Raw genomic sequence first — 287,044 nt, 5'->3', positions numbered from 1 at the left:
TTGGTTCTGTCCAGTGAAGGGATGGCCTGCCCCTCCACACCTGTGGGTGTTTCTCATCAGGTAGGATGAGAGACTGAGAAGAGAAAGAGACACAGAGACAAAGAATAGAGAAAGAAAAGTGGGCCTAGGGGACTGGCGCTCAGCTTACGGAGGCACTCAGCTTACAGTTTACGGAGGACCGGCAGGCACTGGTCTCTGAGTTCCCTCAGTATTTATTGATCATTATCTCTACCATCTCGGAGAGGAGGATGTGGCAGGACAATAGGGCAATAGTGGGGAGAGGGTCAGCAGGAAACATGTGAACAAAGATCTCTGTGTCATAAATAAGTTTAAGGAAAGGTGCTGTGCCTTGATGTGCATGTATAGAAACACCTTGGTGCATTAAAGAGCAATATTGCTGCTAGCACGGCTCACCTCCAGCCCTAAGGCAGTTTTCTCCTATCTCAGTAAATAGAACATACAGTCGGTTTTACGCCGAGACATCATTGCCCAGGGACGAGCAGGAGACAGATGCCTTCCTCTTATTTTAACTGCAAAGAGGCCTTCCTCTTTCACTAATCCTCCTCAGCACAGACCCTTTACGGGTGTCGGGCTGGGTGACGGTCAGGTCTTTCCCTTCCCAGGTCTTTCCCTTCCCACGAGGCCATATCTCAGGCTATCACATGGGGAGAAACCTTGGACAATACCTGGCTTTCCTAGACAGAGATCCCTGCAGCCTTCTGCAGTGTATTGTGTCCCTGGGTACTTGAGATTAGAGAATAGTGATGACTTTTAACAAGCATACTGCCTTCAACACTTTTTTAACAAAGCACATCCTGCATAGCCCTAAATCCATTAAACCTTGAGTCAACACAGCACATGTCTCTGTGAGCACAGGGTTGGGGCCAGGGTTACAGATTAACAGCATCTCAAGGCAGAAGAATTTTTCTTAGTACAGAACAAAATGGAGTCTCTTATGTCTACTTCTTTCTACATAGACACAGTAACAGTCTGATCTCTCTTTCTTTTCCCCACACAGTGTTCATTGTAGGCCTGAGAGAGGGAGAGAGAGAGAGAAAAGGATAATTAAAGACAGTCTCATGAGATCTGCTGGAGGTTCAGGGAGGTCCCAGACCACCCTGGGCTTTCCCTGTAGGCCAATCCTTCATGTTCCAGTTATTGAATGCCCATTCTACTGTAGGAACAGATCATAGTTATTAGAGTTCAGAAAATAAATTTTCCCTGTTATTTATTCTGGAATTTGTCTTATCCTTTTAATATTCTACAAGTCTCCCACCAGTCTACTAAAGAATATCACTTCCCTAAGGAACAGAATGGTCTGCTTCTGATACTAAAAGTAAGATGTTTGTTTTTGAAGCAACATAAATTCAAATAGGGATAACAACTCTTTCTTTGTGGAAAATCAAAGCATCTTTATATTTACTTGAGTAAACAGAAAAAATATCTCAATTGAAATGATTTCCCACCTGCCAAACAAAACAGTTTTCTTTTGTAAGTCCTATTCCATATATGCGAGTGGTCAAAGCACAAGGCTGCACAAAGGGAATAGTAATGAATTCAGCTAGTGCAAGCCACTGTACCCGCCGAGAGCTCACTCGCTCCATCCTGCAACCTGGACTGACAGGCTCAGCTGCTTACTAAGTGTCAGTTCTTTTCTCAAAGAGCCATGTTTTTCCTGGGAGTTAATTTGTGGGTGTTTCATGTTGGTTGAATTGGGCCTAAAGTCAAAGCAAAACTTTGGAGAAGCTGTGATGCATCCCAGGTTAAACCAGAACTATTTATTGCAGCTTCCCTTTTTGGCCACGTAGTTCTTGTCCTACAGAGTGGCAGGGATTTTCCACTTCAAGTGTCTGCTTGTATCTTGGGAGGTGGGTCATGAGGACCTCTAGCCTTCTTTTTTTCCTGTGGCTCTCTTTGGAGGTCTGGCCAAACTGACCCACCAGTGCTCCTCAGGACCAGCCACAGGCAGAACACTGCAGGACATGAAGTTTGCCTTTTACAGCCCCATACCTGTACTATTTTCACCTTTCCCAATTCCTAGGACTTCCCAGACCTACCCAGGGGCTTCTGGCTATGGTGCCTGGCTCCTTCGCTATGACACTAAACCTAGGCCTGCCTTGATTTTAAAAAATATAGCAGCATTCACCACCACAATTACCATTTATTGGCCCTTCATTGTGTGCCTAACATTATGTTGCACATTGTATTCATATTTTTCTCCATCACTGTGTGAGCTCAACAGCTATAAGAAGTGGCTGTACATGCAGTGAATACCTTTGGTGCCCTCTCTGTCTCCTTGCCTACTCCAGGAGGTCTCATGCAGGCCAGATGGCATGACAGCTGTGTCCCTTTGCCTGAGAGGGTGCCCTCGCCTCCTGAGAAGATGGTAAATTGAGGGCTAAGCTAGAGGTGCTCAGTCCAGGAGTAATCCTCAACCTTTGAGGGGTAGGAATTTCTGGGAAAATTTCTTGACTTCCTATTCCCCATGGTGGGACAATTCTGGGGTAGGTTCCCAGGTCTCCCAGAGGGTCTTCAAAAAGATTGACAGCAGTGGCCTAGTGGTAACCTCATGGCAGCCACTTTATTGGTTTGTCTCCTGTCCCTCCTGTCTCACTTACCATTCCCTCTCATTGCTCTCTGGGATTTCTGCCCAAGCGTGTTCTCAATCCTTGTGTCATGATTTGTCCTTGAAGGAATCTCCACCAACATACTGCACGATTGTCCTCCCAGAACAGGAGAGAAAGAGAGCTTTGGGAGGCTGACATGCATGAGGACGTGTAGCTGGTGAGTGGCCAGCAGGACTTGAATCAGCACCATCACTTATGTTTCCATCAGAATCAGTGTGGGCATATTTTTCTAGTTAGTTAATCAAATTAATTAATGTGTAGCTTTTTTGAAAATGATTTAAGCCTTTAGAACATATCCTAATACTTCCTTCTTCTATCAAATCTATTTGTCCTGTGTCACATTCCATTGAGACTCAGGATTTAACCAGCAATATAATTAGATACAAAATATAACAAATTAATCAATATTGCAATGCTATAGCTGAAAGTGATGAAAGGTAGTATGCCTCTAGCGCTATTCATACTTTACACTAGACTTTTCCAATTGCAGTGCCTTAATTTAAAGGAAGAACTCTTTAAATTCTACTAACTCTGTTAGTAGAATTTCAGGCATCTAAGTAGGGCAGACATGCAGTTGGGGATGGAAGTGTTTAATTCTGAAGGAAAAGTGGTAGGCTTGTAGCCACAGGTTGAGCTGCTTCTCTAATGCAGTTTAGTCAACCTTTAGGATTTATTTTTTTTCTTTTCTTTTTTTGAGACGGAGTCTTACTCTTGTTGCCCAGGGTGGAGTGCAATGGCGCTATCTCGGCTCACCACAACCTCTAACTCCCAGGCTCAAGCCATTCTCCTGCCTCAGCCTCCGGAGCAGCTGGGATTACAGGCATGCGCCACCACGCCCAGCTAATTTTGTATTTTTAGTAGAGGCGGGGTTTCTCCATGTTGGCCAGGCTGGTCTCGAACTCTGGACCTCAGGTGATCCACCTGCCTAGGCCTCCCAAAGTGCTAGGATCACAGGCGTGAGCCACCACGCCCGGCCAACCTTTAGGATTATAGATAGATGTTCATCAGCTGGATTCCTGCAGTTGTTTCTCAACTTGCTCCTAATTTAGATGAGGGGAGATAGTGAGTCAAGAGAAAAAAAATGTAACGATTAATAGTTATAGCCCTATACCTCAACTAATGTTACTATTGCTAACATTTATTTAGTATTTATTCTGGGTCAAGCTGCATTTTCTCATATAATTCCCCCAACAACCCTGTGAGGTCATAGTATTATTGTTATCATTTTACAGATGATGGAACTGAGGCATGATGAAAGCCCCTCGCAAGTAAGGGAGCTGGGATTTGCTCCCATGTTCCTAGCCACTTCAGTCTATCGCCCTTCATCTATTCTACATCATAAATAACACACAAACTTTTTTGCACCAATTGTAGCTTGACTTGTAAACTCTACCTGATGTTGTTTTCTATAGTTGAATATGTCTGTTATTTTTTAAATAATATTTTATTGTAGTTATTGAATATCATTATAATGACTTTTGGGATATACAGATTTTTATTTTTATGCAGTTAAATCTATTCTTATTTTCCTTCGTGACTTATTCCATCTTGATTTTGTGTTTAGGAAGTCTTTCCAACCCAATAAATAGATTTTCACCTATATTTTCCTTTAGATTCTATGGTTTTATTTTAAAAGTATAACTTTTGACATCCAGAAATTATTTGATATAAGAGAACCGTTCTAAGTTTTTTGTTTTGTTTTGAAGAAAAAACAAACAAACAGTTGACTCAACACCATCCTTTCTCCACTGGTTTCCAAACCTGTTTCTGGTTTCTGTTTTTCTCCTTTGCACTACCTACTAATTTTTCTGTAATTTCACTCTGTTTTTATTTGTTTGTTGAAGTTTTTACTGTAGCTTTATGGAATATTTTAATATTTAGAAGGATGAGTCCCACCTTAGTACTCTTTATTTTTAGAAACTTGTTATCATCATGTGATATTCTTCCACATACATTTAAAAATTATTTTATCAAATCTCTGTCCTAAAATCTTAGTGGGAATGTAGTTAGAATCTAGTTTCATCTGCAACTCAGTTTGGAAGTATTTAATATCTTTACAGAATTCCTTTTTTCCATCTAGGAACCTGTAATTTATTTCTTCTTAAATATTTTCTCTTGCATGTCTCAGGTACTGAATTTGTCCTCATGAATGTGGCATTCTTTCTTGTTCAGGTTATTTCTATTATTTTATATGTTTGGAGGCTATTGGGAATAGATTCTTATATAAATAGTTATTATGATTTCACATTGTTTAAAACAACTGGTTATTGTTGGCATATGGACAATGTGGACAATTTTTAAAAAGTATTTTTATTTAGTTTGTAGTTTCTTTATTGACCTCATTAATTTTAAAGTTTTTCCTTTAATCCTCCTGAGTTGTCTGTGCATAAATATATCATTTAGAATAATGGCTTTCATTGTTTACAATTTTTACATATGTTTCATTTTTATTTTATTGACTGGAACTCCCAGAATAGTGTTAAATAACAATTATAATGGACATCCTTATTTTGTTTAAATTTTAATGGAAATGCCTACAGGTTTTCACTGTAAAACATGACAGTTCTTGTTGCTTTAGAATAGATATTTAAGTAAATAATATGTCTATTTGTAAAAAATATTTTCTCTTTAACAACCAGCACTAGATGTTGAATTTTATTATATTATTTTTCTTTGTCTTATTATATTTTCAAACATTAAACCATCCTTGCATTTTAAGAATAATATTTAATGATGTGTCGGGAGACAATTCTCCATGGGTCTCTCACATTTCTGTACTCCTTGTGAGCACAGGCACTGACTGCTCTTTGGGAGTATGTTTTCAAGGATAGAGGCTTTTCCTCCATAATGAAGGGTAGGTTTGCTTACAGACTTAAAAATATAGTGTCTCTCCCTGGTGCAACAAACAAACATTCTTACTGATCCAGTGTCATAAAGTCTCCCTCTGGAGCAACGGGCAGCAGGCACATGTTTATTGCCCATTTTAAAAGATCTGAGTTTCCTGAACTCAGGCTTCCTCTCCTGTAATGCAATCCACTGAATGTGCAGGTGTCCACCTGGGCCCATATCACATGGCCCACCTGAGAACGGGTGGGCGAGGGGTCAGGAGCAGTGATGAACATACTGATGCTTATGCTGTTTCCTGTGTATGCCAAGAGCAACAAAATCCTTTGTCTCTGACCGTAAAGTCTCATTTCTTCTGCCACATGAAACTGGCAGGCTAACTTGTTAGCTTGCAAGTAGGGTAAGATGTCAGACCCTTTACAGTTGTTTGTTTTTTGGAGACAGGGTCTCATTCTGCTGCCCAGACTGGAGTGCAGTGGCATGGTCATGGCTCACTGCAGTCTCAAACTTCTGGGCTTAAGTGATCCAGCTACCTCAGCCTCCAGAGCAGCTGGGACTACAGGCATGCACCACCATGCCTGGCTAATTTTAAAAAAATTATTTTTGTAGAGATAGGGTCTTGCTATGTTGACGAGGTTGGTTTTGAACTCCTGGCCTCAAGTGATCCTCCTACTTCTGCCTGCCAAAATGCTGGGATTATGGGCATGAGCCACCATATCCAGCCAGTTCTTATTGTTTAAGTAACACATTCAGTTTTCTAGAAATTTACTTATGAATTTACATCAACCTTCATAAGTAGTATTGGTTTGTAATTTTTTTCTTCCACACTATCTTCATTAGATTATTATGGTTATGCTAATGCTACAAGGAATTTGTAAGTTTTCCATCTCTTCCTGTACTGAAACAGTATATACGATGTGCAAACTATTCCTTTAAAATTTGCAAAGACTTAGACTGAGCGTGGTGGCTCACACTTGTAATCCCAGCACTTTGGGAGGTGGAGGTGGGAGGATCACTTGAGGGCTGATGGCTTGAGTCCAGGAGTTCAAGACCAGCCTGGGCTACACGGTGAAACCCTGTGTCTACTAAAACTACAAAAATTAGCTGAGCATGCTGGTGCGTGCCTGTAATCCCAGCTACCCGGGAGACTGACGAAGGAGATCACTTGAACCCGGGAGGCAGAGTTTGCAGTGAGCTGAGATAATGCCACTGCACTCCAGCCTGCATAACAAAGTGAGACCCTGTTTAAAAAAAAAAAAAAAATTGCAAAGACTAGTAAAATGGTTTTCACTTAGAAACTTTATTGGAATTAATTATTTTTTCAACTTTTTTTCTATTGACAAAAGCCTATCCAGATTTACTACTTATCAAGTTAATCTTAGCTATTTATATTTTCTCAGAACATAAGTGAATTAAAAAAACTTAACTGCATATAAAATTGTCTTATCATTTAAGAGTCTCTCATATCTATAGTTATAACTCATTTCTCATTTATTTGTTTTTGTGAACTCTCTCTCTCTCTTTCTGTGGCTCTCTCTCTCTTTTTTCTGGACTTTCCAGAATTTGCCAGAACACTATAATTTTTAGTGTTTGCTTTCATTAATCTTTGCTTTTATTTTTGCTGGTTTTTTTTTGGCTTCAAAAGCTAACTTCATCTTTTAACTTCTTAAATTTAATTCAGCTTAATTATTTTATGTTACTCATGCTCTAATAAAGCAAGCACATAAATCTGCTTTTCCTACTGATAGTTTTAGTTCTATCTTGTAAGATTTGATATGTAATCTTCTAATCATTATTATTTTTTGAATAATCTATAATCATAATTGTTCTTTTCTTTAGTCCAATAGTTATTTATGTATATGTTTTCTAATTTACAAATAAACACTTTCCTATTTTAAATTCTTGGTACTATTTTCTAGTTTATTTTAGAATAAACATTTAGAATGTGGGCTGTGTACTTTTCCTTTGTGGGATTTTATAAAAATTATAATTTTGTTCTATTACACCATTAACTTCCAAAAATACTCCAGAGATGTTTGAAAAGTATATGTACTCATGTAAGTGTAAAACTTAAATTACAACAATTAGACTAAAAATCATTAACTAAATCTGTTTTATTTTAGTCCTACTTGATTTATCAAGGAATGAAAACACTGTTTGAAGACTCCAATTGTGTATATACCTATTTCTGCCAGTACATTGAAGAGCTATGTAGTTTAATACTAGTTTCTAAGTACATAATGGTTTCTACCTCTTATACTTTTATTGTGAAGTCTAACTTTTTTGGCATTCTAAATTTACATTCCTTGTTTTATCTAGTGAATTTTGCCTACACTTTGCCTTTTTATTTACCTAAGCCTTTTTACCATATTTTTATTTACATAAACCTGGTAGATCTTTGCTAATCTTTTCACTTTTAATTTATACATATATTTTTTAATCCAGTATATAGCTGGAGTTTTTTCTAACCTAGTTTAAGAACCTTGATCTTTTAATAAATAACTTTAATATATTTATATTCATTTTCATAACTAATATTTTTGCTTTTATTTTTTAATCTTAAAAGAGTTTTTTAAATTATTAAAACAAATTTTTGTGGGTACATAGTAGGTATATATATTTATGGGGTACATGAGGTGTTTTGATACAGCATGCAATGTGAAATATGCACATCAAGGGGAATGGGGTATCCATCGCCTCAGGCACTGATCCTTTGGGTTTCAAGCAATCCAATTACATTCTTTAAGTTATTAAAAAATATACAACTAAATTATTATTGACTACAGTTACCCTATTGTACTATCAAATAATAGGTCATATTTATTCTTTCTATATTTTTTTGTACCCATTACACATCTCCACCAGCCTCCCAACCCCCAACTATATTTCCCAACCTCTAGTAAGCATTCTTCTACTTTCTATGTCCATGACCTCAACTGATTTGATTTTTAGATCCCACAAAAAAGTGAGAACATGCACTGTTTGTCTTTCTGTGCCTGGCTTATTTCACTTAGCATAATGACTTCAAGTTCCACCCATGTTGTTGGAAATGACTGGATCTCATTCTTTTTTATGGCTGAATAGTACTCCATTTTGTATAAGTACCACATTTTCTTCACCCGTTCATCTGCTGATGGACACTTAGGTGGCTTCCAAATTCTAGCTATTGTAAACAGTGCTATAACAAACAGGAATGCAGATATCTCTTCAATGTACTGATTTCCTTTCTTTTGGTTATGTAACCAACAGTGGAATTGCTGGATTGTATGATAGCTCAATTTTTAGTTTTTTGAGGAACCTCCAAACTGTTCTACATAGTGGTTGTATTAATTTACGTTCCCACCAACAGTGTATGATGATTCCCTTTACTCCACATCATTGCCAGCGTTTGTTATTGCCTGTCTTTTGGATATAAGCCATTTTAACTGAGGTGGGTTGATATCTCATTGCAGTTTTGATTTGCATCTCTGATCACCAATGACGTTGAGCACCTTTCATATGCCTGTTTGCCATTTATTTGTATGTCTTCTTTTGAGAAATGTCTATTAAAATCTTTTGCCCATTTTTGATTGGATTATCGGATTTTTTCCTATGGAGTTGTTTGAGATCCTTATATATTCTGGTGATTAATCCCTTGTTAGAGGAGGTAGTTTGCAAATATTTACTCCCATTCTATGAGTTGTCTCTTCACTGTGTTGATTGTATCCTTTGCTGTGCAGAAGCTTTTTAACTCATATCATCCTTTTTAATCTTTTTTTATGCTTTCTCTGTCTCTCTGTCTCTGCTTCTTTGTGGCTGCCTTTTTTCTTTCTTTTGATATATGAACTAGGCTTTCTTTGTTCTTTTTCCTCTTATGATGATTGGAGTGTTTGTATTTACATAAAATTTTAATTAACATACATAATCCCACATTTCTCGAATCGTGCCAAGAATGAAACAATCTCTTGACTTCTTACTTTGTTAAATAATAAAATTAGCATATATCAGCTTTTTTAAAAATTATCTGTGCTCATAAAAAATAATTTCATTTTCAGGTATTTGCCATAGGACAACCCTGAGATCTTTGCTTAATTTCAGGAGCTAGCCAATAGTGCTACAATTATAGAAAATGTAGCTAGAAAATTTTAGATCCTCAATAGCAACCCTTCCAAATGCATTATTACAGTAATAAAGCCACTGAAGCCTTGAATAGTTTAAGACTTGTTGTAGGTCCCAAAACTAGCAAGTGGCAGGATTAGACCTAGAACTCAGATCTCCTGCCCAAACAGTACTCTTTCTACTCTATTATATATTTTATGAGCGACAGTTGAGACAGTGAACAAGCTTAAGTTTATCTGGGGTTACGGAAGATGGGGATAGACGAAGAGCCCTCTGAACATTAGAGAAAGGAATGATGGAGGAAGTCAGGAGTATTTGATTTTGAAAAGGAGATGATATGTGGCTTATGACTTCAAAGGAAATAAATATAACACAAAACACAAACTTTTCTTGCCTCCCTCTGTCACCTCAGAAGGGGTTTGGTGTTGGTGAAGAGATACTGTAATGTGATAATGAGTCTAAGAAGAGGACTTAGGTTGAGTCTATTTGGGTTATTTGGCTGGTCCTGTGCTCTGGATTTTCCTTCTGTTCACTTTTATTGAGTTTTACTAAGAAGACATCTGGTAAAATATTTTAGACTTAGGTTGATATTTAACATATAGGGCAGGCTGGTTTAAGTGAATACCCAGCCAACAAATAATAAGATAAGAAAATAACCCAAATAGCATCATATTTTATTGTTTCCTGATTGAAATCAAGATGCTGGTTAGTTATCTTTTAGTCTAAAAATGTAATTTTGGAGGAACATCAGCTCAGAAAAGCTCCAGCATAAGGAAATAGGTCAGCTTTTCTTCCAACATCAAGGATTTCCAAATTCAGCCCAGAAGACTTAATAAAATGTACCTAAGGGAAGCAGAAGACAGTGAAACTGGAGTTCAGCTTCCATGAACATGGATACACCCTTTGATCCCTATGTTTCCTATGACCCTCTGGGCAGAGCAATCAGGCAGCTAGTCATCTATGTAGGATTCAGTTTGTCATTAAGCTTTTTTCTTAACAGTACATAATAAACACCTGATGAAGTTTTGAGATTAGATCTCGAAGAATGCCTGATCCTTGTGATTTCTGAAGCTTATATGGGAGGGTGTCCAGGTGTTTTTAAGGACTATATTGCTCTCATCCATTTCACCCCTTTCCTCACATGTCTTTTTCTGCCAAGGAGTTGAGTGTGGTTGTAGATTATAATTTAATAATTGTCAAACATTCTGTAGACAGAGTTGTTAGCTCCATTTTGAAAATAGCACTTGAAAAATAATTACTGAGGTTCACACACAGAATTTCTCTTTAAATTGGCAAATGATTTTTGTGCATTTACTTGCTGGCTTGCATAATCCTTAAGTTTTAGAAATGTTGACACTGGACTGTGCCTACATAACCTTCAGCCCTTTACACATGGTATCATTGGTCCTTTGATACATACATGTTTACTATGATGGTCTGGGTGATATTCATGCTTTAATGCTTTAAAATATGACCCATTCCTTTCTGACTGGTGGCATCCCTTCTACACTGACTTCAGGTGGGTTTGACAGTGGTAAATAGCTATAACTCATTTCTTCATATAGATATATTACTGTTTTTGTCTTTGGACTCTCTTCAATACATTTTGCCCCTCATGTTCAATTTTATTACCTGTTTAGGTATCATGTCATGATCCCAGCTCACTAAATCTATCTACTAGAATACAAGTTTGGTGTTCATGTACTGATCATGTATTTGGGCCTTATTGATCATGCTTTTTCTCGACTTTGGGTGATTCTCAAGTTGAATGTAATTATCCATACTAGGGATGCCACTAATAAGTAGGTTAATTCTACTGCTTTCTAGAGTTTTACTCCAGTTTTAAAATTGATGCCATCAGGACAGCATTCCCTTTTCTTTTCTTTCCTTCTTTTTTTTTTTTTTTTTGAGACGGAGTCTTGCTCTGTCGCCCAGGCTGGAGTGCAGTGGCGCGATCTCTGCTCACTGCAAGATCCGCCTCCTGGGTTCACGCCATTCTCCTGCCTCAGCCTCCCGAGTAGCTGGGACTACAGGTGCCCGCCACCACGCCCGGCTAATTTTTTGTATTTTTAGTAGAGACGGGGTTTCACCGTGTTAGCCAAGATGGTCTCGATCTCCTGACCTCGTGATCCTCCCGCCTCGGCCTCCCAAAGTGCTGGGATTACAGGCCTGAGCCACCGCCCCTGGCAGCATTCCCTTTTCTACAGGAAAATAATCTGTAAATTTTTTTTTCCACCTACACACCGTGTAATAATATATGGCCAAGAAATGCAAACTTGGTGCGTTACAGCTCTGCCTTATCAATGAACTTACTCCATGGAACAGAGGTCGTGAGGCAGGCTTCGGTCATCCTCGTGGTTTCAGGGCATGGTTATTTTGCCAAACCCGCAAAGTGGTCTGAAGCAGTGATTACCAGGCCTAACTTCTCTCCTGAAGAAGCTGGGAAGTGTTCACAAAATATAGATCCTCCAGCTTCAACCTGATTAACCAAGTCAGATTCTGAAGGTTCCCAAAATCTGAGCTTTGAAACAGCTCTTTAAGCAACAACGATGTTGTTGGATAGTGAGAAAAACTACTGCTCTAGAGGCTCTTGAATTCTGCGTGTGCATATGTGCATATGTGTCGCAGGCACTAAATAGTAACAACTTAGAATCAGAAGATACCCTTCAAGCTCATGTCTCTCTTCATGGAAACGAAGTAGAGGTATTTGTAGGTTAAGGGACATGTCTAAGTGCACATAGCTAGTCAGTGGAGAATTGTGAAAAGCAAAGGAAAACAAAAGCCAAGTGTCCTGATTCTTAGTCCAGACTCATTTTCTCGAAATTAAGCTATCTTTGATATTTTCTTAAAGTGCTACCATTTATAAATTCAATAATTTTCCCAAGAGAGATAAGTTACATATAAGTTAAATGTCTTTTTCTCCTGAGCATTAGAGCATAAAATAGAATTTGAAAAGCAATAGGTTAACTCAACAATACAGCCTCACCACATTAGTAGCTGACACATGTTAACTGATTATTGAAAAAGTCATTTGTGGCACAGGTTGACATAAGCTCGTGTATTGAGAGAGGCCAAATAACGGTGTGTAACTAACACCGGTTTTGGAATCATAGGCCTGGGATCAAATCCTGACTTAACTATGTGATTCTAGGCAATCCTAGGCCTCAGTTTACATATCTGTAAAATAGGTATAATATTTTCCTTTTATGGTTATTGTTAGGTTAAATGAAACATGAATACATGAATGGTGCCTGGCACATAGTAACTACTAATAATTAATCTCTTGTGCTTATTAAATGCCAGCCACTTGACAGATTATTAAAACTCACACCAACCCCACAAGTGAGTGTTGTAATTATTCCCATCTTAAAATGAAAACTTGACACTCAGCTATGTTCAGTAACCTGCCTGGGGTCATGGAGGTATTTGGAAATTGAGACTGGAGCTCTGCCTATCTTAAATTTCTCAGATTCTCCTCTCTTATGCTGTCTTTCAATAAATGACAGCTGTCATTATTGCCCTCATCCTCACCCAGAACCCAGTATAATTCAGTGGCCAGGCACATGGCTCAGGTTTGAAGTCCAAGGAGCTGGATGTTTCTTTCCTTTCAATAAATGACAGACATGTGACCTTGAGTGGGCTCCTCAATTTCCCTATTCCTTGGTTTCCTCATTTGTAGGATGAGGAGGATAATCTAGTTTTAGGGTTGTTTTGAGGATACCTGGTAAGCTCTCAATACTTCTGCTGCTTTTTATGTACTTAGTCAGTCCAACATGCTAAATAAGAATGAATTCTGGGTCTTGTCTTGCCCATGTTTTCGAAGCTTCTACTAAAAGTTTTTGTTTTTTAGCACTTTCCCTGAATCTCAGGTGTGAGTGCAGTAAAGGTGTTGGCTGAAGGGGGATGGAAACAAACGTTAATTACACCTTCAAGATTTCTCCAGTCAGAGTTTGGTCCTTCTTCTGGTAGGTGGTAAACTCTCTTCAGTTATATGGCCCTGAAAATCCTTGAAGCTCCATATATTGAAGGGATAATGGGCCAATATGTGAACAGCATCTCACCACTCATCTTGTGATGTGCTTGGCAAACAAGCTCACAGCGACAGGGGCTCAGGATTTTCGGAATTCTATCTGCTCTGCAGATTGGAGCCCGACTCCAAAGAGGCATTGATAGGGGGAGCTGATGCAGAGATGACTGCGTGACATGATAGCCGAGATACTGGACAATTCACTGTGTACTGTCCATTTAAATGAAAGGTTAGAGTTAAGAGCAGACACTGCCAGTGCTACCAAGGGATAATTTTTTGTATGCACGTGTGCTCATGTGTTTATATGCTTTTAGCTTTCTTTTTGATAGTAAATATAGGAAAAGACCTTTCAAAGACTATACATGCTAAGTTTCTGAGAGGGAAGAACTATCATTAAAAGCATAAAACATCACATTATATTTGAGTTCAGTAACCTGAAGTTCAGCAAGTTTTCCACAGTCTCAGGTTTCCTAACAAGAAACAATGCACGTGTCTACTTCTGTACTTTCATAACACTTTATTCTGTGCTACAGAATAAAGTATTTTAACACCCCTTTATCTCTCTCCTTTATGCACAGTGTGCATAAAGATGAGAACATCATGAACCAAGATGAGGCAGAACGACAGCACAGGGGTGGTTTCCATTTCAAGCTAGCTGTTTTCTGCATCCTCCCACCTCCTTCAAGAGTTGCATGCTTGATTGAATTAACTAATACCAGTTGTGCTTTACATATTTGAGTTAAAATATATGTGTTACATGTCAACATTGTGCTAAAATGTATTACTGATTTTTTTATTAACAAGCACTGCTTTAATTTAGTACTGAAGAAAGTCTATGTTTATTGGACAGCAATTTTATACCTGTGTATGAATACCTGAGTATGTAGAAGAATCAGATATGTGATTAGCTAAACTTCCAAAGTTGATAGAAACTAGGTGATTATTTAAATTGCACAAAACCCTGTATTTTACTTAAATTTCTATAAAAGTAATAATGTCTTACATTTGCTTAGTGAGAAATGCTTTGCAGATGCCTTTGACATATATTATCTCCTTTGTTCCTCTCAAAATTCTTATGAACTAAGGAGAGAGTGACTATTGTCTGCATGTTTTATGGATAAGAAAAAGAGAAAGCATCCTTAGCACATTTGAAATGTATTACCTTTACAAAAAGGTAATTCATCATCACCTCTTTAGAAAGCACAATTCAATGTGGAAAGTAGGCCTACCTCTGTTTACTCTATGCATGTATAGTTAGTGTCCTGGTTATCTCTTGCTATGTAACAGATTATCCTAAAACTTACTGGCTTAAAACATCATTTTATTATGTCTCACTATTTTTTTGGTCAATAGTTTGAATAGGGCTCAGCTGGGTGATTCCTTTGTTCCATGTGGAGTCAGCAGAGATAACTTGATGATACCCAGCTGCCAAATGAGCTGGTCTGGAGATTCCAGATGGCTTCATTTACAAATTTAGTGATGGGGATGGCTGAAAAGCTGGTCTTGGCTGGGACTGGCAACTAGAGTGCCTACATGTAGCCTTTCCAACATGATATTAGGGTAGTCAGGGACTCAGTGTTCCAAGAGAACTTAAGTGGAAGTTGTTGGTTCTTAAGGCCTGGATCCAACAACTGGCCCAGCATCACTGCTGCCGTTTTCTGTTGATCAAAGCAAGTCATGGAGCCCACCCAGATTTGAGGGGAGGGAATATCTGCCCTACCTCTTAATGGAAGGGTATCAGAGAATTTGTAGCAACCTTTAATCTGTCACAGTGCACATTTTGGCCATTGATTATGTTCCTTGCCTATGGGAAAATACATTCACCCTTTCTAAAACCCCTAGACTCTCAACTCCTGATGGCATCAGAACACAGGCAGCATCAAGATCAGGCTCAAGATGCAGGATTTTATCATCCAAATCAGGCCCACATATGGATGAAACCCTTCAGGTATGTTTCTTCAAGTATGGTTCCTCTCGACCTGTGGACTAAAGAAACACATTATTTGCTCCTCCATCCCCAAAACACAATGTCGAGATGAAGGTAAGAAAAATGCAGTTGGCATTCTCATTCAAAAATAGAATGAAAAGCAAAGAGCAGTCCCTAGTCTGTAGTATTTCTGAAATCTTACTGGTCACATGTCCACATTCTTTTATTACATCTCAGTCCTGCTTCCTAGGAATTACATAGTAATATGACAAAATAATATAACTAATTATTTAACTACAATAAACATTTCATTTCTAAGCTCACCTTTTTCTATACAGTATTATACATGCATAAAACAAATCATTTGGCACTTCTGGCATTCCTATCAGAGATCCAAACCCAGCCAAATCCATCAGTTCATTAGGTATATATTCTATTGTCTAGATCACAACAGGCAACAGTATTGTCAAAATTTCTGCCACTTCATAACCAGGGTCACTTTTTCTCCAGCCTCCAATAGTAATTCCTGTAGTATCTTCCTCTAAGTATTCACTAGAAGTCTCCTTCAGGTTTTTCTATTCTCATTAACAGTGTCCTCAAGATCTTTGCAGCGTTTGCTCATTGTCTGGTTCCAAAACCATGGCCACATGTTTTAGATAGTTATGGCAGCACTCCACTTCCAGGTATCAAATTCTGTTCTTATTATCTACTGCAGCATAGCAAATTACTCCAAAACTTAGTGGCTAAAAATAACAATCATTTTATTATATCAGGACCTTGTTGCTTGGGCATTTGGGCATGCCTCTGCTGGGTGATTCTTCCGCTCCATTTCAAATTGACTGAGGACACTCAATGGTTTTCAGCTGGTGGGTCGGCTTGTCAGGAGGGTCAGGATGGCTTTCCTCACATGACTGCCACTGGCTAGAAAGTGGGGTTCAGCTGGGCTTGTTGTCTGGAGTGTCTACACATGGCCTCTCTAGTAGGGTGGCTTTAGGGTAGTAGAACTTCTTACATAGTGACTAAGTGTTTCCAGAGAGAGTGTTCCAAGAGACAGAAAGTGAAAGCTACCAGTTTCATAAGGTGTAGACTTGGAATCTGGGCTGGCTTCACTTTTGCTATGGCTTTACTGGCCAAACAGCCACAGAGACCACCCAGATTCAAGGCCATGGGATGTAGACCCTATTTCTCTGTGGGAACAGTGAAAAATTTTTAGTATGAAAGAAAAATAATGTTTAGTTTTTCATCTTGAATTGCCTACTAGTGCTTACAAGGCTGACTGACTCAATGAACTAATTCAGGTTTAGGAATTACACATTCGAGCTTCTGGTTCCATATCTCCCATTGCTTGGCTGCACTTGAACTGAGGTAAATAACCTTTAGGCTTTAATTTATATCATAGGCAAAACGGAGATGATGATAACTGTTGGCACCTACTGGTTCAGGGAGATGTTGTGCCTCTTTTTATTTTTTTTTAAATCAGTATTTAAAAAGTATTCTCTAAAGTGCTCTAGGAAGTAGAATAATAAATTGCCGTGACAAATTGGACCATTACAAATTCACCACATATGTTTTTATTAAGATAGAAAATTGGGTCTCAATATTGTGTAACATCAACAGGGATATGTAGGAACTCTAGTACTCACAGAAGTCTCACACCCCACACACACCAACCTGTGCCATAGCATACGCTTCCTCCATGTTTCATGTATGGCAGGCAATGTATGTTTTCTCACTGAATCTTTGCCACACTTTTTGGAGAGTTAGGTGCCATTATTAACATGTTAATCATGTTTTCTGAAACATTTTTTTTTTCCTGGAGTTTAAATTCTAACACATCTTTTGCATATTTATACATAATGCATCTTTAAAGAATCTAATGAAACCTTTAGTAGAGTCTGTAGGGGTTTTGTTTAAATTCTGTGGAAATCATCCCTTTTTATTTTTATACAAATATTCTTGCAAAATGAGATAAAAGCAGATTTATGAAGATATCAAGATGATATAACAAAGATGAGATACAAAATAAAAGCAGAGGCATTAGCAGGAGCTAGTTTTACTCATGGAAGCCAGAAGGAGGATGGGGTGGTTGATACTGTGGGAGGAGAGATGGGCTGGGAGCCAGGGCATCTGGCCCTGCTGTGCCATTAGATAGGAGCTAGGTATGCAACCTCAGAAAGCTTATTTCCTCCTCTAGGCCAAAGTTTTCTTCTGTGTCATATGACAGTATTAAACTAGATTAACTCTAAAGCCATTGCAACCTTAATATTCTTTTATTATTCCAAGTAAAGGGGATGAAACACTAAATCAACATTTCCAGGCATTAAGAAGGTGATTTGCAAAAACATTTCATTTATTCTTTCAACAAGTCTTTGTTGAGACTCCTATGTGCCAGGCCTTATTCTAGGTATTTAGGGGTACAGCAGTTAATAAAAACTCCCTTCCCTCATGGAGCTTACATTCCAGGTTGGGGGATACAGACAATAAATAATCTAAGTAAGTCAAACATATGATATGTTAGACAATCATAAGTGCTTAGCGGAAGATAAAGTAAGGAAGGTGGGTAGAGCATGCTGGGTGGGGTTTGCAACATCAAGTAGGCTAGTCTTGGAAGACTTCACTAGTAAAGATCTGAAGGAAGATGTGAGCCATAATGACTTTGCTTCCAGTTCATGGAGAGAATGAAAGCATTTTCAGGGAGAGGAAACAGCAAATGTAAAGGTGCTGACATCGAAGCATGTCTTATATTCTCAAAAAATAACAAGGAAACCAGTATAGCTGGAGTGGATGGAATAAATGAGGAGCAGGGTACCAGGAGGCATGAGAGAAGACTCTGGGGAGATGTTGAGGAGAGAGTGCCATTTGGCATGTTTTAATGAAATAACTTTATTGCTTCATTAAAACAGTGTAGAGAATAGACTAGAAAAGGTCAAAGACGGAAAGAGGAGAACAGTTAGGAGGCTACTGCACTAATCCAGGCAAAAGATGATGGTGGCTCAGACTATAACGGCAGCAGTAGAAGCAATGAGAAGTGATGGGATTCTTGATGTGTTGTGAATGTAAAACCAATAGGATTTTTTGTATGTTTAGAATGGGGGTATGAAAAAAGAGGACTCAAGGAAACTGCAAGGAGTTTTGACTTGAACTAAGAGTTGCTACTTGCTGAGATGGGGAAGACTGTGGGAGATGCAGTTTTTGTGATGCTGCTGTAGGCTATTAGGAGTTTAGTTTAGACATGTCAACTATTAGATGCCTGTTAGGTATCCATTCCATGCATGTATCATGTCTTATAAAGACATGAGTGTGAGTTTCAGGGGAGAGAGCCAGGCTGGAAGTACCAATTTATTACAGCTCTGAGATTGGATGAGCTTCCCAATGGAGTAAACATAGATTAAAAAAAAAAAAAGGTTCAAGGACTGAGCCTGGGGAGTAAAACTGCAGAGATGAGAAGAAGCATCGAGGGAAACAAAAAGAAGTGACTAGACAAGTAGTAATAAAACTGAACAAGCAGAGAGTCTGGAAGCTCAGTGGAGGAAAAAAAGTGTTTCAAAGAGGAGAGAGTGATTGTGTCCAATGCTACTGATTGTTTGCATAAAATGAGGACTGAGAAATGACCACTGGCTTAGCAAAGTAGGAGTTTTGGTACCTTGATCAGAGCAGTGTCTGTAGAGAGGTGCAGGTGAAAGTCTGATTAGAGTGAGGTCTAGAGAGAACAAAAGGAAAGAAATTGGAGACAGGGGATATGGACACTCTTTCAAAGAGTGTTGCTATTAAGGAAGTGTGAGAAAGGGGAATCGCTAGTAGGAATTGGAGTAAAGAGAGTCTTTTAAAAAATATGAGAAAACAAGATGTTTGAATGTTGGTGAGAGTGATCAAATAGAGAAAAAACAGGCAAAGTAGAAGAAATAAAAGAAAATCACTGGAACAGCGTCCTTCAATAGATGAGTAAAATAAGATCTAGCAGCAAGCTAAGGGGTTGATTTTGACTAGAAGCATGGCTAGGAGGAAAAGTTGAGCAGATGGGCACACATGCAGGAGAAAAGGAGGTGGTGCTGGAGGCTGAGTGCAGTTTCTTTTGATTGCTGTTATTTTCTCAGTGAACTAGGAAGCAAAATAATCAGCTTGGAGTGAGGATGACAGGGGCATTTAGAGGTTTGAGAAGGGAGGAGTAGGCATGAAACAGTTTTCAGGGGAGTAGGAAAGTTAATGGACTACGGAAATATTGTATGTTTGCTGGAGAGTATTAAGGACGTAACTGAGGTCAATACAGAACTCTTTGGTCTTCCAAAGTCATCTATGGCCAGTCCTTTTCAAACTGGTGTTCTTAGAGCAGGATATTCCTTGCAGCACTGAGAGGAGATGAAAGCCTGGAAGTGAATAAATGTCCTAAGATGCAACTGTTGTAACATAGCCACTTCTTCTAGAACACCACCAATATTTCCTTGGGAAATATTGAGATTTCTTTCCCTAACTCCTTTCTTCCTTTCTTTTCTGGTCCTCTTCCTTATTTGTGCTAAGATACAGCTAGAGTGGTCGTTTATGGGTTTCAGGGAGCAGATCCACTTCCTGTACCTGATGGGTTTGTTTTACTGTTGTATTGGATAGCTTTTTCTATGTTATACTCTGGTAACAAACAATCACCATTTCTCAGTGGCTTACAACCATCTGGATTTATTTCTCTCTCTTGTTACAGGTTGGCTGTAGGTCAGTTGCAGCTCTACATATCTTCATTCTGAAATTGAGTCCCTATTTAGGTCATGCCATTCTTTGGGCAGAGGGAGAAGAGCAATTGTGGAGCCACAAGATGGCTCTCAGTTTCCACTGGGAAGTGGTAATTGTCACTTTTGCTCACATTTCAATGGCCAAAGCAAGTCACATGACCAAGCTTGATGTCAATGGGATGGGAAATTATAAGCTTCTTTTAGGGAGGAGAACTCATAATTTGGAACAATCATATAATTAGCTGCAACTTTTTCCATGTGTGGCAGTAAAAAATCATCCTCAAGCAAGACAGTGGGGCAAATTACCTCTTCCTAACCATGATCAGCATTGAGCCCTCAGGAGTAACCCCAAAGTGACTTGACATTTGGTATGAATTTCTGGGTGCAATTTTATGTCTGGCCCTGTGGGCTAGATTATTTAGCTTTAGAATTTAGAAGCTGTCTTACCTTCAGGGAGGCAGTTCATGTATTTAATCACATACATTTTAGGTATTATAATAATAAAAGCAGCTATGCTAAATTTTACAAAATACATCTTATAAGCTGGAAGACAGAGGCCCATCCAGATCTGTCTTTGGAGACTTTCTTAAGTTCTACATACTCAAGATCAATTTTATGATAATATAAATACAATAGGAGAAAGAGCTCTGCTTGCAACTCAGTAATAAAAAATTCAGAGATGATAGGAAATTCCATATCTATTCTTGGCCTAGCAGGAGGAATTTTGTAGCTTGAGAAGGAGCTGGGATATTTCTCTAAGACACTGTGTAACCAAGTCTCAGGCCCATGATTCACCACTTCTTCTTCTTTGGTGCTCTGCAAAATGCCATGGGTTGTTCTGAGTGATTGCCTCACCGTGGCATGATAGACATGAGAACTCAAGACGAGCAATGAAAGTATCATGATTGACACAAATTCCAAGTATGTTGGCTTAACTATTTTCATGTTTGTTCTGTTAACACAGAAGAGACCAGGTTCTGCTGCTGTGTGTTCTTTAGTTGCATTTTAGTGAGACTTTTCCTCTCCCTTTATGAATATAGGATTCTGACAGCTGACAAATGACATTCCAAGAACTTAGCCAGAGCCCAGATTGTGCCCTGCTGTGGGAATTTCTCCTCATAGATTTGTCCAACAACTCTGCTCTGGAGAAAATGCTCAGGTGATGCATTCCCAGTGGTAGCTCAGTTCCCATCAACTCACCACTGGTGCCTGCATTAGGATGTTTTTCTTTCTTCAGGTATTTGTTTTCAGTCCATCTTCACCTCCCACCACAGTGAATTTACTGTCCGTGAAAGGGACTGGGTAGCTCTCCCCTGAGACTACCCTGGGTTTATTTTTAGCACAGGCAGTTTGGAAAAATTACTTTCCCTTGCTGACTGCACCAGGACTCTCTTAACTCTGACACAGAATTCTGGACCTTTCACATTGGATTGAGAATGAGTGGGTAATCCATGCCTTCACTTTAGAGATGGAGGAATCACATTACAACGGGGATAAAAAATTTGCCACAAGTTACCCAGACACTCAATTGAAAGAGCTTTTCTTTGATCTGTTGGTCTCAGATTTATAAGATGTTTAACAGTGTAAAAATTGCAAGTTAGTCTGACTAAATTGGACAGATTGCAGGTAAAAGCCCCGCTCCCTAAATCCCAATTGATCCCCTGAGCCATTTGTACTACCTAAAAGTGGTATTATTACTTTCAAGCTACATGCTCAAAAATTATTTCCCTTGGGAACACACACCTAACCCAAACAAAAAGATTACTACTTTTTTTCTACTCATTCAATACCCTTTGTCCCAGCTATCTTGTTTCTTTCTTCCTATGTCTCATTCAACATTATATTCACATGCTATGATCTCCCCAGACCCCTGCAGACTATTAGGTTGAACCACATGAAATTGCCAATATTCAGCTGGTTTTGACCAATAAAGGTGGTGATTTCATATAATTCAAGCAAACCCTATTAGAATGAGGTAGCAAATTGTGGAAGTTCTCATGCAGAACAATGCAAGTTATTGACCAAATCAACTACGGCTCCATACATGGAATCGAGTTGGATGTGTATCCAGGCTCTAATACAATCTGTTGTAAAATGCAGGCTAATTAGCATATTAAATGAGAATTTAATACTTGGAATATTAAAAGGGAATTTCAACTTCTGATAGGGAAAAAATGTATAACTGATGTGCACTCATGTATGTTAATATGCCAAGATTCTCTGTGTGCAACGGCTGTGACCACTACTCAGCATACGCAACTTGCTCAGGCCTTTGAAAACCAACTCTTTACATACTTTCTCTCCCCCACCACCCCCAACTTCCTCACTCTCTTTCTCTGTCTCTAGTCTCTCATAGTCAGACTTCTGAAAAGAGCAGTCTACACTCACTTTTCTACATTCTCTTTCTTATTCATCCTGTAGCTCACTGTAATCTGGTTTCTGTTCCCAACACTCCACTAAAATAGTTTCTGCCAAGGTCACTAATGAACTTTGATTGACAAATTCAACAGAAATGCTTCTGTCTTTATCTTTCTTAACTTCCCTGTTGCATTTGACAGATGTGCCAAGATTTCCTTCTTAGTATTTCATCTCTTTCTCTGACTTGCATGATCTGCCTTTCTTTTGATTTACAGATATTTTCCCAAACCAGATTTTCAGCCTTTTGAGGGCATAGGATTTGTGTCTTATTCAGCTGTGTATCCCAGGGCCTAGTTTAGTATAGCCTCTGCAAGGTGCTTATCTATATTTGTTGAATGAATGAGAAACAATGAATTAGCGAAATGACAGCACTTTGTTAATTATTAGTCATTGCAAATATTTAGTTTCTCTTTGGTTTAATCCCTATGTCTAGCAACTTCTCTACCTGACTCACTGCCATGCATAATTTTAATAATGTATAGCTGGCAGGGTGCCACATTCTTCATGTTTTCGTCTGAGAAATCCTACTTGATAGTTGGAGGCAAGGCAGTTGAGACTGAAATCCCTACTGGTTCCTTTTCACATGGCTTCCTCTAATTCTGAGCAGTTATAATATGCTGGGCTATCACTCATGAATTTTAGTAACTCCTAACTCCTAGGAAAAAAGATCTCTGTGTCCTTTTTTTCTTTTCCTCCCAAAAATGTGTCATTTTGAGATCCAATAAAGTGTGTCCAGCAAAAGGCCACTTGTTGCTTGCTTAACATATGACCTGAAAAACGGGGGATAAAACCTAACACAAGACTCAAGGATAACAAAAGAAACATGCCAATAGAAAATGCAATACACACACACACACACAATTTATGCAAGTTTAATTTCTGTTGTTTTGGTTGGAAAAGAGCTGCAGGTGTCCTCTAATTATAACCCCATTTTCACAAATATCAACTGTCATATTTAATCTGTTATATTCACCATATAGCCTACTGTTGCAGCACATTTCTTTCATTACAAATTTAGTAGCAGAGTTTCAAATGCTCAAACTAACATTCAGGCTAGTCAATTAATGCATTATTTACAAGTTAAATGTTATTAAAAACAGGTTCTTAATTTGCTAATGATTTACTAGACCCAAAGCAATATTCCAATTTTTTGTTGTTGTTGTAGTGTTTGAAAATGGAAGAACATTTAGAACAGTTGGGATGGGAGAGATGTCAGGGATACTTTGGCCTTTCTCATCCATTTCTGAATTTCTTTTCTGCATTCTTCCTTCTTGTGTGCTGTGTTTGATGCCTATATTAACCAGTTGCAGCATGGTTGAGAAGAAAGACTTATGAAAAACAAGACCAGCATAAATACTATTGTGAGGAGTGTTTTAAAAAATCACTGGGCAGTTTGGAATGACTAAATACACATGTTCCCCATACAATTTAGCATATTTTGATTTACAGTCCCATTCCAGCAGCACAACAGGTTAAGAAGTTTAGAAGTCCAGGAAATTAAATGTTATTGGCATTCCACTGTTGTCAGACTGCACACACTGAATATATGTCTCTTCAAATACACTTTGAAAGAGTTTAGAGTTTCTAAGGTTCTAGGGCCTCAGAATCATCCCAACAATCTGGATTTTCTTCTTTCTTTTAGTTTTCTTCCTCTTTTTTCTTTAACCTAGATCATGTTCTAAATCCATACCTTTCATGTTCCATAATTCCATGGCACACTACTTATTTATGAAAGATAATATGGGGGGTTGAGCTCTTTGATGAAAAATAATTCAGGTTCCATGAAGCCAGTTACCTCATCTTCATGCCTTTCTCTCCAGCTGTTTCCTTGGCCTAGAGGAATCCATTTTCTCCTCCCCACTTTTCTCTTAAAAATTTTAAAAAACCTAATTTTCTTAATAAAATCTTGTTAAATTTAAATGTAGCTCACAACAGTCATTCACTTCTCTGAATTCTATTTTTTTATATTATTATATCATATAAATTTAAAGTATACAACATGATGTTTTGATATACGTATGTATAGTGAAATGATTACTACAGTCAAGCAAGTTAACATATTCACCATCTCACATAGTTACCTTTCTTTTTTTACAGTACAAGTACCTAAAATCTACTATCTTAGCAAATTTCCAGTGTGCAATATAATATTATTGACCATGGTCCTCATGTTGCACATTGCGTTCTCTGAATTCTTATAACTCTTCACAAGAAAGTGTCATGTAGTCACTCACTTAAATTTATATTGCCTTTTATTTTCCTTACATGTAATTGTTTCTCTATAGGACAAGCTATAGAGTCAGAAAGATCTGCTATGAATTGATGGTGTTACCTAGGCCAAGCTATTTCTTTTCCCCAAGTCTCAACTTTTCTCATCTCTTAAATGGAAATAAAAACTCATATTGACTAGTTGTAAGAACTGGTGAGAGCATGCATGTGAAGAACCTGGTTAAATTGTAGCTGCCTGATACATGGCAGCTCCTGTTGCCATAATGAAATAAGACAATATATATAATTTGCCAGGTACAGTCCCTGGCTCATGTTTGGTACTCAATAAAATTTAATTCCCTTTGATACAATGAATAAGTCACAAGCATTTCTTGTTTTCATTTTCACTCAGAGTAAAGTTTTCTCAAGGGCAAAGACTAATTTTTTTTTCAAACTTTTCAGTTTGTGTGAATTAATGTTCCATCTTCTGTATTTTGGGAGGTATTCTGCACATCTCTCAGGAAACCCAGATGAAATTGAGTGCCTGCTGCCCACATCAGCAACCCAGGTAAGGCACTTTTTTGTTGGTTCTTCTTTGTTTCTCTTCTTACTCTCCCTGTTCTCTCCAATCCTCGGATCACCTTCTAAATACACTACTGGTATCCAAACCTTTGTCTCAAGCTCTACTATTGGAGGAACCCAAACTAAGTAAGGAAAAGATTCAAATGACAGAGAAAGACAATAGTGTACAAAATAGCAGAAGAACTTTCAGAGCTGTCCAAGGCAGCTAAGACAGGAAAATGTCAATGGAATAAGACAAAAATAGAATTCATTCATTCACTTATAAAAAAAAAAGGTACTTATTGAGCACCTAGTATGTACTGAACATTCTTAGGCCTTAGGGATATGGTAGTGATCAAAACTGGCAAGACATTTACATTGTAGTGAGGGAACATGCAATGAACAAGCAAATCAACATGCAAAATCATATCAGGGAGTGAGAAGAGCTTTGACAGTAAATGGCATAGTAAGAGACTGTGTGCAGGAAAGGTAGCTATTTTAGACAGTGTGATCTATTTAGAGTGAATAAAGGCCTACCTGGGAGGGTGATACTGGAACAGAAACTTGGTCAACGTGAGAATGACCCACCTTTTGTCCAATGACTATCTTCTCCTGAAGTGCAAGCAGAAAAAATCATGTGTGCTAGCCTGGGTATGGATAATAAGACAGGATCAAAATGCTGCTAGTTAGAAAAATGGGATGCACATATTTCTCAGTGTCCAATCTTTCAGACTGAGTGCTGGGCTACTCCAAAATGGACCTTAGGACCGGATATATGCCTACAGCTCATGGGTAAGGCCTTTCTGTAGCAATACCTGGGGGGATTTCATCATTTTATCCTTCATTAAAAAAAAAAAAAATCTTTTCTCCTGTCTTTCTTGTTCAGGGCATCTTTTTCTTCAATTTCTCAGATGAAAAGAATGCCTTTATTTAAATAAGACTTTAGGGCATATGCAGCGCATACTTTATCTCATTTGATTCCCACACAACTTTGTCCATTAAGTATTTTTATTATTTTTTATAGATGAGGAAACTGGGACTTGGGGGCTTTGCTTGAGAGAGCTGGGACACAAACTGAGTCTTTTGGCTTCAAGTCCATGATTCATTTCAATGCTGAGTCCACTGGCCCCTTAACCAATCTTCATCATTTTCCTGCTACCCCCATTGATGGCAACAGGATTTTATAAGCTGATGATCTTCACCTACAGGATCCCATTCCTCTGATGTTTCATCAGCGGGGACAGGATCAGGTTTCAGTAAATCTAGAAGATTAAAACTGGAAAGTCTGAGGATAATTCTATCAAGAGATCCTGTGTATTTAATGTTCTAACTTAGTCCACGTGCTGTACTTGATAGTATTTTCTCAGTGCCACATTAAGATAACAAGGATTTTCTTAAATGTAATATTTACCTTTAAGTATGTACTAAGGTGGCTGATTCTTAATGCTCCTCCTTTTGAGAAAACTTAAAGGTGAAATTGAACATAATTGCTCCTGATCCATTTCACTCCACCTAGTGGGCCTTTTGTTTGTTTTTCTTCCAAGACATCCCACTTGATTCTGCTTCTGGAGCCTAAGATGGGAAAATGGCAGGTGTCGCAGGTTGCAGGGGAAGGTCGGAGACCAGTTGAGGGCCCCGGAGTCTGTCTGGAAAGAGTTTTCCATCCAGCCCGTCTCGGTTTCCGCATCCGTGTGAGTCCTTTATGACGTCGGGAATGCCAAGGTCTGAGTCCTTTATGATGTTCAGGGTGCCCCGGTCTCACCCCGGGAGCCTCCTCGCTCCGGCCTGCTCCTGGCTACCCGGTGGGCGGCTCTGGCCCCAGCGACCCGCTACTGTTTCTCCATGCGCTGCCACTTCGCAAAGGCACATCTCTAGGTCAGTGGTCAGCTGCAGCCAGGGCGCTGCAACTCGCTCCAGGACTCGGGAATCAGGGCCTTGGTGGGCCTCGCAGAGTGCTGGGTGTGTCGCCTGCGGGCTCCTCTTTTGGAGAAAGGAGGGAGGGAAAGGCCTTGTGAGACGACTCCAGGAGCGACCAGCGACCCCCACAAGGCCCAAGTCCTCCCAGCGCACTCAGAAACAGTCACTTAAATGGCAATAAGGTTGAGAAAGACTCTCCCGTGCCCCCGTGCTGGTGTAGTGGCTGTGATTCAGTCCTTTCACCACCGCATCCCGGGTTCGATTACCGGTCAGGGAGTTGTTTTGCACTGACTGCCCACCCGCAGTAATCTTTCTTTACTCCGCTGTCAGCCGGCCTGCTCCAAGAGCCAGAGGCAGAAGAGTCTCCCTGCAAGGTGCAAACCCTGGCGAAGGAGGGCAAGTCCTGGTGGACGGCCTCTCATGACACACCCTCTTATTTATCTCCGTGTCCACCATTCGCAGAAGGGGCTTTAGAGAGCGACTGAGCGTCTCGCTCAGGTGTACACCACCGTGCAGAGATGGCAGCTCTCCTGGAGGTGTACCCAAGAAGCCCACCATCTTTGCCGCCTCCGCCATCCCAGAGGCGCCGATTGGGCTGAGCTGCAAATAACTAAGAGAGAGAGAGGCCAAGCCAAGTCGTGGCGTTTGTGTGCGGCACACGTCGTCAGCTGACACAGGCGGTCAGCTGAGCCTCCTCACCTCAGTTCGCAGCTAACATGCTTCTTAGGCCTTCGGAAGAGGCGACAGGAGGCGATGGCCGCGAGGTTGGGAGGGGGGTGAGCGGCGGGTGAGGTCCTCCAGGACCGCCCATTTATTGACTGGGTGGTACAGGAGGGCGATGTTCGCTTACCCAACAACGACAGCAGGTGGAGTAGGCACTAATGGAAAACTGTGGCCGGTGCCCTAAGCAGAAGGCAGGTGTAAAAATCACTAGGACATCAAAGGGATAGTACCACAGTCAAATCCCGCAATGTCTGTCTACACTCTACCAAGCAATTGTGCACCCTCCCCCTTTTCCATTCAGTACTCCCAAGAAGGGTTGGGACGAACCCTGTGTCCACTGTAAAGCTCAGGGGAGAGCGGGAGCGAGGGAGGTGAAGTGCACAGACTGGGCAGAGGCGGCGGGCAGAACTGCGGGGGTGAGAGGGCGCGGTGGCTGCGGGGCGGGAGCCTCTGCTGAAAGGAGGCCTGGGTTGTCCTGTGGGTGACTGTTGGTGGAATCTTTGGCAGCGAGTGGTTGGAAGAATGGCGACGGGCGAGCAGAGGGGAAGGTGGTGACCCTGAGCGTCTGGCTAGGGGAGAGGAGGCTGTACTGACACTCGTCTCCTCTTACCTGGCGAGGGACAGACCGTGGTCAAGAAGGGAGCTCTCCCTGGTTGAGGCTAGTCCACCACACTCCAGCTGCTCTGACCCCTGCGATTTCCCTACACGCGGGGCGCTTGTCTGCGGTGGTGTTTGCGCTACCCGGGGGCTGGGTTCACGCAGGCTCCTGACAGTCCTTGGCTCACCGCCCCCGACGCGGATATCGCCGCTAGAGACCCTTCCGCCACCCTCCTAGGGATCTTGAGGGCCTTCCTTGTTGTTCCGACTGAAGCTCACGAACAGACAGATGTGAGCTCTCTGTCTTTTACACGTTGAATTTGGCTATTGGCAAAAAAAGCCCTGACCCAGAGCTTGGGACTCCTCCCGGCCTGCACACGACTTCCCGACTCTTGCCTCCTAGCGCGGCTCTTGGCTAGCGGGCGGGCAGCCTCCACCCAGCGTAGAACCGCGGCAGCCGCAGCCCCCGCAGGCTGGCGGTCAGACACTAGCAGGAAAAGGGACACAAGGCCTGCGTGGTGGGAAAGCATGGGAGACGTCGCTTTCCCACCAGGCGAGAAGGTCTCCCTACAGTCTTTGGACAGAAGATGGAGGGAGGCACCCCTTCCAGGAGCAAGGCGGCTGCTCCTGAGGCCTGGCTCCGCACGGAGGCTCCTGGGTCCCGCGCGCCCTCTCCCTACCGGTTATAGCCAGAGCTGCTTCACACATCTCAGCCGGCTTCCTCTTCCGCCTCTGCCACCTCTTCCTCCCCAGCTCGTGGGAAAGACCTAGCCTCCTCTCCAACACTTGGAGAGGGAGTTGGATGAACGTCTCCTAACCCCAGTAGGACAGAGATCCTGAGGTAGGAGGGGACCCCTTGCCTTGCTGCTTCTTTTGGCACCGCTGACCCGGGCCCAGGACTCCTCGCTCCTCCTGGAAGGCCTGGGTCGTGTAGCCCACAGAGGTGGCCACGTGGGCATCTCCCCCACTGCTCCTCATAGAACCGGAGGCATTATCCTGCCGGGCCCACTCTTACCCATGAAAGAAACTTGGGAAATGCTCCCGGGGAAGCCGGGGATCTGGGCGCTCGACCACTTCGGTGTGAATCTTCCGTCCGCTCATCCTTCCTTCGGAGGGTCTTGGGGAGAGGAGAAATGCTCAAGGACGATGCGCTTTGCAGCGTCTCAAGGGAAACTAGATCTCAACGGATACCAGAAGTCTGGAGCGTCTTCCTGGAGGAAGGCGGCCCGAGGCCTGCGGTTGCAGGGAGGCTTGCGGAGCACAGCGCCCTCTCTCAGCCTGAGCTATCCAGTGGCTTCCAGCATCCCAGCTGGCCGACTCCACTTCCTCTCTCTTCCTCCTACTGCGGGTCTTCTTCTTCTCTTTGGGGACCGAATCTCGCTCTGTCGCCCAGGCTGGAGTGCAGTGGCGCGATCTCGGCTTACTGCAACCTCCGCCTCCCGGGTTGAAGCGATTCTCCTGCCTCAGCCTCCCGAATAGCTGGGACTACAGGCGCGTGCCACCACGCCCGGCTAATTTTTTGTATTTTTAGTTGAGACGGGGTTTCACCCTGTTAGCCAGGATGGTCTCGATCTCCTGGCCTCTTGATCCGCCCGCCTCGGCCTCCCAAAGTGCTGGGATTACAGGCGTGAGCCTCCGCGCCCGGCCTACTGCGGCTCTTCTATCCTGGTGTTCTTTGAATGCCTATCTTCCTTTTGTGCCACAGAACCTCTCACGCCCGCCACAGGTTGCTCATTTCCTTGGTTGTTCTGAACTTTAAATAAGTTAATGTATGTAAGAGTGCCATAAATGCTCAGTAATTGACATCTGTTATTTTCATCAGTAACATCATCTGAATCATCTGTATTGTCTATTTTTAACAACTGCATTTTTCATTGTCCAAATAAAGTCACATACATTTGAACATTATATAATGATTGAATAATAAAATTATTCTGCTATTTTACAATAAAAATTAATGTTGCAGAGAGTATTCTTACACATATATCTTGGCAGAGGTAAGCCAGAGCCTGTTCTTGTATCCATCCTGTGGCCAACCTATCAATGTAGACACCTTTAATGAGATTTTGCCAGCAATGGAAGCCTTCAGGAAAAATGTCCCTAGCTCCTTACTACTTCCTATCAAGGACACGGGACAATTGGCACAACATCCTGGAATAGCTGAAACGGAGATTTTATTCTCCGCTCTCCTCTGTTGTCTTTGTCTTTTTACAACTTCTTAATGACAGTGCTGGTGACAAGAGTGTAACTATGTCACTGTTCTCCTGCTGTCCTTGCCTGTGTGGGTCTTCTCACAAACCCGACTTTCCTCCAGCGGCTTCACTGAAAAACAGAAGGGGGCTGCCTGGGGGAGTGGGGCGGGGAGGGGAGGAGGAAATAACTTGAATAGGGCGGAAGCTTCTCACAGGCCAGGAGAGGGTAAGGAAGGGAGTCAAGGACAGAATTTTCTTCAGCAAACAGTAAAAGGGGAAATCCGGGGACGCTAAGAGTTTTTAAACCTTTGCTCCATCACATAAGTAATCCATGATTTTCCGTTACACAAATCAGGACTCCCACTCCTCCCTCCCTCCCCACCCCCAATCCTGATTCCTGTTTACAAAGAATGCTCAAAAACACAGAATTATGTGTAACAGTTCCCAGTTTACTCAAGAAATTCTCAGATTACAAAGAGACTTTACAAATAAACAAGTGAAGAGAAGAACCTTCGTGGGTCCAACATATAGTATGGCCATGGTTTTATACTCAAAATATGGAAAGACAACCTCAGAATAAGGAAACTTTTGGAATTGAATAAATCAAGTTTATCATTAGAACGCAGAGAAAAAAACACTCTCCAAATGTTTCTGATCTTCTGTTTTAAACTGCTCTTAGACTGGGGAGCGGGAGAGCAAGGGAATCCGCCAAAGATTTTTGGATGAAAATTCACCACCCCTTGTCTACCATAGTCACACCTCAATGCCCCTCAGATTGGAATCCTTTGGAAGGAGAATCCAAGAGGTATAAAGCAAAACCAGAAAAAAAGCAAAACTCGCAAATTCTGTAGTTCGTTTTCTCTCATTAAAAATATAACTATCAGGCTAACACCTGTTGACACACAATACCAGGGACACAGAATCTCTCCCGGAAGACCGACGGGCCCACGGAAGGCGCGGATGCCAAGGTGGTTGAGGAGGTTAAGTAACTCGGTGTTTGGGCATACCTCTGCGTGGGACTGTCTCCGCCGCGCCCCTCATCTCTACGCGGATAGATTCCCACACGCTTCCCTTTTCCTTGGGCCGCTGAAACCTCTCCGACCAACCGCCGAAGAGTCTCCCTGGACCCCGCAGCTTCTCTCCTTCCCGGACCTTCTTGATCCTCGCTCCATAGTGAGACGTGGCCTAACGTAGCGGAAAGCCCAGCACGCGAATCCCTCTGATGGGCTTTGGGTTACCCAGGGGTTTGCCGGGAGACTAGATGAAAGTAGCAAAGGTTTTAATTCCCAGTATTTAAAACTGCAGCAACCCACCGGAAACACTCCCCACTTTCAAGGACAGGCTTCGAGCACAGGAACGTAAATTCCGGGATTATTAGTTCGAGCACAGAGAATGCTCCAGAGGTGGCACGCCCCTCAGGTTAGCTTCTAGCTGCCACGACCAAGGTCCATAAATGCAGTACAGCCTGTATAATATAATAACTTCGTTGGGTAGAAACGTAGTAGCCCTTCCTGCCGGAAGGGTAAGAAGTCCTGCATGGCCGGGAGTCGTACCGGAGTCGCCGGCGTGGGAGACAAAAACCTCTACCGCTGAACTACCAATCCCCTACCGGGAGCAGTTTCACCAGATCTAATTTGAAGTCTCTGGACGGCCTTTGAAGCGGTGGTTCTAAAAGAGGTTTGCATAGGAAATTCATCCAGCATTTGTCTCTGGTCCCAGATCTGGCGAAAACTTCTGGAAATTTCATTTCCTCACTGATGAGGTAATCTTTTTGCCAACCCTTGCCTTGGTACTTTCCAAACCCTTTCCTCCCAACCCTGAGGCAAACAGGCTTTCGAAGACCCAGGAGCTAGAGATTTAGGGATGTGTCCAGGTTACTCCGGAAGATCTGTGGGATGACCGAACTTCTCTTCATCTACATCTCTTTTGAGTCATTTGAAAACGCCAAGTATCTTGCTTCTAAACCCATATATTTTAAGAAACCTACAGAAGTGGGAGTGAGTGAAAGTTCACTCCAATATTTCTTTTCTTATCCACACTCTCTTTGGCCACTCCAGGAGGCTATGTCGAGTGGCACAGTCATCCCAGGGACCCAGAGCTTTTCTCCTCAGATGCGTCTTTGGAGTCTCTAGTAAAGTCCAAGAATCAAAACGACTGTCATCCAACTTTTGTGTCTTACAGAGATCTACACAAGAGAGAAAGTGAAAATTTCACTACAGAATTTCTTCTCTTGGCAAACTGTGGAAGGTTTACGGCAAGCCTTTGCTTCAAGTGCCTGTTGCTTTGTTAGCTCTGTTTTCCAAAAATATCTGTGTCAGCCTATTATAGAACTTTCCCACCTCCATCCTCCCTGCCCCCTCATGCCTGCCCATAGCACTAGAGATTATCTTTAAGGAAAAAAAAAAAAAAAACTATGAGAGGTTATACCAAACGGAGCATTGATGGTTCAGTAATAGAATTGTCAACTCCCACGCTGGAGACCAGGGTTCAACTCATAGGGTGAATGCATCTCATGTCTGAATCTCCTCTTGCTCCCTTCTTTCTTTCCTCCCTCCCAAGCTTACATACCTTTGTTACCGGCTGGTGTTGTGAAGTCCCAGGTTCTTGGTGTCTTTAACAAAGAATTGGAAGTGACACACACACATGTAGCAAAGCAGCAAGAGACTTATTAAGCACAGTAACACTCTCAGAGAGGGGAGAACGGGCTGACTTCTGCAAAATGAGATCAGCGTCAGTTTGGTGAACTTTGGGCTTTGGGTCTTTTTACATGTTTTTTTTTTTTTCTTTTTTCTCCTCTTCCTGGGGCTGCCTAATCTCTACCCAGCATGTGCCTTCTGATTGATAGGTGGGTTGCTTAGTTACTTGGCCCCTGTGTGCTTCCGCATCACCTCCATCCCATAATTTTAAGTACACCCATGATATGCAGTCCATATGCATTAGCTTTAATGAGCTGATTATCATACGGGGTCATTTTAAGGCTACTTTTTCTCTGTCATATGCATGCCTTTTACTGGTTTGTTCTGGATCCTGCCAGCCATAAACTTTTACTCACTACTCCATCTCACTTTTGTTTTCGCTGCTCAACTTCTGCTTATCTTGCTTCTTGCTCACCCACCTCTTTATCCTGCTTCCGCTCCTACTCAGTTCACCCTTTATCCAACTTCCACTTCCCTCTGCTGTTCTTCTGCCTCACCTTGACTCCTCGTTGCTTGGCCTGTTGCACACCAAATTTACTGCAAATAAAACTCTCTCTGATGATCTTCTACTCCACCTGTGGAGTTCCACAGTATGAGCAGCAGAGTAGCAGGAGCTGGAGCAGAGGTGGTGTTGGGTGAAACTCACACAGTGAAATTTCACTTATGCAAATGCTCAAGCACTTGTGAGAGGTTAGAATTAGCTCTTTCTTTGGAATGAACTATTTCAGTGAGATGTTAAGCTTACACTTAAAGTGTAAGCTCTTTCACCAAATTAATTGATGTGCTCAGGGTGAGTGAAATAAAGGGGTAAACCAGGATTAGTGCTGCAGGGTCAGAGCTAATGACACAAGCTTCTCTCCTCAGGTCTATTCATTTGAGATACATCTCAGGCACTTAAGCACAGCAATGCTACGTTGGTGCCAATTATATACATACACACATATAAATATATAAAAAGCATATAATATAAACATTACATATGTAAATATAAATTGTACCAATAAAATCAACACCAAGCTTGTTTTTAATCATTCACTCAAAATGTATTGAACAGCTACTGTGCAGTGTTGGGACTCCTTAGAAACTTAAGACAAAAATATTGGGCGTGATAGTGTGTGCCTGTAGTCCCAGCTACTCAAGACGCCTAGGCAGGAGGATGGCTTGAATTCAACAGTCCAAGTGCAGCCTGGGCAACATAGTGAGACTCAGTCTTTTTTTTTTTTTTTTTTTTTTTTTCTGAAATGGAGTCTTACTCTGTGGCCCAGGCTGGAGTTCAGTGGCACAAGCTTGCCTCACTGCAACCTCCACCTCCCGGGTTCAAGTGATTCTCCTGCCTCAGCCTCCCAAGTAACTGGGATTACAGGCATGCGCCACCACACTCAGCTAATTTTGCATTTTTAGTAGAGATGGTGTTTCACCATGTTGGCCAGGCTGGTCTCGAACTCCTAACCTCAAGTGATCCACCCACCTTGGCCTCCCAAAGTGCTGGGATTACAGGCGTGAGCCACCGTGCCCAGCCAAGACCCAGTCTTTAAAATAATAACATAAAATAAACCCATAAACCTCAAACAAAAAGCAAACTATGATTTCAATCATTGTGAAGCTCTTGATCTAGTAGATGAGTTATATATATATATACCAAAAATATTACAATTTCAGAGAAGTGCTATAGGGTCTAATATTTAATAACTTATGGCATTTGACTGACGGTAGTCAAAGCTCTTCCCCCATTTTCCAGGGGGTATAAATTAAGGAAAGTTATTTAGTATTTACTAAATTTGGGCTTCTTCATATGCAAGGGGGTTATGATAATAATACCTACCTCGTGAAGACAGTATGAGGACTAAACAAAATTGTGTATGTATAGCTTTGGCCAATACCCATAGACACTGAGCGCTCAACTAGGTGTTAGCTACTAGATTTTAAATTTTAAATTATTTTTATAGTTTTTAAGATAAAATTTACATTCATTGAAATGTTAACTGAATTTTTTGTAATTCCTACCCCTATCAAGACAGACCATTTTTAGCACCCAGAAATTTCTCTTGTGTGCCTTCCCAGTCAATATCCTGTTAGAAGGAACTGCTGTTATGATTTTTTCACCACAGATTAATTTTGCCTTTTCTGGAATTTCAAATAAATGGGATGGTATGCACTCTTTTGTGTCATTTATTTATCTTCACATACTTTAAAATAAAAAGGTCCAATTGGGGATGTAGTAAAAACCTCTTTCCCACCAGTAGCCACCAGTCAAGAGTCTTTCTTTCTCTCTCTCTCTTTTTTTTTTTTTTTTGACAGGATCTTGCTCTGTCATCCAGGCTGAAGTGCAGTGGCATGATCATGGCTCACTGCAGCCTCTCAACCTTCTGGGCTCAAGCAATCCTCCCACCTCAGCCTCCCACACAGCTGGGACTACAGGTGTTTGGGACTACCAGCTAATTTTGCTTGTATTTTGTGTAGAGACAGGGTCTCACCAAGTTGCCCAGGCTAGTCTCAAACTCCTGAGCTCAAATGATCTGTCAGCCTTGGCCTCCCAAAGTGCTTGGATTACAGGCATGAGCCACTGTGCCTGGCTCGCTCTTCCTCTCTTGAAGCAACCAATGTTATTCGTTTTATGTGGACCATCCCAGGGCTATCATTATTAATTCAGGTGTTTATACAAGGCTCTCTGAGAACTCAGTTTTAAAGATTACCCAAAGAGTCCCTGCAACAATCCAGCCTAAAACGATATAAAATCAGTTTTAATATAACTGAAGTTTTTAGATTCTGCCTCCAAATATCAGATTGTGACATTTTACCTTTCTCTGACTTTATGCCAAATTTACTTCAACTTCTAGCATCTATCGTTCTCATTTAGGAACAAATATGTATTTCACAAATGTGGAAATACAACCATGAGCCAAACAAAACCAAATCCTGGACTTACGGAGCTGATGGTAGATTCCCCAACATAACCACTTGATTACAGTTTTATGCAATGTGATGGGAGTAAGGGACCACCGTAGGGAGGTCAGAAGTTGCCTCTCAGAGGTGGAGACTACAGCTGTCGTCAGAAGGATGAGGGTTGGAAGAATCTTCAGGCACAGAGCAAAGCATGAGCAAAAGCTCTGTGGAGTCCAGGAAGCTGAGTAAATAGGGAATAAAAGAGGCCAGTTTGGCTGAAGCAGAGAGAGCAGGATGGAATTGGTCTGACCTGTAAGAAGACATGGAGAGGTGGGCAAAGCGCCTGGCCATTCAGGGCTTGGTTAGTTAGGAGGTTTTGTCTAAGAGAACGGGAAGGTGTTTAAGTGGTTTGGGCTGGGAAGTGACAGGGTCACATTACATTTTGAAAAAGCCACTCTGCCTGTTGTGTTGAGATTAGAGAGGCGATAAAGGGGATATGGGTAAACCACAAGGAGACTAGGTCAGTAGTCCCTCCACCCCCACTCCCCAGGTGAAGGTAGCCTAGACTAGGGTGGTGATGGAGGAGGTAGAAGAGGACAGATTCAAGGAAAATTTGGAAGGTAAAAACCAGTAGGATTTGCTGATGGACGGAATATAGGAGGGGAAAGGTAGATTATCAGGGATGTATCTTAGTTTTCTTATAGAAGATGTATTTAGTTGCAATGCAATTGTTAATTGAAATTGACTTTAAATAATGGCACGACTTAAAATTATGCAAACATTTGCCTTAGATAAAATTTCAAGTTTTCAAAGTTTTTAGCTGGGTAGATGGCATGGCTTTACTTCATATTTCTTGGTATTTCCTAATCTTGTTAAAAAAAAAGTTTTTCTTTTTCTCAAAGGCTTATTTCAGTGGAAGCCCATCTGCGAAATCTGTTATAAATTTAAATTAGAAAATAAATACAAGTGCCATTGACACGTTGGTTATTGTTTTTGCGAGTGACCTAAGGCCACCTCTCGCGGGAGCTGGGGGCTGCCTTCCGACTCCTGTGCGTCTGCGCCGCGGGCCGAGCCCGGAAGTCAGACTATGGGGCGGTGCGGCAGCGCGAAGCCTGCAGTCCTAAACGCGGGGTAGCTCCGGGCTTCCGAGGGGGTGTGTCTCCCGCCTCTTTAACCTGGCAGGGGCGGTTCAAGTGGCCGGGGAAATCAGCGAATTGCAGGGTCAAGGGCTGGTGCTTTGAAAGAGAGGCGGAGGGGAGAGAGGGATTTTCCCGTCCCCGCTGCGCTCTGTCCTCCATTACTCCTTTTCTCGGCCCGCGGCCCGAACCCGCTGTGCGGTAGAGGCAGCCGGGTCCCTTTAAGGCCCAGCTGCGCCTGTGCCTTGGGCTCTCCTGACACGGCCCATCCGGACCCTGAGGAGCCAGCGGGCCGCAAGCAAGTTGCTGGGCGGCGGTGGAGATAGCGGCGGTGCTGGGAGGGGTAGGTGAGGGTCGCGAGGCTGCCTGAGCTTCTGAGTGAGCCTGGTGATTTTGGGAACGCGGGACGGGCGACCTGCGGCGCCAGGAGCGGGGCCGAGGTACGGCGGCACGGCTGCAGCCTGGATGGGAAGTTCAAGTTTACTGCGAAGTCCACCCAGCGTTCCGGAGGTGAGGGCGCCGCGCCAGGCCGGGCGGGAGGTGAGTCTGGGACCTGCGGGCTCACAGCTGGGCTGAGGCGCGGCGGGCTGGGCCGCCGCAAGTTTTGTTAGGCGAGCGGGGCGGTTGCGCCGGGCACTGCCGGGCTCCGCAGGGCTCCGCCGGGGCCTAAGTTCCCTGCGCTTGATTCCTCGCCTGCCGCTGCAGCCCGCAGCCCTCCTCTCGTGGGCGCTGGGGAAGAAACTCCCTGGCAGGTGTTCTGTGGCATCCCAGGGGGTGGAGGGACGGAGCAGCTTCGGGGGCACGTCTTCGGAAGTCCTGTGGAGCACACTGACTTCGCACCCCACCCTCGAGGCCGTTCTTTCTGGGAACTTGAGGGGCAAGAGCGCTCGCGCCCCTGACTTGCAAAGTTGGGGTCTTTATTGGCCTCCGGGATTCTGCTCCTGGCGGTGTCTCCAGGCTGGTGATGGGCAAGCCAGGTGTGCCAGGTCCAGGATGCATGTGAGGAGCGTTTGTAGCGATCACTGAATCATCTCATGACTAGCGGGGCAAGCCTCCAATTAACCACAGGATTTCTGGTAGGTTGGACTGTGGTGTTGGTGTTTGCAGTCCAAAGAGTTGCTGTGATTTTTCTGTGCCTGTCTGTCTTTCTTTGAGGCTTCTTAGATCATCTCATTTGGCGTCCTTTCACCCAAGAGTTAACCAAGCGAGGAATGGTTTCCTCGCTTTCCTCCTACCTTTTGCTGGTGGAGCTGCTTTCGAAAAGAAGCACTTTAAGAGGCCGACGCGGGCGGATCATGAGGTCAGGAGATTGAGACCATCCTGGCTAACACAGTGAAACCCCGTCTCTACTGAAAATACAAAAAATTAGCCGGGCATGGTGGCAGGTGCCTGTAGTCCCAGCTACTCGGGAGGCTGAGGCAGGAGACTCGCTTGAACCTGGGAGGCGGAGGTTGCAGTGAGCGGAGATATCTTGTCACTGCACTCCAGCCTGGGTGACAGAGCGAGACTCCCTCTAAAAAAAAAAAAAAAAGCCTTTTCTTGCAGTGGTATCTTTTCTTTGAGTTACAGTGTTGTTCATCCTTTCTTTGCCGAAAGAATGAATACCAGTGCTTCACGAAGTTAAGGAAAACTGATGTGCTGGTGGTTTTTAATCTTTGTTCTGAGCTGTTATGCATTAATAGCTTTCTTTTTGTTTTTAAATTTAATTAGTAAAATTTCACCAGTGAACCAAAAGCTCTTTTTTTTTTCTATTCTAAAATGCTAGCTTTAAGATTTCTGAGAACTTTGTGTCAAAGAAATCTTCGAAAAGTTACTGAAGTATACAGAAGAAGTTCACAATTTTAAACGTGCAGGTGATCTGGGCGTGGTAGATCACACCTGTAATTCCAGCATTTCGGGAGGCCAAGGTGGGCGGATCACTTGAGCCCAGGAGTTCCAGACCAGCCTGGGCAACGTGGCAAAATGCCATCTCTACTAAAAATACAAAAATTAGCTGTGTGTGGTCAACAGAGCCTGGGAGGTTGAGATTGCAGTGAGCAGTGATCGTGCCAGTGCACTCTGGCCTGGATGGCAGAGTGCAACCCTGCCTCAAAAAAAAAAAAAAAAGTACAGGTCATGTGTTTTTACTAAATGAACCACCACAGATTAAGAAATAGAACATTACTATATTGGGGTATATATGTAGAAGTGGCATTGTTGGTTTTAGAGCTATATGAATGATAAAACTTTAGTATTACATATGGCTGAACATTTTCCCAAAGTGTTTTATCAGTTAGCAGGGAATATTCCAGTTACCCCACATCCTTGCTGATGCTTGTCAGTTAAAAATTATTTTGTTATTCTCGTAGAGGTGCAGTAATATATCAATGCGGTTTCAACTTCCATTTTCCTGGTATTGAGATTGAGTATCTTTTATTGCCATTTATATGTCCTCTTTTATGAAGTGCCTGTTAAATCTTTTTTTTTTTTTTAATTTTAAATCTTTAATTTCCGTTTTCACGTATTTTCTTCTTGCTTCCAAAAGGAAAGGAGTGCGTAGCTCTGTTGCCTGTACATCGTCCACAGCCCCTGGGTCGGGGCGGGGTCCCCTGGGCCGCCCGGGGGGGTCCACATGCAGCCCCTGGGTGGGGGCCGGCGCGGGGTGAGGTCCGGGGGCCGCCTTATTGCTGAGGTCCGGCTGGTTGGGGCCGCCGCTAGGCGCGCTGGCTGGGCAGCTCCTGGGAGATGAAGCGACGCAGGCGCTCCAGGTACTGGCTGTAGAGCTCGATGTCGTTGTGCCCGGCGCCCTCCACCCACAGCGGCTCCACCGCCTTGGGGCAGCGCTCGTAGAGCGCCAGCCCGTGCGAGAAGTCGATCACCTCGTCCTCCCTGCCGTGGATGATGAGCACGGGAGACGTGATCTTGGACACCTTCTCGATGTTAGGGAAGGCGTCGAAGCAGTAGGTCTTCTTGGTGTCGCGGAAGGCGACGCGCATGCCCGAGGTGAGCGGCGAGTGCAGCACCACCGCGGCACACTCGTAGCGCGAGGCCAGGTCCATGGTGGGCACCGTGCCGATGCTCTGCCCGTACAGGATGATGCTGTCCGGGCTGATGCCGTACCTGGCGGCGCCGGAGCAGGGTCAGCCGCGGCCTCCAACGCGCGCGCACCCTTCCCACCAGCGGGCGTCCCCGGGCCCAGCTCCGGATGCGACCCTCCAGTCTCCCCACTCAGCCAAGTCAGTGGGTCAGGCTCAGGCTCCACACCAGTCCCGAGGGCCACCCCCAGCCCCCAACACCGTGGCGGTGGGCGAAGCCAGCGGCCCCGCCCCGTTCCCTGCGCTGCCGTTCACTGGCGTTTCCTAGCTAGGATCTGCAGGGATCCTGCCTACGGAGTGCCCCTGGGGCGGGGGTAAGGGAGGCCCTGGCGCCTCTCCTCCTCCTGGTCACCCCTAGGTGCACACTGGGAACTGTGTGGCCCCCACATCCTGAATGCTTCATACCTTCCTGCCCGGGTTAGAAAGCCGTTCCTGGTGCACTGGCCAGGACAGCGGACACTCTTCCTCCCTGCAGCCCTTGCCCACCCCCTTGGCCATGAGGAATTCAGGCAGCTGTGTCCCCAAATGTCTCCACCCAATTTTGGACTCTCGGAGTCCCCACGCCCAGTGAGATGCCAGTGCAACCCAGGTCAGCATCGAGGGTGGTGGCTGCGGAGGTGGCACCCCCTCCCACCAGCACCTTCCCTTGGGAGTGGACAAGTCCTCGGCCACCTCAGCACCACCAGCTCCCACCCAGGGGCACCCTCACCCCCAGGTCATTGGTGTGCGGCCCCTGACCCAGCTGATCCAGCACCAGTTACAAGGCCTCCTCGTGCCCAGTCCCAAGCACGCGGGACCCACCTGCCACCCTGCCCATGCCGGGACCCCACAACTCTCCTCCCACACGCTCTAGGCTCTGATCCCAGGCAGACGCCCTCTTGCAAGGCAGGAGCATGGGCAGGTGTGCGTCCCCTCTGCCTGGCATTCGGACTCCACCAGCAGGGCTGTCCCCGTCCCTGGCCTGGAATCCCAGCCTCCTGGCAGCACTCCACAGCTCGCCACTCACCCATGCCCCAAAGGATGCTGCCTGGCTGGTGCCTGTGGCCCCAGCTCTGCCTCGGCCTCCCCGGCCTGCTCCCTGGCAGCCATGGTCAGTAGTGTGCTGAGCCAGCCCAGCCCTGCCACCTGCTACAGGCAGGAGCCCCCAGCTGCCACCTGGATGTCACCACTCAAACGAACGGGACACATCCCCAGTGGAGGCCCTGGGCACGCTCTGGCCTCCCCCTCATGGCTCTGGGCCTAGGTTCCTGCAGGACAAAGGGGCAGCAGGACAGATGGCCGAGCAGACAGAGCTCAGAGCTGGCCATGGCAGGTGTGACTCTGCCAGTGGCCCAGGCAGTAGAGACAGGAGGGGCCGAGGAAGCCGCATGAAGTGGTGATTGGTGTCAGCGTCCCACAACTGCCGGGAGGCCCCTGGAGCCAGGGTGGTGCCAGGGGACCAGCTCCCAGGCCCACAGCAGGGACTGCCTGCATATCACCAAGGCAACGACGACCCCACCTCCCTAGGGCCTCTGACTTCTCAGAGCTGTGCCTGGTCCCTGCGGGAGCAGGTCAGACCAGTGGGCTGGGCAGGGCCAGGACGAGACAGGCCCAGTGGATGGCGAGCAGGAAAAGCCACCAGAGGCCCAGCCGGGTCTCCTCGTCCAAAGCAGCACTGGCCCGGGCGCTGCTCAAACACCGGTGAAGGGCCCAGGCAAGCACAGGGCTGGGGACGTGGATGACTAGGAGGGCTGGATCTGGAATCGAGGCTGGCCCAGACCTCGGATGTGTGCTGCGGGTCTGCACCTTACCCTGTAGGCCCTGCCCCAGGATGGCCAAGCTCCGCAGCCACAGGGCCTCATGGGCCAGTCCTCCGGACCTGGATGCAGCAGCCTCGCCTCACTTGGCCCCAAGTGCTGCCTCAGCCGATGGGCTCCCAGCCACACGTGCACAGACCCCCAGACCACCACCCACTCCCTCCCGCCAGGTGGCATCCACACCCCTGTGACAAGCTCAGCCCCTTCCCATCCTCAGGCCAGGGGTTCCCAGGGAGCCTGGCTCCACAGGCCAGGGTGTGGGAGGACCGCCTGGCCACACCTCAGCCATGTGGAGGCGGCACCTGCACACCCAAGCTCGCCTGTCCGGCTCTCTGGCCCTGTGCATCCACTGTGGCTCCCCTCCTGCAGGGCCGCCCACCTTCCTCCCAGGGAAGCCCGCCCCCCGGCCCCCCGCCTGGTCCCCTCTTGGGTGTGCCCAGGCTGAGCTGCCCCCAGGGTCGCCCTCACCTGGTGCGCAGGGCCTGCCAGGTGGCGTCGATGTCGGCATAGAGGTTCCTCTCGGAAGGCCTGCCCGAGCTGGCACCGTAGCCGGAGGAGTCGTAGGTGAAGATGTTGCAGTGGAGGCGGGAGCCCAGGCCAATGTAGAAGCTGCTCATCTGGCCCAGGTCCACGGCATTGCCGTGCGAGAAGAGGACCGTGTACCTGGCACCAGGCACGCAGCGAACATACATGCAGGAGACACGGTTGCCGCGGGCGCTCTTGGTGGGGAAGACCTCGATGGTGTCCAGCTCGCGCTGGCTGTACTGGAAGTCGGCACGCTCCGTCAGGTGCAGCTTCCAGCGCCCGGGTGCGCCCGAGGAGGCTCTCAGGGTCCCCAAGGGGGCGGCCCCGGCCCCACCAGGCCCCAGCTCGGGCTCAGGCACCAGGGAGTAGGTGGCCTCCGGCGGCAGGAAGGCGAGCTTGGCAGCGATGCGGCCGGGGCAGGGAGGGCAGCAGAAGAGGCAGCAGAGCTCACTCAGCGACAGCCCGTTCATGGCGGGCGCCGCCCGGGCCGGGCCTCCACCGGGGCCCCCGCCAACAACGCCGCCCGGCCTGGCCCGGCAGGGGAGGGGTGGGGTGCTCCGAGTCGCGGGCAGGGGGGAGAGCGCCCCCCCAGCTACCGCCCCAGACAGCAGCCCCGTTAGGAGGCCAGGGCCCAGCCCCATCGCGGTCCAAGCCGAGCCCCAGGGAGCCTCGCAACCACAGGTCTCCATGTCGTGCCGTGGGAAGCCCACCCCGGCCCGCGCCCCCGGGCCCCAGGGCCGCGCTCCATGGCTCCCGGCCGCCCGCCCGTGCGTCCGTCGGTCCCTCCGCACCCCTGCCCCTAAATCTTTTTATCCAGTTTTCATTGATATGCTTTTCTGTTGATTTGTAATACTTTATTCTGGATATGCATCCTTTCTAGGATATATATGGATTGCATTTCTCTTTTTTCAATCTGCAGCTTGTGTTTTCACTCTTTTAATGACGTTTTTTCATGAATGGAGATTCTCTAATTTTTTTTCTTTTTGAGACAAGATCTCACTCTGTTGCCCAGGCTGGAGTGCAGTGGTACAATCACAGCTTAGTGCAACCTCGACCTCCCAAGGCTCAGGTGATGCTCCTGCCTCAGTCCCCAAGTAGCTGGGACCTACAGGAGACCACTACCATGCTCAGCTGTTTTTTGTATTTTTACTAGACATGGGGTTTTGCCATGTTGCATAGCCCGATACGGAATTCCTGGGCTCAAGTGACACCTGCCTCGGCCTCCCAAAGTGTTGGGATTATAGGCATGAGCTACCGCACCCGGCCAGAGTATCTTAATTTTAATGAAATATACTTTATCAATCTTTTCCTTTATGGTTACTGCTTATTGTGTCCTGTTTAAGAAATCAATGCCTGGCCAGGTGCGGTGGCTCATGCCTGTAATCCCAGCACTGTGGGAGGCCTAGGCAGGTGGATCACGAGGTCAGGAGTATGAAACCAGCCTGGCCAACATGGTGAAACCCCGTCTCTACTAAAAATACAAAAATTAGCTGGATGTGGTGGCGGGCACCTGTAATCCCAGCTACTCAGGAGGCTGAGGCAGGAGAATTGCTTGAACCCAGGAGGCGGAGGTTGCAGTGAGCCGAGATTACACTACTGTACTCCAGCCTGGTTGACAGAGCAAGACTCTGTCTTGTACCAAAAAAAAAAAAAAAAAAAAAAAGAAAGAAAAAAGAAATCAATGCCTAGCCTAAGAATATGAACACACTTTTCTATATTAACCTTATAGCAATTTTATTTTAGTTTTTGCATTTTTTTTTTTCAGACAGGGTCTTACTCTGTTGCCCAGGCTGAAGTGTGTTGGCATAATCTCAGCTCACTGCCACCTCCACCTCCTGGCTCAAGCAATCCTCCTGCCTCAGCCTCCTGAGTAGCTGCGACTATAGGCGTGTGCCACCATGCCTGGCTAATTTTTGTATTTTCTGTAGAGATGGGGATTCAACATGTTTCCCAGGTTGGTCTCAAACCCTTGGGCTCAAGTAGTCTGCTTGCTTCAGCCTCCCAAAGTGCTGGGATTACGGCATGCACCACCATGCCCAGCTAATTTTTTATTTTTTGTAGACAGGGTCTTCCTGTGGTGCCCAGACTAGTTTCAAACACTTGGGCTCAGTTGATTGTCACACCTTGGCATCCCAAAGTGTTGGGATTACAGGTGTGAGCCATCACATCTGGCCATTTTAGTTTTAATAATTTTTATATTTTTCTAATTTAAAACAGGTACTAAAATCTCTTACAGCTATTATTTGTAAATATAGTATTCATTATTGTTATTATTTTTTTTTGTATGTGTTCAATCTCATTTTCAATATAAGCTCCTGGAAATTAGAGATTTTGTTTCTTTTATTCACCACTGTATTCTCAGTACTTGACCTCGCCTGGCATGAAACAGATATTGAATAAATATTTGTTAAATGAATGAATGAATGAACATACTAATACCATATTCAGCAATCTCCAAGTGTCACGGTTTTCACCATCTAACAAATAAAATAGCTTGTATAGAGCAGAATCATAGTCAAGCTGCCATAAAAGGAAATGCCAATGAAAAATAAACCTTTGTATGTGTAGCTGCTAAGATTTTGGGGCTTTTGTTACTGCAGCATAACCTAGTGAAAGCTCAGTGAGACAGCCTGTAGAATATACGGGTACAGATAGACCAGATAGACCAGTAGATGAGATTCCAAAGAAGCATTAACTACGCCCACACACTCTTAATTCCCTAACAGAAAGAATCGAATTCTTGTTCACTAAGATCTACCTCAAATATTCCTTACTTTGTGAAAACTTCCCTGGCTACTCAAATATTTAGTCAGAACTCTATTTTTTTCCCCCCAGGCTGGAGTGCAGTGGTGCCATCATAGCTCACTAACCTCTAACTCAAGGCTCAAGGAATCCTCCTGCCTCAGCCTCCCGAGTAGCTGAGAGTGCAAGTGTGCGCCACCATGCTCGGCTAATTTCTCATTTTTTATTTTCAGAGATGGGGTCTTACTATGTTGCACAGGCTGGTGAGGACTGTTGATTACATATGACAGAAACCCAACCAACTCTAGTTCCCCACCACCTTTCAATCTGCTCCTGCCTGGGTCTTCCCAGTCTCGGTAAATGGCAGCTTCACCCTTCAAGTTGCCCAAGCCCCAAATCTCAATGTTAACCTTGATTTCTCTCTTTTATCTCATAGGCATTCTGAAGGCAAATCCTGTTTAGACCCAGGCAAAGGTTCCTGGTGACCCAGGCTCTCATGAGCAGATTGTCCCTTATCATTCTCCTGAGGATGTCTGGAGCTTCAGTGCTGTGTGCTCTTGGCCTCCACACTGGGGGTGCCACCAACTCCCACTGTCCAGGGCTTCTGGTGGACTCTCCGAGGCACCGATGTAGAAACTTACCCATTCAGTGCACCAAGAGCAGCTTCACATGGTGTGGGCCGACATGAAGAGCTGCCAGATCCAACAGGTAAAAATCCTGAGGCATTGCCAGCTCGATGGGGTCAGAGAGTCCTCTTTCTATTATGACTCAGATGTGAAGGGAAGATGCCAAGGGCCCTAAACATCACAGGGCCTTGCCTGGCATCAAACAGATATTAAATAAATATATGTTAAATGAATGAACAAATATTCACAGCGTGTGCCGCCCTGGACTTGCAGTGCCATGGTCGGGTGAAAGTGATTTTACTTCAGGAGAGGACATGTTCTCTTCAGGACTTTTCCTTGGTAGCTAGATCTGCATCCCTCTCCTCTCTCTTCCCCTCTCACCCCCCATTCTCTGCCCCCATTTCTCTCTCTGTTTCCACCCTGCTGTCCTCTTTCACCTGCTTTCTCCTCTTCAGCTTTCATGGCTCACCCCCTCCCTGTCCACCCGCATCCCCCAGGCTAAGGCTCTGCACTGTCCTGGGTGGGGAGATGTGTGTGGTTTTAGGCAGTGCCCTCTAGATGTGTCCAGGATGGGGAAACATGGCTCAGTTGCCAGTATAATGGGTTAAAAGAGAGACCACTTTTGAAGGCCGATCCCATCTCCCATTCCAGAATCCTGTAGGACTTAGAATTTATGGGCCACAGTGGAATTCTTGGTTCCCCAGGACCTTGTGGTGGACGCCTTCTTTCACTGACCATTCATGGGGTGACTATTAGGTACCATGCCCTGCTCTGGGCTAGAGGCCCCATAATGAGTAAATCTCAGGTCACTACCCCACGGAACCCACCACTGCAGGCATTGAGAGGGGGAGAAAGAAAGGGGCATGGCCTGTTTGTATCCTTCTCACGTGGCTGCCCACCAGGTCCTGGGGGAGTGGGAGCCAGTGCAAGGAGGGAAGTCCAGTGAGAATGACAAATGGACGATGTCAGACCCAGGGGCTGAGGCCCCCACCTGCAGCCGGGCAGCTTCTGGAGTGGACAAGGAGCAGCAGGGAAGGTTGCGGCCTGGTGTTCTGGGATCCACTGTCTCATCTCATTCTTTGGGGCACCAGAACTTATCCAAAGACAAGACTCAGTGTCTCTGGCAACAGCGGGCCAGAGGAATAATGTGTTTCAGAGGAGGAAGAAGGGGTTGTACCCCATGGAAACAGTATATAGTTTTACAGTAGTGCGTCTCTCTCTAATAACTAGTTAGCATGTTCCTGTTAATGGAAATACTGGTGGTGTAAGTTCCCCTGGATGTTCTCATCTTCATGTAAATTTGTTCATTTCCTTCCTTCCTTTCTTCCCTACTTCTCTCCCTTCCCTACTTCCCTCCCACTCTCTTTCTCTCTCTCTTTATTCTTTCCCTCCCTCCTTCCCTTCTGCCTTCCCTCCCTTCCTTTCTTCCTCCCTTCCTCCCTCCCTCCCTGCCTTCCTTCCTCCCTCCCTTCCTTCCTTCCTCCCTCCCTCCTTCCCTCCCTCCCTCCATTCTTTCCTTTCTTCTTTTTCTTTCTCTCTCTCTCATGCTCTCTCTTTTTCTTTCCTTTTTGTTCTACTATTTTAAATAGACCACACTGCACTGAAATCTACATTGCTTATCAAAATCTCTGGAGCTGCTTCTGTCTTGTGGGCAGGGAGCTCATCCTGTAGCCCTTAGGTCCTCCCAGCCTCCTCCTCCTCTGATTTGTGGGTGCCACTGGGGCAGCTGCTGAGTCTCAGTGGTTCCTAGTCATCACCAAGTTCTGCCCACCTAGATGGTTTGCACCTGTCCTTACCAGAACCCTGAACTGTCTAGATGACTGAGGCTGCTTCTGCCTAACTGATCTGCTAGCTGTGTTCCGGGGGCACCCCAGGGTTAGAGGTAAATGGCATAGGCATTGAAATCTCCAACTGCTCTGACTCCAGGTTGGTGCACTTCAATGCCAAGTACTAACCAAACAATAACAGGATGCCACCAAAACCTTGGTATGGGGCTGCTGCATCCTAATTAAAAAAAAGTAATAGATGTTATTTTTTAGAACAGTTCTAGGTTTACAGAAAAATGGAGTAGATAGTACAGAGAGTTCTCCTAGGCTCCCCTGTCCTCCAGCACACAATTTCCCCTATTAGTATGTTGTATTAGTGTGGTCCATTCGTTACAATTGATGAACCACTGTTGATACATCATTATCAACTAAAGTCCATAGTTTACATTAGAGTTCATTCTTTGAGTTTCACAGATTATGGGTTTTGGCAATTACGTAATGTCCTAAATCCTCAATACAGCATCATGCAAAATAGTTTCACTGCTGAAAATTCCCTGTGCTTCACCATTTCATGCCTCCTCCTCTCCTCCACCCCTGACAACCACTCATCGTTTTACTACTTCTATCTTTTTGACTTTCCAAGAATGTCCTAGAGTTGGAATTACAGTATGTAGGTTTCCAGACTGGCTTCTTTCTAGCATTATGTAGTTTAAGTTCCTCCACGCCTTTTCATGACTTGATAGCTTGTTTTGTAAAATCCCTGAATCAGATTTCATTGTATGGCTACAACACAGTTTGTTTATTCATTCACTTGGTGAAAGACGTCTTGGGTACTTCCAAGTTTTGACAATTATGATAAAATTGCTGTAAGTACTTACGTGCAGGATTTTGAATGAACTTAAGTTTTCCAAAGTGACTACACTTTTGATTTCCACTAGCTATGGAGAGTTCTGGTTGTTCCTGATCTTTGACAGCATTTGGTGTGTTCACCGTTTTGTGTTTTAGCCATTCTGATAGGTTTATGGTGATATCTCGTTGTTTTAATGTGCAATTCCCTCACAAATGATTTTGAGCATCTTTCTCATATGCTTATTTGCCATCTGTATATCTTATTAATGAGGTGTTCAGATCTTTCACCTTTTTTTTTTTTGCTTTGTGTTGTTTAGTTCTCAGAATTCTTCATATATTTTGGACAGCAGTTTTTCCATCAGATTATTTTGTAAGTATTTTCTCCCAGTCTGTGACTTGCTTTTTCCATTCTCTTAACAGTGTCTTTCACAGAACAGAAGTTTTTAATTTTAATGAGGCTCAACTTAATTTTTTTTCATTAGTAGATTGTGCTTTTGGTTTTGTATTTAAGAAGCCATCATTGAACCCAGGATCCCCGAGATTTTCTCCTATGTTATCTCCTAGGATTCTTATGGTTTTGCGCTTACATTTACGTGTAAGATTTATTTTATAAAGGATATAACATGCATACCTGGATTTATTTAGTTCTTTGCATGTGGTTGTCCAGCTGTTCTAGCACCACTAGTTGGAAAGGCTATCTTTGCTGTTTTAAATTGTCTCTAAACCTCCATGGAAGATCAGTGGACTGTATGTAGGCCTGCTTCTGGGCTCCGTATTCTTTTCCATGCATCTATTTGTGTGTGTTTTCTCTTTTGACCAACTTCACACTATTTGGGTTACTGTAGCTTAATGTAAGTCCTGAAGTTGGTAGTGCCAAACCTCAGGGAGTTTTTCTGAACTTCATCATGAGAACCTGGTTGAGATCATTGTAGTAAAACTTGGAAATGTGTAAGATTCCCCCTTAGTCTGGTCTTCAAGGAGTTTTTAATGTTCTAGCCAGGCTACCCTCAGCTTCTAGTAACCTGTCAATATCATTTAAGTGCTCCTCCCACTTGCTGTCCCCAGTAGCTTCTCTTCCCTGTGACCTGTGACTCCTTATGTGTTAGCCTGTGTTTCTCATTTTTAAGGTGGCAGTTTTCCCTGTGACCTCAATTCTCTGATCCACCCTAGAAGGGTTGACTTTCAGTTTGTTCAGCTTTTTTCTAGCTGTGAGGACAAGTGATGACTGCCTAGCTCTTTCCATGTTGAAATAGAAACCCAAAAGTTTGTTTAAAGAATTACTTGTTATAAAAGTCCCCCATTGTTAATGTACAACTCAATGATGTAAGTTGATTTATCGAATTGTGCAGCCATCAGCAGAGTTCTACTTCAGCATATTTTGTCACTTCCCAAATTCCCTTGAACCTGTTTGTAGTCATTTCCTAATCCCTGGTCCCCATGACTGGGTCTGAATAGAATAAACATTTGGAAAGCAGATTTCATTATATTTACATTTTCCTGTGTTTGGGACTTTATGTAGTGGACTATTGTGTTCGTTTTGTGACAAATAGAGAAGAGATTGCATTCTAGGGATGGTTTTCGGGGGAACATAATAGTAGTCCTGTTTATGGCTCTCCTTGAATTGGTTCTTCTGTGCTGGTGACTGGTATTTGTTACCAAACCTTGTCTGGTGAGCACAAGAAAAGGAATTTTTTAAAATCTCCTATTAAAATTGAGATGATACATTTTCACATAATAATATTTGGAGTTAAGTAGTGAACCGTCTTTATTTTATTTTATCTTTTTTTTTGGAGATGGAGTTATTTCTCTTTTCCTTGGGCTCGAATGCAACGGCGCCATCTCAGCTCACTGCAACCTCCACCTCCTGAGTTCAAGTGATTCTCCTGCCTCAGCCTCCTGAATAGCTGGGATTACAGGCGCCTGCCACCACACCTGGCTAATGTTTGTATTTTTGGTAGAGACAGGGTTTCTTCATGTTGGCCAGGTTGGTCTCTAACTCTTGACCTCAAGTGATCCACCTGCCTTGGCCTCTCAAAGTGCTAGGATTACAGATATGAGCCATGGCCTGACCTGAACTGTGGGGAAAAGAAAGAGAGATCAGATTGTTACTGTGTCTGTGTAGGAAGAAGTAGACATAAGAGACTCCATTTTGTTCTGTACTAAGAAAAATTCTTTTGCCTTGAGACGCTGTTAATCTGTAACCCTACCCCCAACCCTGTGCTCCCTAAGACATGGGCTGTGTCAACTCAGGGTTAAATGGATTAAGGGCTGTTCAGGGTGTGCTTTGTTAAACAAATGCTTGAAGGCAGCATGCTTGTTAAGAGTCATCACCACTCCCTAATCTCAAGTACCCAGAGACACACTACACTGCGGAAGACTGCAGGGACCTCTGCCTAGGAAAGCCAGGTATTGTCCAAGGTTTCTCCCCATGTCATAGTCTGAAATACAGCCTCATGGGAAGGGAAAGACCTGACTGTCCCCCAGCCCGACACCCGTAAAGGGTCTGTGCTGAGGAGGATTAGTAAAAGAGGAAGGAAGGCCTCTTTGCAGTTGAGATAAGAGGAAGGCATCTGTCTCCTGCTCATCCCTGGGCAATGGAATGTCTCGGTGTAAAGCCCGATTGTATATTCCATCTACTGAGATAGGAGAAAACCGCCTTAGGACTGGAGGTGGGACATGCTGGCAGCAATACTGCTCTTTAAGGCATTGAGATGTTTATGTATATGCACATCAAAAGCACAGCACTTTTTTCTTTACCTTGTTTATGATGCAGAGACATTTGTTCACGTGTTTACCTGCTGATCTTCTCTCCACTATTATCCTATTGTCCTGCCACATCCCCCTCTCCGGAAACGCCCAATAATGATCAATAAATACTAAGGGAACTCAGAGGCCAGTGCAGGCATGGGTCCTCCGTATGCTGAACGCCAGTCCCCTGGGCCCATTTTTCTTTCTCTGTACTTTGTCTCTGTGTCTCTTTCTTTTCCAAGTCTCTCCTTCCACCTAACGAGAAACGCCCACAGGTGTGGAGGGGCAACCCATCCCTTCACTGAACCATTTTTATTCTTTCAGAAATGTGATTGATAACAGTAAAGCCACACTCCTCAAGTGCCTGAAATACCCCTCATTGTCTTCTTCAGGTGGCAAGGGCTCTGGAACAGCCACATAAAGGTGAGGGCAATATTTTTACTGTAGTTCTTTCATTGATTGGTCGATTGATTGATTTTTTTCTCTTAGAGGGTTAGCATACATTTATCTGAAATTGAAATTCAAGAGGAGAGACAGGCACCTGTACTAGTTTTCTCTCGCTGCCTATTATCACATTACCACAAACCAGTGGTTTGAAACCACAGAAGTCTGGAATGAAGCGGCCGGGTTCTCTGATCAGAGTCATGTGAGACTAAAATCCGGGAATGGGCTGGCTGTGTTTTTTTCCTAGAGCTCAAGCTATTTTTCCAGGTTCACTACAGATAATGAAAGAGTTCCTATTCTTGTTTGTGGGGGACTGAGGGCCCTTTTTCTGTGCTGGCTGTCAGCGGGGAGACAGTCTACTCTGACTCCAGAGGCCACGTGCTTTCCTCCTTACCTGTCTGTTTCATCTTTCAACCAATAACAACTTATGGAGTCCTTCTCAAGCTCCCACCTTCTCTGACTTCATCTTCTCCAACCAGCCACACAAAGCTCTGTCATGTATGGAGTGATGTGATTAGATCCAGTTCATGCGGTAACCTCACCATCTTAAAGTCATATAACTGGCATATAACAATGTAGTCACAGGAATGGTGTCTCATCACCTTAAGAGGCTTTAGAGACAAGGGTGTGGCATGTTTGGGGACCATTTCAGAAATTCCATCTACCACAGTAGGACACTCACATTCCCCCATCTGCAAAGTGCATTTACCCTCTCCCCTGAGGTTTCCAGATTTCATGTCATTAAAGCATTAGTTCAACATGAAAAATGTCATGTAGACCACATCAGATCAAAAGCTTAAAATCCCATCTAAAACATCCACACCAGGTGTGAATGAGGCTTCCGAGAGTGTCCATTAAGTGCAGATCCTTGACATAATTCCCTTACCTCTGTCGACCTGTGAAACTGAACAAACAGCTTATCTGTCCCTAATGTGAAATGATGGGACAGGCATAGAATAACAACTACAGTGATTCTAGTTCAAAATGAGGGAACATGGAGGGGATAAAGAAGTCACTAACCCAAAATAGTTTGGAAATGGAGCTGGGCAAAATCCCGCAGGAGTTTCTTAGTAAGGATCCACAGCCTGGGACTGACCCTCTGTCCTGTGGGTCTTTGCCTCTGGGCTCTCTGCTCTGCATTTCTTGAAACCATTATTATTTATCATTTTTCTCACACTGTTTTGCGTATGGCTCCTATTGCACTCAAAATGTTTTTGAGATTCATCCATGTTGTTTTGTGTGTCAAAAGTTTGTTCCTTTAGCCATTCCATGGAATGAATGTATCACATTCTTGTATTGATAGATATTTGAATGTATATTGATAGATATTTGAATACAAGAATGTATCCATTCTTGTATTGATAGATATTTGAATGTTTCCAGTTTTTCCTATTACGAATAAAACTGCTATGGACATTCTTGTATATATCATTTTCTGCACATATGTTTTAATTTCTCTTGGATAAATGCTTAGGAATTACTGAGTCATAGAATAGGTAGTTGTTTAGTTCTGTAAGAATATGCCAGACGTTTTTTCCCAAAGTGTTTATACTATTGTACATTCCAACCATTAATGTATGAAGGTGAGAAAGCTTTCGCTACTTCCAAAGAGGCCTCTCTATATACATGTAATTTTTTCTAACTGGAGACAGGCTGATGACTTCAGGGACATGAGCATGGGATACCTGTCATCACCACCACCATGAAGTTGGGATTCAGGAAGGAGTTTAATCATGTAAAGAATCCTGTGACCAGTATGAGCTTCTCTCAGGCCACACAGGGCACTCAAGTGAACAGGGTCATGGTAAGAAAGTGTCTCATTGGTAAAACCTTTTCCTCTGGGGAGGTAAATAAATTATTTGTTTCTTCTTGGTAGCCCTTGAAGATAAGGATGGTCAAACAAAATAATATCATACCTGGAGAAACTCAGATCTTGCTAAGATTTACTGGTTGGGAATCCAAAGTTAATGCCAAGAAGCAGCTGCCAGTTGGGATCAAATGTGAGCCTATGGATCAAGGTGCGTACTCAAACACAGAGAGCTTTCTGAAAGATGCTACCAGTAGTTTTTCCAGGGCAGAGATGTGTCCTTTATTTTTCTCTCTAATCTAGCCCATATGCTTAGCTGAGTTTTCTTCATATCACTTTAAATGATGATGTCCCTTGTTCAACAATTTTCTAAACATTCTTTAGATAATAATTTTATGGGCATTCTTTATTGCATTAGGCTTAAATTTAATGCATCTTAAGGTTTTATTGCAAAATATTGCCTTGTTTCCTTTTTAAGATGATACAATTTATAATATGCAAATTTGCTGTCTGTCCCCTCCCTTTATGTACATAGAAAATGAGCAAACAGGTGGCCATGAAACAGATGGTCATAGAATTGTTTCAGTGCTTGTGAGTGCAGCAACCCAAGAGTGTCTTATCTGAAATACCACCAGGAATGTCTGGACACAGTAGACAAAGGTTTTTCAACAGGATGCCTTAGGATACATGCTTCCAAAAACAAAGTAGCCAAAAAGAAACCAGAGTCACAGAATATCAGAGCCAGAGGAACATTTGGAGGTAATTCAGTACCTCCTCCTTTTCAGCCTACAGGGGAGATAGTGGAAGAGAAGCAGGGATGGGTCTGCCTTCTGTGCCCACAATTCATTGGAGATTGTTGTGGTGAAGAATTTCTTTTATGATGAAGGAGAAATAAACTCCCATCAGCTTTAATTCAGGCAGGTTTATTGAAAAGGTGAAGAAGCATCTTGCAGAAGCAAAGCATGGTTGAGGCTTGTGGGCTCTGTCTGGACAAATGAGCAGCCGACAGTGGCTGGTGCTGCCCCTGACTCTAGGGCCGTGTGGTCTGTGGTTGTCTGTGAGCATCTCTTCTATTCTCTTGCATCGTCCCTCAGCCTGGCAGTCTCTGTGTACTCTTCAACACATAATTGAGTGAGGCTGTACCAGCCCCAATGCCATGTAGCACTTTATGTCAAATTAGAAAGGCATGAAATAAACTGGCCCTTTATAATACAACTGTTGGAACAACAGTTGAAAATAACAATATCTTGACTCCTGGTTGAGTGCTTTATGCTGAGCTTTCTTTTCTGAATATGAGCACAGACTTGGGGATATTAGTGTCACCTAGCGTTATTAGCTAGTATTCTCCTTTTGTTTCCCCATAACATCCCCTCCTCCTTCCCACAGATCCACTTTCCACTCATTTCCATCCTGTCTTACGCCACTTGGGGCTTGTCCCTTCTAGAATGCATCCCTGGCTCCCCTGTGTGCACACTTCTAGTTAGGTTTAGCAATGTGGGCACCCGATGGAGCCTGGAAGTGAGAGGAAGGTGAGGTCCGTATTTCTTCCCTCTCCCTCCCTGCTCTGGCACTGAGTATCTGACAATAGCTGCATCTGTCTATTACTTCAGTGGCCACTCTTCCACAGCCCCAATTCTCAGTGGGTCCCATAGCATTATTTACCTTTGTTCCTTTAGCTCCCACCAAGGAAGACCCAGAGGCATTCTCCTCACCAAGGCATTAAGAAATGCATGGGTGAGGGGAACAGCGGCGTGCATGTAAAGGTCCTGTGGCGCCTCTCCTCTACAGGCTGGAGGTCATGGCGGGAGATGCTGCATGGATTTGCCCTCCCTGCTGTCAGAACAACAGGGTTCTGGAAGAGTAGAGGACAGGCCGTGGGACTTGGCTGTCTAGAGACAAGGCGGGAGGGATTTCCTTGAGAGGCAGGGACATGTGGTGGTTACTAATCATTGTGAGGTGTCTGGGATGTAATGGATGGGAAATCTACTAAGAAGTCAACTTATGTAATAATTAGAAAAGCTCTAGTTCTGAGGACAGAGACCTGTTGGAGTCACCATAGTGGAAATTTATGACCTGGTATCCAGTTCAGATACCTGGAGCTTCTTGACTGGGGGGAGATTGGATCCCTTGGGGAAGAGTGAAGCCTTCAATGCTGCCACAAGTGTGATCCGCCCGCCTCAGCCTCCCAAAGTGCTGGGATTACAGGCGTGAGCCACCATGCCCGGCCTCTTTTTTATATTTAAAAAATATCATTTTATATATTACCAGGGCAAAAGAGAAAACTCGTATGATTACGTGGTCATACACAGTAAAAGCATTTGGCAAAATTGAAAACTTTTTTCATGATTTATAAAAACAAACCCCAGAAAATGCTCAGCATGATGAGAACAGAAGGCAACACTTCCAACCCCATTAAGGGCAGATTTGAAGAACCCACAGGTAACATTATATTAAATGGCATAAGATTGAATGCTTTTCTATTAAATCAGAGAAAAAAGTAGAATACCTGCTGTTACTCTTTTAATTCAGCATTATACTAGAGCTCTAAGTCAATGCAATAAAGTAAGAAAAATTAATAAAGTATTGAAAAGAAAGAATTGAAGCTGTCTTTATTCACAGATAATGACTGTGTTTGTTAACAATGCTAGAAATCTACAAAAATCTACCAGAACTAATCAGTGAGTTTGGTAGTGTTGCAGAATGTAAGCTCTCAATGTAAGTGGTCTTTTGTATTTCTGTATATTAGCAATGAGCATTTGGAAAATGAAATAAGAATACAATTTCATTTAAAGTAACATCTAAATACATGTTGTGCTTATAAATAAATTCAACAGACTGGGCACCATGGCTCACACTTGTAATCTCAGCACTTTGGGAAGCCGAGGTGGGCAGATCATGAGGTCAGGAGATGGAGACCATCATGCCTAACACAGTGAAACCCCATCTCTACTAAAAATACAAAAAATTAGCTAGGCGTGGTGGCATGTGCCTGTAGTCCAGCTACTTGGGAGGCTGAGGCAGGAGGATCACTTGAACCTGGGAGGCAGAGGTTACAGTGAGCCGAGATCGCATCACTGCACTCCAGCCTGGGTAACAGAGCAAGACTCTGTCTCAAAAAAAAAAAAAAAAAAAAAAAAAAAAAAAAAAAAAAAAAAAAAAGGAAAGTCAACAAAATTTATGTAAGGCCAGTACACCAAAAACTACAAAAAATTGCTTTGAGAAATTATGAAAGAACTAAATTAGTGGGGAGATAAACCTTGTCATGGATCAGAAGAGTTGTTATGTTTAAAGAGTCAGTTCTTCGTAAATTGATCTCCAGATCCAATGCAATTCTAATAAAAATTCCAAGTGGCATTTTGGTAGAAATTTTCAAGCTGATTCTACCATTTATATGGTAATGTCAATGATCAAGAATAATAAAATAGCAATATTATAAAAGAATAATGGTGAATGAATTCACTACCTATTTCCAGAATTACTCTACAGCTATGAAAATCAAGATTATGTGTTTTGTTGAAAAAAAAAAATAGAATATATATCAGTGGAAGAGAAGAGAGAATCCAGAAATAGATACTCACATGTATGTCTAATTGATTCTTAGGACATATATATATGTATACACACCCCCACACACACACACACAAACATGTGTGTGTGTGTGTGTGTGTATATATATATATATATTCACCGTTTTGAAGATTATCATCTCCAAATAGGGAATATATATATATATATATACACACACACACATATATATATTGCAGTCTGATAAGATAAACAGCACAATGAAACAATTTCTCAAAAGACTTGAATAGATACTTCAGAAAAGAAGATACATGAATGGTCAATTAGCATAGGAAAAGATGCTCCACTGTTTAGTCATCAGGGAGATCAATCAGTGCAACAATGAGATACCAGTACATATCCATAAGAATGGCTAAAATTAAAAAGGCTGAAAATAGCACATGTTGGTGAGGATATAAAGCACTTGGAAGTCTTATACTTGTAGGAATGAAAAATGGTATTGCTCCTTTGAAAATCTAACAGTTTCTTAAAGGTTAAACATAACACAAATCAGATAGACAGTCATTCCATTCCTAGGAATTTACACACTGTGTCTGCACAATGATCTGTATGTGTGTTTCCAGACCAACCTGAGGGGCGGGCTGCTATTTCTCGTGGCTCAGTAACGAGACACAGATGAACTGGGGAGGAAGAGAGTTTTGACTTCTGCAACTGGTTACAGGGAAACGGCCTGGAAATTATCACCAGACCAACTCAAAATTGGAAAGTTTTCCTGAGCTAATGTACCTTCTAAGCTATATGTGTATGTGGAAGTGTGCATTCATCTAAATACATAAGTGATTAACTTCTTTTAATCTATAACTAAGTCTGAGTCCTAAAGACCTTCCTCTGGAACCTCAGTTAAATTCACTTAATCTAAATGGGTCTAGGTGCTGGGGGCCCTTATCTTGTCTCCTGCTAAATCACAGAGGTTTGGAGAGTCCCTTCAGATCTCCAATAAACTTGTCTGTGGAGGCCTGGGGAGTTTCTTCAGACCCCCAGTAAAACTCGTTTAATACTAAATGGCTCCTGTTAAGAATGCCTTCGTTATTTCGTCATGCTTTAAGGCCCAGGAAAAACCTAGGCAAAACTCTTGGTGGGCTTTTGTTACATTCCAGCCTTTGTATAAGGGCACTGGCTTCTTTTTTTTTTTTTTTTCCTCTTAATATTTAATTGAACCACTCAGTCGCTACTGAAACAGTTTTTAGGGAGGCCTGTGTTAGTGAGACCTGGCCTGCTACGTATGGATGCTCATGATAGTTTCTTCATAATAGCCCAAACGTGGAATGATAGAAATGTCCAATAATAAGTGAAAGTACAAACATACATGGTATAGCCACATGAAGGAATACTACTCAGTATTTACAAGACATTACAGATGGATTTTAAAATTACATTGATGCATGAAAGAAGGCAGACACAAAAGAACACAGGTATCATTTCATTTATAGAAAATGGTTAAAAATGCAAACGGACCTGAAGTGACAGTGGCTCCTTGGGGCTGAGGGTTGAAAGGCTGATGAACTGCAAAGGGGTACAAGAAACTTTTGGGCATAGGGAATTTCCTCTATCTTGGTTGTGGCAGTAGTTCCGTTAGTGCATCCATTTGTAAACGTGCATTGAATTACACATTTTAAAGTGGTGCAGTCTGTTGTACCGAAATTATGCCTTTATAAAGTTGATTTCATCATCTTAATTTCTCCATACTAGCAATTAGCAGCTAGAAAATGAAATTCAATAAAACATAATAGAGATTAATAGCCAGAATCATTACATGCTTAACAATACATGCAATGAAGCAGGTACGAGGCCCCTAAAAGCAATTGGTGAGAAAAATTAAAGAAGGCTAAATAAATATATATCATGTTCATTGATTGGAAGACTCAATTTTGTTAGCATATTACATCAACACAATTCTGATTAATATTTCTAGTAGGAGATTTTAGAGAAATTTGAAAGCTAGTTTCAAAATGTATTTGAAAATCAAAGAACCTAGAATAAGCAAGTCGGTCTTGAAGAAGCAATAAGTTGGAGGACTTGCTCTGCTAGATTTCAAACCTGATTTTAAAGCTACAGTAATTTAAAAACAGTAGTAATGGTGTAAGTATTCATAAATATATCAAAGCAAAAGAATACAGATTCAAACAATATGCCCACATATGTACAGTTATTGATTTTTTTTAGTAGAATCTTTTTTATTCATAAAAAATCCATCAAAACAAAAAAGTTTTCCAGCCACACACAGGAGGGGTATGGGTGGGGGAAGGTGTCTGTCCATCTATCCCTGGCCCCCAGCCCATGTGGTTTTGGCAGCAATAAGGTGTGTGGGGTAATGACTCCTGAAATTAAAATGGTGTGTGTATGTGAAGGAAAGGCGGGCAAAGCTGTGGGGAGCGGTGGAGTGGAAGGAACAAAGGAGGTCAGTACTGGGAACGCTGAAGGTGGGAGGCCATTTCATAACATTACTTGTTGATGAAATTGCCATGGATACCTTCTTTGCCCATCAGCAGGCCTAGCGTCTTGGCAGTCATGGTGACAATGACGTTGAAGGTGGGGGCTCCACCGATGCTCTTCATACAAAGATCCGTGGTCAATTCCCCATCCTGCAGCAGTGAGTCCAGGACCACAGTATATTTCTGGCCCCCCAGTGTCAGCCCATTCATGACAAAGCTTGACCAGTCTTTGCCAACCAGGACACCAACCTCAGCTGGCGTGATGTTGAGGAAGGTTTTCCCTGGGACGGTGGCACAGATGGAAGGTGGGTCCTTGTTGCCCACAATGGCCGTGTCCTAACAGGTCCCGTCCGCCACGAGGCTGTAGATGGAGGTGTCCACCTGGCCTTTGCGTTGCTGCAGGGGCTCCTCTGGTCGCTGCTGCTGGGGCCGCCTGGGCTGGCGGGTGGGGGAGGCGGAGAGCTCGATGCAGGTGCTGTCCTCCTCGCCACGACTCTGCTAGCTGTGCAGTAGCCCTCGCTCCGCCACTTAAAAAAGAAAAAATATATATATAATATATATATACACGTGTTATATATATTGTATATTATGTATATACACGTATTATATATATACACGTATGTATATACACGTATATATAATATATATTCGTGTGTGTATATATATTTTATATATACGTGTATACATGTATATATGTGTATATATATATAATATATATACATGTGTATATATAAATAATACATATACACGTGTATATATATTATATATATATATACACGTGTGCCATGTTGGTTTGCTGCACCCATTAACTCGTCATTTACACCAGGTATATATCCTAATGCTATCCCTCCCCCAGCCCTCACCCCATGACAGGCCCTGGTGTGTGATGTTCCCCGCCCTGTGTCCAAGTGTTCTCATTGTTCAATTCCCACCCATGAGTGAGAACATGCTCGCACCGCCGCTTCTAAATGTTTTAAAAACAAAGACACCAATGCCCTTCATTGGGGAAATGAAAGACTTTTAAGTAAAACGATTTTGAGTGAAATAATATTTGTTGTTTTAAAAAGTTAATATTAACCACTCTCCATCATATATTGAAATTAACTTAAGATGTGAAAGTTAAAATTAGAAACCTTGTAAAGGAAAAATAGGAAATAGTTTCATGAACTTGACACAGGAAAATATTTCTTAGACTAGATACTGTAGCACTCACCACAATAAGAAATCAAGCGAATTGCACTTCATTTTTAAAAAGCTTCTCCTTATTATGTTGTTGTTTAACAACTTAAACGCTATCTCTAGACCAGGAATAATTATTTGCTATATAATACAGCAAAAAATATGTATGTATAAATGGACTCATTCAAAATATATAAAGAACTCCTATTACAAAGAAATTGACAAACAGCCCAGTATATCAATGAATATAAAAATTTGAGAAGATATTTTCCATAAGAAGATATCTAAATGAACATTAGGCATGAGAAAACCAAATTTTAGGATATCACTACACACCTGGCATAGTTTAAAAGACTGAAAATATTAAGTGTGTGGGAATGTAGAGCAACTGGAAATGGCCTACATCTTTCATAGAAATGTAAAACAATACAAATACTTTGCAAAACTCTGTCCAACATTTTCTACCCATTCACCAAGCAACTCCATCCCTAGCTATAGATACCCAGGAAAATAAGTATGTATCTTCACAGAAATAATTGTATGAGAATATTCATAGTTACTTATGCACAGTAGTTATCAAGTAAACCTGTCTCCCATCAGAAAAATGGATATAAAATTGTGTGATAATCATACAATCAATAGGATATTACTTGGCCAAAACAAAATGAAACAAGGGAAAAACACAATCAAACAAATTAGTGGCATATATACCCACCTGAGTAAAGAGAAGTCGGCCGTGTGCGGTGGCTCACGCCTGTAATCCCAGCACTTTGGGAGGCCGAGGCGGCAGATCACGAGGTCAGGAGATCGAGACCATCCTGGCTAACACAGTGAAACCCCGTCTCTACTAAAAATACAAAAAAAAAAAAAAGAAAAATTAGCCGGGCGTGGTGGCGGGCGCCTGTATTCCCAGCTACTTGGGAGTCTGAGGCAGGAGAATAGCGTGAACCTGGGAGGCAGAGCTTGCAGTGAGCCTAGATCGCGTCACTGCACTCCAGCCTGGGCGACAGAGTGAGACTCTGTCTCAAAAAAAAAAAAAAAAAAAAGTCAAAACAAGAGAACATACTAAATGATTCCATTTTTTTATTTATGACTTCATGACTACCATTAAGAAAATATAACCTGTTGGGAAACTGTTTCTGCCTTGATGATGTTGTACAGACAAGAGATAAACAGTGAGGAATATGCTTAGATGTATTGGGAAAGACACGGGTCTGTGGCATTGTCACAAGGGTACACGAATACTGAGAGTGAATGCTGAAGGAATGATCCCCATTGGTGGTGACCCTCAGGTGAGACTAGGGTGCCTGTGTTTCAGCAAAGCCTGGGCAATTGGAATGCAGGGCTCCTAAGATTCCATGACACCCCTACCTTCTAATTCTGTTATTGCAACTGCAGACGGTTACCTGGCACGCTGGCCACAATCTACCTCACTCTTATCAGAGTCTGAGCAGTGCTTTCAGCTCTGAGTTGAGGCACCTCGAACCTTGTTTTTGTGGTGAAGGATCCTAAAGTGCTGTGGGGAGTGATCACATTTTTCACAACAGTAAGTTAAGAATTTCAGTTACTGACATCCCTCAGTCCTGATTAAACCTATTTGATTTCACCAGTTTTTAACCCATCATATGTTTGGGTTTCTTCTCCCCAGTCCCTGACTCCACCTCTTCTGCCACAAACGTCAGCATGGTGGTATCAGCCGGCCCTTGGTCCAGCGAGAAGGCAGAGATGAACATTCTAGAAATCAACGAGAAATTGCGCCCCCAGTTGGCAGAGAACAAACAGCAGTTCAGAAACCTCAAAGAGAGATGTTTTCTAACTCAACTGGCCGGCTTCCTGGCCAACCGACAGAAGAAATACAGTAAGATCTATAGGCTCACCATCATGAAAGTGATGAATGTGAGACACTAAATGCTCTCTCCATCAAAAATAATTTCATCCTTCCTGTACTTCTAGGAAAACAGAAATGGGTATTTTAACATTTTGTTAAAGTTGGAAGACAGAGGTACCAAAGTATTTAGCAACTTTCCATGTTTGCAATCAGATGGGGGTGGGACTAGAGTTAAACTCACAGTTATTGATTTCTAACACAGGCACAGAACGACCTGTTTTCTCCAAGAGGCTCAATCATGTTTTCAAGAATCCTCTCTGTACCATATAAGATCCTGCAGACAAATAACATCTAGTCTGTTGTTCTAAATGTCTAGGACTAGTGAACTTTTATTCAGTTCAAGTTTCTGTTGAGGCCCAACAGGCAAAGCTCTGTTCTAGTGACTCTGAGGGGAACTTGGTGATAGTACCCAGTACCTGCTCTGAGGGGCTTCAAGAGGAGTCTGCTCCTAATAGAACCTGTGCTATCTATAAGTGACAGCATCAAGAGCAGGGAGTAGGGGCCGTGCAACGTGGCTCACTCCTGTAATCTCAGCACTTTGGGAGGCTGAGGCGGGCAGAGGACGAGGTCAGCAGTTTGAGACTAGCCTGGGCAACATGGAGAAACCCCGTCTCCACTAAAAATACAAAAAGTAGATGGGCGTCGTGGCGGGCAACTGTAATCACCACTAATCGGGAGGCTGAGGCAGGAGAATCCTTTGAACCCAGCAGGCAGATGTTGCAGTGAGTCAAGATTGCACTATTGCACTCCAGCATGGGTGACAGGGCAAGACTCGTCAAAAAACAAACAAACAAAAAGATAAATAAATCAAAAATAAAAATAAAAAGCAGAGAGTACCTTGGTGAGAGTGAAGTCTGCTTCCTGGTGCACAGGCTCTTGTTCCTAAAGAGGAAGAAAGATCACACCCGAGAACGTGTGGAAGCAGCAGTGCAGTGTGCAAAGCAGGGACCCTCAGCCTGTCTCCTGGGCTCCATCCATGTTGCTTGTCTTGTCTGTCCCTCAGTTTCCTCATCTGTTCAGAGGGTACTACAATAATGCCTACCTCTGTAAATTGCTGCAATGAATTACATGAGGTATTTCCTGTCGATCTCCTTGAACATTAATTGGCACAGTGTAAACACTATCTATTAGTTCTTCATTCTGATGTTTCTAAATTAACACAAACTAATCTTATGCTGTTTCTAAATTAACACAACTAATCTAAATCTTAATGCTGCCTCTCATACTAATAAAGTATTTGGGCATATTTTCTTCATGGCCTTATTGTCTTATGTCTCACACTTTAGGCTTCAGATATGATTCTTAAAACCATATCTGAATATTGATTTAAAAATGAAATATTTTTAAAGTTCTTGACATATTTGTCCTTGAAATACCCAGTAAAAGGGAAACCATCAGTCCCATAGTCCTAGGGGCCTTCCTGACTGTACAAGAAATCACTACTTCATGCCCCAGTGCAGTGTTTTAGAGGAGAGGCTGCAAGGCTTGGGAAAGTGGCCCCGCATTCAGAGTCAGACCTCAGGGGCTGTGAGTTCTGACTCCACTTCGTTGTGGTTGAATCATCTTGTCAACTTCCTTGATGCGCCCTTGAGTTTCTCTTTCTTCGTCTTTAAATTTTGGAGGATCAGATGCCAGAAAGTCAGAAGACTGAAGAGTAAAGATGTGGAAATCCCTGTCTAGACCCTGGTACTGGGGAGAGTTTTGTCCTTGGGATGGACCTGGCTCCTGCCCTGTAGGCAGTGACCACAGCAGCATGTCCAGCCTTCCACTGAGGCAGGCGTGTCTGTCTTTTCTCAGAGTATGAAGAGTGTAAAGACCTCATAAAATTTATGCTGAGGAATGAGCGACAGTTCAAGGAGGAGAAGCTTGCAGAGCAGCTCAAGCAAGCTGAGGAGCTCAGGTGAGGGGACCCCGTAGGGGGAGACAGGCAGGTAGGTGTGTAGATCTCTGAAGTACAGCAGCTCGGCGGGGAGAAGTAAGAACGAAGCTGGGCCAGGGGAAGGGCAGAAATTGCCATGGCAGGCTCATGACACACAAATATTTATCAGAGAACAAGGATAATAATAAGTTCTGTGTTGCAGTTGTTTCTTAGAGCCTTGTTTTCTCTTTTTCAAACAAGTAATTGTTGAGGTGAAACTTACATAACACAAAATTCACCAAAGGAGTGGGAACCACCCAGCAGCATTCAGTATAATCAAAATGGTGTGCTATTGCCACCCCACTTACCCTTAGTGAGAATCACCTCCTGACTGACTGCGTCTTCTCATTCTTTCACTCAATCAATGTTGCCTTCTCGACCCTGTCATTCTTTTCTTCTTTCGTCTTTTCAATTCGCCCCATCTGCACCTGGCCTCATTTCTGTACATGGCTTTGTATCTAGTGGCCGCAAGATGCACTATGTGTATTTTCACATGGAAATGTCCATGGCCAGAGTGAGGAACTGAAAGGATGTCTTTTTGAAACGGAATTAGGAAGACACCTACTTTTATTTACAGAAGGGAAAGATGAATGGAACATCATCGAGGATCTTGCAGGAGCCCTCTCTGATAGAGGGAAAGCCTGTAGACCATTTTCTGTTCTTTCTCTTGGCCACAGACATTCCTTTCAACATGTGCTGACCTTCTGCTTGAAGGTCTCCTTGAGAACATTGTCTCAGAAATCTCTGTTGCAATATTTGAACGGATCACTCAATGCTTTTCACTGTTAAATTTTCTCTACCGTCTCACCTTAGGCAATATAAAGTCCTGGTTCACTCTCAGGAACGAGAGCTGACCCAGTTAAGGGAGAAGTTACGGGAAGGGAGAGATGCCTCCCGCTCATTGAATGAGCATCTCCAGGCCCTCCTCACTCCGGATGAGCCGGACAAGTCCCAGGGGCAGGACCTCCAAGAACAGCTGGCTGAGGGGTGTAGACTGGCACAGCACCTTGTCCAAAAGCTCAGCCCAGGTAAGGTGGCCATAGGCCCTGATGACCCAAAACCCCAGGCTTATGAGAGGCTCCAGACCTCCATACTTTCACAATGACAGTTGTATCAGTGGGGTTTTTTTCTACTACACATATGTGGCCATGACATGATCAGGACTTCCTGAGTAAGAACAGAAATGGGAAACCCATCGGTTTGGAGGTCACAGTATTGCAAGTGTCCCTCCTTCCTTGATGGAAGGTGGTCTTTGGAGCAAGAGGCAGCATCTATCTAGTTTTAAAGGACAGGAAGGAGGCTGTGATGGGAGGGCGCTTGTTGGAGTGAAAAGAGCTCTGGGCTAAGAATGAAGGTTCCCAGGCTGTCTTTTTGGCAATGTTCTTAGTAAGTGTCGGTGAGTGAGTGATTTATCTTTCCAGAGTTTCTCTCTCTCCATCTGCAAAGGCAGACAAATTGTCTCTTGCAAGGGTCTGAAGCATCCAAATATGGGAACACTTACGAATGCTTTTCAAAATGAGATGAAGCCCCTCTCCGTGTGGTGTTGGAGAAGGCACTTGATGTGGGGGCATTTGGTGGTAGGAAGTGCTTCAGACTGGAGCACTCCCCATGGATAGAATGTCCCTGAATAACACAGCAGAAGCCACATGGAGGGCCTGTGCAGTCTCATGACGCATAGAGGACTGTGGGACAAGTTTGTCCTCTCCTAAGAGAATGAATGAGGTTTGAAATGCGAACTGTGACAGGACACCAAGCCTGTTCCTGGGAATCAGATCTGTGGCAGGATGGGGGAGACAGCTGCCAAAGTCCAGAGAGAGGCTGCACAAGCCTCCAGTGATATGGGAAGCAAAAGGTCTTTTCAGTATTTGGCCACATCTTGATGGTGGCCCTCCACATCAGAAATGCATTGCCTGATGGACCAGGAAACCATGCCAGGGCATTTTGTGAAGGATAAAACATGAGAGTTTTCAGTACAATGCTGAACCATACATAGATATTCATGTCTCTGTGCACGTTGGGCTGACTGTGCTTGCAGAATGTGAAGTGGGAAATATCTGAACGAACATTTTGTATTTATAGAAAATGACGAAGATGAGGATGAAGATGTTCAAGTTGAGGAGGATGAGAAAGTACTGGAATCATCTGCCCCCAGGTAACATTGAATACTCAGGAGCAAGTAATGGGTGGTAACATATGAAAATGTCTAGGAGGCACGCCCTCTCTGGCATCTATGATGGGCCAAAAGCCCGCATTCCCTTGGCCACAGTATGTGAAATTCAACCCAGCTTAGACACAGGGTGCGGCAGCTGTTGTGTTTCTCTATGTGTGCCAAGTGTCATGTCTGTACCATACAGGGATAGCTGAGTCTTCATCCTCTTCAGCTCCTATCTGTCCAGTGCACTGAACACCAGCTGCTCTCTTCCTCTCTGGCTCCCATGGCAGCGAAGCTCTGTTGCAGAGAGAAGAGGATTGCCTGTTCCCTCTTAAAGGGAACCTCCATTTGTTTTCTGGGACCACTCTCTTAATGCCGCTTGTCAAAACCAGCTAGGACTCCTTGGGGTCCAATCCCTCTGTGTTTAATCTTCTGTCATCTCTGTCCCACCTGGCTCATCAGGGAGGTGCAGAAGGCTGAAGAGAGCAAAGTCCCTGAGGACTCACTGGAGGAATGTGCCATCACTTGTTCAAATAGCCACGGCCCTTGTGACTCCATCCAGCCTCACAAGAACATCAAAATCACATTTGAGGAAGACAAAGTCAACTCATCTCTGGTTGTAGACAGAGAATCCTCTCATGATGGATGTCAGGATGCTCTAAACATTCTCCCAGGTAGCCTCTATTTTCCTTGTGTCTCATACCTCTGTCTAGGCTATGGAAGATCAATTCTGAGGACAGGCTGTATATACACATATTGTTATTGTTTTAGTCAGAAACTAGGATGGAGCTAGGTGCTGTGACTCACACATATAATCACAGCACTTTGGAAGGCCCAAGTGGGAGGATGACTTGAGTTCAGGAGTTGAAGACCAGCCTGGAGTATATGGTGAAACCCATCTTTACGAAGAATACAAAAAATTAGGCAGGCATGGTGCTGCCCGCCTATAGTCCCAACTGCTCAGGAGACTTAGGTGGGAGGATGGGCTGAGATGATCCTCCCACCCTCATTCACTTCTGTCAGGCTAGACTCTCTCTCCTTTTCATTGGCTTGTCTTAGCTATTAATAAGTCTTGGCTGGGCGCAGTGGGTCACACCTGTAATCCGAGCACTTTGGGAGGCCGAGGCGGGTGGATCACGAGGTCAGGAGATTGAGACCATCCTGGCTAACACGGTGAAACCCCGTCTTTACTAAAAATACAAAAAAAAAAGAAATTAGCTGGGCGCGGTGGTGGGCGCCTGTAGTCCCAGCTACTCAGGAGGCTGAGGCAGGAGAATGGCATGAACCCAGGAACCGGATCTTGCAGTGAGCCGAGACTGTGGCACTGCACTCCAGCCTGGGAGACAGAGCGAGACTGCATCTCAAAAAAAAAAAAAAAAAGTCTCTGACCAGGGACGCTGGCTCACATCTTAATCCCAGCACTTTGAGAGGCCAAGGTGGGCGGAACACCTGAGCTCAGGAGTTCGAAACCAGCCTGTCCAAGATGGCGAAACCCCATCTCTACTAAAAATACAAAAATTAGCTGTCATGTTACTTGGCGCTTGTAATCCCAGATGCTTGGCAGGCTGAGTGATGAGAATCGCTTGAACCCGGGAGGCAGAGGTGGCAGTGAGCTGAGATTGTGCCTCTGCACTGCAGCCTGCGCGACAGAGTGAGACTCCGTCTCAAACAGAAAACAAAAAACCAAAAAAGGAAAAAATTTAAAAAGCAAAATGAAATCTTTTGTGCTACACAGAAACATTGGCCACTCATGGGATAAAAATCTCAGGGCCAAGCCTTGCTTTATAGAAACGTATAAGCAAGTGTAGAAGTGTTTATGTCTTGGTTTCAAGGTGACTGCATAGCTAAGACAAGTTGACTTAAAGGAGATCAAGACTGGAGATGACAAGAGTGAAACCAGGGAAACAACATCTTCAAATAAGTAAACAAGGCTACCAGTGACATCCCTCAGTCCTGATTAAGCCTATTTGATTTCACCAGTTTTTAACCCATCATATGTTTGCCTTTCTTCTCCCCAGTCCCTGGCCCCACCTCTTCTGCCACAAACGTCAGCATGGTGGTATCAGCCGGCCCTTTGTCCAGCGAGAAGGCAGAGATGAACATTCTAGAAATCAATGAGAAATTGTGCCCCCAGCTGGCAGAGAAGAAACAGCAGTTCAGAAGCCTCAAAGAGAAATGTTTTGTAACTCAAGTGGCCTGCTTCCTGGCCAAGCAGCAGAACAAATACAGTAAGATCTATATGCTCACCATCACGAAAGTGATGAACGAAGTCCTGTCTTCTCTCTGAGAAACTAAGTGCTCTCTCCATCAAAAATAATGTCATCCTCCCCATACTTCTAGGAAAACAGAAATGGGTATTTTAACATTTTGTTAAAGTTGGAAGACAGAGGTACCAAAGTATTTAGCAACTTTCCATGTTTGCAATCAGGTGGGGGTGGGACTAGAGTTAAACTGCCATTTATTGATTTCTGACACAGGCACAGAATGACCTGTTTTCTCCAAGAGGCTCAATCGTGTTTTCAAGAATCCTCTCTGTACCACATAAGATCCTGCAGACAAATAACATCTAGTCTGTTGTTCTAAATATCTGAGACTAGTGAACTTTTATTCAGTTCAAGTTTCTGTTGAGGCCCAATACACAAAGCTCTGTTCTAGTGACTCTGAGGGAAACTTGGTGATAGTAGCCAGTACCCGCTCTGAGGGGCTTCAAGAGGAGTCTGCTCCTAATAGAACCTGTGCTATCTATAAGTGACAGCATCAAGAGCAGGGAGTAGGGGCCGTGCATGGTGGCTCACTCCTGTAATCCCAGCCCTTTGGGAGGCTGAGGCGGGTAGAGCACGAGGTCAGGAGTTTGAGACCAGCCTGGGCAACATGGAGAAACCCCATCTCCACTAAAAATACAAAAAGTAGATGGGCGTGGTGGCAGGTGACTGTAATCACCCCTGCTCAGGAGGCTGAGGCAGTAGAATCCTTTGAACCCAGGAGGCTGAGGTTGCAGTGAGCCAAGATTTTGCCGTTGCACTCCAGCCTGGGTGACAGGGCAAGACTGTTAAAAAAAAATAATAATGATAAATAAAAATAAGAATAAAAAGCAGAGAGTAGCTTGGTGAGAGTGAAGTCCTGCTTCCTGGGGCACAGAGTCTTGTTCCTAAAGAGGAAGAAAGATCGCACCCGAGAATGTGTGGAGGTAGCAGTGCAGTGTACAGAGCAGGGACCGTGGGCCTGTCTCCTGGGCTCCATCCAAGGTGCTTGTCTTCTCTGTCCCTCAGTTTCCTCACCTGTTCAGAGGGTACTACAATAATACCTACCTCTGTAAATTGCTGCAGTGAATTACATGAGCTATTTCTTGTCAATCTCCTAGAACGTTTATTGGCACAGAGTAAACACTATCTATTAGTTCTTCATTCTGCTGTTTCTAAATTAACAGAAACTTCATTAGCATTTGGGCATAGGATTTCCTTCATGGCCTTATGGTGTTATGTGTCACACTTTATGCTTCAGATATGATTCTTAAAATCATAACTGAAGATATGATTAAAAAATCAAAGATTTTTAAAATCTTTCACATACTTGTCCTTGAAATTCCCAGTAAAAGGGAAACCATCAGTCCCATAGTCCTAGGGGCCTTCCCGACTGTACAAGAAATCACTACTTCATGCCCCAGTGCAGTGTTTTAGAGGAGAGGCTGCAAGTCTTGGGAAAGTGGCCCCGAATTCAGAGTCAGACCTCAGGGACTGTGAATTCTGACTCCACTTCGTTGTGGTTGAATCATCTTGTCAACTTCCTTGATGTGCCCTTGAGTTTCTCTTTCTTCATCTCTAAATTTTGGAGGATCAGATGCCAGAAAGTCAGGAGACTGAAGAGTAAAGACGTGGAAATCCCTGTCTAGACCCTGGTACTGTGGAGAGTTTTGTCCTTGGGATGGACCTGGCTCCTGCCCTGTAGGCAATGACCACAGCAGCATGTCCAGCCTTCCACTGATGCAGGCGTGTCTGTCTTTTCTCAGAATATGAAGAGTGCAAAGACCTCATAAAATCTATGCTGAGGAATGAGCGACAGTTCAAGGAGGAGAAGCTTGCAGAGCAGCTGAAGCAAGCTGAGGAGCTCAGGTGAGGGGACCCCATGGGGGCAGGCAGGGGGGCAGGTGTGTAAATCTCTGAAGTACAGTAGCTCAGTGGGGAGACGTAAGAGCTAAGCTGGGCCAGGGGAAGGGCAGGAATTGCCATGGCAGGTTTGCTACACACAAATATTTATCAAACAGAGAAGAAGGATAATAAAAATTTATGGGTTGCAGTTGTTTCTCAGAGCCTTGTTTTCTCTTTTTCAAACAAGTAATTGTTGATGTGAAATTTACATAACACAAAATTAACCAAAGGAGTGTGAACCACACAGCAGCATTCAGTATACTCAAAATGGTGTGCCATCACCACCCCACTTACCCTAGTGAGAATCACCTCCTGACTGACTGCGGCTTCTCATTCTTTCACTCAATCAATGTTGCCTTCTCGACCCTGTCATTCTTTTCTTCTTTCGTCTTTTCAATTCGCCCTATCTGCATCTGGCCTCATTTCTGTACATGGCTTTGTATCTAATGGCCGCAAGATGCACTATGTGTATTTTCACATGGAAATGTCCATGGCCAGAGTGAGGAACTGAAAGGATGTCTTTTTGAAACGGAATTAGGAAGACACCTACTTTTGTTTACAGAAGGAAAGATGAATGGAACATCATCGAGGATCTTGCAGGAGCCCTCTCTGATACAGAGGAAGCCTGTAAACCATTTTCTATTCTTTCTCTTGGCCACAGACATTCCTTTCAACATGTGCTGACCTTCTGCTTGGAGGTCTCCTTGAGGACATTGTCTCAGAAATCTCTGTTGCAATATTTGAACGGATCACTCAACCCTTTCCACTCTTAAATTTTCTCTACCGTCTCACCTTAGGCAATATAAAGTCCTGGTTCACTCTCAGGAACGAGAGCTGACCCAGTTAAGGGAGAAGTTACGGGAAGGGAGAGATGCCTCCCGCTCATTGAATGAGCATCTCCAGGCCCTCCTCACTCCGGATGAGCCGGACAAGTCCCAGGGGCAGGACCTCCAAGAACAGCTGGCTGAGGGGTGTAGACTGGCACAGCACCTTGTCCAAAAGCTCAGCCCAGGTAAGGTGGCCATAGGCCCTGATGACCCAAAACCCCAGGCTTATGAGAGGCTCCAGACCTCCATACTTTCACAATGACAGTTGTATCAATGGTGTTTTTTTCCACTAAGCTTATGTGGCCATGACATGACCAGGACTTCCTGGGTAAGAACGGAGATGGGAAACCCATGGGGTTGGAGGTCACAGTATTGCAAGTGTCCCTCCTTCCTTGATGGAAGGTGGTCTTTGGAGTAAGAGGCAGCATCTGTCTAGTTTTAAAGGACAGGAAGGAGGCTGCGATGGGAGCAGGCTTGTTAGAGTGAAAAGAGCTCTGGACTAAGAATGAAGGTTCCCAGGCTGTCTTTTTGGCAATGTTCTTAGTAACTGTCGGTGAGTGAATGACTTGTCCTTCCTGAGTTTCTCTCTCTCCATGGCAGACAAATTGTCTCTTGCAAGGTCTGAAGCATTCAAATGTGGGAACACTTACAACTGCTTTCCAAAATGAGATGAAGCCCCTCTCCGTGTGGTGTTGGAGAAGGCACTTGATGTGGGGGCATTTTGTGGTAGGAAGTGCTTCAGACTGGAGCACTCCCCATGGATAGAATGTCCCTGAATAACACAGCAGAAGCCACTTGGAGGCTTGAAATCTTCTGATGCATAGAGGACTGTGGGACAAGTTTGCTTCTAAGAGAAAGAATTAGGTTTGAAATGCAAACTGTGACAGGACACCAAGCCTGTGCCTGGGAATCAGATCTGGCAGGATGGGGGAGACAGCTGCCAAAGTCCAGAGAGAGGCTGCACAAGCCTCCAGTGATATGGGAAGCAAAAGGTCTTTTCAATATTTGGCCACATCTTGATGGTGGCCCTCCAGATCAGAAATGCATTGCCTGATGGACCAGGAAACCATGCCAGGGCATTCTGTTAAAGATAAAACATGAGAGTTTTCAGTTGAACGGTGACCCATGCCTAGATGTTCATGTCCCTGTTGCACATTGGGCTGACTGTGCTTGCAGACTGTGAAGTGGGAAATATCTGAATGAACACTTCTGTATTTACAGAAAATGATAACGATGACGATGAAGATGTTCAAGTTGAGGTGGCTGAGAAAGTGCAGAAATCGTCTTCCCCCAGGTAACACTGAATACTCAGGAACAATTAATGGATGGTAACATATGAAGAATATCTAGGAGGCACACCCTCTCTGGCATGTATGATGGGCCAAAAACCCGCATTCGCTTGGCCACAGTATGTGAAATATAACCCAGCTTAGACACAGGGTGCGGCAGCTGTCATGTTTCTCTATGTGTGCCGAGTGTCATGTCTGCACCGTACAGGGATAGCTGAGTCTTCATCCTCCTCAGCTCCTATCTGTCCAGTGCAATGAACAGCAGCTGCTCTCTTCCTCTCTGGTTCCCATGGCAGCCATGCTCTGTTGCAGACAGAACAGGATTGCATGTTCCCTCTTAATGGGAACGTCCATTTTGCTTTCTGGGACCACTCTCTTAATGCCGCCTGTCAAAACCAGCTAGGACTCCCTGGGGTCCAATCCCTCTGTGTTTAATCTTCTGTCATCTCTGTCCCACCTGGCTCATCAGGGAGATGCAGAAGGCTGAAGAAAAGGAAGTCCCTGAGGACTCACTGGAGGAGTGTGCCATCACTTGTTCAAATAGCCATGGCCCTTATGACTCCAACCAGCCACATAGAAAAACCAAAATCACATTTGAGGAAGACAAAGTCGACTCAACTCTCATTGGCTCATCCTCTCATGTTGAATGGGAGGATGCTGTACACATTATCCCAGGTAGCCTCTGTTTTCCTTGTGTCTCATACCTCTCTCTAGGCTGAGGAAGATAAACTCTGAAGACAGGCTCTATAAACACAAATTCATTTGAATAAAAAACTGTGATGGGTTTCTAAACAGATATCAGGGAGTTTTTTTGTCCTTCTCAGCTAATGTCATGCCTTTGTTTGCCAGTCCCCAGTATCAAGTTACTCGACCCCAGGCAAGTGTGACAATCTCATAGTCACCTCAGTGCAGGAGGTGCACAGGCAGTATCTGTCAGGCCTCCTAACTTCGATTCAGTATCTCTTGTCATCTGTGATTTAGTCATCTGTCCCTGAACAATGTCCATGGAGTTTCTATGCCTGTTTAAGGAACCTGGCAGCCTTGCCTTTGTATTTGGAAATATTTTTCCCCAGGTTTCACTGCTCTCAGCTTTCATCTGGATCTCCTTTAAGTCAGCTTGCTTAGCTGCACAGTCACCCTGAAATCAGGATGGAAACTTTTCTTCTTTACTTTGCTGATATATTTCCATAAAGCAAGGCTGGACCCTGGTTCTCCACCCTGTCAATGCAATGGCTGATCCAATGTTTCTTTGTAGCGTCGTAGATTTTTTTTTTTTTTTTTTTTTTTTTTTTTTTTTTTTTTTGTGATGGAGTCCTGCTCTGTCACCTAGGCTGGAGTGCAGTGGCACCATCTTGACTTGGTGCAACCTCTGCCTCCCAGATTCAAGTGATTCTCCTGCCTCAGCCTCCTGAGTTGCTGGGACCACAGGTGCACAACATCACATCTGGCTAATTTTTGTATTTTTAGTAGAGACAGGGTTTCCCCATATTGGCCAGGGTAGTCCTGAACTCATGACCTCAAATGATTCACCTGTCTTGGCCTCCCAAATCACAGATGCTTTTTAAAGCAAGAGTTGTTCAAATTTATCTATCAGTCGTGTTTCATGTATAGATGCCTCTAAACATTTAATGTCCATGTTACCTGGTGATATAAGTCCGTATTGCAGCAACACTCTTAGAAAATTGTTTGACCAATTTTTGGAGATTTTTTTGGGGAAAAAATTTTGTTTAACTTTGACTCAGGCAGGGAATATGGCATTATGGTCTACACGTAGAGGGAGATTTTGGCCTGTGGGTCTGGAAAGCAGGGTCATCTAATTCTCACCAAAGTTAATCTAGGGCACCCTAGAATATTCCTGTCAGAATCCTTATTCTTGCACTGAGAATAGTTATGTCCTTGTGCTATGACTGGACAGTGATTTGTTCATATGTGAAGTATGAATTGCTTAATGTGACCTGCTTCTCTGAATTTATTTACAGAAAATGAAAGTGATGATGAGGAAGAGGAAGAAAAAGGGCCAGTGTCTCCCAGGTAATGTTGTGGAATTGTTGGCTGTTAATTCAGTAGTGACATCTGGAGATTGTAGATTTAGGGAAAATGAGGAAGTGATGAATAGAACTATTTCTTCCATTCACCCAGCTACAAATTGTGCTGATTTACAATGTTGTATGTCATTTGTGGCACTTGTGTTGGTTTTAATTTCATAGTCCTCTCAAGATAGGAACTTGCCATCAGATGAGCCAGGTGAACTAGCCAAACAGGGTTTTCTTGTTGATCTTTTCAAAAAACCAGCCCTGGATTCATTGATTTTTTGAAGGGTTTTTTGTGTCTCTATCTCCTTTAGTTCTGCTCTGATCTTAGTTACTTCTTGTCTTCTGCTAGCTTTTGAATTTGTTTGCTTTGCTTCTCTAGTTATTTTAATTGTGATGTTAGGGTGTCAATTTTAGATCTTTTCTGCTTTCTCTTGTGGGCATTTAGTGCTATAATTTTCCCTCTACACATTGCTTTAAATGTGTCCCAGAGATTCTGGTATGTTGTGTCTTTGTTCTCATTGGTTTCAAAGAACATCTTTATTTCTGCCTTCATTTTGTTATTTTCCCAGTAGTCATTCAGGAGCAGGTTGTTGAGTTTCCATGTAGTTGTGCAGTTTTCAGTGAGTTTCTTAATCCTGAGTTCTAATTTGATTGCACTGTGGTCTGACAGTTTGTTGTGATTTCCATTCTTTTACATTTGCTGACGAGTGCTTTACCTCCAACTATGTGGTCAATTTTGGAATAAGTGTGATGTGATGCTGAGAAGAATGTATATTCTGTTGATTTGGGGTGGAGAGTTCTGTAGATGTCTTTTAGGTCTGCTTGGTGCAGAGCTGAGTTCAAGTCCTGGATATCCTTGTTAAGCTTCTGTCTCATTGATCTGTCTAATATTGACAGTGGGGTGTTAAAGTCTCCCATGATGATTGTGTGGAGTCTAAATCTCTTTGTAGGTCTCTCAGGACTTGCTTTATGAATCTGGGTGCTCCTGTATAGGGTGCATATATATTTAGGATAGTTAACTCTTCTTGTTGAATTGATCCCTTTACCATTATGTAGTGGCCTTCTTTGTCTCTTTTGATCTTTGTTGGTTTAAAGTCTGTTTTATCAGAGACTAGGATTGCAACCCCTGCGTTTTTTTGCTTTCCATTTGCTTGGTAGATCTTCCTCCATCCCTTTATTTTGAGCCTATGTGTGTCTCTGCATGTGAGATGGGTTTTCTGAGTACAGCACACTGATGGGTCTTGACTCTTTATCCAATTTGCCATTCTGTGTTTTTTAACTGGGGCATTTAGCCCCTTTACATTTAAGGTTAATATGGTTATGTGTGAATTTGATCCTGTCGTTATGATGTTTGCTGGTTATTTCACCCGTTAGTTGATGCAGTTTCTTCCTAGCGTCAATGGTCTTTAGAGTTTGGCATGTTTTTGCAGTGGCTGGTACCGGTTGTTCCTTTCCATGTTTAGTGCTTCCTTTAGGAGCTCTTTTTGGGCAGGCCTGGTGGTGACAAAATCTCTCAGCATTTGCTTCTCTGTAAAGGATTTATTTCTCCTTCACTTATGAAGCTTTGTTTGGCTGGATATGAAATTCTTGGTTGAAAATTCTTTTCTTTAAGAATGTTGAAGGTGCTGGAGAGGATGTGGAGAAATAGGAACACTTTTACACTGTTGGTGGGACTGTAAACTAGTTCAACGATTGTGGAAGGCAGTGTGGCAATTCCTCAGGGATCTAGAACTAGAAATACCATTTGACCCAGCCATCCCATTACTGGGTGTATACCCAAAGGATTATAAATCATGCTGCTGTAAAGACACATGCACACATATGTTTATTGCGGCTCTATTCACAATAGCAAAGACTTGGAACCAAGCCAAATATCCAGCAATGATAGACTGGATTAAGAAAATGTGGCACATATACACCATGGAATACTATGCAGCTATAAAAAATGATGAGTTCATGTCCTTTGTAGGGGCATGGATGAAGCTGGAAACCATCATTCTCAGCAAACTATTGCAAGGACAAAAAACCAAATACCGCATGTTCTTACTCACAGGTGGGAATTGAACAATGAGAACACATGGACACAGGAAGGGGAACATCACACACTGGGGCCTGTTGTAGGGTGGGGGGAGGGAGGAGGGGTAGCATTAGGAGATATACCTAATGTTAAATGATGAGTTAATGGGTGAAGCACACCAATGTGGACATGTATACATATGTAACTAAGCTGCACGTTGTGCACGTGTACCCTAAGACTTAAAGTATTAAAATATATATATATACATACACACAAAAAATAATAAAGGAAAACTATACATATGGAAAAAAAAGAATGTTGAATATTGCTCCCACTCTCTTCTGGCTTGTAGGGTTTGTGCCAAGAGATCTGCTGCTAGTCTGATGGGCTTCCCTTTGTGGGTAATCCGACCTTTCTCTCTGGCTGCCCTTAGCATTTTTTCCTTCATTTCAACCTTGGTGAATCTGACAATTATGTGTCCTGGGGTTGCTCTTCTCGAGGAGTATCTTTATGGTGTTCTCTGTGTTTCCTGAATTTGAATGTTGGCCTTCCTTGCTAGGTTGGGGAAGTCCTCCTGGATAATATCCTGAAGAATGTTTCCCAGCTTGGTTCCATTCTCCCCGTCACTTTCAGTACACCAATCAAACGTAGATTTGGTCTTTTCACATAGTCCCATATTTATTGGAGGCTTGTTCATTTCTTTTTACTCTTTTTTCTCTAAATTTCTCTTCTCGCTTCATTTCACTAATTTGATCTTGAATCACTGATACCGTTTCTTGCACTTGATCGAATTGGCTACTGAAGCTTGTGCATGCATCACGTAGTTTTCGTGCCATGGTTTTCAGCTCCATCAGGTCATTTAAGGTCTTCTCTACACTGTTCATTCTGGTTAGCCATTCGTCTAATCTTTTTTTAAGGTTTTTAGCTTCCTTGCGATGAGTTCGCACATCCTCCTTTAGCTCAGAGAAGTTTGTTATTACCGACTTTCTGAAGCCTACTTCTGTCAGCTCGTCAAAGTCATTCTCTATCCTGCTTTGTTCCATTGCTGGCGAGGAGCTGCGATCCTTTGGAGGAGAAGGGATGTCAGGTTTTTGGAATTTTCAGCTTTTGTGCTCTGGTTTCTCCCCACCTTTGTGGTTTTATCTACCCTTGGTCTTTGATGATGGTGACCTACAGATGGGGTTTTGGGGTGGATGTCTTTTTTGTTGATGTTGATGCTATCCCTTTCTGTGTGTTAGTTTTCCTTCTAACAGTCAGGTCCCTCAGCTTCAGGTCTGTTGGAGTTTGCTGGAAGTCCACTCCAGACCCTCAAACAGAGATTTCTTGGTGTCGCCTATTCTCTCCCATGTGTTTAAATCCAGGGAGAGATGTATATATGCTTTCTTCCCATTTGTTGGTAGTATGTTGGCTAGTATTTTTGCAAGAAAAGAAATTGAAAAAGTAAATATATTATATCAAAATATTGGGAAAATGGGGCCCTTAATACACAAGATCTGTGTCTGCACTGCGTCAAGAACTCTCTTCACTTGAATGCTGCGTGTAAAATTCAACCCAATTTATGCAAAGTAGTTGAAGCCCTGTGTCAGTTCTCTGTGCTGCAAGTCATGATGGTAGTTTACAGGGAGAGTCTGGGTGCCCTGAGTTGGCTCATCTGTGGCAAATGTACTGAGCACATGCTGCCCATTTTTGCTCTGTCCCCAGAGCAGTCACCCTCCACCCTGTATTTAGAAGGATAGTTTTATTTCTCTTGAAGGAAAAATGCCTTTGGTTTCTGTGACCACTCCATTCTGTCTCCCATCAGATCATCTGGGAGGTTTTGTTGTCTAATGTCTGTTGGTTAAATCTTCTATCATCCCTGTCCTGCCTGGCTCATCAGGAATCTGCAGGAGTCTGAAGAGGAGGAAGTCCCCCAGGAGTCCTGGGATGAAGGTTATTCGACTCTCTCAATTCCTCCTGAAAGGTTGGCCTCGTACCAGTCTTACAGCAGCACATTTCACTCATTAGAGGAACAGCAAGTCTGCATGGCTGTTGACATAGGCAGTGAGTACTCCATTGTGAAGGTGATAAAGCTCCAGTTCATGGCCCAGGTAGACCCCATAATCTTTGGGCCTTGTGCCCCTGGTTGGGCTGAGAGTTGCCATCACTGTGGGCTGAACCTATATATCAATGTAGATTTCAATCACTCTGGAGTCGAGTCTGAAGCACAGGCATGGGGTGGGTCAGTGAGCTTTGCTCTCTTCCTAGTCTCAGGCCATGCCCATGCCAACCTGGACTGACTGTCACGACATTGAACTCAAGGCAGGTGTGGCAAACTCACACCAAACTGTGCAGCACATGCCCAGGAGTTGTCTGTCAGATCAGCTCATCTGAATTAAATGTCTCTTGCCAGCTACAAAATTCCTTATGAGTTTTGTTCCCAAAGCATGTCTGTGTGGTTCTTTACCTGCCCAAGGCCAGTGTCACCCTTGTCTACCTCTCAGTGAAAGATGTGACCCAGGTTTCACTGAATTTATCCCCATTTTCTGTGTCTTCTAAGTTCGCTTGTTTTAGCTCATCTGTCCGTCATGTTCCTGGTATGTTTTCTAGATAAATGGCTTACTTTTCACCCACAAAAGCCATAATAGCTGATGCTTCTGTGTAGAACCAAGTTTCATTTTGACTCAAGAGCTGGTACATTGCACCCCTTCATCAAATCTCTGTGTCCACAATCTCATAAACTATCAAATTCTGGGTATTTGATGAGAGAAAGCTTAATATTGAAGTATCTCTCCTATGAGGTGTTAGAACTATTTGCCTACAATTTATTGGGGAAAAAATTGCTCATTTGTGTACATAAACCTAGGACAGAGCACATAGGGAAAATAACATTCCAACACAGGGGAATTTTGCCCAAGGCTCATGAAAGAACCCAAGCCAGTTTTCTCAAGACTTGACCTCAGGCCTACTGGAATATTTCTCTCAAAGTCTCCTGTTTTCACACTGACAAGACTGATGTCCCTGTGTTAGGATTGGACAGAGGAATGTTTCTGTGTGCAAGGAAGAACTGCTTAATGTAAGAGGCCCCATCTGAATTTATTTGCAGGACATCGGTGGGATCAAGTGAAAAAGGAGGACCAAGAGGCAACAGGTCCCAGGTGAGTCTGAGAAATTGTGGACAGTTAATTTGATGTTGACACCTGGAGATGCCAAGTCCAGGGAAAACAGTACACGCTGAAAATCATGATTTTGTCTTGTCAGACAAGTCTGAATTATGCCTACTGCATTGTTTTTTGGTTCTCATTAGAGTAAATGTTTAGGTTTCCATTTCTTCCTACCCTTATCATTTACTAACCTAGTGAAGGTTGACCATACCTCAAAAGCTGTATTCTCATGGTGACTGCAGGGAAACTTGAGCACATTTTATGCAAAATTATTGAGGCCATGCTTTTCATGATCACTGTTCACTGTGTGTCCTGAGAGCACAAATACAGAGTGTCCTTTGACTCCCTCATCAGTGTGTCACCTGGCCAATTGACTGAGCTCACACTGTGTGTGTGTGTGTGTGTGTGTGTGTGTGTGTGTGTGTGTGTGTGTGTCTTTCTCTTTCATCCTTTTCTACCTGGCCCTAGTCTATCCCAACATAAAGGCAATAATTTGTTACCTCATTAATGGATCTGTCCTTTTTCTTTTCAAACTCTTCCTCATGTTAGCCATGAAATCTAGCTGGGGCTGTGTGGTTTCTGATTCCCCCTGGCTTATTCTTTACTTTTTCCCACTTTTCCAGGCTCAGCAGGGAGCTGCTGGATGAGAAAGAGCCTGAAGTCTTGCAGGACTCACTGGATAGATGTTATTCAACTCCTTCAGTTTATCTTGGACTGACTGACTCATGCCAGCCCTACAGAAGTGCCTTTTACGTATTGGAGCAACAGCGTATTGGCTTGGCTGTTGACATGGATGGTGAGTACCTTTCTATGAAGGTGATAAGGATCCACTGAGTCTTCTGTTTAGGGTCATATTCCTACTGCAAGTGGCCCTTACTGAGCTGAGAGATGTCATTGCCACAGGGAGGACCTATAGGCACATGTAGGTTGAGTGAAACTCTAGTTCCACTTGGAAGCCCAGACAAGGGATGGGTCAGTGAGCAAGGCTCTCTTCCTAGTCTCAGGCCATGCCTGTGGCACCCTAATCCTACTCTCAAGATGTTGGATCTGGGCAGATGTGACAAATTCACACAACTCTGATTTTGTCTCAATTCTGTAGATCTTGTAGATTTCATCCTTCACTCTACTTTCAGCATCTAAAATCCTCACTACCATGAACAATCTGAGTATTTGATGAGACAGGGCTGAATAGTGCAGTTTTTCTCCTAGCAACCATTTGGGGGCATTTGCTTTAAATCGATTGGAAAAATATGGCATAACCATTTGCACAAACTTGGGACAAATGATATTGGGATAACGATCTACCAGAATAGGGAAGTTTACCCACAGTTTCTGGGACAAAAACCAAGGAATCTCTATCATGATCAGCCTTCAGGCCTCCTGAAGAATATCTCTCACAGTGTCCTATTCTCATGCTGAGGAGCCTGAAGTCCCTGTGTGAGGATTAGACAGTGGATTGTTATGTGTGTAGGAGAACCAGCTTCATATGTCTGTCCATGTCTGAACTTATTGCAGAAATTGAAAAGTACCAAGAAGTGGAAGAAGACCAAGACCCATCATGCCCCAGGTAACTTTGAGCAATTATGGATGCTTAATTCTGTGTTGACACCTGGAGATGCCAGGTCCAGGGAAAACAAGAGTGTGTTCAATTTCATGTTTTCCACGAAGGTTGAATTACTCCCACTGACATTGCTGTTGGTTTTCATTGCAGTAGATGTTTAGGTTTCCATTTCTTCCTCCCCTTGTCATTTACTAACTTACTATAGGTTGACCATACCTCAAAGGCCGTATGGCAACTGCATGGAATCTTGAGCAAGTTTATGGAAAATTATTGAGCCCACTCTTTTCATGATCACTGTTCGCTGTGTGTCCCGAGGGCACTAACTCAGAGTGTCCTTTGACCCCTTCATCAGTGTGTCACCCGGCCAATTCGCTGAGCTCACTTTCTCCTCTCTCTCTCTCTCCCTCTCCCTGTCTTTCTCTTTCATTCTTTTCTACCTGGCCCTGGTCTATCCCAACATAAAGGCAATAATTCATTACCTCATTAATGGATCTGTCCTTTTTCTTTTTAAACAGTTCCTTATGTTAGCCATGAAATCTAGCTGGGGCTGTGTGGTTTCTGATTCCCCCTGGCTTATTCTTTACTTTTTCCTACTTTTCCAGGCTCAGCAGGGAGCTGCTGGCTGAGAAAGAGCCTGAAGTCTTGCAGGACTCACTGGATAGATGTTATTCGACTCCTTCAGGTTATCTTGAACTGCCTGACTTAGGCCAGCCCTACAGAAGTGCTGTTTACTCATTGGAGGAACAGTACCTTGGCTTGGCTCTTGACGTGGACAGTGAGTACCTTACTATGAAGGTGATAAGCCTCCACCTGGCCTTCCAGATAGGGGTGATATTCCTGTTCCAAGTGGCCCTTACTGACCCGAGAGACTTCATTGCCACAGGCAGGACCTATGGGTGCATATAGGTTGTAATGAAACTGTAGTCTCAGCTGGAAGCCTAGACATGAAATGGGTCAGTGAGCAAGGCTCTATTCCTAGTCTCCAGCCATGCCTATGGCAACCTGAGCCCACTCTCAGCACATTGGACCCAGGCAGATGTAAAAAATTCACAGAACTATGATTTGGACTCAAGGGTTTGTAGATTTCCTCCTTCATTGTAATTTCAGTGTCTAAAATTCTTGCATCCGTGAACGAGCTGGGCATTTGATGAGACAGGGCTGAATACTTTAGTTTTCCTCCTAGAAATCCTCTGGGGCATTTTCTTTGAACTGATGGGAACAATAAGGCATAACTGTTTGCACAAACTTGGGATAAATGATTTTGGGATAACGATCTACCAGAATAGGGATATTTCACCCTTGGTTCTGAGATGCAAACCAAAGAATATCATGACCAGCTTTCAGGCCTCCTGAAGTATATCCCTCACATTGTCCTGTTCTCATGCTGAGGAGCCTGAGATCCCTGTGTGGGGATTAGACAGTGGACTGTTATGGGTGTAGGTGAATTGGCTTATTTTGTCTGTCCCTGTCTGAATGTATTGCAGGAATTAAAAAGGACCAAGAAGAGGAAGAAGACCAAGGCCCACCGTGCCCCAGGTAACTGAGCAATTGTGAACAGCTACTTCTGTGTTGACATCTGGAGACTCCTGGTTCAGGGAAAACAGAGCGGGCTGACATTATCGATTACATCTTTTCAACCAAGCCTGAATTATTCCTACTAACATTGCTGTTGGTTTTCATTGCAGTAGATATTTAGGTTTCCATTTCTTCCTCCCCTTATCATTTACTAACCTACTGCAGGTGGACCAGACTTCAAAAACTGTATTCTCATGGTGACTGCATGGAAACTTGAGCACATTTTATGGAAAATTATTGAGCACAGTCTTTTCATGATCACTGTATGCTGTGTGTCCTGAGGGCACTAACTCAGAGTGTCCTGTTACTCCCTCATCAGTGTGTCACCTGGACAATTCACTGAGCTCGTTTTCTCTCTCTCTCTCAGTGTGTGTGTGTGTCTTTGTGTGTGTGTTTGTGTGTGTGTGTGTGTGTGTGTGTCTGTCTTTCTCTTTCATTCTTTTCCATTTGGCCCTGTTCTGTCCCAACATGAAGGCAATAATTTGTTACCTCATTAATAGATCTATCCTTTTACTTTTTTAACCACTTCCTTATGCTACCCATGAAACCTAGTTGGGGCTCTGTTGTGTGTGATTTCCCCTGGCTTATTCTTTACTTTTTCCTCCTTTTCCAGGCTCAGCAGGGAGCTGCTGGAGGTAGTAGAGCCTGAAGTCTTGCAGGACTCACTGGATGTTATTCAACTCCTTCCAGTTGTCTTGAACAGCCTGACTCCTGCCAGCCCTACGGAAGTTCCTTTTATGCATTGGAGGAAAAACATGTTGGCTTTTCTCTTGACGTGGGAGGTGAGTACCTTTCTATGAAGGTGATAAGGATCCACTGAGTCTTCCATATAAAGATCATATTCCTGCTCCAAGTGGCCATTACTGAGCTGAGAGATGTCATTGCCGCAGTGAGGACCTATAGGCACATGTAGGTTGAATGAAACTCTAGTTCTACCTGGAAGCCCAGACATGGGATGGGTCAGTGAGCATGGCTCTCTTCCTAGTCTCAGGCCATGCCTGTGGCACTCTGATTCTACTCTCATGACATTGGACCTGGGCAGATGTGACAAATTCAGAGAACTATGATTTTGACTCGAGGGTTTGTAGATTTCCTTTTTCACTCTAATTTCAGTGTCTGGAGTCCTCACAACCATGAACAATCTGAGTATTTGATGAGACAGGGCTAAATATTGCAGTTTTTCTCCTAGAAATCATTTGAGGGTATTTGCTTTAAATTGATTGGAAAAATAAGGCATAACTGTTTGCACAAACTTGGGACAAATGATATTGGGATAATGATCTACTAGAATAGGGACATTTTACCCAGAGTTTCTGGGAGAAAAACCGAGGAATTTCTATCACGACCAGCCTTCAGGCCTCCTGAAATATATCTCTCACAGTGTCCTATTCTTATGCTGAGGAGCCTGAGGTCCCTGTGTGAGGATTAGACAGTGGATTGTTATGTGTGTAGGGGAATCAGCTTAATGTGTCTGTCCATGTCTGAATTTATTGCAGAAATTGAAAAGAAGGGGAAGGGGAAGAAAAGAAGGGGAAGAAGATCAAAGAAGAAAAGAAGAAGGGGAAGAAAAGAAGGGGAAGAAGATCAAAACCCACCATGCCCCAGGTAACTTTCAGCAATTGTGGATGCTTAATTCTGTGTTAACACCTGGAGGCAACAGATTCAGGGAAACCAGAGTGTGTTTGATGTCATGTTTTCAACGAAGGCTGAATTACTCCTACTGTCATTGTTGTTGGTTTTCATTGCAGTAGATGTTTAGGTTTCCATTTCTTCCTCCCCTTATCATTTACTAACGTACCATAGGTGGACCATACTTCAAAAGCTGTACTCTCATGGCCACTGCATCGAATTTTGAGCATATTTTATGGAAAACTATTGAGCTCACTCTTTTCATGATCACAGTTTGCTGTGTGTCATGAGGGCACTAAGTCAGAGTGTCCTTTGACTCCCTTACCAGTATGTCACCTGGCCAATTCACTAGCTCACTTTCTCTCTGTCTCTGTCTCTGTCTCTGTCTCTGTCTCTGTCTCTCTCTCTCTGTCTTTCTCTTTCATTGTTTTCTACCTGGCCCTGTTCTATCCCAACATAAAGGCAATAATTTGTTACCTCATTAATGGATCTGTCCTTTTTCTTTTCCAACCACTTCCTTATGTTACTTCTGAAATCTAGTGGGGCTCTGTGGTGTCTGATTTTCCCTGGCTGCTTCTTTAGTTTTGTCTCCTTTTCCAGGCTCAGCAGCGTGCTGATGGAAGTGGAAGTGCCTGAAGTCTTACAGGACTCACTGGATAGATATTATTCGACTCCATCAATGTACTTTGAACTACCTGACTCATTCCAGCACTACAGAAGTGTGTTTTACTCATTTGAGGAACAGCACATCAGCTTTGCCCTTGACATGGACAATAGGTTTTTTACTTTGACGGTGAGAAGTCTCCACCTGGTCTTCCAGATGGGAGTCATATTCCCACAATAAGCAGCCCTTACTAAGCCGAGAGGTGTCATTCCTGCAGGCAGGACCTATAGGCACCTGAAGATTTGAATGAAACTATAGTTCCATTTGGAAGCCCAGACATAGGATGGGTCAGTGGGCATGGCTCTATTCCTATTCTCAGAGCATGCCAGTGGCAACCTGTGCTCAGTCTGAAGACAATGGACCCACGTTAGGTGTGACACGTTCACATAACTGTGCAGCACATGCCGGGAGTGATCAGTCGGACATTTTAATTTGAACCACGTATCTCTGGGTAGCTACAAAATTCCTCAGGGATTTCATTTTGCAGGCATGTCTCTGAGCTTCTATACCTGCTCAAGGTCAGTGTCATCTTTGTGTTTAGCTCATCCAAAGGTGTTACCCTGGTTTCAATGAACCTAACCTCATTCTTTGTGTCTTCAGTGTTGGCTTGTTTTAGCTGATCCATCTGTAACACAGGAGGGATCCTTGGCTGAGGATTGTATTTCAGAACCACCAACTGCTCTTGACAATTGTTAACCCGCTAGGCTCCTTTGGTTAGAGAAGCCACAGTCCTTCAGCCTCCAATTGGTGTCAGTACTTAGGAAGACCACAGCTAGATGGACAAACAGCATTGGGAGGCCTTAGCCCTGCTCCTCTCAATTCCATCCTGTAGAGAACAGGAGTCAGGAGCCGCTGGCAGGAGACAGCATGTCACCCAGGACTCTGCCGGTGCAGAATATGAGCAATGCCATGTTCTTGCAGAAAACGCTTAGCCTGAGTTTCATAGGAGGTAATCACCAGACAACTGCAGAATGTAGAACACTGAGCAGGACAACTGACCTGTCTCCTTCACATAGTCCATATCACCACAAATCACACAACAAAAAGGAGAAGAGATATTTTGGGTTGAAAAAAAGTAAAAAGATAATGTAGCTGCATTTCTTTAGTTATTTTGAACCCCAAATATTTCCTCATCTTTTTGTTGTTGTCATGGATGGTGGTGACATGGACTTGTTTATAGAGGACAGGTCAGCTGTCTGGCTCAATGATCTACATTCTGAAGTTGTCTGAAAATGTCTTCATAATTAAATTCAGCCTAAACTTTTTGACGGGAACACTGCAGAGACAATGCTGTGAGTTTCCAACCTCAGCCCATCTGCGGGCAGAGAAGGTCTAGTTTGTCCAACACCATTATGATATCAGGACTGGTTACTTGGTTAAGGAGGGGTCTAGGAGATCTGTCCCTTTTAGAGACACCTTACTTATAATGAAGTACTTGGGAAAGTGGTTTTCAAGAGTATAAATATCCTGTATTCTAATGATCATCCTCTAAACATTTTATCATTTATTAATCCTCCCTGCCTGTGTCTATTATTATATTCATATCTCTACGCTGCAAATTTTGGGTCTCAATTTTTACTGTGCCTTTGTTTTTACTAGTGTCTGCTGTTGCAAAAAGAAGAAAACATTCTTTGCCTGAGTTTTAATTTTTGTCCAAAGTTAATTTTAATCTATACAATTAAAACCTTTTGCCTATCACTCTGGACTTTTGGATTGTTTTTTACATTCAGTGTTATAATATTTGATTATGCTGATTGGTTTTGGTGGGTACTGATGCGAATTAATAAAAACATTTCATTTCCATGTTTATTTTCTAATCTCTTCCACATTGTAGGCTATGTTTACCATACGTAGCAGAATGTATTTACATTTCTTGGTTCTAGTCATTTGTATTCTTCGTGAGTGTGTGTGTGTGTGTGTGTCTGTGTGTGTGTCTGTGTGTGCCTTTGGCATTTAGGAAGGGTTGTATAGCTCATGTTAAATATTGCACTAAAAATGTTTTTGATGGTTTTCCTCCCTTTGAACTAGACACACTTCTAATATTTGGTTTATAGTTTTAAATTATAACTTTCAGCATCAAATATTTCCATACAACAGTCAATTACATGATGTGTTTTCTTTTTCCTACCTCCTTTACCTGCCACTTCTCATAATAGTATTTGAACCTAAACATATACCGGTGACATTCTGTGATTATCATCCTGCCCCTACCTTGGTTTTTATCCATTGTGGTTTAGATCCATAATGAAATATATTAACGCTCATGAGCTATTCAAAAGTGAATGTCACTGTCATCACTTGCTGAGTGGTACTCATCCTTAACAGAGTCCTCATGAGGGAATCAGGTCTCGCTGAGTTTAGCATGTTTAATAATCTTTTCTCACGGTCTCGATACATGGATCACATTACTAGATATAAGGTGCTTGTCCAAAATGATTTTTCTGGAGCTTTTAGGAGATATTGTCATCCTTGGGGGACATACATGGTGTATGTTCTCATTGTGGGATTCTATTTTGTTCTACCAGGACCTCTAATTTCTGCCAGTTACTTCATTCATTTGTTCTCTTCGCCATGAGTCTCCAGAGGATACTTCCATGGTCCGTGCCTCCCCATCTCCCAGCAATTCTGCATTTCCAAGATTGGCACCTCTGGTCCTCTGCACGGTGAAGCCCCTTCCTTTCAATTCCCCAGTAGCCAGTGCTCTAATCCACCAGGTCTCAGGCATGATCTATGTTTCTCCACACTCGCTTTCTGAGGAGAGTTTTGCCTGGGTTCTATCATGAACAGGCCCTCCCTGCTGTCCTGGCCTCTATTTGCATAGTGTTTCCTGCTCCCTCTGCCGTCGTGTGGCTCCCAGTCCTGGCTAAAGAAAATCACCTGAGGGCCACAGTGTTCCCTAGCCCTGGTGTTTAGGGCAGGATTATGGGTGAGATTTTTGAGTCTCTAAGTTGACCCCTATGGCTCTGAAGTGTAAGTTGAGAAATTCAGCTGTTATCATCCTAGGTGGACTTGCTCCCTCCTATCCTCCTACTTCAAATGCAGAACTTCAATCGTTTACAAAAGAAGACTGAATCGTATAATAGAACACACCCTTATTCATTGGCTGGCTTCACCAATCATCTCATGGCTGAACTTGTAAAAATACAATCTTAGCCACATACCTATGAAATGTATATGTGTGTGTATATATATACATGAATTTGCTTCTGAGATTATGGAGGCTGAAATTCCCAAGATGGAAGGAAAGCTGGATATCCAGGAAAGCATTTGTTTCCCATTAGGCCTCTTAATTCTCTCCTGGCCCTTGATTGATTGCATGAGGCCCACCCCTATTAAGGAGGGCAATCTGCTTCACTTAGTCTGCCCATCCCAATGTTAATCGTATCTGAAAGACTCTCTGGAACACAACCAGAATCATGTTTGGCCAAATGTCCTGGCACCCTGGTGCTCGGTCACAGTGACAACTACAAGTAACTATCACACATGCCCTTTGTCATATTGGTGATTTCCACTGTTTTTCTCCCAAACTGCAGCTTATATTTGTTCTCTTAATACTGTTGAGCAAAAACTTTTAATTTTTATAAAGTCGAATTTATCAATGTTTTCTTCAATGGTTTGTGTTTATTGATAATAAAGAACACTTTGCCTAACTCTGTGTCATGAAGATTTTGTCTTATATTTTCTGCTATACTTTTTCTAGTTTTATAGTTTATATTTAGTTGCATAATCCATTTTGAGTTAATTTTTGAGTTAGTATTGAGGTTCAGGTGAATTTTTTTCCTATGGGGATAAAGAAAAACAAATTGTGTAAAAAAAGTTGTTTCTACACAATTTGTTGACAAGAGAATGCCTTCTCCACTGAATCATATTTGCACCTTTGTCAATCCATTGGGTGGTTGAGACTGGTGAGAGGACTGTCCTGGTGTTTGGACAGAGAGACAGGGCATGAAGTAGGGTGGTTCTTATGGGAAAAATTAAGGAAGACACATTTTTGCATGAGGAATAGGAAATCCCCAAGCACAATTGGGGGTACCTTCTACCAGCATGTTGTAGCACACTCATCTGTGCTCTACCTGTCCTGCTGCAAAAGCTTGGGTGTGCATAGACACTGAGGTTGAGTGGTGTCTTTGGGCATTTTGAGCATTGACACCAAAGTTCCAGCATCAAATCTTAGAATATCAAGCAGCCAGATGGATCACCTGAGGTCAGGAGTTCACGACCAGCCTGACTAACATGGTGAAACCCCATCTCTACTAAATACAAAAAAATTAGCCAGGCATGATGGTGCATGCCTGTAATCTGAGCTACTTGGGAGGCTGAGACAGGAGAATCGCTTGTGTACCTGGGAGGTGGAGGTTGCAGTGAGCTGAGATCACACCATTGCACTCCAGCCTGGGCAACGAGAGCAAAACGCTATCCCCCCGCAAAAAAAAATAAATAAAAATAAAAGAATATCAAGCAGCCAAAGAAGCAGGAAAACATGACACATAATGAAGAATCTAATAATCTAGTTGAAATTGACAGACATGTTGGAAATAGAAGAAAAGAACATTAGAGCAGTTAGTATAATTGTATTTTAATTAAATAGGGAGGTTGAAGATTTTTTAAATATCAAATTCTGTAAATAAAAAGTATGATTTACAGTCTGAAATGGAAGAAGGCAGTGGATTAAACATTGCAGAAGAGAAGATTATTGAACTAGAAGGAATACAAGTTGAAACTAACATAAATCAAACACACAGTAACAAATGACATGAAAACATAAAAAGACCATCGGCATCAAAACTTTAAACCCCCTAGTATAGGGCTAAATGGAATCCCTGAAGGGCGTGTAGTGGAGAAGAGAGACAAAGATATTTAAAACATACTGGATGAAAGATTTAGAAGCTCCATGGAAACCATAAACTTCAAATATTACAGAAATATGATTATTCTAAGAACAAGAAACATGAAGAAAACTTCACCAAGGAACGCCTTAATCAAATCCATCAAAACCAGTGATAAAAAGGAAATCCTAAGAAGAATAAAAAGGGAAAGAACATGTTACATACAGAGCACTAAATATAATGATGGCATAAGATTTCTCATACAAACAAGAAGTTTGCAATAAAGTACTTAAAAAAAAGAAAAACTGTCACCTACAATTCTACACCTGGCCAAATTATCTTTTAAAAATAAACATGAGAAAAAGTATTTTTGAACAGAAAACAAAATGATCTCAATTTGCAGATGGTGTGATCCTATGCATAGAAAATCCCAAATAATACCTACAGATGCAAACACACATACATGCACACAGAGGCCAGACACACACACACACACACACACACTCACATACACACACTACTAGAGTTAATAAGCGAATTCAGCAAACTTTCAGCAAACAATCAGTAAAAGAGGACGCAAACAAATGGAAGAACATTCCATGCTCATGGATAGGAAGAATCAATATCATGAAAATGGCCATACTGCCCAAGGTAATTTATAGATTCAATGCCATCCCCATCAAGCTACCACTGACTTTCTTCACAGAACTGGAAAAAAAACTACTTTAAACTTCATATGGAACCAAAAAAGGGCCCTCATAGCCAACATAATCCTAAGCAAAAAGAACAAAGCTGGAGGCATCATGCTACCTGACTTCAAACTATACTACAAGGCTACAGTAAACAAAACAGCATGGTACTGGTACCAAAACAGAGATATAGACCAATGGAACAGAACAGAGGCCTCAGAAATAACACCACACGTCTACAACCATCTGATCTTTGACAAAATGACAAAAACAAGCAATAGGGAAAGGATTCCCTATTTAATAAATAGTGCTGGAAAAACTGGCTAGCCATACGTAGAAAGCTGAAACTGGATCCATTCCTTACACCTTACACAAAAATTAACTCAAGATGGATTAAAGACTTAAATGTAAGTCATAACACCATGAAAACCCTAGAAGAAAACCTAGGTAATACCATTCAGGACATAGGCATGGGCAAAGACTTCATGATCAAAACACCAAAAGCAATGGCAACAAAAGCCAAAATTGACAAATGGGATCTAATTAAACTAAAGAGCTTCTGCACAGCAAAAGAAACTATCATCAGAGAGAACAGGCAACCGACAGAATGGGAGAAAATTTTTGCAATCTATCCATCTGACAAAGGGCTAATATCCAGAATCTACAAAGAACTTCAACAAATTTACAAGAAAAAAAAAAAACCCCATCAAAAAGAGGGCAAAGGATATGAACAGACACTTCTCAAAAGAAGACATTTATGCAGCCAACAGACATATGAAAAAATGCTCATCATCACTGGTCATCAGAGAAATGCAAATCAAAACCACAATGAGATACCACTCATGCCAGTTAGAATGATGATCATTAAAAAGTCAGGAAACAACAGATGCTGTAGAGGATGTGGAGAAATAGGAACGCTTTTACACTCTTGGTGGGAGTATAAATTAGTTCAACCATTGTGGAAGACAGTGTGGCAATTCCTCAAGGATCTAGAACTAGAAATACCATTTGACCCAGCAATCTCATTACTGGGTGAATACCCAAAGGATTATAAATCATGCTACTATAAAGACATGTGCACACCTATGTTTATTGAGGCACTATTCACAATAGCAAAGACTTGGAACTAACCCAAATGTCCGTCAATAATAGACTAGATAAAGAAAATGTGGCACATATACACCAAAGAATACTATGCAGCCATAAAAAAGGATGAGTTCATGTCTTTTGCAGGGACATGCATGAAGCTAGAAATCGTGATTCTCAGCAAAATATCACAAGGACAGAAAACCAAACTCCGCATGTTCTCACTCTTAAGTGGGAGTTGACCAATGAGAACACATGGACACAGGGAGGGGAACATCACACACTGGGGCCTGTTGTGGGGTAGGAGGCTGGGGGAAGGATAGCGTTAGGAGACATACCTAATGTAAATGATGAGTTGATGGGTGCAGCAAACCAACATGGCACACGTACACCTATATAACAAACCTGCACGTTGTGCACATATACCCTAGAACTTAAAGTATTTTTTTAAAAAAAAGATTATTTCTTTGAATAAGCGTTCTACTCTTTGCTCCTTCTCAACTCCCTCTTTAAGGCCAATGAATCTTTGATTTTCTCTTTTCAGGCCCTCTTCTAGATCTCTTAAGCATTCTGTGTTCCTGCTCATTCTTCTTTTCTTTTTTCTCCTCTGACTGTATTTTCAAATAGCTTGTTTGCATGCTCACTAATTCTTTCTTCTGCTTGATCAATTCTACTGAGACCCACTAATGCATTTTCCAGCTCCAGCATTTGATTTTTTTCTCTTACTTCAGTAATCTTGTTAAATTTCTTATATATTTCTGAATTGTTTCTCTGTGTTTTCTTGAAGTTCATTGAGCTTTCTCAAAATAGCTATTCTGAATTCCCTGAGAGGTTACACATCTCCATCTCTCCAGGGTTTGTCACTGAGTGCCTTACTTGGTCCATTTGTTGAGGTCATATTGGCTTCAATGTTATTGATACTGTTGATGTTTGTCAATATCTGGGCATTGAAGGATAAGGTATTTATTCCAGCCTTTGCAGTCAGGTCTTGTTTCTACCTGTCCTTCAGAGGACCTTCCAGGAATTCAAAGTGGGCTGACGAGTTCCCTAAGCCAGTGATCACTGCAGCCATTTTTGTACTACAGGGCACCCTAGGCCCAGGTACACTGCAATTCTTACAGATTGTTAGGTCTCCAGCCCTGTGGACTTGGGAAAGATCAGGGATTATTCTCTGCATTCCCAGGTAAAGCCCCTAGCTTACTTTCCTTTCTTTCCCCCAAGCAAAAGGAATCTCTCTTCAGGCTGCACTGCCTGGAGTGTGGGGAGGTGTGATACAGGCATTTCCATAGCTGCTGCAGCTGCTGCCGTCATACTGGCTCACACCACAAGTCCAGGGTGTTCCAGACCTATGCAGCATCAGGGCTTGCCCAAGGACTGCGGCCACTACAGCCTGCCTGCCACTGAAATTTATTTGTAGCCCAATAAATTTCCAGTGATAAAGCTGGCCAGAATTTTGGTGGGTTCTTCCTCCTGGGGTAGCTGATTCCCCTGTGGCCCAGGGTGGGTCTAAATGCTTCTTTTGTGGGCACCAGCCTGGAATCAAGTGCTGTGGGGTTCTGTCCAGTGTCATGTGTCACTATGGCAAGACTAAGTTTCAATATAAAGTCCCACATTTTCCTCTTTGTCCCCAAGCCATTAGATTCTCTCTCAGAGAATTTCCTGTGGTTGGGGGAGAGGTGTCATAGGCAATGCAAGACTGTCCTTCCTCCCTTCTTCAATGCATCTTTTCTTGTTATCATGTTAAAACCAGGTGCTATGATCTCTCACCTGGTTAGCCCTCGTGAGAGTGTTTTCTTGCATAGATAGTTGTTCAATTTGATGTTCCTTCAGGGAGACCATTGCTGGAGAATTCTATTCTACCATCTTACTCCACCTTTTACCTGTTTATTTTTTAAATGTTTCTAGTAAATAATTGTGAAGTGATACGTTTATTTTAATCTTGGGGATCAAAAGCATGTAGCTAAGAACTTTTCCCAAGGAATATTTTAAAATTTTTATATCAATGTTTATGGAATGACATACTTTTTGATTCAAGGTTCTTAAATGTAGTTTTAGTTTTGATTCAATGTTATAGAACACTGTTTTTTTAAACTGTTATCTGCAGCCCACATGTAATGGAATCACCTGGGGTGCTTATATTAAAAAAATGCAGATTCTAGGGCTCACACCAACTAAATCTCCTGGGATTGGAGACCAGGAGGTAGTTCCTATAATCTCCACAGCTGCTTCTAAGGTACACCAAGTTTAAGAACCATTCTTTCATATTTTCAGACTGGGGATTCTTACAAAATGACAAAGAAGGAAAACCTTAATCTTTTAAAGTTAGAGTTCAAGCATTAGACTGTGCACTTCTTAAACACAGTTTGTCTTTCCCATTTTCTCTTTCCAGTTCTTTATACTGTCAAGGAATTGGGGCAGAAATGGGAAACAAAGCAGTGAAAGAAAAACTATTTATTTCTTTATACACATCTTGCTTTAATAATCACCAAAAAGACTTTCATTTTCTGTCACCCACCCTGTCCACCAGTTATGTTGGCCTTCAATATATGGCGATAGCAACATAAATAAATCTGTATCATACATCTATACACACAAGCACATTCTATCAAAACTGTGAAGACACAGACTAGGCTTTACTATGGCTGGGGGCCTCTCCCATGCCACTTAAAAATGAGCACAGGTTTGCTCTATGCAAGAATTTCAACAGAATTGGTCTGGCCATCAGTCCCCAATTTCCCCGAGGTAAGATAGGACGACAAAATGGGACAAGATATTTGAAGTGAGGTCAGTCCAATTTGGATATCATAGAAGAAAAGAAATAGGATGTGCTAGGTTAAGCCTGAGATGGTATCTGGGAAGTCACCACATTCATGATGTGAACTCAAAGAACGCAGGTGCTACAGTGCAGACCAAAACCCAGCCTGACTTGACCCAACAGGGTCAGGTGTGGATCTGTGAGTAGTGCTCACTGAGCCCCCACGAGCAGTGTCTGGCAGGGCACCGCTGCTCCGTAGTGTGCTTTTAGAACCTGCCAGAGGAGCTCCAGCAATAGGACCACGTGCCCCATTCATCAGAATCAGGGTCCTATATTCACTGAGTTTTCCATCTCAGGACAGCTGATGAGGCAAGAAATGTGCTCTTGCTAGTTCCCAAGCTGCTGGGGCTGTTGAGAGGCAGGATCACAAAACCTTCTGTGCAAACTACGCATCTTTTTCTTAGTGCTGGGCCAAGTGGACCTTGGCTAATCGTATTCCATAGCTGTCAGAAAGGCTTTCTGCCTTTCTGCCAGCTCCACCAGGATACAACTCTGACTCCCTCTTCTGGACCCTCCAGTGGACTTGGAGGAATGAGGCCCAGATGCTCCTCAGCAGATAGGTAGCTGCACAAAAGGGGGACAGGCCAACCTTTCCTGCTGTTTTAAGGACTTCCGGTGGCTGCGCTTCTTGCATGGTTCCTGGAAGGCAAGGGTCACAAGGCTGGAGTACATGGCAGAGCCCTTAGGGATTTCACCTGCAGACAAACATAAAACAAACCAAATCAGTGTATATTGCCAGGCCCTACTGATGGCTACCCGAAGCTGGAGTGAGAACTATGGGGTGACCAAAGCCAGGAGCACAGTGAGAGCCAGTTAAGAGGATGAGCTAAGAGCATGCACTGCAGTCTGGAGAAGCAACAGGTGCCCGAGGTTAGGGGGAGCCTCCCCACCTCCCTGTGTCCTGAGATCCCTGCTCCAATTCACTGCACACTGGGTGGCTGGATCCTACCACTCCCTCTTCAGGGGCCAAGTGACTCTCCAAATCACTTTGTCTCAGCAGAAAGGGGCCTTTGTCATCTCCACCCAAGAAAGAAGTGCTTAGCATGAAACATGCACATATAGAAGCAGCCTGTTGTAGGAAGAAGAGGACACTCTGCAGGGAAGTCCTCTGTTAAGTTTATGTCCAGTCGCCATAATGAGGATGTGGAGGGGCCAAGTCCACAGGGACCTCAGAGCTCAACTAAGTCCAGTTCCATCTTTGACAGGTGAGGGTGCAGCAGTCTCACAGAGACTAAGGGACAAGCCAAAGCCACACACCAGTTAGTGATAAGCCAGGGATTAGGACCGAGGCCTCTGGTCCTTTCCAGTGATCTGTGGGAGGTGGAGGGGAAAGCTTCCACACTGGAGAAAACCAGTGGATACTAGAAACATTTGGGTTACCTTTCAGTGGATACTAGAGACTTTTTGGATTACCTTTTCTGGGACAGGAATAAGGCTTTACAGAGGCAATCCTGTAAGTGCTGCTCTAAAGAGGCTCAGGAAAGAGAAGAATTATCAGAGAAAAACAAAACGGAATTAGTTTAGAAAAAAAAAAGTGCAAGTTAAACTGGCCCAAGTCATTTTCACACTATGGAGATCAACATTCTCTCAGGTTATGGTTTAGAAACATTTCTAGGAATATGCTCAATTGCTTATGGCAAAGCTTTGAAGTCCACGTTAAAAGGTTTAGTTTCTGATTTTTAAACCATTTCATATACCTCAAGTTTTTCTTCAAAGCAATTCCTAGGGAATGATTAAACACTTAGTGTTTTAAGTAAATGTAGATAATGTCTGATATATATATAACATTTTTCCCCTGAAGGTTCAGTTGTTATTTATTAACAAATTCTCTTTTAGACAAATGAGACCCAACAGATCTCTTTTGTCGTGTTACTTAAAGAAATATCAAAATCAAATTGCTGTTCTTAACCCAGGAGTGTGCAGTGAAATCAGTTTATTAGGTTGCAAATTGCTTTTACTTTTTCATGAAGAGTAGAACACATAACTGGCCTCAAGATCCCTCTACCAAAAGCTCATTCAGAGGCAGACTCCCAAATGTCTAATGACTTCCAGAGTGAGCTGAATTGCATTTCTCCAGTCTCCTGACCTGGCATCAACGAAGAAAAATTGGAGTAAAAAGGAGAGATGAGGACAATGTGAGAGTGAACCAAGATACAGGGGCAGGAGCTGATGGGGTGGGAGGGTGATGGGAACAGAAACTAGCAGGAAGCCCACTGAGGACCTGTGATCTTACAAGTGGACTGGAAATCTTCTCCTGGAAGGCGAAAGCAGGCCAAGCGTCACCTACAAGATCTGCTAACAGATGGTGATGGGTTGGGGACAGGCTTGGTGCCTCTGACTGGTGCAGTAGTTTCCTTAACTCTAGGTTAGTCCTTGCCTTCTTTAAAACATCATGTGTTCTGGTTACTGAAACAACAAAAGAGCACCACAGAGTAGAAATCATCAGCAGAAATTAACCCTACTTGCTTAGCATGAGAATGCTAAAGCATTTATTTCTCTCTGGCCATTCAGCTTGGAGTTTCCTGCTATCCACCCCCTGTCCTCCCCTCCCTCTGCATCCACAACTGCTCGGGGCACAGGAGGTTTGGGGACATCAAATCAGCCTCAACTCCCAACATCCCCAAGCCCCCCAGTCACTGCTCATCAGCAGCACAAGTGGGGCATCGGGAAGACTGCCCGTTTCTTCCCCCATTCCCTCTCAGGGAACCTACGCTGGCTGACGATGAACTGCTCCATGCTCTCTTTCTGCTGGTTGGCGATCTTCAGATGCTCAGCTGTGCTCTGAAGGAGCCACTCCTGTTTGGATACTTTGGTTCTCAGTTCTAGAAGTTCCCTTTCTGTCGATTCTCTCTGGATAAGAGGAACAGACTCTTACTGACCAGGCAGAAGACATAAAGCACCCTGTGCTTTGTGGCTCTTTCCAGTTCAAAGGATTCTACAATCTTCTCAACCCTCCTGAACTGGATTTCCTCCTTCACAGCCTTGAATACCTCCAGCTGAGGACAGTTTAGGATGAGGCCATTAGGCAGGAATAATGAGACTCTGGAATTCCCCATGCAGACTAGCACAGGCCTACACACCTGTAGCTTAAGAGAACCTCGCCTCAGGCTGGTATCAAACTCCCAACTCTGAAGAGGACCTTGCTTTAGTCCTGATATCAGTTCTGTCACTCTCCCTTCACAGGTAAGATTGAGAGTTCAGAAGTGTTATGCTGGGGAGAGAGATCTGGACTCAGGAAAGTTTGCAAGTTTGTAAATATTTGTGCCAACATGAAGATGGCACAACACCCTCTCCCTGGAATTAGCATAGTTGGATCCAAAAGGTATTGGTGCCATTGACCTGGAAGTAGAATCCCTGGGGAGGGGATCCTGAAACCTGCCTACATGAGGGTCTGCCAATCAGAGTTAGCCTGAGCTCTGAGCAGATCCTGAGGGGAGGCTGACTTTCCCCAGGCCTGGTCCAGCAATGCCAGCTTAAGTTGTATGTTGGGATTCCAGGCAGTGGCTAAAAAGGCTCAGTCTCATGGGGGCATTCTGTGATCATTTGACCACGGGACCTGTGGGGTGGGAGATGTGCTAAAGCTTTAACTGAATTTCAGCTCATCCAAACTTCAGAGAGGTAAAGAAACTGAACATTTATGGATTGCCAGGGTTATGATGTCTCCGCCTTCTCCACACTCCTTCCTCCTCTTCTTTGATTTCTTATCCAGGGGTCAGGGGGCTGGTGGGGAATGGGATGTATTTAGAGCTGCAATGAAAGCAGCCACCAAGGGTCAGAGATGTCCCTCCAGGGACACTCCTCTAAGTTCCTGTCTATCCCAATTCACTGTGTGGCTCCTGATTTTCTGGAAAAGCTGTGACACTGAGGAGACAGAACAGTATTGGAGGGCAGGAGAACTGGGTTTGAACCAAGAAAGGACACTGGCGTCTTACCACTTTGCCAGGCAGCACAGGGATGTGGGTGCTTGGCAGGGCCACTCTCCAGAACATGGTGAGGAGGGAAGCCGACTCCTCTAGGGCATGGTGCAGGGCACTGGTGCTGCTCCAAAGCTCATGAATGCCTTTGCTGCCTAGCACCTGGGGAAAGGTAACACCACAGGAGCGGAGAGATTACTTTTTTCCCCCTGCGTGGGCTCAAGCTTCCTTTGTGAGTGAGGTGCAGAACATGGGCCTGCTTGAACCTGTGAAGCCCTCGCACAACCATTTGCAGCTCTCAGAACTAAGGTGCTGCTCCTTTTACCAGGAATGCCTTCCTCCACCTGCAGAACCCACAAGGCTTTCAAAACTCACCCCCCTTGCTATGTCCTCTATGAATCTGTTACCTTCCTTGCCTGAGATAAATGACCACATTTGCATTGGTGCTCTCACAGCACAGAGGATGATTTCTCATACTGCGCCTGTAGCCCCGTACTGTGCTTATCTACTTGGGTGTGTGTCTTGCATTCCAGTGTGGGGGCTCCATGGAGGCAGGGCTGTCCCTATGCATCCATGGGTCTCCAGCAGCTCAGACAGCATAGCCACAGGTTCCTGGTCTCTCTCACTGGCAAGGTGCTCTCAGAAGCTTCGCTGACTGCCTTCCCTCCCCTATGCAGTCTGCACAAGGAAATGCCTTGGCTGCCAGGCTTCTCACCCCTTCCACATGTGGGGGCCATACACCTGCAAATCCTTCAGTTTCTGTCCATCCCATTGAGTTGACTCTGCCCACATATGGTCATGTGCCTGCATGACTGTGGTAGATAATAAGCTACCAAAGGCTGCTAGGCAATGCCACCTGTTTCTGTGGGGCTGAGGGGAAATATCCAGTCAGCTACATCTGGAACAGAGCAGAACTCACAGTGAAAATAGGAGATAGAGAAGAAAGGGCCTGGCTGCTATGCATGGAAGAGGAAGCCTCAGCTGTTGAGAGATGCAAAGCATGAAAAAACAAAAATGGTGGGAGAAGGAGTTAACATCAAAGGAAGAAAGGGCACAAGAAAAGAGTGCACCTAAAGCTTCAGGTGTGATTACCCCTGTGCCTTGGGCTTCAAGGCCAGGGAAGCTGCACGCTGATCTCACAAGAGACACTATCTTTTTGACCAGCAGCTTGCCCTCCACAATCTGCTGTCTTAGGGCACTGTAGTCATCAATGTGGCCAATGACATGGCGGCCATGCTTATTGGCAAAGGAGCCATCAGTAGCATCACCCTCCAGCTTGGGAGGGGCCTTCATTACTGGAGAAGTATCCAAACCCAAGCCTGAAAAAGAAAATGACAACACAACAGAATCTTCTGTTATTCATAATGATATCCTCAGTTTGCTCCAACTAAAAAAGAGGCAGGGAACAAGAAAAGGACGAGGCTGGGAACAAGAAAGGAAGCCTTGGAATGTACAAGGGTGGGGCAAAGTCCATAGAGATCTTCTGGCTTCTATATTTTTATAACCTTTCTTACATTATCTTTTAATGATAAATTTGCCAGGAGACAATTTTTTCCTTATTGGCAAATGAAATAGGATGAATCATAAATAATAAGTTTCTGGGTAGAGAAGACACAGACAGGGAAGTCAAGCTGGATACAGAGAGCATTTTCAAGAATAGAGAGATTATGGTGCAATGAAGCAAAAACAGCAGTAGGAAAACTACAGGAGGATGAACAATGGCAAGAAAGGCAGCCACAGAAGGTGCAGGGAGTAGGGCTAAAGGCCTTGGGGCATGCAGAGAAAACTCTCTAAATACAGATAATATGTTTAGAGACAACAAAAGGTTGTTTGCATTAATCACTTTCCAACATCAGTCCCTGGGCCCTTTAGTTGCCATATTTACCATGTGTTCTGTTGATTATGGCCGTTTCTGAGCCAGGAGTAGAGGAAGCAGAGCTGGGGAGGACCAGAGCTGGGGAATTCATACCAACATCCCGGACTGGAGGGGACACAGCTGAATCTAGGGGGTAAAGGCAACCACAGTTTTCAGGAGCCCTGGAACACACTGCACATGAAGCACATGCACACCTAGCCGTCCCCACTGAGACCTAAGGTGGCAGGACTCTCCTCTTACAGAATTATCCATACCCCACAAGCAAAAGCAAAAGCCCATGAGTCACTGAGTTCAGAATGTTTCCATTCTTCAGAACAAAAAGATATTCCTTTAAAGGAGGGGTGTTCCAGGAGAATGTAACTTCTAGTTTGAAAAATTATTAGGTGTATTTTTATAAACCAAGTCTTGAGTATAATTTGTGTGTGGTATCTAATACGATGCCCCGTAACTAAATGTAATATGTATAAATATACATAGTACATATTAAAATCTAGAATCAAGGGATCAAGGAATGAATGGATTCATGGGGGACTAAACTCAACATTCTAGTCATCATTCTGATGAGGTAATACTGAAAGAAATTGACTTGTATGAGAAGAACGGAGAGAGAGGGCTTGGTGGGTTAACATCTTGCTGGAGACTAAAAAGCAACCCTATGGTGGAGGAATTGGAAAATATCACAAAGAAGGTAGAAAAGGTCCTACTCAGGCAAGTGTGGCCCAGTGCCTGCTTTCCAGCTCAGGCCTCAGGGGTGCTAGAGAAAGATGGGCAGGGACTGCACCAGTGGGGCTGAGTCTTGGCTGCTGTGTGGGAAGCCAGAGAGAGAGGAAGGCCTGGTTAGAAAGAAGGAAGAGTTGGAGACATCACTGAACACCACAACCATCAGGGCAGCCCAGAGAAGGGCAAGGCATCCACCTAATGTAAGCTGAAAACAGCATAATCATGTTATTGTCACCTTCATTTGACAAATAAGGTTACTGTCAGATAAATGAGCATCTACAAGAACCAGAGAAAAATAAAGATTAACATGACCCAGAAATAGCTGGCAGGAGAGTTTGAAAGCTCAGCTTTAGAGAAACTGAACAGAAGTGGTTCCTGATTTGAATAAAATTGAAGGTATGGCCATGGAGGTGAGTGGAGATGGTGTACTAAACGGTGTATCAAAAGGAGAAAAGGACAGAGGAAGTAGAAATTGAATGATTTAAGAGACTAGGGGGACACCATTGACATTTCAATGAAAACTGGGAGAAGTGAGATTGATGGGGGATATTGAGAAGAGAAGGGGGACCTGGTCAAACACGCCTATCTGAAAAGGCAGGCAAGGGGTGGGGTAGAGAAAGCGAATGATGACCGCCCGAAATAAATCACCCACCATCCAGGACTTCCCCAGAGCCCTGTTTCCTTAGGGGCAGGAACATTTTGCCACACAGTTGAGTTCCCCACCTGTGAGGGAAAGGGGGACTAGAGAATCTGGGAAGGTCGGCAATACTGAGACAGGGCACAATGAGCTGGAAGGAACACAGACTGAAAATCACAACATCTGGTTCTGATCCTGGCTTTGTCTATAACTTCTCTAAAGCCTCGCTTGTCTGTTAATATCTCAGGACCTAAATTTTCTCATGTGAAATACAGAGATAGCAAAACCTGCTTTACTTCAGGTGAAATTATATATGTGAAAACACTTGGCTAAAACTAAAGCACCAAGCAAATCCAAGAAAAAGATATGAACATATACAGCTGCTAATTATTGAGCAATTCTTAGTGTGCCAAGCACTTGTAAATGATCTCATTTAATGGTCAAAATCATATAAGGTATATATTATTATTATCCTCATCTTAAATGTAAGGAAACTAAGGCTTAAACCTCTGAGACTTTAAACACCTTGCCCAAATCAAACGACCTCTAAGCGGTAAACTCAGAATCTGGAGCCCAGTCTGACCTAAATCCCACGCTTTCACTCAGGCTGCTAGACTAGAGCATCTCTGATTTCAACCTGACCATAAGGAGCATGGACCAGGCAGACATCCTGGTGATCTCCCCACTGGCCAAGGGCTTTCTAAGTCCCTTTTCCTTCCTACCTTGGAGGAGCAGCTGCTTGTTTCCAGGGTCAGCGCTGGCTGGGAAGTTCTGGTTAACAGAGGAGGGGCTGAGGCTGGCTTTGCCAGCAGGCTATCCAGCTGCTGTTGCAGCTGCAGTCACAGACAATTGTTCCCCTGAATGCTCTTCTCCAGCTGCCCTCTCAGACCTCATACCTCTGCCACCAGGTGGCTCAAGTCACTGCTCAAAGGGATTTGGTGACAGACATCCAGGCTGTAAGCTAAGAGAGAAGAGGAGTCTGGTAACATTGACCCAAGTATTTCCAAGCACTTGTCAGAACCCTCCTCTGTGACATTCTTTTCTGCCAAGGACCCCACTATCATCTGAGTCTCATGCAACCCATCTGTGATGGAGATGTCACCATTTCTGTGTGTGGCCGGGGGATGGCACTGAGATGGCACACATCCAGTCTGAAACTTCCTTGCGGTTTAAGTTACACACATGCACCTATAGAGCATTTGATTGGCAGATAAGGATAAGTCCATATTTCATCTCCATAGTAACCTTAGTCCTGTAGGCTAAAGTATAGGGTCCTCCAAGGTAGAACGTCAGTACTGAGCTAGAGAAGGGTAGGGGATGAGGGAGAAAGAGATTTCACAGTCTTCACTCTCAAAAATGAAAGAGGAGAAGGAGGAGGCCTTTTGGTAGCATGTGAGAATGCGAGTTGGGCACATTAGACCAGGGATTATAACTGAGTTTTTCAATTTCTCTCTCTCTCTCTCTCATATATATATATATATATATATATATATATATATATATATATATATATATGTGTGTGTGTGTGTGTGTGTGTGTATGTGTGTGTACATATATATACACCTACATATAGTGTGTATATATATGTTGTGTGTGTATATACATACTATATATAGGTGTATACATGTACATATATACATGTACATATATATACACACATATATACAGATACATATATATACAAATATATATATGTACATATATTTACCTCCATTCACCACATGTAGTCTATTTCTTTGTACTGGGGATGAAGAGATCTAAGAAATATTCTACAAGGCTACAATCCCTTATCTGAAAACCTTAAGGCCAAATGTATTTCGAAAGGTAAAATTTGTTTTAGTTTTTAGCAAGGCAACAGGGTGCATATATCATATATAACATGTACCCAGTTGCAGGTGAACCACAATCCTTAATCAAACATATAACTATTTCTGCAATGAGCTATGTGAATATCCTAAGTAGATAAATAAAGACTTATGAATATCCTCATGTCAGATCATCTAGATTTTGTCACTAAATGAGTATTTGAAAAATTTAGTTTGGAGATCGTATTGAATTTTGAAATTACAGATAAGGGATTATGGAGCTTTAGTGGTTGTAGCTTTGAAATGAGTCCTAAAAGGCAGGGAGAAAAGCATGAAAGGAAAGGGAGCTCAGGATGAAGTCGTTTCAGAGACTTTGGTAAGTAATCTACTCTTGAATTTTGCCCGAAGTTTTATGATGTTCCTCTCTCTCTTTCTCAATCCAAGTTCTCACTAAATTTTGCTTATTTTTTTAAGAGACATTTTAAAATCTATCTATACCCTTTCATCTTCCCAACAGCACCTTATATTAGACTGTCATCTCTTAATGTGTCACAATATCACTAGACCCACCCAATAGGTTTCCCAGATTCTAATGTCTCCCAATTCCAGGACATCCCCTGAGACTTAGCATCCTAAAGTTCTGTTTTCATCATATGCTTATCTTCTTTGAAAAAGAATAGACTTAGTTTCATTATCTACTCTACAGAATGTCAACTTTCACCCTGACCTGTGAGCTTTCACGGTTTGGTGGCTCTACTCCACCATCCTGACTTCTCACTCCCCCAACCCCAAGCTTCTCCTGTGGTCAGGCTGGTCCCACTGACCCAACACTCACCATGACTGTGTACTTAAGCTATTCTCCCAGCCTGGTGAGCCCCCTCTATTTCTTCAAGTTCCAGTTCACCTTCTCTTTAGAAAATCAGGAAACTAAATCAGGATTTATGATAATTCCAATCTAAATTCCACTGCCCTTCACGCATTGTTTAGCCCCCTGGAGGGACATAAAATACATGAGTTCTTTTTCACCTGACACTTCTTCAAATATCCGAAGCCAGTTCTCATGTCCTCAAGATCTTTTGAAAGCCTACATTTCTTTAGTTTCTTTGACCAGTTGGAGATTTCTGGTCCACACCATTGTGCGCCCTGTCTTCATTATGTTCCCTAGTGTGTCAATGCCCTTTTCAAAGATAGTGCCCCTTAATCTAACAATATTTTAGACCATGGTCTCCACAGGTGAACATCACACTTACACTACTGTAGTGTCAGTTTGAGCTGGCATTTCTAGCAACCTCTGGCCTATGACTTACTTGTGTGATCATGTTTCTACCAAACCCCATACTCTCAAGTCCACGAATGGCCGCCTGTCCTATATTTCTACCCTCATCCTATATTTCTACCACTGATATTTTTAATCGAGCTCAGGATTTTGCTTTTTATCTTTGCTAAATTTCATGACATTGATGTCAGTCCTCTGTCCCAGCCTGCTGTGACTTATTCACATTATGTTTTGAATACCCTTCTCCATTTAAAGAATGAAGAAATATATCAAATTCTCAAATATTAGATTATTATTTCAGCAGGCAACAAAGTCTTCAATAAATGTCCTTAATATTTAAATCCAGGATTGAAATTTAGGTCCTATCAGTGGTATTTCTATAAGGGTTTTTTGTTTTCGTGTCTTTTAATTTTCTCCTGTGGGCAGGCTGGTCCCCACTGACTCAACACTCACCATGACTTTGTACTTAAGCTATTCGCTCAGCCTGGTAAGCCCCTGTATTTCTTCAAATTCCAGTTCACCTTCTCTTTAGAAAATCAGGAAACTAAATCAGGATTTATGAAAATTACATGAGAGGGCAATAAGCTGAGCGCCAGATGTCACTAGGGAAAGGGTCAGGGTGGGAGCGGACTGCCTGCTGCATTGGGCTGAATGGGTTGTCAGTATGTATCACCGACAATATTAAAGGCCTTTTCAAATGATGATATCATTAGGACAGTTCTTTTGCTTTCAAAAATGTTATAATTTAGACATTGATAGGAATGTCTAGATTTTCTTAAAATAATTAGGAATGATCAGGCCGGATCTTGTTCGTGTCACCAACCTGTCACCTTGGGCTTTGTGTATGAGAGTTCTTATTGGGAGCCCCAGGCTCGGGTGGGAGTTTCTGAGACAGAACTCTGTAGCTTCCCATGATCTCCACAACTCCCAAAGGAAAGACCTCACTAGCATCCTATGCAAGGGCAAAAAGCTCATGGGGTGAGGGGAGAAGAACACATACCTTTCAGCCCCTTCTTGGAATTGCCATAAAGTGCCTCATAGATTTGTAACTCTGACTGGAGGGACTCAAAGAGCTGCTGTTTCTCTTCACACTGTTGCTGCAGGAGAACCAGCTTGTGCTTCAGTCTGACCAGGGAGAGGCAAGGCCCACTGAGATGGCAGAGCCACTCAGCCACACCAGAGCAACAGGCTGAGAGCCAGATGTCAACTCAGAGGGTCATAAAGGGTTACGGTTAGGGTTACCTCTGAGCCCCAGATGTCAACTCAGGGGGTCAGGAAGATCATCACTTTTATTTCACAGATGTGGAAATGGTGGCTGAGGGAGGTCAAGTAACTTTGCTTGAAAACACACCATTACCTACATTAGTTCAGAGCAGAACAGACACACCAGCACAGTCTCCTTACTGCTCCTACAGTGCTCTTTGCATCCTGACAAGCAGTTACAGGGCTTATGCTGGGACCAAGCATCACAGCCAGTATAGAAGCTTCCTAGGTGATGGTGAGACTAATGTCCTATATCTAATTGGAAGCATGGGGACCCTTCTTTTTCATGTCTCTGATATACTGAAGACTTCTATAACAGAGTTTTACTCTCTCAACTTGGGAGTGACAAGGCATTCCCAGAGAAGTCCTTTCTTCTGCTCAAAGCGCCCCTCCCCCCACCCCACTGACACACAAAAATCAGGAATGGCAGAGGGAACATTGAGGTTTCCAAAAGAGGACACCAATTATCTTGCCAATATCCCTTCTTATAATGTAAGAATGAATGTAAGAATGAAGAATGCTACCTTCTCTGTCAATGGGTCCCCTCTTACCTGGAGTCGTTTTCCTGGAGGGAAAGGCGTTCCTCCCTGAAATGCAAGACCTCTTGCTGCTTCTCCCTCAAGTCTTCCAAAAGCTGCTGCCTTTCCACCTTCTGGTGCTCCAGCTCCTCTTCCAGCTCTTGAAGGTGGGATCGAGAGGACAGCAGAGCCTCCCTCAGGCTTTCCATCTCCTGGGAGTGCTCTGGTGAGAGGAACACAGGAGGATTGATTTATTTTCATGGGGCCAGAGCTCAGCAGGAAGATGACCCCAAGCACATCCGCCCTGACAAACAGAGCTAAGGAGCAGGGAAGGAAGGCCCTATGTTGGTGGGAAGAGCATGCTGGCTCAACATCCCCCGCAGCCTGGAGAAGGGTACATCTCTGTCTTTGCAAAACCCTTCATTCCACTTATTTAATCTGTCCTACCTTGCTCTTAGAGAAATTCTGGTTTCTAATGCTCACCACTTTCCAAGTGCTCACATACCATCTGTTCAATAATCTATCCTGATCGCTGTTATTTAACACGATGGCAGAATAGAAAACCAAATCCAAAACCAGCAAATTTAAGTAAACACAAATTTCTATAATACCTATGTAGATAGAATAATCCATAGCATAGTGGGCGAAATGATGATACATACCTCCAGAGCAACAGCTTTATCATGTATTCGCTGGCGAAGTTTCTCAAGCAACGTTTCATTTGCTTCAAGGGTTTTGTCTGAGTTATCTCGATACTGTAGGAGCTCCCGAAATTCCTGAGACCAAAACATCGTTTCTTTTATTCTTTTATCCAATATTAACTAAATTGCCAAGTAATTTGTTAGTTATTCAGGATAAAAAAACAAGATGTGATCACTCTCCTCAAAAGTAACAAGTTTAGCAGAGATAACAGACATAAATTGTAAAGTATTCTGCAACATACACCAGACACAACACATAGAATTAACTGTTGTGCAACATACGCTAGCCACCAGGGGAACACAGGATGCACTGCCTAACTCTGCCTGCAGGTGTCAGTAAAGACCTCACAGAGGAGGTAATATTTGCAGTGAGTCTTAATTAAAGGACTAGGATTTCCTAAGTGAAGAATGGAGAGGAGGACATGTTAGAGAAAAAAAAATATGCACACTATGCATACAATGAAAAAATTGTACATTCAGTGAAATGTAGTGGATTCAATGTGACTGAAGCTTAGAGTAGGTGGCAGAACAGATCAGTCTCTTCTTAATGCTCCATCTTCCCCTCAAACTTTCATTCTATCATCAAAATTACTCTTTGGAAGTTTCTGTACAGTTTGTCTTCATCTATTACACTGAGATCAGTAGCCAAATCTTTTGTCTTCCCAACACCCAGAAAAGTGTTTGACTCACAGAGGTGCTTAATAACTATTTTCTGAATATTAAGTCTTTATAAAAGACTTCATAAAAGACTGCATAAATCAGGGCTATATGTACTGTTTCTTACACTTGTTAGTAAGCATCTTAATTCACAAATTATATTTTCTATTTATTTTAAATCCTCCTGATTCCCACCTCTCAATGTTTTCCATATAGCAGGGACTCAGCACAGGTGGATTAATATCTTAAAATTATATAAACAAATTTCAGAGTTCTATGAGCCCAGTGTTCATTGAAATCATGTAAACTCACCTGAAGCAACTGCTCCTTGTGACTCAGACTATGGTTTAGGTGCTGGACGTTTTGTTCCTGGGTTCGAATCTCATTGTATTTTTCAGCCTCCCAGGCACGAAGCTGTTGGCTCTTATTCTGCAATTCTTGTAGCTGCTGCAAGGCTTTTCGCAATTCCTGAATTAAACATATTACCTTTTTAAAGAGATCAAAATTGTCACATGATTATCAGAAATGACAACCAGACTTGTAAAGCACTTAAAAGCCATCACTCCCACTCTCACCAGAAAAAAGCTGAACAAACCGAACATCAATAACTACTTATATGCAACAGAAAATGGAGGTCCTAAGACATGCCAACCCTATGAAACCTGGAGCCATGGGCAAATACAGAGAATCACAACTTACCTGGATCAGAAACCACCACTGGAGCCAGCATTGGGTAGACATACTTCAAAGGGAGTTGGCTAATTGCTGGAGCTGACAGCAGCCTAGCCTGAGAGGTAAAAACTCCTGGGGGCCTAACTAGTGGGAGCCTCCCATACCTTCATGAGTTTTGTCTCCAGAAGACTTAGGGTGAGAATCAGAGAAAACTCCTTGAGTGCTTCTGGAGGGGAAGGAGAGGTAACTGTTGAAAAATATGCCCGGTGCATTCTGTTCTACTTAACAAACACATGCCCTCAAAAGAAAATTCTGTTTCCAGAGTCTAACCAATGTAGGGAAAGGGAAATACCCAACTCCAGTGACCTCTAGCCATCCTGTCTCACCTAAGAGGGAACAAAATTTGAGAAGCACTTTTGAAGGTCACAGCCCAGGGGCACAGGCCCACCACAAGACTGAGACCTAATCATAGGATTATGGAACACTTCCCTCCCCTACTCCTTACCACTGTATCAATAGTCATATACATACATATACACACACACACAGTATATATAAATACACACACACTATACACACACACATATATATAGTAAGAGAGAGAGATTTATTACATTTGATCCTCCATATCTGTAGGTTCTGCATCCATGGATTCAACCAGGCCTGACTCCAAAATATTTTTTGAAAACTTATTATTGTGTTTGCACTGTACATATATGGACTTTTTTCTTTGTCATTATTCCCTAAACAATACCACATAACAACTATTTACATAGCATACGGGAGGATGTGAGTAGGTTATCTGTAAACTCTACGTCATTTTGAGAGGTGACAGCGTTCTGGCAGTCCTCACAGCCCTCGCTCGCTCTCGGCGCCTCCTCTGCCTGGGCTCCCACTTTGGCGGCACTTGAGGAGCCCTTCAGCCCACCGCTGCACTGTGGGAGCCCCTTTCTGGGCTGGCCAAGGCCGGAGCCGGCTCCCTCAGCTTGCAAGGAGGTGTGGAGGGAGAGGCGCGAGCGGGAACCCGGGCTGCGCCCGGCGCTTGCAGACCAGCCGGAGTTCAGGGTGGGCGTGGGCTTGGCGGGCCCCGCACTCGGAGCAGTGAGGGCAATGAGGGGCTTAGCACCCGGGCCAGCGGCTGAGGAGGGTGTACTGGGTCCCCCAGCAGTGCCAGCCCACCGGCGCTGTGCTCGATTTCTCGCGGGGCCTTAGCTGCCTTCCCGCGGGGCGGGGCTCGGGACCTGCAGCCCGCCATGCCTGAGCCTCCCGCCCCCTCCGTGGGCTCCTGTGCGGCCGGGGCCTCCCCGATGAGCGCCGCCCCCTGCTCCACGGCGCCGCCCACCGGTTTTTCTGCCACTTTTGCAAGGGCGAGGTCAGCCCCAAACTACCGGTAAGAGCGCTGTGTTCTCTATACTTGGGAACCTCATAGATTCCTGGCCCCGATTTCCCGGAACTGGGTCTGGAGCTTTCTGCACATCATTGACTCCCCGGACATCGGTCTGCCGAATACCTGCTGCCCACTTCTAAGCCGCCGGCCCTAAACCCTGGGCATCACGGCCTCGGCCCCGTACCTCCTGCCCACCTCTTAATTCATCCTGGGCTGCTCCACCTGACCTCACCTCTTCACCTCCCGTGTCCTTAATTTTTTTTTTTTCTTAGCAAGTTTCCCTCTGATAACTCTCCCCTCAATTTTCTTGCATTCTTTTATACCTGGTCTTTTTCCTACGATGACCTCCCCCCACACTTCTTCCACTGTGTCTTCTCACCTTCCTCTGTGTTCTTTTCCACTTTTCACCCCCCACCGCCCCCGCCACCTCCCTTGTCAGTGAAGCGAAATAGCGGATTGCTGAGGATTGTCACTCTTCGGTTTTTTCTAGGGAAGGAAGCACAGAAAGGGGGTTGGAAGGTATCTGTGGGGCGAAAAGGGGGATTTTGCTCTTCAGTGGTTTCCAGGGTCCTTGTGACAGTGAAGACAGCAGCGTACTAATGACTTGCAGACGGTCTGCACTCCTATCGCTGTTGAAGGAAATGGCTTTAGGAAGAAGGCAGGACGTACTGTTTCAACTTCGTTTATTTTGGTTGTCATGCTGCCAGTGTCTTTAATATCATTGTTCCGCCCCCCGCCCTGTCCCTTTCTTCACCTAAGAAAAAGAGCCGGGACAGAATGTTGGGGATGCTTCCTCTGACGTGAAATTGGTTTTCACGAGTTTCTGCCAGAGTGTTAGCCCCTTGAGAGGCAGTGCTGTGGTTGGGAAGAAAACACTTTTGTAGGTCAGGCGCGGTGGCTTAGGTCTGTAATCCCAGTGCTTTGGGAGGACGAGGCAGGAGGATTGCTTGAGGCCAGGAGTTTGAGACCAGCCTGGGCAACAGAGTGAGACCCCTCTCTACAAAAACAAACAACATTTATGCAGCATACTAGCCAGCACCAGCATCACAAACCCAGAAGCTGTTTTGGGTTGGCTTGTAGCTACTACGAGGAGCTCCCCCAGGGTGAATGTCAATCCTGTCCTTGGCCAACTGTCTTTATGGTTGTTCCTTTCCTTACAAGTGTCCAGGTTCAGTCTTGTGATAGAGTGGCAACATAATGTATGTTTCTATTTATGGTGTCTCAGATACAGTGTAGGAGAAAACCTTCTGAAGTGAGTCTGTATATCTTATTTCTTAGAAACACAAATGGAGTCCAGTGAATAAGTGCTTAAAGGGTGTTTTATAGTCTTCTCTCACTCAAAAGTTTTGTTTAAGGCATTATGATACATTCTTTCCTCTCTACTTGCCGCACCCCCTACTTCAGAGTCATAGTTTCATCTAAATGCTACTTAGCTGTTTTTCTTTTTTCTTTTTTTTTTTTTTGAGACAGCCTCTGTCTATCACCCAGGAGCATGATTTCGGCTGACTGCAACCTCCACCTGCTGGGTTCAAGAGAGTCTCCTGCCTCGGCCTCCGGGTAGCTGGGACTATAGGTGCACGACCACCGCACCCTGGCTAATTTTTGTGTTTTTAGTAGAGATGCAGTTTCACCATGTTGGCCAGGCTGGTCTCAAACTCTTGACCTCAAGTGATCCACCCGACTCGGGCTCCCAGAGTGCTGGGATTACAGGCGTGAGCCACTGCTCCCCGCCTAAATGCTACTTAGTTTTGTTTGCTGATTTTGCTGTGTGTTTATGTTTTTTTTTTTTTTGGCCATATTTCAGTGCTGGGAAGAGCAGGTGTCTAGTTTTTTTCCAGCCAACATCAGAGCCTGCAGAACTCTTTTACCATAGAGAGGGAGTCTGGAATTCAGCCAGTATGTGTGTGACCAGTGGTGTGTTGTTGAATGTGATGCCTTGTTGAATATTCCATCCTTAGCTTTTTTGATCTTTAAGTTGCTGTTCACTATTTTGCCTTTAAGAGTGAGAAGTTGGCCAGGCGTGGTGGCTCAGGCCTGTAATCCCAATACTTTGGGAGTCCAAGGCAGGCAGATCGCTTGAGCTCAGGAGTTCGAGACTAGCCTGGGCAACATGGAGAAACCCCGTCTCTACCAAAAAATAAAAAAATTTGCCGTGTGTGTGGTGGCATGCACCTGTAGTCCCAGCTATTCAGGAGGCTGAGGTAGGAGGATTGCCTGACCCCAGGAAGCAGAGGTTGCAGTGAGCTGAGATCGCACCATTGCACTCCAGCCTGGGCAATAGAGCCAGACCCTGTCTCAAAAAAAAAAAAAAAAAAAAAAAAAAAAAAAAAAAGAGTGAGAAGACAGTCTAAACTTCCCCAATTGATTATATCTTTTCTTCTCACCTTTAAGTCCTTACTTCAAAGGGATAATTTGAAAGGCTGAATAGGTGTTTTTCTAAGCCTTAGTTAATGCCTGGAGAAGTTTCTTGATCTTTTTGGTGTGATATATTATTTGTCATGTCTGATTTGTAAATTGAGGCCTAACACAATTGAGTATAACCGGATTCTTCCTAAATATATCCAAGGTTCTCTGCTGAGTGTCCTGGAGGTGATAGGGAGTGATATGTGGCTCCTGCCCTTAAGGATCTTACAGCTTTTGGGGAAAGACAAGGCAAACATAGAAAAAGTAACAGCATAAAGGGAATGAGGATATGTGCTTTAGGATTCAGAGAGGGGAATTTCATAGCATTGGTGTGGCCAGTGGGATTTAAATTGAGTTTTGAGGGATGGGTACATTTCAGATTGAGAATTCCAAAGACTGTGAGGTAGCAAAAGGAAGAGGGAGTTGATGAAGAAGGGAGAAATATTTAATAAATCATGTTTTTTTCACAACTAAAAGTTGTATACTATATTTTTTATAGTGTTCAGCATGATTTGATATATGTATACACTGAATGGTTAAATCAAGCTATTTAACATGCATTACCTCACATACTTATTTTTGCGTGGTGAGAACACTTAAAATCTGTCTTAGCAATTTTCAAATATACAGTATATTCCCTTTTATTTTTTTTTGAGACTGAGTCTCGCTCTGTCACCAGGCTGGAGTGCAGTGGTGCGATCTCGGTTCACTACATCCTCCACCTCCTGGGTTCAAGCAATCCTCGTGCCTCGGCCTCCCAAGTAGTGGGGACTACAGGCACGTGCCACCATGCCCAGCTAAATTTTGTATTTTTAGTAGAGACGGGGTTTCACCATGTTGGCCAGGATGGTCTCCATCTCGACCTTGTGATATGCCCACCTTGGCCTCCCAAAGTGGTGGGATTACAGGTGTGAGCCACCGCACCCGGCCTCTTTTTTTCTTTTTAAATAGAGACAGAATTTATTCTGTCTTGTTGCCCAGGCTGTTCTTGAATTTGTGGGCTCAATGTGTCCTCCCACTATATCCTCCTGAGTAGTAGTAGATAGGTGCGTTCCACCATGCCTGGCTAATTTTTTTTTTCTTTTTTGTAGAGATGGGATTTTGCCATGTTGCCCCGGCTGGTCTCAAATTTCTGGGCTTAAGCAATCTGCCTGCCTCAGCCTCCCAAAGTGCTGGGGTTACAGGCATGAGCTATTGCGGCTGGCCTGATATGTGGTATTTGTTTTTAATTCTGTTTATGTGATGAATCACATTTATTGATTTGCCTATGTTGAACTAACCTTGCATCCCAGGAGTAAAGACTACTTGATTGTGGTAGATTAGCTTTTAATTTTTATTTATTTATTTTTTTGAGACGGAGTCTTGCTCTTTAGCCCAGGCTGGAGTGCAGTGGAACGAGCTCAGCTCACTGCAACCTCTGCCTCCTGGGTTCAAGCGATTCTCGTGCCTCAGCCTCCCAGATACCTGGGATTACAGGTTTGCACCACTAGACCTGTCTAATTTTTGTATTTTTGGTAGAGATGGGGTTTCCCCGTGTTGGCCGGGTTGGCTTTGAAATCCTGACCTCAAGTGATCTGCCTGCCTTGGCCCCACAAAGTGCTGAGATTACAGGTGTGAGCCACCACACTGGCCTGCATTAGCTTTTTAATGTGCTGCTGGTTCAGTTTGTTAGTATTTTATTTAGAATTTTTGTGTCTGTGTTCATTAGGGATATTGGCCCGGGGTTTTCTTTTTTCATTGTGTCTTTGCCAGGTTTTGGTATCAGAATGCTGCTGGCCTCATGGAATGGGTTAGGGAAGAGTCCCTCTTCGATTTTTTGGAATAATTTCAGTAGGATTGGTACTAGCTCTTCTTCGTGTCTGGTGGGGTTTGGCTGTGAGTCCATCTGGTCCAGGGCCTTTTCTGATTGGTAAGTTTTTTATTTTTCATTATTTTTTGAGACAGGGTCTCACTGTGTCACCCATACTGGAGTTCAGTGGCATGATCACGGCTCACTGCAGCCTCGACTTCCCAGACTCAGGTGATCCTCCCACCTTAGCCTCCTGAGTAGCTGGACCTACGGGTATGTGCTACCACACCTGGCTGTTTTTTTTTTTTTTTTTTTTTTTTGAGAGATAAGGTTTCGTCATGTTGCCCAGGCTGGTCTTGAACTCCTAGGCTCAAGCGATCCGCCTGCCTTTGCCTCCCAAAGTGCTGGGATTGTAGGCATGAGCCATGGCCCTGGCCAGGTTTTTTATTACTGATTCAATTTTGGAACTCGTCATTGGTCTGTTCAGAATTTCAGTTTCTTCCTGGTTCAGTCTTGTGAGGTTGTATGTTTCCAGGAATTTATCTGGAATTTTAGGTTTTCTAGTTTGTGTGCATAAAGGTGTTTGTAATAGTCTCTGAGGGTTCTTTGTATTTCTGTGGGATTGGTGGTAATGTCAGTTTTGTCATTTCTGATGGTGTTTATTTAGATCGTCTCTCTTTTTTTCTTTATTAATCTAGCTAGTGGTCTATCAATTTTATTTTTTGAAAGAACCAACTTTTGGTTTCGTTTATCATTTATTTGTATGGATTTTCACATCTCAATTTCATTCAGTTCAGCACTGATTTTGGTTATTTCTTCTGCTGGCTTTGGGGTTGGTTTGTTCTTGTTTTTCTAGTTTCTCTAGGTGTGATGTTAGGTTGTTAATTTGAGATCTTTCTAGCTTTTTGATGGAAGTGTTTAGTGCTATAAACTTTCCTCTTAATACTGCTTTAACTGTATCCTAGTGATTCTGGTATGCTGTATCTTTGTTTTCATTAGTTTCAAAGAACTTTCTGATTTCTCCCTTAATTTCATTTTTTACTGAAAAGTCATTCAGGAACAAGTTGTCTCATTTCCATGTAATTGTATAGTTTTGAGAGACCTTTTTAGTATTGATTTCTATTTTAATTGCACTATAATCCGAGAGTGTGGTTGGTATGATTTTGGTTTTTTTGCCTACGCACTTCTCAAAAGAAGACATATATGCAGCCCAATAAGCATATGAAAAAATGCTCAGGATTACTAATCGTCAGAGAAATGCAAACCAAAACCACAGCGAGATACCATCTCACACCAGTCAGAATAGCTATTATTAGAAAGTCAAAGAATAACAGTTGTTGGCAAGGTTGTGGAGAAAAGGGAATGCCTATACACTGCCGGTGAGAATGTAAATTAGTTCAGCCACTGTGGAAGGCAGTTTGATTTCCCAGAGAACTTAAAACGGAACTACCATTCTGCCCAGCAATCCATTACTGGGTATATACCCAGAGGAATATAAATCGTTTTACCAAAAAGACACATGCACTTGTATGTTTATTGTGGCACTATTCACAAGAGCAAAGACATGGAATCAACCTAGATGCCCATCAGTGGTGGACTTAATAAAGAAAATGTGGTACATATACATCATGGGATACTATACAGCTATTTAAAAAAAACAAAACCGAAATCATGTCCTTTGCAGCAACATGGATGCAGCTGGAGGTCATTATCCTAAGTGAATTAAAGCAGGAACAGAAAGCCAAGTACCACGTGTTCTCACTTAAAAGTGGGAGCTAAACATTGAGTACACATGGGCATAAACATGGACACGAGGGCTTACTTGAGGTGGTGAGGGTAAGAGGAGGATGAGGGTCAAAAAACTGCCTATCTTGTACTATGGTCAGTTGCTGGGTGACGAAATAATCAGTACACCAAATTCCAGTGACACAGTTTATCCGTGTAACAAATGTACATATGTGCCCCCAAACCTAAAATCAAAAAAAATATGTATAGAAAACAAAGAGCAAAATGAAGGACCTAAAACCTAAAAACCATTTATAGTCAATATATAAAAAGGCTTAATACCCCAGTCAAAATCAGATATGGATAAATTTTATAAAAACAAAGTAAACAAAGAGGGTACTGACTCTTGTGATAGTTGGATACCAAGAACCATCCCTCACTGGGGCATGCTGTGGCTCACACCTGTTATACCAACACTTTGGGAACCCAAGGCAGGAGAGGATTGCTTGAGCCCAGGAGTTTGGCACTAGCCTGGGCAACAAAGTGAGACCCTATCTCTACAAAAATTAAAAAAATTAGCCAGGGGTGGTGGTGTGTGTCTGTGGTCCTAGCTACTCAGGAGGCTGAGTCGGGGAAGATTGCTCAAGCCCGGGAGGTCGAGGCTGCAGTGAGCTGTGATTGTGCCATTACACTCCAGTCTGGGTGACAGAGCAAGAGCTTATCTCAAAAAAGAAAAAGACTCCATGATTTAATCTAATCAACTTCAAAAACCCAACTCATTCCTCCACACGCCCTGTGCCTTGGCCATAGCATTTACCTCACCATTCTCCTATGCATTATCTATTTTTAGACCTCTGTCTCCCTTTGTTTAAAATGTTCTCCCAGCCTGGATAACATAGCAAGACCCTGTCTCAACAAAAAAAAATAAAAATTAGCTGGGTATGGTGGCATGTGCTTGTAGTCCTAGCTACTTGGGAGGCTGAGGTGGAAGAATTACTTGAGCCCAGGATATTTGAGGTTACAGTGAGCTATGGTTGTGCCACTGTACTCCAGCCTGGGCAACAGAGACCCAGTCTGGATGAGAGAGAAGAGAGAGGGGAGAGAGGAGAGAAAAAAGAAAAGAAAAGAAAAAGAAAGAAAGAACCCATCATCTATGAGTGCTGTCCTCACTGAACACCAGAGGCTGGGTATTGAGTTTACATCAGCTTTTAATGAGCTCTCACTAGGTTTCTTCACCCATTCAATGGGAAGGTCTGCTTCAGAGCCATAATTGTGTTCAACGGGACTAGGTTGCAAGGTTTAATAACTCTTCTCTTCTTTTTAAAATTTAATTACTTTATTATTTCACCTTTTTTTTTAAAGCCACATGTAGGCTGAATTCATTTAATTTGACAGAATAACACTCCTTACTGCTAATCCTGATCAATTTTAGCTTTGTGTGTCTTTGGGTTGGATCCACTCAGATAAGAGGACAAAAGAGGGCCGGGCATGGTGACTAGTGCCTGTAATCCTAGCACTTTGGGAGGCCAAGGTGGGCGGATCACCTGAGGTCAGGACTTCAAAACCAGCCTGGCCAACATGGTGAAACCCCTGTCTCTACTAAAAATACAAAAATTAGCCTGGCGTGGTGGTGGGCGCCTCTAATCTAAGCAATTTAGTGATTTGAGCTGGGCTCGGGAGGCTGAGGCAGGAGAATCGCTTGAAAACCCAGGAGGCGGAGCTTGCAGTGAGCTGAGATCGTGCCATTGCACTCGCAAAAAGAGCGAGACTCCATCTCAAAAAAAAAAAAAAAACCATTCAAAAAGAGGACAAAAGGTTCATTTGGAAAGAGGACATTAAGAAATAAGGAGAAATCATGAAGGGAATTTTAAAATGAAAACATATTTAGTGGCATTGTTTTCTGTTAGGTTTCAAAAAAGTCTCCATTCCAAGTGAGTATTGGTTTAGGAATTTCTTTCTCCTTATTAAAAGTGTTTTCCTATTTACAGTGAAAATAACTTTAGTAAAATTTTGTGAGTACTAAACTTGGATTTTAAAATCAGAGATTTCGATTATATAGTCTGGAGCCTCAGGATTTTAAGTTTCTGTAGGATTGGGTAAAATGCCATTGTAGATTTTTTGGTCATCAGATTATAGAATAAATACTTAAAGTAACTTCAGATTATTATTTTCAAAACCATAGCAGAAACTCCTACCTTACCTATCTTATTGAGAGACAATGTGAAGCCAAGACTAATGGAGTTAGTATGCTACATTGATGATGAATGACTGGGTAGTACACCACAGAGGGCTGTGTCATGGAGCGTAAAGGTGTTATTCCATTCCTACACCCTACCATCCGTCTTTCCCCATTAAATCAAGGTCAGGGAATGTTACCTTATGTGATTAAATCTGGTAGAGTCATCATTAAACAGGTGAGATAAATCATATGCAGAGTAACCTACTTTTGGTATTGATGAGACTAGGGTGGTTCTTAAGTATTTTATGGAGATCAGGGTATCTTCCTAAATCCAGATGAAGAGATCAGGTTAAGGACTGCTCGCTTTCAGGCTCCACCTGAAGAAACTATGTAGTAGGCTTCTCTCCCTCTATCTTCTTATTTTATCATCTTCTTTGATCTAATAAAATGTTTTCCTTATCAATAAGTAATGTTATCTAGGTGCTAGAGAAGGCATTCATCATTGTATTGTACTTGCAATAACTCTAATACAGGAAAATGTTCAAACCACCCATAATAAAAGTAGCTAAAAAGCAGATTTCTTAAAGACTTTGTGACCGTTTAAGCTCAACTGACCTTTCTAAGTTGCATGATTCTTAGAAAGGTCCCAGAGAGATGTCTATCTGGTGCTATATAGCAGTTGCTAATTAAATATTTTTTAATTGAATGATTGATATGAATTGAACACCCAGTAATTATATTTAAAAAGTGATGACTTCAGTGTTTTGACATCTTTAAAAGGCTACAGTGGTACAAAATGTAGGTGCTACCATGTGAAATTTGAACGTACAGTGAAGTACGTATATTCACTGCAATATCTAGAAATAAATATGTATTCTTATAGGTAGAGGCTAGTTTATCCTTGTAATTCTACTGATAAATATAAATGTATATATTGGGGAAATTTGTGGGACTTTTTCAGTATAAGGAAGAAAAAAATCTGAAAATTGAACTCACTGCAGAAGAAATTTTTTTGTATTTTCGGGGGAAGTACCAACTAGATGTGCTAACACTTTGTATTTCTTTATGTTTAGTTGCCTCTTTTTTTTTTTTTTTTTTTTTTTTAACAGAGTTTCCCTCTTTCACCCAGGCTGGAGTGCAGTAGCACGATCTTGGCTCACTGCATCCTCTGCCTTACAGTTTCAAGTGATTCTCCTGCCTCAGCCTCCCAAGTAGCTGGGATTACAGGCGCCTGCCACCATGCCTGGCTAATTTTTGTATTTTTAGTAGAGACGAGGGTTTCACCATGTTGGCCAGGTTGGATCTCTCACAGCCTGCTGAGCAATAAATGAGATAGCCTAGAGCAGTGGTTTTCAATTTCAGGTAGTTTTGTTTCCCAGGGAACATTTGGCAAAGTCTGTAGACAATTTTTTATCTTTTTTTTGGAGACAGAGTCTGACTTTGTTGCCCAGGTTGGAGTGCAGTGGCGTGATCACGGCTCACTGCGGCTTCCACCTCCTGGGCTCAAGCAATCCTCCCACCTCAGCCTCCCAACTAGCTGTACCACCACACCCGGCTAATTTTTTAATTTTTTGTAGAGACAGAGTCTCACTGTGTTGCCTAGGCTGGTGTCAAACTCCTGGCCTCAAGCAGTCCTGCTTCGGCCTCCCAAAGTACTGGGATGGTAGGTGTGAGCCACCACACCCAGCCTGTAGACATTTTTGATTTTTGTAACTAGGGGCTAGAGGAGGGTTGCTACTGTCATGCAGTGGGTGGAGGCCAGAGATGCTGCTGAACATGCTGCAGTGCACAGGATAGACCCCTCAAAACAAAGAATTATATTGGGCCCAAAAAGGTAAGAGGGCTGAGGTTGAGAAACCCTGGGATAGATAGAGGGATAGTCGGTGTCATCTTGTGCTAATTGTGTTTAAGGTTTTGTTTTGGTGTAGGTTTGATTTTTAATTTTGGGATCCCAGTGAATTTTCAGTAAGAAAATTGAGACCGTATAATTTTAGGCAAACCTCTGATGGGAGAGAGGGTTTAGAACAGGAACTAGGGCTCAGTTAGTGGCTGCAATTCCATTATAGCAGTATCTATTGGAGTTACTTTCTGTCTTTGGAATTACTGAGACCAGAGGAATTGGATTACCCCTCTCAAGTTACATACTGTAAGGGCAACTTATAAAAGAAAACTATCCACATTTTTTTGTCAGTTGGGAATTAATTGAGATAGAAACACTGCATGTAATTTAGTAAGACAGCTGGAAATCCCAGTTTGAAAACAAAATGAAAAGCAGACAACAAGCCTAACTTTTAGTTTTACTTTCTGTGTTTCTCTTATACCTCTCAGAAGTTTCATAAGCTCCAGAAATTTTGTGTTTAACCTTTTAGTTTCTTCAAATTCTTGGTTGAGAGGGTATATTGGAGTTATTAATCTTTGTTCTAAAATTCTTCGGGTGACTTCTCGCTGAGTCATCTGACCGTCTCAGTTTACCTAAGTATATCCCATTGTAAAATGATACTTAGGTGCACGTATTGGAAGCTTGAATGAGGAATGGAGCTGTATAATCCTAATTGAAAGGCAGTGTAAGAATCATGAGCAATCCTTATTTGCAGAGAAATAGGGCCATTACCGTATTAGAAGCATTTTAGGTTGTTGTTATAGTTTCACATACAGAAGTTTAGGTGCTGAAAAATTATTCTTTTTTAGAAATTTCTTTTTTCAATTGTTTGCTGTTCAGAGTTTCTCAGAGGTCCCCAGATGCATGTATATCAGTTAGAAGTAGGACAGGTATGGTGGCTAACACCTGTAATCCCAGCACTTTGGGAGGCTGAGGTGGGTGGGTAACTTGAGCTCAGGAGTTTGAGACCAGCCTGGGTGATATGGCGAAACCCCATCTCTTAAAAAAAAATTAAAAGAAGAAGTGAGTTGGCACCAGTGATTTTTAAACCAGGCATACTTTTCTTGTATGATAAGTAGACTGTTGGTGACTCTTTTCCCAAAACAGACCAGTTAGATTTTGTTTTTTGTTTTTTTCTGAGACCTGAAGCCTCACTCTGTCACCCAGGCTGGAGTGCAGTGGTGCAATCTTGGCTCACTGCAACCTCCGCCTCCCATGTTCAAGCAATTCTTGTGCCTCAGCCTCCCGAGTAACTGAGATTATGGGTGTGCGCCACCACACCTGGCTAATTTTTGTATTTTTAGTAGAGGCGGGGTTTCACCATGTTGGCCAGGCTGGTCTCAAACTCCTGACCTTGCAAGTGATGCGCCTGCCTCGGCCTTCCAAAGTGCTGGGATTACAGGTGTTAGCCACCACGCCTGGCCAGACCAGTTAGTTTTGTCTTCCTTGAAAATCTGTTAGGACAGATTAATCTCTCTCCTTGATAATTTGAACAAGTGTCACAGGAAACTTCTTAGTAGACAAGGTAATGTTTACCTCCTTGCCACTCACTTTGATGTTGTACAGATTTGGATAGACTTTTAACCCATAGTACCATCTTCCAGAAGTTTCATTTTGCTTACCTTTCACCATGCTTAGAATTTACATTCTCAAAAGAAAAAACAGTTATAGTTACATGCTCTTTCTTACCTTTTGCTGGATTAACTGAGACCTGCAGGTATCCTACAATGATGCTGATCTTCTAGCCCGTTAATTCTCAGACCTCTCAGATTCAGTGCCCTCTTCTTATAAGTATTTTGAAATACTCTCTTTAGTGAAATGAAATCCACAGGTAATACAGCTTTTCTACATATATGTGTGTGTGTGTGTGTGTGTATATATATATATATATATATATATATATATATATATATATATATATATATTTTTTTTTTTTTTTTTTTTGTGAGACAGAATCTCTGTCAACCAGGCTGCAGTGCAGTGGCGTGATCTTGGCTCACTGTATCCTCTGCCTCCTGGGTGCTTCAAGCGATGCTCGTGCCTCAGCCTTCCAAGTAGCTGAGATTGCAAGCGTGCATCACCACACCTGGCTAATTTTTTTGTATTATTATTTATTCTTTGTAGAGACAGGGTTTCACCATGTTGGCCAGGCTGGTCTCGAACTCCTGGCCTCAAGTGCGCCCGCCTCGGCCTCCCAAAGTGCTGGGGTTATGGGCGTGAGCCACCACACCCGGCCCTACATATATAATTAAAAAAATTATCTTGCAGTAAGATAAAGGATAAATAGAAAATATTTCTGACAGATTAGCTTGACATGACAGCTACCTGAGTAGACTGCTATGAGGGTATTTGCAACTTAAATACCAGGAGAAGCAAACCAGTACAGTGAACAATTCTTTGCAAATGTACAAATAAAACTCAAGTACAACTTCTTTCTTCTTCTTTTTTTTTTTTTTTTTTTTGGTAGTGATGGGGTCTCACTTAGTTGCCCAGGCTGGTTTTGAATTTGTCTCAAGCTGTCCTCCTCCTTGGCCTCCCAAAGTGCTGAGATTACAAACGTGAGCCACTGCATCTGCCCCAAAGTACAGTTTTCTCTTACTTTATTCAGCAGTTGCTTTTCTGGACATTTAGTACATATTAAAATTATGGACTGGGCACGGTGGCTTACGCCTGTAATCCCAGCACTTTGGGATACCAAGGCGGTTGGATCACTTGAGCCCAGGAGTTGGAGACCAGCCTGGGCAACATGGTAAAACCCTGTCTCTACAAAAAATTTTTTTAAAAATTAGCCGGGCTTGGTGGCACGTGCCTGAAGTCCCAGCTACCTGGGAGGCTGAGGTGGGAGGATTACCTGAGCCCAAGAGGTCAAGGCTGTAGTGAACCGTGATCACACCGCTGCACTCCAGCCTGGGTGACAGAGTGAGACCCTGTCTCAAAAATAAATAAATAAATAAATAAAATTATGCAGAAGGACTTGGTGCTTATACGTAGAATGTAATTAGGTTCTAGGCTTTGGTAATTATACAGATTTTTAAAATCCAGTTAACTATTCATAAGGAAGTTTGAGAATAAAGACATTTTTTCTTTGTGCTGGACTTGCCTATGCTTTCCTGGCCTCTGCCAACTGAATGTCAGTAACACTTTTTTTTTTTTCTGCAACTTTTATTTTAAGTCCCGGAGCACATGTGCAGGATGTGCAGGTTTTGTTATGTAGGCAAACCTGTGCCATGGTGGTTGGCTGCACAGATCAACTCATCACCTAGCTATTAAGCCCAGCATCCATTAGATATTCTTCCTGAGGCTCCCTCAACAGGCCCCAGTGTGTGTTGTTCCCCACCATGTGTCCTCCTCATTTAGCCCCTACTTACAAATGAGAACGTGTGATGTGTGGTTTTCTGTTCCTATGTTAGTTTGCTGAGGATAACGGCTTCCAGCTCCATCCACATCCCTGCAAAGTAATCACTCGTCCTTTTTATGGCTGAATGGTATTCCATGGTGTATATGTACCACATTTTCTTTATCTAGTCTCTCACTGATGGGCATTTGGGTTTATTCCATGTCTTTGCTATTGTGAATAGTGAGAAGCACTTCTTAACTGCTGTGACAACCAAAGCACTTCCATAGATGTCCCAACTATCCCCTAGATGATTGTATTGTCCTCATTAAGAATGACCTCTAGTCATACAGGAAAACATTTTTCTGTTTTATCATTCACTCTTCTTTTTTTTTTCTTGCTTATTATTCACTACTTTAGCACAGCCTTTTAGTCTAAAAGACAAAGATTTACTTGGCCTTTAGACAATTCCTATATGTCTTTAAATTTCTTATTTCCTCACCACTCTTATTATTGATGTTTTCTTTTTCATAAGTGTTAGGACAGTGCCTTGGTACATAGTAGATACTCAATTAGTATTTGTTGAATGAAGGAAACTTAACTGTAGGCTTTTTCTTCTTGCCACTTTCTGCTTTTTGTACCTGTTGAAAATGATGGAGGTACCAGTGTTCATAAAAACCTTGAAAACAGGCTGGGTGCAGTGGCTCATGCCTGTAATCCCAGCACTTTGGGAGGCCGAGGCAGGCAGATCACTCGAGGTCAGGAGTTCAAGACCAACCTGATCAACATGGTGAAACCCCGTCTGTACTAAAAATACAAAATTAGCCAGGTATGGTGGCGCATGCCTGTAATCCCAGCTACTCGGGAGGCTGACGCAGAAGAATTGCTTGAACCTGGAAGGTGGAGATTGCAGTGAGCCAAGATCGCACTACTGCACTCCAGCCTGGGCAACAAGAGTGAAAGTCTTGTCTCCAAAAAAAAAAAAGAAAAAAAAAAAAATTAGCTGGGTCTGGGTGCAGTGGCTCACACCTATAATCTCAGCACTTTGGGAGGCTGAAGCGGGCAGATCACCTGAGGTTGGGAGTTTGAGACCAGCCAGCATAGTCTGGAATTCAGCCAGTATGTGTGTGACCAGTGGTGGGTGTTGGGGCCTTCCAAACCCTTTCCCCCCAACCTTGACAAAAACATCAGTACTTTCCCCAAAAAGGCCTTCAGAACCCAGGGACCCCGGTTCGGAAAGCTGGACTCTTGGCACTATACCTGGAATACTCCCGGAGACCTGGGTGATAATTGAGCTTCTTTCCTCATATACCTATTTCGAATTCCTGGAAAACTCCGAAGATCAGATCTTGCTTTTTAACTTCTTATGCCTTACAGAGACCAAAACAAGAGCAAAGAAATGGACATTGCACTCCAAGATTTTTTCCCTTCACCATGCCCTGGTTGGCCACCCAAGGAGGCCAGTTCAGGGAAAAACAGTTCCATTCGATTCCATTCGACTTTAGTTAGATGCTAGGATATTACTCCTTTAGCTAATATAAAGCATTGTTTTGCTGTTTGCCTTTGTCTGATACCCATGTTTTCACTCTCATTCTTTTGTTTCCAATAAGCCTGGTACAGATTTGCACCACTCTTTTTGTTGTTATTGTTGTTGTTTGTTTTCTTTTCTTTTTAAATGTTTTACTTCCAGTTTTACTTTAAATTTAGGGGTACATGTGCAGGATGTGCAGGTTTGTTCCATAGGTAAATGTGTGTCATGGTGGTTTGCTGCACGGATCATCCCATCACCCAGGTACTAAGCCCACCTTCCATTAGCTCCTCTTTCTGATGCTCTCCCTCTTCCCAGCCCCACCTTCTGGCAGGCTCCAGTGTGTGCTGTCCCCACCCCCATCCTATCTGTCCACATGTTCTCATCATTCAGCTCCCGCTTATAAGTGAGAACATGTGGTATTTGGTTTTCTGATCCTGCATTAGTTTGCTAAGGATAATAAGCACTGCTTTTAATATTTAACCCTTTTCTGTCCATTAAACTGTTAGAGCCAGCATTTCCTTTTCTATCCAATCTGAGAGATTTAGATTCATTACAATTAGCAGTAATTAGTGTTATGTTGGAGATGATGGGCATAGTCTCATTCCCAGCATCTCATTGTATGATTTCTCTGTTTTTGCTTTGTTTTTTAAAGTCTCTTCCTGCCTTTCTTATCTAGACTGGTCTGTCTGGGTGAACTTTCTGTTTTCAAAATTCCATGTCCTTAGCACAGGGCACATTATGGTGGCTGCTCTGAGCAAGGCCCTTAACTGTCTCTCCTTTTCTCTGTTTATCGCATTCCCATTCCCTTGTCCACTTCCAGAAACTCGTTCTGAGATGTTTAGTATACGCTCTTTTATCCCACACTTTCTCTGCGTATTTCAATAAGGGGATGTCTTTGGAAAACATACATTGTTCTTGAACAATGTGTTAACCATAAAATGTGAGTTGGTTCCCCAAACCCATTCCAGCCTCTTTACTCCATTCTGTGTACTAGCTTCTCAATTTTTCTATTCTAACAGTAAAGTTTATGTAAAAATGGGTGAGGGGAAAGAGTCAAGCCAATTTAAAATGAACAAAACACTTGAACAGTGTTTGTTCACAAAAGAGGATTTCTTCATGTCCAAATGTCAAAAGAAAGAATTATCAGCATCGTCACTCATTCAGAAAACACAAATTTAAAATGCCGTGATACACCATTACACGCCCATCAGAACGGGCAACATTTAAGAGACAGGGAAAACCACTAGCTTATAAGAGTGCGGAGCAAATGTATCCCTTGTTGCTGGCAAGAGAATATGATGGTGCAACCATTCTAAAAGAGTGTCTGATAGTTTCTAATAAAGTTAAAAATATGCCTGCTCCATGACCTGGCCATTCCATTACCAGGTTTATACTCAAGAGAAATGAAGGCACAGGTCCATAAAAAGGCCCATAAACACCTTATTCACAATAGCCAAAAGTAGAAATATTCCAATCTTCCATCAATGGTATTGTATTCATCAATAACATCAAAACGTTGAGATACATGCCATAAAATGAATGTATCTCAAAACCATTGTTGCATTCAAAAAAGAAACAGAATCAGTATATTCCTTTACGTGAATTTCAAGAAGAAGCAAAAGTAACCCATGGAGATAGAAATCAGAATGGTGATTGCCTAAGTGGGGATGGGGTGAGGACTGACTGGAAAGGGGCTCTGATGACTTTTTGGGCTGGTGAAAATGTCCCATAACTTGATCTGGGTGATGGTTTCTTACGTCAAAATGCACTGGGCTGTGCACTTCAGATTGGAACACTTTGGTCTGTGTGGATTATACTTCAGTCATTTACTGATAGCAAAAATACATAAACAAATAAATAAATAAAAACAAATAACAATTGGGTGTTGGGGAATGACATTAAGTTTAGATTTTATTGTATTCTTTAGGCTTTACTTAAAATTCCCAGTTGGAGTGCAAACTATCCTCATGTCCTCTCGCTTGTTTCTGATTCGGCCTTAAAAGGCCCCACGGATGATTGAAATATCTGAACCAGAAAAACGGTTATGGCCACATCGTGGTAATAGTGGAGGATTCCAATAAGGCTGACTGAGAGGGAGCACCTCACCTTTTGGGTGCTGCACTTGCTCAGAGAGGGGGCAAAAGCCCAGCCTTTCAAGATGACTGGACCCCAGCATGCAAGGTAGGGGTTCCTTCTATTCTCACCACTGCACAGAGCTCCGAAGGCACTGGTAAGTTGTAACCTCTCTAGTCGCAGGTAAAAGCGCAGCCTAGGCAGAGGTTGGAGTCTAAAGGAAAGGAGGAGTGCCACGCCCCAGGAGGGACACTGCCATGACTGGGATTCCACCCTTGGCCGCGATGCAGAGTACTAACCAATATACCATCACAGGAAGCCGCCTGCTTTCTTCTTTAAACTTAATATAGGGCTGCTTCGGCCTAAGGGTCCCCATGATTTTCCTTCTTTCTTGGTGTCTCTCCATTTTTCCTGGCGTTCTCCCCACTCTGCTACAGTAGAAAAGATGATTTTTGTCTCTCAGGGATCCGGTCCTTACCGCTGAACAAAGCTACTGGGAAGTTTCCTCGCCAGGGTCGCCGCCTCTGCCGACTTCCTTGCTCTCCTCCTTGCAGTTACCCGTTGGACCCACCCAGTGCCCCGCTCCCGCCCTAGTGCCCCAGGCACCCACCCAAAAACAGCGCAGCTGAGCCCCCGCAGCTCCATCGCGCAGAAGGTTTACTGGAGGCCTCAGCCCGTTGTCCGCCCCACGGGATGCCAGGAAATCCATCGGAATAAACGCTTTTTAAAAAGAATTTACCGCCGGGCGCGGTGGCTCACGCCTGTAATCCCAGCACTTTGGGAGGCCGAGGCAGGCGGATCACGAGGTCAGGAGATCGAGACCATCCTGGCCAACACGGTGAAACCCCGTATCTACTAAAAAGAAAGAAAGAAAGAAAGAAAGTAAGAAAGAAAGAAAGAAAGAAAGAAAGAAAGAGAAAAAAAATTAGCCGGGAGTTGTGGCGGGCGCCTGTAGTCCCAGCTACTGGGGAGGCTGAGCCAGGAAATGGCGTGAACCCCGGAGGCGGAGCTTGCAGTGGGCCGAGTTCGCGCCACTGCACTCCAGCCTGGGCGACAGAGCGAGACCCTGTATCAAAAAAAAAAAAAAAAAAAACTTACTTTCCCTTCGCGACCAGCCTGGGCAACACGGTGAAATCCCGTCTCTACAAAAAATACAAAAATTAGCCCATCGTGTGGCGCACGCCTGTAGTCCCAGCTCCTTGGGGCGCTGAGGCAAGAAAATCGCTCGGCCCCAGGAGGTCGAGGCTGCAGTGAGCCGTGTTTGCATCACTGCACTCCAGCCTGGGCTACCAAGTGAGACCCTGTCTCACAAACAGAACAAAACAAAACTTCCCCATGGAAAAACAGTTCATGATTTCTATTTTCAGAGCTCTTCAAAAGACTAAAAACTGAATGCGACGATGGATTAATTCAAGTCCTAGTCGTGCGCTCTGGTGAGTGCCATACCCTGTTTCCCGCGAGGGGACCCACGAGCGACCCTCACCATCATCCCTGCCCTGGTGGAGCCCCCGTGCGGGACACAGGATCCGAAGATGGCAGCGGAAGCTCCGCAGCGGCCCCGAAAGCGACTGGGCAGGGTGGGCACAGGCTCCCTCAGTGGGTGAAGGCGGCGCAAAGAACGCGAAGATGCATCCCAGGAGCCCACCGGGCGTTCAGCTTCCCCTGAGCCTCGAGGCGGCGGCTCGGGTCGCTGACGGGGGCGTTTCCTCGGGCTTCTGAAGCAGGCGAGGGGCAGGGCGGGCGAAGGCCATTCGGCTGTCCTTCGTGCTCTAGAATATCCCAACGCGCAGGTGTCCAACACTACAATTCACCGCTCTAATCTCTCCGGTTTTCCAAGGACCTGGAACTTGCACAGTCGTCCTGCCAGGAGGGCCCCTGAAGATTGAGGGGATGGGGAGTTTGCTGAGTGCACCCTTCCTATAGCACCCAGAAGAAGGCACGGAACGTGTACCTGCAGCGCAATTCGTTAGAGCATTCTGCTGTTAATAGAAAGGTTGGTAGTTCCAGCCGGGGCCCTGGGGCTTTATTTTAACCTGTTTCTGTTGATGGGACAACCAACTCCTGATTGATCACCAGACACACATGTCCCCACTTCCTATCCACCTTAAGTCTGAGGCTTGGCAAGGGCCACCGCGCGTTATACCTATCAAACTCAGGAATCCCATAGACCTTAGAAAGGATCTCACCTGTGGTGTGATAAAAATCTTCCTTGCTCCCATGACTTGGGTCAGTTAGGTGGACATTTTGTGCTTCAAGTTTTTCATGTTTAATAATAGGAGGCCTATTACAGTAGTATCCTATCCCCAGGATGTGCCTGGGTTTACTGATTGCTCTATCAATAATGTGACCAGTGGAATCAGTCATCCTCATGGTGATCATCGCCAGTGTTTGTGAGAACAGCATTTCTTCTTGAGTTTGTGCATGATTTATTTAACCCTTTTCAAAATGTTTTTGAAGTGAGGTGCGTTTCATAGTTTTAGGATTACAAATGATGCTGCAATCACCATCATTCTTGTACACATATCTTAGGTCACTTGTGCAGATATTTCTATAGTGTGGACAACAGGATGTGCTAATTTTACATTATAGAATTTATTTAATGTTTCCAATTTGAGTACATTCTGCAAATTTATCTTTCGTGGGAGCGGTACCAAATCGTATTCCAATTTGTTTCTCAGTTCTGTTAATGTCCCCTTTGTCATTTACTTGCCGGCACAACAAACTTTCTACACATGGATGTATGATATTCCAGCCTTGGTCACCCAGGTTGGCATGCAGTAGTGCAAACATGGCTCACTGCAGCCTCGACCTCCTGGGGCCGAGCGATTTTCTTGCCTCAGCACCCCAAGGAGCTGGGACTACAGGCGTGCGCCACACGATGGGCTAATTTTTGTATTTTTTGTAGAGACGGGATTTCGCCGTGTTGCCCAGGCTGGTCGTGAGGGGAGAGGCACCCTCCTGGCTTAACTGAGGGGTTGTACAACAGAAGGACATGGTGGACATCGCACACAGAAACTCTGTGACATAGGATGAACTGCTAAACTTCTAAGATATTTTAAAGTCCTCCAACATCCGTGATTGTTTTCTGTGATGACCAAGTCACACTGGTCCAGAGAAGATGGGCCACAGCGACCTCTTGGAAAGCTTTCTGTCAAGTCCCTTACACAAGGGGAGCAAAATCACAAAGGTCCCAGGCAATTTTTTTCTTCTCCCCTTTCCTCTTTTCTTCATAAATCTTGGTTTTTCTTTTATTTGCCAAAACCAATCTAATGCCCTTTCTCCCTCCTATACAATGGTAAATTAGCATGCAGATAGCTGTCCCTGTATTATTATTTGATAGGTTTTTTCAGGGGCTATGTCCATAACAATTAGCACATCTGAGAAACATCACTGGAGCCAACAGAACCCTCCACCCAACAGGCATCTTGTGTAGACCTGAACCCTCAGAGCTATTAGCTCCTGTTTCCTTGCTTCTTTTAATGAATATCATGAATAGAAATTGAGCTCTTTGGCTTTTAATCACTAAGTATGGCTGTAGTACATGTCTCTGTCTCCCTCTATGTCTTCTCTCTCTCTCTCTCTCTCTCTCTCACTGTTTCTTTCTCATTTTTGCATTATTATTTTCTGTCATCAGTGGCACCAATGTGGGTTTCTGGTTTTGATGTTATGGAGTGAACTTCTGGGGACAATCTCTGTTAGGTGGTGGTTGACAAGGATCCATTCCCTGATTGGCAGTACATGACAGCTAATCTAGTCTGTGAGTCTTTCTTGATTGTCCATTATCCTAAAGATTCTGGTCTTTCCTGACATTTGAGACTGCAGCAATGAGAAGGTTTTCATATCTTGTCTATCTGATGTTTGGTAAAAGTCTTAGGGACACATTAGCTGTCAATATCTGCAAGAATGGCATCTCTGTAATAAGGATGATCTTAATACACAATATGCCACACCCCATTTCATAAGAACTCTTGGCTCCAGGAAAGTGCTATACCTAAATGGATCTTAGCACAGGAAAGAAACTAAATTCCTAGCATGTGAGGGGAACCTTTCTTTGATTGGCATATTCAAGTTTTTCACAGCTGAAAAGTATCAAATTAATCTCCTCTAAGGATTGTGTAAATTACAGCACAGGAAGGAGAAAAAAGACAATTATAACATCCCAAATAGGCAACTGAGTCAGCAACATGAGCACTTGTGATAATTATACAAATCAAGACCTCATAATTTCCTGGAATTTAAGCAAGTCCAGCCCTTAGTAAAAATGGATGAAAAGCAATGACCTGTAAAAGTTGTCAGAATGAAAAATGGAGTCACGTATGCCAAATCCTAACAAAATTCAATCAGGAGATCATAAAGGAGGGGTGCTCACACACACATGCCTGTGATAAAAACTATTACAAGAACTCTCTGAAAACCACAACTTTGCACAAAGGCCACCACAACCTTACCCAAAGAATCTCTCTGCAACGACATCTGCCCAGCAACTGCCTATTCATCCTTGGACTGATGCCACCCTTGTGATTATTCCTTGTGGCCAAGGATAATTGTTTCAAAACAACTATGTAACCTTCCTCATTTTCGCTGTTAAAGGTTCCCCTTCTCAGCCTGCCTGGTTGTGCCTTTGGGTCCTCATACGATAGTGCGCATATCCTGGATTGAAATCCTCTGTTTATTCCCAAACATTCACTTCTTTGGAGAACCACTCTCTCTTGGTTGTTCTTTTAGGTTGGCAACTTCGTACTCTGGAAAAGAGAATAACCTGCTAGACTCAAAAGTGTATCACAGAATTACTGAGATTTTTGGCAGAGGGGCCCTCCAGGTATCCAAGGGTGCTTAATGATTCCTTTTGTTTCCCTCACTGATAAGCATCCTTGATAGACACCACTGCCTCTGTTTCCACTTTAAATGATATTACTTATGACATTTAGATGCTTTAGAATGCCCAGTATTTTAATGGATTTTTTTCATATATAAATACACAGTATTTTCTCAGGAAACAAAGTAGAATACTTTGTCTTCCTCTGGAGGGTATAGACAAATCGAGTATCTGATCAATATAAAGGAGGTACTGCCCCAATTGTCTTATTATTACTATATGATTATTATTAATTTTCAGAGACGGGGTCTCTATTCCTCACCCAGGCTGGAGTGCAGTGGCATGATCTAGCTCACTGCTGCCTTGAACCCCTGGACTCAAGTGCTCCTCCTGCCCCAGCCTCCTGAGTAGCTGGGACTGCAGGCACATGCCACCATGCCTGCCTAGTGTTTTTATTTTTCATAGTTACGGGGTCTCACTGTGTTGCCCAGGCTAGCCCAATTAGCTTAAGAACAGTAATAACCATGTGTTTAAATTTACAATAAGAAAACTAAGACTTTTTATGAAAAAAACCCCACCTTTTTCTATGTATGCTTTAAATGTGATGTTTCTCTGAGGGAAAAATCCTGCTGCTGAGTTTCCCAAGAGGAAAAACAAGCTGCAGGTCAGCCGAGACAGAGATGGGATTGAGGTGATCTGTGCCTCTGGTGCCTGCCAGGGGCAGAGGGGAATTCATCTTCAGAGACAGAGAACACGACTCAGTCCTTTCATAATTTTTCACAGAGACCCACCATTCAGTCATAGTATTCTAGGCATATAAAGAAGCAGAGGCAAGAGAAAACAAACTCAAAACAGGAAACAGTAGGTTTTTCACAGATGATGGAGACATCGAGGTTATAAGACAGTAACATTCAAATGATATGATTTAGATGTTCAGAAGAATGGAAGAGACGGTAAAAATTTTCACCAGAAAATAATAACCTATTTTGAAATAAAATGGAAATTATACAAATAAAATACGGTAATGGTAGAAATAACATAGAGATGTAATAAATACTTATAATTGGAAAGAAAATCTATTAAAGTTAGAAATAAAATGCAATAGTTATTATTTTAAAAAGTCAATAGATTGGTGTAATGGCAGTTTGGATCCATGTGAAGATGGATTACTAGCCTGAAGATAAGTAAGCGGAGACTTTCCAGACAAGCGGAGAGAGAGCTAGCAGGAAGGAAAACTAAGAAACAAGTGTGTGTATATATATATATATATATATATATGAGTTATGTCATAAATGCTTAAAATAAATTGTCACTAATGTCCTGGAAGCTGGAGGAGACAGAAAATGGGACAGAAGCAATACTGAAAAGAAATAGTTCTTACCTATGGACAATTAAGAGAAACAAACCCAACGAGGCATCAAGGCACATGTGCAAGAAGAGCTATGAACTCCAAGCAGCATAAGGACAAACAAACCACACCGAGGCATGTCATCAGGACACTGCTGAATGCCCAAGGCACATGGGAAAACCAGAGCAGCCCCCAGAGGGGGAAATTCCTATTGTGTCCAAAGGTCAGGTGCTAAATTCACAGCAGTGAAAAAGTAAGACATCATAGAGTTCTAAAATACTACCATTTTCAACTGACTGCTGGCTCCTAACCCAAGACTACAGATCTTTCAAGTGAAGGTGAAGTGCAGACCTTTCTGGAGAAGCAGCACATGCTAACTAAGGGAAATGCGAAAATGTGAAATATCCCCGGGGAATGTGGAAAGGGAACGAAGGAACGCAGGGCGATGTGTAGGTTTAATGTGTGGCTCAGTCAAATAGTACGTTTTACTAATCCAATGATCATAATGATGTCCATGTGACTTAAAATATATGGTGCCTTAAAATTAATGAGAGTAACTTGAGAATCACAAGGAGGGTAAATGGAATTAAGATGTTCCAGACTTCTAGCATTGTGTAGGAAGAGTAAAAAGGTCTAATTTACTCCAAACTTTATTATACAGATTTTACAGTATGTATATAAGTAAAAAATATATCTCAGGGTTAAACCAATACTAAAACAAGTATTCATTTTGGGATTTTGGCAGTTTAAAAATAATTAACATTATTTTTATATTAAAAATGTAAATGTAAAAAGTGTACCATGAAGCTTAATAAATGTATAGACCCTTGTAAGTATCAACTAGACCAAGCCACATAGAACATTTCCATCAACCCAGGAAGTTTTCCATCAAAGTACCTCAAAGAGGGAGCCACTGTTGAGTCCTGATGCTTCATATAAATGGAATTACACAGGAGTATCAGACAGGTACATTAAGATAAATTTGTTTTAGATGTTCAAAAGATACTTTTATAGGCAACTTTTGCTAAGTATAGTGTTTGGAGGGTTTTACCCATGTTACTGTGTTTTTTCATACTTTTCCTACTTTTTTTTTTTTGCTTGTTTTTGTTTGCTGTGCATGAGGTCATTTTATGACTATATAACAGTAGGTATTAAATTCTTCTGTTGATGAAGACTGTGTTGTACCCAGTTTTTCCTTAGTATAAAAATAAGGTTGCTATGAGCATTTTTTGTAGAAGCCTTATTGGATGTATGTGTTCATTTTTCATGGGTAATGAATGAAAGTAAATTTGCTTCCTTATAGGGTAGGCTTAACTCTGCAAGAAACTGCCAAATATTAGAAAAGGTGTTGTGCTAAATTGCAGTCCAACAAACACCGCACAGCAATATCGTACACGCTCTGAATGAGGAAGAAGGAGAGGCGGCAACTTTCAAAATCAGGTTTTCTGTGTTTCCTTACATTTTCTCGCAAGCCTTTAATGACATTTTTGAAGGTGGCTATGGGGACATCAAGTGTCATCACCAGCCTATTCAAGTCTTGCCACAGAGCCATGGAGATATACCCCAGGGAAGCCCAGCCAAGTGTCAGGCTTATAAACACCAGGCAGGAATAGATACCTACGAAATGAAAAGGGTCAGGTGATCCCTCCCTCTCCTCCCATGTCTGTGCCTCTCTTTGCAGCTGCCTTGTCCCTAAAAATCATCGCTCCACTTATTTTGTCGAAGATAAAGCCAGACATTAGTTAAAGCAGAGAAAACAGATTTTATTCAGTAACTACTGATAGTAGAGAACGGGGCTGAGCTGTGTTCCCATTTGTACAGAGGTGATGGCATTATAGGGGGAGAGGGAGGTAGGGGAGAGGGCAGGGGGCAGGGCACAAGTGAAACATTGTGAATGTCTGCCTCATCAGGCCAGCTGTGTCTGCTAGCTGACAATATTAGAAGATAGGATTCTAACCTCCCACAGAGACTGGAAGACAGAGGCTCAGTCCTTCCTGAGAACTACAGCTCAAAGGAATGGCTTTCAGATCCTAGGGAAAGACACACTGGAGTCCCTAGGAGATACAAACACATCTCAAAGGGATGGAGGAAGGATTCCCTTCTTAGTAAGTGCTATACAAAAGGGAGATCCTGAACCTACCATCATCAGCAGGTATTGGCTGGAACTAAAGTAAGTTCCTCTGGCAGCCTTGAGCTTTCTGGGGTAGGCATTGTCATGGGAGCCTACAGTCACCCTCCAGACAAAGCCTTATGTCCCAGAAGCCATGATAGATCTCTTAGCCCAGAGATTTAAACTGAGTCATTGTGTGCTGAGTTTGGTGTTTCTCACTTTCCATCCCCCCATTCCATGGCTTAGATTTTAGTCCACTCTGTCAGATGTACAAGGCCACGGGCCATTTTCAGTGGCTTTCAGTCAGCCCAGGCATATCTATTGAGACCTGAATGAAAATTAAAAAAAATTAAAAAACCCCATGAGATTGAGAGTGGGCCCCACAATAGGTATCCATTACCCATATTCAAGGAGATGGACATGAATATTTCTAGGCTTTATCAAAATGGAAAGTGACTTATGGAGTCAGGATGAAATTCAAACTTACATTAGCACTGCATATAGCTTATTGATATATTTTTATATCAAAGCCATGACAAAATGACAATCCACAAGTGCAAAGGTATGTAGGGGTTGGGGAGAGACTCCATAAGGTCAAAATTAACCTCACTCTATTTATTTATTTTTATTTTTAATTTTTTTGAAATGGAGTTTCACTCTTGTTGCCCAGGCTGGAGTGCAATGGCGGGATCTTGGCTCACTGCAATCTCCACCTCCCGGGTTCACATGATTCTCCTGCCTCAGCCTCCCGAGTAGCTGGGATTACAGGCATGCGCAACCATGCCCGACTAATTTTTTGTATTTTTAGTAGAAATGGGGTTTCACCATGTTAGCCAGGCTGGTCTCAAACTCCTGAGCTCAGGTGATCTGCCCGCCTCGGCCTCCGAAAGTGCTAGGATTACAGGGGTGAGCCACTGTGCCCGGGCAACCTTACTTTCAATGAAACTGTTACATGTTGCTTCTGTAAGAGAAAGGAAGACAATGTTGGGCTGGAATACATTAATTGTCATGGGATAAACAGGCAGGACATGATGCTACATTTGTTAGTCACTTTTATTGAGAGTATTTGTGAAGATGAATTTTTCTGTCAGTTTGAACGGGCCATGGGGTGCCCAGATATTTGGTTAAACATTATTTCTCACTGTGTCTCTGAGAGTGTTTCTGGATGAGATTGACATTTGAATCGGTAAACTGAGTAAAGCAGATTGCCCTCCCCAGTGTGAGTGGGCCTCATCCAACCCACAGAAGGCTTGAATAGAATGAAAGGCTAAGAAAGAAGTCTCTGCTCCACTGTCTTTGAGCTGGGACATCAGTCTTCTGCCTTGGGCCTTGGACTTGGTAGAGAACTATATTCCACTCTCCTGGGTCTAGAGCTTACTCAGTGTAGACCTTGGACTTCTCTGCTTCCATAATCACATTAGCCAATGTAAATCTCTGTGTGTGTGTGTGTGTGTCTGTGTGTATCCTGCTCGTTTTCTTTTTCTGGAGAACTAAGACTAATGTAGTAATATATACCACTTGCCAGTCTTTGTCTCTATGCTTTTAAAAGGTATGTAATAAATAAATAAAACCCTGGAGGTTTCTCAAAGAAGAACAGCAAAGGAAATGAATTCTGACAGGTTTTGCACTGAGGACATTCAGGTGTGAGGAAAACATGAAAACCACTATGCTAGGGAAAGCAAATGCTGTTGAGAATGTCTCACAAACACAACTTACACGTCAGTAGGTAGGTTTGACCCTCAGAGTGGGCACATTTTACTCTAAGTGCACTTTCGGTGAAACTTAAGATGAATCTAGGACTCTCACGATGGACGTATTTCTCTCTGTGTGTATACATATATCTATAGAGAGAGAGTGTGTGTATATATTATATATATATAATATATATACACAGAGAGAATGTGTATATATATATTTTTAATATATATATATACACACACATATATATATATACACAGAGAGAGAGAGAGAGAGAGAGAGTCTTACTATCTAATCCAGGCTGGTCTCCAACTCTGGGCCTCAATCGATCATCCCGCCTCCCCCTCTCAAAGTGCTCAGATTACAGGCGTGAGCCACCTCATCCAGCCCATTTTCATATTTTTAATTTAGTTCAACCATTGTGCAAGACACTGTGGCGATTTCTCAAGGATCTAGAATCAGAAATACCATTTGACCCAGCAATCCCATCACTGGGTATATACCCAAAAGATTATAAATCATTGTACTATAGAGACACATGCACACGTATGTTTATTGCAGCACTATTCACAGTAGCAAAGACGTGGAACCAACCCAAATGCCCATCAATGATAGACTGGATAAAGAAAATGTGGCACATATACAGCATGGAATACTCTGCAGCCATAAAAAAGAAGGAGTTCATGTCCTTCACAGGGACATAGATGAAGCTGGAAACCATCATTCTCAGCAAACTAACACAGGAACAGAAAACCAAACACCGCATGTTCTCACTCATAAGTGGAAGTTGAAAAATGAGAACACATGGACACATGGAGGGGAACATCACACACTGGGGCCTATAGGGGGGTGGGGGGCAAAGGGAGGGATAGCATTAGGAGGAATACCTAATGTAGATGGTGGGTTGATGGGTGCAGCAAACCACCATGGCACATGTATACCTATGTAACAAGCCTGGACGTTCTGCGCATGTATCTCAGAACTTAAAGTATAACAATTTTTTTTAAATTTAAGTACACATTCCAAAAATTATATAACAAGTACAGGAAGCCTCCTTTATGCCAGTTTTACAAAAACAGAAAAGATGATATATCAATGACAAGGCATCAAAGTGGCAACATAAAGTAGTGAGAGAGAGAAAAAAAGTTATTTTGGAATTCTATGCCACAATGAAAAATCTCTAAAAAATGTGACTGAAATAAGGACATTTAAAGACATACACATGCGCAGTGGCTCACACATGTATCCCAGCACTTTGGGAAGCCGAGGCGGGCGGATCACTTGAGGTCGGGGAGTTGGAGACCAGCCTGGCCAACATGGCAAAACTTCGTCTCTACTAAAAATACAAAAATTAGCCAGGTGAGGTGGCACATGCCTGTAATCCCAGCTACTCAGGAGGCTGAGGCATGAGAATCACTTTTACCCAGGAGGTGGAGGTTGCAGTGAGCCCAGATCATGCCACTGTACTCCAGCCTGGGTGACAGAGTGAGACTCCATCTTAAAAAAATACAAATAAAAATAAAAACATACAAATAAATGAAAGCATTCACCGACCCACACTACAAGAAATGTTGAAGGAGTCCTCCAGGCCTAAGGATAAGGATACCAGACAGAAATCTGAACCTACACAAATAAATGGAGACGACTGGAAATCGCTATGTATGTACTTAGATGTTGGGGTTTATAACATGTCTAAAATCAAATGACATGGCAACACTAGCATAAAGGCCAGAAGGGAAGGTATAATGTCACTTGAGGGCAGACTGATAAAGATATATTCTAGAAACCTTAAAGCTATCACTGACATAACAAAAGAAAGAATTATAGCTAATAAGCCAAAAAAGGAAAGAAAATAGAATGATATAAAAAACCATGTAATCACTATGCTGGAGCAGCTGCTCTCCAGGCCTCTATCCTATAGAAATACACCAGTGGCCAATGAGAAGTGTACAAGAATGATGACTGCAGCATTGTTTGTAATCATAAAGTAATAGAACCAACGTAATTTCTTTCTTTCTTTCTTTCTTTCTTTCTTTCTTTCTTTCTTTCTTTCTTTCTTTCTTTTTTTTTTTTTTTTTTGAGACAGAGTCTCCCTTTGTCGCCCAGGCTGGAGTGCAGTGGCGCGATCTCGGCTCACTGCAAGCTCTGCCTCCCAGGTTCACGCCATTCTCCTGCCTCAGCCTCCCGAGTAGCTCGGACTACGGGCGCCCGCCACTACGCCCGGCTAATTTTTTGTATTTTTCAGTAGAGACGGGGTTTCACTGTGTTAGCCAGGATAGTCTCGATCTCCTGACCTCGTGATCCGCCCGCCTCGGCTTCCCAGAGTGCTGGGATTACAGGCGTGAGCCACCGCGCTCGGCCAAACCAACGTAATTTCAAAGATACATGAAAAGGTTTTATTTATTAAACAAACACAACAATTTAACAAACAAACAATGGAAGCAAGTCCTTATGCCAAAAGGAACACAGAGGGTCATGATGATGCTACTCCTCCAAGGATGTCAGGGTTCCCAGACGCCTAGTTTTCGGTCTAATTTTTCTGGAAGATCTTATTCTTGGGGAGCTACAGATTCTCACGTTTGGGGCTCTTTCAGGTTCTATCTCCGTTTTCCCCTCAATTCCTCCCCATTCTGCTACAATAAAAAAACAATTCTCACCTCCGGAAGATCCCGCCTCTGCCTCCGCACGAGCCTTTCAGGTCTAGATGTCTGGTCTACCGCTCTCCGGCTTCTTTCCCCGCTTTTGCTTTTCCCTTCCCCCGCTCCCGCCCTCCAGCCCCACGACCCGACCACTGTCCAGCTGAGCCCCCGCGGCTCCACTGCGCAGAAGGTGCACTGGAAGCCCTGCCCGTTGCCCGCCCCGCGGGGTGCCGAGAAATCAATCTGAATAAACGTTTCGTAAAAAGAACTTCCCCCATGGAAAAATCTCTCATGATTTCCATTCTCAAGACTCTTCAAAGGACTAAAAGATAAAGGCGACGACGGATTCATTCAACAAGTCCTAGTCGTGCGCCCTGGTGAGTGCCAGACCCTGCTCCCCGCGAGGGGATCCACGAGCGACCCTCACCACGATCCCTGCCCTGGTGGAGCCCCGGTGCCGAACGCAGGATCCGAAGAAGGCAGCGGAAGCTCTGCAGCGCCCCGAATGCGACTGAGCAGGGAGGGCACAGGCTCCCTCACTGGGTGAAGGCTGTGCAAAGAACGGGAAGAGCCATCCCGGGAGCCCACCAGGCGTTCAGCTTCCCTTGAGCCCCCTGGCTGCTCGAACCCGGGTCGCAGACCGGGGCGTTTCCGGGGGCTTCTGAAGCAGGCGAGGGGCAGGGCGGGCGAAGGCCATTCGGCTGTCCTTCTGGCTCCAGAATCTCCTAACGCGCAGGTGTCCAACGTGACCAGCGCGATTCACCGCTCTAATCGCTCCGGTTTTCCAAGGCCTTGCTCAGTCATCCTGCCGGACAAGCCCTGAGGCTGGAAGGCACAGGGGAAATTTGTTGAAGGCGCCCTTCCCATAGCGCACAGTAAAAGCAGTAGTTCTTGTCTCTGTGGCGCAATCGGTTAGCGCGTTCGGCTGTTAACTGAAAGGTTAGTGGTTCGAGCCCACCCGGGGACGCTTGCTCTAGCTTTTAAAGCGTTCGTGTATTATCGATCACTAGAGAATCTCCCCCGTTCATGTATTATCGATCACTAGAGAATCTTCCCTTTTTCTTCCCATAGTCCTAAGTCCTATAGGTTCCAGGCCAGCCAGGGATGCTTACTGCAGGGAAGGTTTTATCTTCTCAGGATTCTAGGCACAGTTAACAGAGATCCCTGTCAAGGGCCATTCCCCACACTCCCCACACCCTCGCCTCACAGATCCGATTCAGACAGAGAATCTCCTGAAATGTCATGCTGTCTTGTGCCTGTGTACAAGAAACAGAGACCAAACGAGTCACTTCTGGTGCCGACAAAATCCTCATGCTGCCCCTTATAGGCTTGGATGGGTTATATGCCAACCTTAATTTTTTCATTGTTAATAGGAGGCCTAGAGAGATATCCTATCCCCAGGATGGGCCTGGATTTACTGGTTGCTCTATCAATACTATGGATAGAAAGTGGAATCATTCATCATCATAATAATCCTCTTCATCATTTTTGAAAACAGCATTTTTTTATCAGTCAGTTTGTGCATGATTTATTTAACCGTTTTCAAAATGTGTTTGAAATAAGGTTGGCTTCATGGTTTTAGGATTTCAGAGAATCCTGAAATCATCACTCTTGTACACATATCTTTGGCCACTGATAGTTCTATACTAGCGTAGAGAACTGGATGTGCCACTGCTATATTACAGGCTTTTTAATTTTTATTTTTAGTTTTTGTGACAGGGTCTCATTCTGTCTCTAAGGCTGGAGTGCAGTGGCCTGATTGCGTCTCACTGTAGCCTCAACTTCTCAGGCTCAAGCGATCCTCCCATCTCTCAGCCTTCCAAGTAGCTGAGACTGCAGGAGTGGGCCACCATGCCCTGCTAATTTTTATTTGTTTTGTAGAGAAGGGGTTTCACCATGTTGCACAGGCTGGTCTCCAAACTCCTGGGCTCAAGCAGCTCCGCGGCCTTGCAAAGTGCCAGGATTTACAGGCATGAGCAACTGCAACGGGTCTTATGTAATGCCTCTAACTTCAGCACTTTTAGCAAATTTATCTTCTGCGGGAGAGGTATCAAATCATATTCCAATTTATTTCTCAACTCTAATACTGTCCCTTTCTTCATTTACTTGCTGGCACAACAAACTTTCTCCCCCTTCCCCCGCTTTTTTTAGACTAGGTCTCACTCTGTCACCCAGGATGGAGGGCAGTGGCGTGATCTCAGCTCACTGCAGCCTCCACCCCCTGGGCTCTAGTTATCCTCCCACCTCAGCCTCCAGAGTAGCTGGATCTGCAGACATGCACCACCGCATTCAGCTATTTTTTTTTTTTTTTTTTTTGTAGAGATAGGGCCTTGCTATGTTGCCCAGGTTGGTCTCCAACTCCTGGGCTCAAGAGATCTATGTACCTCAGCCTCCCACAGTGCTGGGATTTCAGGCGTGAGCCACTGTGCTAGCCATGAGCCCATGATATTCTAATAAGGGGACAGGTGCCTTCCTGGCTTAACTAAGGGGATGATACAACAGAAGGACATGGTGGACATGACACATAGATATTCTGCTGCATAGGATGGACAGCTAAACTTCTAAGACATTTTATTTTATTTTATTTTTTGAGACAAGGTCTTTCTCTGTTGCCCAGGCTGCAGTGCAGTGGCACAATCATAGTTCACTGTAGCCTGAACCTCCTGGGCTCCAGTGATCCTCCCACCTTAGCCTTCCAAGTAGCTGGGACTACAGGTATGCACCATCATACTTGGCTATTAAGAAAAATAATAATTCTGTAGAGATGTGGTCTCACTAAATTGCCCAGGCTGGTCTCCAACTGCTGAGCTCAAGTGATCCTCCTGCTTCGGCCTCCCAAAGAGCTGTGCTGAGATTACAGGCATGAGCCACCATGGTTGGCCCTGTTTCTTTTTAAAATTTAATTAATTTATTTTGAGTCAATATTTTATTTTCTCTGGAAAGATAAAGGGAACAAGTTTTTTCCAGAAACACACATATGGTATGGGCCCAGTGATACCCTGATCCACCCCTTAGGCTTCAATTACCCATTTTAAAGTAGTTCATAAGCTGACTCGTTGGAATTCAGACAAAATGATAGCATGGGGAAAGCAGTGTATTGAAAATCATCGCCTACCATTGTGCAAAAGGTTTATTCTTGCTGTACTTTCTGTTCTGTCCCAAACATAATCCTGGAAAACCCCTTCATGTGTCACAGGGACATTGTATCTTTAGGACCTTTTGAGACATGGCAGTTAGACTTTATCCAGCTGTCTCCATCTCAGGGTCACAGATACTTTCTGGTGCTAATTTATACGCGCTGTCGCTGGAGTGAAACATTTCTGTGCCAATGAGCCACAGCCCAAGCAGCTGGTAGACTGTGATTAGAGAAAATCATTCCTCATGGGGAGTGCCATCTGATCTCCATAGCAACTGAGGAACACACCTTATCAGTCAGATAGTTGGATCCATTTGTAACGTTTGACCTATGTCCCAACATTTCCATTGTGCCTATCACCCCTAATCCTCTGGACTAGTGCAACTTAATAATGATAAGATAAAAACTCAATTGGCAAAGCTAACAGAAGTTTTTAACCTTCCCTGGCCAAAGATCCCCCACTGTTTCTGGAAAACTTTCACTCCCTCCCTTTGAAATTAGAACAGGAAGACCCATGCAGTGGTTAGATGAAGGGGCTTATGAACCTGCACTGCACTTCTTAAAGGTAACATTCTCCATTATTTCTAAGGTCTCACAAAACTTCTTATGAAGAGCTCCAAATTAATAAAGGATGCCTTTCATAATGAGCTGATGGGAGATGAAAATATCAAAAACTATGCCTATAAACTGGAGATGTCGCTTACTGGAAACAACATCAAATAAAATACTCCCTCCAAGTCCACTGGAGGGCACCACGTAGGTATTATTAATATTAATTTATTTTTTTGAGATGGGGTCTCACTCTGTTGCCCAGGCCGGAATGCAGTGGCGTAATTATGACTCAATGTAGCCTTTATCTCCTGGGGTCAAGCCATCTTCCTGCCTCAGTCTCCCAAATAGCTGGGACCAGAGGTGTGGGCCACTGCACCTGGCTCACATCAGGTATTATTGCCTAATCTCTGTGGCAGTAAATATAAGGGCATTGACACACAGATTCATGTTTCTCATATCTAAAAGGCAACCCTACCAGAGTGGACATCTGTCAGTGGAGGTTTTCACTTAAAGGTGACCTGCCATCTTCCTGACGAAGATGGCAAGTAGCTGACATCTGTTGTAGCCCACTTCCACCCAAGATACTGGCCTGTATAACCAGCTGTTCACAATTCCAGTGCTCACTGCACCTGGAAGAGTTAGTCTCTTTTTCTCTTGACTGGAATACATACACCATCAGGGCTCCTTTAAGTTGTAGGGGTCGTATCCTATTGGTTTTGGTAAAATCAGCCTATATGTATATTCTCTAAAGATATGACACACTAGTCCTATTGCACGTACATGTATATACATATACATACATACATAGCAAAATGCCTATGATCAGATTTCTGTTTTACTGTCCTTAATTAATTTGATTACATCAGGGAGGGATAATTCTCTGATCAGAATCTCACAAACCATTGCCACTGTGGGAAATGTGACAAGGTGCTGGGTTTGCCACCTTAAACCACCAACCACTTTTGACCATAATGACCCATTGGTACATCCTGTGCCAAATTTCACCTGTATTCCTCCTGATTGAACTCACGATGCAACTCGGGGTTACATCAAGCAAAACCTGTTTATCGAATCTGTCTGACTCATCCTAACCTTCCTGCCGTACGTCTCAGTTTAACCCATCATAATTGTACTGTCAAAATAACTGCCTGTAATCCCAGCACTTTGGGAGATCGAGGCAGGAGGATCACTTGAGCCCTGGAGTTTGAGACTATCTTCCTGGGCAAAATGGTGAAACAATCTCTACAAAATATACAAAAATATACAGTTGGGTGCATGGTGGCACCCAACTGTAGTCCCAGCTACTCAGGAGTATGAGTTGAGAGGATGACTTGAGCCCAGGAGTTCGAGCCTGCAGTGAATCCAGATGACACCACTGCACTCCAGACTGGGCAAAAGAGTGAGACCCTGTCTCAGAAAGTAAATAAATAAGCTGGGCGTGGTGGTGTGTGCCTAACTCCAGCACTTGGGAAGCTGAGGTAGGATGATTCATTGAGCCCTGAAGGTCAAGAGGTCAAGACTGTACTGGGCTGTCATGTTGCCACAGCATTCCAGCCTGGGCAACAGTGAGACCCCGGTTGCAAAAAAAACCAAAGATCAGAAAGAAAACGAACAAAAAATTGTTGCCTCACTCTGAAATGACAGTGGTAAACACCATGATGCTATTGGAAAGTTAAGAGAAAAACACTCCCTCCTGCTATCAGGATCCAACCTGCCCTCTTGCTCTAACATGTCTGACCCATGCATGGTTTAAATGCCGAAAGCTGATGTACCCAAATTATACTACACTTACCTGTTGTGCACCAGCATTTATTTGGTCTGTGGAGGAGATCACCATCCATGGCCCTTAAATGTCTAAAGACATGGAATGATGAAGTGCAATGTCTTTTAGGATATTTGGTCATGCCTATATATATATATAGCTCTGAAGAAACCCAACATTGGATGAGTGGGGAGGCCGAGGCGGGTGGACCACCTGAGGTCAGGGGTGCAAGACCAGCCTGGCCAACACTGTGAAACCCCGTCTCTACTAAAAATACAAAAATTAGCTGGGTATGGTGGTGTTCACATGTATTCCCAGCTACTCAGGAGGCTGAGGTAGGAGAATCACTTGAACCTGCGAGGCAGAGGTTGCAGTGAGCCAAGATCATGCCACTGCACTTCAGCCTAGGAGACAGAGCGAGACTCCATCTCAAAAAAAAAAAAAAGAATTGGATGAGTGTCCTCAAACTTTTCACTAGGCATGCCCACCACTCTATTTTATTAATAGATGGAGATCCTATTGGGAGAAAACTTGCTAATTACCTGCCTGACCATTAAGAAAGTAGCTCCATACATTTTTGGGGGAGCACGCTTTTGCTTTGATGGGATGTTGCTTCCCGTGGTTCGAAATCCTTCTTTAACCTTAGGTAACATTGCTGATAAAAACCGGGCATGGGGGCTCTGGCCTATAATCCCAGTGACTCAGAGGCTGAGGTGGAAGGATCACTTAAACCCAGGAGTTCCAGGCTGCAGTGACCTATGATGGCGACAGTGCACTCCAGCCTGGGCGACAGAGCCACTCCTTCTCTCTGAAAGAAAAATAAAGAGTCCAGGCTTGGGGGCCTATGCTTGTAATTCCAGCACTTTGAGAGGCTCAGCTGGGAGGATTGCTTGAGCTCAGGAATTTGTGACCATTCTGAGCAAGATAGCGAGACCCTGTCTTTCAACAAACAAACAAAACAATCAAACAAACAAAAACAAAATTAGCCAGGCATAGTGGTGCATGTCTGTAGTCCCAGCTACTCGGGAGGCTGAGGTGGGAGGATTGCTTGAGCGAGGGAGGTTGAGGCTGCAGTGAGCTGAGACTGCACCACTGCACTCTAGCCTGGGCAACACAGCAAGACTGTGTCTTAAAAAAAAAAAAAAAGAAGAAAGACAAAAGAAAGAAAGAAAGAAAGAAATATTGCTGATGAAACTGTAGCCTCTTTCACAGCTCAACAAAAAGCTATTTATTCACTGGCTAAGATTGTACTAGATAATTGCATTACTTTAGATGATATATATTTTCAAAGACAATATTATTCTTATTTAAAAATGGTTAGAACCTGGGCACGGTGGCTCATGCCTGTAATCCCAGCACTTTGGGAGGCCGAGGCAGGTGGGTCACCTGAGTTCAGGAGTTCGAGATCAGCCTGGCCAACATGGTGAATCCCCATCTCTACTAAAAATACAAAAATTAGCTGCACACAGTGGCGTGTGCCTGTAGTCCCAGCAACTTGGGAGGCTGTGGCAGGAGAATCACTTGAACCCAGGAGGCAGAGGTTGCAGAGAGCCGAGATTGTGCCACTGCACTCCCGCCTGGGAGACAGAGAGAGAGCCTGTCTCAAAAAACAAAACAAAACAAAAACAATGGGTAGATACAGCAGCACTTACAAGAGTTCATAAAAGGAATTGTACATTGTCAAGTGATAGTGTGGAGAGAGCAGCCCCCTGCCCACCTGGTTGTGATCTCTGCACAACGCTTGCCCACAACCACCTTCTCCACTTAGTACAACGCAGCCCAGAACACCAAGGGGAGAGCCCCAGCAACAGCAGCCTCCGCAGCCCGCTTTAGATGATAGATTTAGCTGAGCAGGGAGGTGGATGTGTGGTGTTTACAACCTCTTGTTGCGTATACAAAAATAAATACTCCCATGACGTAGAACCTCATCTAGAAAAAATTAGAAGTCATTTGGCTACAAGAAATCATGAAAGAAGAACTGGGATGTGATGTTTTCCCTGATGTTTTTTCGTTGGCTCCCTAATGGAATAGGTTCCCTTACTGTTCTGGCATACGGATTCTCTTTGTGATTCTCATTCTTGTGTGAATTATATCTGTGCTATTCAAATTATTAATGTTATATATTTCCTGTTTTACTTCTGAGAAAACTGATTTTATGGTATCTGAAGACGAGAGATGATTAAACAAGTGACAGCTGTAGATTTAACTGAAGTCTCTCTCTCTTCTTTTCTTTTCTTCTTTTTTTTTTCTACTCTGTGACGTACTTTCAATTGGGCTTTGGGGCGCTCTTAAAAATTCCTCAGTGAGGCAGCTCCTTTCCTCCCCTGCCCTCACTGTGGGAAAGACTATCCGGGAATGAGTGTTCCTGGCAAAGAGGGACACCTTGGCTGAGCTTTTGATCATCTATGCTTTAAAGAAGAAAGATTTTTAAAAGAATTTTTATCTGAGGAATGTGAGCCACTTCACATGATCAGAGAGACATTAAATCAAGACAGCAACCACTTTCTGCTTCCTTCCTTTTGAGCTATGTATTCATCTGTTGCAACTGCTTGCTATCACCCCAGGTAGCTGTAAATTAATCTAATAATGCCACACCAAACACTGTATCCCACACCCTATAACAAGGGATAGCCAAGCTCTCATCAATGCTATTTCTGAAAACCAATGAGAATTCCTGACAGGCACCTTTCTGTCAGCCCATTGTGCATCCCCCCTTTTGACCTTTAAAAACCTGCTTGTGACAAAGGCCAAAGGGAGCTCAGATCCAAGGTTCTTTTGGTGTGAGTCTTCCAGGCAGCTGTCTTCATGTTGGCTCAAGTAAACTCTAGATTCTATTTTGTGCTTCAGCCTCTTTCTTTTAGGTCAACATGTTCAGCAACAGTAGAATAAATAAATAAATTGGCCTATATTCATACAAAGGAATACACACAGAAACAAATAACCACATGAATAACATGAAAAATTCATAGATGTAAGACTGAGTGAAAGAAGTCAAACCTATGCCTCTGCTCCTGAGACCGACTTTGCAAAAATTATAACTGGGAGAATTATCACAGCGAAAGAGATCTGACCTAACTGCTTCCGTCTTGCTTCCAGCATCCAAGCTGTCCTTGTTCATTCCTGGGCACAGGCCAAAATAACTTTGAGAGGAACTTAGTTTATGGTTTAGCTGTGAAACAAAGATGATAACAGCCCTTTCCCAAAACAAATCCCCTTCCTGCCTGGGGAGTAGACTGCCTTTGCAGGACTAACAAATTAGCCACAAGATTAGAAATGATGGTTTAGGATCATGCAGCCTCCAACTTATGAGATTCTAAACCTCCCTGAATTGTGCCTGGGGATCACATCACTATTGTAAAACCTAAGATCAGTGCGTGAGGTATTTTGTAGCCCTGCACTTGATGCATCAGCTGGCACCACCCAGATGGATAAACCAGCTCATCTGATCTTGTGGCCCCCACCCACGAACTGACCCAGCTCAAGAGGATGCTTTAGCTCCCTTTGAGTTCATCTCCGACCTGACCAATCAGAACTCCCAACTCACTGGCCCCCAGCCACCAAATTATCCTTAAAAATTCGGGTCCCAGAATACTCAGGAAGACTGATTTGGGTAATAATAAAACTGGTCTCTCACACAGCTGGCTCTGGGTAAATAACTTTCTTTATTGCAATTCCCCTGTCTTGATAAATTGGTTCTGTCTAGGCAGCAGGCAACATGAACCCATTGGGCAGTTATATTCCCCCAAAACCCACTATACACTTTATGATTCAGTTTATATGAAAGCAAAGGACAGGAAAAACTTGCCTGATAGATTTGGAGTCTGTGGAGTATTGTCAGAGTTTGGTGTTGTATTCTACAGATTAAAAGTAATCTGTTAAGCACCTCAAATAAAGTTTCCCCCAAATATATATATATTTTTTCTAAATTTGGACCACTTTGTTTCTGTCTTTGCAGAACATAAAGTGTTAACATGAGGTAAGTGCTAAGGTCTGGAGAAGGCCGTGGAAGAGATGACAAACTCCAGCATCATGCCCGAGTGTCCAGTGTGCTCTGCTGGGGCAGCATATTTGTACATTGCTGTATTTGAAAGAACCCTACAAGATTCCTGAAATTGGACCACCGTCCTTATAACACTACTAGTGGTAAAACAAGTAAGGATGGCTGGTTTGCAGTCATCTGAGCAGCCTCTCTAGTTTCATAGATATGGTTTCTCTGATATCGAACGGCTTCCAATTTCAAGTAGAATGCTACATCACAAGGATAATGATGTGAAGTGAACCAGTTTCTTGTGTAATCCTCCATGTTTTAGTCTGCGCATTACAAGCCATTATTTGAAGAAGGGTGGACAGGCTCCAGATTTCTGCCAAAGAGGTCCTCGGCAACACAGGCTAAGAACCGGCTTCTGGGCAGTCGTGATGGCTCACGCCTGTAATCTCAGCACTTTGGGAGGCCGAGGTCGGCGGATTACCTGAGGTCAGGAGTTCGGGATCAGCCTGGCCAACATGGTGAAACCCCGTCTCTACTAAAAACACAAAAATTAGCCGGGCTTGGTGGCGTGTGCCTGTAATCCCAGCTATGCGGAAGCCTGAGGCAGGAGAATCGCTTCAACCCGAGAGGCGGAGGTTGCAGGGAGCCGAGATCATGCGACTGCACTCCAGCCTGGGCGACAGAGCGAGACGGCGCAAAACAAAAAACAAACAAAAAACTACAACAGAAACACCCGCTTCTTTGGGGAAGACCATGGGCGGGGAAGAGAGGGAAAGGAGGCAGAGGCAGACATCACTGCCCCCGCAGGCTCTGGCACCATGTTGGTCGGCTGAGTGGCGGAGGGTGGGGCAGAAAAGCAGACCGGGACGAGGAAGGCGCTGTCGGTGACATCACGGATAGGGCGACTTCTATGTAGATGAGGCAGCGCAGGGGCTGCTGCTTCGCCACTGGCTGTTTCACCACGAAGGAGCTCCCGTGCCGTGGGAGCGGGTTCAGGACCGCTGGTCGGACCTGAGGGTCCCAGCTGTGTGTCAGGGCTAGGAAGGCTCGGGGGTGCGCGGGGCAAGTGACCATGTGTGTAAAGGGTGAGGTATATGGAGCTGTGACAGGGCAGAAGTGTGTGAAGTCATACTTACCTGGCAGGGGAGATACCATGATCACGAAGGTGGTTTTCCCAGGGCGAGGCTTATCCATTGCACTCCGGATGTGCTGACCCCTGCGATTTCCCCAAATGTGGGAAACTCGACTGCATAATTTGTGGTAGTGGGGGACTGCGTCCGCGCTTTCCCCTGAATTTTTGTAATGAAAAAATAGACTCCCCTATAAGGGTTATTCTTAAAACTGCAGTTTTGTGGCTTGGGTGGCATGTTAAGTGTTCTCCTTACAGTCGCAATGATGGGAAACAGAAAGTAACGTGTTATCCTCTCCGCCGCCGTGAGCTCTTTTAACACTAAGTGGCCGCAGGGCTCTTCTCTTCCCTTTCTACTTGGGGCTGCTTTTTGCAGATCGCTTCATAGTCTCCAGTCTTTTGGGTTCTCATGCTCTGTGAAAACCTTCGTGTTTTTTCATAGCCCCCAGAGTCACCCTTCACACAGCCTCTGCTTCTAACCGCAGCCTCCGCAGGAGTTTGTAGGATGTCTGTGCTAGCGGGGAATGTGTTCTCACCTCCTAGAGCCAGGGAAGAAACTACGCAGTCGGGTGCTGTTCTTTGGGATGAAAGCAGGGTCCCCGTTCGGTTGTTAACATAACACGCTTGCTTTCTGTAGGGGAAGGGAGGTCTCTCCCGGCGCCCAGGTGCCCTTGCTCATGTTCACCGAGGCCTGCAGGTCAGAACCGCAGTCTCACCTGTCGCCAGAATGTGCTGCGATCTACCCCAACTACCCGAACTACCCAGCAATAAAATAGGACACATTACGGAAACATGAAATAGCGTGGATCATCTCAAAAACATTATGCCGAGTGATGAAAAGAGTGCACCCTGTGTGGCGCCATCAAGGTGAATTTCTACAACAGTTAAAACTAACCTGTATAGTGACAGAAACTACATCATTGACTGCTGGCCTCAGGGGGAGGGCGGAACTGACTGCAAAGGGCACAAGAGGACCTTTTAGAGTAATAGACACGTCATCAAACTTGAAATGGATGCATTGTACCAAAGTCAACTCACACCTTAATCAACCTGATTGTAAAAGGGAATAAGAAAACCACTCCAAATCTTAATGTCTTCTACTTAATTTAGTGTACGTTTATCCTTAGAAGATTCCTTTAGAAAAATATCTCTCTAACTGTAATCGGGAGTTGAGGAATTCCTTCGTTTCTGTTTCTGTCTCTTTGTCTGCAGTTAAGTTCATGCACTATTAAATGGAATGTTTGTAAAATAAAAATAGAGTCTCAGCTAAATTTTATAAAAGCATACATATATGCGTCTTTATTATTTTATTATTTTTTCAAGTATATATATCCTTCTTTATTATTTTTTCTTCCTTTTTCTTTTAGGGATAGGGACAGTCTAGCTAAAATATACATTCTTCTCCCTGTAGATGTACCACAAGACTGTAACTCCAGGGTTGCCCAAATGTTATGAGAAGTTATTTTTGAACGTAAGGTTTTCAAAAATTTTACATATGTTTACATCTTCTCTACTGTTAGTATGGTCTATGCTTAGCATGTATAGTTTAACAATGATTTGGAAGAAAAATATGTAGGTATGTTAATAGTAGTTAATTCCAGGAGGTGTGAATATGGATGACTGGTTATCTTCCGCTTTATGAATTTTTTATATTTTTAAATGGAAAATTCTCAATGACCTGGAAGTTAAAGAACAGATTAGATATGGAAGGGGTGTAGGGTAGGTGAGAGGAAAATGTAAAGGGAAGGACAAACCCAGTTCTGGCAGGACCATGTTTAAGTTGAAGGTTTCTGGGGAGAAGTTGTTGGGATAAGAAGGATACGAAGGAGGCAGGAGAATCATGAAAATATTTAGGACAGTGTATTTATTGCCTGTCTTATCATTCCTCCTCCTTTTGTGTTTCTTCCAAAGAAATACACAGACTTATATTTCTTTTCAAGCATGCTTACCATTTGTGTTTCTCTTTTATTAATGTAACTGCCTGGTAGGTTTATCTTGCCCATTGCCCAGGTAAGCCAATGGAGCTGAGAACAGCAGGCTTTCTAAAATAGAGAAAGAATTTAATAAATGCAGAGGCAGCTGAGGGACCAGGACAGGGGTTTATTATTACTCAAATCTGCCTCCCCCAAAATTCAAAGACTAGGGTTTTTTTTTTCTTTTTTCTTTTTCTTTTTTTTTTTGGATAGTTTGGCAGGCAAGGGGCTAGGGAATGTGCAAAGCTGATTGGTTGGGTTGGGGATGAAATCACAGTGTCAGAGCTTGTTTACTGCACTGAGTCAGTCCCTGAGTGGGGGCCACAGGACCAGATGAGCCAGTTTACCGGTCTGGGTGTGCCAGCTAGTCCATCATAAGGCAGGGTCTGAAAAATACCTTGAACACCAATCTTAGGTTTGACACCAATAATCTTATATACAGGCACAGTTGGGGAGCTTAGGAATCATGTGGCTTCTGGCTGCATGGCTCCTGAGCCATAATTTCCAATCTCGCACCTAATTTGTTAGCTTTGCTAAGGAGATCTGATCCCCAAGATAGGAAGGAGTTTGTCTCAGGAAGACATCTTTGTTTCAGACTTAGACTTGGAACTAAACTCCTCTCATAGTTAGCCTGGCCTATGCCCAGGAACGGACAAAGGCAGCTCAGAGGTTAGAAGTAAGATGCAGTCAGTTAGGTCAGATTTCTTTCACAGTCATAGTTTTCCTATGTCAGGTTTTTCTCACTGTCATAATTTTTGCAACGGTGGTTTTGTTAGGAGCAGTATAAATGCAGTGGTTCTGAGAATGTCTTCTGGAGACAGGCTGCCTTCACTTCAAATTCCTGCTTTCAAATCCTCCTTTGCTGGCTGAGTGACCCTGGACAGGTCACTTAACGTCTTTGTGCATCTCACATGGAAGATGAAGGTGATAGTGTGACCTCGGCCTGAGGTAAGGACTAAATGAGTAAACACATGCACATAATCAACTGTGCCTGACATGTGGCACTTTGTGTTGCAGACACAGCTGATGATGTGCATGTGTTACTCATGTGCATGTTAGCTCTTGTATTTTGCCTGCAACACTGCACAAAGAGCAGATGTGACGAAAACCAGTTGTATTGAAGTTACAGCAGTGATACTTTCCAGTGGCCGTGCACCCTCCCAGGGAGACTGCAGCAATCTTCTCACCAGCAGTAACCTCCTGGGCTGGGAGATCCCAGGAAGGCCCCTCAATCTCCAGCAGGTTTGACCCTCAAGGAGCTTCGGGGAATGAACTAGAGAAGTATTTCTATCTGGGAGGAACTGGGAGTTTATTAGCTCATGTGTTCAGCTCATCCAAAGGGGAATAATGATTCAATTTCTTGCTTCAAATCTGCCCCAGTAAAATTCTTATAGTTTTGCCCAGGTGCAGTGGCTCACGCCTGTAATCCCAGCACTTTGGGAGGCCGAGGCGGGCGGATCACCTGAGGTCAGGAGTTCGAGACCAGCCCGGCCAACAAGGTGAAACCCCATCTCTACTAAAAATACAAAAAGTAGCCGGACGTGGTGGCAGGCACCTGTAATCCCAGCTACTTGGGAGGCTGAGGCAGGAAAATGGCTTGAACCCGGGAGGCGGAGGTTGCAGTGAGCTGATATCGTGCCATTGCACTCCAGCCTGGACAACAGAGTGAGACCCTGTCAAAAAAAAAAAAATCATATAGCTTTACAGTGGAAGACATTTGTACATGTCGGGGAGGAAATATGACTTTTCCTCACCCAGCCTAGGTTCGCTGCTGAGACCCTCACAGCAAAACACAGACTAACAAGGGAAGAGCATACAGATTTATTTAATGTAAATTTTACATGACAGGAACGCCTTCCAAAGGAAATGAAGGCCCATGGAAACAGCTAAACCTCAGTTTTTGTTTTCGTTTTTTTAACAGTAGGTTTATTCAAGAATGAATAGTCATGGAGAAGTATGATAAGTCAATAAAAGTATGATCTAACAGTAACAAAGTGGGGGAAAGGTAGCCAGGCCTCTGTGTTCAGGCTCTTCTCTGTGTCCCTGTGTCTTCAGAATCAAGGATGCACCTTTCCTCTGGGTACAGAGAGGGCACCTCTCACATAAGAGTCTTATACTGGACTTCAGGGAGGAAGGGCAGGGGGAGGGTGACAGTGACCTTCCTGCTTCTGTGGTTTACTCATATTCCTTTAGCATAAAATATTCAATACCCCAAGATGTTATACTTTGGAGTAGCATGTCCTGAATCCCATCATGCACATGCAGCAAAACCCAGAATCTTTGAAGAGTGATGACTACAAAATATTTAAATTCAAAATACAAATGATGGCCAAGTGGGGTGGCTCATGCCTGTAATCCCAGCAGGGAGGTGTAGGGAGGCCCAGGCAGGCGGATCACTTGAGTTCTGGAGTTCGAGAGCTGCCTGGCCAATATGGCGAAACCCCATCTCTACTAAAAATACAAAAATGAGCCCAGCACACGGTGCACACCTGTTGTCCCAGCTACTTTCAGGGGGAGGGGAACGGGTGGGCTGGCGATCAACTGAAACAATATCATATTTAAGAATGATTCTTTTTTCCTATAGGGCTAGTCAAGTGAAGCAGTGGAAGTGGAGAAGGAACAAAGAAACCTGTAACTGGTTGTGATCAAATATTTGTAAACAGGAATGAATTTTTATGCACTATACACTGTTATCAAAGTTACATATGCTGCAAAGCTGGTGGTGAACAGCAGTGCCCTGGTCCCTTCCTACACTTATCTGTAGGGATAACAATTTTTAATGCACGCAACCCACCTCTACATAAATATCGTTACTCTTTGACTGTCCAATTTTCCATCCCAGGTCCTGCAGTTCTGCCCGCAAGGGGAAACGGAGTTTGTGTTTCCTTACCTGCCAGTCCACTCCAAGGAGCCAAGGCGTCAACCCCCCTCAACCCCGGCTCGTCCTCCAAACTGAGCCCCTCAAAGACTGCGGTATTTTTCAGTCCTTCGTAACCGCTCTCAGCCCCAAAATATGAAAATGAGAGCGATGGTCCTGAGCGCCTGGAGTGACATCTTAGTTCGCTCCCAAGACCCATCAGGAACCTCATCCCAAGTGCTCTGAAGAGCAGGAGAAAACATTTTTAACTAAGGCGTCTTCTCCTTGGGGCAGGGTCCTGACGGGAGAAGGGGGAGCCCCATCTTCAGAGACTCGCCCCTCAGAGCTGCTCAGGTTCCTCTTCCCCGTGGCCCTGAGGGAGCTCGGCCGGGGCGACCCAGGATCAGAACCCGCGCTCCCAGCCCGCGCGCTTGAAGATGCCGCCGCGCGGATCTCTCTTTCTGGCTGAGATCTTGGGACGAAAGAATGAGATTTCCCGGAGTCAGGTTCCAAAGCTTAGTGAAACAGCGACTTTTAGGGCCCGCAATAGAGACGCAGGAGCTAGAAATTCGGCATAAAAATCTGAATATGAAGAACAGAGCAAATTAACATTCGGAATCGGATGGGCCATCTGAATAAAGCAGTGCTACTGCCAAGTTAGGTCTGGAACCATCGATCCTAAACTGAGACACACTCTCCAATGACTGAGCTAACCCCATCAGAATTTCTCACGCCACCGTTTACTTACCAAAAAGACAATGGGTGCCATTAGGAGATTCCCGAGTGAAAGGAATCTCGGGGTCTAGGATAGAGGGGCAGCAGCCTTTTTAGTGGAGGAGACCTGTCAGCCCGAGGCCCAGGGTCGCTCTGAGAGGGGGTGGGGACTTCCTGGGTCGCTGGGTCCCTGGCGGGGGTGTCCGGGCCTCCGATTGCTGGGTGCCAGGAGGCTCGCCCAGGAAGGGGACCCTGCAGGCTCGCTGATCCCGACTGGATGACTCGGCAATTTCCCTGTGGTCCGGGCCACTGCGAGAACCCGGTTTCTGGGACCCCGAACACCGAAGAGGGAGACGAAGAGGGGACGAGGAGCGCGGGGTACATCGCGAGGCTCAGACAGCGGGAGCAGAAGGGACACGGAGGCCCACAGCGCAGAGTTTCTGAACGTCAGCGGAATCCCCATTCCATTTAGGGAGTAAAACACAACATTGCCGTCCTAATTAAACAGAAAGGTTCCACCGAGACTCGAACTCGGATCGCTGGATTCAGAGTCCAGAGTGCTCACCATTACACCATGGAACCTCATCGTGCAAGTTTGCCGGAAGCGTCTGAATTCCCAATAAGTAGCAATAGTTCCCACTCAACCATGTCAAGGCATTTCTATTATCCCACAAGCAACACTCGAGGAAGGTGGACCTGCAGGAAGGAGCCATCCTTCTTGCTTTCTCTCTGCCCTCTCCTTTGATCGACTTCCATCATTTCATTTGCACCTCGGAAAATGAGGCAAAATCCACTGTGAGTTTAGGGCCAGAGAAGAGCCCTTGAAGCCTCGGTCATAGAGTTTCCTGTGCCACAGTGAAATTTCTTTCTTCCTTTCTTTCTTTCTTTCTCTCTCTCTTTCTTTGTCTCTCTTCTTTCTTTCTTTTTCTTTCTTTCTTTCTTGTCTTTCTTTCCTTTTTTTTTCTCTTTCTTTCTTTTCTTTCTTTCTTTCCCTTTCTCTTTCTTTCTTTCATTTTCTTCCTCCCTCCCTCCCTCCTTCCCTTCTTCCCTCCTTCCTTCTTTCCTTCCTTCCTTCCTCTCTCTCCCTCCCTTCCTCCCTCCCTTCCTCCCTCACTTTCTTTCTTTCTTTCTTTTCTTTCTTTCTTTCTTTCTTTCTTTCTTTCTTTCTTTCTCTCTCTTTCTTTTCATTGAGACAGAGTCTCCTTCTGTTGCTCAGGCTGGAGTGCAGTGCAGTGGCAGTGGGCGATCTCCCCTCACTGCAACCTCTGTCTGCTGGGTTCAAGTGATTGTAATCCGCAGTAGCTGGGATTACAAGCGTGGACCACCATGCCTGGTTAAATTTTGTATATTTAGTGGAGATGAGGTTTTGCCAGGTTGGCCAGGCTGGTCTTGAACTCTTGACTTTCAGTGATTTGCCCACCTTGGGCTCCCAAAGTGCTGGGATTACAGGCGTGAGCCACTGCGCCCAGACCGGAGATGAAATTTCTGCAAAATTTCTGTTATTTTCTTTATGCTTTCCCTGTTTTCTGTTTGCCCAAGGAGGCCAGATGATTATCAAAACAGGACGTGGGACTTCCTGGGCACCTTGCCCCCTTCCTCCCTTAGTATATAACAGAAGACAGCAATCAAGTGAGATTGGGAAGCAGGGAATCCCTTATTTTTTTATTCATATTCTTCTATGTTTGTTTGTTTGGTTGGTTTTAAAAAAATTTTCTCACCAGAAATGGAGATTTGTTGGATTTAAAATAAATGCGATCAGCCATATTTTATATTTCTATAAAACACTGAAACCAGGCCATACTCACCTGCTATGACTCAAAATCAACCATATACTGTCGAGGTCAGGAGGCAGGGCCCTGACATTTAAGCACAGTGTGTTTTCTCAGAATTGGCCAAGTTGATGCCATTCCAATTTCTCAATATCTCATGACCCATTAATTGCAGTGTTTAAAAGTGTACATGCATCGTTACTGAAAGCCCAGGAGTTCCGTCTAGGCCCTGCTGCTCAGCTCACAGAAAGCCAATCATTGAGACATTGAGTATTGCCGAGGAAGAAGGCTTTAATTGGGTGCTGCAGCTGAGGAGATGGGAGATCAGTCTCAAATCAATCTCCCTGATCAACTAAAACGAGGGGTTTATACAGCAGGGAAGAAACGTAACTGTGTGTGGGAAAGAGGAACTAGGGAAGGGTGAGGAAGCACTCATGATGAGTGAAGGGACTGGCAAGTCATTGTCTGGATGCTGTGATCTGCTGAGTTTCAGGTCTATGATGCTTTTTGAGAGGCTGAGGGTCCTTTCCTGAGGAAGGAACTCAGATAAAACAAATGTAAGTTTCAAGCTTTAAGACCAGAAGGGTCCATTTTTAAGTCTATCCAAAAACACTGTATGTGGGACTATTGGGTCGATTTCAGTCCCCACTTTCTATTTGTCAGTTCCTCAATCATGGGGAATCTGGTCATGCATCTTTCTGGCTTTGTCATGAGGAGAAGGGGCATCCTGAGCAGCTCCACACCATGGGTGACCGCATGGCCACCCAGGAATCAAACATTCATCTAATACTGTAGTTTCTCCTGAAACACAATCTTCCTCTGTCCAGTTCCCCATTTCCACTAAAGACAAAACACAGCAGGACCAACCTACCTGCAAAAGAAGCTTCAGTCCCATATACTTGGCCTGATTACCCACACAAAGTGCAGCAAGAATCCTTGTCCATATAGGCTCTCCTAAATGGGCTTTGCTGGAACATTTCACAACACCATTTCAGGCAAAGCCCTGAGAAGATTACCAGTTCCTCCACCTGTGTCCTGTTATAAAAGAAAACAGAATCTTATTGAACTTATGCAAACAAACACATCATCATGAGTTAAGAATATTCAGTTTACAAATTCTGGAGAAATTCGGCAGAGAGAGAAAAATATGCCTCAAATTCTGTTTAGAAGACTATTCTACTCAATTGTTGCAGGCTATAAATAGCTCAAAATGACAAAAGTTCTCCAGGCTTTGAAGAATAAACAATGTTTTAAACAAACAAACAAAGACCATAAAAACTTACTTCAGTCCTCCATTAGTTCAGTCCATACAATCAGCTCCTGCTCTGCTTCATAGTGGGCTAGCAATCTTTATGAACATATCAGCCTTTCTATTAGTGCCCTGGGTGAAATTTTCTTTTTACTTCAATGGCACAATCTCCAAAGTTATCAGAAACCTGCATCCAAGAGTCCTTTTCGTGGACTTCCCCAAAGAAGCAAGGCCTGGACTGTAACTGATTATAAGTCACTTTTTGAGAAGAATCAAAGCAAAACAACAATTGTGGATAACAAAAGCCTTAAGACAGCCATGGTTATAGACACAGTTGACAAGGGAATTCTGTTGCTTCTGTGGCACACACAATTTAACATAATAATCATAATTATTACTGACAGCATAGCAGAACTCTAGGAATCTCATACTATCCTGGAACACACATTAACAACACATCTGTGTCAATAGAACCCAAAGGAAGTGAAACACCACCTCAGATTTGACAATGCTTCTTGCAGAATTCTACATAACAAATAAGCCTAAGAAGCCTAATATATCTCTCTTGGACTTCAAGAACCTAATATCCAAAAAGTTAATTTGAGGCCCAAAAGGCTCAATATGAAAATTTTACTCTTAGAAAGTTAGCCAAAGTTTTGAGAGACTTGATATCACAAAATAGAATCACAGGTCACCTTAAAATAGTCAATCATTTAGGCAAAAGGTAAACAAAAATATTTTATTTTATTAATATTAATAATTTTTATTTTTTAAAATAAAATTTAAAATAAATTTTTAAAAAATTTTTCAAAATAATTAATAATTTTTATTAATATTACACAAACATTTTGATCAAGAGAAAACCAAATTTTGCCTTTGTGTGATGTATTAAAATGTTAAAGCTAATTTTAATGAAACCTTATACACAAATTTAATTATAATCAGTTCAACCATAAGGTAAGAGTTTCAAAAACCTTTCATGACCTTTTATACTTTTCTATGAAAAAGCAGATGAATGCTCAAGAAAACCCTGTTATTCTGATACACGGGCCCAGTTGCTGGCCTTGCATCAGTGTGTTTCTGAGTGTAAAGTCTAATTTATAGAAAAATCTCTGAATTTGAGAGGCCAGGGTGGGTGGATCACTTGAACTTAGGAGTTTGAGTCTAGCCTGGGCAATATGGTGAAACATTGTGTCTACCAAAAAAAAAAAAAAAAAAAAAAAAAAAAAAAAAAAGAGAAAGAAAGAGAGGAAGGAAGGAAGGAAAAGAAAAGAAAAGAGAAGAAAAGAGGGAAAGAAAAGAAAGTCTCTGAACTAAACTTATCTCTCAGACTCCAGCCTTAAAATTCTCATGTGCCCACCTCTTCTGTCCAGAGGAAGAGGGGGCATGAGGTGGAAAAGGGTGCATGTGGGATTGTTGGGCCTAGAGGGATGGAATGGTTTCAATTTCTGGTTCCGTGTCTCATGGAAGAAGTTCATTTTGATTGTCATCTTCCCCAGGGTCTGAAGACAAGGCATTCATTGGCATCAGTATTCAAGATTTAGCAGAAGTATGTGCCTTTTTCAGACCCAGGAGTCTAAGACCTGTAAGCTAATAGCACAAGGATTAGTTCACAGGACATTTGTACTGCAGAAAGTTCTATTTCTCTCTCTCATGTCACTGTGATCTGCTGTCCAGTAGTTACTGCCTGCAGCACTTCAAACCATTGTATTAAAGTGGTTAGGATATTCCTTGCATATAACTAGTTGCCAGCATTCTAATGACAGAACTGTGATCGAAAGCATCAAAAATGTGACAGAACCTATGCCAAACTTTTCAAAGTAAGACAATTAAATTTTCTCTCCATCATTTAACAAAATGTGTGACAGAACCTATGCCAAACTTTTCAAAGTAAGACAATTAAATTTTCTCTCCATCATTTAACAAAATGCTAAATGCAAATATCAGTTTTGGAAATTCAGTATGAGGATAAATAATCTCCTTTTATTTAAATACTATACAACAAAACAAGAACAAAGTGAGAGTAAACACACTGTCATTTCTTTTCAGCTATTTTATTTATTTATTTTGAGACAGAATCTCCCTCTGTCACCCAGGTTGGGGTACAGTGGCAGGATCTCAGCTCACTGCAGCCTCCACCTTCGAGTCCAAGGTTCAATGGATTCTCTTGCTCAGCCTCCCGAGTAGCTGGAATTACAGGTGGGCACCACCATGCCCAGCTGATTTTTGTGTTTTTAGTAAAGACAGGGTCTCACCATGTTGAACTCCTGGCCTTCAGTGATCTGCCCACCTCAGCCTCTCAAAGTGTGGAATTATAGGAATGAGCCACCACACCCAGCCTTCTTTTCAGCGATTTTAAAAGAGCATAATCACATATTTCCAAGATTCGTTTCTAGATACAGTACTGATTACTGATTAGGTCACTTCCACCATTAAAATCTTCAAACCAGTGCAACAATTGTACATGTTTTGTTTTCAAGTACACACATGAAGACCCAACAGTGATACAAGGCTTGGGATCAAAAATCACTATAAATTCTCACAACCTGTTTGTATTACCACTTCTTCCAAGTGAATGTCACTTAATTTTAATAATGGTAAACATAACTTAAGGAGGTTGAGAGAAATCCAATCAATATAATATCTGTAAGGACAAGGCCAATCTTTCTGAACGTGGAAACTTTGTACCCACACCACAGTTTTTCCTCATTAGAGGAAAGGGTCTGCAACCAACTCAAATGATTGGTCGAAACCAACTCACATTACTGATTGCACTGAATGTGTATCAAGCCTCAGGCCATGGATACCTGGGTCCTAGTGTTCCTGTGACATCCCCTTGGGGTAGCGGAACACTACCTTTCAATGATGGGAAGTCTTGGGCAAGAGCAAGTCTCCTCCCCTTGTCCAATACAGACAGTTTTTCTGTCTAACCCTACCTCAGCAGTTGCCCTATCCCTGGGGCCAAGGGTTGGACGAGTTCCTAGCTCCAACATCAGTGGTAGATGCCTTTTGTTTTATGTGAGAAGCAACCAGGTTTTGTGCCTGTACTCTGGTGGTGGTCGATCATGTGATCATGACTTTTATGCCTACGCCACTGTGGCAAGCTTGAGAAATCCTCTTTCCCTGTTACATGTGTCTTGTCAGCACTAAGGACGTGGGAGGAAGGACCCAGCAAATGGGCAAAACCATGCTATGTATCTGGGACTCTCAGAGTTTCTAATCTGTCACAATAGTTCACACTTGGCCTTTAAGAAATGATGAAATCTTCAGTGATTTTCTCCAATGAACATTTATGGCTGCCATCTTTTCCTTCCATTATCTGTCAAAGATGAACTGCTTCATGTGTTTGTCCTTCTATAGGGGGTTTTCTCACGCTTTGGACTTCAGCTGACTCAGGGGCCTTGCAACTTCAGCTCTCTGGTGGGATCAAAGCACGTATGATTTTGCAGACCATACAGCTTTTTCTTGTCATTAGAGTGGGAACAACTGTCTCTTACAGCTTTCTGCATCTTAAACAACTGTTGAATCACATGTCTGTTTTAAAAAATCCTTATCTTTTCCTCTATATCTGGATTAATTTCCCTTCAGGATACTACACAAATTCTGTTAGTTATCACTTCTTTTGAGGCTATGAGGTAGACATAGTGAGCATCTTGACGATCCCTGCAATTGAGTCTATTCATTAGGTGCTCACGGGAAACCTGGGCCCAGACCAGTAGTGAGACACACAACTGTCACCCACAGCTCTAGTTGAATTTTTGTCATGAGGCTCTTTCTCCTCAGTCAGCATACAAGTCTTAGAACAAGTTTGAGATTGGGACTATCTTAAAATAGGCTTCCTGAGTGGCTAGTAAGATTTGCTGGGACTCCAATTTCTGGTCAAATGTGAGCCAGCAGAGTAAAGACAACATTCTTGACCCAGGAGAAGGCAACAGTACATGGATACACCATATTTTTCATCAACCTCAGAATAATTACCTCAATGAATATTTAAATTAGTGATTGAAATACTTGTTTTCCCAAGCGTGTGATGCTGAAAATTGGAAAAGTTGCCTTGGTTGTCTAAATGATTGTGCGCTCAGATTGAATTTGAGTGTACACAAGGTGCAGTCTCCATTGGAAAAGATTCTAAGAACTGGATGTGGGTAGAGGATGCAATTATGGAACTTGGTATCTTTCCCACTTTCTTTTCTTTCTTCCCATTTCGACTAGTCTTGTAATGCTAGGCCCAGGCATCAATATACACACAACTAAAAAAGGCAAAATCAGTGCAAAAGACACAATATCTATACAATGAAATCAAATGGTGCCTATTGCTAAAGTTACTTTAACTTCTCATCATGTAGCCCAATAAGGTGAATGCTGCCCACCTACCAAGGGTGTTAGTCAGCTCAGGCTGCCATAGAAAGATACCAAAGGTTGGGTGGTTTAACAGCAGACTTTTATTTTCTCAATGTTCTAGAGGCCAAAAGTCCAAGATCAATGTGCTGGTAGAGTTGGTTTCTGGGGAGGCCTCTCTTCCTGGCTTGCAGAAGGCCACTTTCTTGCTTTGTGCTCCCATAGCCTTTCCTCTGTGCCTGTGTGGAGAAAGAGAGAGATTCTTTGATGCCCTTCCTCTTCTTATATGGACACCATTCTGACCAGATTAGGGCCCCACTTGTATGGTCTAATTAACCTTAATTACCTCCTTAAAGACTCTATATCTAAATACAGTCAAGTTGGGGGTTAAGCTTTCAACATATAAATTCAGGGGAAAACAATTCATTTTATAACACCAAGCAATAGGGACGAGCCTAAGATTCTTTTTTTTTTTTTTTTTTTTTTTTTTTTGAGACAGAGTTTAGTTCTTGTTGCCCAGGCTGGAGTGCAGTGGCATGATCTAGGCTCACCGCAACCTCTGCCTCCCGGGTTCAAACGATACTCCTGCCTCGGCCTCCCAATGTGCTGGGATTACAGGTGTGAGCCACTGCGCCTGGCAATCCTATGATTCTTTACCTATTAAATCCTATGACATTTGCCTGGTGGTGGGGCCAGGAAGAAGTTGTTAGCAAGGCTGCTATTATTGCTCATTCTACAATTAGGAAAGCACACCTGAGCCGAAGTGCCTGGCTTATGGGAAAGAGTGCGGGTCAAACAGGTATGAAATAAAAATAGGGGAAAATGGTAGTAAACAAAAGCAGTGCTCTTACTTGAGTCATGCATCCAGGAAGGATTAAAATTGTGCAATTTCATGGAAATCCTATTGTCTTTATCAGGAGAATGACTTTACAAGTTTTATTAACTGGGGGCGGGGGTGAAAAGGATGGTGTCGATTAAGGACAACACCTGATTGCCCAGCATAATGTGAATTCTTGACTAAACAGCTATAGGATGTGAAGGAAAGATCAGCAGTCAAAGAAAACTCAAAGATTTTTAGACTGAGCATACGGAAGGATGGTGTTTCCATCCACAGAGGTGAGAAAATAGCATGTGCTGCAGGTTGTAGGAAGAAAAACAGAGATCAGCTCAGGGCCCCAAAACCTTGCTTGAGTTTTCCATTCACCCTGTCCCCATTTCTACATCCCCTTGAGATTTTTGTGAGGCTGAATGCAGAGGTGCTTGGCCACTTCTCCCCCTGGGCACCAGTCCTCTCACCTCCTCCTGACAGCGTCTTCCATGGCCCTGTCTCTGATGACCATCTCCCAACAAGATGTCATCCTGCAAAGGTGATCTGAGCCATAGCTGGGGCAAGGCCATCCACTCCTTGACTTGTGTGGCCTTGGTGGGCCCCAGGAGCACTTCACCGCTTCTCAGGGTAGTAGATCTTTTGTTTGGAACTCTTCTTCTGAGGAAAACAGGGAGGGAAACAGCCTGAGGGGTGGAAAGGGAGGGCTGTACCAGGGAGCCTAGGAAAGTTGAGCCTAGGCTCTCAATGCAAAGAACATTTACCACCTGAGAAGTTCTACTCAGTTACTATTGTTAGTTTAGAATCTCATCAATGAAAATGGTATAGAAATTTGCCTTCTTCCTGGTTATATGTGCACCTACATAATATCCTTAATTTTGCCTCTTGGCTCACAAGCCTAGAATACTTCCTATCTCCCTGGCCCTTTACAGAAAAAGTTTGCTGAACTCTATAGACAACAATGCCCCACACTTTACAGAAAAAGACACCCAGGAATGTCTTTTACTAATTTTCATTTGTTGGACATTTTTCCTGGTCACCAATAAGTTCCCTTTCTTGGCTTGTAATGATTAGTCTGTGGTTGGTTGTCATTTGCAATGACACAATATATACTGGGACCTCAAAGCAGAAAAAGTGTAGAAGAAAACCTAGGAAATATCATTCTCAACATCAGACGTGGCAAAGAATTTATGGCCAAGTCCACAAAAGCAATTGTAGCAAAAACAAAAATTCACAAGTAGGACCTAATTCAATGAGAGAGCTTCTGCACAGTAAAAGAAACCATCAACAGGGTCAACAGACCACCTACAGAATGGGAGAAAATGTTCACAAACTGTGAATCTGACAAAGGTCTAATGTCCAAAACCTATTAGGAACTTTAAAAAATCAACAAGAAAAAAAATAATCCCATTACAAAGTGGGCAAGGTGACATGAACAGGCACTTCTTAAAAGAAGACATACAAGCAGCCAGCAAACACAGGAATAAATGCTCATCATCACTAATAATCAGAGAAATGCAAGTCAAAGCTACAATGAGATACCATCTCACACCACTCAGAATGGCCATTATTAAAAAGTCAAAAACCAACAGATGCTGATAAGGCTGTGGAGAGAAAGCATATAAACACTTGGAGTGAATGTAAATTAGTTCAGTCTCTGTGGAAAGCAATTTGGAGATTTCTCAAAGAACCTACAACAGAGCTGTTTTTCAACCAGTAATCTCATTACTGGGTATATACCCAAAGGAATGTAAATCATTAAAACAAAAAGACACATGCGCTCCTATGATCACCACACCAGGCTATTCACAATAGCAAAGACATGGAGTCAAACTAGGTGCCCATCAATGGTGGATTAAATAAAGAAAATGTGGTACATACACAACATGGAATACTGCACACCCATAAAAAAGAATGAAATCATGTCTTTTGCAATAACATGGATAGAACAGGAGGCCATAATCTGGAAGAAACTAATGCGGAAACAGAAAATGAAATACTGAATGTTCTCACTTAGGAATGGGACCTAAATATTGAGCTCACATGGACATAAACTTGAGAACTATAGACACTGTGGACTACCATGAGGTAGGTAGGGAGGGAGGGAGAGTGGGTTGAAAAACTAGCTATTGGGTACTATGCGAACTACCTGGACCCAATATACCCATGTAACAATGCTACACTTGTACCCTTGGTACACAACAAAAAACTGAGATTTTAACAAGAACAAAAATTATAGTACACTAAAAAAATTACTGCACAGAAAGTAAAATAATCATGGATTTTAAAAATTAAATATTACAAATAAAGATCTAAAATCAATAATCCAAACTTACACTTTAGGAAACTCAAAGAAAACAAGAGCAAATTAAGTCCAAAGTGAGTGGAAGACAAGAAACAATAAACACTAGAGCAGAAATCAAGGAAATTGAAAACCAGAAATCAATAGAAAAAAGTCAAAAAAACCTGAAGAGTGTTCTTTGAAAGGACCGATAAAATTGATAAACCTTTAGCTGGTGAACCAAGAAACAATGAGAAGATACAAATTACTAATATGAGAAAGAAAACAATGACCCTCACTTCTGATCTCGTGGACATTAAAAGCATAGTAGAGGACTATTATGCACAATTCTCTGCTCACAAATTTGATAACTTCGATGAATTGGATCAACTACTTGAAAGATAAAGTTGACCAAAACTCTACAAGGAGAAATAGATACACTAAATAGGTCTCTATCTATTAACGAAATTGAAGCAACAATTAATAACCTTCCAGAACAAAGCGCCAGGTCTAGATGGTTTCACAACCAAACACTTAAGGAAGAAACTATATCAATTCTCTCTAGAAAACAGAAGCCGAGGGAACACGTCTTAACTCTGGTCTAGGAGGCAAGCTTCACCCTAGTAGCAAAACCAGACAAACGATTTTGAACCAGGATGTTGAACTAGCCTGGACTGCTGACCAGCTCCTGAAACTCAATCCTGGAAGAACTGTAGAAGCGAGAAGAAAACATGGCTTACGGGAACTGTAAAAAATGGTAAACCTCCTGTAGAGACCAAGGCAGTATTGACCCGGTGTGTGTGGAAGGTTAATGTTCACCGACAGCAGAGAGAAAACAAGATGGAGAAAAGTATTTTCGGTTCTGCTCTTGCGTCTCTCTCCATGGCTCTGGGCCAGCTGCGCTTCTTACCCCTTCCCGAAAGAGATTTGTCAGCGGCTCTTAACCCTCCAATGCGGTAGCTGCGATGTGACATCGGGAACCCATATAGGCTTCGCTGAGGAAAAGAGTAGATGAAAACAGGGGTGAAACCGGATGATCGCGGGGCTTTCCTCTTCAGAGTGTCCTCCTCAGGCCTCCAGAGCTAATGATTGCCATGGCCTCCCCACCACACTGCTTAAAGAGAAGTATTAAAAAGAATCCTGTGGACGGAAGATTTGCCTGGTGGAGTGTAAAACAAACAGGGGTGATAGAAATGAGTTTTGGGGACGTGCTGCTCTCCACTGGGGGCCCATTCTTCATTTTGCCGAGACCACCAAAGACTGGGCCTTCCTCGACAGGAAGGTCCGAGGCCCCTCTCCGCAGCTCCCCTCATCTGCACTCGGGTTCCTCCTCACATGCCTCCCCTTTCCCTGGGCCCCAGTTCCCCACCACTGCTTGTGTCCGCCCCACCCCACAGCTTCTCTCCTTTCGGGGAGTCTCGCTCTGTCACCCAGGCTGGAGTGCAATGGCGCGATCTCGGCTCACTGCAAGCTCCGCCTCCCGGGTTCACGCCATTCTCCCGCCTCGGCCTCCTGAGTAGCTGGGATTACAGGTGCCAGCCACCACCCCCGGGTAATTTTTTGTATTTTTAGTAGAGACGGGGTTTCACCATGTTAGCCAGGATGGTCTCGATCTCCTGACCTCGTGCTCCGCCCGCCTCAGCCTCCCAAAGTGCTGGGATTACAGGCGTGAGCCACCGCGCCCGGCCGGGAATGTCATTTCTTGAGCCGCACTCCATCGCGAGATGTGGTCTAATGGTCTATCCAAGGTCCAAGTAGAGAATCAGTGACCAGGTACCTCTTTGTATTGCAGGGATCCGACAGCAGAGACGATAAAAGTCGCGCCGGTTTTAGGGCCAAATACGTAGAAACGCAGAGACCAAGCAGACCCACTGGCTGCTTCAAAGACAGTCTCTGCAAAGTCTCGGCTTAGATAAATTCCTCTCCGGGGCCCGGGCTCACGCCTGTAATCCCACCACTTTGGGAGGCCGAAGCTGGTGGATCATGTGAGGTCAGTAGTTCAAGATCAGCCTAGCCAACATGGTGAAACCCCGTCTCTACTGAAAATACAAAAACTAGCAGGAAATGGTGACACGTGCCTGTAATCGCAGCTACCTGGGAGGCTGAGGCATGAGAATCTCTTGAGCCTGGAAGGTGGAGGTTGCAGTGAGCCAGGATCGTGCAACTGCACTCCAATCTGGGGGGCCAGACAGAGACTCTGTCTCAAACGAACAAACAAAAATAAATAAATAAAAGAAAAATAAATTCCGCTACGGAAAGAACCCAAGGACTATACAGTAGTTCCCCCCTTCCCCTCCTTTTTTTTCTTTATTAGCGCGGCACAGTAAGTAAATGTAAAACCCACAGGGCACAAAGACAGGACGCTGCATTTGCCGGAAATGGAATCCAGGTCTCCCGGGTGGGAGGCGAGAATTCTACCACTGAACTGCCAACGCCTCCTGACCCCGAGCTGTGCAGCCTTGGAAAGAGTTAAGACACAGACTTGGGAACAGGAGTCAAGATTTTCACCGTGTTCTCTTTGCAAGATGTGACAAACAAAAAAGACACCTAGAGCAATGGCTCGCAGTGGAGAATTGCCATCAGGCAATACCACAAAGTTATGGCTTCACATTAAAAGAGCTGACTTGAAAAAGCCTTATTCTGAGTAGGCTCTGAAGCAACTGCATAACAAACCTCTGTAGGAAAATATCAGAAACTCACCCAGCTTCTTGTCTCTGGTCCTGTATCCAGTGTGAGCCTGTGGAAAGTTCTTGCCTCGCTTGTTGATGTCTTCTCTTTGCCTCCCTGTTGCTTGGTTCCTCCCAAACCCTTTCTTCCCAACCTTGACACGAACATCAGTACTTTCCCCAAAAAGGCCTTCAGGACCCAGGAACTCGAGTATGAAAAGCTGAACTCTTGGGACTGTGCCTGGGATACTCCAGGAGACCAGGGTGATAATTGAGCTTCTCTCCTCCTACACCTCTTTTGAGTTCCTGGAAAACACCAGGGATCAGATCTTGCTTTTAACTTCTTATGCCTTACAGAGACCAAAACAAGAGGGAATAAATGGACATTTCACTCCCAGAATTCTTCTCTTCACCTGGCCCTGGTCGGCCACCCAAGGAGGCCAGTTCAGGGAAAAACAGTTCCATTTGATTCTAGGTAGATGCTAGGATATTACTCCTCTAGTTAACATAAAGCGTTCTTTTGCTGTTTACTTTTGTCGGATATTCATGTTTTCACTCTCATTCTTTTGTTTCTAATGAGCGTGGTATAGATTTGCACCGTTCTTTTTGTTGTTGTTGTTTATTTTCTTTCCTTTTTACATTTTTTATTTCCAACTTTTATTTTAAGTTCAGGGTACATGTGCAGGATGTGCAGGTTTGTCTCACAGGTAAACCTGTGTCATGGTGGTTTGATGCACAGATCTTCCCATCACTCAGGTACTAAGCCCAGCATCCATTAGCTACTCTTTCTGATGCTCTCCCTCCTCCCAACCCCCACCCTCCAACAGGCTCCAGTGTCTGTTGTCCTTGCCCCCTAACCCCATTTATCCATGTGTTCTCGCATTCAGCTCCCAGTTATAAGTGAGAACACACGGTGTTTGGTTTTCTGTTTCTGTGTTAGCTTGCTAAAGATAATGTGCACTGCTTTTGACCCGGTGTGGTGGTTCACATCTGTAATCTCAGCACTTTGGGAGGTCGAGGTGGGTGGATCACGAGGTCAGGAGTTCGAGACCAGCCTGGCCAATATGGTGAAACCCCATCTCTACTAAAAATACAAAAATTAGCTGGGCATGGTGGCGCGTGCCTATAGTCCCAGCTACTCGGGAGGCTGAGGCAGAAGAATCCCTTGAACCTGGGAGGTAGAGGTTGCAGTGAGCCGAGATCTGGCCACTGCACCCCAGCCTGGTGACAGAGCGAGACTCTGTCTCAAAATAATGATAATAATAATAATAATAATAGGCTGGGTGCAGTGGCTCATGCCTGTAATCCCAGCACTTTGGGAGGCCGAGGCGGGCGGATCACCTGAGGTCAGGAGTTCGAGACCAGCCTGACCAACATGGAGAAACCCCGTTTCTACTAAAAATACAAAATTAGCTGGGTATGGTCGCACATGCCTGTAATCCCAGCTACTAGGGAGGCTGAGGCAGGAGAATTGCTTGAACCTGGGAGGCGGAGGTTGTGGTGAGCTGAGATCACACCATTGCACTCCAGCCTGGGCAGCAAGAGTGAAACTCTGTCTCAAATAATAATAATAATAATAATAATGTGCACTGCTTTGAATATTTAACCCTTTTCTGCCATTGAACCATTAGAGTCCACATTTCCTTTTCTATCCAATATGAGAGACTTAGATCCATTATAATTAGCAGTAATTAGTGTTATGTTGGAGATGATGGGCATAGTTAGTCTCATTCCCACCACCTCATTGTATGATTTCTGTGTTTTTGCTTTGTTTATAAAATCTCTTCCTGCCTTTTTTTTCTTTTCTTTCTTTTTTTTTTTTTTGAGACGGAGTCTCACTTTGTTGCCCAGGCTGGAGTGCAGTGGCATGATCTTGGCTCACTGCAAGCTCTGCCTCCCAGGTTCATGCCATTCTCCTGCCTCAATCTCAGGAGTAGCTGGGACTAAAGGCACCCGCCACCACGCCTGGCTATTTTTTTTGTATTTTTAGTAGAGATGGGGTTTCACCATGTTAGCCAGGATGGTCTCGATCTCCTGACCTCGTGATCCGCCCGCCTCGGCCTCCCAGAGTGCTGGGATTACAGGCATGACCCACCGCGCCCGGCCTCTTCCTGCCTTTCTTAAGTAGACTGTTCTGTTTGGGTAAATTTGTTGTTTTCCCATAGTGTTTTTGAAATTCCATATCCCTGATTTGTTAATATATTCTCTTAGATCTCAGGTGCACAGGAAGAAGGTAATCATGTACCTTAGCTCAGGGCACATTATGGTGGCTGCTCTCAGCAAGGCCCTTACTGTCTTTCCTTCTTTTCTCTGTTCATCCCACTCCCATTCCCCTGTCCACTTCCAGACACACATTCTGAGGAGTTTAGCATATGCTCTTTTATCCTACACTTTCTCTGCATATTTTAATAAAGGGATGTCTGGGGAGAACACACATTGTTCTTTGGGGGTGAGGGGTGTTAACTTTATTTTATTTTATTTTATTTTATTTTATTTATTTATTTTGAGACGGAGTCTCGCTCTGTCACCCAGGCTAGAGTGCAGTGGCCCGATCTTGGCTCACTGCCAGCTCCACTTCCCAGGTTCACGCCATTCTCCTGCCTCAGCCTCCTGAGTAGCTGGGACTACAGGTGCCCGCCACCACGCCTGGCTAATTTTTTGTTTGTATTTTTAGTAGAGACGGGGTTTCACCATGTTAGCCAGGATGGTCTCGATCTCCTGACCTCGTGATCCACCCACCTCGGCCTCCCAAAGTGCTGGGATTACAGGCATGAACCACCGCGCCTGGCCTAAAACAACTTTAAAATGTGAATGGTTTCCAAAAACCCATTTCATCCTCTTTACTCCATTCTGTGAACTACCTTCTCAACTTTTCTATTCTAATACAAAAGTTTGTGTATAGGCCGGGCACAATGGCTCACGCCTGTAATCCCAGCACTTTGGGAGGCTGAGGGGGGCAGATCACGAGGTCAGGAGATTGAGACCATCCTGGCTAATACGGTGAAACCCCTGTCTCTACTAAAAATACAAAAAATTACCTGGGTGTCCTGGCACGCACCTGTAGTCCCAGCTACTCTGGAGGCTGAAGCAGGAGAATCGCTTGAACCCAGGAGGCGGAGGGTGCAGTGAGCCAATATCGCGCCACTGCACTCCAGCCTGGGCGACAGAGTGAGACTCCATCCAAAAAAAGAAAAAGAAAAAGAAAGATAGAAAGCAAGCAAGCAAGCAAGCAAGCAAGCAAGCAAGACAAAACCAAAATATCAGAGATGATAAATTCGCTGGATGGGATTAACAGCAGATTAGACGTTGCAGAAGAAATGATCAGGGAATATGGAACCATGAATAATTGAAAATATGCAAAATGAAACTCACAGACAAAAGATTTTTTTTTAAATGAAAAGATTATCAGTGAACTGTAGGGCAGATTTAAGAGGCCTAATTTATGAGTAATGTGAGTCCCTGAAAAGGAGCGGGGAGGAAAGGAAGCATTTATTTTCTTTCTTTGTTATTTTTATTACGAGTGGGGTTTCAGTATGTTGCTCAGGCTGGTCTCCAATTCCCGGCCTCACTCAACACCTCCTGATTCCTGAAGGTGTGAGCCACTGTTCCCAGCCAATTTTTGAAGAAACAATAGCTGAAAAGTTCCCAACCATAATGAAAATTATAAATCCAGTGACCCAAGGAGCTGAGGAAACCAAAGCACAAGAAACATGAAGAAAACCACTGCTAGATACCTCATAATAACATTGCTGAAATCCAGCCAGAAGAAAAAGACATTGTACCTACACAGGAACAAAGATGAGAATTGCCATCAACTTTCTTTCTGCTCTCGCCGGCCCCCACTGGGAGCAGCAATGCAATGGGAGCAGACAGAGAAGCAACATCTTTAAGGTACTGAGGGCAGAGGAAGTTAACCTAGAATACTCTGCCAGAAAAAATAAATTCCCAAAACTGGAAGTGAAGTAAGGACATTTAGAGACTTACATAAGCTGACCGAATTCACTACCAGCTGACCCACACTACAGAAACGTCAAAGGAGTCTTCCGGGCAGAAGGAATCCAATACCAGATGAAAATCCAGATCTACATGAGGAAATGAAGAACACCAGAAATAGGTAACTATACTAGGTATTTTCTTATTTTGTAAATTTCTTTTGTAAAAGTTTGACCATTTAAACAAAAGCAATAACAATGGGTTGTGGGTTTATAACATGCGTAAAAGCAAAGTACATGTCAGCAATAACTTCAAGGCCAGAAGGCGAGGTTTAATATCACTTGAAGGTTGACTGTGTTCAGTTAAAAAGGTTTGCTATAAGCCCTAAGGGAATTACTAAAGTAACAAAAGAAAGAGTTATAGCTAATAAGCCAACAGAGGAGAGAGAATGGAATGATATAAAAACCGTGTGAACACTATGATGGAGTAATTGCTCTTCCTATAGTAATTGCACCTCTATCCTATAGAAATACACCAGTGGCTGAAAACGCCGAAAATGCCCGTACAAGAATGACTAGAACATTATATGTAATCATAAAATCACAGAACCAATTTAACTTCAAAAGCGTATGGAAAGGGCTAAATGAATGACAGTAAACAAACAAACAAACAAACAAACAAACAAAATAGAGAGAAGGCCGGGCGCGGTGGCTCAAGCCTGTAATCCCAACACTTTAGGAGGCAAAGGCGGGTGCATCACGAGGTCAGGAGATTGATACCATCCTGGCCAACATGATGAAACCCCCGTCTCTACTATAAATACAAAAATTAGCTGGGCGTGGTGGCGCGTGCCTATAATCCCAGCTACTCGGGAGGCTGAGGCAGGAGAATCGCTTGAACCAGGGAGTCGGAGGTTGCAATGAGCCGAGATGGCGCCACTGCACTCCAGCCTGGTGACAGAGAGAGACTCCGTCGAGAGAGAGAGAGAGAGAGAGAGAGAGAGAGAGAGAGAGAGATCCTAGAATCCTAGCGGACCTTGATTTACGTCCTCATGTCGTATGGGAGACACGGAGGAGAGGCGGGTAAAGTTGGTCTTGCTCTGCCATTCCATGAGAGAATGTGCTGGGTAGAAGAAAGTTGCCAGCGGTTTAAGCATTTTTAAAATGCAAGAAACGCTCAGTAGAACGAGCTTGAACCAGCCAACTCCAGACTTGGAAGCAAGCACACCACCCGACTGCGACATACGGACAGTCGACCCTCGCTCCGGCATCACCATGCAGAGCAAGCGCCCATCCAATGCTAGGCGGAGCCACCGTCTTTTGCAGAACAATTGTGCAGGTTCCAAAGCCTCGGAAAACCGGAGAGGCGCATCTTGCCGGCTACGGTTGAAACCCGTTCACTGGGTGATTCTGAAGCTAGAAGGGCAGCCGAATGGCCTTCCCCCCGTCCTGCCCCTCGTCCACTGTAAGCTCAGGGGGGAGCGGGACCCAGGGAGGTGAAGTGCACAGACTCGGCAGAGGCGGCGGGCAGAACCGCGGGGGTGAGAGGGCGCGGTGGCTGTGGGGCGGGAGCCGCTGCTGAAAGGAGGCCTGGGTTGTTGGGAGGGTGACTGTCCGTGGAATCTTTGGCGGAGGGTGGTTTGGAAGAATGGCGAGGGGAGAGCAGAGGAGAAGGTGGTGACCCTGATCGTCGGCCAGGGGAGAGTAGGCTGTGCTGTCCCTCCTCTCCCCTTATGTGGCGGGGGACATACAGTGGTCAGGAAGGGGGTTCTCCCTGGAGGAGGCTAGTCCACCACACTTCGGCTCCGCTGACCCCTGCGATTTCTCCACATGCGGGGCCCTCGTCCGCGGTGGTGTTTGCGCTATCCGGCGGCTGGGTTCGCGCACTCACTCTCCTGACATGCCTTGGCTCACCGCCGATGTGGATATCGCCGCCAGGGACCCTTCCCGCCCTCCTACGAATCTTGAGTGCGCTTCCTTGGTGTTCTCACCGAAGCTTACGAACAGACAGATGTGAGCTCTCTGTCTTTTACACGCTGAATTTGGCTATAGCAAAAAAGCCTTGACCAAGAGCTTGGGTCTCCTTCGGACCTGCACACGACTCCCCAACTCCCGCCTGCAACGGCGGCTCTTGGATCCCGGGCAGGCAGCGTCCACCCAGCGTGGAACCGTGGCAGCCGCAGCCCCCGCAGGTTGGAGGGCAGACACTAGCAGGAGAAAGGCCACAAGGCCTGCGTGGTGGGAAAGCATGGGAGACGTCGCTTTCCTACCGGGCGAGAAGGTCTCCCTACAGTCTTTGGAGACAAGATGGAGGGAGGCACCCCTTCCAGGAACAAGGCGGCTGCTCCTGAGGCCTGGCTCCGCACGGAGGCTCCTGGGTCCCGCGCGCCCTCTCCCTACCCGCTGTAGCCAGAGCTGCTTCACATATCTCAACCGGCCTCCTCCTCCTCCCCAGCCGTCCTTGGGACAGCAAGGCCCCCAGCCCGTGGGAAAGACCTAGCCTCCTCTCCAGCACTTGGAGAGGGAGTTGGATGCACGTCTCTTAACCCCAGGAGGACAGAGACCCTGAGGCAGGAGGGGACCCCTTCCCTTGCTGCTTCTCTTGGCACAGCCGGTCCAGGGGGCTGGCTCAGGGCCCAGGACTCCTCGCTCCTCCTGGAGGGCCTGGGTCGCGTGGCCCAGGAGCTGGCCACATGGGCATCTCCCGCACTGCTCCTCAGGGAACGGGAGGCATTATCCTGCAGGGCCCACTCTTACCCATGAAAGACACTCGGGAAATGCTCCTGCGGAAGCTGGAGCTCTGCGCGTTTGACCACTTAGTCTGTCCGCCCATCCTTCCTTCGGAGGGTCTTGGGGAGAGAAGAAATGCTCCTTCGGAGGGTCTTGGGGAGAGAAGAAATGCTCGAGGACGATGCGCTTTGCAGCGTCTCTACCAACATCAGAAGAAAGCAGGGCGCGTCTTCCTGGAAGAAGGCGGCCGGAGGCCTGCGGTCGCAGGGAGGCTTGCGGGGCAGGAACGCCCTATCTCCGCCGTGCTATCCAGCGGCTTGCAGCATCCCACCTGGCGGACTCCTCTTCCTCTCTCTTCTACTGTGGCTCTTCTATCCTGGTGTCCCTTGAATGCCTATCTTCCTTTTGTGCCTCCAAACCTCTCACGCCCGCCCCAAGTTACTCATTTCCTTAGTTGTTCTGAACTTTAAATAAGGTAATGCATGTAAGATTGCATAAATGCTCAATAATTGTCATCTGTTATTATTTTCATCAGTAACATCATCTGAATCATCAGTATTGTCTATTTTTAACAGCTGCATTTTTCATTGTCCGAATATAGTCACATACATTTGAACATTTTATAATTATTGAATAATAAATTCGTTCTGCTATTTTACAATAAAAAATAATGCTGCAGAGTGTATTCTTACACATATATCTTGGCAGATGTAGGCCAGAGGCTCTTCTTTGGCCATTCTGTGGCCAACCTATCAATGTATACACTTTTAATGAGATTTTGCCAGCAATCAAAGCCTTCAGTGAAAATGTCCCTAGCTCTTTACTACATCGGATCAAGGACTCTGGACAGTAGGCACAACATCCTGGAATATTGTGGAATATCTCCTGAAACGGAGATATTATTCTTTCCTCTCCTCTTTTGTCTTTGTCTTTTCACAACATCTTAATGACAGTGCTGGCGACAAGAGTGTAACTATATGTCAGTGTTCTGCTGTCCTTGCCTGTGTGGGTCTTCTCCCAAACCCGACTTTCCTCCAGCAGCTTCACTGAAAAAGAGGAGGGGGCTGCGGGGGTGGGGGAGTGGGGCGGGGAGGGGAGGAGGAAATAAACTGAATAGGGAGGAAGCAGCTCACAGGCCAGGAGAGGGTAAGGAAGGGAGTCAAAGACAGAATTTTCTTCAGCAAACAGTAAAAGGGGAAATCCGGGGACGCTAAGAGTTTTTAAACCTTTGCTCCATCACATAAGTAATCCATGATTTTCCGTTACACAAATCAGCACTCCTACTCCTCCCTCCCTCCCCACCCCCAATCCTGATTCCTGTTTACAAAGAATGCTCAAAAACAAGGAATTATGTATAACAGTTCCCAGTTTACTCAGGAAATTCTCAGATTACAAAGAGACTTTACGAATAACAAGTGAAGAGAAGAACCTTAGTGGTTCCAACATAGTATGGCCATCGTTTTATACTCAAAATATAGAAAGACAACCTCAGAATAGAATTGAATAAATCAAGTTTATCATTAAAACGCAAAGAAAAAAAAACTCTCCAAACGTTGCTGATCTTCTGTTTTAAACTACTGTTAGACTGGTGAGCTGGAGAGCCGGGGGAATCCACCAAAGATTTTTGGATGAAAATTAATCATCCCTTGTCCACCGTAGTCGCACCCCAATGCCCCTCAGATCCAGTCCTTCGAAGGAGTGTCCAAGAGGTATAAAGCAAAACCGGAAAAACAGTTCCCAAATTCTGGAGTTTGTTTTCTCTCATTAAAAATATAAATATCAGGCTAACACCTATTGACACACAATAACAGGGACACAGAATCCCTCCCGGAAGACCCATGGGCCCACGGACCCCGCGGATGCCACAGTGGTTGACGAGGTTAAGTAACTGGGTTCAGGGTGTCTGGGCATACCTGTGCGTGAGACTCTGTCTCCGCTGCTCCCCTCATCTCCACTGCTCCCCTCGTCTCCCCACGATCCTCCCTTTTCCTTGGGCCGCTGATGGCTCTCCGACTCACGAAGAGTCTCCCTGGCCCCTGCAGCTCTCTCCTTCCCAGACCTTTACTTCTTGATCCTCACTCCATAGTGAGATGTGGCCTAAGGTAGGGGAAAGTCCAGCACGAGAATCCGTCTGATGGCCTTTGGATTACTCAGGGGTGTGCCCGGAGACTAGATGAAAGTAGCAAAGGCTTTATTTAGTTCCCAGTACTCCAAACTGCAGCAAACCACCGGAAACACCCCCACTTTCAAAGACAGGCTTTGAGCAGAGGAAATGTAATTTCAAGATTAGATCCAGCACAGAGAATATTCCAGAGGTGGCAGGTTTAGCTTCCAGCCACCACGACTCAAGGCCCCTAAATGCTGTACAGCCTGTGTAGTACAATAACTTTGTTGGCTAGAAATGTAATAGCCCTTCAAGCATGAACTTGGAGCATGAAGGGTAAGAAGGCCTGCTTTGGCCGGGAGTTGAACCCAGGTCTCCCGCGTAGGTGGGGAGAATGCCACCGCTGAACTACCAATGCTCCACTGAGTGCGGTTTCACTAGATCTAATTTTGAAGAGTCTCTGGAAGGACTTTGAAGCAGTGTTTCTAAAATAGATTTGTATAGGACTCTTGAGTAGACACACCGAGCAAACAGAAAGGACACCCAGAGCAAAGCCTTGCATAGGAGACGTATGTCAGGCAACATTATCAAGTTATTTATAATGGCATTTAAATCAACATACCAGATTTGAAAGAGCCTAATTGTGAAACAGGCTCTATACAACTAGATAACAGACCTCTATGGAAATACACAGGAAATTCATCCAGGCCTTTGTCTCTGGTCCCAGATCTGGCAAAAACCTCTGGAAATTTCATTTCCTCACTGATGATGTAATCTTTTTGCCAACCCATGCCTTGGTGTTTCCCAAACTCTTTCCTCTCAACCTTGAGACAATCACAAATTCTTTCCCTAAACAGGCTTTCAAAGACCCAGGAGCTGGAGATTTAGGGATGTGTCCAGGTTACCCTGGAAGATCTGTGGGATGATGGAGCTTCTCTTCCTCTACACCTCTTTTGAGTCATGTGAAAAAGCCAAGTATCTTGCTTCTAAATTCATATGTTTTTGAGAAACCTACAAAGGTGAGAGTGAGTGAAAGTTCACTCCAATATTTCTTTTCTTAACTACACTCTCTTTGGCCACTCCAGGAGGCATGTTGAGTGGCACGGTCATTCCAGGGACCCAGAGCTTTTCTCCTCAGATGCGTCTTTTGAGTCTCTAGAAAAGTCAAGGATCAAAATGACTGTCTTCCAAACTTTTGTGTCTTACAGAGATCTGCACAAGAGAGAAAGTGAAAATTTCACTCCAAGATTTCTTCCCTTGGCAAACAACAGAAGGTTTAGGACAAGCCTTTTCTCTAAGTGCCTGTTGCTTTGTTAGCTCTGTTTTCCAAAGACATCTGTGTAAGCCTATTATAGAACATTCCCACCCCCATCCCCCCTGCCCCTTCATGCCTGCTTATAACACTAGAGTTTTTTTTTTTTTTTTAAACCCATGAGAGGTTATACTACATGGAACACTGATGGTTCAGTAATGGAATTGTCAACTCCCATGCTGGAGACTGGGGTTTAACTCATAGGGTGAATGCATCTCATGTCCGAATCTCCTCTAGCCCCCTTCCCCTTTCTTTCCTCCCTCCCGAGCTTACATACCTTTCTTAGCGGCCTGTGTTCTTATCCTCTCTAGAAAGGACCAGTCTTGTAAGAACCCTCTGGGCTGGGGTTGAACCACACTCTATATTCCAGCAGTGCCAGAAGCTCAGCTAATCTGCACCTGGATCTTGGGAGGGCAGGGATGGAGGTGGCTGAGGAACTACCTGCTTCTACTTGGGTGTCAAGGGTCAACTAGCAGCATCTCCAGGGCCAGATATTGAGCCAGATGGTCAGCATTTCCCTCTGGCAGTTGGCAGAGGGTTATTAAAGTTACCTTTTTCTTCTTCCCTCCTAGGTTGTGGATCTGGTCAGAAAGAGTGGGAATTCAGTGACTTTACTAGTTCTGGATGGGGATTCCTATGAGAAAGCAGTGAAAACACGGGTGGACTTGAAAGAGTTGGGTCAAAGTCAGAAGGAGCAAGGTTTGAGTGATAATATACTTTCCCCTGTGATGAATGGAGGTGTGCAAACTTGGACCCAGCCCCGGCTCTGCTATCTCGTGAAGGAGGGAGGCAGCCATGGCTTCTCTCTGAAAACTGTCCAAGGTGAGAATTTTTTGGGGAGCAGGGGGAGGCAGGGGCAGGGCACAGACAACAGGCTTCCAGAACAAAGATGCTACTGGTTAATGACTTTTCTTCGACTGACTTTTCAGTTGCTATAGATAGCTTGCAACAGCTTGCCTCCCTCCGTCTCTCACTCCCTCCCTGCCCTTTCCCTTGCCTTGCACAGTTGTGCAATGGGGGAGGGACACTGGACAGCAGTGGGGGTGGGGGGCACTGGGTACTCCTGTCCCTGAGTGTTTGTCAGGCTGACACTTGAGGACTCTTTGAGGTCAGGGGGCCAGAGGGTTGATGCTTCTAGCCCTCTTAGGGTGAAAATGAAGGGCAGAATAAGGAATAAAAGGCAAGAAAAATGAGATTCTTCATAATAGCTATTTTTGAGTAAGATTGGTATCTTTTTTTTTTATCTGAGTGCCCAGATAGTCATTCACTTATTCAACAAATTCTTGAGCACCTGCTGATGTGCCAGGCACTGTTACCTTTGCTGAGAATACCGCAAAAATTTCCACCCTCCTGTAACATTTTGATAGTATCCTCAGCTGCAGCTCAGCCCCACCTGTTCTGAGGTGCATCTTTGAGCTCTGGCTAAGAGGTACATAGTGATTTGAGAAACCCTGACCATCAGGAAGTACCAGAAGTTCTATTTCTAGAATTTCAGAGGTGCAGACTAACCTGTGTTCAGTTGACCGTGGCTCTGGGGTATTGGTTGGAACCAGAGGAGCTGTGTTAGCTGGTCGATTCCTTCTTGAACACTGCCTCTGCCTATGTTCTTTCTGGGGCTGGAGAAGCACTGGTGGTAGGTCATGATTTGGCAAGTGATACAGCAGCAGACCAGTGGTAAATTTAAAATAGTTTCTAAGGCTTATTTAACCTGTACCAAGAGATGTAAACTCACGATAAGGGGTATTTCTCAGGTCTGTCAGTTATTAAACACAGTGGTGTGTATAGTCAAAGGAAGCTTGGCACGTCTTAGAAGCCTATTATCAGTAAAGTGGTAAAAAAAAGAAAATCATAATTCAGATTCTACTCATCTGGCTCGTGTGCTAATGCACATGGTGAATGGTTTAGGTTAGCTTTATGAGGAAAATGGTCTCTTCATGACAAATATATAACAAGGTAGCAGGAGAAATGCTGAGTGTTTAAGGAAGCAGAGTTTAAGTTACTGTCATTCCTTACAAGTGATTTATGTAGTCATTAGCAAGCGATCCCTTGCCTAGGTTGACATACAAGAGTCCCCCCTTATCCTGTTTGGCTTTCCATAGTTTCAGTTACCTTACCTGCAGGCAACTGTGGTCTGAAAATATTAAATGGAAAATTCCATACATAATTTTTGCATTGTGAACCATTATGAGTAGTGTAATGAAATCTTGTGCTGTCCTGCCCCGTCTTGGACGTGAATCCTCTGTTTGTCTAGCATCTCCACGTGGCATGTGCTTACCTGCCTGTTAGTCTTACTACTTACTACTCAGTTACCAGGTCAACTGTCACGGTATTAAAGTACTGTGTTCAAATAATCCTTATTTTGCTTAATAATGGCCCAGCACAGAAAGAAAAATATCACATATTCTCATATGTGGGAGCTAAAAAAGGTGAATCTCATGGAGGTAGAGAGTAGAATGAGAGATACCAGCAGCTGGGAAGGGTATGTGTGTGGGGTAGGGTGGGGATGAAGAGAGCTAGGTTAATGGGTACAAACCCACAGAGAGAAGGAATAAGTTCTAATGTTTGATAGCACAGTGGGGTGACTGTAGTTAACAACAATGTATTGTACATTTCAAAATAGCTGTAAGAAGATTTGAAATATTCTCAACACAAAGAAATGATAAATGTTCAAGGATGGATGTCCTAAATATTACACCCTGATTTGTTCATCATATGCTCTTGGTATCAAAATATGACACACACCCTATAAATATGTACAAATGTTATGTATCAATAAAAAATAATAGCTCAGGCCGGGCGCAGTGGCTCACGCCTGTAATCCCAGCACTTTGGGAGGCCGAGGCAGGCGGATCTTAAGGTCAGGAGATCGAGACCATCCTGGCTAACACGGTGAAACCCTGTCTCTACTAAAAATACAAAAAATTAGCCGGGTGTGGTGGTGGGCGCCTGTAGTTCCAGCTACTCAGGAGGCTGAGGCAGGAGAATGGTGTGAACCCGGGAGGCGGAGGTTGCAGTGAGCTCAGATTGCGCCACTGCACTCCAGGCTGGGCGATAAAGCAAGACTCCGTCTCAAAAAAAAAAAAAAAAGCCAAAAATGCAACGATAGTGATGCTGGCAGTTCAGATATGACAAAGAGAAGCTGTAAAGTGGCTGGGCACAGTGGCTCATATCTGTAATCCTAGCGCTTTGAGAGTGCGAGGCGAGTGGATTACCTGAGGTCAGGAGTTCGAGACAAGCCTGGCCAACATGGCGAAACCCCATCTCTACTAAAAATACAAAAATTAGCCAGGCGCGGTGGCAGGCGCCTGTAGTCCCAGCTACTCGAGAGGCTGAGGCAGAAGAATCGCTTGAACCGGGGAGGCAGAGGTTGCTGTGAGCCAAGATTGCGGCCCTGCGTTCCAGCCTAGGTGACAGAGCAAGACTCCATCTGTTAAAAAAAAAAAAAAGGCTGTAAAGTGCTTCTATTAAGTGAAAAGTTCTCGATTTAATAAGGAAAGAAAAAATACTGTATGCTGAGGTTGCTAAGATTAGCTCAGTTATTGTTAATCTCTTACTGTGCCTAATTTATAAGTTAAACTCTATCGTAGGTATGTAAGCACAGGAAAAAACATATAGGGTTCGGTATACTATCTTAAAGTTTCAGGCCTCCACTGGGGGTCTTGGAATGTATCCCCCATGGTTAAGGGGGAACTGCTCTATTAATATCTTTGAAGAATTGACAGCATTTCTGTAAGTAGCACCTAAATCTCACCACCTAAATGCATTCGGGTTCTTCCCTCCCTCCTGTGCCTGTCCTTGTTAGCCTACATTGGTGAGATGACTCCGCAGCATACGATGGCTAATATAATAGTACAAACTGAAGAGGAGAGAATGGTAAAGATGCTTTCTGATTCTACAAATGCAAAGAAAGGGCGTATGACACAATAATGCAGTGTGGGCATGTTTTAGCGCTTTCTGGTGCAAGGGGCCAAGGCCACCCAAGATTCCATCTTTGCATTTAGCTGACCTCAGAAATTCTATTCAAATCAACAAATACCCACTGAGTAAAGGCTGTGTCAAGTTCAGTGTCAGGAGCTATAACTGTGATTTTAGATCAGAAGCCAAAGGCCGAGTTAGCTCTAAAATCGGAAGTTTGTTTCACATTATTGGGAGAAAAGTCTTTACCATTGGATTTCGAGTTTTTCTTTGCAATGGAGTGTTCTGTGAAAGGGTGGTGTAAGCAAAGCAGTCCCTCAAAGGCCAAAGGAGCTGAGAAACCAAAGGACAAGGCAGGCAAATCCAGTTTGTTGGTACATTGGAATTTATCAGGGGAACTTACGAACAGAAGCATGGTCTTGGACAGCCACAAAACATGTAGATCTCTGTGTTACTCCCCAGACCCAAGGCTGATATACCATAGGGAAAGGGTATATGTGCTCCAGCAAGACAATCGAAGGCAGCCCTCTGCAATAGCCAAGAATGCTATAGTGCATCATAGCCTATAATTTGTGTGATAACATTAAGGTTGACATGTTCTTAGACTAGGGACAGTAAATGAAGTAGGAATCGGGAGGCAATCACAGGACTGGGGCTAATCAGAAGTCAACATCACAGATTACCATCCAAGAGGGAGTCACTTGTGTCTCCACATGGAGTTTACCCCTACTCTCTTCCAGGTAAAAAGGGGGTATACATGACTGATATTACACCTCAAGGTGTGGCTATGAGAGCTGGAGTTCTGGCTGATGATCACTTGATTGAAGTGAATGGAGAGAATGTAGAGGATGCCAGCCATGAGGAAGTGGTTGAAAAGGTATGCCCCAAAGGGTACTTTTCTTACCCTATCTTCCACTCTATTCTCATTGGAGGTGACAGGAAGACAGGGGTGGTAGGGGACAGCATGAGTTTATGATGGAAAAAATATCCAGTTGAGTTGCCCCTTCATATTAAGGGTGAACAGACTCACACTAGTGGTATAAGCAGTGTTAATATAGGGTTTTGGAATAAAGCCTTCCCTAGTTTCACATGAGGTCTACAAAATTATTAACTTTACCTTTTGGATCTTGTTTGTATCTGATTGGGAGCCCCCTCTGAACTGTTTGATTGAGACAGGGTCTCACTCTGTTACCCAGGCTGGAGTGTAGTGGCACAATCTCGGCTCATTGCAGTCTCGGCCTCCTGGGCTCAGATGATTCTTCTACCTCAGCTTCCTGAGTAGCTGGGACTACAGGTGTGCACCACCGCACCTGGCTAATTTTTATGTGTGTGTGTGTGTGTGTGTGTGTGTGTGTGTGTGTGTTTTGTAGAGATAGGGTCTCACTATGTTGGCCAGGCTGGTCTTGAACTCCTGAGCTCAAGTGATCTGCCCGCCTTGGCCTCCCAAAGTGCTGGGATTATGGGCGTGTGCCACTGCGCCCTCTGAATTTACAATAAGTTCACTGTTGAGCCGTTAATACTGAAATGCTTTAATAGGAAGTGGGAGATAACCGAGATTTTCCTTTGAGGTCATATGGAACCTTAAAAATTGACCAACCTTCTCTTTGTAGAATGATTTTTTGACGTGGACCCTTACTTTCTTTTCTTTTCCAAACTCCCTTTCTAGCTTTTATCTAGGTACCTTTATGGGTTTTCTGAATTCCAGCTCCTACTTGGGCTCAGTTAGCACCTATGTGGGTAGGTCATACTTAAATAAGGGAAAACAACTATAGAAGTGGAGATAGGGGCCGGGCGCGGTGGCTCACGCCTGTAATCCCAGCACTTTGGGAGGCCGAGGCGGGTGGATCACGAGGTCAGGAGATCGAGACCATCCTGGCTAACACGGTGAAACACCGTCTCTACTAAAAATACAAAAAAAAAAAAAAATTAGCCAGGTGCGGTGGCGGGCGCCTGTAGTCCCAGGTACTCGGGAGGCTGAGGCAGGAGAATGGCGTGAACCCGGGAGGCAGAGCTTGCAGTGAGCTGAGATAGTGCCACTGCACTCCAGCCTGGGCGAAAGAGTGACACTCCATCTCAAAAAAAAAAAAAAGGCGATAAATACATATCAGTTAGCTGGTAGGGCATAGTGTAACAGCTTAAACTCAGGCCTTTCATCCCCTATCTTTTGTTGAACCTAGAGACTGTGTGCCTTTATACAGAAACTTTCTTATTCCCCAGCATTGTTCTTGGGGGTTGATGTCATTCCTCATCTGTGTGTGTTGTTACAGGTGAAGAAGTCAGGAAGCCGTGTCATGTTCCTGCTGGTGGACAAAGAAACTGACAAGCGTCATGTTGAGCAGAAGATACAATTCAAAAGAGAAACAGCCAGTTTGAAACTGTTACCCCACCAGCCCCGAATTGTGGAGATGAAGAAAGGAAGCAATGGCTATGGTTTCTATCTGAGGGCAGGCTCAGAACAGAAAGGTAAGGTACAAGAGCAGGAAACTTGGCAGTAACCAGCAAATTCCTCATCCCATTCTGACTCCAGAGTTCCATTAGGTTCCCAACTCCCAGCCAGATGCATGAGCGGCATAGCATAGAAGGCACAGCTGGGTCAGCGTCTATGTCACATGAGGGTCTGATGTTGGGCATCAAAAGTTTCCACAGCATTATGATAAGGCAGAATTTGGGATCTGGGCAACGGTATCCTGGTAAGTTAGCTCTCTGGGGCGGGGGTAGGGGGAAATCCAAATTGGTAGCGTTTGTTTTTGGTACCAAATTGGTAGTATTTTGTGATGTAAATACTCCTCCCATGTCCAATTTCAACTTACTAACACGATGTCACTGAACACAATGAAGTGTTGCACAGAATTGGCTTTTGTGAGCCGGTGTGAGCCAGTATAGCACACCGCTGGACCTGAGGCCGAGGTGTGGGTGAGGATTTGGGACTCAGAACCAGGAGTCCTCCTTCCTTGCAACTCAATAGGAAGAACACTAGGTTCTTTCAGGGAAGGTAAATACATAAAAGAACATGAGTTCAGGCCGTATAAACTGCTATTCGCCCATAAGTTGTTATTTTCTTTTCACTCTCTGTTTACATTAATTTATCAAATATTAATTTGGTTTGTGTTTTGTAAAAACATCCTCAGTGCCTTGGAGAAAGAATATCATATGAAGCAGACAGGAATTCTTTAGTCAAGGAGTCTACCATTTAGTAGATAAGAGACATATGTCCATAATGAAGGGAGATAGAGGTTAAGTACCTTCATACAGGGGCAGATCAAGCACTGTGATAATTCAACGTTAGAGTAAGCTTTTCTCACTAAAAAGGTACCAGAAGCCCTCATAGTAGGGGTGGCACTTGAGTTCAGGCTTTGTAACATGAATAGATTTGGGAAAGTAGACAGAGCTGGGATAAGGAAGATCATTCCAGGAAGGTGGGAGTCATGTGAACACAGTCAGGAGACACTGGCACAGTTTAATTGGCACATGATGTGTAGTACAAGAATTCGTTGGAAAGGTAGGTTGGAGAGAAGTGACAAGGGTACTTCTATGCAAGACTGATGAGTTTGAACTTGGCTTATCAGACAATGGGGAGTTGTTTTTTGAGCAGTATAAGGGAGAAGAACAAAAACCAGCCTATAATGTCTTGGGGGCTTTGCACATCTCAATTACTCCTAACAATTACGCAAGAAGAACTGCTGAAATTGAGGGCTTGGAGAAGATACAGTAATTATGTAAGGTCAAATAGTTGTTTAGTTCCAAAGCCCATGCTCATTCTGTTGCACCAGGAAGTGACTTGGTTAGGAATGTGCATCAAGATGGATCTGAAGGCAGATCTGTATCAGACAGAAGGACTGGGGAAGGGAAAGCAGTAGGTAAGGTGCTGTAATAGTTTAGGTAGAATTCTAGGCAGGAACTAATACAAACTGCATTCAGGGTAGAAGAAGTGGGATGTGTAAGGTATTATGGTAGCATCAGAGGACTTAGCAATCGTCTAGATATGGGGACTGGATGCTGGGGAAAAATCAGTTGCCAAGTGTTGGTGACTGGGATGATGTTGCTCCACTAACAGGTAACCAAGAGGAGGGGCTTTGGGATGGAGAATGGGCAGAGCTGATTTTTGGTTTGAATACATTACAGTTGAGAGATCTATGAGATATTTTGTTGGAGATACCCAGCAGCTAGCTGGAAAAGTGAAACAGGAACTTGTTAAAAAAAAAAAAAAAAAAGCAGCATCTGGTGAAGATACCAGAAGGCCAAAGGCACCTGGAGGCATGTATATACAAATATATTCAAAACCGAACACACCCAATTGCTACTAAAATGCCAGCATGGGTTTCTTAAGGTCCAAAGTTTTGGGTTTTGTTCTTTATTCTTCCCCATCTTTTATGACAGCTTTTACATAAGACGCGTGGCTACAAGTATGCCCACTGACTTTCTGGGAACTTGCAGCCTTTTAATATGCTATTTTGCCAAAATCAAATGTCAGATGCTTTTAGTAACAGGATTATTTTCGTTAAGACCCCTTCATTGTTAATTGCTGGGTTAGTTTCTGGGGTGAGTTCTGAGCAGGAAACGAGCCTAGATAGTGTGCTTATAAGCTTCCTGGGATGCTGGTGGAAGGGGTGGTAGTTGTACTCAGCATGCCTTTTTTATCTATTTCATCAGGGCTTTGGGCTCCAGCAGAAAATCTGTTTTATTTTTTTAGGGGACTTACTGATAATTTTATTTTTTGGGGTTGGGGGAGGGTAGGTCAAATCATCAAGGACATAGATTCTGGAAGTCCAGCAGAGGAGGCTGGCTTGAAGAACAATGATCTGGTAGTTGCTGTCAACGGCGAGTCTGTGGAAACCCTGGATCATGACAGTGTGGTAGAAATGATTAGAAAGGGTGGAGATCAGACTTCACTGTTGGTGGTAGACAAAGAGACGGACAACATGTACAGACTGGTAAGTAATACAAGGCCATATATTCATGCATTAAGGCTGGGCCCATTCACTCATGACCTCAACTTTTGCACTGAGTTAGGACTTTGTTCCTCAAACTGGAAGAGGCATAACAATCATCATTAAGGCTAAACTGAAGCTCAACTCAAATTGGTAGTGATAAGAGAATGCCAAATGATTGATAAATGAGTTTTAAGTCCTTGGTCTTAAGATTTTGAAAGAATTTGTGAATATAACTGCAGGCTTACTCTTGGTGATCTGAGAAAATCTATGGAGAATATAAGCCTGGAAATAAAATTGTTCCCAAAATAGGAAACAATTAGATTTTAAGCTTTAGGTCAGTTAAGTGCTATCAACTGCACATAAAAGCCTAGAAAGGATTATTAAACAACTTGTAAGCCCTTAGCAAATAAAAAAGAAACACAGATAGACCAAGACCAACCTGAATCAAACTAACTTTATTTTCTCTTAACAGCTCTTTATCATAACACCCACTACTGCATGTTTTAAGGTTTTTTTGTTGTTGTTTTTTTTTTTTTTTTTTTTACTTTTAACACAAGAACTGAGGTTGTCTAGTTTAACAGATACCTGGGGGGCCTTCTAAGTACCATCTGTCTTGCTAAGTGTTGATTGTAAAGATGAACAAGATAAATGTCCTCTGTGATATACAATGATAGTAGAATCTAAAATAAGCGGTACAGAGGGGGGAATATGATGGGTGGTGATATCTTAGGCCCTCCTCATAGATTAGGAAACCGAAGCTTAGAGAGACTAAGCACTTTGCTAAAGTCACGCAGCTTAGTAAAGACTGAAGGTGGTATCTGAACCCAAATTCTTGGACCTGTAATTCATTATACCATACTCCCCAGCACATTTTTTCAAGATAATCTTGTAAGCAGGATTAAACAATTAATTAGATTAATGGCTTTTTTTTTAGCTACTTGAACAATCATACCTAGAAAATACTTGATATCAACCTGAATATCAACTTGAATAGAAGTCTCTAATGGCATGCTACTTGTTCCTAACCGTTTATGTGCTTAAAGTTGAAAGGAGATATGGAAAATATATTAACATACTTAAAGTGGCACTAGATAATTCATTTGCTGGATGGTGTAATTAATACTCAAAATATTTAGTTAGGATAGAAAGAATGAAAACTAAAGAAATAAGAATAAATTTCAGATGTACTATACTAACCTAAAAGTAAATTGTATGAATACCACATGGTGAGACCTGATTTGAGGACTACAGAAAAAGACCAGAAACTTGATAGTCCAAGTGGTTGTCCCATCCAAATATGGTAATTTAAAAATTAACTGACACTTGGCTTCTAGAGATGACCATCTTACTGTACTTACTTGGTCAGACCATACTTGGAATTCCTGGTAATATAGTTACCACCTCTCTCTGTGCTTCAGTTTCCTTAGTTGTAAGAGAGGGGTAGTAGCTACAGTGAAGGGTGGCTATGAGGGTTGAATTGGAATATTCAGAGCATGTAGAATAATGCCTCACACATCTAAATGTTCTATTTGTTCAATCAATATTGTGTCCGGTTTCAAGAACTTCACTTTAAGAAGGCAATGACAAGGGTAACCAGGGAAGAGGTTTTGGAAGCCACCATGTGAGTATTTAGCTTGAGTAAGGCTTTGGAGAAGAGGGCATCTTCAAGAATTTGAAAGGCTATTACATGTAAGAAGGAGCACACTTTTTTTTTTTTTTTTGAGACGTTGTCTTGCTCTGTCACCAGGCTGGAGTGCAGTGGTGCCATCTCAGCTCACTGCAATCTCCACCTCCCGGGTTCAAGCGATTCCCCTGCCTCAGCCTCCTGAGTAGCTGGAATTACAGGTGCGCACCACCATGCCCAGCTAATTTTTTGTATTTTAGTAGTTTTACCATGTTGGCCAGGATGGTCTCGATCTCCTGACCTTGTGATCCGCCCGCCTCGGCCTCCCAAAGTGCTGGGATTACAGGTATAAGCCAACACGCCCGGGCCACACATTTTTTTTTAAGGTGTCCTATGGGGCACAACAGGACCAGAGAAGCCATAGGGAGATAGCTTTTGGCTTAAGAACCAACTGAAGCTGCCAGAAATGATGAGTCATTTTGCAGTTGGTGGAAAGTCAAGCAGAAATCAGAGGCGGCTGCTGCAGCTGTTTGTTGTAAAGGGGATTCTGACCCCTCCTGATCTTATCATAGAATGATTTAATTGTAATTTTTCTGTTTTGGTTAATAGAGAACTTTGATCGAAAAAGAAGCCTGCCCTCATCACCTCCTTCCCCGCTCTCCAAAGTAAGACCTGTAGGTTGGGGTGGAGGGTAGATCTTTGAGATACATCAGTGAGTAAAACACAACCCTCTAGCAGTCCCTGGCACATACTAGACACCCAATTATCTGAATGAAGCATGAATAAAATCTCATTTTTTTTTTTTTTTTTTTTTGAGACAGAGTCTCCCGCTGTTGTCCAAGCTGGAGTGCAATGGTATGTTCTCAGCTCACTGGAACCTCTGCCTCCCAGGTTCAAGTGAGTCTCCTGCCTCAGTCTCTCGAGTAGCTGGGACTACAGGTGTGTGCTACCACACCTGGCTAATTTTTATATTTTTAGTAGAGAATGAGGTTTCACCATTTTGGCCAGGCTGGTCTCGAACTCCTGACCTCAAGTGATCCGCCCACCTTGTACTCCCAAAGTGCTGGGATTTCAGGCATGAGCCACCAAGCCCGGCCAAAATCTCAAGTGTTTTAAATGTTATTGCACTTTGCCTCGAGATGAGCTGCGACTGTCAGATACAGTTGGTTTGCTTGTTTGGGTAGTGTTATCAGACGTATTTTTGCATGTAATGAGTCACCTGATAATTTTCCATATTTTAAAGAGAAAGGCTCCATTGTGGAACTGTTGCAAGTATATGACTGAAAGGTCTGAAGTTAGTTGAACTGGGTAACTAGGAGGTTCTGTGCTGGTGGTATTCTCACTTAGAAAGGAAGGAGATGTGGTCTTGTGGTTAGTAAGACACATGATAACCAGAGGACTAAAAATCTAATTTTAGTCAGGCTGCTAAACAGTGCGATTTGAAGTAGAGCCCACACTGTGCTCACCTTCCATTGCTTGATTTCCTACTCATCACCTAACAAATGTTCCGGACACGTGTGGGCAGCCATTTAGCTGCTGATCCAGGATCACACCATACCCAGGTCCACCCTTCTAATTGTCTCAACTAAAACAGCCAGTTAGGCTTGTAATTCTATTACAAAAAAATCAATCCTGTTTCCTGTTCTATGCCTCTTCGGTATTCAAGATCATCATTTCTTCACATGGATGGGCTGGGAGTTGATATGAATTAGGAGTATTTAAAGATGTTGGAGAGTTTGGCATAATAGAAGTGACAGCTAATGCTTACAACAATACATAGCAAAATAAATAAGCGCAGATCCCAGGTCTGGAAGGGGAGGGTATTGGCAAGCAGCAAAGGGTTGGAATTAACTTTTGTTACAATATGTGACCATATAACAGCTGTCACCCTCTCACCAATTATTACTGTGTATATGGGTTGGTCTCTTCTAGTAGCTTTGAATCTTTGGATAGTGATAAAAATAGTGTTATATTAACATTCTCCAGAGAGACAGATCTAGTAGGATATAGATACAGGTATGAGAGGAGATTAATTAGGGGAATTGGCTTGTGTGATTATGGAGGCTGAGAAGCCCCACGACAGGCTGTCTTCAAGCTTGAGACCCTGGGATGCCAGTAGTGTGGCTCCGTCCAAATCTGACTGAGCCACATTACTGGCATCACCCCTGATTGGCAGTCCTACTTGTTTGCTTCTGTGCATTTGGCCTGAGAATCTGGGGGGCTGCGGCTGTAGATCTTAGAGTCCAAAGGCCGGAGAACCAGGAATTCTGATGTCCAAGCACAGGAGAGGAAGAGTGTATCCCAGCTCTAGCAGACAGACTGACACCTTTGCCTTTTCTGTAGTTCACTCAGACTCGCATGCTAATCCCCTCTGGAACCACCTTCACAGACACACACCAAAATAATGCTTTACCGGGCTTCTAGGTATTCCTTAATCCAGTCAAGTTGGCATCTAAAATTAACTATCACAAGTGTCTTGTGTTTTACTTTTTCTAATGTGTTTAAGGAGCTCTGAAGACCATCTTACCGAAAGGAAAAGCCAGAAGAATGTACTCTGCATGAGGTACCGGCTAGTCAGTCAGATATGTCATTTCCCAACAGGGAGATTATGTATAGCTTGTTCAGTGACTTGCTCACTATCATGAACTCAAAAGAAACTAGCAATTTTTTAGACTTCTTTTGGGATCCTTGTACCGCATCCTATACTGCTTTTATGTTCATGTGTGCATTTGTGTACATGTATACACATATTACTCCATAACGAAGCACAGTCTTCTTTTATACCTTTCCTGGTTGGGGTAGTAGAGGAATTTTACAGCCTACAATCAGACACATCCAGAAGAAGAGTGGAATATGTATGATACCTTAAAAATCAGCACATTTAACAAAGTATAACTTACTCATGGTTACAACTAAGTTAATGTTTTTTCCCTTTATTTTTCAAAAGGCTCATTTTTCTCCATTTCTCTACTATCAAAGTCAAGAACTGCCCAATGGCTCTGTCAAGGAGGCTCCAGCTCCTACTCCCACTTCTCTGGAAGTCTCAAGTCCACCAGATACTACAGAGGAAGAAGATCATAAGCCTAAACTCTGCAGGCTGGCTAAAGGTGAAAATGGCTATGGCTTTCACTTAAATGCGATTCGGGGTCTGCCAGGCTCATTCATCAAAGAGGTATGGTAATCTGGTTCCAGCAGCCCAACAAACACAGCCACAATTAGGATAGTCTCAGCTTTTCCCACCCATTGATGGCTTAGTAGAGAGGTTCCATTGAAGGCACACACTGAGGGGTCTCACTTGGGTTCAGATAAATGTTGTCATGGTCCCACACCCTTTAGGTTAGCTACCAGTACATCATAAGCTCACGTTTGTTTGTTTCCCAAACATCTGTTCCAAACAGTGTGAGTTGACTGAACTCTAGTTGACAGTCACTATCAACCCTGATTGGCAGTCATATTTGTTTGCTTCTGTGCATTTGGCATAATGCCCCTTACCCTGTAGGGACTGATAAGAATCCCTATAGCTTTCAAGTTGGGAGTGAAGAAGGGGGACCTATTTATCCCCCTTCATCCCAGAAGACATATGACGCTGAACCACTATTTATAATACCACTAATCATGTGAATATGGAAGTTATAGCCTTCATAAATATAAAAGCATTAGAACACCTTTCTCAACTTCTATACCTCAAGGAGAAATAATAACATGATTAAAAATAAATTCTTGAGCTCCTCATCTATCCTCTTAAGGAGAGCTAGTCTGATGTCCCCTTCTCTGTTTGAAATTGATAACTCAGAACTTCTGTTCACAGGTACAGAAGGGCGGTCCTGCTGACTTGGCTGGGCTAGAGGATGAGGATGTCATCATTGAAGTGAATGGGGTGAATGTGCTAGATGAACCCTATGAGAAGGTGGTGGATAGAATCCAGAGCAGTGGGAAGAATGTCACACTTCTAGTCTGTGGAAAGAAGGCCTATGATTATTTCCAAGCTAAGAAAATCCCTATTGTTTCCTCCCTGGCTGATCCACTTGACACCCCTCCAGATTCTAAAGAAGGAATAGTGGTGGAGTCAAAGCATGACTCGCACATGGCAAAAGAACGGGTGAGTGGGGGCCTATTTCTTTTCATGATCTAATTTACTAGAGTATGGGTACAGTCCCTATGAGTATATTTAATGTCTATGTTTGCCACAGATTTTTTTTAAAACTAGAAAATGACAATGTAAAGATAACTAACAAATCAAGTTATTGTAGAGGACAGGAGGCAGTATAAGAACAACAAATTTCTTACTTTCATAGCATGCAGCTGACAGCAACTGTCTAGAGCTAATAAATCAAGAAGTAAAAAGTTTATCAGTATTGTAATGGGAACCCCCAAAAGAGCCTGAATCGGATGATCTAGATATGAATTCTGGTTCTGTCATTTGTCAGCTGTGGGGAAATGGATTTATTTGTTCTGTTCCTCAGTTTTCCCACCCATAAAACAGGAATAATTTGTAGGATTGTTATCAGGATCATGTTAACTAAGATTAACTATATTAAAGTGCTTTGAATAGTGGCTGGCTCATAGTGAGCATGTAAGTGGTGACGGTTAAAGACAATATTGTTTAAAACAATTGACAGGTATTCCAGTTTTATTACTAGGAAAGATTAAGCATTCTCTATATTATTCTCTATATATTTGGATTAAATTTCTTGGTAAGTCTCAGTTTTATATTTTTGCCCAATTTTTCCTGGATGAACTTGAGGTCCAAAAGTAAACTGACTTATCCAAGTTCATAAAGGAAATTTATAGCAAAGCCGAGACTCTAAAAAAGTTTAATTCAATGTTGTTCTTCTTTCCATTATATTAATTCTGCTAATGGGTGGAATATTCATTTTAATAAACTCAGTTTAATGAACACACACAATGCCCACTGATTTGTATTCAGGAATGCTTAATAAATACTATTAGTTGTATTAGTTGTCATTTAAAAATTCTGTAATTTCTCTTTAGGAAGTCAATATCCTAGTCTTATACAAAAGAAATATACACAGACATTAAGGAATTTGTTAATGTGTCAAACAGCAAGTTGAAAACAATCAAGTGTAGAATTCAGGTCACCTGACTTCTAGTCATACCTAGATCATCTGATTCAGGCTCTTCTGGGGGTTCCCATTACAATACTGATAAACTTTTTACTTGATTTATCAGCTCTACACAATTGCTGTCAACTGCATGCTGTGAAAGAAAGAAATTCTAGTGAGTGACTCTACTCCCCGACTTAAGTCATGCAACTCTAGAATAGATCATCCCTCTTTCATTACTCTACCATTTGTAAATTCTTTGTTTTCTTATACACAGGCCCACAGTACAGCCTCACATTCTTCTTCCAATTCTGAAGATACAGAGATGTGATGAAAACAAGTAATAGCTTTGGCTGTTTATTTGATAGCTGTTTCTGGGTATTTAATAGGAATCCTTTCTCAAAGAATGAGTTGCGACCTGTTTACTGTCTCTTTAGAAGAAAAACTCCACTGGAAACCATTCACCATGTGTGATTGTCTTCTGTTATCATTTGTCTTACAGGCGGCTATTGCAGACGGCTAATTTATGCTTAACTTAGGAAGAGATAAGGCAAGAGCTAGATTTTTTTCATGTGATCTTTTCCAAGCTTCAACTTAACTACATTTCTCTGTATGATGATGTCTCTTACTTCTACAGGTTCCTTGAGCACCAAAGATGATTCATAACTCTGTATAGGTGACAGCTGCTTATAAAAGCATCTTAGCAGATAAGCCTATTAAAATTGTGCTTTTGTAACAATGTTGTGGTTGCTAGAATAAATACCATTAACAAATGCCTTTTGAGTATGCTTGATAGTGCTTTTGTTTTGGATTCACTTTTTATGCTTTAACCTTCATTTGCCTCTAGAAACCCAAAACACAATAAAGTACAGAATAAGACCTTAGTAATAAAATTCAGAATTTTCTTAAATTGCATGTCTGAGTGTTCTAAAAATTTTTCAACATTTCCCTTTCACAAGTGACTTATTCCCCCAGTTAAGTTATTCACGGTTTCACCCCACAGCGTGAGGGGCAGATAGAAAAAAAAAGGAAACATCACTACCGAATTGAAAGTAGGGTATAATACTAAGTTCACAGGAAATCAAGAAAAAATGACATAACTGAAATCTCTCTTTTGGTAAAATCTATTTCAGGTGCATACCACCCCTTTCCCGGAAAAGAACAGATAACCTCTTGGTTATTTTAATGGGGCAGGATCAGAAGAGGAGGTGTGGGATGCTAACTCATGTTAGATCACACAAGCATAATAAATACCAAGCTATGCTTGATAAAATGAACGTAAGGCAAAAGTGTTACAGTCTCTGATTTTAATGAGTCAATCTCAAGGCAAAGCTATAACCTTTTCCATGTGAACCTTAAAACGGAAATCCTACGTGTTTGGCTCAGCTACCATAGACATCTCTTGCCCCAGAGTTCCAGTGTATTTTTCACCTTTAGTTTCTTGGCTCCTCTCCGCCTCTACACCAGCCTCATATCCACACGGGATGCTCTCTGCTGAGTATTGTCTTGAGTTAGTTCTCCCTCTCATGTTCTGGCTGATGCTACTCATGGTCATAGTATCACCTGAGGGGGAAGGAGTATGCTATGAAGGTGAAAAATGCTACCATAGCATTTTGTTTGTTTATAAAATGTCAGGCCCTGGTTCCATTTTTCCCCCCTCTTATATCTAAATTTTGAAACCACTGGCCTCTAACAGTCTGTAGTAGGCTTAAGTTCAAGGTGCCATTTGCTTCTCTGGTGCCTGTTTGTGAGCCAAATAGAGGAAGAGTATGCTAGAGAGAGCGCTGACCAGGAAGATCACATCAAACCAACGGTGATAGAAGTTGAACTGCAGTTCTCCAAGGACTTCAGTGATTATGGTGCGGTATTCTAAAGGCATACTCATTCGGATCAGCAGCACAGAGGAGACAAAGTACATGCCCTGTAAGTCAAATGAATTAATCCAGAAGTGACTCTGAATGTAGTGAGGAACAGGACAAAGGAAATTATTAAAATTCTTAAAAGTATCAAGCACATTTCTGATATTTTACAGCTGTCAACATAAAGGTAACTAATTAAACTTACCATTATCTGTGCTAATAGCAGGACAATGACATTGGAGGACTTACTGCTAGAGATGGCATAAAAGAACTGTCAAGAAAGAGGGAGATAAATTTATGCAGTACTGTTAGATTCCTGTGTCACGAACAGTAAGAAATATGGTTAACATTTGATTAAAAGTGTCTCTTCCATGCCACAATCCTGTATAGAACAATTCATATGATTAAGACTATAAAGAAGAGACTTAAAATAGACTGCTGAAAAAGTTATACTTTCCCCCTGGGGGTAATTTAATTACATAACATATGAAAGGATTCCTATTGCTATCAAACTTCAGAAACTATGTGATACATATGACTTAACATCACTATAAAACATTAAGTCAGATCACTCCAGCCCACTCCAAGCGGTTGTAATTGTTAGTAGGCTCCCACGCTCTTTCTAAAACTGTGCTAGATGCCTGCAGATCCCTTCCTGTCCCAGCCACTTCTCTTTCATTCAAAAGCTCCTGGATTTTTAAATCCCTACCTTTCCTACCAGAGAGGACTCACTTTCCACCTCCGTGAAGTCTTCCTACGTTGATTAGAAAATAGTTGAATTCAGGCTTTGGTATCAGGATGATGCTGGCCTCATAAAATGAGTTAGGGTATCATCCTGATACCAAAACCTGGCAGAGACACAACAAAAAAAGAGAATTTTAGACCCTGATGAACATCGATGCAAAAATCCTCAATAAAATACTGGCAAACTGAATCCAGCGGCACATCAAAAAGCTTATCTGCCATGATCAAGTGGGCTTCATCCCTGGGATGCAAGGCTGGTTCAACATATGCAAATCAATAAACATAATCCAGCATATAAACAGAACCAAAGACAAAAACCACATGGTTATCTCAATAGATGCAGAAAAGGCCTTTGACAAAATTCAACAGCCCTTCATGCTAAAAACTCAATAAATTAGGTATTGATGGGACGTATCTCGAAATCGTAAGAGCTATTTATGACAAACCCACAGCCAATATCATACTGAATGGGCAAAAACTGGAAGCATTCCCTTTGAAAACTGGCACAAGACAGGGATGCCCTCTCTCACCACTCTTATTCAACATAGTGTTGGAAGTTCTGGCCAGGGCAATCAGACAGGAGAAAGAAATAAAGGATATTCAATCAGGAAAAGAGGAAGTCAAATTGTCCCTGTTTGCAGAAGACATGACTGTATATATAGAAAACCCCATCGTCTCAGCCCAAAATCTCCTTAAGCTGATAAGCAACTTCAGCAAAGTCTCAGGATACAAAATCAATGTGCAAAAATCACAAGCATTCTTATACACCAATAACAGACAAACAGAGAGCCAAATCATGAGTGAACGCCCATTCACAATTGCTTCAAAGAGAATAAAATACCTAGGAATCCAATTTACAAGGGATGTGAAGGACCTCTTCAAGGAGAACTACAAACCACTGCTCAACACAATAAAAGAGGAAACAAACACATGGAAGAACATTCCATGTTCATGGATAGGAAGAATCAATATCATGAAAATGGCCATACTGCCCAAGGTAATTTATAGATTCAATGCCATCCCCATCAAGCTACCAATGACTTTCTTCACAGAATTGGAAAAAACTACTCTAAAGTTCATATGGAACCAAAAAGAGCCCGCATTGCCAAGTCAATCCTAAGCCAAAAGAACAAAGCTGGAGGCATCACGCTACCTGACTTCAAGCTATACTACAAGGCTACAGTAACCAAAACAGCATGGTACTGGTACCAAAACAGAGATACAGACCAATGGAACAGAACAGAGCCCTCAGAAATAATACCACACATCTACAACCATCTGCTCTTTGACAAACCTGACAAAAACAAGAAATGGGGAAGGGATTCCCTATTTAACAAATGGTGCTGGGAAAACTGGCTAGCCATATGTAGAAAGCTGAAACTGGATCCCTTCCTTACACCTTATACAAAAATTAATTCAAGATGGATTAAAGACTTAAATGTTAGATGTAAAACCATAAAAACCCTAGAAGAAAACCTAGGCAATAACATTCAGGACATAGGCATGGGCAAGGACTTCATGTCTAAAACACCAAAAGCAATGGCAACAAAAGCCAAAATTGACAAATGGGATCTAATGAAACTAAAGAGCTTCTGCACAGCAAAAGAAACTACCATCAGAGTGAACAGGCAACCTACAGAATGGGAGAAAATTTTTGCAATCTACTTATCTGACAAAGGGCTAATATCCAGAATTTACAAAGAACTCAAACAAATTTACAAGAAAAAAACAACCCCATCAAAAAGTGGGCAAAGGATATGAACAGACACTTCTCATGTGCAGCCAACAGACACATGGAAAAATGCTGATCATCACTGGCCATCAGAGAAATGCAAATCAAAACCACAATGAGATACCATCACACACCAGTTAGAATGGTGATCATTAAAAAGTCAGGAAACAACAGGTGCTGGAGAGGATGTGGAGAAATAGCAACACTTTTACACTGTTGGTGGGACTGTAAACTAGTTCAACCATTGTGGAAGGCAGTGTGGCGATTCCTCAAGGATCTACAACTAGAAATAACATTTGACCCAGTCATCCCATTACTGGGTATATACCCAAAGGATTATAAATCATGCTGCTATAAAGACACATGCACACGTATGTTTATTGCGTGTGCAATATTCATACTATTCACTATTCACATACTCTATTCACAATAGCAAAGACTTGGAACCAACCCAAATGTCCATCAATGATAGACTGGATTAAGAAAATGTGGCACATATACACCATGGAATACTATCCAGCCATAAAAAAAGATGAGTTCATGTCCTTTGTAGGGACATGGATGAAGCTGGAAACCATCATTCTCAGCAAACTATCGCAAGGACAAAAAGCCAAACACTGCATATTCCCACTCATAGGTGGGAATTGAACAATGAGAACACTTGGACACAGGAAGGGGAACATCACACACCGAGGCTTGTCGTGGGGTGGGGGAAGGGGGGAGGGACAGCATTAGGAGATATACCTAATGTAAATGACAAGTTAATAGGTGCAGCACACCAACATGGCACATGTATCCAAATGTAACAAACCTGCACGTTGTGCACATGTACCCTAGAACTTAAAGTATAATTTAAAAAAAAAAAAAAAGAAAATAGTTGAATTCAGTAGGTCCTTACTTAATGCCATTTATAGGATCTTGGAAACTGAGATTTTAAGTGAAATGATGTATAACAAAACTACATTTTTCTCACAGCATTATAATGAAATGTTGAATGAAACATTTTTTTGAGGACTTGGTATATAGTTTTGCTTAAAGCTGCTGTTTCCAAGAACTTATTGATGACATTAAGGACTTGCTATATTCTGCTCCCTTACTTCCATATCTTCTCTGTAAGTGACTCTCACAACTATTCTTCCAGTCTCAAATATCTGCTGAATATCTGCCTACCATGTGCTAGGTTCTGTTCTAGATACTGATAACATATCAGTGAACAAAACAGACCCATATCTTACTCTATCACCTTTAGTGAATGTACTTATCTATAATTGGTATATGATGTAAATATATCATCATCAATTTATGTAGTAGTTTAACTTTTAAAAAATTCTGTTGTATGTCTTTTAAATCCTTGACACTGTTGTTTAAAGTCTCAGGAGGCAGAATTCTTAATGAGGTAAAATTATCTCATGGTACCACCTATTTTTTTTTTTTTGAGATGGAGTGTTGCTCTTTCACCAGGCTGGAGTGCAGTGTGTGACCTTGGCTCACTGCAATCTCCGCTGCCTGGGTTCAAGTGATTCTCCTAACTCAGCCTCCCAAGTAGTTGGGACTACAGGCATGTGCCACCACACCCAGCTAATTTGTTGTATTTTTAGTAGAGATGGGGTTTCACCATGTTGGCTAGGATGGACTCGATCTCCTGACCTCGTGATCCACCCACCTCAGCCTTCCAAAGTGTTGGGATTACAGGCGTGAGCCACCACACCCGGCTGGTACCACATTTAATTAAACAAATGATAAGCAGTACTTTTTAACACTGTGATAAAACATACCTTGGTAAGAGTGATCAGCAATCCTCTGATGGATGTGACGATGATTATTCCAACAAGAATGAAGGAAATGTGTTGGGACCAAAACTTCACCTGCCACCATAACAAGAAAAAATATCTGCTAAATCTCTGTTCAGAGAGACGTAAGGGCTAAGCTATATCCCAATCATTTACATGACTGTGAGAGGGAGCTTTATTAGACCCTACCTGATTTTTTTTCTTAAGGGAGAGAGGAAAGCAAGTAAGTGGCAAATAAAACAACTACAGAAAGACTGCAGTAAATACCTTAATTAGCAGACTTAATTAAACCTTAAAATTAAAAAAATATTTTTTTTGTAGAGCCAGGGTCTTGCTATGTAGTTCAGGCTCGTCTCAAACTCCTGGGCTCAAGCAATACTCCCACATCAGCCTCCCAAAGTGTTGGTACTACAGGCATGAGTCACCATGCCCGGCAGCAAGTACCAAGCAGTGATAAAAATAACGCTAATAAATCAGAAAAAAACAGAACTAATGATACAGTTTTACTGTGATAAATGAAAAGCAGGAATTAAAAGGAAACTAAATAATACCTTGATTATTTTCTATCTATGAATAATAGTTCCCTAATCACCAAAACTTCAAGGAATCTTTCTTTTTATAGTAAAAGAATATATAGACATTCTCAGCTAAATTCTAGGAAATAGTTGAACTTCACTGGAACCACATGATACCTTTTTCTCCTCCTGTATTGCTTCATAGTGAGAAGGAGTTTTGGGACCCTGTGTTTGATTCAGTTCTGAAAAGTATCTGAAAGGGAGCTGCTATTACTAACATCTAAATGATTTGTTATTCAGAATTACAAAATATAGCATAAACAGATGAATTACAGATGAAATATATACATGGCCATGTAAGTATCCTCAGAAAGTACAGAAAAGCAAAAGCATTGCTAAAAATTCAGCCCAGTAAAACACTTAAGGAAACACAAATGCAACAACAGCAAAGCATACTTTTTGTTGTTTTTTGAGACAGGGGTCTCACTCTGTCGCCCAGAGTGGAGTGCAGTGGCACTATCTCAGCTCACTGCAACTTCTTTCTCCCCGGCTCAAGTGATCCTCCTGCTTTAGCCTCCTGCATAGCTGGGACTACAGGTGCATGCCACCATGTCCAGCTAATTTTTATATTTTTTCTAGAGACAGGTTTTCACCATGTTGCCCAGGCTGGTCTTGAACTCCTGGACTCAAGTGATCTGTCTCGGCCTCTCAAAGTGCTGGGACTACAGATGTGGGCCACAGTACTGCGTGGCCTGTAAAGCATACTTAATATAATTTATATACCACTTGAAGAAAAGATATCATGTTCCTTCACACTCAAAGAGGATACACTATTGATCTAGCATCAAGAAACATGTACATTGAGCTGTTTCTCAAGGATTGGGGCTCAATTTGCTCTTGTTCATTTTCATTTCATCCAAGTCCTTTTGAGATTAGGGGCACGTCTGGCTGGGATGGATGGCTGGGGGTAGCACGCAGTCTGCGTCTAGGTTGACAGCACAGCTAAATGGCCTACACTGGGACTAAGAATATGACATTGGTCTTACTATTAAAGTGCTATTCAGCCAGAGTCATTGGCTCTGGTTTATGAATAAAGACACTGAACTTCAATTAGGACAAGGGTGTATTTATGACAGTGGTATTATGAAACAGTAAAAAGACAATTTAAAAAAAAATTTTGTGCATAGGTGACAGTTACCATCTTTAGCCCAAGGTCCACATTAATAGATAAAGATCATTTCTTACAGCAGAAATCATTTCAGCTCTAACACAGAACACTAATTAGTAGCTAATTTTCCACTGGAGCATCAAAGCTGAGTTGTGTGTTTGAAGAGCTCAATAAGAATCACAGAGAGAAGTATTTGAATACTTTGGTGGGGAGAAAATGGTAAACTGGTAGCTGCCTATAGAGAAGCAGAGGAGCAGCTGTAGAAATAATCAGCATCCGTGACAATATTAAGTATCAGTCATTACTTCTGGCTTTATGTTAAGAGAGAGAATCTTGGCCTTTTACAAATTTTCCATGTGAATACATCAAAATATAAAAATTTTCCATGTGAATACGTCAAAATATACAGAGTGGGAAGAACAAAAGCAGAAGCAAGTACCTAAAGTATACAAATTAGAATCTTAACAATGATAAGTTATAGCAGATAAAACAGAAACATGACAAACCAGGATCTTGATATAACACTTACATCAAATTGGATTCCCAGATAATTCACAGTGATCTCAATGCCTCTTGTGACAGGATCCGTTTTCCCAACTCGATCAAAAACAATATTGATGGTAGCCTGCAAAGATGCAGATTTTTACCTTGGAGCATCTTAACAATCACTTACTATTTCAAAAAGTGACTGAAACTAATGAATTAATCACTATAACATATCTTACAGGTCAATGTTCCTAAAAATGCAATTCTACTCTTAATCCAAATCATATATAGGAAATCTATTTCGGATACTCATATATAGGCAAACAAAAGTCCCTATGTCCTCCATCTTTCTTTTCTGTAAAGAGTCAATGGGAATAAAGCTACGGCATTATGCCTTAATTTATCAGGAGCCAAAAAGGTAACATTTTGGTAGATGAAGTCAGATTAAGAGAATCAAGAAATCCCAGGGTAATTCCTTGTGGTTATTTTCTGAATGCTCTAACAGCAAATACTAAAATAACAGAAAAAGGAGTTATAGCTAATAAGTCAACAAACGATATCAAATGGAATAATGAAAAATTCCCAATTAATCCCCAAGATGGAAGTTTAAAAAAAGGAAAAAGGGAGAAAAGAACAGATGGGACCAATGAAAAGAAATAGCAACACAGTGGTTTAAAATCCAACCACGTTAAAAAAAAAAACAACCACATCAATAATCACATGAAATGTAAATGGTCTGCATTATAGGTGAGCAAACTCTGCCACTGGAGTGTGACAGCAGCCACAGACAATACACAAATGAATGGACTTGGCTGCGTTCCAATAAAACTTTATTTCCAAAGGCAGGCAGTGGTTAGGTTTGCCCTGTGGGCTATAGATTGCTGATCCTTGGTCTAAACATGTCAATGAAATGGCAGAGGTTGTTAGATTGGATAAAAATGCAAGACCCAACTATATATTCCTTATGAAAAAACCACTTTAATAAATATAAAGATACAAATAGGTTAAAAGTAAAAGGACAGAAAAATATATTATGCTAACACTAATCAAAAGAAAGCTAGAATGTCTATATTAATGTCGGACAAAGTAGATTTCATAGCAAAAATACTGCTAGGTATTAAAAGGGTCATTTCAGAATGATAAAAGGATCATTTCAACAAGGGGTACACAATGATTCTAAATGTTTATATACCTAATGACAGAGCTTCAAAATACGTAAAGCAAAACTGACAGAAATAAAAAAGAAATGGACAAATCCACAATAGCTGGATCCCCTCTCTCAATAACTGATAAAATTAGTCAGAAACTCTAATAATACTATCAATGAATTTGACGTAATTGACATTTATGGAACACTCCTGCCAACAAGAGCACAATACGTATTCTACTCACATACAGGTAAGACATTTATCACCATATTCTGTCTGGGACAGAAAACAAGTCAATAATTTAAAAGATTCATATCATACAAAATATGTTCTTACACCACATGAAATTAAATTAGAAATTAATTAGAGAATAATATTTGGAAGATCCTCAAATATTTTATAACACACTTCTAAATCACCCATGAATCAAAGAAGAAATCAAAGGGAAACTCGAAAGCATTTTGAATTGAATGAGAAATACAATTCATTAAATTTGTGAGATCTAGTATAGCAGTACATAGCAAGAAATGTATAGCATTAAAACCCCTATATCAGCAAAGATCTCCAATCAATGATCTTAGTTTAAATCTTAAGAAATTAGAAAAAGAGACTCAAAATAAGCAGAAGAAAGGAAATAACAAAGACCAGAGCAGAAATCAATGAAATAGCAAAAAATGAGAGAAAACTAATTAACCCAAAAGTTGGTTCTTTGAAAAGTTCAACAAAACCAATAAACTTCTACTAGACTGATAAAGACAAAAGAGGGAAGTCACAAGTTACCAATATTAAGAACAAGAGAGACATCACTGTCACACCCATGAGGATGGCTATAATAAAAAAGTTTTTATTTTATTTTATTATTATTATACTTTAAGTTTTAGGGTACATGTGCACACTGTGCAGGTTAGTTACATATGTATACATGTGACATGCTGGTGTGCTGCACCCATTAACTCATCATTTAGCATTAGGTATATCTCCTAAAACTATCCCTCCCCCCTCCCCCCACCCCACAACAGTCCCCAGAGTGTGATGTTCCCCTTCCTGTGTCCATGTGTTCTCATTGTTCAATTCCCACCTATGAGTGAGAACATGTGGTGTTTGGTTTTTTGTCCTTGCGATAGTTTACTGAGAATGATGATTTCCAATTTCATCCATGTCCCTACAAAGGACATGAACTCATCATTTTTTATGGCTGCATAGTATTCCATGGTGTATATGTGCCACATTTTCTGAATCCAGTCTATCATTGTTGGACATTTGGGTTGGTTCCAAGTCTTTGCTATTGTGAATAGTGCCACAATAAACATACGTGTGCATGTGTCTTTATAGCAACATGATTTATAGTCCTTTGGGTATATACCCAGTAATGGGATGGCTGGGTCAAATGGTATTTCTAGTTCTAGATCCCTGAAGAATCGCCACACTGACTTCCACAAGGGTTGAACTAGTTTACAGTCCCACCAACAGTGTAAAAGTGTTCCTGTTTCTCCACATCCTCTCCAGCACCTGTTGTTTCCTGACTTTTTAATGATTGCCATTCTAACTGGTGTGAGATGGTATGTCATTGTGGTTTTGATTTGCATTTCTCTGATGGCCAGTGATGGTGAGCATTTTTTCTTGTGTTTTTTGGCGTCATAAATGTCTTCTTTTGAGAAGTGTCTGTTCATGTCCTTCGCCAACTTTTTGATGGGGTTGTTTGTTTTTTTCTTGTAAATTTGTTTGAGTTCATTGTAGATTCTGGATATTAGCCCTCTGTCAGATGAGTAGGTTGCAAAAATTTTCTCCCATTCTGTAGGTTGCCTGTTCACTCTGATGGTAGTTTCTTTTGCTGTGCAGAAGCTCTTTAGTTTAATTAGATCCCATTTGTCAATTTTGGCTTTTGTTGCCATTGCTTTTGGTATGCTTTTAGACATGAAGTCCTTGCCCATGCCTATGTCCTGAATGGTAACGCCTAGGTTTTCTTCTAGGGTTTTTATGGTTTTAGGTCTAACGTTTAAGTCTTTAATCCATCTTGAATTAATTTTTGTATAAGGTGTAAGGAAGGGATCCAGTTTCATCTACATATGGCTAGCCAGTTTTCCCAGCACCATTTATTAAATAGGGAATCCTTTCCCCATTGCTTGTTTTTCTCAGGTTTGTCAAAGATCAGACGGTTGTAGATATGCGGCGTGATTTCTGAGGGCTCTGTTCGGTGCCAATGTACAAAAATCACAAGCATTCTTATACACCAATAACAGACAAACAGAGAGACAAATCATGAGTGAACTCCCATTCACAATTGCTTCAAAGAGAATAAAATACCTAGGAATCCAACTTACAAGGGACGCGAAGGACCTCTTCAAGGAGAACTACAAAACACTGCTCAATGAAATAAAAGAGGATACAAACAAATGGAAGAACATTCCATGCTCATGGTAGGAAGAATCAATATCATGAAAATGGCCATACTGCCCAAGGTAATTTATAGATTCAATGCCATCCCTATAAAGCTACCAATGACTTTCTTCACAGAATTGGAAAAAACTACTTTAAAGTTCATAAGGAACCAAAAAAAGCCCACATTGCCAAGTCAATCCTAAGCCAAAAGAGCAAAGCTGGAGGCATCACGCTACCTGACTTCAAACTATACTACAAGGCTACAGTAACCAAAACAGCATGGTACTGGTACCAAAACAGAGATATAGATCAATGGAACAGTATAAAAAAGTTAATAACAATTGTTGGTGGGGATGTGGAGAAATTGGAGCACGCATCCCCTGCTGACAGGAATGTAAACTGTTGCTGCTGTTTTGGAAAAGTCTGGTAGTTCTTTAAAAGGTTAAACATAGGCCGGTCGCAGTGGCTCATGCCTGTAATCCTAGCACTTTGGGAGGCTGAGGCGGGTAGATCACAAGGTTAGGAGTTAGAGACCAGCCTGGCCAATATGGTGAAACCCTGTCTCTACTAAAAATACAAAAAAGTTAGCCGGGAGTGGTTGCATGTGCCTGTAACCTGAGCTACTTGGGACACTGAGGCAGGAGAATTGCTTGAACCTGGGAGGCGGAAGTTGCAGTGAGCTGAGACTGCACCACTGCACTCCAGCCTGGGCGACAGAGCGAGACTCCACCTCAGTAAATAAATAAATAAATAAATAAAAAGGTTAAACATATACTTAGCATATGACACAGCAATTCTACCCCTAGATATACACATAAGAGAAATTAAAACATATACTCACATAAAAACTTATACACGAGGCCGGGCATGGTGGCTCACGGATATAATCCCAGCACTTTGGGAGGCCGAGGCTGGTGGATCACCTGAGGTCAGGAGTTGAGACCAGCCTGGCCAACATGGTCAAACCTCGTCTCTACTAAAAATAGAAAAATCAGCCAGGCATGGTGGTACGCACCTGTAATCCCAGCTACTCAGGCGGCTGAGGCAGGAGAATCGCTTGAACCCAGGAGGCAGAGGTCGAAGTGAGCTGAGATCACCCCACTGCACTCCAGCCTGGGCAACAGAGTGAGACTGTGTCTCAAAACAAAAACAAAAAAATTATACACAAATGTTCACATCAGCATTATTGATAATGGCCCAAAAGTAGAAACAATCCTAATGTACATCAACTAATAAATGGATAAAAAATGTGGTGTACCTATAAAATGAAATAGATATTATTCAGCCATAGAAAATATGAATTTTTTTTTTAAGACAGTCTTGCTCTGCTGCCTGCTGGAGTGTGGTGGCACAATCACGGCTCACTGCAGCTTCAACTTCCCAGGCTCAAGCGATCCTCCCCCGCCTCAGCCTCCCGAGTAGCTGGGGCCACAAGCATGTACTTCCATGCCCTATTAATTTTGTGTGTGTGTGTGTGTGTATGTGTGTGTGTCGGGGAGGGAGGGGTAAAGAATGGGGTTTCCCTTTGTTTCTCAGGATAGTCTCAAACTCCTGGGCTCAAGTGATCCTCCTGCCTCAGCCTCCCAAAGTGTTGGGATTACAGGCATCTGCCACTGTGCCTGGCCAGGAATGAAATATTGATAGATACTATGACATGGATGTACCTTAAAAACATTATGCTAGGGCTGGGTACAGTGGCTCAGCCTGGGCAATATAGTGAGACTCGTCTCTATGAAAAAGAATATATACTTTTTAAAATTACATTTAAAAAGCCCCCCCCAACCCCATTATGCTAAATGAGAGAAGCCAATCATAAAACAATATAAATTATGTGATTCCATTTATATGAAACATCCAGAATAGGGAAATCTACAGAGACAGAAAATAGATTAGTGGTTGCTAAGGGCTGAGGGAGTGGGAATTGGAGGGAAATGGGGAATGACTACTAATGAGTATGGAATTTCTTTTTTTTTTTTTTTTTTTTTTTTTTTTGAGACGGAGTCTCGCTCTGTCGCCCAGGCTGGAGTGCAGTGGCGGGATCTCGGCTCACTGCAAGCTCCGCCTCCCGGGTTCACGCCATTCTCCTGCCTCAGCCTCCCAAGTAGCTGGGACTACAGGCGAGTATGGAATTTCTTTTTGGCTTGATAAAAATGTTCAAAAATTGATTGTGGTAATGGTTATAAAACTATGAATATATTAAGAACTACTGCATCATACACTAAATGAGTATATTGTATTGTATGTGAATTATATCTCAATAAACCTGTTACATGAAAAAAATAACAGTCTCTACAGGTTCTATAGATATTAAAAGGATAGTAAGAATATTATGAGCAATATCATGCCAATAAATTTGACAACTTCAATAAAAATAGACAAATTCCTTGAGACCCAAATTGCAAGAGCTCACTCAAGAAGAAATAGATAACCTGCATAAACCCTGTATCTTTAAAAAAATGAATTGGTAGTTTAAAAAAATCTTCCTGCAAAGAAAACTCCAGGCCCAGATGGCTTTATTGATAAACTCTACAACACAGTTAGGGGAGAAATAACAACATCTCCACACATACTTTTCCACTAATTTAAAGAGGTGGCAGTACTTCTCAACTCATTCTCTAAGGTCAGCAAGCATTACTCTGACACCAAAACCAAATAAAGACATTATGAGAAAAGAAAACTATAGTCCAATATCCTCATACATATGGAATCAATTTTTTTTTTTTTTGAGACAGAGTCTCCCTCTGTCATTCAAGCTGGAGTGCAGCGGCGTGATAATAGCTCACTGAGGCCTTGGACTTCTGGGCTCAAGCGATCCTCCCACCATAGCCTCCTGAGTAGCTGGGAACACAGGCATGCCACCACACTCAGTTAATTTTTATTGTTTTGCTGAGATGGGGTCTTGCTATGCTGCCCAGGCTGGTCTCGAATTCCTGGCCTCAAGCAGTCCTCCTGCTTCAGCCTCCCAAAGTACTGGGAATACAGGTGTGAGCCAACATGCTCAGACAATGCAAACATTCTTAACGTAATTTTAGCAAATTGAATCTAACAAAATAGAAAAATGATAATTCACCATGACCAAGTGAGGTTTATTCTAGGAATGCAAGATTGGTTTAATATTCAAAAATTAATGAATATAATCAACTATAGCAGACTAAAAAAGAAAAACATTGATCATCTCAATAGATGCAGTAAAAGAATTTAACAAAATCCAACACCTTTTCATGATTAACAATACTCAATAAACTATGATTACAATGGAACTTCCTCAACCTGATAAAGGGCATCTAGGGAAAACCTAACATCATAATGAAAGGTGAGACTGGATGCTATCTCCCTAAGAGCAGGAATAACAATAGGATGACTAATCCTACCACTTCTATTCAACTTTGTACTGAAGGTTTTAGTCAGTGCAATAAGGCTGGAGAAGGAGCAGGAGAAAAAGGATAAGAAGAAGGAAGGAAGGATGGGGAAAGGAACAACTTAATTAAAAGACTGGCAAGGTCGGTGGAGGGGCCAAGGTGACCAACTAGAAGTAGCTGCTGTTGGCTGCTCCTATCAAGAATGAAAACAGCGAGTGAATGTTGCACTTTCAGGCTGAGGTAACCAGGTTCTCTCATTGGGACTGACTAGGCAGTTGGCACAACCCACGGAGAGTGAGGAAAAGCAGGGTAGTGCAACAGCCCCACCTGGGAGCCGCACAGGGCAAGGGGAGTTCCCACCCCCAATCAAGGAAGGCGATGAGTGATTGTGGCACCCTGCCCAGGAAACCATGCTTCTTCCACAGATCTGTGCAACCCGTGGATCAGGAGATTCCCCTTGTGAGCCCAGGCCAACAGGGCCTTGGATCCCAAGCACAGAGCTGCCCAGATGCTCAGTGGCCACTGAGGTTGCAGCCAGCAGCAGCAGGCTGGAGATTGCCTAAGACGACCAAGTTCCCGGGATAGCCACCATCACTGCAGGTCCAGTCTGCCCTTTTCCCCTGCCAGTGCCGGGGAGAATAGGTGGTTTGGACCAGGAGGAATTCCCCACAGCACAGCACAGTGGTAGTGGCAGATTGTGGCCAGACCGCTTCTTTAGGTGGGACTCGGATCCATTCCTCCTCACTAGGCGAGGCCTCCCTGCAGAAATGTCAGCAACTCCAGGTAGGGGTTTATGAGCAGAACTGATCTCCCTGGGAAGGAGCCCCTGGGGGCAGGGGTGACTATCGTCTTCGTGGTTCAGCAGACTTAGTCTTTCCTGCCTGCTGGCTCTGAAGGGTCTGGGCAGTCCAGAGGAGGGGGATTCCCTTCAGTGCAGCACAGCTGCTCTGCCAAGGGGCAGTCAGAGTGCTTCCTTAAGCAGGTCCCTGATCCCGTGCCTCCTGACTGAGACCCACCAGGGGTTGCCAGACATCTTATACAGGAACGTTCCTGCCGGCATCAGGTCAGTGCTTCCTCCCAGAGGACGGAGCAAGCAGCCATCTTTGCTGTTCTGCAGCCTCCACTGGTAATACCTCCAGATGCGAGAGGGACCCAGGCGAGTAGGGTATGGATTCGACCCCCAACAAATGGCAGCAGCCCTACAGAAGAGGGGCCTGACTGTTAAAAACAAACAAACAGAAAGCAACAACAACAACATCAACAAAAAAAGACCCCACAAAAACCCCATCCAAAGGTCAGCAGCCTCAAAAATCGAAGGTAGATAAACTGAGGATGATGAGAAAGAATCAACACAAAAACGGTGACAACTCAAAAAGCCAGAGTGCCTCTTCTCCAAATGATCACAACACCTCTCCAGCAAGGGCACAGAACTGGGCTGAGGCTGAGGCTGAGATGGATGCACTGACAGAAGTAGGCTTTAGAAGCTGGGCAGTAACAAACTTTGCTGAGCAAAAGGAGTAATGTTCTAACCCAATGCAAAGAAGCCAAGAACCATGATAAAACATTATAGGAGCTGTTAACCAGAATAACCCGTTTAAAAAGGAACATAAACAATGTGATGGAGCTGAAAAACACAATGTGAAATTCACAATGCAACCACAAATATCAATAGCTGAAGAGACTAAGCAGAGGAAAGAATCTCAGAGCTTGAAGACTATCTTGCTGAAATAAGACAGGCAGACAAGGTGAGAGAAAAAAGAATGAAAAGGAATGAACAAAACCTCTGAGAACTATGGGATTACATAAAAATACCGAACCTACGGCTGATTCAGGTACCTGGAAGAGACGGGGAGAACGGAACCGTTTCAAGTTGGAAAACATACTTCAGGATATCATCCAGGAGAACTTCCCCAACCTAGCAAGACAGGCCAGAACTTCTTCAAGCTAGCAAGACAGGCCAACATTCAAATTCAGGAAATCCAGAGAACTCCAGTAAAATACTCCATGAGAAGATCAACCCCAAGACACATAATCATCAGATTCTCCAAGGTCGAAATGAAGGAAAAAATGTTAAGGGCAGCCAGAAAGGACAGGTCACCTACAAAGGGAAGTCCATCAGACTAACAGTGCACCTCTCAGTGGAAACCCTATAAGCCAGAAGCAATTGGGAGTCAATATTCAACATTCTGTTTTTTTTTTTTTTTTTTTTTTTTTTTTTGAGATGGAGTCTTGCTCTGTCACCCAGGCTGGAGTGCAGTGGCATAGTCTCGGCTCACTGCAACCTCCGCCTCCTGGGTTCATGCCATTCTCCTGCCTCAGACTCCCGAGTAGCTAGGACTATAGGCGCCTGCCACCATGCCTGGCTAATTTTTTGTATTTTTAGTAGAGATGGGGTTTCACCGTGTTAGCCAGGATGGTCTCGATCTTCTGACCTCGTGATCTGCCCGCCTCGGCCTCCCAAAGTGCTGGGATTACCGGCGTGAGCCACCACGCCCAGCTCAACATTCTTAAAGAAAAGAATTTCCAACCAAGAATTTCCTATCTGGCCAAACTAAGCTTCATAAGTGAAGGAGAAATAAAATCCTTTTCAGACAAGCAAATGCTGAGGGAACTTGTGACCACCTTGCAAGAACTCCTGAAGGAAGCACTAAATATGGAAAGGAAAAACTATTACCAGCCACTACAAAAACACACTGAAGTACACAAAGCAATGACACTATGAAGCAACTACAATAACAAGTCTGCAAAATAACCAGCTGGCATCATGATGACAGGATCAAATCACACATAACAATTTTAACCTTAAATGTAAATGGGCTAAATGCCCCAATTAAAAGACACAGAATGGCAAGCTGGATAAAGAATCAAGACCCATCAGTGTGCTGTATTCAGGAGGCCCCTCTCATGTGCAAAGACACACATAGGCTCAAAATAAAGGGATGGAGGAAAATTTACCAAGCAAATGGAAAGCAAAAAAAAGCAGGGGTTGCAATCCTAGTTTCTGACAAAACAGACTTTAACAAAGATCAAAAAAGACAAACAAGGGCTTTACATAATGCTAAAGGGTTCAATTCAACAAGAGCTAACTATCCTAAATATATATACACCCAATACAGGAGCACCCAGATCTATAAAACAAGTTCTTAGAGACCTACAAAGAGACTTATACTCTCACATAATAATAGTGGGAGACATTAACACCCCACAGTCAATGTTACACAGATCATTGAGACAGAAAATTAACAAGTATATTTAGGACTTGAACTCAGCTCTGGATCAAGTGGACCTGATAGATATCTACAGAACTCTCTACCCAAAAACAACAGAATATACATTCTTCTTGGTGCCACATGGCACATACTCTAAAATTGATCACATAATTGGAAGTAGAACACTCCTCAGCAAATGCAAAAGAACTGAAATTATAACAGTCTCTCAGACCACAGGACAATCAAATTAGAACTCAAGACTAAGAAACTAACTCAAAACTACACAACTACATGAAAATTGAACAACCTGCTCCTGAATGACTCCTCGGTAAATAATGAAATTAAGGCAGAAATCAAGAAGTTATTTGATACTATGAGAACAAAGAGACAACATACCAGAATCTCTGGGACACAGCTAAAGCAGTGTTAAGAGGGAAATGGATAGCACTAAATGCCCATATCAAAAAGCTAGAAAGATCTCAAATCGACACCCTAACATCACAACTAAAAGAACTAGAGAACCAAGAGCAAACAAACCCCAAAGCTAGCAGAATATAAGAAATAACCAAGGTCACAGCAGAACTGCAGGAGATAGAGACACGAAAAACCCTTCAAAAAAATCAACGAATCCAGGAGCCAGTTTTTTGAAAAGATTAATAAAATAGACCACTACTAGACTAATAAAGAAGAAAAGAAGAATCAAACAGACACAAAAAAAATGATAAAGGGGACATCACCACTGATCCCACAGAAATACAAATAACCATCAGAGAATACTATAAACATCTCTATGCAAATCAACTAGAAAATCTAGAAGAAATGGATAAATTCTTGGACACATACACCCTCCCAAGACTGAACCAGGAAGAAGTTGAATCCCTGAATAGACCCATAAGGAGTTCTGATTTGGGGCAGTAATAAGCCTACCATCCAAGGAAAGCCCAGGACCAGATGGATTTACAGCTGAATTCAGAGGTAAAAAGAGGAGCTGATACCATTTCTTCTGCAACTATTCCAAACAACAGAAAAAGAGGGACTCCTCCCTAACTCATTTTATGAGGCCAGCTCATTCTGATACCAAAATCTGGCAGAGATACAACAACAAAAAAAGAAAACTTCAGGCCAATATCCCTGAAGAACATTGATGTGAAAATCCTCAATAAAATACTGGCAAACCAAATCCAGCAGCACATCAAAAAGCTCATCTACCACGATCAAGTCAGCTTCATCCCCGGTATGCAACACTGGTTCAACATACACGAATCAATAAACGTAATCCATCACATAAACAGAACCAATGACAAAAACCACATGATTATCTCAATAGACACAGAAAAGGCCTTTGATAAAATTCAACATCCCTTCATGCTAAAAACTCTCAATAAACTAGGTATTGATGGAACATACCTCAAAATAATAAGGGTGATTTATAACAAACCCACAGCCAATATCACACTGAATGGACAAAAGCTGGAAGCATTTCCTTTGAAAACTGGCACAAGATAGGACTCCCTCTCTCACCACTCCTATTCAACATAGTATTGGAAGTTCTGGCCAGGGCAATCAGGCAAGAGAAAGAAATAAAGGGTATTCAAATAGGAAGAGAGAAAGTCAAATTGTCTTTGTTTGCATATGACATAATCTTCTATCTAGAAAACCCCATCGTCTCAGCCCAAAAGCTACCTAAACTGATAAGCAACTTCAGCAAAGTCTCAGGATACAAAGTCAATGTGCAAAAATCACAAGCATTCCTGTACACCAACAACAGACAAGCAGAGAGCCAAATCATGAATGAACTCCCATTTACAACTGCTACAAAGAGAATACAATACCTAGGAATACAGCTAACAAGGGGAGTGAAGGACCTCTTCAAGGAGAACTACAAACCACTGCTCAAGGAAATCAGAGAGGACACATACAAATGGAAAAACACTCCATGCTCCCAGATAGGAAGAATCAATATCATGAAAATGGCCATACTGCCCAAAGTAATTTATAAATTCAGTGCTACTCCCATTAAACTACCATTGACATTCTTCCCAGAATTAGAAAAAAACTATTTTAAAATTCAATATGGAAGCAAAAAAGAGCCCGTACAAGTCAAGACAACTGTAAGCAAAAAGAACAAAGCTGGAGGCATCACGCTACCTGACTTCAAACTATACTACCAGGTTACAGTGACCAAAACAGCATGGTACTGGTACAAAAACAGACACATAGACCAATGGAACAGAATAGAGAACTCAGAAATAAGACCGCACATCTACAGCCATCTGATCTTTGACAAAGCTGACAAAAACAAGCAATGGGGAAAGGATTCCCTATTTAATAAATGGTGCTGGGAAAACTGGCTAGCCATATGCAGAAAACTGAAACTGGAACCCTTCTTTACACCTTATACAAAAATTAACTCAAGATGGATTAAAGACTTAAATGTAAAACCCCAAACTATAAAAAACCTAGAAGAAAATCTAGGCAATACCATTCAGGACATGGCACAGGCAAAGGTTTCATGACAAAAATGTCAAAAGCAATTGCCACAAAAGCAAAAATTGACAAATGGGATCTAATTAAACTAAAGAGCTTCTGCACAGCTAAAGAAACTATCATCAGGGTGAACAGACAACCAACAGAATGGGAGAAAATTTTTGCAATCTATCCATCTGACAAAGGCCTAACATCCAGAATCTACAAGGAACTTAAACAAATTTACAAGAAAAAAATCAAACAACCCCATTAAAAAGTAAGCAAAGGACATGAACAGACAATTCTCAAAAGAAGACATTTATGTGGCCAACAAACGTATGAAAAAAAGCTCAAGCTCAGTATCACTGATCATTAGAGAAATGCAAATCAAAACCACAATGAGCTACCATCTCACACCAGTCAGAATGGCAATTATTAAAAAGTCAAGAAACAACAGATGCTGGTGAGGCTACAGAGAAATAGGAACGCTTTTACACTGTTGGTGGGAATGTACATTAACTCAATCATTGTGGAAGACAGTGTGGTGATTCCTCAAAGACCTAGCACCAGAAATACCATTTGACCCAGCAATCCCATTACTGGGTATATACCCAAAGGAATATAAATCATTCCATTATAAAGATACATACACATGTACGCCCACTGCAGCACTATTCACAATAGCAAAGACATAGAATCAACCCAAATGCCCATCAATGATAGACCGGATAAAGAAAATGTGGTACATATACACCATGGAATACTATACTGCCATAAAAAGGAATGAGATCATGTCCTTTGCAGGGACATGGATGGAGCTGGAAGCCATCATCCTCATCAAACTAACACAGGAACAGAAAACCAAATATCACATGTTCTCACTTATAAGTGGGAACTGAACAATGTGAACACACAGACACAGGGAGGGAACAACACAAACTGGGACCTGTCGAAGGCGGGGAGGGGGAGGGAGAGCATCAGGGAAATAGCTAATGGATGCTGGGCTTAATACCTAGGTGATGGGTTGACAGATGCAGCAAATCACCATGGCACATACTTACATATGTAACAAACTTGCACATCCTGCACATGTACCTCAGAACTTAAAATTTAAAAAAAAATTGGCAAAAGATTTGAACAGATAATTCATCCAAAAAAAATATGGGTGGGAAAAAAAGCACATGAAAAGATGCTCAATATCATTAGACATTAAGAAATATAAATTAAAACCACAATGCAATATCACCTCGTATCTATTAGAATGTCTAATATTAGCAAGACTGGCCATATAGAGTGTTGGTGAGGATGTGAACAACTGAAACTCATACACAGTGCAGGTGGAAATGTAAATGATACAATTTTTTTGGAAAAGAGTTGGCTGTTTCTTCAAAAGTTAAACATTACATCTGCCATATGATCCAGACATTCCACTCCTAAGTGCCTACTCAAGAGAAAGACAGCACACGTCTATACAAAAAATTGTACACAAGTGTTCACAGCAACTTTATCTGTAATATCCCCCAACTGGAAACAACCAAATATTCATCATCAGATGAATGGACAAACAAAATTGTGGCACGTCCAAACCACGGAAACACTACTCAGCAATACAAAAGAATAAACTACTGATACAAATCATAACATGGATAAAATGTAAAATAATCATGCCGAGTAAAATAAGCCAGACAGAAAAAGGATACATACTGTAGGATTCTACTTACATAACATTCTAGAAAATACAAACTAATATATAATGAGAGAAAGCAGACTGGCAGTCGTCTGGGGACTAGAGGTGTGGGAGAGAGGCATTACAAAGGGACACCAGGAATCTCAGGAATCTCATGGCAGTGATGGATGGATGTGTTCTCTGTCTTGACCGTGGTGATGGTTGTTGCATAGGTATATATGTATGTCAAAACGTACCCAGTTGTACATAAATATATGTTCGGTTTACATATCAGTTATACCCCAACAAGCCTGTTAAAAAATGACATGCTGGCTGGGTGCAGTGGCTCACGCCTGTAATCCCAGCACTTTGGGAGGCTGAGGCAGGCGCATCACAAGGTCAGGAGATCGAGACCATCCTGGCCAAGATGGTGAAACCCTGTCTCTACTAAAAATACAAAAAATTATTGTATTTTGCGTTGTGGCACACACCTGTAGTCCCAGCTACTTGGGAGCCTAAGGCAGGGGAATCACTTGAATCTGGAAGGCGGAGGGGTTGCAGTGAGCCGAGATCATGCCACTGCACTCCAGCCTGGGAGACAGAGAGAGACTCCGTCTTCACAAAAAAAAAAAAAAAAAAAAAAAAAGACATGCTTCCCTAGGCCGGGTGTGATGGCTCACGCCTGTAGTCCCAGCACTTTGGGAGGCTGAGACGGGCAGATTGCCTGAGCTCAGGAGTTCGAAACCACCTTGGGCAACATGGTGAAAGCCCATGTCTACTGAAATACAAAAAAGTTAGCTGGGCGTGGCGGTGCGTGCTTGTAATCCCAGCCACTCGGGAGGCTGAGGCAGGAGAATTGCTTGAGCCCAGGAGGCAGAGGTTGCAGTGAGCTGAGATCGCACCACTGCACTACAGCTTGGGTGACAGAGTGAGACTCCATCTAAAAAAAAAAAGACATGCTTCCCTAAACGCTGCATCTTAGGAAAATACCTTTTAGTAGCTTTGCTAACTGAACATACTATCTTCATTCATTATCTCCCACTGAATGAATCCAGATTTTAAAATGTCATCTGAGTATTATTGACATCAATTTATTGTAACACTAGATCCTTTATATAATGAAAATCCTCATTCATCTACATTGATCAAAATTAACTAACAAGCTGACAAAGCTCCTCTGTGCACAAACACAAACCCAGTAGGAAAGTCATCAAACTAGGAAGTCAAATCAGCCTTTTCTGTAATCACATTGAAATCCATTAATACCTGAGTCAGAGGTAAAGACAAATACTGTACATAAAAAATATTATGAGAAAACCACAAAAGAATTAGAGCTATATGTACAGCAAATGAATTTATCTATGGAAATACATTTTAGAATTTATTGTGAACTTAATTTTTTAGGTATACACATAATTAAAAAGGACAAGTAACTTCTGAGCTGAAGGTAGAAGTTGAAGTTATATATACAGTTATGTACTCATGGGTAACACAGAAAGCAGAATGCAAAATAAGAAATGTTCACATTCTATATATATATAGAGAGAGAGAGAGATAGAGAGAGAGAGATAGAGATAGAGAGAGAGAGAGAGAGAGAGAGAGAGAGAGAGAGAGAGAGATGGAGTCTCACCCTCTCCCCAGGCTGGAGTGCAGTGGCGTGATCTTAGCTCACTGCAACGTCCGCCTCTCGGGTTCAAGCGATTCTCCTGCCTCAGCCTCCTGAGTAGCTGGGATTACAGGCAGCCCACCACCACACCCAGCTAATTTTTGTATTTTTAGTAGAGATGGGGTTTCACCATGTTGGCCAGGCTGTTCTCGAATTCCTGACCTCAGGTGATATGCCTGCCTTGGCCTCCGAAAGTGCTGGGATTATAGGCATGAGCCACCATGCCCGGCCTCAATTTAGATATTTCATAAACTAAGGCCTTATTAACAATTTCTGACAGAAGAAAAATGCAACCTTCCTTATCTATGTAATCTAAAAAGGAGAGAGGATAACAAATGAAGCCCAGAGATGTGGAAGATCATGCTCTCTGTTGATGCAATCACATTTGGAATTTAGTTCAATATATCAGTCAAATCCATTCTTATCTCCCTGCCACTACCAGGAAAAAACATCTAAACTCTGATAATTAAAAATAACATACTTACCATGAAAATTTTCCAAACACAGTAAATAGAGAAAAAGTAACCAAGAAAATTAAAATATTTCCCCTTGAAGGTTTTGGAGTATTCTATTCTCTCCTGGGGGAAAACAAACACAAAACATAGTTTTCAGCAAAATATAAATTTATATTCAACACAAGTATTCTTCCCTCTATGAATCACTGTTCAGGTTCAGTCAAAAAACCATACATTGCAATAATATTAAACTAATAACAGTAGTTGTGGCCAGCATTTACTGAATGCTTGCTTTTAGCTAGAGACTGGGATAAACATCTTACATGCATTATCCACTTAATCTTCATAACAACTCTTATGAGATACGTTCTATTATCTTAATTTTACAGATGAGAAAATTGAGGCTTTGAGAGGTTCGATAACTTGCTCAAAGTCACACAGCTGGTGAGTAGGCTCAGGTTTATCTGTTTCCAAAGCCTATGTTAACCTCTGTCCTATAAGGTTACTCCTGTAAAGTTATCCTCAAAAAGAATTAAAAGTTTGCAATCTTCACTAACAGATTTTGCACATTTAAATTATATTTTATTTTAGGTGTACATAGGAAAGTTACTTCTTACAGTTTCGACACTTATTGATCTGGATCCTTTAAAATAGGGCTAGGCCATCCATGGCAGATAGGTGTCTACTGCTCTTATAATATTACTAACTTATAAAGGAATAAAAAGTAGCTACCATCTTTATCCCAGGTTAGTAGGAGGTGGTACGTGCCACCTTCCTAAATGTTGAAAAGCCTCTTCTGACTATCCCACCAATTGCTACTTTTGAGAGTGTTCCATTAAGGATTTTGCTAGTGACAGGAGCAATTTCATGAAGAGTGAAGATCCCTTATCCCTAATGCTTCATGGCTGATATAGAAGCTGTGAGGTATCTCTTGCTTGGCCACAGAGAAATCTAAAAAGCCATTTAGTCTTGTTCTCTCTTTAATAATATTGGTAAAAACCACACTTCAGTTTCCTTGCTCTGTACCTTGGTAGCATATAGATCAGCTGTTTCCAGAAAAAGCTGCCTGCTTAATTCTTCCAAAGCATCCACTTCCTGTTGAATAAGAGTAAGATCTGGCACAGAATGGGCATCAAGGTTTTAATCACATAGGAATTTCAAGAAATGGCAATGAGAAAGCATATACTTTTAGTTTTTCCTACAGTGGATTCCCGGAGTTGCCTATATTCTCAATTTCCTGTTTCATAGCCAGCAACACTACTTCAGAGCAACTTTCCCAACCTCTGACGCAGGTGTGTAAAAGCTTCTCCATCAAGAGCATCGCCACCAAACAATTACCACTCAGTTTCTCTTAAGTCAAGCAGCTCAAACAGATAGTTTCATTTGTTTTTTGATTTATCTAGTTAGATTAAGTCAAATGTAATGTTCAAGATTGTAAATAGTTACAGAATAATAACTATAATAAAGCATAGCTTTCTCCTACATTATCTGAATATAATGTTAGAAAAGGGAACTAATACTTTACTGTGTTCTAATATAGGCTAGGATTTACAGACATTACCTTATTTCTTTTCAAACATTATCTTCTTTTATATCTTATCTTCATGGGATTGTCTTATGCCATGGTGTTATCCATTTTGCACATAAGGAAAGTGAAGCTCAGAGAGTTAAATAACTTGCTCAAAGTCACACAATTAATTGATAGAGATGCAAAGTCAAATCCTCTTTTCCTCCAAAGCCTGCTCTTTCCGTTACACTATGTTATTTTCCAAGAACTCAATCAGGTAGAGTTATTATTCTCCCATTTAGAGAACAGGGGCTCAGGGAGGTTAAATAGTCCTGATATGTTTGTTAACTCATCACTAACACAGCTCAAACCCATATTATTGGCTTTTATGAACTTTTAAGTAATAAACATAGTAAATATAGCCCCTTCTAAAATAGAAGCACATACTTCAATCTAAATCCTCCCTCCTCTCTGATTTTTCCCACTATTACCCAAATCAGTAAGTGCCCTTCAGTTCCTTCCTTAATAGTGGCTACTACTGGCATGGTTCAAGCCACCAAACAATATGGTTTAACTAGTTACATGTCTGTCTCTCCCATGATTAGAGGGTAAGCTCCTTGAGGAGAAAGGCTATACTCTACTCATCATTTTATTTCTTAGCACTCAGCCTGGAAATAGGAGATACAAAATAAATGTTTCTTGGTTAAATAAATCTAAATTAATCCTTTTTCTTTCTCTTCCACAATCATCTTGCCTTTCTTTGATCTTATTCTTATCTTCATTTGACACCAGGACATAAATCATAATTTGTAGCAAGAATAGACATCCTTCTCTAATTGAGGCAAAAGGGAATTTGTATTTCCCTGGGACAGAGAAGGAAACAGGAGTATGCTATCTCATGCTTAGTTCCCCAAAGTTTTGACCTAATAGCACCAGAGCCACACAGAAATTTGGTTACATAATTTGGGAAGTAGTTCAACATCATAACCAATCAGGAAAGAACAATTTATTAATCTATTAATCAAATCTCCTTTATCCTTTCTTTTTTATTTTGAGACAGGGTCTAGCTCTGTTGCCTAGGCAGGAGTGCAGTGGCGTGATCTGGGCTCACTCCTACCTCAGCCTCCCAAGTTCAAACAATCCTCCCACCTCAGCCTCCTGAGTAGTTGGGATTACAGGCACATGCCACTGGGCCTGGCTAATTTTTGTATTTTTTGTAGAGATGAGGTTTTGTCATGTTGCCGAGGCTTGTCTTGAACTCCTGGGTTCAAGTGATCTGCCCACCTCGGCCTTGCAAAGTGCTGGGATTACAGGGATGAGCCACTGCGCCCAGCCTCCCCTTGATTCTTTAAACCAAAATGTCACTGGAGAAGCAGAGCTACTTAAAATTTGTTTAGGAATACTAATTACTTTAGAAATGGGCCATTTATTTTAGGTAGCCATTATGCTTTATGGTGGTTTTTCAGAGTTGAGAAATGTAATAGTGTAGTGGAAAGAACTATGAAGAGGAGACCACAGTTATGTTTCTAGCTTTGCCACAAACCACCGTGTGACTTAACCTCTCTGGGTCTATTTTCTCATCTGTAAAATGGAAAGGCTGACTTTTTAGGACCACTTCAGCTCAAAGACAATGATTTTATGATATTGTGCAGGTGCTGGAAAGATGACTGTACACATGGTATTTCCTAAGCCTAGCTCTTAGGAGTTTGGACTCTGATGTAGTCAGGTACCTTAGAAGGGACTATCCCAACACTACTTTTTTTCTTTTGCTCTTGGTCCAGAGTTGAGAAAAAGAATCAAGCAGAGGGACAAAGGATACTTTCACTTCCTGATGCTGAAGTGGTAACACTTTTTATCATTCCCCAGAAACCTGATGGTTTGTTATGCACTTCCCCCTTCTGGAACATTGTTCTCCGTGCCATTGCCATCCTGAAATGAAAGAAAATATAAAGCCTCAGCAAGCAAGCATGGACCCTCACAGTCTAGTCCCATCCATTTTCCAGTCTCACAACTGCCTCTCATGTACTGAGCTGTTTATGTAAGGATACTGATTCTGGAGTCCTACTTTTCTACTACTTACAACTGAAGGGAAACTATGTGGAAGCAATGTGGCCTGGGTGAAGAAGCACAGAATTTGGGCTAGGCAATAAATTTGAGGACTGGCTCTGCTATTTGGAAGCTGGGAGGTCTTAGAGTTTTCATCTCCTCATATCTGGATGGTTGTGAAGATAAATGAAATAATACATATGAATTCATGTTGTCAACTACAAGGCGCTATACATAGTTTAATTACTACAGTTACCATTTAAAGACAAAATAAAACAGCTAACATACCTGGCTGGGTATGGTGGCTCACTCCTGTAATCCCAGCACTTTGGGAGGCCGAGGCAGGTGGATCACCTGAGGTTGGGAGTTCAAGACCAGCATGGGCAACATGGTGAAACCCCATCTCTACTAAAAATACAAAAATTAGCTGGGCGTGGTGACCCATGTCTGTAATCCCAGCTACTTGGGAGGCTGAGGCAGGAGAATCGCTTGAACCTAGGAGGCAGAGGTTGCAGTGAGCTGAGATCACGCCACTGCACGCCAGCCCAGGTGACAGAGTGAGACTCCATCTCAAAAACAAAACAAAAACAAACAAACAAAAAAAAACAGCTAACATACCTAACTAAAGGACCAAATACAGAGTTTGGAACGCAATACATGTTTTCTTCCTTCTTTTTCAAAGGCAGACAAAAGGAAAAAAAAATAGCAAAATTGCATAAACCTGTCCCCTTCTAAAATATCAGTCTCTAAGTCCAATACCCTCACCTTCTGTAATCTGTCCTACAGGTGAATAAGTCAACAGGAAACCTACCACTCCTGGTCCTCTCAGTCTGTGGAGGACCGACTAGTACAGTGGTAGCTGCTGGCATGTCCCAGCTCACCACAAAGGTATCAACAGGGTCCTAGTGAGGATCAAAATAAAAGATCATTTGTACATAATTGATTTAAAGGGTTTAATGGGCCAAGGCCTACAGGCATAAAATGAACTAGGATGAGTCTAATAAAAATAGAGTAGCAGGACCAAAGAAAAATGTAACTCAAGGTGGATATTTTTGGGAGGCAAAAGATAAAAATGGTGAAGAGCAAGCAGCAGCATTGGTATTTATGCCTGGGACTAATACAAATAGTAGCAATGGTACCAAAGATCAAATGATATTTCTATGGGTGAAATTTTTTGAGCCATTAGCTAAAATGATATTAACAGGAAAGAATGTCAGCCATGTTGACTTAACTGTTTCCTTTTGAAAATGACCTTTGCCTGGATACTGAGTGAATGAAACACAGCTCTTTTAGCTCTTTCTGCCTTTCTTCTAACTACACATCTACTATCACTCACCATTTTGGGAAGATGTAATAAACAACCAAGAAGAGGCTCAGACCTAGGGAGATTCTGACTTGTAAGATTAAGGCTTAGTAATTCTAGGTTTTTATATTTTCATAGTTGAAAAAGCTAGAACACATACACAAAGAAGGCAAGGGTTCTATTCCACTCATTTAATAGTTCATTTCAGCTTAACATGCAGGATTAAAAGAGGCAGTTGTGAGAGAGGAAGCACAGAGCTCATTTCTATTGTCCTTATTTTCAGTGTCTACAACAAACACTAATGACTGGCTGTGGAGTGGAATCGATTGAATATGTAAAGGTGATTGACACTGTGCTGTGGTCTCATAATAGGCAAAGAAGTGTAATCACTAGAAGTGAAAGTTAGAGGCACATAGACAAGCATGGCCTTGTTTTAAACAATTCACTTTTACTTTCAATTGTATCAAGAATCTATTAATTCTAAACCAATTTTGCTCTTATCAAATAAGTTGTAGATGAAAAAGAAATGATTATATATTTAAGAAGGTAACAATATTAAACCTTCCGAAGCGTGAATAGGAATGAAAAAACCACCCAACCATATGAGGTACTATAGAATTAGATCACCTTCATCTTCAACTTTTCTTTACTATCATCATCACTATTGCCTCTTTATAACAAGGGTAGCTTACAAGGAATTATCTATTTGTTATTAGCCCAATGTCATTTAAAAGTTCCTAATATGGAAAAACATATGCACTTGGCTGAGGTTTGGTAGTAGTGTACAACAGAAGAAGCTAAAAAATGTCTACTGAGGTTTAAATGTCAGTCAACTATTTTCTGGTCTCTGTTGTTTCTAGTAGGAAGTCAGCCATTACTTTTTTTTAGTTAAACTTTTTGAAATAATTGTAGATTCATAATGTAGTTTTGAGAAAAAATACAGAGATTCCATGTACCCTTTACCCAGATTTCCTCAACTGAAATATCTTGCAAAACTCTAGTACAACCAGGATACTGACATTGATAGAGTCACAATACGGGACATTTCCATCACTACAAGGATCTTTCAGGGTGCACCTGTACAGCTTACCTCCCTCCCACCTCCAATTCCTTAATTCCGGCAACCACGAATCTGTTCTCCATTTCTGTAATTTTATCATTTCAAAAATGTATATATAACTAGAATCATACGGTATATATTCTTTGGGGATTCTTTTTCACTCAGCGTAATTTTCATAAACATTCAAGTACAGTTTTTTGTGTGAATATAAATCTTCATTTCTCTGGATAAATGCCCAGGAGTGCAATTGTTGGGGTGTGGTAACGGCATGTTTAGCTTTTAAAGAAAGAGCTAAACTGTGTTCCAGAGGGACTGTACCATTCTACATGGATGCCAGCAATGTATGAGTGATCCAGTTGCTCTGCATTCTTATTAGTATTTGGTGTTGTCACTAATTTTTATTTTAGCTATTCTGATAGGTGTGTAGTGATTATCTCGATGTAGTTTTAATGGCATGTCCATAATGGCTAACAATGTTGAACACCTTTTCATGTGGTTATGTGCCATTTGTATATCCTCTACAATAAAATGTTCATCATTTTTGCTTATTTTCTAACTGCATTTTTTTTAAATGTAAGCTTTGAATGTTTTTTATTCTAGATACTAGTGCTTTCTCAAATAAGTGGCTTGCAAATATTTTCTCCCAGTGGGTAGCTTATCTTTTCATCCTCTTAACAGTATTTTTTTTTTTTTTTTTTAAGAAGGAGTCTTGCTCTGTCACCCAGGCTAGAGTACAGTGGCTCCATCTTGGCTCACTGCAACCTCCGCCTCCCAGGTTCAAGCCATTTTCCTGCCTCAGCCTCCCGAGTAGTTGGGATTACAGGTGCCCGCCACCACGCCTGGCTAATTATTGTATTTTTAGTAGAGACGGGGTTTCACCATCTTGGCCAGGCTGGTCATGAACTCCTGACCTTGTGATCCACCCACCCTGGCCTCCCAAAGTGCTGGGATTACAGGCGTGAGCCACCGCACCGGGCCTTAACAGTCTTTTACAGAGCGAAAGTGTTAAATTTTGATGGAGCCCAATTTATCCATTTTTTCCTTTCATGGATTTTATTTTTGGTATCAAGTAAAGAACTTTTTGTGTAGCCCTTGATTCCAAAGATTCTTTTTTTTTTTTCTGAAAGTTTTATAGTTTTACATTTTAGTCTATTATCTGTTTTAATTTTTTTTTTTTTGAGACGGAGTCTCGCTCTGTTGCCCAGGCTGGAGGGCAATGGCGGATCTCGGCTCACTGCAACCTCCACCTCCTGGGTTCAGCAATTCTCCTGCCTCAGCCTCCCCAGTAGCTGGGATTACAGGTGCCCGCCACCACACCGGGCTAATTTTTTGTATTTTTAGTAGAGACAGGGTTTCACCATGTTCACCGGTCTAGTCTTGAACTCCTGACCTTAAGTGATCCGTCCGCCTTGGCTTCCCAAAGTGCTGGGATTACAGGCATGAGCCACCGCGCCTGGCGTGTTTTAATTTTATATAAGGTGTAAGACTTAGATTTAGATTCATTTTTTAAACCTATGGACGCCTAATTGCTCTAGCACCATTTGGTGAAAGGTTATCTTTCCTCCACTGAACTGCTTTTGCATCTTTGTCAAAAATTAGCTGGGTGTATTTGTGTCAGTATTTCTTTTCTTTTCTTTTTTTTTTTTTTTTGAGACAGAGTTTGGCTCTGTCACCCAGGCTGGAGGGCAGCGGAGCAATCTCAGCTCACTGCAACCTCTGCCTCCTGGATTCAAGCAATTCTTCTGTCTCAACCTCCCAAGTAGCTGGGACTACAGGCGCATGCCACCATGTCCAGCTAATTTTTGTATTTTTAGTAGAGACGGGGTTTCGCCATATTGGTCAGGATGGTCTCAAACTCCTGACCTCAGGTGATCTACCTGCCTCAGCCTCCCAAAGTGCTGGGATTACAGACGTGAGCCACCGTGCCTGGCCATGTGTCGGTATTTCTGGGTTCTCTTTTCTGTTCCAGTGATCTATGTCTACCAGTACCACAGTCTTGATTACTGCAGCTATATAATATGTTTAAAGATCAGGTAGAGGAATTCCTCTCATACTGTTCTTTTTAAAAATTGTATTAACTATTCTAGTTATTTTGCCTTTCTGTACAAATTTTAGAATAATTTTGTGTATATCTACAAATAAATCTTGCTGGGATTTTGAAATGAATAACATTAAATTTGTATACCAATTTGGGGAGAATTAACATCATTACTATTCAAGTCTTCCAATCTATTAACATGGTTTATTTATATCTTATTTGATTTTTTCATTAGTTTTATAATTTTCAGCAAACAAGTCCTATATACATGTTTTGTTAGACTTCTATGTATTTCATTTTGTGAGTGATTGTAAGTAGTGTATTTAAACATTTGATGTTCATATGTCCGTTGCTAGCTTATAGAAAGACAATTGATTTAAAAAAATTGGATTTTCAAGATGGGGTCTTGTTACGTTGCTCTCAGGCTGCACTCAAACTCCTGGGCTCAAACAATCCTCTCGCTTTAGCCTCTTGAGTAGCTGGTCAAGCGCATTCACCACTGCTCCTGGCTACAACTGATTTTTGTATGTTCATTTGGTATTCTACAATGTTGTTGAATAACCATTACTTTTTTTTTTCCCATTGTTGCCCTGTATGTATCATTTTCCCCTTGTTGCTTTCAAGATTTTCTCTTTACTTTTGCCTTTTAGCAGTTTCACTATATATACACATAGGTGTAGTTTTCTTATGTTTTGGGCTGGTATTTCTTTCAATGCTTTTTCTGCCCCTTTCCTTTTCTTTAGAACTCCAATCACAAGAATGTTGGACTGCTTGATATTGTCTCCTACTGAGACTTTTGTTGAGTTTTCTTCAATCTTTTTTTAAAAAAATATTTACTATTTTTTTCTTCTTTTTGAGACAGAGTCTCGCTCTGTCACCTGGGGTGGGGTGCAGAGGCGTGACTGCAGCTCACTGCAACTTCCGCCTCCCAGGTTCAAGCCATTCTCCTGCCTCCATCTCCTGAGTAGCTGGGACTACAGGTTCCCACCACCACGCCCAGCTAATTTTTTTTGTATTTTTGGTAGAGACGGGGTTTCGCCATGTTGGCCAGGCCTCAAGTGATCCGCCTGCCTTGGCCTCCCAAAGTGCTGGGATTACCTGGCCATTTTTCTTCAATCTTTTATCTATTCTTCAGATTAAATAATTTCTATTAATCTATCTCAATTTTTATTTTTATTTTATGTTTTGAGACAGTCTCGCTCTGTCACCCAAGCTGGAGTGCAGTGGCATGATCTCAGCTCACTACAACCTTGCCTCCTGGGTTCAAGTGATTCTCCTACCTCAGCTTCCCAAGTAGCTGGCACTACAGGCACGTGAAAGCATGGCCAGCTAAGTTTTGTATTTTTGGTAGAGACAGGGTTTCACTATGTTGGCCAGGCTGGTCTCTAACTCCTGATCTCAGGTGTCCAACCACCTCGGCCTCCCAAAGTGCTGGGATTACAGGCGTGAGCCACCATGCCCAGCCTGAATTTTTATGGATCTGATTCTTCTGTCATCTCAATTCTCCTGTTAAGCCCACCTAGTAAAATTTTTATTTCCGTTACTGTAGTTTTCAGTCTTTGGATTTCTATTTTGTTGTTTTTTAAAAGTTTCCATTTCTTTGTTGGGATTCTCTTTTCACTTGTATCATGCTTTCCTTCACTTTTTTGAATATATTTGTAATGGTTACTTTCAAGTCTTTGTTAAATGTGTAATCTGGATCCACTTGGAGTTAGTATCTATTGGCTGCTTTTTATCTTGAACATTGGTCACATCGTCTTGTTTCTTTACATGTCTAGCAAGTTTTGGTTGAAGGTAATATGTTGTAGTGACTTTGGAATCTGTTTTGTTTTTCTGAGAATTGTTAATTTTTTTGGCACTAGTAAGCAGTTAATTTACTTAAACTGTGAAATCTGTCATACCTGCAGCAGCTAATGTTTCTGCTCAGTTTCTTGGTTTCTAGCTTCTCCTTTTTAGCCTAACTCCCTGATATTCTCTGCTGAGCTTGAGCTTGTGTAGGGTAGTGGTAGTCTGGACAAATTCTATAGTCATATTTTAGGGCTTATCCTCTCTGTGGATCTTTTGCTTCTAGGGATCTCTCCTAAATTTTCAACTGCTTTGCCAGTCCTGAGATCTACCCTCTGACACCTCAAGCCAGAAAAGCTTTCACTTTCTGTCATCCAAACTGTGTGTTCAACCTGCACATAGCTCAGAAAATGCACTCAATCAAAGGCACAGCAACCTTGCAAATCGCACCAAGAAGCAGTTCAGTATATCAAGGATAGACTCTCTTCTAGTTTCTGCCTATTTTTCTCAGACTCTTTGGTGTTTACCGTGGAAATACATTATTTAATGATGACACAGAGATTTGGGAAGGGTTTATACTGAGATTTTGGATATCAGTCCTTCTGCATTTCCCTCATTTCCAAAATTTCCCCTTTAAATGTTCAGTTACTCAGCTGATTTAAACTCTTACCAATCTGTACACTTGAGTGGGTGCTGGGAGGGTGGGTGGTGGCTAAGGGGCACTTCCAGGCAAGAAAGCTATCAACTTGCAATAGTTACCTGATGCTCTTCTCAAATTTCTACCTGCCTCTGCTCATTTTCCAGTAACTTCAAATACTTGCTTTTAATATTTTTTCCAGTTTTTATGATTTTCTGTAGAAAGAATTGCTTAAATTCTTTCCACTGTCATTTCTGGAAGTTTCCTCTATTGAGAATGGCTGTGGCTGTTGCTGAAATTTCACTAGTGAATATATTTCTTCCTCCTATCTCTACAAAATTTCAAAGAGGTCCTAGAAAACTAATTCAAGGTAGAGGTTAACATTTTTTCCCTCACTGTTCCAAACAGGAAGACGTATGCCTCTTTCCTCCTCCCATTTTAAACCATTAACTTTTTTGTACATAACAAATGTTACTTTTCTTGTATGTCATCTCACTATGGCCCTCTACTGTTAAGGTGAAAGATGGTTTTCTGGTCACTACTCCTCCCCAACTATGAATGTTTGCAAAAACAGTTTTTCTTTTTTATTAAAAAAAATTTTATTTTGTAAAACCACTTGTAAACAACAAAAACAGTTTTTCTATATTGTGGTAAATGGCAAGGGCATTATATGAATCCCAAGGGCCCCAGTGTTGTCATGTTTGCTGTCTATCTGCTCTGTTAGTTCCACTGGGTAAAGGACTGTGGTAATGGGGTCATGCTGGGAGGCTGATTCTTCTGTGAGCCACTCAAATTAATAAAACTTACTGTCGGACCACAAACCATTCCTGATCCTGACCAGACAATGCATTATAGGGGAAATGGGCTATAGTATGTACAGATCAGAGTCAATTCCTTAGCACTATTAGTATGAAATGGCTTAAAAGTATGTATCCACACTTGACATGGGTCATGACTTCACTTTTTTTTTTTTTTGAGACAGAGTCTCGTTCTGCCCCCAGGCTGGAGTGCAGTGGTGTAATCTCGGCTCACTGCAACCTCTGCCTCCCGGGTTCAAGCGATTTTCCTGCCTCAGCCTCCCAAAGTAGCTGGGATTACAGGCATGCACCACTATGCCCAGATAATTTTTGTATTTTTACTAGAGATGGGGTTTTGCCATGTTGGCCAGGCTGGTCTTGAACTCATGACCTCAGCCTCTCAAAGCGTTAGGGTTACAGGCATGAGTACCCGGTCATGACTTCACTTTTATATATTCATTTCTTTATATGAATAAAAGAAATACAGTGAGAAAGAGAATAGCCTTGGGAATCAAAATAGTATTGTTTATATAAATCTTTCACTTTTGAATAATCTTGCTCTATTTTTTAAAATCTGCATTTATATACACTCATGTAAAATAAACAATAAATGTAAATAAAATAAATTATACACGTGTCTACCTTCAATAGCCTAGTCTTTACTGACTGTCTTTACTGACATGCAGAAATAGAGACAAATAATTAGTCAGTGAACCTGAGCCTTCTTTATCATTCTTTTTTTTTTTCTTTTTTGAGACGGAGTCTCACTCCATCACCCAGGCTGGAGTGCAGTGGCGCGATGTGGGCTTACCGCAAGCTCCGCCTCCTGGGTTCACACCGTTCTCCTGCCTCAGTCTCCCGAGTAGCTGGGACTACAGGCGCCCACCACCACGCCCGGCTACTTTTTTGTATCTTTAGTAGAGATGGGGTTTCACCGTATTAGCCAGGATGGTCTTGATCTCCTGACCTTGTGATCTGCCCGACTCGGCCTCCCAAAGTGCTGGGATTACAGGCGTGAGCCACTGCGCCTGGCCTTTATGTCTAATGTTATCTCTTACATTAAGGCTTCTTTAACTTGACTATGGGTCTTACTATAGAAAAGTGTTGAAGAAGGAAATATGAAATGTGAAAATACTCATGCAATTCAAAACCTGTTACCATTTACTTATGGGTAATAATAACTTTAATAAAGAGAGTAGACTAATAAGCTTCATGAAGGTAAGAAATGATTATCTTGTTCATCATTCTATCCCTAGCATCTAGTACAGTGTCTGGCGTAAACTAGGTTTTCTAAAATTATTAAGTGAATGAATCTATGAATGAATAAATGAAGGCAAAGCATGAAAAGCAAATGATTGTACTGTAGAGACTATTAATAATTTCAGTAGTTGTCCTTAGCTATATGTGGGTCATTGTTCTAAGGGCTCTAACTTGTTTTTCTAAGTCTTAACTCATTATTATTACCTCTATTTTACAAATGAGGCACAAAGACATAAAGTAACTAGTTCAAGGTCACACCATTAAGTTGTAGATCAAGGATTCAAATTCATACACAGTCTGATTTCAGAGCCTATGCTTTTATACACTGTGATATAGATTTCTATGAAATCCCACCTTGAAAATACACATTTTAAAAGTACTTTTTAAATAACAAAGATGATATAGAGGACTTAAATGATTTTAAGTAGTTGGAACGAAGGAAGTTGAGATCTAAGTCAGATATGTAAAAGATTGTAAAAAATTAAGGAAAATAGACTTAAAAAAATTCAGGACAATAAGGCTGGGCATGGTGGCTCACGCCTGTAATCCCAGCACTTTGGGAGGCCAAGGTGGGCAGATCACTTGAGGTCAAGAGTTTGAGACCAGCCTGGTCCAACATGGTGAAACCCCGTCTCTACCAAAAATACAAAAATAAGCTGGGTGTGGTGGTGCGCACCTATAATCCCAGATACTCGGGAGGCTGAGGCAGGAGAATTGCTTGAATCTGGGAGGTGGAGGCTGCAGTGAGCTGAAATCACGTCACTGCACTCCAGCCTGGGCAACAGAGTGAGACTCCGTCTTAAAAAAAAAAAAAATCACAATAGACAATATTCCATTCTTTGAATACAAAAATTATACACCAGTCCATGAACATGGGATATCTTTCCATTTATTTGTGTCGTCTTCAATTTCTTCTATTAATGTTGTATAGTTTTCAGTGTCCAGGTCTTTCTTCCCCCTTGGTCAAATTTATCCCTAAGTATTTTTTCTTGTAGCTATTTTAAGTGGGATGGTTCTCTTGATTTCATTTTTGGAATGTTCATTGAACATTAGTATTGTTAAAACATCCATACTACCTAAAGCAATCTATAGATTTAATGTAATCCCTATCAAAATTCCAACGTCATTTTTCATAGAAATAGAAAAAATAATCCTAAAATACATATGGAACCACAAAAAACTGAATTGCCAAGGCAATCATGAATAAAAGAACAAAGCTGGAGGCATCATACTATCTTATTTCATATTATACTACAAAGCAATAGTAATTAAAACAGCATGATACAAGCATAAGCACAAACTCATTGACCAAGGGAACAGAATAAAGAACCCAGAAATAAACCCACACATGTATGGTCAATTGATTTTTGACAAGGGTGCCACATGTACACACTGCGAAAAGGACGGTCTTTTCACTAAACGGTGATGGGAAAACTGAATATCCATCTGCAGAAGAATGAATTTGGACCCTTCTCTCACTTAATATATAAAGATTAACTCAAAATGGACTAAAGACTTAAGCCTGGAAACTATAAAACTAGAAGAAAACAGGGAAAAACTACACAAATCATGCTCTGAGCAATAACTTTTTAGATTTAACCCCCAAAGTGCAGGCAATTAAAGCAAAAATAGACAAATGGGATTACATCAAAATAAAAAGCTTCTGCACAACAAAGAAAACAATTAACAGAGTGAAGAGACAACCTATGGACTGGGAGAAAATATCTGCAAGCCATATGTCTGATAAGGGGTTAGTATACAAAATACATAAGGACCTCAAACAATTCTACAGAAAGAAAACAAATAACCTGATTTTTAAATGGGCAAGGAACCTGAATAGACATTTCTCAAAAGAAGGCATACACATGACCAACAGATATATCAAACAATGTTTAACATACTAGCCATTAAGGAATTGCAAACTAAGACACAATGAGATATCACCTCATACCTGTCGGAATGACTACTATCAAAGGGGCAAAAGATAAAGAACATTGGTGTGGATGCTGAGAAAAGGAAACCCTATTACATTGTTTGTGGAAATATAAATTAGCACAACCCTATGGAAAATAGTGTGGAGGTTCCCAAAAAAACTGAAAATGGAATTGCCATATGATCCAGCAATCCCACTTCTTAGTATTTACCCAAAAGATCTGAAATCAGTAAAATGTCAAAGAGATATCTGTACACCTATGTTCACTGCAGTATTATTTACAACAGCCAAGTTATGGTATCAATCTATATGTGCAGCAACAGAAAAATGGATAAAGAAAATATGGCATACATGTACAACAGAATACTATTCAGCCTTAAGGAAGGAAATTCTTTCATTTGTGACAACTTGAATATAACTGGAGAGCACTATGCTAGCAAAATGAGTTGGACACAGAAAGACAAATACTGCATGTTCTCACTTATATGTGGAATCTAAAACAGTGAACTCAACAGAAGCAGAGGGTAGAATGATGGTTACCAGAGGCTGGATGGGTGGGAGGAATGGAGAGATGATGGTCAAAGGGTACAAAGCTTCAGTTAGACAAGGAGGAATAAGGTTTTTTTTCTTTGCAACATACTGTACAGCATGATGAATGTAATAAATAATAATGTATTGCACATTTCAAAATCACTGAGAGTAAATTTCAAATGTTTTCACCACAAAAAAATAAACATGTGAGGTGACAGACATGTTAATTAGCTTGATTTAATTATTCCACTTTGTATGCCACAAATATATACAACCATAATTTGTCAATTTACAATTTAAAAAATTAAACAAAAAAATTCTAATAATTTATCTAAGGAGAATGATCTAAATTCAAGAAATGAGATTGAATTTTCTTTCACACAAAACACTAAATCTTTTTAAAAAAATTTTTTATATTTTTAATTTTATTGTTATTTTAAAGGGGTGGGGTCTCACTATGTTACCCAGGCTAGTCTCGAACTTCTGGGCTCAAATGATCCCCCCGTCGTGGCCTCCCAAAGTGCTGGGATCACAGGTGTGAGCCACTGTGTCCAGCCAACACTAAATCTGGTACTTTACCTTATAGTAAAAATGAATAAGATAAAATTCCCTGCCAGCACCAATTCACAGTCAAATTTTCTTGTTGAGAAATTGTAAGAGTCCAAATGTATTACAGTGTTGATATCTTACCTTTTCTTTTTGCTTATGATCATATCCATGGTTTGCAGCAGTCGCCGTTCCAGGGCTAGAATATCCGTGTCAGTCACATTCCTACAAAAAGCACAAACTGCTAGCAAAATGTTTTGGGGTCCCACTCTTGGGCATGATACAGGGTATCTGGAGACAAACATAGACTTCAACTGTTACCTACTACTTTTTTCTAGAAAATAGTAAAATGACCATAATAAACTAAAATGCCTTTGCTCTCATTTCTTATAGCTAATCCTCTGGGATCTCAGGGAAATGGAATTCACCCAGCTCTCTTACAGTTTTTCTTAGCTTTGATCCAGTTACATTTATATATATATATAAAATATATATTTAAATATTTTTATTTTATTTTTTATTATACTTTAAGTTCTGGGATACATGTGTAGAACATGCAGGTTTGTTACATAGGTATACACGTGCCATGATGGTTTGCTGCACCCATCAACCCGTCATTTATTTATGAAAGAGTCTAGCTCTGTCGCCGAGGCTGGAGTGCAGTGGCATGATCTCAGCTCAGTGACATTTAGGATGTATGTTTAAGCACACTTTTAACTTGGCATTGTCTTCTACTGTTCTGTTAATATCTAGGAGGGGAGCTGAACTGCTGAAGTTGGAGTTGGTTTATACTGCTGGTCACTAGAAATGTGCCTTTAAAAAAGTGGGAGGGGAGTGTCAGATTGAAATTTGCCATTTAAAAAATAAATGAATGTAGGACAAATAATAAAGGCAAGCCGTACAAGTGATAATACTTATTTAGAAAGATTTCCAGGTCAATGCCCACAGGGACAGAGGAAGAGAAGAATAAAAAGACAGTGTCATAGATCTAATATATAATCTTAAAGATGGTGGCATAATATGACATATGTATTCAAGAAGTAATGGGGCAAAAAAGAAAGGATGCAAAGCGCTCTGTTACCTGAGGAAGTAAGACATGTAAGTGTATGGGCAGTTGACAGCACCAAATCCAGAAAGAAGAGCCATGAGAGTCACTCCAATCACACCAACCCGGCTGATGAGCTGTTCTATGGATAAGATCCCTAAAAACATCAAGGCACATTAATGCCAGGTAATATAGACAAAATGGCTCTCATCTGTACTGCAAAAGGAAACATTATTTAAAACATTAACCATTACACATAACTAACTCATACAAGCCAACTTTTAATTATTAATGTGTAGATTATTTATAATAAATATACTAAAAGTTTACTGATTTTCCTCCTGTCCCATATGCTTCAGAGTGATCTCTTTTATTGGGTGATAGCAGTAAAATAATAACAACAATAATTATAAATAACAATCATTGACTGTTTACTCTTGGTAGCATGAATGCTAACAAAGCAAAGTACTTTTAGTAAAAGCATCGGCCAAAAAAAAAAAAAAACTAAGAAAGTAAATCTGCTGGAAAAGTATAAATAGCAGGAACTACTTTGTGCTAATTATCTTTGATATATATGTATTTCCCCTAAGGTGATACTCTTTTGCTTTTGTCTTATTCTTTTTTGCATCCAATAAACACAGAATTCATCTAATAAAAGGACTAAACTTATAGATGAATGAGTAATTCAAAGGCAAACACATCAGTTTCGGATTATAAATTGTATCCTAATTATCAATTGTTTCATATCACGTGAGAATGCTGAAAATCAACTTAGCAGTTAAAATAAATACTGCTGGTTGATGTATTTGGGATAAATGAGAGAAAGCCAATGCTGAAGAATAACTCAGTAAGTTTGGCATTGCAGAAAAAGAATGGTTTTAATTGGTTTTCACTTTCTATTTCTAGGATAGAATTCACTACAGCCATCCACTCCTATGGTCAAATGCCAGAGCTATATAATTCAGGAATTCTGTCAGCTTCAAAACTGAAAATTCCAATATTCCTTTTCTGACTACTGGCCTCCATTCCTAGTCTTTCTATTTCCACTACACTCGTTTTAGAGGTCAGTGCAACCTCTGGTCTTCTGCTTCTCCATTCTTCACCTAGCTTGGACTCCAGGCTTGCTGGCTTCAAATTCTCTCACCAGGAGCCTCAATCTCCTACTATCTTCCTTCTGAAGCGCTAATCCTACAAATTCCCAACTCTGGATCAGTCTAACACTCTGCCTTCCCTGTGCCCATGTTTTGCTGCCTCAAATTGCTAGAATGCATACTGATTTTGGAGCCATTACAAATGTATGGTCTCCAGACCTAAGAGAGCTCTCACACTATTGACTAATCCTTATCTTGCCCTTGGTCAGCCATCTCTCTCCATTGCCTTTGGCAGTTACTCTTTATTTTTCCTACCTTTGTCCTTCTCCTTTGCCAATGTCCTTATTATAAAAGACATAGCTATTAGCCATAAACTACCTTCACTCTACTACAAACTACCTTCACTCTACACTATGGTCATGAATTTTCTCCTGGTTGCAAAATTCAACATTTTCCAATCTTTGTTTTATGGGCTGTTTTATAACATTGAATATACATCTGCAATCATCCTCCCAACTTGTCTCCCTTAGAACAAAGTAGCATCCAAAGCTAACTTCTCCACTTGTGCTTCTGATCTTCTCTGGGCCCTGGGAACTGTCTCATCCTTATATGTGAGTTCTGGGATATTGCTAGTGATAATCTTGGTGCTATTTGTTTTTGGTTTTCTGCCAGGGGGGTAAGCAAAGCCAGCTTGCCCCTACGCCACCATCTTGGAACTAGAAGTCACCATACTTTTGATTGTATTCAATCCCTTCCACCTCTTTCAGAGTCTTGTTCCATCATCTGTCTCCTCTCTCTTGTATATTCAATATTTCCTTCTTTGCTAGTTCTTTCTCTTTAGTTTCAATTCTCTTTTCTAAGAGAAATTCTGTTCTTGGCTTCGAGTTTACGTCTAGTTACCAACCCCCATCTATTTCCTCCTTAATAGACAGGCTTCTTAAAAGAAGTTTATAGTTATTGTCACTTTTTCTTCACCTCCAGTTCATTCCTTAACTGACTGCAATCCAGCTTTCTTCCCATTCTTCTTTATTGAATGAAATTACTTTCACTAGTAATTGTAATGGCAATATAATAGGTAATATTCACCAAGCACCTGCTATGACTAGGCACTGTTCTAAGCATTTCACATGTTCTAATTCATTTAACCCTCATAACAATCCTATGAGGTAGATATTATTGAAAACCTAATTTTACAGATGAAGAAATGGAGGCACAGAGAGGTTAAGTAACTTAGTTAAGGCCACACAGATAAAAGGGGCAGAGTCAGGATTCAAGTGCAGTCTAGCTCCAGAGTCTGGGCTTTAACCACTACGACACTATGGTAATAAGTTTTCCCCTGGTTGCAAAATTCAACATTTTCCAATCCTTGTTTCATTGGCTCTTTTATGACATTGAATCATTTTTGTTTAAAATTATTTTATCGCTCTCCCTCTCCCTCTCCCTCTCCCCCATCTCCCTCTCCCCACGGTCTCCCTCTCCCTCTCTTTCCACGGTCTCCCACTGATGCTGAGCCGAAGCTGGACTGTACTGCTGCCATCTCGGCTCACTGCAGCCTCCCTGCCTGATTCTCCTGCCTCAGCCTGCCGAGTGCCTGCGATTGCAGGCGTGCGCCACCACGCCTGACTGGTTTTCGTATTTTTTTGGTGGAGACGGGGTTTCACTGTGTTGGCCGGGCTGGTCTCCAGCTCCGAACTGCGAGTGATCCGCCAGCCTCGGCCTCCCGAGGTGCCGGGATTGCAGACGGAGTCTGGTTCACTCAGTGCTCAATGGTGCCCAGGCTGGAGTGCAGCGGCGTGATCTCGGCTCACTACAACCTCCACCTCCCAGCCGCCTGCCTTGGCCTCCCAAAGTGCCAAGATTGCAGCCTCTGCCCGGCGCCACCCCGTCTGGGAAGTGAGGAGCGTCTCTGCCTGGCCGCCCATCGTCTGGGACGTGAGGAGCCCCTCTGCCTGGCTACCCAGTCTGGAAAGTGAGGAGCGTCTCTGCCCGGCCGCCATACCATCTAGGAAGTGAGGAGCGCCTCTTCCCGGCCGCCATCCCATCTAGGAAGTGAGGAGCGTCTCTGCCCGGCCGCCCATCGTCTAAGATGTGGGGAGCGCCTCTGCCCCGCCGCCCCGTCTGGGATGTGAGGAGCACCTCTACCCGGCCGCGACCCTGTCTGGGAGGTGAGGAGCGTCTCTGCCCAGCCGCCCCGTCTGAGAAGTGAGGAGACCCTCCGCCTGGCAACCGCCCCATATGAGAAGTGAGGAGCCCCTCCGCCCGGCAGCCACCCCGTCTGGGAAGTGAGGAGCGTCTCTGCCCGGCAGCCACCCCGTCCGGGAGGGAGGTGGGGGGATCAGCCCCCCGCACGGCCAGCCGCCCCGTCCGGGAGGGAGGTGGGGAGGTCAGCCCCCCGCCCGGCCAGCCGCCCCGTCCGGGAGGGAGGTGGGGGGGTCAGCCCCACACCCGGCCAGCCGCACCGTCCGGGAGGGAGGTGGGGGGGTCAGCCCCCCGCCCGGCCAGCCGCCCCGTCCGGGAGGTGAGGGGCGCCTCTGCCCGGCCGCCCCTACTGGGAAGTGAGGAGCCCCTCTGCCCGGCAAGCTGCCCCGTCCGGGAGGGAGGTCGGGGGGTCAGCCCCCTGCCCGGCCAGCCGTCTCTCCGGGAGGTGAGGGGCGCCTCTGCCCGGCTGCCCCTACTGGGAAGTGAGGATCCCCTCTGCCCGGCCAGCTGCCCCGTCCGCGAAGGAGGTGGGGGGGTCAGCCCCCCGCCCGGCCAGCCGCCCCATCCGGGAGGGAGGTGGGGGGGTCAGCCCCCCGCCCCGTCAGCTGCCCGGTCCTGGAGGGAGGTGGGGGGGTCAGCCCCCCGCCCGGCCAGCCGCCCCGTCCGGGAGGTGAGGGGCGCCTCTGCCCGGCCGCCCCTACTGGGAAGTGAGGAGCCCCTCTGCCCGGCCAGCCGCCCCGTCCGGGAGGGAGGTGGGGGGTCAGGGGGGTCAGCCCCCCACCCGGCCAGCCGCCCCGTCCGGGAGGGAGGTGGGGGGGTCAGCCCCCCGCCCAGCCAGCCACCCGGTCTGGGAGGTGAGGGGCACCTCTGCCCGGCCGCCCCTACTGGGAAGTGAGGAGCCCCTCTGCCCAGCCACCACCCTGTCTGGGAGGTGTACCCAACAGCTCATTGAGACCGGGCCATGATGACAATGGCGGTTTTGTGGAATGGAAAGGGGGGAAAGGCGGGGAAAGGATTGAGAAATCGGATGGTTGCCATGTCTGTGTGGAAAGAGGTAGACCCGGGAGACTTTTCATTTTGTTCTGTACTAAGAAAAATTCTTCTGCCTTGTGATCCTGTTGATCGGTGACCCTACCCCCAACCCTGTGCTCTCTGAAACATGTGCTGTGTCCACTCAGGGTTAAATGGATTAATGGTGGTGCAAGATGTGCTTTGTTAAACAGATGCTTGAAGGCAGCATGCTCGTTAAGAGTCATCACCACTCCCTAATCTCAAGGACCCAGGGACACAAACACTGCGGAAGGCCGCAGGGTCCTCTGCATAGGAAAACCAGAGACCTTTGTTCACTTGTTTATCTGCTGACCCTCCCTCCACTATTGTCCTATGACCCTGCCAAATCCCCCTCTGTGAGAAACACCCAAGAATGATCAATTAAAAAAAAAAAAAAAAAAAAAATTATTTTATCTTCTTGGCTTCCACAACACCATTTCCCTATGTTTTCCCTTTTACTTCTCTAATTGCTTTTTCTTGGTCACTTCTTGCTCTGTCTGGACCAGAGTTCTCACTTTCATTTCAGGATACACATTTTTTGCTTAGGTGATCTCACCAATTTCCCCAGCTTCACCTAATGGCATTTAGTTGATGATTTCTAGTTGTTTAGATTCCTGGAGTCATCTCTATGAGGACTGATACATGTACACCTTTTCCCTAAGCTCCTGATTTGTACATCCAATTGCTTATTTAACATCACCTGGATATGCATAAGTAACTCAAATTCAGCATATACCAAACTAAAATTATCTTTCCCCTCAACTTGTTCCTTCCTCTGCATTACCTGTCTTAGAAAATGACATAATCACCCTAACAATAAAATCTATACACTATACGATTACTTTCCATTCTATCTCTTGCCTTTCCTTGAATACACCAAGGTCTTTCTGCCTCAGGGCTTTACATGATGTCTCTTGTGCCTTCTTGCTGGGTCTTCCTTTGGTCTTGTCCTTTAAATCTCAGCTTAAATATCCCTGTCTCAGAAAGGGTGGATCTAACTGTTTGCACTACATTATCGGCATTTTTCTCTATCACAGCAACCTGTTCACTCCTTGATGACAATGATCACAATTGGCAATTATTTATTTATATATTTACCTCTTTATTGTCTAGTTCCACCCACAAGACTATAAATTTCAGGGGGGCAGAAACCAAGTTTGTTCCGTTTGTGGTTTATTTCCAGTGCTTAATTTATATAAAGTGGATGCTCAATAAATATTTGTGTAATGCTAAATGAACGAATAAATCCTCACCTAAATTCTGTTATTCTACTTGCCGTATACCTCTTGAATTTGCAACCCCTTTACAAGAAGACATCATTTCTTATTGATCTTTGTTTTCCTTACTGCTTGGCACATATGAGGTGTTCAACAAATGTTTGTTGACTATAATATCACTCAGTAACATAAAAAATCCAAGAGATTAATATGGGTTATTAAATTTGAAAAACTGAAAAAATTCCCCCTCTACCTTTATTCCTTTTAACATGGTGTCTTTGTCCTTTTATTACATATCTTTTTCTGGTTTAAAGTACTTTGTAGATACTATTTACTTAATCTCAGCATTTCTATGAAGTAGGAGTCAGTCATCATTATCCCCATTTAGCAGTTAATACATGGAAAGTCAGATGAATAAGGAGACTAGCAGAAGATCATCTCACCTTTGCCACCTGCTCACACAGATTCCTTACAGTCTTTTGTAATCTCTCTTACTCTTTCCCACTAAGGACATTCCAAGGTTGGTTCAGACACAGCACAAGAAGTACTTTTACAGATTTTTTTTTTTCATTTTACATAAGGATTGGTCTTATCTTTTTTTTTTTTTTTTTGAGAGTCTCGCTCTGTCGCCCAGGCTGGAGGGGAGTGGCACGATCTCAGCTCACTGCAACCTCAGCCTCCTGGGTTTAAGCAATTCTTGTGTCTCCGGCCTCCGGGGAGTAGCTGGGATTACAGGCATGCACCACCATGCCTGGCTAATTTTTCTATTTTTAGTACAGACGGGGTTTTGCCATGTTGGCCAGGCTGGTCTCTAACTCCTGGCCTCAAGTGATATCCCTGCCTTGGCCTCCCAAAGTGCTGGGATTATAGGGGTGAGCCAACCTGCCCAGCCCATTTTTTTGTGGTCACCACAGCAATAAACAACCATACTGGTTGTTGGGACAGTCCTGGGAAAGCTCTAAGAAGGCAGTGTAAGGCTGGTTGCTTCTCAGCTACTACCTAAACTTTTCTTCCTCCTTACTTATCTTAGAGGGTTAAATAAATTAAGATACCTGAACATTCAGGCATAAAACTGTAATGCCTATTGGAGTACAATGGAAAGAATAAAACTGAAACTATCTCCCTAGCTTTCTCCCTCAGTGTCCTTTTCAGGGTAATCCCATAGAATTTAGAAAAAGGGGTGGATGAAAGGACAATAGATACAATGGCCTTCATCTTCCCTCTGGTGCAGCCTGGCTGCACTGGTCATGTGAGCTGAATGCACACAGGAGAAAGCTGGAGAAAGGTGTCAGAGTCGGGTCTTTGTAGTGCATGTGAGACTGTATTTGCCCTGTCAGCAGCCCTGGGGGCCTTTTCTAACTCTTCTCTCTGACTTCTACCATCACAGATAAATGTGTCTGTCTGTGGGTTTCTTTGAAATAGGTTTATATGAGAACTATACTACCAGGACTCTTTAGTGCAAGTCGTTCCCTTCGTTGACCATTGACATAGGCATGCTGATCACATTAGCATTTCCTAAATTCCTATCCAGAGTGTTAAAGTAGTAAACTCATCTACCACTTTGGAGAGACTCAATTTTCTTCCATCCACTGATTCAAAGAACACGTATTAAACACTTGTTATGTGTCAGTTTCCACACTAGGCACTAGGGATACAAAGACAAATAACATGCAGTTTTCTGACCTCAGGGAGCCCATAGGTTGATGAGGAAGTTAGAAAAGGAAACATGAAATTTTAAGTTTTATAGATGATATAGATACCTTGAGATGGTAGCAATTAATATCTCCTAATGATGGCCAGGAAAATCTTCCTAAAGGAATTGACAAGAGTTGAATCTAGAAAGGATAAATAGGCATTTTCTAGGTAGACAGGGTTGGTGAAGGATTGTCCAGGCTGATAGAACAGCTCTAGAAACTTGAGGCTGGGTGTGGTGGCTCATACTTGTAATCCCAGCACTTTGGGAAGCTGAGGTGGGTCGATCCCCTGAGCTCAGGAGTTCGAGACCATCCTGAGCAACGTGGAGAAACCCCATCTCTATGAAAAAATACCAAAATTAGCCGGGTATGGTGGCATGCGCCCATAGTCCCCGTTACTCAGGAGGCTGAGGTAGGAGGATCACTTGAGCCTGGGAGTCGGAGGTTGCAGTGAGCCAAGATCATGCCACTGCACTCCAGCCTGGGTGAGAGTGAGACCTGTCTCAAAAAGAAAAAAAAAAAAGAAACTTGAAATAATTTCACAGGACTGGAGAATGCAACATGTATAGAGAGCAGCAGCCAGGTCATGAAAGGTCTCATACGCCACCTAAGAGTTTGAATGCTTTTGGCAGGCTGGTGTTATGTTAAGTTTTCCGGCCTTTAATGTTATTTGAAATTTTGAAAGTTATTCTTATTTTAAAAATACACAACTATTTATGGTATTGCATATGCTTTTCAAAACTGCATATCTCCTCTGATCTTACTGCAGGAGAGTCTCATAACCTCTCTCTCTCGAAATTCCTGCTATAGGCAATCAGTATACATGGAAGGGTGTGTGGGAGGTATGGCAGATTCTATAATAGACACTGGCTCATTCAACATTAATTCCAATATCCTTTTCCAGCATTTGTTTTGGTACTACAGAGTTTAGAAAGCCAAAAGCCCCTTCTCAGACTTCCTTGAGGCCAAGGTTTTAAATATTACCTAGGTTTCACCAAAAAACCCGGCCCATGTGAGGCCTCAGATGCAGAAATGAACAATGTAGGGGTGGTGATAGCACTTAGGAGCTCAAACAGCTGGGACTGAGGTCCCTGATGTCATAGACCCTGAGTGGCAGGTGATAACTTCAGTGAGGTTTTCTAGTTTAGTATTGTGGCATAGTTGGGTATTTCTCTTCACTATATAGCAGTTAAGCTTTGCATCCCTACTTTCCTAGAAAGTCTATAAATTGCCTGATACTGTATAATTAATCACTTTCTGCTTTAAATTAGTTACAGTAGATTCTGTTTTCTGCAATAAGAAGCCTAATAATAGGTACGGCAGGATGGTGAATAAAGAGGTATATATATATATATTTTTAAAAAGGTTCCAGCATGAAACCTGTAGTATATTTATTACAGATGGGCTCTCTAATCTTTTTAGATAGATTCTCTAATCTTTTTAGATAGATTCATACATACTTCTGAAATAGTTCTGGAAGGACTTGTTAGCTGAGGTACTTTTGTTCATTGTTTTTAGCTTAAAAATTAGGGCTCTGCCAAATTTCTTGTTTTAAAATAAACTTTTTTTGTTAGAGGGGAGACACCGATTCTTGGAAAGCTTTTCTTTATCTACTAATTGTGGGTGTTTTATGTCACCTTTCCTCAAATACATATGCTTCCCTAATGTATCTTTATCATCACTTAAGCAGTGGCCGTTTACCTTTTGGGTCACAGACCCAAATCTGCTACCCAAATCTGATAAAAGTTTATTGATACCTTACCTCCAAATACACATACAAATATATTCCTGTAGTTCCATATACAATATGAGTTAGACACCGTTCTCTTTCCTTATACCCTTTAAGTATATTCAGTAAATGAAGGTCAAAAATTCCTACTCTAGAATGATAGAAGTGAGGTCCAAAACCAGCATTAGTTATCTCTTAGAATGAAGGAGAAAATGTGGTTCAAAATCAGACATTTTTCAGAGAAATAGCTTGCTATCCTCCTCAATCAGAAAAATTTTTTTCCAAATCCCAAGAACCTGTGAATTAATAAATTATTTCCCCAAATACATTTTTTCCCCAAGAAATTTAATTAATTGTTTTTGAAATCAGAAAATTAAACAAATCTTCTCCCCCCACTTCCTCTGCCCTCCTATATATACTCACCATGTTTTGGGCTGAGAATGGGAAAGGGATCTCCTAGTTTCCAGAAGAAATACATAAAGGTCAGCCATAAGAGACAGGAAAAAAGCAGTCGTTGTTTATGCACTGAGACAGAGGAGACAAAACTGTTAGGAAAAACAGATATAGGTTAAAGAGCTTGCTCTATTTAAAAATATAAGATAATGCTAACTAATATTTGGCTGCTAATTCACTTGGCAAATGACTGATGAACAGCATAATTTTTAGTGAAAGCATCCTTACCATCGTAAGAGAAATTTAGCTGAATTTAAGGTGTGGGATGAACTAACGGAGACATTATTAATAGGTAGAAAAATAAAGCTGTGGCAGAACAAATAACCTAATCATTCATTCAATATTTATTTTGTGCCAATTCATTCAATATTTATTTTATATTTATTTTTAAGATGTTGTGTGTGAGGTATCCTCAAATAGCGGTAGATACTGAAAGTTAATGTAGAAATGAAGCTATCCACAATTTAAGTCCCCTCAAATACTCATCTCAATCTATACGCTGACTGAGAGGGTAAAATACTTACGTAGTCGGATATTGCTCACAATAAAATAGCCAATGTAAAAAGGCACCATGAAAACCAGGATCAGCAGAATTACACACAGGTTCATTTTCCAGTGAAAATAACGGGAGCTGAAATAAATGTCAAAGACTGTCACTGGGAGGAAGAGAGGGCAGCAACTTTCTTTCTCTTTAGTCTTCCAAAGGGTCCTTTTGCTCTTGGACTCAATATTGAATATATCCTATCTAATCAGCCTACTAGGCTCTTAAAATCTACTCATTTGTAGAGATTAAAAAATACAAATTTTTGAAAGGTATGTATGACCATCTTAACATCTTAAGAATTTCATATATTAAAATAAGAATGTTTATGTTTTTGATATATTCATAGGCAACATATACCATTAACATGTATCAACATATGCCATTGCTGGTAGAATGACTATTGTTTTACCCACCCCTAGGAATCTCATTCCAATGTAAGAATTAAAGGAAAATAAATGTTAACAGTAATATATGTTATACTCAAAAATATTTCTTTTGTACTCTTGATATAAACACCTGATTTGCATGAATTACTTTTATTAGTTTATAAGATGTACTTCATTTATTAAAACTTTTTGTTAGCACTTTTTATAACAGTTTTAATGAGATATAATTTACCCATTTAAAGTGTACAATTCAATGGTTTTTGTATACTCAAGAGTTGTGCAACCATCACCTAAATCAATTTTAGAACATTTTCATTACGCCATAAAGAAACCCTGTACCCATTAGCAGTCACTCCCTGTTTCTCCCCAATCTCCTCAGCTCTAGGAAACCACCAATATACTTTCTGTTTCTAGGAAACCACCAATATGTAATCTTTTGTGACTGGCTTCTTTTACTTACCATAATGTTTGCAAGGTTCATCCATGTTGTAGTATCTATCAATAATTCCTTTTATGGTTGAACAATATTCATCCCATTATATGGATATATTATATTTTGTTTCTGCATTCATTAATTGAGGACATTTGGATTGTTTTTAGCTATTATAAATAGAGACGCTAGGAATGTGTGTGTATACATTTTGGTGTGGACGTATGTTTTCATTTCTCTTTAGGTAGAAATGGAGTGGAATTGTTGGGTCATATGATAAATCTATATTTAATCTTTTAGGCACTCCCACTGTTTCCCAATGTGGCTGCATCATTTTACATTTTCCTCAGGAGTGTATGAGAGTTCCAGTTTCTCCTCAGCCTCGCCAACACTTGTTATTTTCTGTTTTTTTTTTGGTTATAGCCATTTTAGTTGGTGTGAAGTGGTATCTCATTGTGGTTTTGATTTGCATTTCCTTGATGGCTAATGGTATTGGGCATCTATTCATATGTGCTTACTGGCCATTTGTATATCATCTTTGGAGAAATGCCTATTCAGATCCTTTATTCATTTTTTAATTGTATTATATTATTAAACTGTAAGAATTCTTTATATATTCTAGATACGAGTCCCAGTCCATTATCAGATAGGTAATTTATAAAAATTTTCTCTTGTTTTTGGAATGTTGGTTCACTTTCTTGATGGTGTCCTTTGTATTTACTGATTTTAAACTTACTTAAGCCTTGTTTCAAAAAAGGCCTAAGTGGTTAAATGGCTTACAAAGATAAATAAAATACAGGATGATGAAATGAACTATAAGGAAATATGAACAACAATGGTAACAGGTAAAATATTGGGCCAAGCCTGATGGCTATTATAAAATAGAATTCTAGAAAGTTGCTATGGGTAGGTCATAAATTTAGCTTTAAGTTTTCTAATGGTCAATGTGAAATAAAAAATTTGATCAGTTAGATAAAATCATCATGTCTGTAAGAAAATAAAAATTAATTCCTCAAAGGAAGCATAATTATCATTTATTGTTACTGAATTATTAACAAGATTACAATGAAATTTCTTCAAAGATTTCATAAAGAAAATGCAAAGGCAATTAACAGTGTCATCAACAACATCCTTTCAAGAGAAATATGTTTCAGAGGGCTGTTTCTTATTGTTCCTTCCTTAGTACAGATGGCAGGCATCACGAAACAAAGAGCCATTCAGTAAAAGCTACCCTACAGGGAGTGAATACCATTTAGACTAGATACATTGACAGCTTTTGCTCCTCTAGGTTAACCTACTTTAGAACATTTAGAGAAAGAAACAAGCTGGACATCCTCCAGGCAATACTACATAGTATTTCAGCTAAGCTTCTGCAAGATTTTGGGAAGCGGTGGGTTTGAAATAACAAGTGCAACTTTAATTGGCAGTATGGACTGCCTATTAAAAGTGAACCACATGTTTTAACTAGTCTTTTGAGCTGAGAGTAAAGTGATATTCTCTTGAAAAAACTAAGGATCCCAACAAGATTACATATTTGAATAGGAAGTCATATGATCTCTGCTCAAAGGTGAGTCAAAGGAATATTCTGGCCAAGATTCTCTTTTCAAAACGATTCTGAGTCCAGTCAATGGACAGTTATACATCATCAAGGTTCATATTTGTGTTCCATAATTGGGTGAAACATTAGCATGAAAAAACAGGTATAACTGAAGATATGTCTCAGACCCAATCCTCTATATAGCACACAAAGAAAAACCAGATTTTAGCAATGCTACTTCTTATCCTCTTTAACTAATTAAGAAATTTAGGAAACATACACCATAGTATGACAGATGTTTCTTACTATACGGGTTATTAACTATAAGTTAAAAGTTGGGGGACATCATCTACCAAAAACAGTAAATATAGCTTTAGAATATCTGAATCCTCTGTATCAATATTTAGATGAGTAGCTGGCAAACTATGGCCTCACAGCCACCTGTTTTTACAAATTAAGTTTATTGGAGCATGGCCATGCTCGTTTGTTTATATATTGCCTATGACTGCTTTCGCTCTACAACAGCAGAGCTGAGTACTTGTGATAGAAACCTTCTGGTCCACAGAAACCTAAAATATTTACTATCTGGCCCTTTACAGAAGAAAGACTGCCAACCCCTGCTTAAATAGCAGTGAAAGATGCAGGTTGTGATAATAAAATTTAATAACCATTATGTAAAATAATACCTGTCTATTCTCTATAGTCACAGGATCTATATCTAGCTCATCCAAGAAAAGGTTTGGATTATTTTTTATTTATTTATTTTTTTGAGATGGAGTCTTGCTCTGTCGCCCAGGCTGGAGTGCAGTGGCACAATCTCGGCTCACTGCAAGCTCTGCCTCCTGGGTTCAGGCCATTCTCCTGCCTCAGCCCCCCAAGTAGCTGGGACTACAGGCGCCCACCACCATGCCCAGCTAATTTTTTGTATTTTTAGTAGAGACGGGGTTTCACCATGTTAGCCAGGATGGTCTTGATCTCCTGACCTCGTGATCCGCCCGCCTTGGCCTCCCAAAGTGCTGGGATTACAGGCGTGAGCCACCGCGCCCGGCCAAGGTTTGGATTATTAAAGTTTAAAAGCAGGAGAATCAGAAAACACTTCTATTTTACCATAATACATGTTATTCATTGTTCTATCAAGAGACCATTATTATCAACTCTGATTCTCTCTCTCTCACTCTTTTTTTTAAGAGATGGGGTCTCATTGTCTTGTCCAGTGATCACAGCTCACCGCATATCCTCAAACTCCTGGGCTCAAGGGATCCTCCTGCTTCAGCCTCCAGGGTAGCTGGCACTACAGACGTGTACTACCACACTCTGCTGATTTTTTTTATTTTTTTGTAGAGACAGGGTCTCACTTTGTTGCCCAGGCTCGTCTTGAACCCCTGCACTTAAGTGATCCTCCTGCCTCAGCCTCCCAAAGTGCTAGGATTATAGGCGTGAGCCACTATGTCTGGCCCCTCTCTCTTTTTTTAACCTTTCAATGTTTTGTGATTAACCATCTGTATAGTAAGTTTTTCTTTTTAATTTAAATTTCGTTTTCAACTCTGATTATCAAAGGATTTGAGAGTATAGTCTCTCTACAAGTCTCAAGTGCCAGGGGTCTATAATGAACTTACCTTGGCACTGAATCCTAACTTTAGAGTGAAAGACTGCTTTACTCCTAAAAGATTTTTCCAGGTGGTGATAAAAAAGCACAACAAAGTCTGCATAGCATAGTTGATGAACCCTACATATAAATGCTGGCCTAAAAACATACTCAAGCTTGCAGATTAACAAGCAAGAAATATTTTGGATAGACTGTCTAATAAACTAACAAGTCTATTATTTGGAGGGGAGTAAAGAGTTATTTTTAAAAAGTGTTTTAAGAAACACTTTAAATTCAACCAAACTTGACCATGACTGTAAAATCAATAAAAATAACTAAGTTAAGTAAGAACTGGAGTTTCAGTCTTCAGAGAGATCATTAAAGTAGCTCTGAGGAATTCTAATCTTTTCAGGTAGAGATTTTCAATCAGCAGAACAATGTGAAGGGCTGTTACTGGGATTCAGTCAGCGAGCAGTCCTGGAAAAATAAAGCTTCTAGGAGTGAAGCCTAGACTGCAGCTTCACAGCCTCACTCCAATGAGTTCTTCAGAGTTAACGGTCAGATCTTTTGTTTCCTGGTATCTCATAATCTTTATCAAACCAGCTATTAGGTGGCTGTGACCCATATCTGTTGTGATCATTGCAGTTACTGAAACTGAACTATTAACACAGTGTTTTTTTTTTTTTCAGTTATGAGATCCAATAGCTTTTCCACTGTAAAGAATGTAGCACAGAACTCTTCAAGAGGAGTTTTCAGTACTCTTACTCACCTGCTATTCAATACTCCTAAGATTTCAAAGATGATGAGCTCAAACATGGTGCAAGAAAATGCAAACGTCACGGAGAAGATCACCTGTACAACATACTGACGTATCTGTTAAAAGCCAAACAGAGACTAGAAGTTATTTCCTTGTTTAAAAACTGAACTGATAACCTCCTTCTGGTTACAAGGCAGAAAACTTATTTTGAGGAAATTCTCAAGTCATTGGAAGTAGGGCCACAACAGCAACTTGCCTGGAGCTAAAGAAAAAGATCAATATAGGTGGCACTTCTGAATCTTGAGTCACTATTACCAGCATCCTCCTGTGGATGAAGAATTTTGAGGACAAGAAGATGAAGTGACAGGGTCATAGGTAGCACTTAGAATTCCTGATGCATACTGACAAAAAACTGACAGATTCGTACATAATGGTTAATGTTTAAAGGGGTTCTTCAACACTCTGCAGATCCTGGATCAGTTCTGGAACCTTCCTCGGGAGGTCTTAAAGTATTGGGCAGAAGAAAATCTCCAGAATCCCAGGCTCTTTCAGACAATAAACTCCCTGGGAAAGTTTAATGGAGAACATCCTAGAAATGACCCAAATGTAGACTATAACAACTGATCTTATTACTAATTAGGAGAACTAATTAGGAAATGTCGAGTCTAGGGTGGTGATCTTCTGAATCCAAAGCTTAAGATAAAAACAACACCAGCCTTGTGTTGCGGGAAGTCAGGGACCCCGAATGGAGGGACTGGCTGAAGCCGCAGCAGAAGAACATAAATTGTTTCATGGACATTTATTAGTTCCCAAAATTAATACTTTTATAATTTCTTACGCCTGTCTTTACTGCAATCTCTGAACATAAATTGTGAAGATTTCATGGACATTTATTAGTTCCCCAAATTAATACTTTTTAAATTTCTTATGCCTGTCTTACTTTAATCTCTTAATCCCGTCATCTTTGTAAACTGAGGATGTATGTCACCTCAGTACCCTGTGATGATTGCGTTAACTGTACAAATTGTTTGCAAAACATGTGTGTTTGAACAATATGAAATTAGTGCACCCTGAAAAAGAACAGAATAACAGCAATTTTCAGGGAACACGGAAAGATAACCATAAGGTCCGACTGCTTGCAGGGTTGGGCAGAATAGAGTCATATTCTTCTTCTTGCAGAAAGCGAGTAGGAGAAATACTGCTGAATTCTTTTTCCAGCAAGGAATAACCCTGGGGAAGGAATGCATTCTGGGAGGGAGGTCTATGAATGGCCGCTCTGGGAGTGTCTGTCTTATGCGGTTGAGATAGGACTAAAATACACCCTGGTCTCCTACAGTGCCCTCAGACTTACTAGGATTGGGAAATTCCAGCCTGGTAAATTCTAGTCAGACTGGTTGTCTGCTCTCGAACCCTATTTCCTGTTAAAATGTTTATAAAGACAATGTGTGCACAGTGGGACACAGACCCTCATCAGTAATTCTAATTTTTGCCTCTGCTTTGTGATTTTACTGCCCTTTCCAGCATGTGATCTCTGTGACCCACTCCCTATTCATACACTCCCTCCCCTTTTGAAATCCCTAATAAAAACTTGCTGGTTTTGTGGCTCGGAGTCACCATCACGGTCCTACCAATATGTGATGGCACTCCTGGAGGCCCAGCTGTAAAATTTCTCTCTTTGTACTCTTTCTCTTTATTTCTCAGACCGGCCGACACTTAAGGAAAACAGAAAGAACCTATGTTGAAATATTGGGGACTGGTTCCCCTGATAGCCTTGGGATTTTGGTATTAACTTATAATATAAGGCTTGCAATTCAGGGCCAGATAGACAAATGAAAGGGAACATTTGTGAGACATTATGAATTAAATTCTCTCCTACAGAATAACTATTTGCTATTGGTACATATCCTGATATGACTAAGACATAATCCTTGCTCCTAACTTCTGGGCTATATTTGATTTGCCTTTTTTCCCCCCTTTTAAATCAATTAAGTCTACTTATATTCTCCAATCTAATAGTTATATAGTACTTATTTGGTAAAAGCTTCCTATCTTGGAAATGAACATAATGTTTCTTTAATGGAGACATTTTTCTTGTCAATCTAAATTCATATAGTGTAAGTATGACAAAATGATTTCTTCTCACCTCATAGTCTTTAAACAATTGGCGCATGAAGAAAAGCCACCCAAATCCAAAAAATAGTATCTGGAGGAGAAAGAAGATAGAATGTCAATACATATTTTCTTTTGAGAAATGTTTTATAGAAACTCTTTTATGATAAAAGGTCTGCTAACTAGACGGTTAACTTATTTCAGGGATTAAAGATAAGATCCACTCTTATAAGACCTACTTATTAAAGCTCATGACATTGGAAATAAATTTTTAAATGCCCTTGGAGTTTTGAAGTTATCCATGTTACAGAGTATGCTTTAAGACAAAAATGGAAGTACATATTTTGCCATAATCTTATGATAATCATTATATGAGCCAGAGAAGTTTGCAAATAGAAAAGGAGTCAGTGGCCAGGCACGGTGCCTCACACTTGTAATCCCAGCACTTCGGGAGGACAAGGTGGGCAGATCACCTGAAGCCAGGAGTTCAAGACCAGTCTGGCCAACATGGCAAAGCACCGTCTCTACTGAAAATACAAAAATTAGCTGGGTGTGGGCACCTGTATTCCCAGCTACTCCAAAGGCTGAGGCATGAGAATCGCTTGAATCTGGGAGGCAGAGGTTGCAGAGAGCCAATATCGTGCCACTGCATTCCAGCCTGGGTGATAGAGTGAGACTAGGTCTCGAAAAAAAAAGAAAAGGTGTCAGAGTGAGACTTGCTTCTTATGGATGATCCCTGATTGCAAGTATTTAAAAATAATACTAGCCTGGCCAACATGGTGAAAACCCGTCTCTACAAAAAACACACACACATAAAAATTAGCTGGGGGTGGTGGGGTGTGCCTGTAGTCCCAGCCACCTGGGAGGCTGAGGTGGGAAGATCACCTGAGCCTAGGAAGTTGAGGCTGCAGTGAGCCATGATTGCACCACTGTGCTCCAGCCTGGGCAACAGAGTGAGACCCTGTCTCAAAAATAAATAAAAATAAATTAATTTAAAAAATAAAAACTTCAGGGGAGAGGAGTTGAGACCAAAATTAGAGGAGTAGTAGAAAGCCTAATATTTTTTATATCTGCTTCCTTCAGAGAGTTTTCTTACCTTCTCCACCATCCTGCCTAATCTACATAAAAGTGGTTTTCATCTCAGTGTAAAGCCGAGAGATTGCAGGATCCCTCTTTCGTCAGTTTTGTTTCAAACTGGCAGAGACCGTAGCCACATGACAGCTGACAAAGCTGGTCTGTAGTAAACAGAACTTTCTATACATACACACTGACACAACTACTCTTTTCTTCTTAAACTGGCTAGGACCCTTATGAATAAAATGATTTTATGTCTTTCTAGGGACTACTTTACTGAGCAAGTGTAAACTCAGTAGTTTAGCACAGACTACTTTAGCTTCTTATCATGCCCCTGCTGCCTAGCAAACTCATGTGTTCAGCCCCCTGGAACTTCTTTGGTTCTTTAGATCCATATTCTTTCACATCGAGACCTGTGTAGATGTCCTCTGAAAGGAACTTCTCTCTAGCCCTCTCCCAGTTATGCCATTTACTCCCCCTGGAAGGCCCTCTCTGCCCTCCCAAATGCAGATAAATTGCTCTTTTTATATAATCCTGTTTTACATTGTACTTCCCTCATCAAAGTGCTTACCATACAGTTTTGTAATGTGTGATTTAAATATTTTTTGACATTAGATTATAAGCTCTATGAGGACAAAAACCATGTTTGTCTTGTAATCTTTGTATCCTTGGCATCCAGCACAAAGCCTGGTACGTAGCAGGCTCTCCATAAGTGCTTGCTGAATGGCTAAGTGGTCTACATAAAAGATGGTTTATTCTTCAGCATTCAATCTTAAATTTTCTGTAATAACTCCTATGTGCTATGCTAAGTGCTGAGGATACAAAGATGAATAGGATGGTTACTACCCTCTAGGAGCTCACAATATAGTGAAGACAGTACATAAATAATTATAACATAATATGGATGTGCAATGATAGAAATACATACATGATATTGTAAAACAATATGAAAGAGGGAGACCAAACCAATCTGTAGGGGGTTAGGACAGATTTTCTGGAGAAGATAATGCCCGAGCCGAAGGAAGTTTTAATTTGGGGTTAAAACCTGATATTGTATGCACATTTTGGGGTTATGTGCATTTTTCTAGAGTGCTTTCAAGGTATTCATCACACAGTCAAAGGTTTCCACCACCCCTAACATAAAAACCATCCTCTCAAAGGATGAATAAGAATCAAGTAGGGAGGCTGGACATGGTGGCTCACGTCTGTAATCCTAGCACTTTGGGTAGATCGCTTGAGCCCAGGAGTTCGAGACCAGCTTGGGCAACGTGGTGAAACCCCATCTCTACAAAAAATACAAAAATTAGCTAGCTATGGTGGTGCATGCCTGTAGTTCCAGCTTATGGGGAGGCTGAAGTGGAAGGGCCACTTGAGCCTGGCAGGTAGACGTTATAGTGAGCTGTGAGCATGTCACTGCATTCCAGCCTGGGTGACAGAGCGAAACCCTGTCTCAAAACAAAACAAACAAACAAAAAACGAATCAGGTAGGGTAAAAACAGGTGGTAGGGGTAGGAGGACAGGGCTTTCCAGATAGCAAAGGGCATGAGTAAAGGCGCAGAGTGAATAGCATGGTATATGCCGGGAACTACACATGGTTTGGTGCTGCTAGAAGATGAAATTCAAAGAAGGAAGAGGTTAAAAATGAGGCTAGACAGGAGGAGTGGATGTCCAATCACTGAGAGCTTTGAAGGCCACCCTAAGGAGCTTAGATTATAGTCTGTAGGTGGTGAGGGTTATTTAAGCAGGGAAATGGCATGGTCTGATTTGTTTTATATTATATAGAGCGGTATGGTGGCTGTGTGGAAGACACACTTGAAGGAAGCGACAGTGTAGAAAGAGAAACATTATAGAAATGTGTTATGGGAATTCAGATGAAAGATGATAAAGCCCTGAATTAAGACATTTGGTGACAGAAGAGGAGAAAACAGATTTGAGAACTATTTAGAAGGTAAAATCAACAGGGAGAAGTCAAGGATGACTAGTTTGGAATACAGGATGAAGAGTGAAGCTACCCAATTTATATAAAGAATACTGGAGAAAGAAGAGGTTTAGGAAAGGGGGCAGAGGATGGGGAAAATGATGAGCTCATTTTTGAACACACTAAGGGCCTGAGGGACAGCCAGCAAGATGGGTCAAGATATCCAGCAAGTATCTGGAATAAAAGACAGATTGTGAAGGCAGGTCTAAGATATACCTATGAGTTGAAACCACCAAAGTACATGAGATCACCTGGGAATAGTATCTAGAGTAAGGAGAGCAATGTGCCAAGAAGAAAACACTAGAGGATAAGGAAAACAATTTTGAATGGTGAGGTAGAGGCAGGAACCAGAGTGTAGCAGGTCAGAATGAATGGGAGCTAAAGCAGTGGGGACAGTAAATGCAAATTACTCTAGGGAGAGCCAGGAATGAGAAAAAAAGAAAACATTAGATAATAGGCTAGAGAAGAATGTGGAATAAAGGGAAAGTTTATTGGCCAAGGGGAAAGACAGCAGTCAAGTAAGGAGAAAAAGATGAGAAGGATGGTGGAATACTAGAGGATGAACTGATAATACTATTATTAATATTATTAGGTAACTTTTATTGAGCATTTACTATACTCCAGGCTAAGTAGTACTTAGCATTATAATCTTATAAAAATAATTAAAAACTCAGTACAGTGGTTTGATTATCCTATTTTCACAGAGAAAGATGAGGTTTAGAGAAGTTAATCAATTTATAGTAAGTGTCAGAATCAAGATTGAACTCAAGCTTGTTTGACTCCAAAATCTGTGCTTTTTTTTAAATATTATTTTTTCAGCTCTTATTGAGTCTGTCTGTTTAGAAATTCTGTGCTTTTAACCACTTCAAAATACGCTACTCTAAGATCAAAGGTAGGTAGAATGGCTTTAAACCGGAGTAGGGGAACCCCGTTTTCTGAAATGGGAGGAAAGGAGGTAAGAATGGTTGTGAACACAGATAACCTTTTAGATTAAAATGCAGAAAGTATTCACAGTAGGAGATCATACCTTTTGGCTTCACTTTTGTTGAGTAAGTACGAGGCATGGTTATCTGCTAAGAGTAAGAGAGGTGAGTTAGAAAAGGGAGCTTTGAGGAGAGTGACAAAGATTCAGAGAAACTTTGAGGGGAATGAAACAAGTAGCTGATTAAGGTCAAGAAAAGGAATAATTCAGTGAGCTGAGGGTTAAACTCCTGGCGTTGGCAAACTACACAGCTATGTGATTTTCTATAGTAGCCTTCAGGCCTCTGTATTAGTAGTAAACAAACTATAGCAGTGATCCAAGTGTGGACTTACATATACATGAAGGTAAACGAACAAGAGGGTTTAAGAAAGTAAGTTGGATCCAAGCATCTAGATCAAGCAGAAAAGGAAAGGGTCAAACAGATTAGGAGAAAATGTCCAGGATATCCTTTGGCTATTATAAATATTTACCGGTGGAGACAGATGTAAATTCAGAGTTTAGAGACCATATTTATATGACTTATGAAGCCACGACTGAAGACAGAGAAGTTGGGCAGTTTAGGACTGATGGTGGTATGTATAGTGGAAATGGATGATTAAAAAAAAAAATCACCAAGATTGCTATGAAATGGAAGAGAAAACAAGCAAAAATTTTAAGTTTATATGGTGGGGAGGGGAATGGAAGAAAAGAGAAACAGATATATACCTTTAATATTTCATTGTGGCCTCCTTTCACATTGACAAAGAAAGCTTAAAAAGACTTTCAGAACAAAATTATGTCCTTTGCAGCAACACAGATGCAGCTAGAGGCCATCATCCTAAGCAAATTAACCCAAGAACAGAAAACCAAATACCACATGTTCTCACTTCTAAGTGGGAGCTAAATATTGGGTACTCACCAACATAAAGATGGCAAAAACAGAAACTGGAGACTACTTGGGGGCAGGGGAGGGGAGAAGGGGGAAGGGTTGAAAAACTAATTATTGAGTACTACGCTCAGTACCTGGGTGACCGGATCATTTGTACCCCAAACCTCAGCTCCCACAATATACCCAGCACAAGTACCAAATCTAAAATAAAATAAAAGTTGAAAAAAAAAAAAGACTTAAACTACACACACACACACAAGTAGCTGGAGAATTCATTTACATCCAAGTAAACACAAATTCTGGCAAGATTATAGAGGATCCAAAAAGAAAGCAGAAGCAAAATGCAATTTCAAATAGCTTTGCAAATAAAATGGAAGGCGTATAGCTTCTTATTAAAAATGAGACTTAATACTTTCAGAATTGTACAGAGTCTTGACCTTAGGACTTAAGAGTGTACTCTGGAACTGATAAGTCTTATGACGGTATAGAGGGCTTAAAACATGAGTTAGTTAACAGTTGCTTTTTAAAAAGTGACTTCTGGGTTGAAAATTAGCTACTGTTAAAAAAAAAAAGATGGCCATCAGCAGGACAGTTATTAAAGAATTAACTATAAAAGACACCTTTCTTGGATCATTTATTCACCCTTTTAATCATTTAACAAATATTTATTAGTGCCTAATATGTGCCAGGTCCAAGGGATAGAATGGCAAATGAGAGCATGAATGCTACTCTCAAGGAGTTTATAATCTATGGAGGAGATAAACAAGTAATTACAAAACAATGTGGTAGTGTTGTTACAGGGGAAGTAGGTGAAGGGTACTATGGCAGTAGGTATAGGGACATCTAGTCCAGTCTAGGGGAAGCTTCTTGGGTGTTCAACTTGAGATCTGAAGGCTTAAAGGGGAGGGATATGAGGAAAAGGCCCAGAAAGAGAAAACACACTGTGTGGAAATCTGGAGGCACCATAGCATGGCCAGGTTAGGGAACTAAAAGAAGTTCAGGAAGTCTAAAGAATAAATTGGAGCCACAGCTGAAGAGAGAAGAGCCAGGGTCCCATCAATAAGGGACCTGAAAAGCCATGTAAAGGAGTTTGAACTTCATCCTGTGCCGTGGTGAGCAAGATTCAATACGTGACCTCTGATTTCAGATTTCATTTCAAATAAACCTTTCAGTTAATACAAAACAGAAAAAATGAGCAGGGAGGGGCGCAGGGGGCAATGGTGGTGTTTCCAAGGTAACCACACCTCTCTAGAGAGGTGCTTTTTATTAAACAAATATTCACTACAACTCTACTATGTGCCTGCAACTGATCTAGATGCTGGTGAATACAGGAGAGAACAAGACAGACAGTATCTTGGACTTCATGGACAGATAACAAACACATGAATATACAAATGAACCATAGTAATAAATGCCAAGAAGATAATAAAACATGGAAATGAGGAAGAAGGCAGCCGAAATGGAAAGCTACTTTGGTTGTGGGCAGGGTGTCAGGTAAAACCTTCCTAAAGCGACATTTTTATTAATACCGAAAGGATGATAAAGTAGCCACATAAATATCTGAACAGAGAACATTCCATGCAAAGGAATCTTTGGGTCTTTCTTCCACATTTGTAAAAACCAGGTTTAACAATTAATTACTGCATATGGATACATGTGTGAAGTGAAAGTCTATGATTATAAGGCATACAAAATTAGAAAGCCACTTCCTTGGTTCAACGTATCAATTATATCCATGCTAAAAATCGTAGAGGCTGCAATGCAAAGCCAATTTTCTACTGACATTCTTATCTTTATTCTAAGTGAAAAGAAAAGCTAATTAAATATTGTTATTTTTCTTAAATTGGTACTAAGGCTAAAAATAATCCTGAGTTGTCACCAAGGGCACTGGGTAGTCTTAGAAAGGTTTTAAGCAGAAGAGTTACATGTCTAGGTTTTTTTACATTAATACATTTGAATACTATGCAGCCAATAAAAACAATACTTATGAAAACTATAGAAAAGGTGGTAAATTTTAAAAATGAAAAACTATTGCATTAGAGCGGTAGGATTATGGATGGCTTTTCCTTCTTTCTTATTTTCTTAAATATTGTAAACAAGTTTTTGAAGAGAAAAGGACAATGCTCCGCTCTACGGAGACGAGTATTAGGATGAAGCAATACAAAAACTGAATCAAAGAACACAAATTTAGTTCACTTTAAGCCCCCAAAGGTAACTGTTTCTGTTATTTGCCGTTTGAGAGAAAGAACAAGCAAAAACAAACACACACACACAAAATCTTTATTGGAAAGATGAGGGGAAGAAGGTCAACAGGCAGTCTGAGCTTCACAAATATTGGCCAACAATTATTTATTGAATGCCTGCATTTGGAAGTGGGGATACAGCTATGAACAAGGCAGGATCTCAAAAAACAAAATCAGAAACACAGACATAAATGATGCCAGTGCTATGATGAATGCTAGGAAGAAACAATAATTAACAATAGATTACATGGTAAAAGCAAGAGGCTAACTAGACGAAACTTCTATTGAGCAGAGACAGTGTCTTACATGTTTTTACGCTCAGAGCTTTATATAATGGTCGATAAATGTTTGTTGACTGTACAAACAAATGAAGGTGGCCAATGGAGAAGAAATGAGGGTCAGAAAAACATCCGGAAAAGGTGGGTAACTAAGCAGAGGATAAAGGACGAGGTGTCAGTGCAAAAACGAAACCTTATACTTTCAAGCATAGGTATTACCTTATACTGATACTTTGAAGCAGCAAATTTCTCCACACCCGGATTCAGGATTTGACATCTAACAGCAAAGCCTGCACTGACGTGTCCTCAGTATCCAGTATTGGCGCGTCGCACACCGCGCGCCCAGAACCACACAGGCTTCCCCAGTCCAGGATCAGTTGGCGCAGCCCGGAAGCTTCGAGGAGCTCCTAGAACCGCCGCCTTAGCTGGCGGCGCCGGCTCTTAGCCTGGAGGTCGGCGGACCGCTTCCAAAAGTGGACCGAAATTCCGGGGATGGATGCCGGGTGGGGACGCGGACGGCCGCAGGCCAGCCTCCTGACAGCCGGGGCTGAGGGAACCGGCCGCAGCAAATCGCACACCCTCTCTGTGTGCCAGAGTGACTGGCGCAGGCCGCGTAAGAGAGGAGCGAGACCCCGGACCAGCCCGCACCGCGGAGGACCGGAGAGGGCGATTCGGTGAAGGGAGGCGGACGGGTGTCGGGGCGGGAGGCGGTGACTCACCTGGGAGGTAATCATGATGCTGGAGTCGATCAGGAAACTCATGGCGAAGTGTAAGGAAGGCTCCTGCCTCCACTTCCCACTCCCGGAGGCCACAGCACGCTGGGGCCACAGGCCCCCTCACACGGTCTGCCTTCTCCCAGGTGCTGCAGCCGGGACTGCGGCTCTCCAGCCCGACGCCGTCAAGCTGCGCCCCAGTCAGCCAATCAGCGGCTACATCCACAGCCCCGCCTCGGGCTCGGGGTGGGTGGGGCGGACGCTAGGCTTCCGCCGCGGAAGCCCCAGGGGCGGGGCTTATTAGGGGCGGTGCTAAAAGCAGCAATGCAAGGTAGCGTTAACGTTTCTGAGGCTGAAGGAGGTAGGGCCTGAGAGCTAAGTGGTAATTCTGTTTTGTAATGATCCTAAGATAATAATGGTAATTATAGTAAGTCGGGCATTGTGTCCTAAATGTTATAACTTTTACTTGACTCGGCAAATATGACTGTACAAAGTGAGGGAAGACTGGAAAGTCAGATGAGATATGAACAAATATAACTAACCAAATACATTTCTGTGACAACAATGAAAAGCACACTGTCTGTAGCAATTTAGTGATAATATTGTACTGCATATCAGTCAGGCCACAGGTGGAGTACTGCACTCCATGTACCACACTTTGAAGAGATTTTACAGGCCGGGCCGGCTCACACCTGTAATCCCAGCACCTGGGGAGACCAAGGCGGGCGGATCACCTGAGGTCGCAAGTTCAAAACCAGCCTGACAAGCATGGAGAAACCCTGTCTCTACTAAAAATACAAAATTAGCCGGGCGTGGTGGTGCATGCCTGTAATCCCAACTACTAGGGAGGCTGAGGCAGGAGAATCGCTTGAACCCGGGAGGGGAGGTTGCGGTGAGCCGAGATCGCGCCATTGCACTCCAGCCTGGGCAACAAGAGCGAAACTCCATCTCAAAAAAAAAAAAAGAAAAGAAAAAAGAAGAGAGAGATTCTACAGAGACATATTGGAGCTCGCTCAAATGTGAGCCACCAGATAAGGGCTGCTGGAAGGAGGCGAAGAAAGATGACTCAGAACATGACATCTGTCTTCATGTGAAAGAATGGGTAGAACTGATGTGGCACTACGAATTATCTGTAGGGCAAAGGACTGGAAGTTAATTGAAGATAGATTTTAATTCAAAACAAGGATCAGTTCTTTAAGAGTCTGAAGAAGGGTTATTTTAGGAAGTAGCTGCCTCTGCCCCCTTCCCACCTGTTGCAGTGGATCAAATATACACTGAATCACTACCTCATTCATTCAACACTCATTTCATGAAGGCTTAACGCATTGCTGTGGGGCTTACTCTGCCGCCGACCTGGGGCCTAGCTAGGCTTTGTAGTCTATATAGTCTCATAGTCCTGCAAACTGGCTCCAGCCCAGGAAATCACCCTGTGTAGGAGTGGCTGCAGTCAAGACGCAGGAAGACAATCCTGAGGGGACCTGACATCCAGCATCTGAGTTCAGACTACTATAGTTTGAATAAGTGACCTGCAGATTCATTACACACAAGGGAACATGTCTTCCTTTTGTTGGATTGAACTCTGTGATACCAAGCAGTCAAAACTACCTGTCAGATGTCCAATCCCTGATCCAGAATTTCAAGGAGCTGTGGAGGCAGCTGTACAATGGGAGTGTCATAAACCAGAGAACTTTGTGTCCAGGCTATGTCTATTAGGTAAGCAGGTAGATTCCCACATAACAGCACCTAACTGACATTCAAGAGTGTGTAGAGTGCAGAGTGCTGAAAGAGACTATCAAGGCAAGCAGTTTACCTTGGTGGCTTACTGGGGTGCACAGTGGGGATCAGAATATCAGTAACGAGGAATAGCAGAGAAAGGTGTGCAATACCTGCTGGCCTAAGGCCTATGCAAAGCTTTGGGTGACACTATTCAGAATTCTCCCTACTGTACCACTTGTGTCCAGGTAAAGGACAGGCCTAGGTGATTCAAGCGACTGCTTTATCCCCTGATTTTGATTGAGGAATGTCTTTAGAAACCTTCGCACAGCATTTAGTATCCAATTGACTCTCCTTTCAAAGCAAGTCTCTTCTGCTGGTGGTGGACTCTGACACTAAAATGGCTTGTCCTCCCATCTCTACCGCTGGTAATATTCTCCCGATCCACTCTAGCTGCTGCCATCCTCTTAGAATAGTGGGATCTTTTGGTTCTGCCTCCATGGACAGTCACACCATCTGGGCTCTGAGTCCCCAGTTTGTGCTTTTTCCAAGGGAGCTTTTCAAAATATGTCATGTTCATAACTAGTAGCCATTGTTTGCCACTCATCCAGAGATTGGCAGCCAGTCCCATAGATGTGCTACAAAGAGTCGACTGACAAGATGATCAGTCTGTGTCCTTTGGATGAGTGTTTGCTCACACCACTTTACTGTCCTTTGTCATAGCAACTGCAATGTTCATACCTACGGTACTCTCACACTTCCCAGCACCATCCACATACTGACAGCTAACTACTTCATCCCCTTCCTCCAAATTAATGCAAAGGACTGGGCCCAGGAGTTGACACTAACACTAGATCCCTGGGAGACACCCTAGTACCTCTTCTCCATGCACATACATAGCACCTGCTCATGCCAGTGGCTGGATGATCTCTGTTAGGGATTTTCTCTTGAAAATTTTTACTTACTGTGACATAGTTGTAGATTCACATGCAGTTGTAAGTCTGGGATCTTTTGAGACATATGATATCACCAATTCTGTGGCATCCTACTCCCGCTGTCTCCCTTCATGGATAGACATCCTATCTTGTAGTTTTGCCTACTGTGCCAGGTTCACTGAGTCTCTGAACTCCCCTGTTTGCCCCACTAAGTCACCAGTGTAAGCTGGACAGGAAACCCCAAGTATTCAGAGGAAAAGTGTTTATTTCCCAATGGTCCCATGGACAGTATCTATACTTGATACCTAGAAAATGTATAGGTGCAGTTTTCTCAAAGTGTGGTTCTCTAACGACTTGGGGGGCTTATTTAAAATGTAGATTCATAAGCCCTAATGTAGACCAGTGGACTTGGGATTTCTGAAAGTGACTCTGAGGAGGAATCTGGGAGTCATAATATATAAAAATTATATACATTTATCATGCACAAAATGATGTCTTGAAATATGTATACATTGTGGAATGGCTAAATCAAGGTAATTAGCATATGTATTACTTCAGATACTTATTTTTTGTGGTGAGAATACTTAAAATCTACTCTCTTAGAGATTTTCAAAAATGGATACATTGTTATTAACTATAGTCACCATATTGTACAATAGATCTCTTGAACTTACTCTTGTTATCTAACTGAAATTTCCTTTGACCAACATCTCCCCTACCCCACCCAACTATCCCCCCCCCCAGCCCCTGGTAATCTCCACTCTACTCTCTGCTTTTGTGCATTCAATTTTTTTTTTAGAAGTAATCTGCATTTTTAACAGCTTCCCAGGAGATTCTTATGCACACTGACTGGGGACTGGTTGTGAGACTCTGCTCCCCACCTCAAAACTTTCCTAGAGTGAGTCAGCGCCTTCACACTAGGAAAATGCCAGTTCTGATTTGCCTAGAGAAAGGGGACTAAGGGCCAGAGTGGTGCTAGCTTTGCTCTTTCCTTTTTTCCACTCCCACCCCCCTTTCTCTAGATATGCTCACTCCACAGCCTCAGGAAGCCTAAAAATCTTTTCCAACCACTTGTGCTTTGGCTCAAGAATTCCCCTTCATCTTCCTTGAGTCTACTTTGAACCTCTTGCCTAGCTGATTCTCACTTTGCCAGACCTTCTTGGAGGTGCATTCCGGTCCTTTCCTCTTATACAATCTCATTTTGGATATATTGACCTTGGTGCTGACCTGGTGTGCACTGATTGGTTCATATGAGTTAGAGTTAACTCTGTATCAAGTGCTTGGTTGTTCTTGAGGCCGTGTTCCTGAGGAATAAAGAAGATTAAATAGTTGTGTGGTTTTATGCAAGTTACTAAACTCTCTGTACTTCAGTTTCCTCATCTAAAAAATAGAGATAGTAATAGTACCTTATCTCATAAGGCTATTATGAAGATTAATATACATAAAGCCCTCAGGAAAATAAGCACTTTATAGTAAGTATGCAATAATTTTTACCCATTATTATTATTATGAGTTTACGTTCAGTTTTCCTTCATTGTTAATTAGTTTCAATGTATATTTATTTATTAATATTTATAAATGTATGTTTAAAAGTTTTGGTTGTCAGTTATTCAAATTATACTGAAAAGATTGATGATTGTAGAGCTCCCAAATTTGGAAAGATTCAGCGGCATTATTTGAAATATATAACACCAACTTTTTCCATTTATTAAAACTAATTTTGGGATTCTCTGTTAATATAATTATCATGCAGAATGAATTTGATCCATATATTTTGTGAACAAAGGGGAAGAATGTGTAGAGATTAAATTTTAAATGGAATATATTAGTTGAAGTTCAAAGTAAAGGATGTTCATATTCTTAATGTATGAACTGTTCCAAACTTCTGGTCCCCTGCTGTCTGTGCTCAGGCAGAGCAGAAAGCTCTCCCTACTGCCCCACCACTTCTTGCTCCAGGACTAACTTCTTTTTGGGATAACTACCAGCAGGGACATTTGCTTATTTTAAAGAAGTGCCCACCTTTACCACTGGATTGAGATTTGCCACCATGACATTAAGACAGTTGCAAAGGAGTACAACACTGGCATATTTCCAAAGTCTGGGATATTCATTCTTATTCTTGGTTAACGTGATGCATACCCACACCAATGCACATATACCTTTTGATTTTCCCAAAACTGGATCACAAGGAGTGCTATGGACTCCTAGTGATCCAATATTGAAAAAATGGATCCTGTTTGTGTACCCCCAAAATGCATATGTTGAAGCCCTGGTTTCCGATGTGATAGTATTTGGAGGAGGGGCCTTTGGGAGCTGATTAGGTTTAGATGAGGTAATGAGAGTGAAGCCCCATGATGGGATTTGTGCCCTTCCAAGGAGATGAAGGACCAGCACACTCTCTTTCTGACAGGTGAGTATATGGTGAGAAGGCAGCTGTCTGTGAACCAGAAGGAGGGCCCTCACCAAGAAGTGACCATGCTGGCACCCTGATCTTGGACTTCTGGCATCTGGAACTGTAAGAAATAAATGTTTGTTAAATATATACACCTACTATGCACCCATAAAACTTAAGAATAAAAAATTTTTTAAAGTTTGTTGTTGAAGCCACCCAATGTATGGTATCTTGTTATAGTAGCTTGAACTAAGACAATGAGCATACTATGTTGTTACATAGTTTTCATTATATTTCATTTTAGAAATATATTATGGGGCTGGGCATGGTGGCTCACGCCCGTAGTCCCAGCACTTTGGGAGGCCGAGGTGGGTGGATCACTTCAGGTCAGGAGTTTGAGACCAGCCTGGCCAACATGGTGAAACCCCATCTCTACTAAAAATACAAAAATTAGCTGGGCATGGTGGCACATGCCTGTAATCCCACCTACTTGGGAGGCTGAGGCAGAAGAATTGCTTGAACCTGGGAGGCGGAGGTTGCAGTGAGCCGAGATTGTGCCACTGCACTCCAGGCTGGGTGACAGAGCAAGACTTTGTCTAAAAAACAAAAAACAAACAAACAAACAAAAAACAACAAAAAAAAGAAATATATTATAGGACAGGCATGGTGGCTAAAACTTGTAATCCCAGCACTTTGGGAGGCCGAAGTGAGAGGATTACTTGAGTCCAGGAGTTTGAGACCAACCTGGATAACATTGGGAGACCCTGTCTCTATTAAAAAAAAAAAAAAATTAGCCAGGCATGGTGGTGCACACCTGTAATCCCAGATACTCTGGAGGCTGAAGTGTGGGGATTGCTTGAGCCTATGAGGTTGAGGCTGTAATAATCTGTGATTGCACCACTGCATTCCAGCCTGGGTGTCTCAAAAAAAATGTATATTATGAATATTTTCTTTTGCCAAAGACTTTATAGCATTTTTATTGACTCAGTAACATTCCATCATATGGTTATCTCATGAGTAAGTTAACCAATCTACCTTTTGGATTATTTTTTTGGTGGTGTTTACTATAATAAAATAATATGATGGTGAAGAATTTGGCCCACAAGAAACACTTATTCAAGCCTCCAATTTTCCCTGGGCAAGGGAAGGTCACTGTGTCTATGTTCCAGCAAATTCTGAGGACACACATCAAGGTCCTGCAAGCTTGGCTACTGTGGTAGCCGGAGATGAGCCTGTGAACTTCTGCAGACCAATAGGCCACTAATGACTAGTGAGAAAGAGGTCAGGCCTCCCTCCCAGCAAGTGCTTCCCAAAAAGTCTCAGGGGTTTTCCTTGAGCCCCTCACTTGGAGGGGAGTGAGGGAAGGGGGTGAGAAACACCACAGCTCTTTCTTCTAGTCTGACAACTCTCTTCAAAGACTGCTCCTATCAGTTAACCCTTATCGTTCTCTTAAATAACCCAGAGGTGGATTGTGAGCTAGGAGTTGCAAGACTGTTTGGGGGCTACTTTTTTTTTTTTAAAGCAATTCTAGATTGTGCTTTGTACCACTTTTTAGAGAGTATAGACATTGAGCATTTATTGTCCTTGGTTATGTAGCCTTACTGAAACTCCAAGACATAGGAAGTATTTTGTTTAACATTTCATTACATATCCATTAAATCAGACTTGTAAATTACATTTAGGTCCTCTCTATTTTTGTCTTCTATCAATTCGTCAAGGACTGAAGTCTTTTATCACTATTATTTTTCTGTCCATATCTCCATATATTTCTGAGAGCTTCATACAGTCCAATGCCTTATTTTTCAGTGCAAAATGATTCACAGTATGTCTTTGTTGCATATTATATTTTATATTAATAAAGATCAATATTTTGGTTTGATTTAATTATTCTGCTCTCGTATTTTGTGTGTTTGGTCTTTATTTTTGCCTTTTTTCTGTTTTTTCTTCTTTTTGCTGTATGGACTGTGTAGTCCTTGTTTCTTGTTTTGTTTCCTAGTAATCTGGAAGGCATGCATTTTGTTTTAAAATAACACACACAACTTTATATTTTTCTTATTACTAACATACAGAATAAAATAGTATCTTTGTACGTTGAGAATACCAGGACACTTCTACTTTCTCACGTTTCTCCTTGTTACTCCCTTCACCCCACACAATACCCAAGTTTATGTTGGTGTAATCTGGGATTTTAAACCTTACTTTAAAAATATATTTTTGTTAGGGAATATTTATGATATTTGTCTTCTGTTTTGTAATTATACGTAAAATAGTTACATTTAATTCATTTTATGCTTAAATGTCTTCAGTATTCATCATCAGCCTCTTTCATACTTTGCCTTTTTGATTTCTTTTTTTTTTTTTTTTTCCTGAGACAGCATCTCACTTTGCTGTTCAGGCTGGAGTGCAGTGGCATGATCACAGCTCACTATAGTTCCTGGGCTCAAGTGATCCTCCCACCTCAGCTTCTCAAGTAGCTGGGACTATAGGCATGTGCCACCATGCCTGGCTAATTTTTAAATTTTTGTAGAGACAGGGTCTTACAATGTGCCCAGGCTAGTCTCAAACTCCTGGGCTCAAGCAGTCCTCCCACCTCTGCCTCTCAAAATGTTGGAATTACAGGTATGAGCCACTATTCTTGAGCCTTGAATTCTTTTAAAAAATATTTCTCTTGGGCGGGCGTGGTGGGTAATGCCTGTAATCCCAGCACTTTGGGAGGCTGAAACGGGTGGATCACCTGAGGTCAGGAGTTCGAGACCAGCCTGGCCAACATGGTGAAACCCTGTCTCTACTAATAATCCAAAAATTAGCCAGGTGTGGTGGCACACGCCTCTAATCCCAGCTACTCATGAGGCTGAGGCACGAGAATCTCTTGAACCCGGGAGGTGGAGGTTGAATGAGCCGAGATCATGCCATTGCACTCCAGCCTGGGCGACAAGAGTAAAACTCCGCCTCAAAAAAATAAATATATATATAGATCTATATATATAGATCTATATAGATCTCTATATATATCTATATATAGATCTATATATATAGATCTATATATATATCTATATATCTATATATATATATCTATATATATATCTATATATATATCTACATGTATATATATCTACATATATATATATATAGGCTTATGAAATACATTTTTTCTTTAAAGAAGGGTTTGCAGGTATTTTGAGCTTTTGCATAATTGAGAGTGCCTTTCAATTGGCTTCACACATGAATGAAATTTGGCTTGTTGTGGAGTTTTCAGCTTAAGTTTTTCATCCGCAATATTCTGTGGATAATGTTCTCTTTTCTGAAATTTAATGTGTTGTGGAGAAGCATGATGCCAGCCTGATGTTTTTTTTCCTTTGTGAGTAACTTGATATATGCTCTGTTCATCCACAGTTGGCACTGGAAGGACTAGCGCGACGTTGAGAGGGTTGGCTGAAACTGAGAGCCATGAGTTTTTGGTTCCTTATGCTCACTCCAGCTTCCCTTTCCCTTTTGGGCTATTACTCATCCCTATGAGCAACAGTGGCCTCTGAGGGAGAGGAGGAATCTCTCTCCTTCACCCTCCAGACCACATAAACCCTTTTCTTAAATTGCTATCAAAGCTGAGTCTAAGGTACATCATTTAATAATAAGACTAGGCCGGGCGCAGTGGCTCATCCTGTAACCCCAGCACTTTGGGAGGCTGAGGTGGGTAGATCACAAGGTCAGGAGCTCGAGACAAGCCTGGCCAACAGGGTGCAACCAAGTCTGTACTAAAAATACAAAAATTAGCCAGGCATGGTGGCATGCAGCTGCAGTCTCAGCTACTCTGGAGGCTGAGGCAGGAGAATTGCTTGAACTTGGGAGGTGGAGGTTGCAGTGAGCTGAGATTGTGCCACTGGACTCCAGCATGGGTGACAGAGCAAGACTGTCTCAATAATAATAATAAGGCTATGCTAAATTACAGTGATCATATCACATAGAATGATAATTATGAAGGTGATGATAGCTAACATTTGTGGAATGCTTACCATGTGCCAGGTACTGTTTTAAGATCTTGACTTGTATTAACTCATTAACTCTCCAACTTAGTTCCTAGCTTGCCTCCATCTGGCAGATGCCATTTTCCCTTCTTTTTTTGGAAGCAATAGCGAGCATATTATGACTCTTTGGATTGTAGGCTCAAGAGAATGAGGCTCAGAGAAAGGAATTCCCTTTTGTTCCTGTTTAAGGCCCACCTTCCAAATTCTCTTTTCTCATCTTAGAATCTTTCTCTTTTCAGCAGTTGACATTTGAAATATCTATTATCTTCAAGGAAGCCTCACCTCCTATTGAGAGAGGTATGACCCTACTCTCTGTTCACAAGCAGACAAGAATGTGAAAACATAGTTGTTAAACAGTGGTACAAAAACCATTGCAGGGGTTGTTCCATTACATTTCTAAATTATAGAATTATGTCTTTATACTTGCAAATCAAAATTTATCTAGATTTTTTCCCTGGTGCATGATGAATCCCTTCCAATTTGCAATTTTAGGTCTTTTATCGGCTCAAGAAAATTTCCTTCTATTGTATCTTTAGAGCTTACGGTTCACTTGTCCTGACTTTTCTTCAGGAGCATCGATATCCATGTGTTGGATTTTTATTGTCTTTCCTCCATATCTATTATTTCTTCTTTGATAATTTTCATCTCTTTGTCCTTTCTTTTGGCATTTGGGAGAATTTCTGATATTGATTCTTTACAAAATTGATTTGGTTTTATGTATTGCTAATTCTGCTCTTTATTCTTAAATTCTGCTGTGGCATTGTTTGCTAACTCTGCCAGCTCCTTTTACAATTCAATCTAGTACCTTATTATCTTGTTTCATGTATTGTTTTATAGAGTCCATGTTTTCTTTAACCCTTTTTTTTTGAGAGTACAAACAGATTTTAAGTAAATTTTTACTTTTTTAAGTAAAGATTTTTTGAAATTATGCCATTCTTTTACTTTTGGTGTTTATTGTTTTCTTCTCTTGTCTCTGAAACCTTCCACAGACTCCAGGTTATTCTCTGTCTAGTTGTTGTTATTTTCCCTGTCTATTACTTATCTATAAAACTGAGAATCTCATCCATCCCAGAATAGATATAGGACCTGACTAGACACAGTAAAATTAGGTCAGCAGAATTAATAAAAATGTAAAGAAGAATCCTGTTTGACTATTGGATAAGTAAATTTCTAAAAAATATTTGGCCGGGTGCGGTGGCTCACGCCTGTAATCCCAGCACTTTGGGAGGCCAAGGCGGGCGGATCACGAGGTCAGGAAATCAAGACCATCCTGGCTAACACGGGAAACCCCGTCTCTACTAAAAAATACAAAAAATTAGCCGGGCATGGTGGCGGGCGCCTGTAGTCCCAGCTACTTGGGAGGCTGAGGCAGGAGAATGGCGTGAACCCGGGAGGCAGAGCTTGCAGTGAGTGAGCCGAGATTGAGCCACTGCACTCCAGCCTGGGTGACAGAGCGAGACTCCGTCTCAAAAAAAAAAAAAAAAAATTTAAAGGAAGACAAGTAAACTATAATTCAAGAAAAATATAGAGTTGTCCTAGAATTTAGTGCCATAGGCTGATACAATTATGAAAAAAAACTGAAGAAAGTTGACCTTCTGATCTGAGAGATCTTAGAGAGATGAACAATTGTTGTAATATCATCCCCGTCATAATATCTGCCCTATAGATATTACTGAGTTTTTTTAATTGTTAAGTTATATTCCATTGGCTCAGGTCTCTTGTGTTTATCTAATCTCATCATTTTCTGTTGGTTACATTGATCTAACTCAATTTTAGAGGTACCTCATTTTTTCTTCCATCTACAGATCTAGCTAGTTTAAAGATGAAAACTGCAGCAGATGAGAAAGAAAAATACAACTGGAAAACTTGGATGAATTAGAAACACTAAACAGTTTTCAGGAAAGCTGAGTATCAGAGAAAAACAGATGCTGGAGGAAAAGAAAAAAAGAGGACACAAAAACTGTCCTGGCCAAAGGGGTCATGACCACACATTATCCTTGGATGAGGGCTTCCTTTATGGTGACAATTGAACAGAAGCATTTAGAGCAGATTACAATGCATATTATACGTACAATGAAATCATTGAAACAGAAAAAAGAGCCAAAATTGATGTCTTTGCCTTAAATCTTGCTTCTTTCTAGTTTATTCTCTCCACAGTGGTCGGGGCAGTCTGAGAGAATACGGTGGAATCGATGGTATGCGACTTCCAAGGTTAGGTCATAAAAGACATTGAAGTTTCTGCTTTGTCTCTTGAATCACTTTCTCTGGGGGAAACCAGCTACTGGGTCATAAGGACACTCAAGCAGCACCATGGAGGGGCCCAAGTGGAGAGAAACCAACTTGCCAGCATTAACTTGGTAGTTGTGCAGCCATGTGAATGAGTGGATCCTACCATCCTAGTCAAACCTCTGATAACTGAAGGTCCCACCTATATTTGACTGCAGTCTTCCAACAGACCCCACCCAAGCTGCTCTAGGATTCCTGACCTACAGAAACTGTGAGGGATAAGATATGCTTGTTGTTTTAACCCACTAAGTTTTAGAGTGATTTGTTACACAGCAATATACAACAAATACACAAGTCATCACAGGTAATATTTTTATTAAATATTTGCATAGTACAAACCTGGGTCTCCATCTTTGTAGGCTTTGATTTTTGTTTTTTACCAATCACTGACTGTTAAGCCACATATTTTAAGTTTTTGTTACAATCACACCTAACCTCAATGTACCAATTTCTGTAAATAGATAATGCTAGGTACCGTAACCGATAAATCTTGACATCTGAGTGGATTAATACAATAAAAGTTTATTTTTCATCTCATGTAAGGTCTAAAAGTCCAATTAATGGGAATTTGCAGGGTGGGAAGCCCTCTGATCAACAACTGTTCAAAAACTGACATCTTCATAACATGGCTTCCAAGGTTGCTCTGGGTGACAGCATCTTTAACATAAGGATGCTATCTTTAATATGTGGCTTCTGGGGTTGCTCTAGGTGACAACATCCAGTAATTCATATGAAAATATCTTTTTCTTCCTTTATTTTTACTTATGACAAAGAAAGTTTGCTTGCTTTCAAGCCTGGAACGCCTGGGACCTTCAGTGAACCTCTTCCTCAGATACATGCCTGCGTAGTGTCAACTTGCTCTATTGCTGGGAAGTGCTTGGCTGATTATCTTCTTCCTGCCCTGGGAGATGTCTCACTAATCATTCATTCATTCAGCAAACATTACAACGTTCCAGGCACTGTGCTAACTACTGAATATTCAGTGATATAGGATAAAATCTCTGTCCTAAAGTTGCTTGCAGTCAGATGGGAGAAAAGCAAGTAAATACAACAATTTGGTAAGTGCTATGATAGAAGGGCACAAAAGTACTGAGGGACCACAAAGGGGGGGGCAACTGACTTTTCTTGGGAAGTTTGTAAAATTTCATAAAGAGAAAGACAACTGAGCTGACTCTCATAGGATGAGAAGAAGCTGACAGTAGGAAAAAGGCAGGACAGAGCACAGAGTCCTGAAACAACATGACTTTCATCGTGATCTGCCAGGACTCTCCATATTGGGGACTGGCCAATGGTTCTGTAAGGCTGGGGCACAGTTATGTGTAGACAAATGTGGGAGGTGAGGCTAGAAAGGTGGTGTACTAGTCGGGCTGTGCTGGCAAGCAATGGAGATGATTTTGGCTATGTTAAATTAAAAAAACAAAAAGGAACTCAGAGGTAGCTTAGGTAGCTTAGCAAATTGAAGGAAGGCTGAAGAACCATGATCTGAAAAATGTGGAGCCAAACATCTGGAAATCTAGGTAAGCAGAAACTAATTGTGAATTTTTCTTCTGGAGCTTCTGCCAAGATAAATGAATTCCAACCAATTTTCAGTTTCTTTGTTACTCTTATTCAAGATTCACATTCCAGGGAGAGAGTGACTGGCCCATTTGGGTCCAAAAACCTGACCCTTGACCAGGGGATGCTGGGTTAACATGACTAAGGGTTCACTAAGACTACATCTAATTGAGGAAGGATGTTTCCCATAGGTGAAATGGAGATTGTAAAAGAAGGAAGAATAGATTCTGGTCAGGTAAAAACAGACGTAGTCTCTAGGTGAGTTGGAGTCAGTAATAAAGGGCTTCAAAAGTCATGTTAAAAAAATCTAGAATTTATTGGGTAGGCAATGAAGAGCTGTTGAAGGAATATGAGCAGAGAAGTGACATGATAAATCCCAGACAGAAGCTTTTGGCTAATTTTATTTTGTTATCAGTTTATTTTTACCTGTAATGAACAAAGTTAACTCTTTCTGTAGTTCTCATTGACATGGAAGAGAACAAATATCATTCTATCGCACCTTTCCATAGTCCAAACAAATATACAGTTTATTTTTTCCTGAGATTTGTGTAGTGAAAGAGAGGGAAAAAAAATGGACCAAATCTCAATTGATCAAGAAAGTTTTCATGCTCTTTCTGAATCAGATTCTCTTCCATCCCACCCAGTGGTGTGTTGGAGCTGGTTTGTACTGGCTGACAAGAGTCATTTGCTAAATTTTCAGGAATTCTGTGAGTCATTTGTTAAGAACAGTCATTATTAACAATTAAGTTATATACATTTAAATAAAAAAGATATGAAATGCAAAGGTAATAAATATTCAAAGCTGATCACTTCCTAATTATTTTACTATCGTCTATGTTCTTGAGGTTATTTATACCTACTCAATGGTACACATCAGTCGTATGGTGGAAACCCTTATCATGTTATGCTACTGCACATCTTCCCAACTCTGCATTCAGTGGCATTAGGTTGGTAGCTTGAAATTGGTGGCAGTGGGATAATTTAAACCAAGGAAATTGGCAAACACTACAAAGTCTGCCTTCTTTACCCTGGAGAGAGCTGGTGGTTGAACATTTACTAACATACCAACCTCACCACCTTTACCCCACTCGCCTTGTTTTCTAGGCCCTCAACTCCAAAGGAAAAATAACTAGAAACTGAGGCAGTCTCTTCACAGTCTACTTCAGCTGACACGTAAAAAGAAAAAACAAAGATGGTGAAAAGTCAAGTTAATTTTATTTGCTTTGTAACAGTCTAACACACGACTATTAGCTCTGGCACAAGGATGTGGAAGGTTGGAGAATACAGGACCACCATCCCAATAACGTGTCTCTCTTTTGCCAGAGATTTCCCCAGGAAGTTTGTTATGAATGTGCTTCATAACAAACTGAGTCTTTACCACTTTGTTTTATAGATGAAAAAATTGCAGAAAAAGGCCATGGGGTCATCTACTTTTCCCTTCAGACAACCTTATGAATTCTTTTAGAATCTTCTTTGTCTGCTCTGTAGAACTTCCAGAAAGCAGTGGCGTTGGAGACTATGGGATGTCCCACTGCAACTTGGTGGCTACTTTTTTATGTGGTATTCGGTTCCCAGAGCTGAATACCACTTTTTCCTGGCTCTGGGAGCTGCAATGTCTAGGGCAGTGGAGAGTGAACTGTCTTTCATAAAAGTTTTTCTTTCCTCTTACCCAAATGCTGAACCGAGAATTTTTTTTCCTTTTTCTCCTCCCTTCCCCAAGTACATATTTAGTTATAATACAATAATTGCAAAAGGGGAAAGTCTCCTTGCCTATTTCGCTATCACTTCTAGGTACACACTTAGTAGTTTTACAGATTGTATTTACACTCAGAAGAGTTTTTCTTCCAACCAGGCAAACCTTTCTCATCTAAACTTTGCTAAGCTGGGTTGGGCAATCATTTGCACACAGTATGCATAGAGGGTAAATCATGGTCAGGGAAAGGAGAGAAGAGGAGGCTGGGGGAATGGAATGGGACATGCAGTTGGGGTGGTGTTCTCATTCTTACTTAGAGCACGCCTAATGACCCTTCTCGGGAACTGGAGAGGAGCAGTGGTTTGTACCAATCTTGTCCTAGGCCTTCCACATGGCCTGGACTGAAGAGTTCCTGCATGCAGCTCTTTCCGTATCCATGGAGCCCCTTCTGCCATGAGTCAGAGATTATCTCAGGGGTTGACGCTTCTCCATATGTGAGCTCTACTAAGCCGAGTACCTTTAGCACCTCTTTCAGCAACCAATTCTTGCGTGATTAAAGACATTCTTTTTTTTGTACCATAATTCTTAGGAATTCAAGACTACCTGCTGCCCCTCCAAATTTATTTCCCTTACTTTAGTTATTGGCTCACTTTTTATCAGTATCTTAGTTAACAATCTATGCAGTATTTGAAAGTGATGACTGTCACTGCTTCAGTATACATTTTACAATATGGTCTTACAAAATTTGATGATGGCTTCTTTCTTTTCCATTTATTTCCAAATTAGTGAGCTTTAAAAAAGACCTATAACATCTTGTGAAGGAGGGGCAGAACTTATCATCCTCAACTAACATAGAGAAAATTGTCTCATAGAGCAGGTAAGTGGCATCTTGGAATACCCAGAGTCAGGAGGGGCAATCAACACCCCTGACTTGAATGTCAGTGTTCTTTGTGGGTCCCCAGGTCACACAGACCTTCAGGAATATCTGTCCAGTGCTGTACTGGATGCTTCCCTGTGTGGCAGGGGACAAAGACATGGTGAAAAGCAGACAGGCTTTTTTCTTTCTTTTCTTTCTTTTTTTTTTTTTTTTTTTTAAATAATGCCCAAAACACTAGGCCAGGGTTTACACAGCCAGGCTCAAAACTTTCTCACTGAACTTTGAGTACATCTATTCTTGGTCACAGATATCCCCTGAGGGTGGTGTTAGAACTGCTATCAAGTGATTAGCCCTTTTCCTCTGGAGGGAGCTGTACTACTGATGTCCCGCTGTCTAATGCATCTTTTTATTGGTAGGTCCATGTGCCCTAGGGTTTTTATCTAACAAGGGACCGACTAGGAGTAGAAATGAAATCTGGACATAATGAAGCCCATGGGGATTATAATCCTGACTCAGTCATAATTATTTGCCTCAAAACAGATGCTGAGTGGTGTAGCTGCCTAGAGTAAAGACCACCACAGACATGCAGCTGCTTCTAAATGGAAACTGGCTGTGTTTGTGTGGCCGCTTAAGATGGGACCTCTTTCTCAGAGAATGAAAGTAATTGGCAATCTGTCTCCAGTCATTTATTAAGGTCAATGAGCCTCAGGTTCCTACTAAACATATGGGGTTAAATTCTGTTTTGAATCTCTTCTGAGAAAAGTGATCTCTGGAGTGTCTATTTCACGTTGAAAAACTCACCAGGTAACTACGAGGCAGGTTGGAGGGACAGATGGAAACCATCCACCTGCCCTTCTTCCCAGTCTTACTGCTGTTGGAGGAATCTCTCAGGGAATGGTACCACTCAGCAGGCCTCATGCTTGGCAGCCAACTCAATCTTTAGGACACCCCTGGATGTAGGTAGGTGGCAAATGCCAGCTTTAGTTTGTAGACAGAAAACTGAAGTAAAGAGAGCTCAAGGCACAATAATGATACAGCTACTAAATGGCAGAAATAGAAAAAAAATGCAGCCCCTTGATGCCTGTGTCTGTTTCTTCCTAAATAGGCTTCTCCTTTTATTGGGAAGACTAAGAGGGAAAATGTGGGGACAGTGTGGGTACGTTCATTGAAGCAGGATACTGCCTCATCTGAGGAAAGACGCTCTATCACACACTTATGTCCCACCTGAGATAAGGAGACCAGTAGCCCTCATTTCTACAACTGGTACCAAACAGCAGTTTTATTTAGAACAGGATATCGTTTTTCTTTTTCTTTTTTGTATTAGGCTCTAGTTGAGATAGACACTTTATTCTGGTAATGATCAAGCTATTCATAAGGCTCTTCCTAAAATGCATCTTCAGGAACAAAACTATGGGAGCAATAGTGCAGCCATTAGAGTCAAGGATGCACTCTCTGGTTCTCAGGCCTCGGATTGTGTTAATTCTCTCACCATATAGGAGAAAGTCTGTGTAGAATAACGTTGCTTGCTAGGGGTAAGATTAAGCAGTAGCCAGAAAATCACGTGCCTCCAAGATAAACATACCTCTTCTATTCAACATCCCTCCACTGAAGGTTTGTCACTTTGGGTTACCTAGGTAAAAATATATTTTAGTCTTTCTCTTTTAAATGCAGTTTTTTCCCCAGGAGTAGTTACCGAACAATCAAACCTTAGAATGAATTTAATTTTTAGACTACTTTGCTTTAGAATGGGTCACCAAGGAATGGAAATTTTGTCAAGGGGGAGGAATAGTTTTGGAAAAGGCCTGCTTTGGAAAGGTATATCTTGAATGAATATCTTAAAAGGAAGGTGGTAACCAGAGGGCAGCAAAGGGGATTGATATACTTTGAGATGATGCTGATCGGGGTTGGGAAGATACAACAAACGCAGTTTTTCTAAGTATCCCTTTTGGGCCCCTTGCTGGTCTCCTGTCCAGGTCCCTGCTATGTCAACTTGGTTTCTATACCTCCTACCCTATCTTTGGCACTGCAGTCCATGAAGCATAGTGTTGCTTTAGGTGAACCATCTTAGTTTTCTCTCCTTGCTCTGGAAATCAATTGGCTGAGGGTAAAATTGCTCCTGGTATGAAATATGTACGTGTACATGAGGATTTCCCCTGAACAGACTCTGTGTTTGAGGAGGGTGAGTTGTGGGAATATGAGGACAGGAGCCCTTCAAGATTCTTCTTGTTCCCTTTAGCCTCTGTGTCCTTTCCAGGGATGAAGCTTGGCCTGAGACTCCACTTTGGGATCCTGGCTGTGTGAGCACCCACTTTGTGAGAGGCTCCCTCTGGTGCCACCCTGATGGCCCTTTGATCATGTCTGAGAGCTGCCTCTTCCCAGGACATGCCTGTGAGCAGATGTCCTCCAGCTCGAAACTGGGCTTGCTTCTAGTCACTAGTGAAAAAAGGTATAGATTTTAGGCTGAGCACTGATGCTGCAAGAGGGGAATAAAGAAAGGATCTTCTTTGCTTCAGGAAAAACAAACTACAACCAGGCCTCAAAGCCTTTTGATTTCACAGAGAGAGTTTTGGCAACTTGCTCTCTTTCTCTGATGGTACCCAGGGCAGAATTCCCACCAATACAAAGCATATCATTGCTTCAGAACCCAGGGGCTACAATGAGCCAAAAGAATGGTCAGTGAGAACTTTAGGTATCTCCTGGACTGATGATTTAAACAAAACACTCCAAAGTAGTGAAATAAGGTTTAGGAGCCACAGAAACAAGTTGAGACCATAAATAATAAGACCGATTCCATAGGAAAGCTGGGCTAATTAGCATAAGCTGATATTGCAAATTGGTGCCTCACAGGTTAAATGTGGCTTGCACATATTTCATTTGGTCCACATGTTGTATTTAAAATTTAGTTGCCAACATTAACAATTTTGAAAATTTCAATTAAAATTTAGATTTCATGGGCCAGGCACGGTGGCATACACCTGTAATCCCAGCATTATAGGAGGCTGAGGTGGGTGGATCACTTGAACCCAGGAGTTTGAGATCAGCCTAGGCAACATGGTGAAACGCCATCTGTACAAAAAATACAAAAATTAGCCGGGTGTGGTGGTGTGCGCCTATAGTCCCAGCTACTTGGGAGGCTAAGGTGAGAGGATCACTTGAGCTTGGGAGGTTGAGGCTGCAGTGAGCTGAGATTGTGCCACTGCACCCCAGCCTGGGCAAGAGAGAGCCTGTCTAAAAAAAAGGTTGGATTTCTGGCTTCCCTTGAAAAATCAGAAAGACCAGGTAACACTTCATGGTACTCATTGTCTGGAAGTGAGCAGCAGCTGCCCCTGCTTTCCAACTTTCACAGCCCCATTCTCTCCCTTGCATTAGAACAGGCCTGTCTTGCAACTTATGTCACCTGTCTGTATTCTGTAGGCTTTTGAGTCTGGATCCCTGAAATATGGTCACATGGTATCTGCTTCAGAAATGCTGGGATGATAGATTCTGGCTTAGTGAGCTTGAGACAAGATGGGTAAAAGGCTATGAGGCAACCCCAATTCCGATTTAAGGGTTTCTATGGAGAAATGGGGATGAAAGAAGAGTCACCCATAGCTGCTGGGGTTGGAGGAGCGGGGTAGTCCTATGAGACTGGGGAACTTTAGTGGGTCGATGGGTTTATCTTGGTAGCCCTTATGCTGGATGTGGGAAAGACTGTTTCCTAGAGTTGCCTGGAGTGCACTGCCCTGCTGCAGTGCCTGTCCAACCAGAGGCTGGTGGGAGGACAGGAGACAGAAGATTCAGATCATGTTGGCACCTGTTCCTTTCATCTTGCCCTACGTAAGCTTGGGCGTTTTTTTTTTTTTCTTTGGCGTCACTTCATACGGTTAGATCGTCTGACCTGGCTCGGCTGCTGGCTTTGCTTAGCCTGCTCAGGGGTCTGGCATCATCTGTTGTCAGCTCTGGACAGAGTGAAGGTGTCTTCTCAGCTGGCAGCCCTTGCTTTGACACCTTCTCCGACTGCGGCTCTTCTTTTTCACCCTCCTTATCCACTCCGGGGGTCTCTACTTTCTCCCCCTCTGGCACGGCCACCTTCTCCTGCTCCTCCGTGGTCAGCCTCTCTGCTTCCTCCTTCTTCTCTCCCACCTCGGGTTCGGCTCCCTCCTCTGCAGGCGGCCCCTCGCCCTCCACTTCTTGTGCCCCCACCTGAGCGTAGGAAGGCAGTGTCTCTTGGTAGCCCCGGGACAAGTCCCCCAGGGGTCCTGTGCTGATCTTCTCCTCGAACTGATTGAAAGGCTTGGCAGGCAGTGGGCTGGTCTCCACCATCCCAACCTCGGTCAAGGGGAAATAGTGGGAAACGATTTTCTCTTCTTCTAGGAGCTGATAGCCCTTGGCTTTCTGGATGGAGGAGACAGCAATGGAGTGGAGGGATTTCTCAGGAATCTCCCCCAGGGGCTGCTCTACAGGCCTCTTCAAGGCAGACCGGATCCCCTTCAGGCCCAGGTGGCCCAACTCCATCACGTTGAGGAATAGGGACACAGAGGCCACAGACAACATGAACAGGATGAAGATGGTTTTCTCCGTGGGCCGGGACACGAAGCAGTCCACCACATTGGGGCAGGGCCACCGGCTGCAGCGGTACAGAGGCAGGATCCGGAACCCGTACAGGAAGTAGTGGCCCACGATGAAGCCCACTTCAAAGAGGGTCTTGAAGATGATGTGGCAGATGTAGGTCCTCAGCAGGGTCCCCTCCAGCCGGAACTTCTTAGTGCCTTTGCTGCCGCTGCTCTTCTTGACGCTGCCCTGGTCCGGGCCGCCGTTAGTCCCCGCCTGCTGGCCCAGCTCCTCCGCCTCGCGGCTTTTGCGCTTCTCCTCCATGCGGACGTAGTGCACCGCGTGCCCCACGTACATCAGGGACGGGGTGGAGACGAAGATGATCTGCAGCACCCAGAGGCGAATGTGGGAGATGGGAAAGGCCTCGTCGTAGCAGACGTTCTCGCAGCCAGGCTGCTGGGTGTTGCACACGAAGTCGGATTGCTCATCCCCCCACACGAACTCTGCGGCCGTGCCAAGGATGAGGATCCGGAAGATGAAAAGCACGGTGAGCCAGACTCTGCCGATGACGGTGGAGTGCTCATTCACCTCCTCCAAGATGTTCCCCAGGAAACTCCAGTCGCCCATTTCTCACCCACCTGAAGAAATGAGGGAGAAGGCAAGAGCTGAGCGGCCGCAATGCAACCCTGAGTCAATATCTGTTTTTGCTAACGCGGGGTACCTCTCCTTTCCAAGTTGCCAGAACGGTCAATGTGCACACAGCGTCTATCCAGTGCTTCCTTTGTGCAGACTAGGACTAGAGAACAAAGAAGGCCCCGAAGAATGTGCTTCCATCCGCTTCCTCATCTGTAAAATGGGTTTAATAATAATAATACCTATTCTCATTCACTTCACAAATGGTCTGAAAGCATCAATGAGGCAATATTTGTATAATTCCTTAAAGTCCACCAAAAATAAGGATTCATTGTTGACCATAAATAGAAACCCTTGGTTACATGGATTTAAATCAAGACCACACACTGATCTAAGTTTCGTGAGACATAATGCTGAAGAGTTCCCTTATACTATGGGTGTCTGGGCTCCCAACACAATTCTTGTATGTATGAAATTGTCTGTGGCCATCTTATGTTTGAGTGTCAGAATATATAATGATCGTATATTTGAAGGGAAGTGGAAGGGGATTAGCATTTATTGAATACCAACTTTGTGAAAGAACTTTGACATTATATTATTTCATTTAACTTGATCCTGCTAGACTGTAATTTCCATGACGGTAGGAGCCATGCCTGTCTTATTTACAGCTATATACTCAATGCCTGACATACAGCCCAGCACACAGTGAGAACTTGATAAGTATTTGTTAACTAAGTTGATTCCAACAAATAAGAAAACTGAAGGCCAGGCACAGTGGCTCATGCCTGTAATCCTAGAACTTTGGGAGGCCAGGGCAAGAGAATCACTTGAGCCCAGGAGATAGAGACTAGCCTGGGCAACACAGTGAGACCCCATCTCTACAAAAAACTTTAAAAACTAGCTGGGCTCGGTGGTGCATGCCTGTGTTCCCAGCTACTTGGGAGGCTGAGCCAGGAAGATTGCTTGAGCCTGGGAGGTCGAGGTTGCAGTGAACCCTGATATGTGCCACTATACTCCATCCTGGGCAACAGAGAAAGACCCTGTCTCAAAGGAAAAAGAAAAAAAAGAAAAAAGAAATCTGAGGCTCAGAGAGGCTAAATATATTGTCCAAGATTAGACAGCTAAATAGCAGCAGTTCTGTTTGCTTGATCACAAAGGCTGGGTTCTTCCCACTACACCATTGAGATAAACTGCCTGCAATCAAAGCTACACAATTCTTTGACTTCTGTGCTCTTAATTTATGTTTCCTCTTCTCTAGGTTGAAATCTGGAAACCCTTATTAATAGCTTTACACATTGAGGGCCGTATATTTTTATTATTACTCTTTTAAATCCAAAGAACAGAGAGAATGCTTTGGGAAGGAATCATGTCACAGGATGAGGAAGGTCTTCTAGGACACTTTTAGTGTCCTATGGAATGAAAATGTTTCAGGGTCTGTAACATATGGCTGTTTTAATAGAGTCAAAAATTTGGTCTATAGAAAAAATATCGTTAAACATGATAGTATATAATGCCTGTAGCACAGCAATGGCTAATGGAAATGGCATTGAGCTGACAAGGGGCTGGCTGCAACTGGGTCATTCATCCAGTGCAAACCTGTAACCTATAAAGAATGATGAGCAAAACTTCCACCTCAATGGAGAACAGTTGTTCCTGCAGCTTGAACATCTCTAGAGTTATAAGTTTACTCATCACTGCCCTCAGACCAGGGCAAGAGCCCATGTTAGAGGATCTTGCTCTGGGCTTCTTCTAGCCATGCCCCATGCTATAGGCCTAGGAACCTATGGGGCTAAAGGGATATGCCTATTGTTTTTTAATCACAGTGATATTTGTTAAACACAAAAGCCTATTTCCAACCTGTGATTTGGAGTCTGGCCAGACAGAACCTGGTGGCAGGATACTAATTGCAGGCATCTGCAATGTCCAGCCTGTGCTGTCAGGGCAGGCACAATAGCTGTTCGCTTCTTGTGGGAGAGCAGAGAGTGCTCCTCCTCTTGAGGCCTCATAAGCTCCCAATCAGGCAGGGCATCCTGCAGCAGCTTCTCTTCTCCTGAAAAAGTGACAGCAGCTGTGGCATCCCCAGTCATGGGTCTGGCATTGGGAAGAGTTCCTTGGAGAAATGGGTAATGGAGAGGGGGAAGGACCCAGCAGCTCGGAATCGGAACCAGCAACTCAATCCCAGCCACATGTATCTATTTTTAACTCTTCAGACTATAGTTAAGTCTAGTAATTGCCCTGGTAAGAGTGGTAGCCATTCCCATTGCCTTTTGGAAAATAGGTGGGAAACATCACAATCAGGTAAGCAGCCCAAGCATAAAGCTCACTGGTGGCAGAGCCAGGAAAAAGTTCATTTCTTATCAAATAGTTCATTCTAAAATTTATGTTAAAACAGCAATTTGAATAACTGTACTTCTATAAGATTTAGCTAATATCTTACTATCTTACTAATATCTTACTGAATCTTAACTATCTTGCTAATACTTACCCTCATTGATATATCAGTTCATTTTTGACAGTGTATTTCACTCACATACCCACATGAATGTGTGTGATGAGCACATGCTCTCAGTCCTGTATGTTAACCAATCTTGTTTTCCCCCCTTTAGTATCAAAAGGTTTTGGAGGGCAGGAACCATTTTGGCCTCATCTTTTGTGAACCATCACAACACAGAACAAAGCCCTTCACAGAGTGGGAGCTCCATAGACAGCAGTGCATGGTTCTAATAGTAATCCTTGTGAAATCTGAAATTCTCAATCCCCAAATTCCTGTAATATGAATACTAGAGACCAAGGAACTTCAGTCCTCTTGCTACAGCTAACAGCAGAAAAATTAAGAACTTGTAAAAAATGGTAAATAACAAAAAGGATAGTAAATTGATCCCCAACCAGCTGCTCTGAGACACAAAACTGCTTATTTTGTATGAGATCAAATATATAAACTGGAAGGCCAACAATTCTTGACAAGAGTGTCATGATACATGTTCATGACACAAGAAGTCGTTCCTGACCACTCATTAGTAATTTTGAAACCAAAGCCAAACAAGCCCATGTCTTTCTATACTCTAAGCCGCCATGCTAAGATTGTATTTTTTTTTAAATGTCTAGTTACAGTTTCTTGTGATAACTGAAGGAGAGAAACTGTAATTTAGGACACAATCTTTCCAACCCCATGATGTTGAAACAGGCCTACTGTGCTGTTAAGGAGAGACACTTTAGAGCTGCGAAGGGAAATGTATTGGTTTCCTGACTTCTAACAGTGAAAATTTAAAGGAAGTCAGATCAGAGAAGCAAAGCGTTCTGTGGGAGCAGGGAGAAATCTGAACCAAAGGAAGACTATTTCTCTTCTCTTTCTCAGAGATAATTCTCTGTTTTATTTTGCTTGTGAAAATTTAGTGAACAGACCTATTACAGATGGAAAATAAATGGATAGAGTTCAAGCCTCCAACCCCAGGGTGTCCATATATGGCCAGGAACATCCCACCAGAAAATGATGGCTAGAGGTAATGATTAAAATAACACCTTATGTTTGGGTATCCTTGATCTAAGTGATACATTTTCACGTATCTTATTTCAGTCCTCATAACAAGCTGTGAACTAGGCCAGTGGTTCTCAGACTTAGATTTCACAGACTAGTATAATAATAACAAACTAGTGTGACCAACATAAGGATACCAACTCCTTATTTTGCCAAACAAGGACATAAAAATAAGAGTTATTGGCTGGGCGTGGTGACTCATGCCTGTAATCCCAGCACTATGGGAGGCCGAGGTGGGAGGATCACTTGAGGTCAGGAGTTCAAGATCAGCCTGGCCAACAGGGTGAAACCCTATCTCTACTAAAAATACAAAAATTAGCTGGGCACGGTGGTGGGGCACCTGTAATCCCAGCTACTTGGGAGGCTGGGGCAGGAGAATTGCTTGAGCCCAGGAGGTGGAGGCTGCAGTGAGCTGAGATCACACCACTGCACTCCAGCCTGGGCAACACAGCGAGACTCTGTCTCAAAAAAAAAAAAAAAGAGTTATTAAATTACTAACTACAACTACAGTCTATTTTCATCATCATTTCATAAAAGGGGATTTTAACACCACAAAACTGGAGAGGACATAACTTCAGAATAAAAGACAAGCCTTTAAATTGAACACACTTAACTTGGTGAAACATTTACTACATTGTTAACTTTATCATTGTCACATTTTGGTCACAGGTTGTGGAAACCTTCATCTTGAGCTAGAACTGACAGATCCCCAGATGGATGTCTGAGAACCAGTGAACTTGGCATTATCAATCCCCATTACCAGACAAAAAGACAGGCTGGGAGGTGAAATGAGTCTCCAAGATGGGGGCTTAGCTAGTGAGGGCAGAGCTAGGCTGTGAGCCCTGGTCTTCTAGATCTAAGCCCATTACAGCATAGCCCTCCTCTGGTTTTGAAGAGGCAGAATAACACATATACATCCATTAATAAGTTATCCAAAGCGTTCAATGGCCACTTACCACTCTGGTTGGTAACCAGGTGGAAAGTGCCTCTTTTCTAGTTTCTAGAACAGCCACTAGCCAGCAGTTCTCATAGATAGACAACAGAACCTGCTCCTAGGAGGAATTTTATGGTCCTTAGCCAGATCCCTTCCTGTGCTCCATTAAATGCTCCAACATGGAAAATGCTGAGCACGAAGCCTCCGCTACCCCCACAGCATTCAGTAATTATGACTATTATTTCTATTGTAGAATTTGAGTGAAAAGGGCACAAAACTTTTTCATAAATATCAAATACTTGGTTTAGGTCCCTGTGGATTCCTGTAGACATGAAAAGAGCTTAAGAAGTCAAATTGTAGTTTGAGTTTGGACATCTCTGTTTCCCCATCCTGCTGATTATTCCAGCATTCCTCTCCCTTCCAAACCTCTGCCAGTTCTTAGGTCAACTTGAAGAGGGTTTTCAGAGTTGGAGTGTAAGTCTAGCCATCCCAGCCCAAGACTGAATCTTATTGGCAACCTTTTTCCTTTTGGAGAAGCCTATATATGGCCCTTAGATTAGGCTGAGAAAGAACAATTGGGGGGAAGGTTACAAACTAATATCACCCAAGGAAAACTTGCCAATACAAGGAGTGTCCCACGGAGAAATATGTGCTCTTTCTCTCTTGGCGCTCAGCAGCAAAATGGCAACTTTC

At 42.6% G+C, this 287,044-nt stretch overlaps 3 protein-coding genes, 3 long non-coding RNA genes, 3 other non-coding genes and 6 pseudogenes across 44 annotated transcripts, besides 16 other annotated features; 6 read left to right on the top strand and 9 right to left on the bottom strand.

Annotated features, from left to right (window-relative positions):
- Positions 1-26,418: 26,418 nt before the first annotated feature.
- Positions 26,419-27,122, bottom strand: LINC02805 (long intergenic non-protein coding RNA 2805). The gene is made up of 2 exons (NR_135559.1): positions 26,840-27,122; positions 26,419-26,690 (listed from the first exon to the last, which is right to left on the bottom strand). It is a non-coding gene; the product is annotated as a long intergenic non-protein coding RNA 2805 (long non-coding RNA).
- Positions 27,123-31,285: 4,163 nt separating this feature from the next.
- LOC105371227 (uncharacterized) lies at positions 31,286-34,167 on the bottom strand. The gene is made up of 2 exons (XR_922068.4): positions 33,426-34,167; positions 31,286-33,042 (listed from the first exon to the last, which is right to left on the bottom strand). It is a non-coding gene; the product is annotated as an uncharacterized LOC105371227 (long non-coding RNA).
- On the top strand, positions 37,551-87,681 carry NBPF11 (NBPF member 11). Of its 19 annotated transcripts, NR_169629.1 has the most exons (27): positions 37,551-38,082; positions 46,146-46,417; positions 49,268-49,320; positions 52,023-52,121; positions 53,795-53,946; positions 54,019-54,160; positions 62,544-62,691; positions 62,794-63,003; positions 64,831-64,933; positions 65,765-65,979; positions 67,031-67,103; positions 67,566-67,777; positions 69,122-69,331; positions 71,110-71,212; positions 72,046-72,260; positions 73,297-73,369; positions 73,834-74,039; positions 75,344-75,395; positions 79,291-79,374; positions 80,497-80,548; positions 81,178-81,350; positions 82,070-82,121; positions 82,718-82,890; positions 83,600-83,651; positions 84,304-84,472; positions 85,187-85,295; positions 85,920-87,681. NR_169629.1 is itself a non-coding variant. In NM_001385472.1 (26 exons), exons 7-26 carry the CDS (start codon positions 62,829-62,831, stop codon positions 85,934-85,936), a joined length of 2,598 nt encoding a protein of 865 aa, NP_001372401.1. In that variant the 5' UTR covers positions 37,551-38,082; positions 46,146-46,417; positions 52,023-52,121; positions 53,795-53,946; positions 54,019-54,160; positions 62,544-62,691; positions 62,794-62,828; the 3' UTR covers positions 85,937-87,681. The 19 variants fall into 19 exon arrangements, 15 of the variants coding, with proteins under 15 accessions (NP_001372401.1, NP_001372405.1, NP_001372402.1 ...); NM_001385472.1 differs by lacking the exon at positions 49,268-49,320 and having other exon boundaries at positions 79,291-79,454; NM_001385476.1 differs by lacking the exon at positions 53,795-53,946 and having other exon boundaries at positions 79,291-79,454.
- Positions 37,631-37,740: an enhancer, noted in NCBI's record as "active region_1638". NCBI's record gives its function as "activates an Ori minimal core promoter by ATAC-STARR-seq in GM12878 lymphoblastoid cells {active_cell/tissue: GM12878}" and the evidence as "EXISTENCE:reporter gene assay evidence [ECO:0000049][PMID:35858748]".
- Positions 37,761-37,960: an enhancer, noted in NCBI's record as "active region_1637". NCBI's record gives its function as "activates an Ori minimal core promoter by ATAC-STARR-seq in GM12878 lymphoblastoid cells {active_cell/tissue: GM12878}" and the evidence as "EXISTENCE:reporter gene assay evidence [ECO:0000049][PMID:35858748]".
- On the bottom strand, positions 40,044-43,766 carry ABHD17AP1 (ABHD17A pseudogene 1; annotated as a pseudogene).
- Positions 59,691-60,472, bottom strand: PFN1P4 (profilin 1 pseudogene 4; annotated as a pseudogene).
- A 7,373-nt stretch (positions 87,682-95,054) lies between the features above and the next one.
- Positions 95,055-140,530, bottom strand: PDE4DIPP1 (PDE4DIP pseudogene 1; annotated as a pseudogene). The gene is made up of 8 exons (NR_146087.1): positions 140,368-140,530; positions 109,079-109,252; positions 108,071-108,184; positions 107,442-107,631; positions 99,332-99,475; positions 98,111-98,249; positions 97,633-97,805; positions 95,055-96,094 (listed from the first exon to the last, which is right to left on the bottom strand). The product of NR_146087.1 is annotated as a PDE4DIP pseudogene 1 (transcript).
- Positions 109,868-110,368: an enhancer, noted in NCBI's record as "H3K4me1 hESC enhancer chr1:146009957-146010457 (GRCh37/hg19 assembly coordinates)". NCBI's record gives its function as "activates a minimal SCP1, AML or CMV promoter by ChIP-STARR-seq in naive H9 embryonic stem cells {active_cell/tissue: H9 hESC(naive)}" and the evidence as "EXISTENCE:reporter gene assay evidence [ECO:0000049][PMID:30033119]".
- Positions 128,965-129,465: an enhancer, noted in NCBI's record as "H3K4me1 hESC enhancer chr1:147532617-147533117 (GRCh37/hg19 assembly coordinates)". NCBI's record gives its function as "activates a minimal SCP1, AML or CMV promoter by ChIP-STARR-seq in naive H9 embryonic stem cells {active_cell/tissue: H9 hESC(naive)}" and the evidence as "EXISTENCE:reporter gene assay evidence [ECO:0000049][PMID:30033119]".
- Positions 129,466-129,966: an enhancer, noted in NCBI's record as "H3K4me1 hESC enhancer chr1:147532116-147532616 (GRCh37/hg19 assembly coordinates)". NCBI's record gives its function as "activates a minimal SCP1, AML or CMV promoter by ChIP-STARR-seq in naive H9 embryonic stem cells {active_cell/tissue: H9 hESC(naive)}" and the evidence as "EXISTENCE:reporter gene assay evidence [ECO:0000049][PMID:30033119]".
- Positions 140,705-141,206: an enhancer, noted in NCBI's record as "OCT4 hESC enhancer chr1:147520877-147521378 (GRCh37/hg19 assembly coordinates)". NCBI's record gives its function as "activates a minimal SCP1, AML or CMV promoter by ChIP-STARR-seq in primed H9 embryonic stem cells {active_cell/tissue: H9 hESC(primed)}" and the evidence as "EXISTENCE:reporter gene assay evidence [ECO:0000049][PMID:30033119]".
- Positions 141,243-141,316, top strand: TRN-GTT9-2 (tRNA-Asn (anticodon GTT) 9-2). The gene has a single exon. It is a non-coding gene; the product is annotated as a tRNA-Asn (tRNA).
- Positions 149,935-150,476: an enhancer, noted in NCBI's record as "NANOG-H3K27ac-H3K4me1 hESC enhancer chr1:145969873-145970414 (GRCh37/hg19 assembly coordinates)". NCBI's record gives its function as "activates a minimal SCP1, AML or CMV promoter by ChIP-STARR-seq in naive H9 embryonic stem cells {active_cell/tissue: H9 hESC(naive)}" and the evidence as "EXISTENCE:reporter gene assay evidence [ECO:0000049][PMID:30033119]".
- Positions 150,503-151,039: an enhancer, noted in NCBI's record as "NANOG-H3K27ac-H3K4me1 hESC enhancer chr1:147511044-147511580 (GRCh37/hg19 assembly coordinates)". NCBI's record gives its function as "activates a minimal SCP1, AML or CMV promoter by ChIP-STARR-seq in primed H9 embryonic stem cells {active_cell/tissue: H9 hESC(primed)}" and the evidence as "EXISTENCE:reporter gene assay evidence [ECO:0000049][PMID:30033119]".
- Positions 150,503-151,102: a biological region, named in NCBI's record as "NANOG-H3K27ac-H3K4me1 hESC enhancer GRCh37_chr1:147511044-147511580".
- Positions 150,863-151,102: a silencer, noted in NCBI's record as "silent region_1283". NCBI's record gives its function as "represses an Ori minimal core promoter by ATAC-STARR-seq in GM12878 lymphoblastoid cells {active_cell/tissue: GM12878}" and the evidence as "EXISTENCE:reporter gene assay evidence [ECO:0000049][PMID:35858748]".
- Positions 150,916-151,079, top strand: RNVU1-7 (RNA, variant U1 small nuclear 7). The gene has a single exon (NR_004426.2). It is a non-coding gene; the product is annotated as an RNA, variant U1 small nuclear 7 (small nuclear RNA).
- Positions 151,040-151,575: an enhancer, noted in NCBI's record as "NANOG-H3K27ac-H3K4me1 hESC enhancer chr1:147510508-147511043 (GRCh37/hg19 assembly coordinates)". NCBI's record gives its function as "activates a minimal SCP1, AML or CMV promoter by ChIP-STARR-seq in naive H9 embryonic stem cells {active_cell/tissue: H9 hESC(naive)}" and the evidence as "EXISTENCE:reporter gene assay evidence [ECO:0000049][PMID:30033119]".
- Positions 151,193-151,302: an enhancer, noted in NCBI's record as "active region_1636". NCBI's record gives its function as "activates an Ori minimal core promoter by ATAC-STARR-seq in GM12878 lymphoblastoid cells {active_cell/tissue: GM12878}" and the evidence as "EXISTENCE:reporter gene assay evidence [ECO:0000049][PMID:35858748]".
- Positions 155,666-156,437: an enhancer, noted in NCBI's record as "H3K27ac-H3K4me1 hESC enhancer chr1:145963909-145964683 (GRCh37/hg19 assembly coordinates)". NCBI's record gives its function as "activates a minimal SCP1, AML or CMV promoter by ChIP-STARR-seq in primed H9 embryonic stem cells {active_cell/tissue: H9 hESC(primed)}" and the evidence as "EXISTENCE:reporter gene assay evidence [ECO:0000049][PMID:30033119]".
- TRQ-CTG3-2 (tRNA-Gln (anticodon CTG) 3-2) lies at positions 156,971-157,042 on the bottom strand. The gene has a single exon. It is a non-coding gene; the product is annotated as a tRNA-Gln (tRNA).
- A 6,855-nt stretch (positions 157,043-163,897) lies between these two features.
- GPR89B (G protein-coupled receptor 89B) lies at positions 163,898-261,412 on the bottom strand. 15 transcript variants are annotated; one of them, NR_183758.1, is made up of 23 exons: positions 261,254-261,412; positions 253,146-253,205; positions 251,015-251,118; positions 246,288-246,394; positions 245,734-245,855; positions 236,367-236,487; positions 235,430-235,510; positions 223,169-223,278; positions 220,869-221,500; positions 219,873-219,965; positions 203,538-203,633; positions 201,311-201,400; positions 197,265-197,330; positions 196,888-197,121; positions 196,632-196,763; positions 181,177-181,375; positions 180,219-180,301; positions 178,165-178,420; positions 173,574-173,671; positions 169,624-169,895; positions 167,664-167,918; positions 165,113-165,328; positions 163,898-164,055 (listed from the first exon to the last, which is right to left on the bottom strand). NR_183758.1 is itself a non-coding variant. In NM_001350184.2 (15 exons), the coding sequence occupies exons 6-15, from the start codon at positions 245,786-245,788 to the stop codon at positions 196,915-196,917; spliced, it is 1,008 nt and encodes a 335-aa protein (NP_001337113.1). In that variant the 5' UTR covers positions 245,789-245,855; positions 246,288-246,394; positions 251,015-251,118; positions 253,146-253,205; positions 257,191-257,236; positions 261,254-261,412; the 3' UTR covers positions 196,240-196,914. The 15 variants fall into 15 exon arrangements, 9 of the variants coding, with proteins under 9 accessions (NP_001337113.1, NP_001337111.1, NP_001337110.1 ...); NR_183757.1 differs by lacking the exons at positions 178,165-178,420; positions 180,219-180,301; positions 181,177-181,375 and having other exon boundaries at positions 165,113-165,302; positions 167,834-167,918; positions 220,869-220,957; positions 221,404-221,500; NR_183756.1 differs by lacking the exons at positions 178,165-178,420; positions 180,219-180,301; positions 181,177-181,375 and having other exon boundaries at positions 165,113-165,302; positions 167,834-167,918; positions 220,869-220,957; positions 245,734-245,835.
- On the top strand, positions 174,876-195,970 carry PDZK1P1 (PDZ domain containing 1 pseudogene 1; annotated as a pseudogene). Its single transcript, NR_111936.1, has 10 exons — positions 174,876-174,986; positions 179,213-179,374; positions 179,564-179,695; positions 180,240-180,489; positions 184,323-184,459; positions 185,850-186,045; positions 188,317-188,513; positions 193,085-193,244; positions 193,946-194,236; positions 195,478-195,970. The product of NR_111936.1 is annotated as a PDZ domain containing 1 pseudogene 1 (transcript).
- Positions 175,249-175,415, top strand: RNU1-129P (RNA, U1 small nuclear 129, pseudogene; annotated as a pseudogene).
- Positions 175,255-175,966: an enhancer, noted in NCBI's record as "H3K4me1 hESC enhancer chr1:145944387-145945098 (GRCh37/hg19 assembly coordinates)". NCBI's record gives its function as "activates a minimal SCP1, AML or CMV promoter by ChIP-STARR-seq in primed H9 embryonic stem cells {active_cell/tissue: H9 hESC(primed)}" and the evidence as "EXISTENCE:reporter gene assay evidence [ECO:0000049][PMID:30033119]".
- Positions 175,967-176,678: an enhancer, noted in NCBI's record as "H3K4me1 hESC enhancer chr1:145943675-145944386 (GRCh37/hg19 assembly coordinates)". NCBI's record gives its function as "activates a minimal SCP1, AML or CMV promoter by ChIP-STARR-seq in naive H9 embryonic stem cells {active_cell/tissue: H9 hESC(naive)}" and the evidence as "EXISTENCE:reporter gene assay evidence [ECO:0000049][PMID:30033119]".
- Positions 178,703-178,773, bottom strand: TRR-CCT6-2 (tRNA-Arg (anticodon CCT) 6-2; annotated as a pseudogene).
- Positions 240,602-241,119: an enhancer, noted in NCBI's record as "NANOG-H3K27ac hESC enhancer chr1:147420827-147421344 (GRCh37/hg19 assembly coordinates)". NCBI's record gives its function as "activates a minimal SCP1, AML or CMV promoter by ChIP-STARR-seq in primed H9 embryonic stem cells {active_cell/tissue: H9 hESC(primed)}" and the evidence as "EXISTENCE:reporter gene assay evidence [ECO:0000049][PMID:30033119]".
- A 101-nt stretch (positions 261,413-261,513) lies between the features above and the next one.
- Positions 261,514-273,132, top strand: LOC105371229 (uncharacterized). The gene is made up of 3 exons (XR_922074.4): positions 261,514-262,960; positions 266,306-266,410; positions 272,115-273,132. It is a non-coding gene; the product is annotated as an uncharacterized LOC105371229 (long non-coding RNA).
- GJA8 (gap junction protein alpha 8) lies at positions 275,346-287,037 on the bottom strand. Of its 2 annotated transcripts, none has more exons than XM_011509417.3 (2): positions 280,597-282,676; positions 275,346-278,349 (listed from the first exon to the last, which is right to left on the bottom strand). In XM_011509417.3, the coding sequence occupies exons 1-2, from the start codon at positions 281,874-281,876 to the stop codon at positions 278,346-278,348; spliced, it is 1,284 nt and encodes a 427-aa protein (XP_011507719.1). In that variant the 5' UTR covers positions 281,877-282,676; the 3' UTR covers positions 275,346-278,345. The 2 variants fall into 2 exon arrangements, with proteins under 2 accessions (XP_011507719.1, NP_005258.2); NM_005267.5 differs by lacking the exon at positions 275,346-278,349 and adding an exon at positions 286,971-287,037 and having other exon boundaries at positions 280,563-281,887.

The sequence above is a fragment of the Homo sapiens genome, chromosome 1, assembly GCF_000001405.40.
Source record: "Homo sapiens chromosome 1, GRCh38.p14 Primary Assembly".
Taxonomy (NCBI): domain Eukaryota; kingdom Metazoa; phylum Chordata; class Mammalia; order Primates; family Hominidae; genus Homo; species Homo sapiens.
This window is presented reverse-complemented; position numbering and strand designations above follow the sequence as displayed.

Coding starts and splice junctions, on each gene's coding strand:
- NBPF11 (NM_001385468.3), top strand. CDS start 62,829: ATGGTGGTATCAGCCGGCCCTTGGTCCAGCGAGAAGGCAGAGATGAAC. Junction 71,213..72,045: donor AAGCAAGCTGAGGAGCTCAG/GTGAGGGGACCC, acceptor GTCTCACCTTAG/GCAATATAAAGTCCTGGTTC. Junction 75,396..79,290: donor AAAGGGCCAGTGTCTCCCAG/GTAATGTTGTGG, acceptor CTGGCTCATCAG/GAATCTGCAGGAGTCTGAAG.
- GPR89B (NM_016334.5), bottom strand. CDS start 261,295: ATGAGTTTCCTGATCGACTCCAGCATCATGATTACCTCCCAG. Junction 253,206..261,253: donor GCATCATGATTACCTCCCAG/GTGAGTCACCGC, acceptor TTTCTCCTCCAG/ATACTATTTTTTGGATTTGG. Junction 246,395..251,014: donor TTAGGAGTATTGAATAGCAG/GTGAGTAAGAGT, acceptor CATTTATTTCAG/CTCCCGTTATTTTCACTGGA.
- GJA8 (NM_005267.5), bottom strand. CDS start 281,876: ATGGGCGACTGGAGTTTCCTGGGGAACATCTTGGAGGAGGTGAATGAG.